The sequence below is a fragment of the Anas acuta genome, chromosome 5 (genome assembly GCF_963932015.1).
Source record: "Anas acuta chromosome 5, bAnaAcu1.1, whole genome shotgun sequence".
Classification (NCBI taxonomy): domain Eukaryota; kingdom Metazoa; phylum Chordata; class Aves; order Anseriformes; family Anatidae; genus Anas; species Anas acuta.
In genome coordinates, this window is record NC_088983.1 from 6,242,873 (window position 1) to 6,486,665 (window position 243,793).

At 45.4% G+C, this 243,793-nt stretch overlaps 6 protein-coding genes and 3 long non-coding RNA genes across 16 annotated transcripts; 5 read left to right on the plus strand and 4 right to left on the minus strand.

The window, feature by feature from the left end:
* The first annotated feature begins 4,632 nt into the window (after positions 1-4,632).
* SIX6 (SIX homeobox 6) lies at positions 4,633-7,146 on the plus strand. The gene is made up of 2 exons (XM_068685599.1): positions 4,633-5,667; positions 6,374-7,146. Exons 1-2 carry the CDS (start codon positions 5,096-5,098, stop codon positions 6,540-6,542), a joined length of 741 nt encoding a protein of 246 aa, XP_068541700.1. The 5' UTR covers positions 4,633-5,095; the 3' UTR covers positions 6,543-7,146.
* A 28,011-nt stretch (positions 7,147-35,157) lies between these two features.
* Positions 35,158-38,259, minus strand: SIX1 (SIX homeobox 1). Its single transcript, XM_068682478.1, has 2 exons — positions 37,435-38,259; positions 35,158-36,434 (listed from the first exon to the last, which is right to left on the minus strand). The coding sequence occupies exons 1-2, from the start codon at positions 37,992-37,994 to the stop codon at positions 36,146-36,148; spliced, it is 849 nt and encodes a 282-aa protein (XP_068538579.1). The 5' UTR covers positions 37,995-38,259; the 3' UTR covers positions 35,158-36,145.
* Positions 38,260-40,034: 1,775 nt separating this feature from the next.
* LOC137856770 (uncharacterized) lies at positions 40,035-41,484 on the minus strand. Its single transcript, XR_011096768.1, has 2 exons — positions 41,380-41,484; positions 40,035-40,895 (listed from the first exon to the last, which is right to left on the minus strand). It is a non-coding gene; the product is annotated as an uncharacterized lncRNA (long non-coding RNA).
* A 33-nt stretch (positions 41,485-41,517) lies between these two features.
* LOC137856769 (uncharacterized) lies at positions 41,518-46,002 on the plus strand. Its single transcript, XR_011096767.1, has 3 exons — positions 41,518-41,957; positions 44,360-44,444; positions 44,656-46,002. It is a non-coding gene; the product is annotated as an uncharacterized lncRNA (long non-coding RNA).
* Positions 46,003-50,288: 4,286 nt separating this feature from the next.
* On the plus strand, positions 50,289-59,604 carry LOC137856768 (uncharacterized). 2 transcript variants are annotated; one of them, XR_011096766.1, is made up of 5 exons: positions 50,290-50,678; positions 52,955-52,982; positions 53,698-54,155; positions 54,259-54,452; positions 55,871-59,604. It is a non-coding gene; the product is annotated as an uncharacterized lncRNA (long non-coding RNA). The 2 variants fall into 2 exon arrangements; XR_011096765.1 differs by having other exon boundaries at positions 50,289-50,678; positions 53,698-54,452.
* On the minus strand, positions 55,305-67,348 carry LOC137856763 (homeobox protein SIX4-like). Its single transcript, XM_068682467.1, has 3 exons — positions 65,796-67,348; positions 63,612-64,303; positions 55,305-61,122 (listed from the first exon to the last, which is right to left on the minus strand). The coding sequence occupies exons 1-3, from the start codon at positions 66,977-66,979 to the stop codon at positions 60,326-60,328; spliced, it is 2,673 nt and encodes an 890-aa protein (XP_068538568.1). The 5' UTR covers positions 66,980-67,348; the 3' UTR covers positions 55,305-60,325.
* Positions 67,349-67,635: 287 nt separating this feature from the next.
* Positions 67,636-188,069, plus strand: MNAT1 (MNAT1 component of CDK activating kinase). Of its 3 annotated transcripts, none has more exons than XM_068682475.1 (9): positions 67,636-67,796; positions 101,831-101,983; positions 103,658-103,731; positions 112,760-112,863; positions 117,028-117,168; positions 122,387-122,512; positions 151,858-151,979; positions 153,095-153,271; positions 153,495-153,516. In XM_068682475.1, exons 1-9 carry the CDS (start codon positions 67,708-67,710, stop codon positions 153,499-153,501), a joined length of 993 nt encoding a protein of 330 aa, XP_068538576.1. In that variant the 5' UTR covers positions 67,636-67,707; the 3' UTR covers positions 153,502-153,516. The 3 variants fall into 3 exon arrangements, with proteins under 3 accessions (XP_068538576.1, XP_068538577.1, XP_068538578.1); XM_068682477.1 differs by lacking the exon at positions 67,636-67,796 and adding an exon at positions 85,558-85,583; XM_068682476.1 differs by lacking the exons at positions 153,095-153,271; positions 153,495-153,516 and adding an exon at positions 186,849-188,069.
* A 1,318-nt stretch (positions 188,070-189,387) lies between these two features.
* On the minus strand, positions 189,388-194,467 carry TRMT5 (tRNA methyltransferase 5). 4 transcript variants are annotated; one of them, XM_068682468.1, is made up of 5 exons: positions 194,391-194,467; positions 192,627-193,276; positions 192,115-192,239; positions 189,993-190,647; positions 189,388-189,687 (listed from the first exon to the last, which is right to left on the minus strand). In XM_068682468.1, the coding sequence occupies exons 1-5, from the start codon at positions 194,438-194,440 to the stop codon at positions 189,623-189,625; spliced, it is 1,545 nt and encodes a 514-aa protein (XP_068538569.1). In that variant the 5' UTR covers positions 194,441-194,467; the 3' UTR covers positions 189,388-189,622. The 4 variants fall into 4 exon arrangements, with proteins under 4 accessions (XP_068538569.1, XP_068538570.1, XP_068538571.1 ...); XM_068682469.1 differs by lacking the exon at positions 194,391-194,467 and adding an exon at positions 193,821-193,966; XM_068682470.1 differs by lacking the exon at positions 194,391-194,467 and adding an exon at positions 193,620-193,770.
* Positions 194,032-238,944, plus strand: SLC38A6 (solute carrier family 38 member 6). 2 transcript variants are annotated; one of them, XM_068682474.1, is made up of 16 exons: positions 194,032-194,233; positions 194,352-194,467; positions 195,093-195,166; positions 199,301-199,353; positions 202,426-202,465; positions 213,447-213,525; positions 218,408-218,490; positions 218,961-219,019; positions 223,802-223,867; positions 224,078-224,131; positions 225,846-225,925; positions 226,637-226,737; positions 231,119-231,243; positions 232,092-232,236; positions 232,349-232,443; positions 233,597-238,944. In XM_068682474.1, exons 1-16 carry the CDS (start codon positions 194,078-194,080, stop codon positions 233,675-233,677), a joined length of 1,407 nt encoding a protein of 468 aa, XP_068538575.1. In that variant the 5' UTR covers positions 194,032-194,077; the 3' UTR covers positions 233,678-238,944. The 2 variants fall into 2 exon arrangements, with proteins under 2 accessions (XP_068538575.1, XP_068538574.1); XM_068682473.1 differs by lacking the exons at positions 194,032-194,233; positions 194,352-194,467 and adding an exon at positions 194,710-194,887.
* Positions 238,945-243,793: the final 4,849 nt, after the last annotated feature.

Consider the following 243,793-nt stretch of genomic DNA (forward strand, 5'->3'; position numbering starts at 1 on the left):
TCAGCCCTGAGCCAGCTTTGCCCCATGTGCACAACTCCAGAAGACGTGTAGACACACATGTGGGCACCAAACTATCCCAGGGTCTCTCATCCTGGTCCCTCACGCTTCCCCAAACACCTGAATTGTCCCCACTGCTGTGTTCCGTTAAATAGGTGGTTTGGTGACAGCCCCCGTCCCCGTCCTGGGAGAACATGCGGTATTTGAAGGATTTTGTTTGCATTTCCAGAGACACAAAATATTTTTCCGCACGAGCACCTTCTTTTCGCAAAGGAGCTGTTCCTATGGAAAAAAGGTGTAAAAGAGGGAATGTTTTGGGGAGGAAACGTGTATGAGCAGAAACTTCCATATTTAATTGAACATTTTACATTTTGTTTCCTTTTCTTCGAATTTTCAGATAAAAATCTGATGGAAACCAGAAATTTTAAGCAGAATGAGGGTTTTAAGTGAACACACCCCAGATAAATAGGAGATTCGGTGCTGTGTGAATTTATCTGTGGGTAGAGGCAGGGGGCAAACAAATCCGGGTGCATCGGGGGCCCTAAACCGGGCCCATAACCTCAAGAAAACTGAAGAGAGAGCTCGGATGTGGGAGATCCATCCTGCCTGCAGCCCTGGCCTTGGCCAGGGCCCTGTGCAAGGAGGGTCTTCACTCTCCAGTCTCCAAATAACTCAGATTTTTGAGCTTCCAGTGTTTATTTCTAACGCGAAATACACTGCCTGTGGTCTGATGCTTCGTATTGTGGGGAACCCAAGTAATCCGCAGGACAAACTCTTGATCAATACGTGGTGAGAGTGAAAAGCGAGGGACCACCCCTGTCTATCCGACGGCATTTTAAGGGATTTTCCGGGGTTTCCGAAGGTTTTCGGAACTTTAAGCGAGGACCCAGCCTGCAAAGTCTTTAACATTGAGAAAATTACGGCTTTAAACACAGCCCTTTTTATGGAGAAACGGAAAGACTGGTAACCACTTTCTCAACAATTCTGGCGCTCTTAACACTAAAAATAAGAAAGGCGAGCACACGAAAACCAACGAAACCCGGGCGTTTCCCCCCACATCAGCCCAGCGGGAGCCCGAGAGACCCCCAGCCGGTCCCGCAGGGGCCAAGGGCTCCGGCCGAGCATCCTTGCTCCTCCGGGCCAGGGGGCAAAGCCACCAGGGATGCTCCCCGGATCCTGCCCGACCCGGAGCATCCCTCCGGTGCCGAGGCACAAAAACGCCGCCTGATTTCCCGGGGAGCCGCCCCAGGGGCTCTCAGCCAGTGCTGCAGACCCGGTGAGCATCACTTGGTGAACTTCCACACCGAGCCCGCCGAGACCTCTAAAGTGGGGCTTCTCCTTCCCGGGGGGGGATTTTTTTATTTTTATTTTTTTAATGCAATGCTTAACGCCAATCAAAGGCTTAAAAAAAAAAGTGTATTCGCACCTCGGCGGCGTTAGAAAACTCCTTCTGCAGAAAGGACCGCAGGGGACTGCGCTGCCGGGCTGGGGGGGGCACAGCTCTGCCGCTCCCAGGACTGGGATGCTCCGCGGTCCAAAGGCCAAAGGACGCACCGTGCAGGGCTTTCGCTTTATCTTTATTTTTAATGTGCAATTTTATCCCTCAGCCTCCAGTGGGTCCCGCTCTGCAGGGATAACCCCGCACGCTACCTGCAGCGGGGGTCGGAGCCGTGCCTTAAATTCAGGTTGTTGGTGCTGGCTCTGAATGTCACGAGCAGTACCCTTGGTATTTGGGGAAAATAAAACTACAGAAACACAGCGGGGACACCCCGGGGGATGCTGTTTGGGTGCTGGTGACACACAGCGAAGCCCCCCGCCGGCCAGGACCCCCCCCCGGGCCGTGCCACTTCCCCAGTCCGGAGCTGGAGAGGGCGCAGAGCTGCAGGAGCTGGGCTGGTTTTCCCCCTCGGGTCACCTTTTAAATGGTGAAGGCAGGATTCCTAGGGTTTTTTTTCAGTGTTGCCTTTCCTTTCTTTCACCCCCCCGCCCTCGCAGCAGATCCTCCAGCGCTCCCCAGCCGGGCCGGTTCCTGGGGAACAAAGGCTGGGGACCGGGGGACAGCCCCTCGCCCCTGCGAGCCGCTCTCCCTCCTCTTAATGAGGATTCATTTCTTTAGCCTACAGTCCTGGCTTTCATTATGGAGCCTGTCTCGCTCTGTTCATGGTCATTAGGCTGCAGCCCAGTAACTCCCTTCGCCAGATCATGTGCACGATTTCAAAAAAAAAAAAAAAAAAAGGAAAAAAAGAAAAAAGGAACAAAAAATCCTACAGTAATATTAGTAATCATCACCCTCACACGGCCAGGAGGAATTAGGCACCCAGCAGCACAGCCTTTCCACCTTTCCACCTCCCGGGCAGGGATTTTCTGCCCCGGCCCGGCCCGGGATGCTCGAGGGGGCGGCCGGGCGGGGGCAGCGGTCGCCCCGTCCCACCCGTTCCCTTGGGAAGCCCGATGCTCACACCGAGGAGCTTGGGGTTTTTATTTTTTTACCCTTGGTTATTTGGGACCTTTCATTGAGCTGCTCAAGTTACTCTTTTTCTTTTTTTCTCCCCCTCTTTTTTTTTTTTTTTTTTTTTTTTTTCCTCAGCGGGGAGGACATGGATGGGGTGGAAAGGGGACTCTCCATCACCTTTTGAACCTCAGCAATGTTTGCAGATATTTTCCCGTTCTCTGATTTTTTTTTTTCTTTCCCCCCCTTTTCCCTAAGCGGAAACCTAACCTGGCTCTGTAAAGTGAAGCCGAAAAGTCCCCCTTTTTATTTATTTTTTTTCAAGTTTCTGCGGAGTGCCCCTGAACTAGTGAGTTTTGTCTGTGCTTTTCTGTCTCCCCGGCTCTGTCGGGTTTTATGAAAATGAGCAGTATTGAAAGCTTTTCCATCCCGCTAGCTGTGAGCCTCACATAAATGATGTAAATGGCTCGGAGGGTTTTTTTCAAGTGAACTGTGTAGATCTGTGAAAATAATATCAGGGTTTTCCGTCAGAATGAGCTTAGCACTGTACTGAGGCGTACCATAATCTGACCCGACACCTCCGACCATCTGCGCTATCTATCTGCCTTCTGATTTACCAAATCTTCACAAGCAAAAGACAAATTGTACTTGATACTAAAGAAAAGACGGCGAGCCCCAGCCCGGCTTCTTTCTGCGGAGAAATGATGGGAGAAAATATAAATCTGTTTAATTTCGGTCCGTGGGCAGCTAGCAAAGGGGCTTTCGGAAAGAAGGAAGGAAAGGGAAACAAAACCAACACGAATGGTAATAATAAAAATGAAGGAATGAGAGGGGGGGGAAAGAGTCAACGGCGAGATATCAAATTAAGGAGGCATTTCTTTGACAAGTGCTCCAGAAAAAAAAAAAAAAAGAAATAAAGAAAAAAAAGTGCATTGCAAAAGGCGGAGGAAAGAGCATATTGAGCTTAATTCAAAATATATGCTGCCTTTCCGAGCCTGGCCCCTAATGTTCCCGGGAAGAAATTGCCACAGAGCCGCTATGTGCAGAATAAAGAGCGGCTTCTGCCTATTTGCTTTCCTCTCCCGGAGAACAACCGGGACCCTCCCAGCCCCGGGGTGCTTCCCTTCCCGGCCCGGGATGAGAAATAAACCCGCACGGAGGCTGCCTACGAGGTGATCAATATTTCAAAAGATTCCCGAAATCTGCTTCGAGTCGCTGTCCTGACCTACAAATGACTTCTCACTCCCCGCCGCTGTTCTCGGCGGCTGGTCGGGGCCACTCAGCCGAGAACAATAAGGTTTTAAATGTTAGGGGAGGGGGAGAAATCATAAAGCTGTGGGAGAACAGAGAGGGGCGATGAATTCCTCGTCTCGTTTATAGGGAGACGGGGGGGAGTTTTCCCGTAAACCTCGGCTCTTCCCGGAGCCCTCCGTCTGCATCCATTGTCCCTGGCACTCCCCGCCGCACCGGTGCGACCCTAAAAGCCGATTTGGGTCCGGTTCCTCGGCCCTGCCTTCCCCTCCCCGGTCCGACCCCACAGCGCCCCGAGCCCCGGGGGTCCCCACCGGCGACCCCTTTTGAGCCTCTCCCTCCGGTCGGGACGGGAAGGGCGGTGTGGGATGTGTGGGATGGGGGCTGCGGGACGGGGAGGACGGGGAGTGGGATGGGGACATGGGGAGAGGGATGGGGATGTAGGGAGAGATATGGGGACATGGGGAGAGGGATAGGGACACGGGGAAAAGGATGGGGATATGGGGAGAGGGATGGGGACATGGGGAGAGGGATGGGGGCATGGGGAGAGGGATGGGGGCATGGGGAGAGGGATGGGGACACAGAGAGAGAGGGATGGGGTTATGGGGAGAGAGATGGGGATATAGGGAAAGATATGGGGACATGAGGAGAGGCATAGGGACATGGGGAGAAGGATGGGGACATAGGGAGAGGGATGGGGACAGAGGGATGGAGATGGGGACCCGGGGAGAGGGATGGCGACATGGAGAGAGGGATGGGGAGTACAGGGAGAGGGATGGTGCCCCGGGCAGCGGGTCGGGGCGCAGGGCAGCGGGACGGGGACCCTCTCCGGGCGGCCCGGGGCCCCGGTTGCCGTCGGTGCCGGGGAAGGAGGCGCCGGGGCCGGGCTGCCGGTGATTGGCAGCGCGGGGCCGTGAGTGGCAGCCCCGCCATGGAAACCCGGAGCCAATCTCCCGAGCCCAGCAGCGAATCAGCCGCTCCCGCAGCAGCGCGGCGGCGGCGTGGAGCTTTTGCTTGTGCCTTTTCTATTTTTTTTTTTTTTTACCCTTTTCTCCTTTTTTTTTTTTTTTTCTCCCCCTCTTTCCCATCCCTCCCCCCCCCCCCCTCCCTCCTCGCCCTCCCTCCTTCCCTCCCCCCTTCTTCTTTCTCCATCCTCCTCCTCCTCTCCCCAACCCACCGCCCCCCAGTCGCCGGAGCTGCCGAGCTCTCCCCATCTCCTCTCCCTCTTTGCAGCGGGGGCAGCTCCGCCGGCTCGGGAGAAGGCAGCGGAGGGGCGAGGAGAGGCCTCGCTGGGGCGGGGGGGGGCCGCCGGCCGCTTCCCCGCCGCGGGGCCGGTGCCCGGGGGGCGCCGGGGGTGCTCGGAGAGGGGAGAGGAGCGGGGAGCCCGGCGCCGCCTCCATGTTCCAGCTGCCCATCCTCAATTTCAGCCCGCAGCAGGTGGCCGGGGTATGCGAGACCCTGGAGGAGAGCGGGGACATCGAGCGCCTGGGGCGCTTCCTCTGGTCCCTGCCCGTGGCCCCCGCGGCTTGCGAGGCTCTCAACAAGAACGAGTCGGTGCTGAGAGCCCGGGCCATCGTGGCCTTCCACACGGGGAACTACCGGGAGCTCTACCACATCCTGGAGAACCACAAGTTCACCAAGGAGTCCCACGCCAAGCTGCAAGCCCTCTGGCTGGAAGCTCACTACCAGGAGGCGGAGAAGCTGCGGGGGCGACCCCTGGGGCCGGTGGACAAGTACCGGGTGAGGAAGAAGTTCCCCCTGCCCCGCACCATCTGGGACGGCGAGCAGAAGACGCATTGCTTCAAGGAGCGGACGAGGCATTTGCTGCGGGAGTGGTACCTGCAGGACCCTTACCCCAACCCCAGCAAAAAGCGGGAACTGGCTCAGGCCACGGGACTTACCCCCACGCAGGTGGGCAACTGGTTCAAAAACCGCAGGCAAAGGGACAGGGCGGCAGCCGCCAAGAACAGGTAGGTGCTGCCCGGCCCCGAGCCCCCCCGGGCTCGCTTCTCCGCCGGGGGCCCCGCCGTGATGCTGGAGTTTCTCCCGGGGAAAAGCAGCGAGCCAAGGCAGGAGCAGAGGGGGAAAAGCCTACGGGGTTGTCTATTCTTTTTATTTCCCTTTATTTTCATTTTTGTATTATTTTTTTCCTTTTTTATTTTTATTTTTATTTTTTAATGATGGGACCCCCCCGGCTGGGGATGCTGCCGTGACCTCAGCAGAGCCTGGAGGGAGGAAAAAGGGCCCTTCGCGGCTTCAAAACCCCCTTCAAAGTTTTCCCCGGCCATACCGAGCCCAATTTCACGTAGGGCTGCGTGGGGCAGAGCCGGCAATGCCCTTCCCCGGCGCTCCGGCCCCACGTCCTTACTCTCCCCCCTCTTGCTCTAAGCCTCGCAGCGTTCTTTGGGTCACTTTTTTCTTTCTTTTCTTTTTTTTCCCTTCCCTTAAAGAGCAAAACAGCTGCCCACAACGCCTGGCAGCGACACAAGCAGCGCGGGGAGCAGATCCCTCGATATTTTGGAGCCCGGGGAGGGGTCCCACTGTCCCCGCAACCCCTGCCGGAGAGGGGACGGAGCCGCCGGACTGGGGAAACTGGGTTGAACTGGAGGTTGGGGGCGGCCTGGGGGGGGAGCGGGGGCCGGGCGGTGATGCTGTGTGTGTGCCCCTTCCTTGCAGGCTACAGCAGCAGGTGCTAGCGCAGGGCTCGGGGCGCTCGCTGCAAGCGGAGGAGGAGAGCGGCGGGGAGGCGCTGGGGGCCCCCTCCAGCCCCGCCGCCAGCCTCTCCAGCAAGGCGGCCACCTCCGCCATCTCCATCACATCCAGCGACAGTGAATGTGACATCTGACGCCGACATCCACGACAAAGCCGGGAAGGGGGGGGGGAGAGCCGGCAGGTCGAGCTCTCCCCCCCCAACAACTCGGTGCCAGCCCGTGGGGGGCACGGAGCGCGGCCCCCGCAGCGGACTGCATTCAGCAAAAAAACACACACACACACACACAAAAAAAAAAAAGAAAAAACGGGATCAAAAGTCGCCGCCGCCTTTATTTCGAAGGATTCGCAGAGTTCATGCCTAAAAAAAAAAAATAGAAATACATAAGTAAATAAATCACAAAACGTAAAAAAAAAAATACAGAAAAAATAAGATAAAAAAAACGAATGCCAAGCTGCAAAATGTCCGAGCGCCTGCGCTTATCCCGCGGGGGTGCTTCATGGTGAAAAGACGCTGTTCTTTTGGTTGGGTTTCGCTTTACTTTAAAGGGTTTTTATATATATATATATATAATGTTTATTTACTTATTTAAGGGATTGCTATGGTAGATTTTTTCTATTATTATTATTATTAATTATTATTATTTTTTGGCTTGTTCTCTATGTGCACAGGTGACTTGTAGAGCATGTGCAGGACGAAACTGTATGAAGCAGCCTAAAACCATAATAAAATATTTGGTGAACGACCCTCGGATCTGCTTTGAAATGACGGTGTCGGTCTCCAGCCCGCCGGTTTATGCGGAGCAGATCTCGGAGGCCACGAGCATTTCAGCATCAGCTCGGCAGGAACCGAAATAGCCGGGTGCTCGCCACCGGGGGTGATGTCCGTGCAAGGCAGGGGGCTTGGGGGGTCGGGGAGGGCCGGGAAGAGGAGATGGGAGCAGGGTTGGGGTTGCTGGAGGATGCGGGTGCCCAGGGAAGGGAAGGAGAATGGGGATGGAGAAGGCATCGCCGCGGTTTTTTGTATTCCAAGGGGTGAGATTTTGGGGATTGTCGGCGGCGAATTGCCGGGGAGGGATGGAGGAAAAATAATATATTTAAAAAAAAAAAAAAAGGGGGAAAAAAAAAGAAAAAAAAAAAAAAGGAAAGAAAAAAGGGGGAAAAAGGGCAAGAAGCAGCTGGGTTCAGCCCAGCCGGGGACGCCAAGGGAAAGCCAGGTTTTCTCCCCGAGCCGGCAAAAGCAAAGGGAAGCCGGGGACTTACCGGGAAGGGCCGGATGGGGGGCGAGAGACCCCAAAAAACCCAGCCCGGCTCCGGGGCAGGGCTGTCCCCTCCGTCCTCCCCCCTCGCTTTGTTTCGCAGCGATTTTCCTGGAGGAGACCAAACGGCAGCTCGGAGGAGCAGGGCTAAGCTTTTTCTCCCGGCAGAAGGCTTTTCTCTTATACAATTTGACGTTGATCTTTAAAGCTCCTGAGCTGTGCTTTTTTTGGCTGCCGGGTCCAGGCGTTGTTCTCCCCCCCCCCTCCTCCCCGTCCCCAGGGAGCTGCCTCCCCTCTAAGCCGATTGATGGGTCCGGGGCTGCTGCAGCTTTCTGTGGGGCAGAGGTTTGCGAGGTGGGTTTTTTAGGGTTGTTTTCAAGGAGCTGATGCCCCGGCTGGGTTTCTTTGCGGTGGCTGGAGAGAGCAAATCGTGGTGCGGTAAATCCCGATTTTTTCTGAGGGGGAACAGAGATGGGGCTTCCCCACCTGAGAGAGGGGTCGGAGCCCTGCTTGCAGCCCGGCACCGGCTCTGTCGGCCCTAAGAAAAAAAACTAAAAGCCACCGGTTTGTCCCCAGCACACCGCGCTGGGATGCTCGGACCCAGGCACCCAGTTTAGGGCCGGATTTTGGGAACGGGCGGCACTTTCCACCGGGGACTTTTTTCGGAAAAAAAAAAAAAAAAGTAAAAAATACGATTTTTTTCTCCCACCAGAGAACGGAATGTGCTCAAATGCGCCCTATTATTTCATTTCTTTCCCGGAGACGGGTGCAGCGGGTCGAGATTTCTCCACGGGCTTTGCAGGCTTAGCGTTTAGGAATTAAAGCCCCGGGAAAGACAAGTGCAGAGGCAGACAAATACACGAACGAGGGGTTTTCACTCAAAAAAAAAAAAAAAAAGAAGAAAAAAAAGAAAAAAGAAAAAAAATGGGACTGGGGCAAGGGGGGGGGGGCGCATATTCGGAATTTCGACGGAGGCTTGGGGCGCTGCGAGCGCTGCCGTTTGGCATCTCCGCCGCAACCTGCGGAGGAAAAATCGGGTTTGGTTTTCCCCTCTGCCCCTTTCCCTTCCCACCCTGGAAGGGAATGCCCTTCCCCTGGCGTTTTTTTCATCCGTTTTCTTGTTTAATAAGGTCGGCCCCAGCCGTCGCCCTCCCGAGCTTTCGGCTGTTTTAAAAATCATAATAATCATCATCGGGGGCAAGGCAGGGGGAGCCTGTATTTACATTAAACAAAACGCTCGGCACAGGGGCGCTAAAAAGTCTGCCTCGACCCCTCTCTCTCCGGTTTGACAAAGAAGGAAAATATTGTATCAGAAGTGAAGTGAATGGGGAGGGCGGGGAAGAGAAACAGCTTTTCCTCTATTCAGCTGGGGAGGGGGGGGGAGAGAAATGTTTGAATATTTCCGTTTCTTTTGAGAAACGGGGCAGCCCCGGGCAGGGCTGAATGGGAAAGTCTTGTAAGCGGGCTGGGAGGCTGTCAAACTGCTCAGGGTAATCACTGCTAATGAAGGGGGCTCCAGCCCTCCCTGGGACAAAGGATGCTTACGAGTGCTCGCCGGGGCTGAATAGCTAATAAGTTTGCGAGGGGGAAAAAGGAGTGAGCTGTCCGCAAATTGATTTTGCAAGAGGAAAAAAAAAAAAAAAAAAAAAAAAAGAGGAAAGCAAAAGGCTCACAGGTTGGGGCGAGCCTGGCCCCGGTGCAGCTGGGGACAGAAGGCCCACTTAGCCTGGGCGCTTTGTCCCAGCCTGGAGCTCCAGAGGAGGGCTGCTGGGCTGCTGCTGCTTGGAAGCAGGCTTGGAGGGAGGGCTGGGGGCTGCAGGAGCCTCGGGAAGGCCACACTGGCCTTGGCAGGCCGGGAGCTGTGCCCCAGCTGCTGCCTGGCCCCGGTGATGCTCCCTGCATGCCCAGCTCTGTGCTCCAGTTTGCACCAGTGCCACCAAGCACCATCCCTCGGTGACCTGGCTGCCCCTCACCTGAGTGTGGCGTTCCCTTGGGAGGGCAAAAAGTGGGGGTGTGTGGAGATCTGTGCAACGTTTGGCCCTCACCAGCACCCTGGTTGGAAAGGAGGCTGGGTGAGGCAAGGAGCTGATGCAGCTCGTGGCGGGGGGAAGCACGAGAGCCGGTTGTGGTTTGGTCCTTTCATGCATCCAATTAAAGGCTCAGGAGGATCAGACTCCATCTCAGCTCCAGGTACCCCTGGCTGATGCGGGGGCAATACCATGAGAGAGCACATCACACCCCTCCCGCAGCAATGCCTTGCGTTGTCTTTTTTATATTTTCATTCTTTATTTCTCCTCCAGAAGATCCAAACACCTTTGCTGGAGGGGAGGATGGAGGGTGGGAGGGCACAAAGGGCACCGTGCATGGCCTGGGCCTGATCTCTCCCCGTCCTCTCCGCAAGGAGCCCCAATTCTGGGCTGACCTCGCTGTGCCTGCCCCGGAGGGGGGGTGAGACCTGTCTGGGAATTGAGGGAAGGAACAAGTCATGTCAGATCCCCTGAGGGATACAGCACTTTGCACTCTCTCGTCCTCTATTCTCAACATGGGGGTGACGGATAAAGCCCTTGGAGTTTTGTTTCCTTCTCTTTCAGGACAGGCTGCAAGACTCCCAGCACAAGTCCTGGGAATGGCTCCCCTCCCTTCACCATTTGCTACATTCAGCCCAAGCCCTGCCGAAATGTAGAATTTCCCTGGGGAGCCCATTTTAACCCTGCTGCCTTCTGATCTGCAGCACAGACCCCACCAGCACACACCTTCCTTGCAAGAAAAATGGTTTGGAGGGCAGTTCCCAGCTTCAAAGGTCACAAAAGCAAATAAATCCATGTTTTTGTTCCCTCTGGCTCCTCCCAGAGGCTGGGCAGAGGCATGGTGGCACCATGACTTGCGCTTCATGCCTTGTCCCCCCACACCCCGCAGAGGAGGACCTGGTGCCACCCTCCGTGGGGTCGGCCCTGGGGCCTCAGCCCACCTCTCTTGGGCTGCTTCTCTCCCAGGAAGCCTCAAAATGGTGCCAGTCACCCCCCAACCTCCCCTTGTAGCCTCTTGGTTCACCACAGGGAGGTCTCTCTGCCCAAACACGCCTTCAGCCAACATGGACTCCCCCTTGGAAAACCTCTAGCAGGGTTTTAGCTCAGAGTAGTCACAGTAGAGACACATCATGGACATGGCAACATGTCTATGTCATTAAATGTCACATCCTGGTGGTGCTGCCCACTGGCAGGGATGGTCTATTCCATGCTCTTCAGCCCTCTTACCCCCCCAAACAGGTGGTGGTGTTCAAAGATCAGACAGGAGAGGATCTGCAGCAAGGGAGGTTGTCATAATCCAGTGGCAGAAGCAGAAAGGGAGCATATATTTGCCCTGAGTGCCCACATCTCATCTTCAGCAGCCTCAGAAGTTCAGCCCCTTGGAAAAGTTCACCTGGGCTAAATGCAGATTTCCAAGGGGTCCTGCAGGAGATACATGGCCTGTGATGCACATGGTTTGGGGCTTCACTAGGATGAACATGGGGTTTTGTGCCAGCACTACGTCTTCTTTTGCAAGACCCACTGGCTGCGATGAAGAACCCTACAATGGGAGAGCAGGACGTGGTTTTTCTTTTGGCTCGAAAACTTTTGCTTTCAATGACCATTAGTGGCTTCACTCAGAACAAAGACATCCCATTTCTCCTAATTTTGCCTGGTTGGGCTACCTATTGAAACCCATGTGCAGAAGCAATTCTTGAAATGCTTTCCGACCACAGAGCTGCAATGCCGAGGTATCAAGGCCAGAACGACAGCCCTCCTTCTGCAACATCGTACTGGAGGATAATTCCCCATTAAATGTGCAGTGAAGGCAGCCACACGTAGGGACGCACAGCCACTGTGTTCTCAGACACTTCAAAGAAACACAAGGACATGGAACTGCTCTTCTGGGAGCAAATTGCTGCGTCTGTAAGCTGAAAAACAAAAACAAAACCAGCTTTCTCGTAAACATCTCTATCAGGACTCCAGTACTGGAAACCGCTCTGCAGGCCAGGCAGGGTTTTTAAGTCAATCTGAAGGCTTTGTGGGTCATTCTTCAAAATTACCTTGGTTCGCAATCACTTCCCCATGCGCTTTGTGCCCTCTGCTTCTCCATAAAGGCCGGCAGCCGCTGTGGGGACAGAGAGATGTCCCCAACGCCGACGTGGAGGAGGCCGATCTCAGGTTCATGGCGCGATCAGTGGGGGCGAGGCCTTCCCCGGGTAGGTGACTCCACGCCCCTAATCCCACCCGGGTGCGGTAATCCAGCCCCGTCAATCTGGCTCCGTTGCCCGAGGGACAATCCCAGCCTCCTCCCCCTCCATCCCTGGCGGTAGAGAAGCCCCAGGAGGCTTTAACCGAGAGCAGCTCTCTAATCAAGTTCCCCGCCTGCGAGAGCTTGCTGTCTATTGACTGCAGGGGTAGGTGAGACTCCCGAGGCCAGAGTTGAGCTTCTGTGAGTATTGTTCCCTCTCTTCCCGCGGTCTTCTTTATCCCTTGACATCCTCGAGCGTTGAAGGAGCGATGCTAACCAGTTTGATTGTTGTGCTGGAGTATTTCCCAGCAGATTTGCTTGGCGGGTCACTCGTGGGTCAGAAGTACTTCAGGGCGTCGGTGGTGGGGTGTCTCCTGCGGGGAGAGGCTCTCGAAGCAATACCAGAATCACTCTGCTACTTGTCAGCACATAGTTCATGGCTCCTTCGCCGATCTGCTCGTCTCTTTCCAACTTCTTTAAGCTGTTGTTCCCAGTAATAAATAATATTTCGCTTTATTGCTATGCAACGCTAATAAAAACTCCTATTGCGATATTTTAGCTGGTCCCTGCCACTTTCTTCTGGCCTTGCTTCTGTTGGAAACTCGCTGTCTCCAGGAGCCAAGAGGTCAACAACAGGCTCCTTGCTCCCTTCCAAAAGCTCTCTGCTAAATGGAGCCATAAAAATTCACCTGAAAATCTTCCTTATGGTGGCATCCTTGGTGTGCATGGGGCTTGACGGATTTGGCTCTCCACCCTGGGCCCCTGCAGCTTCAGGTCTCGCCTTTCACCCATCCTAAGCCTTCATCACCCGTTGACTTTTAAGGGTGTCATCTCAAAACAGAGTGTTTGTAGGAGTTGGGCTTTAAACAGATGAAATATAAAAAATTAAGGTTTGTAATGCAGCCCAAGAGCAAAGCGAAGAGCTGCTCTGTCTGTGGCTTGTTTTTTTTCGAGACAAGTATTTGTTCTATTACTTATTGATGCTGCTAATTGCCATCAGAGGGTTGGGAGGGGAGGGGGAACAGGCCGAGCTGCTGGACGTGGAGCCCTTCTGAGACAAACGAGCTCTGAGAAGTACCAAACTTGCCGTAGCCGTCCTGGAATACATTTTGCAAAGGCAGCCAGTGCTCTGCATCTCTGCGCAGAGAAAGCTGAAAGTGCTCAGCTCTTTTCATCCTACAAAATATGGACACAGTTGCTTCATTTTAAGGCCCTGAGTTTGAAAATGCTGACCAAAGAACTCAGGTTTGGGGCAGGTTTGAATGGAGAGAAAAATCACTTTAGAACTGTTTTCATGTCTTCCATTTTGGAAAATCGTATGTAAATCCTTTCTTTCAATGTGCTGTCAGGCCACTGCACCCAGGAACCCTTTGCTCTCCTGAATAAAAGGCAAAAACCCCTCTCGCACATCATGCACACATACACATGCAGGGAGAAGAGGGAGGAGGAGATGAGAGAGGGAGCTCTTAGTGTTCAGGCTAAAATAAACGCCCATTACAGAAATATAAAGTACACAAAGGAGGAAAAAAAAAAGCACATTGCATCCACATTAGATATTTAATAGGTTATTTCTTTACATGTGCAGTATATGCCTTTTTATATAGCTGATATCTCTTGTATTGGAGTATGAGCATTAACCTCCTACAATTCACCTTGGTTTGCAAACTGTAAGAATCAATTCACCTAAGATGGATGTTCACATCTAGTTAGCTTTCTGCATTATCTCAGCTGGAGAGGTCACTAAAAATAGTTGTATAGCACTTTAAATTTTCAACAGGGAGACTTTATTATCGTTTAGATCCATCATCGTTACTTTACCTACCATGGTTCTTCCAGCTGAAATAATGCACAGAGCTGGTAGTGGCTAAGTGTTTTCAGAGTTCATGCACTGATGAGCAGGACAGCTTGGACAATATCTGAATTGCTAGCAACAGCAAACTGAGCAAGCTGTATGGACAGCGGAACACCGTTTCAGTAAATCCCTACTGCTTCAACTATTTCATCAAAAATGCCTTTTTTTTTTTTTTTTTTTTTCCTTCTCTCCCGCACTGCGGAAGCGGGACCGAGCTGTCACCGCGTGCAGCCCTGATCCTGCAGTGTGTAGCCTTCACGAGCAGCAGTCCCCGGTGTCCCCAGTGGTCCTGCAGGAGTCGGCGGGCCTTTTGTGCCACCAAGCATCGGGGGGTTGCAGGGTCACCTCCGCATTGTGTGAGACAGGGCGACGGGAGAAAGGCTGCTCTGAACAAGGCTGCAGCAACGGCTTTCATTTGTTATCTTTATTACTCTGAACAATTTCCTGTGCTTTGTTAGGAAGAAGTCACCTTGCCGAGGCTCTCCTGGCCTTCCAGGCATTGGAACTCGCTGTTCACATGTCACCTCTATATGTCACTGTACATACACAGATACACTTTTTTTCTGTTCAGTTTTGTTTGTGTTACTGGGCTGACTCAACCATTACAAGGTCTCTTAAGTTTCACCTTCCAAGTGCAGACGTCTGAGAGCTCAGGGAGCCCCCAGTGCCCTGGCCCAGGTGCTCACCCCGGCATTGCTGATCCCGTTTGCATTTTATGTCTCCAGTAAAGCCATGGGGACAAGGCTCAGAGCAGCTCGTGAGTGTCTGGGAGCACCAGCACTGCATCAAAAGTCACTAAAAGCTATGGAGCAGACTGACTCCTTGGTGACATTGCAAAGTGGGTGTCATCAATGAAGTGTTTCACTTATTTATTTAATAGAAGGGTAATACGTATTTGTAGCATAAACAGATGGTGAGCTCTGCATCACATCTCGATATCAACTCATCCAAACTATTTTAAGATTAGCAGAGAGGTTCCTGCTGACTTTAGTGGCCATTAGGTCAAATCCTTGATAGAACAACATGAAACTACAATTTTCAAGTGTTTAATCAGCTAGACATTAAACTTTTTAACACAATGCATAACAGAGCCTATGAGAAATCTCTTTCCACCCTTGCAATTCTACATCACCATGCCAGAAGAGGCTGTGGGCTGCCAAGCATTAAGAAAAGCCAGAGAACACCTCCTTTCCCTGGGGCTGGGTGAAGTGGGCAGCAGCTTCCCTATAGTGGCTGCAGGGAGCCTGCCTCACGCCGGGTGTCAAAAACAGGTAGGTCTTTAGCTGTGTCAACAAAAAAGGATGTTGACCCAGATTTGTCAGTCCTAGTGGTATGGAAGTCAGATGAAAGTTAGCCATTAAGCTAAAGTTTGAGAATATTTTCAGCTGCTGCTGTCTTTGTGAATGATGGAAGCAGTGCACACCTGTGGAGACATACAAGGAGATATGGCTTTGACTAGATTGTAGAAACTACAGAGATACATAAAAGTTTATATGTATAGTTTCATATAGAGGTTTGTAGAAAGATTTGGGGTGTAAAAGCACTGCAAGGATTTCTCTTCCCTTCTCCCTTCTTTTCAATATATTCCTAATGCTTGTGGTATGCCAAACACCTGGTCTAGCCATAGGAGCTCAAGGAGCTCAGAATCTCACAGATAGCACCTGTGCTGCCCAATTTCTTCAGTTCATCCTCCTAAGAGCCAGCCCTTACCTGGCTTTGCCAAAACACCGGGGCATCAACAAGCTGAAGGGCTTCTAGTACGTGTCCATGAAAACAAAACCAAAACCAAACCAAAACAAACCAAAACAAAACAAAATAAAAAACACTATCTGAGCAGGGAAACGGGATATGAGGGGTGTTACATGATGAACCAAAACTTCTGAACACCAGGAGTGAGAGAAGCCCCAGCTCACCCTAACACATCAGTTTGGCAGTTTTTCTACACTACTGGAAACTGAAAATCCTTCATAATCAGTTTTTGTAATAAATCTCCCTTTTCTATTCTCATCACTTGAGATGAACCATGACCGAAGATTTAAGAGCTAAATCCCACAGAACTTCTGGTGATGCTGCCAGTGGTCAAATGCTGTATGACAAGGCCAGAAGGTCTTCCAGTGAAGAGAATACGGGGTACATATGATGCAAGAGAAACAAATCACTCTTCCATCTCTGTAAAACTAGAGATGACACAGGAATTTGGAAACAGTTTAAAGACACGGAGAGGTTGCATCTCTTTCCTGTGACCTAAGAAAATATGCATTTAAAAGGTGAGATAAAGTATTTTTATTTGTTTGTTTGTTTGTTTTTTAAATCTAATTCCCTCCCATACTCTCAAAAAGAGTCGACACCAACTTGCTCTGCTACATGGATGCCTCTACTAAGGCTACTCACCAATTTTTCACATCCCTGCCTGCCCTGACTGTACCGAGCCTGGAGGTGGGTCTGACCTGAGAGCAGCAAAAGGAAACACCAGGAAAATGCAGAAAAACATCACAGTAGTACGATGCTGCCCCTTGGTTAGGGACTTTCTGAGCCCCAGGAGGATTTCTGTCCCACGAACCTCCCTTTGAATCATGGAAACTTCTACCAACCGCAGCGTCTTGAGTCAGCGTAACTGAACATGGTGCTCATATTCAGCACCATGAGTTCTTGTTTAGCTCACACACACACACGTTATGTCTTAATGGGTCAAACTGTGCTAATTGTGGCAGCATCACCTGCCTGGGAGCTCTGCTGTGATTGCCATTTGTGCACCATGCAAAGGAAGGAAAAGTAACAAAGCTTTGTTTATCTCCTGCTGTGACAACCACCCATCTTTTAGAACCGTATAACCCCCATGAAGAGCTGAATGGTAATTAAAGATTATTTCCCTCATTTATTAAAAATTAAATCAGTAATTGTATTTGATCTGATGAAAATGTATTTGATCTTCTTGATGAAAAATACACAAGCAAACCCAGACAAAGGCCACCGTGCATGGGAAGGATCAAGTGTTGATTAAAGCACGTTTTCCATGGATTTTGGCCCTCACATTGGACACTCTCCATGGATGATGTATTTAAATTTTAAGGGGTTTAGGGCTGCAGGTGAAAGATTTAACTAGCTGGAGGAAAGCCTAATAGCACTGAAAGAAATAGGAGTGCCTTCCAAAGGGAAGGAGAGATCCTCCTAATGAATGTGCAGTCTCTGGCTTCACTCTGAAGAAATACCCAATTTTTCTTCACTGTATCTCAGAGCATTTACACACCAAATTGCCATCAAAGTGCCAGCCACCCCTTTACCTTTTGGGAAGAAGCAGCAGCCCTGTCCCCTGTGGGATTATGGTTAAACCGATTTGTGCTTGTAGGACCCCAGGCTTCTAATTGTTTCTTTTTCTTTCCTTTTTTTTTTTTTATTCTCTCTCTCTCTCTCTCTTTTTTTTTTTTTTAATTCCTGTAATCCTGGATGATTCGGAGCAGATGCTTTGAGATTACTGCCAGGGCCCAAAGGTGCCTGCAGGAGGAAAACAGCCCGAGGTGGCCGGGTGACAGATCCAGCCAGAGCCCAGGGCTGGCTGCAGCTGGGTTTTGGCCCTGCACCCAGATTTTGGGGGAACCCAAAGCCACCTTTTCCCTCTTGCCAGCCCAGCCGCGGTGCCAGCCCTCAGGCACCGGCGCTGTGGATGGGAAAGATGAAAACATATGGGGTTGCCAGGGAGAATTTGCTTTTCCTCCCTGCTCCTGAGCATGTGTGAAAATCCCCTGGGTGTTGGCAGGATCCATCGCACCTGAAACCCCGAGGGAAGGTGAAGGGGAGCTGTGACACGCTCCACGGGCCGCAGGTCCTGGGGTGAGACCCCTCTTTATAATGTGTCAGAAGATGTGGTTCCAGCTGCTGTCAGATGCAACTTGAGGGTTTGGCTCCATCCTGCAGCTCTTCTCTGGGGCAGCCCCTGCCCGGCTTTCCTAGGAAAAAACAAGGGACTGTGTTGGCCAGAGAGACAGCGAGAGGCTTGGATGGGACAAACAAACATTGAGCTTCCTGTATGCACACTGATGGTGTCTTAAAAAACAGCCTTTGACGCCTTTTCCTTCCTCCACCCCTTCCTAGCCCAGGTGGGGTGGGCTGGGACCTGCTTTGAGTCTTTGGGAAGCGATTCCCGACCCTACACAAAAGCAAACCCCTGTTCTTCTGTGTGTTCCTGCTATGGTTTTGCAAGTCTCTAACGCTGCAACTTCAGGCAGCCATTTAGGCTAAAATCTCTTCTCTGATCTTAAATATTTAACAAATAGCATACAAAGCTGTGTAATATCTGCAATATTCATACTCTGGGCTGCAAGCTGGAAGCACTCGGGTTTGGTATGGGGGTTATGTGAGGTTTTCCTTTGAAGACCAGTAGATTTGCATCGCTTCTTTGTCATTGAGCATCGCCATACAACATTAATAACCTGTAACTGCTAATTCATGGCCTGTTTGTGCTGCCACGGCAGCCCAGAGATGGGCGCAGTAAACAAACCGTCCGCTTAAATAGCTTAAACGAGACGAGGTGTAGAGGCTGACTTGTACAAGGCGGAGATTAATGATGATTGTTAATAATTCCGAGCCCCAAACCAGCACAGCATTTAAGCACAATCTCATGCCCCGTTGGCTTCCCAGTTGAGCTGCTCCATTAAGGCTGGGAGGACTCAGCGGGTGCCCATCTTCAGCACTGGCCTGGGCTGCTGGGCTTGGCGGATGGATGGCAGCAGCGTGTTCCCCTTGGGATGGGAATTGCCTTCCTCCTTTGCTAGGCGAGGAGGAGGAGAGTTCGTCTGGTAAATGTTTAGAGGCAGAAGCTGTCAGCAAGGCAGTTTTATCGCTGCCTGACAAAGCCAGCTGCTTAGAGAGGCTTTGGGCTGGGCTATTTAAAGGCAGGGCTGATCCCCAGCCTCCTCCGAGCGCCTACGCATTGCCCGGCTGGAAAGGAAAGGTGCAGAGTGTGAGCAAGGATGTGCTTGGTGGTGGCGTTGGTGGTCTCCAGCAGGACTGCTGTGCCTGGCTGTCCCCACACATGGTCTCTTGCTCTGCTTCTCGAGGCTGGGCTCACCTATCTGACACCAAGCTCTCAGGGCGCAGTGGTGATGGCACAGCTGAAGCCAAGCATAAATTTGAGTGGGGATTTGGGGACCCCTGTGCTTGTGCCGGTACCCTGTGCACAGTTGCCTGTACCTCTTCCTTCGCTGCTCATCTGCAGCTCAGCAAAAATCCAGGTCTGCCAAAGCAAAGAAACTGCCAGCAGCATCCCCGTCCTGCGCGGAGCAACAGCTCCCCCTGCGCGGAGAGCGGGGCGCTGGGGCTTAGGCCTTGGTGTACAACATACAAATAAAATAAAGTAAAATAAAATAAAGTAAAATAAAATAAAATAAAATAAAATAAAATAAAATAAAATAAAATAAAATAAAATAAAAAAGTAAAAATAAAGTAAAATAAAAATAAAATAACATAAAAAATAAAATAAAATAAAATAAAATAAAATAAAATAAAATAAAATAAAATAAAATAAAATAAAATAAAATAAAATAAAATAAAATAAAATATAAAATAAAATAAAATAAAATAAAGAAGAGTGGTAATAAGTAAAAAAGCACTGTTTAAAAGGGCCACTTCTTATCCGATTCTCCAGGAGCAGGGATGCACAACCCTCTCAGGGCTGGTCAGCCGAATGCTTACCATTGCCAGAGCTGCAGCCTGCAGCTTGTCAGAGGCTGCAGTAATTCTGTGTGGGCTCCGTTATTTTATTTTACCCCACATTTGAACGTTTGCAGAGGGACACAGACACTTGCAGTTTTCCCTTTTCTCCTTCTGGGAGCACAAGGCCACAGATTTGGGGTGTGTGGGGTTGCCACACGATTTGCTGCTCTGTGCCCCCCAGACCCCTGCCCACCCTTCGGCTGGGTGCCACGTGTGGCCAGGCGGGCACCCACCCTGGGCAGCCCCAGAGCTGTGCAGGACAGGATTTCCCACCCAAGTAGGATGCTCCTGAGCAAGATCACAAGCAAACAAATTCTGCTTTGGGATGAAGTGCATCAAATAAAAACACGGGGCCGTGCTGGACCCTCAGGAGAAGACAGCTCTCTGGGGCCATCTAGGTTCTGTTCCCTGCTCTCTGGGGTTTCTTTTGGCTTTGTAACAGAAGCTATGAGGCTGCTTCCCCTGGTGTTTCACCAAAAAAAAAGTAAAAATTTGTAAAAAAAGGAGCAGCCCCTTCCCCACCAGCCCTGCGGGGAGGGGAAGCCCAGGTCCTGTGGTGCCACCTGGTGGAAAGCTGCAGGCCCACACCCGGGCCTCTACTCAAGGCTGTGGAGAGAAGCGGGAAAATTTGGCAAGGCCGGAGGCTGCTCCGGCCCAAATTCCTCCCCAGGCTCCTGGGGGGCGAGTCCCAGCCCTGTCCTCGCCCACAAGGAAGGGGAAAGGGGAATTCACCCTGGGAGAGAGCCCCAAGCCTGTCAGTGTGTGGGCAGGATGGAGACCCAGGTGCCTCCACGCCATCAGGGACAGCCCCAGGAGGACTGCGCCTCCCAGGGGAGCGTCCTTGCCACCAGATCGGGCTTACTGGGGGACCAGCGGATACTGGGTTTACTGGAGGGTGGATACGGGATGCTGGATTTACAGGATGGGAGGCAAATGTCTTCCCTCCTGGTGAGCCTGGACCACAGCAATGTCAGGAAGCACCAGGCAAGAAATAATAAAAAACTCACAGTTTCCCTAGAAATGGGTGTCCCAGTCCATATAGCCTCCAGCCTCCAGCACAGGAAGATTTTGGCTAACCTACAAGCTGTGCCACTGCCTGAGTGGTGCTGCTCTGAAAGATGAGCAGAGCTTTTCCCTGCCTCTGCACAGCACCAGGCATCCCGCAGGTTACAAACCTTGTTTTGTCTGTGCCTAAAATCTTTCTGAATATGTTGGTGTAAGCCTGTATGCCCCGGTGATCTGCAGCTGGTTTTCAGCTCGTATCAGCCTGTCTTGTTACCCGGTGCAAACATCTTTATGTTATTTTGGATTTGGAAAGGATGGGCTATGAACAGCTATCCTTAACATCTGATCACATGGGAAGATGAACATAAAGTGGTTTATTCTTGTTTGTTCCCCTGTATTTAACTACCTCTTCCCCTTATGCTGATGTGGGCTGGCTTACAGTCTGGAAACCACAGTAACTTAAAGAACAACAAAAGCTGTGAATTCAATTACAACAAAACAGGTGTCCACACTGAATAAAGCCAGTGGGATCCAGCTGATTTTCATCCAAGCCTTATTCCCGGCAATCAGCTTTTTCAAGGTACCCTTGCAAACTTTTGTTTCTGCCTGGGGTACTTTGGAGGAGTACAAACTATGTATGAGGTCAGGAACTAAATATTCCTTGTTTTCCAGATGCCGAACTGGAAAGCCAGTAGCATGATCACTGCTTTGGGAGGAGAGATGCTGCTGTGTCATTTGTGTGGTCAAAAAAAGGATTGGTTGAGAGATTTAAGAAATATCCACTGAATTCTGACCTGTGTCATGAACCTGGAATAGTTTGGATACCGGTGAGTGTGAAATCCCACAGAAGAAGCCATAACCAACGCCAAGCCAAAAGCTGTGAAATTCTCACCCTCTGAAAAGCCAGGCTATGATTTCTTTTAGCAGTGGTCAGCTCGCAGCTTGTTGTGAACATCATCACTCAAATATGCCTTGTCCTGTGCCTTTGGGAGAGCACTGAAAGGACATGCCATGTTTTCATGCTTTCCTTTCCTTTAAAAACCTTCAGGATTGGACCTCAAACTGGTCTTTCTCATGAAATCCAGGTCCTCTGACCAAGAGACCACATAAGCAATAATGAAACTTTCCTTCCCAGGCCTGCGGAAATGTGTCTGCATCCATAAATTTAAACATCTGGCTCCAGTGCAAAGTAGGTCAGAGCTCATCTGTCAAAGAAGGCTTTGTCAGGGATGCAGGGAACTGTATTTTCTCCCTCCTGTCTCACTTGCTCAGTGGCAAAACCAGAGCAACCATTCCCTCTGATGGTGCTCGGTGGTGGTGGCTGCCTCCTGAGCGTGGCAATATTCCCCTGCCTTGGAAATATTTCCCCGTGTGTGTGCCAGTCCCTCGCCAGCATGTCCTGCAGAGCCCCTTTTGTACAATGCTCCTCAGACCAGTCCATGGCACCACACCAGTCTGCACCAGTCCATACCAGTACGACCCAGGACGCAGATCCAGAAGGGGACAGGATGGGAGCAGGTCCGTGCCTTGGCTGCTGCCCTGTGGCTCCTTACACAAAGGTGTCACCACCACAGCACTGTGGTCCTAGGGCCATCAGGTACCACCATGGCCAACGCTTTGCCGACCAGCTCTGAACTCCCCTCCATTTAACCTGAGCATTCTTCCAGCCTGGGAAAAAAAAAGGCTTTCCAAAAAATAGTTTGTAACTAGAGAAAATGACAGAAGAACAGATTCAGGAGGTGTCATGGGATGTCACAGCCTAAATTCACGTTTACATCCATGCCCACACAGACATCCTTCAGACAGCTCCTTGCCTAAAGCCCCTGGCTGGGACCGAGAGCAAAGCCTGAGCCAGCCAGGGCTTTACAGGAAGGGCCAAATGTGTAAAACAGGGGTGTTGAGCTGTGAGTGAGATGGGAGCTCAGCAAACAGCTGCCAGTGGGAGAAGAAATGGGGAAACGTACAGGGAAAGCATCAGCTGTGAGATGGAGGGGGCCGTAAATAAGGGGCAGTAAATCCCCCACCTCCCCCTTTGCAATTAAGGCAGTGGATGGAGGAGATGGGGTACGGGGGTGCCCTTCTGGGGGCTTCCCCTGCAGTGGTGGGGAGGAAATCAGAGGTGGGAGCCTAAGGTGTAAGAGGAGCTCTGAGAGATGCCCCTGGGGATGTCTGGCCACATGTGCACCCACACAGTGTGTGCCCTGCTGGCTGCCAGCAGTGTAGGCAGTGAAATCGGAGCTGCCTGCCCTGCGAGGAGCACTTTTCCACACTTGTTCTCGTTTTTGGCTTGGCTTTGGCAGCAGACAAGTTGTTTGGGATTTGCAGCATCCTCCCACTTGCCAGCGCTGGCTGCTTGTGCTGAATCCTGTCCCAGAGCCCCTCTGCTGGTGGAAACACGCTGCTGTCCCTGCTCCAGGTGCCACTTCTGTCACCGTCCGTCCCAGCTGTTGGCTCAGCTCAGCACTTTGGTCTCAGATCCTGCCATTTCCCATTTCACCCCATTCAAACTCCACTGCAGTTTCTATGCCTGCATCTCCTCAAGCTTTGTTTTGCACCGAGTTGTAGCCACGGCCCTTTTCTTCGGCAGCAGCATCCTTCCTGGTCAAACCATTCCCTGCTTTTGGGGGCTGGTTCAGGAAACCAAAGCCCAGCCACAGTTGCTCTGAATGACAGCAACCAATTCCTTCTTTACCCAGGGATAGAGGCAAAGTCATACCCCTGGTATGCACATATGCATAGGTACGTGGATCCATATGTAAGGGTATCTAAAGGGATGGCAGAGAAACAGGGCAGTCAGGGCATTTTTTCTCCACGAGGAAGGACAGTGGGATGTCTGTGAGCACATCTAGGGCGATGTCCTGTGCTCTATGTGATTTCCCAGAGGAGGCTGAGCTCCATTTCCGAGTGCGAAAGAACCAAATTTCTCCACATTAAGCGATGAATGACATTTTTCCTGTGATTTTGCAACCTTCGCTTTCATCCCAAGCCATGAGTAGGCACCAAAACATCCATCCTCCCCGTGGAATGAAAAATCCATAAAAAACACACAAGCAGAAAACTCCAGTTTGTTGCCAGGTTCCTGGTCAGGAGGGACATGACTCGGTGCCCGCAGAGCAAAACATTCCTGTTTCTTCTGATGGATGAAATTCAGATGGGAGCGTGGTGCTCAGGATCCCCAGCACTAGCACAGACCTGCACCAGGACGGGCTTGGGACCTGGGGTCCTGCTCATGCAGAGCCAATGCTCACAGCTCTCATGAAGCCCTGTAGGATTTTGGCTTCAAACCAACCCAAAATCGCAGTGTTTTGCTTCCTTTCGGCAAACCAAAGTGCTTTTTCTTCTGACTTTTCCCCCCTCTAAGCCTAAAGGAGCCTGACAGTTTGGGCAGTTGTGTAAGCTGCCTTCTCCATCCAAAAACAATAATATTTTGATGCAAAATCCTTGGCCCGCTCTGTTTTAAATCTCCCCAGACTCCCGTAACGCTGTGTGTGTGGGGATGCCTTTGTGTCCTCTGGCACGCTTTCGCAGATGGAAAGAAGAAAGAGCTTTTCCCTACCTGCACGCTCGCTCCCGTTATTGCACCCCTTTGAAGTCAAGCAATAAAAATCCCCTATATACAGGCGCAGAGCTCCCTGCCAGCCCTTTAAAGTCTCAAATGCAAATTTCACGGGAGGAGGAACGCAGATGAACGCCGAAAGAATAAAAATAAATAAAAAATCTGCGCCCTTGGACTGGAATGAATAATTTAACAGGGGAACCCGGGACAGCAAGCGCAGGAATGTGCTCGTGTTTAGCTGGAGTCCAGCAGCCGTGCTGGGGGAAGCGAGGTGCGTGCGGGTGCCATACAGCCAGAGCCAGCCAGGCATGGAAGGAGCAGGGGTGAACCTGGGTGTGTTTGTCCTAAAATGAGGCAAAGAGGAAGCTTTGCAATTTTTTTTTTTTTTTGTCAGTGGGAGCAATGCATGGCAGTGCTGCATTTTCTGGGTGCCACACTGGCAACCAGGTCATAGGGAGAGAGGGGAAAAGCAAGGGATGGGGACTGGTGCTCCAGGGGGTGCCTGTTTGCACTCAGTGCCCATTTCTGCCACTTTTCCTACAAAAAGGACCTCCCCAAAAGCTCCCAATTGACTTCTGCTGAGAAAAAATAAAAAAAAAAATTAAAAAATTATGCTATTGAGCAAAAGTAGGATTTCACAACAAAGCGTGTGTGGACACCCAGCATCCTTCCAGCCCCGCTGCAGCCCCTGACCACGGGCACAGCAAGGGAATTGTGCTGGGAGCCCGGAGCCGGGAGCTCTGACCCAACCCAAAGCACGGCCTCTGCCCGGCTCTGGACCGGGAGGCACCTTGGGAAAGTACAAAAACAAGCAGGGAGAATAAACATCCGGATGAGGGCTAAGGAGGGAAACCAAAACACTGGGGGAAGCCAGGAATAATACGAACCAAAAACAAATAGAAAAGAGCTAACGGGAGCAGCAGGTCTAAAAATAAAACGAAAGAACAACATCGGGGGGGAGGCAGGGAGGTGTTTGGGGGGACTGGCGAGGCAAGAGGTGCACGTGGGGTTTCAGGGCTCAGTCCCACCACCAGCCTCTCCCCTCAATCTCCCACATTTTGGGGAAGATGAAGGGAGTGGGGTGGGACCCCCATGATCTTTTTGGCCCCAGTGAGAGCCCCATTTCAATGCCCTCCTCACCCTGGCACTGTCCCCCTGTGCCATCCTCGAGGTGGCATTGCCCCAGTGGGTCTCCAGGAAAGGTCTCCCCTCAGAGCTGTAGGGAGACCAGGAGCACGCTGGAATGAAAGAAAATGCTTTAAGAAAATAATTTGAACATCTCTTGGCTTGGTTTTCTCGTAAGAAAGATGATTTTGGGATCTCTGTGCTGTGTGCCAGTGCTGCCGACACCGGCCCCGCACCCGGACCTCCGCTTTCTGCTCTTGGACACTCACTGGCCTCACCAGGGCTGCGAGTCTGTGGGCACCTAATTAAAACCAATGGTGGATTTTAAAGAGGGGGGAAGTAAAATAATAATATATATATATATTAAAAAAAAAAAAAGACATCAGGCTGAGCAGGGAGCCAAGGAGGCCACGTGCCAGGAAAGCGAGCCGCCTGCCAGTTTGGCACGGAGTGAATGCTTGGCCGTGGAGATGAGACGCCGGAGCAGAGCGCGCTGAAGAGGCACTTGGTGTGTTTGGGGGGACGGGGAGGTGGGGAAGGGGCCGGCACCATCCTCGCACCTCTGGCAGCCACCTCTGGCATGCAGCACGGGCAGATTTCCAGGATCCGGCCTCTCCCTGGCCCACTTCCCCGGCTCCCCAGGACACGGCACAACAGCCGGTAACGTGCCCGCCTCTCCGTGGGCTGCTTTCCTGTGACCCAACGCAAGGAGCCTGCAAAAGGAGCAAGCCACAGCCAATTTTCCCCTTGTTTTTACTTTCCCTGTTTCATTTTGGCTGAGTCCAAGCGTGGGGGGGTCACATCCAGCCAGTCCCAGCAGGACCTAAAACACATCAGGCTGGGTGCCGGGTTGGAGAGCTGGTGGTGATGCCCCGCTGCCGCACATCTCCTTTGGGGGAAAAAAGGGTCCCTTGGTTCATCGGGCACCTCTTAGCCCCCCAAGACAGCAGCTTTCCCACTTTTCCCTCGCAAAATCAGTGCGTTTCATGCCATAACCCATACAGGTAGAAAAACAAAATAGGCACGGGCAGGGTGACCGAGCTCTGCTGGCTGCCTCCGGCCCCGCTCCGGCTGCGGCCGCTCCCCTGGGCACCGCCTGCCCAGCTGCGTGGCGTCGGGTCAGTCGGCGCGAGGGCCCGGCCAACACAGCTCTTCCATGGAAACATTTGGTCAACAAAAAATTGCAAATTTTCATGGCGAGTATCCGGTTTCCTCCCAACTTTCTTGTTGTTGTTTCTGAAAGCTGCTCGCCCAGTCTGGAGCTGGCTTTCGCTTGCATTTTTTTTCCCTCGGTGTTTAATTTTCAGCAGCTACAACTTCCCAACTCTTTTTTTTTTCTTCCTTTAGGTTTTCATCCTTTTTTTTTAACATAAATGGAGGAGCTGGCATTTCCTTCCCCCTCCTAGCTGAGAGGCTGCTGGAAGTGATGGATGATCCAAGAAGGGATTTTGGCTTTTTAGGTTGAAACGAGGGACGTGGGACTGTGCTACCTGCTCTGGGCCACGTCAGCACAAGCACAGGGAAGGAAAAATAGATTATTCCTGCAGCGAGGAGCAGAGATAACTTAGGATAACACTGGCTAAAGTCCTGCGGGGCCCACTTAAGCACAGGGACTGTCCAGAAGGAAATCAGAGCCCGCATCTGCAGCGTCCTTGGGTGTGACACTGGGGGGTGGCTGCTCCTGGCTCCATCCCTCCAGCCCAACCCCAGCTTTCCCCCCGCGCCCTTTTTCTGGCTTTTTGATATTTCCCAAGCCCAGCAGGCAAATCTGCGCTGGGGCAAGGGGCTGGGGAAGGGGCAGAGCCCAGGCTTCTCCCCGCCGCGTCCCCTTTGCGCAAGGAGCCAGCGGGGTCCCCGGCGAAGGGCAGCGGTGACAGCAGGTGGCACTGCAGCCCCAGAAACGCCGCAGCCGCCCGGCGAGCTGTGCTTGTGTGTGTGCACTCACACTCACACTCACACTCACACTCACACCCGCACTCACACTCACACTCACACTCACACTCACACTCACACTGGATTTCATTGGGCGGCCAGGGGAGGAATCGTGCACTTGGTTTGGGTGCGGGGATGCTCCCCGGGGGGGCACACAGGGATTTGCCCCTCGCTTTTTGGGTGGTGGGGGTCCGGCCATGCCTGCTGCTTGTGGCGGAAACAGGGTGAGAAAAGCAACCCGAGAAATCGGGGTACCCAGCCAGCCACAACACGACCACCAGCCACCACAAACCAGGGCGATACTGGGGAGGGACCTGAATTACTGTAAATCTGGGAATCTGAACACTGAAATTATTATTTTTTTAAAAAAGTCACCCTTCCATGAGCTGCACTGATTTATGCCGGTGAAGGCTCTGGCTACCAACACTTCCAGTTGTGCCTGCTAAGAATATAACGCGGGCTGCATCACAGCCTCGGTTCCCATCGCACAACTGCTCGGCCAGCTCAGGCTTTATTTTTAGCCCGGCTTCCTCGGGGCTCTGTCTGATCTGATTCCTCTGGAGAGGAGATTTTCTGCTAAATGCCATCCTCCTGCTAGAAGCTCCCGTTCTCCCCAGCGCTGCCCGAGCGGTTGACCTTTTCAAGCAAATTTGGAAGATAATTGGTTCAAGTTTGGAGAGAAGTGGCAGCCGAGCAGAGGAGCAAGACCCCAAGGAGCGTCCCGGGGCGAGGCGGACGAGCAGCATGCGGACATTTTGCTGCTGGTCGGGATCATGGCAAGCGGGGATCGCTGCAGGAGGAAGGAGGAAAGGCTATTTTATGTCCTTCTGCCTTTGATTTGGCTGGCACGGCGCTGTTCAGCTCTTTGTGATCTGCTTTCAAGCAGCTTGCTGCGAGCTGCAGCACCGAGGAGTCAAAACCCGAGCGGGGCTGGTTAGCCGCGCGCGGTCCCGTGATGTTGTTTCTGGCCAGCAGTTGGTTGAGCTCATGTCTTGTAATTAGTGGGTGGGCTTGAGGAGACCACTGCGGCTTCTGATCTCCCGGGGAAAAGGGAGAAAATGAGCAGGATTAAGGAATTTCAGAAAATTACAGGCATTTTCGTTTCGCATGAGCTTTGCCAGAAGCACCAAGCCCTGGAGAAGGAAGGCCACTGCAAGCTGCGTTGGCCGTGGGCAGGACTGAAGGGCTTTGTCACCCATCGCTGTCACCCCGACGGCTCCGTGTGTCCGTGTGGTGTGTTATATTTGTGTGCTGTGTGTCTGTGTGTGTGCACAGCCCCAGCTCTGCCTGCCCAGCAGGCCGTGTCCCTCCGTGAGACTGAAGGGAGACGTTCCACCCGCAAACACAGCTTCATATGGATTTATTTTTCATTTTATTTTTTAATCAGGGTTGCTGCTACCAGTTCAGGGATCCAGCAGGGGCTGGGACCCCAGTCCTCCAGTTTGTCCCACCCAGCTTCCCAGTGGACATTTCACTCTGGGTGCCTACCCAGACCCATTTCAACCTCGGGAGCAGTCAGAGCTCAGTGCTCGGTGCACAAAACAAGCACATACCTCATTTTGGGCAGGTTCTTGTGCTCTTTTTCTGCTGCAGGGTGCAGGACTCAGCCCTCCCATTGCCACCTTGGTGGAAGCAGGTTCCCCCTCCAGCATCACCAAGCAGAACTTGCTGTGATTTTCCCCAAATAAAGGCTTTTTTCCAGCCAGGGTTTGATTGCAAGCTTTGTCTCAAGAGGAGGCCAGGTCTGGTGTCCAGGGCAGAGGGGACGTGACCAGCCAAGCACTGAGGCACATGCCCAGCAGCACGCTTTCTGAACTACACCAGACACAAAACCACAACGTCTGCTTCGTAACTGCAAGCACGGATCTCATCCTGCACTTCTTGCTCGTGGGAATGCCTTATCAGATGGGTTGTTCTGGTGAGCAGCCCTATCTGGTGCATCTATCTCTACGTATCTATGTATACGTCTATGAGCTGTTTATGTATTCTGCCTCCCGTTCAGCGTGGGCATTAATCATAAACTGCTTTAAAACTTTTAAAAGCACCCTAAGTCTCGCTGGTGATGACCACTTCCGAGACCCCTTGTGTGATCCTTACAGGCTTCTCGCACGCCAGCTGCCAGCTGCAAGACCCTGAGCCCTAAAAGAAGGAGCTTTCACTGCAAAACAGCCAGCTTTTTGCAACAGATCACTGCTTTTCCATGGCAGGTGGCAACTGTCACCCCATGGGGACACCTCAGCCACGGGGTGGTGGCCGGCGTGTCCCCCGTCACCCTGCACGGAGCCAGCACCATTTGCTCCTTTACCCTTAAACAGTCGAGGGCTGTCTCTCCCTCCCTCTCTCGTGATTTCAGAAAAATAACCCCGCGATTATTTTTCCACATGAAAGTGCCCCGGCGCTCAGGTGGACAACCTGACTCCGGCAGAGCCGCCTGGAATCCCTGCGGTTTGGATTTCCAGGGGAGAACAATCTTATCAGCGCAGATCGGAGGCGCAGATACCCGCTGGGGTAGGGTTGCGTAAGCACAGATTGCCTCAGCTCGCCATCGGGAGGAGGCTCCCACCCCGTATTTATTTGTTTTCCCCGCCGCGGGTGTCAGGTTCTCCTGGTGACCATCACCACAGCTTTCTTTCCCCGCTCATTGTTCGAGCCTTCCTCATGGATCGCTGGGCAGGGCGCCCCGGTTAGGCCTGGCCTCAAGCACGTCTCCTCAGGGGGGGGTCCTGCACATGGAGCTGGATTTTTCTCCCCCACCCCACAGCAGCTCTCCCTGGGGTGAGGGCGGGAGCTGGGCACGTTCCCCGCTCCCTCAGTGCCCCCGTTTTGGCCTCGTCCCCTCCCGCGGGCTCCTCTTTCAGCGCCGGGGCGGCTGCGTGGGCACCTTGTCTCCGGTTGCAGGGGCAGGAGATACGGTTTCCCCGGAGGCCATCGGCAAGGAGCTGCGGCCACGTAGAGCCAGCAGGGCAGGGCCGCGAGGGTGGAGAGGGCCTGGGTGAAGGCAAAGCACCGGGGAGCATCGGTGGGTGCATACCCACAGCGTTGGCCTCTTGGAAAATATTTGGGGTTTTGCGTTCGGCCTACGTGGCGGAGGAGCCACCTGGATGTTGAGTTACGTTTGCTGCATGAATACCTTATGTCTAGGTCCCACCCACAGCTTTCAGGTGCTAGTGCTCATTTTTGCCTCCTTTCCTCCTGATTTAAAGGATTTGAAGAGCTCTCCCTTGTACTGACGCACTCAGACCCTGTAACATCACCTCTTTTCCAAACCCCACACACCAGGAAACCAGGAGGGACCGCAGAGCCCAGCAAGCCTCCTGCAGCTCCCTCCCCAGGCGCTGCCAGGGCCTCTTTGAACCTCATCCAAGTCACCTGTCGGACCTGGGGGCCTCGGAAGCAGATCCCACACACGGGGTAATGGATACGGGAAGTGCGGCCCAGAATGGCCTCAGCATCTTGGCCAGCTCAGTGCACCGAGCGCGCCTGTCCCTGTGTTAGGGACAGAACCACTCTCACTGACATCCCCAAATCCTTTACCTGCACTTTTCCCCCCGGAAAATAACCCCTGCTCTGTAGGAGAACGGCTGCCAGGCCCTGTCCCTGCAGCACAGCAGGAGCCCCAGCTATGGGAAGCGAAGCAGCCAGGGGCCCAGAGCTTGGGCAAGCTCTGCGGTTTCCCCATGCCCGAGCCTCTGCCCAGCCCTGGAGGGCTGAGGATGGGGAGAGCAGCGCTGAGCCGGGTGCTGCCTCTCTCGCGTGCACTCTCTCCTTCTCCACCAGCTCCGGGACATCAGGCACGGGAAGATCTTAATTCCCCAAATAAATCTCGGATCTGTTCTAGCAGGACACGGCCCTGCTGCTGAACCAAAGGCAGCACGGTGCTGCCCAAACCCCTCCTGTGCCCACATGGGCACAGCCTCGGGTCCTGCTGGCACCCAGCACCCAGCATCCAGAGCAGCAGAGGGGCAGCAGCATCCTCCAGGGCTCAGGAGGAACACGCTGATGGCTTGCAGATGTGATTTCATTTTCAATTGTTTCTAATTTGCTTGAGTTTGGGTTGTGTTTTTGTTTTTTTTTTTTTTCTTCTTTTCAGTTCCAGAAAAGGGACAATTTCTTCGGGGAGTGTTAGCCACAAGCCTCATTTGGCATTGTTTTTTATTCAATTGTTTTTGTGCTGCGTTATTAGGAATATTGCATTACATAATGATAAGCCGTGGTGACTTATTATGGGGACTGCACCGGGAGGCAGCGTGGGTGCGCTCCGGCTCCATCCCCTGCCCTCGCCCTGCCCGTCAGCAGCTCTGTGGCCACGGGGCTCAGTTTCCCCTGCTGCAAGGCAGGGCTCGTGCACGCTCCAACTACTGGCTTTACAAGCTTTTCCATCCCAAAGCCAGAAAAGGTGCATTTTCCCCTTTTTCTTCCCTCCTGAGGAAACCAAATGTGGGGATTTACCTACAGCCCGGCACCCAGCAGAACTGAGCTGTAGGTAAAAAGCTGCTGTGGGCACAGAAAAGAGCCTCTGCCCATGGGGACGCTTTCTGGGAGCTGCAGACAAGTGAAAACAGGAAACTGTAATTGAACTAAATCTGTCTCTTTAACCTTATTATTAGGATTGGGATTATATACTTTGGGGAAAGTTCAGCCTCTGTGTAGGGCCAGGGTGAGGAAACGTTCCTGCACCGAGGCACCAGCACGGAGAGAGGTGAGCCGGGGAGGTGCAGCCATGTCCCTGCCTTCCAGGCAGAGCCATGAGGCTGGTGGCTGATCCATGGGCAGCCTGGCAGCGTGCTCCCTCCCTCTTTGGTTAAACCCAGGTCTGCTCAGCTTCCATGTTTCACACCGTGTCCATGTCGAGGTGGGACAGATGACAGCGTGCCGGGTCCCTCTGCACATCCAGGAGGAACCAAAGCCCCTGCAGGTGCAGCCTCTGCCCCCTCTGCTCTGCTCGCACAGCACCCGGTGCCCTCCAGGATCCCGACAGGTTTGGCCCCAGTAGGAACAGCAAAATGGAGATGGATTTGTACATCCCCGCCGGATGAACCTCGCAGTGTCTGCACCTTCACTGCTCCTGCTGTTAACAACGCCCAGCTGCAGTGCTCGGGCTCAGGGGCTCCCCGAGGGCAGTGTGTGCGGGGACAACTCGAGCAGCTCCAGCTCTTCCCTGGCTGCAAACCCCCCGGGAGCAGGGGGGCAGCAGGCAGCCCGTGAGGCTTCCCACCTGGTCCCTGCTCCGTGCTCGCTGCGGGGAAGCAGGAGCAAGAGGAAAGTGCAAAGGTGAAGCGTTATCATGCTGCAAGTGCCAAGTTTTCTTTACAGGTCCGCAGAGCCCTAAGCTCTTCAGTAACAGTTAAACAACTGTTAAATGGGACTTTATCTTCGGGCTGGATAAGGGAGCAAGCGAGGACTGGCTGCTGGGTGACAGGCAGCACAATAAAACCCCGCTGCCTGGGGAAGGCTCTCTGGATGCCTTGGCCCTGTCTGGCTGCTCGGATGTGGGGCTGCAAGGACGGTGAGCTCCAAGCCCTGCCACCCACGCGCTGCAGCGAGGTGGGGAGGTTTGGTAGCAGGGCCTCAAATTGGTGCCTCGAAATCTGTCGGATGTGAGATTGTGCCGTGGGCCTCATGGGGATCTGCTCGCCTGTGGCCATTCCTGCCCCTCTTTTGGGACTGGGGGCGAGGAGCCGGGCAGGAGCTGGCAGCAGGGCAGGGGCAGAGCAGGCGTGCGGCTCGTGTGCGCTGCCACGGGACAGCGCTCGCTGAACGTGACCCAGGAAATGGAACGAGGAGAGAGGAGGGGGCTGGCTTTCCTGCCCAGCGTTTGTTTTCCTGCACCGAATTTCCTGCTCGGGGAATCTCAGCGAAACCCCCAGCACTTCTCAGGCGGAGGTGGGCTGGGGAGAAGCGGGCTGCCAGTCCCGCTCCGCGGGGGGACGAGGCGCTTACGGTAGAGGTGACCTTTCTAAATCCCTGCTTTGGACAGACATTTCCAATAAGTGCCGAAGAAAAGCCTGCCAGCTCCAGCTTTCTCAGCCTGCTCTCCATTTTCCTTCCATCCTCTCCAGGCTGAATTTAATCCGAGAAGGTTCCTTTGAGCTTTTGTGTGTTGCTGGGGGAGATGTGGGCGCACAAGGGATCGCGTTACAACTTTCATTTCCTGAAATGTTTGAGGGAACATCCAGGGTTTTATCCACACATCAGGCAAAGTTGAGGGCTCAGATTTCAGGTCTTGTCACTCAGCTGTCACCAAACAAATGAGCCTCTCAGAGCTGGAGACGGGGAGAGCTACCTGCTATTCATGACCCCGAAAGCAGGTGATCACTCATGGGAAAAGCAGGTAGAATTAATCATTCTGCTGTTCTCCATTTCCTCCCCTTTTTGGCTGACCTGGACACAGTGTGAAATCTGTCCTGGGGAGGGGGAAGGAGGAGGGGGGAGCGGGGAGGGAGGGGGGGATTAACTCCTTCCTGCCGATGAAAATACAGCGGAGGGAGGTGAGAACCGACCCGGGGGCTGCCTCCCCAGGCTGCCTTTGCTGTGAAAAGCTTGCTGCGAGGTCAAGCCTGCCCCGAGGAGAGCCGAGCGACCTGCGCCTGGCTCCGCTCCAGGGTGTCCCCGCTCCCACCTGCCCGCCGGCCTCCCCTCCCTCCTCTTCCAGGGGCTTCCCTCAGCATCCTCCATCCTTTCCTCCCTCCTTTCCTCCCTCCCTCCCTCCCCGCCGGCCACCGCCCGCCCGTTTGCAGCCTCATCCCTCTCCCTGCCAAGGGAAGCGGAGGCTCGGGGCGCGGGCAGGGCTCTGCGGCCGGGGGCGCAGCGTGCGCGCTGCTTGCGCGCTCTTTGCGCGGCCCCGCTCGGCTGCCGTCGGGCCTGGAAGCAGGACCGAGATGGGGAAGGGGGGTTTTGGGGGAGCAGGACCCCCCCGGCCACCCCTCTGGAAGCCAGCCCTGACGATGCCTGCGCGCAGGAAGCGTCTCTGCGCTCTTTGCTTTGAAAATAGCCTCCGGCTTGCGAGTCCCCGCTCTGAGCTGCGCAGCGCCGGGCTGGAGCCCCGGGCAATTTTTATCTTTCCTCTCCACCGAGCCCGTGGCTTGGGAAAAACAGGAGCTGGAGCTCAGCCGTTCTCGGAGCGCAGAGCCCGGCGGTTGCTCACCCCAAAAGCCTCCTCCATTTCCCCGTGGGCTCTCCACGTTCTGCCCGCGGGGCTTTTTTTGGGGACGGGGAGGCTGCGCTGCTTCTTGGCGGATCGGTCCCCTGGGAAGGGCTGTGGGGGACCTTGGGACGAGGACCTGGGCGCACGTCCCGTCCCACCAGGACCCCTCGGGGCAGAAATCCAACACAAAGCGCAGGATTTGAGCCTTTCGCCCTGCTCCCCTCTGCTCCCGGCCACTGTCCCGCTGAAAATCGGGGCTCAGCCGTACCCTTCCCACCCCACAGCGCGTCCTGCCGTGGGGACAAGGATCTCGCCTTGTCCCGCCCGTGCCGCACCCCCCCAGGACCCAGGCTCGGGGGGGCGCACGAAGCCGGGCGGGGTCTGGGCTGGGTTCCCCGACGGGGCGGCCGGTGCCGGGCCTCGGCAAGGAGCAGGGAGGGCCCCGAGGGTTTTGTCCTCCCGGGACCACGGGTAAGGCCGGGGGACCGGAGGGAGCTGCGAAGAGCCCCGGGATGCTGCGGGGAGGACGGCGGAGCTGGGAAGACCCTCCTGCAGAGGGTGACATTTCTCCACGGCCCGGGACCTCGAGAACAAACACGGCAGCGACTTAAATAAACACGCGTTTAATGATGCAAAACGCTAACGGGGGAGCTCGGCACCGCCAGCGGCGGAGGCCCCGACGGGGCGGGCGGCGAGCGGCTCCCCCCTGGCCGGGCTCCGCGCTCCGACGGAGCCCACCCCACGGCCAGGCACCCCGGGGTGCCCTCCCCGAGCCCTCCTTCCATCCCTCCATCCTTCGGTTGCAAAGCAAAAAGGGGCTGCGTGGAAGGAGAGAGGCTCCCCCCAAGCCCCCAGCGCCTCCGAGGCACGTCGGGGGGGCTCAGCCCCGCAAAGAAGAGCGCAGCCTCGCAGTTCTGCCATCAGCGCGGTTTTAATTTAGCCTCTTTAGGTACAATAGAAAAGAAACCTGAAAGCACATGCTAGTTCTGGGAACAAATACTCGAGACAGACAGCTTCGGCCGCGGGCTCCTCGCAAGCCGAACCGGGAGGGCGGCGAGCGGGGACGGACAGGAGAAGGCAGCGTGGGGCTGGCGGGGCAGCCCGAGAAAATACTCGCTCAGGAGGAAAGGGCCGGCACCTCGCGTTATTCTTAGCTCTGTTTTCCTCGTTTTTAGCCACGTCGATGCATTGCCCCGCCGAGGAGAAGGATGCCCGGGGGGCACGGGCCCACGGGAACTCGCTAGCCCCGCACCGCCGCGTTAAGACATAGGCACTTGGTAAAACTCTAATACTGCAGCTTTTTTTTTTTTTTCTTTTTTTTTTTCTTTTTTTCCTTTTTTTTTTTTTCCCTCTTTTTAAATTTCAACTACATCGAAATCTTTCCTGGTAACGCTAAATATGAAAAATGTAAACGAAACTTCCCCTCCCTCCTCCCGCTAGGGCACAGCGCTCCGCTCCCTCTGCCTCCGTGCGAGCTCCGCGGGGACGGGGACAGGGACAAGGGACAAGGACGGGACGCCCCCGGCCGCCCCTGCCCCAACACGCCTGCGGGGCTGGGATTTATTCGGGTGGAATCGGATCCAGCTGCTTTTTTTTTTTTTTTTTTAATATATATTTTGTTGTAATTCCCGCTGGGACCAGCTCGTTTGAACTCGAAGGGACGAGGGTTTCTGCTGCTCTCTGCGTTTGGCTACGTGGAAAAAAAAAATAAAATAATAAAATAACAATAATGATGATAGCGGGAGACGCTGGGGAGGGGGGAGAACTGGACCGATGTGGGGTCGAGTGAAAAGAGCCGAGAGTCACGTTAAGAGGGCGAGCTGCGAAACCGGAGGCTGTCCGCTGAGTACGACCGAGAGTCCGTGTCCCCGGGCAAAGCCTCCTGTCCCGTGGCGGCCCTTTAGGAGCCCAGGTCCACCAGGCTGGACGTGAGGGGTCCCAGCAGCGAGTCCTGGAGCTGGTGGCCCGGCAGGCTGTGAGCGCTCTGGGGGGCGGCCAAGCCGCTCAGGGGGTAGCTGGAGCTCCTGGCGTGCCCGAGGTTCCCCTGCAAGAGCAGGACCGAGTTCTGATCGGGGCTCTGCGGCGGAGAAAACTCTTCCTCGGAGCTGGACAGGAGGGGTTTGCTCCCGTCCAGGGGCGAGAGCTGGTTGGGTTTGTTGGTGGCGGCGTTGGAGTTCTCCGTGTTCTCCCTGCGGAGGGCACAAGCAGAGCGGGGAAGTTACCGGGGGAAAAAGGGGAGAGAAAGCCGGGATGCCAGCCCCGACGGGGCCCCGCGGCCGCCCCCGGTAAAAAAACAAACAAACAAAAAAAAAATAGAAAGAAAGAAGGAAAAAAAAAAAAAAAAAGGAAAGAAAAAAGCGAGCGAGCGCCTCGTATTTTCCTAACGGAGCGGCCCCGCAGCTGCCCCCCTGGTAAGACAGCTGCCCCGCATACCCCCGAGAGCCCGGTGAGTTAGGTGGGGAGGAGGAGTTGGGGTTCCCGAGCTTTTTTTATTATTATTTCCCCGTCTTTTTCATTACAAAAATCGAAGCGCGGCCCCGCGGCCCGGGAAGGCTCGGAGGGGCCGGCCGGCCCTATTTCCTCCCCGGGCCTCTTTAGGGCCGCCGGCGGCCGCTCCAAAGCCGGGGGGCGATGAGAGCCGGCCCCGAGCCTTCCCCCCCTTTTTGGCCGTGCCGGCGGCCCGCAGCCCGAGCCGTGCCGAGCCGTGCCGAGCCCAGCCACCGCCTCGCACCGAGGCCACCCCGGGCGGGTGGGGGCGGAAGGCACCGAACAAAGGCGGGGGCGGCCTGGGGAGGCGGCCGAGGGGCTCGCTGCCCCCCGGGCAGGTGGGATCGGCACCGGGGGCCGGGTGGGAACCGGCTTGCAGCCCCCCTAATCCCTTGGGTGGGTGGGGGGGGGATGCGGGATCCCCAGCTCCAGCCGGCTGCTGGAGCCGAATTGCTTGCAGGGGGGAAGCAGCGCGGCCGGGGGGGGTGGGGGGGCTGCAAAAAGGGCGAGGGGGCTGTGAGAGAGAGGGAACGGGGGTGAGGGGGGCAGGGGGTGAAGAGGGTCGGGGGTGAGGGGGGCCGGGGGCTCCTCTCCCAGCCCCAACCCCGGCCGGGGGCGCAGGGAGCCGGGCAGCGATCGGCGGCCGCCTCCGTAGGGCCGGGAGCGGGGAGGGCCGGGGGCGCGGGGGGGGGTCTCAAGTACCTTTCCTTCGCCTCGGCCGCTCGGTCCCGCTGCCTCCGGTTCTTGAACCAGTTGCTGACCTGGGTGGTGGTGAGGCCGGTGGCTTCGGCCAGCTCCCGCTTCTCCCGCGGCGAGGGGTAGGGGTTGTGCGCGTACCACTCCCGCAGCACGCCCCGGGACTTCTCCTTGAAGCAGTAGCTGGTCTCCTCGCCGTCCCAAATGGTGCGGGGCAAGGGGAATTTTCGGCGGACCCGGTACTTGCCCACGGCTCCCAGGGGTCTGCCCCGCAGCTTCTCGGCTTCCACGTAGTGCGCCTTGAGCCAGAGCTGCTGCAGCTTGGGGTGGTTGTGGGGCGAGAACTGGTGGCTCTCCAGGATCTTGTAGAGCTCGCGAAAGTTGCCCCGGTGGAAAGCCACCACCGCCTTGGCCTTGAGGACGCTCTCGTTCTTGTGCAGGTGGTCGCAGGCCGGCAGGGACCACAGGAACCGGCCCAGCCTCTCCAGGTTCCCCCCTTGCTGCAGCACCTCGCACACGCAGGCGACCTGCTCCTGCGTGAACCCAAACGACGGCAGCATCGACATGGCCGGGGCTGGGCGGCGGTGGCACGGCCGGAGGGGCTGCGAAGGGGAGACGGCAGAGGGAGGAAGGAAAGAAGGAAAAGGAAAGAAAGAAAAGGGGGGGGTCCCGGTTACCGATCCCGGCCCGCTCCCCGGAGCGGGGATGCTCGGTGCGGTGCCGGGGGGACTTTGTCCCCGCTCCGCCGCCGCCGCGCTTAAAGCGCCCGAGCCCCCGCGCCGCGCTGATTGGGCGCCCGCGGCTCGGCCCCCGGCACGGCACGGCCCGGCACGGCCCAGCCCGGCCCAGCCCAGCCCGGCCCGGCGGGCAGAGCCTCGGCACGGGCGGGCGGAGCCTGGCGGCCCCGGCTGCGCTTCCCTCCGCCGCCTCTGCGCGGGTGCGGGGTGGGGATTTCAGCCCCCCCCCCCCCCAATCCTCGGAAAAGGAGCTTGGGTTTTCCTGCCTTCCTTCCCCTTTATTTTGATCGTTTTATTTTATTTATTTTTTTTTTCACCCTCCCCCTTCCTCCTCCTCGCCCGCTCGCCGTCCCCGTGCATCCAGCCCGTCTTTAATTACCTTAATGCCGGGGATGAATAAATAATGCGCAGTGAACCTCCCCGCGCCGCACTCTCCCCTTTTACCCCTCTCCCCTTTTATCCCTTCCCCTTTTACCCCCTCCCCTTTTACCCCGTCCTTTTACCCACCCTTTGCCCCCCCCCAGTTTTACCCATAAGAGTCCGGGGGGGGCCCGGAGAGAGCAGCCCCTGCCAGCACCCCCCCCTCGGGCAAAGCGGGAGCGCAAACTGCACCGACCGGCGGCGCTTTAATTACCCTAATCCTCATTTGCACACCTCGCTCCAAAGCAATTATTTAGGAAAAATTAGAAAACAATTAGGCTCCCTAAACAAAGATAAGCTATTGTCAGGAGCCGGGACGGGTTGGGAGAGGAGGACAATGCGCTGAGATAAGGGCAGGGGAGCGGTGGGGAGGGGGGGGTCCTCCTGCCCCTATTTCTCCGCGATCTGCGGCGTTTTAAGCACACTTCAGACCGCTTCTGGTTAAGGAACCGCTTCACGGGGCTCTTTAAAACCTGATTGTCCCCGCTAAAGCCGGGCTGATTTCTTCGGTTTGAAGCGCTCCGGCTTCATTTATTCGCTTTTAAGAGCAGTTTGGGGCCGCAGTTTGCCTCTGTCCCTGTCCCTATCCAGGGGGACCCCCGGGACCTCTCCACCCTCCTGGCCGTGCAGGGGAAAGGCCCGTGCCCTAAGATATTTTCTCCAAGCCCCGGAGCTTGTTTTCCCCGTGTATTTCGCGTCTCGGGGCCGTTTAAAATAAGCCCCTGCCACCCCGTCTGCGCAGTGCCCATGAGCATGTGTCTGGTAATTTTCCCTTGCCATTTTATTTTAGTACTTATGATGTTTCAGATGAAGTCTTAAAGAGCTGCAATGTCCTCCCAGAAGGAATGTCTGCTTGGAACAGATCCTTATTGACAAGGCAGCTGTGTGGGGACCGGAACGGAGCCTTAAAACCCGGCTCTAAAATCAACTAATACCCTAAAGTCTGGAGCAAGTGCGCAGAATTACAGCGCATGGGCTCGCAGCCTCCCGCGGCCGCTTCCTGGACGAGCGGTGCCATGTCCAGCTGCGAGCCCGGGGACGGGCTCCCCGCCCTCCTTTTGCTTTATTTCCCTTTATTTTTATCACTAGTCTCGAATAAAATAGGAAAGAGCCGAGCCACGGGTTCGTACCCTCGGGCTGAGGGTGAGGAAAACGCAAAAAAAGAGGCTGGGGAAGCCCCTAGCTTGGTTTCTATCCCCCCTCGCCTTTCTCCTCTCTTTCCTTTAAAAGGCCGACCAAAATAAACACCGCGGTGGCTGGGAAGAAGCAAAAATCCCCTTGGCGGCCGGAGAGAAGCTTCCCCGAGATTTTGGGGAGCGGGGTTTTATTCCTCCAGGCTCCCCGAAACTGGCCCGAGGAGGGGCCGGCGGCGGTCCGCTGGTGGGCTCCACCTGGGGGCTAAGTGCTCAGCCCAGAGCCGCTCGTGGGGGATGTTAATTATCGCAGGGCTTGTTTTTTTTTTTTTCTTTTTCCTAAAAATGGAAACCTTTTGCTTTAAACCACGAGAATGGGGTAAAATGGCACGGATTCGCGCAGCACGCCGTGCCATTCACCCCGTTCAAAATCACGCAGAAACGGTTTCGAGCCGCAAAAAAAATAAAAACAGTAATAATGAAAAAATGAAAATATAAAGCAGAAGTGGGTGCAAACACCCAAACAACAACGAGGCGGCTCGGAGGAGCCGCCAGCCCCTTTATTTCTCGGGAGGCGAGGGGCAGCAGCCCGCAGGCTGGGCACAGCCCGGGCTTTGCAGCCTCCGGAGCCTCTCCCCGCCGGCTTTGCCTCCGCCGCCGGCGGGGCGCGGATCCGCGGCGTTTGCGCTGGAAATTTTCCTATTTTTCGTGATTTTTCGATGCGGCGAGGAACTGGGGGGGAAGACGGGGCTCGTGCAAAGGCACTCGGCGGCTTTTCATCGATTTCGCCGGAAAAACAAACAGCAAAACAATGGAGAAAACAGGCAGAACGCGCGTCCCCTCTCCCCTTAGAAATAACCCTCTTCCTACAAGAAATTTAATTTTGTTGCTTTCTCATTTTTTTGTTTTGTTTTCGTCTCGAAGTGTGGGGGCCTGGGGAAGGAGGCATCGCGACGAAATAAAAGCGGGAGCGCTTTTTTTTTTTTTTTTTTTCCCCTCCTCGGAGCCGTGTCTCGGCGGTGCTAATAAGCCGTGTGCTGCCTCGGAGGCTGGGAGCCGGCAGGGCAGTAACACAACGCTGCCCATTTCCGAACCTTTCGAAGGCGAAACCCAAAACCGGCCCATTAGTCAATGAGGTTTGTGTTGTAGAGGGCTCCTTTCCCATCCACTTGCTGTTCTGAAAAATAGATCACATTTCGTTATCTTCAGTGAGAATCTGCAACGTGATACCGGATCCGTGTTGCCTTCCCTGCCGAATGCGAGGCGCAGGGGAGACAGCCAGCTTCCTTGGCGTATTTCTAAACAATAAAGGATTTGTATTTGCTTTCTCTCCCTCTCTCCCCCTTTATTATTCTATTTTTTTAATGAGGGAGGGACAAGCCCCTCTCCATATGCATCCCTCTTGTCTCGCAGGAGCCTTTGGCCCCGAGCGCCTGCAAACCGGCGCAACCTTTAATTACGTGTTGGTAAATCGCCCTCCGGACACCTGTAAAAACAACGCCGGGGGCCGAGGGAAGGGGACCCCGGGGAGGGGATCCCGGGGAGGGGACGGGGACCCGGCTCCGGCCCGGCCCGGCCCAGCCGGGACCCCGCGGAGGGCGCAAGCGGGGCGCAAGCAGCGCGCAAGCGGGGCGCAGCGGGCCCTTTCTCCGCGCACTTACCGGCACGCTGTCCGAAGGACGGGAGGTGGCCACGAGTGGGTTTTTTCTCCGTGGGTTGACCCGGACCCGGTGTTCCCGTCCCCCCTCCCTGTCCTGGGACCCCCCCCCCCGCAGCCCCTTTTTGCTCGCTCGTGTACCTCCGGGATGCTGATTCTTTTTAAGCTAGGAAGAATTTCCTTTTGGGAGGTGAAACCCTCCAGCTCCTCCTGTTCAGAGGAAAGTGCTAGTGATGGTAATACGGGGTGACACTAAATAAACAGTTAAAGCAGGGCTGGAAAGATGGAGTTAATTATCCAGTGAGCTGCATTTAAACCCAGACCAGGAGGGGCTGATTTGTTTTGGCGCAGGGAACCGAGAAGGAGACGAGCCGCCGAGGTCTCCTTGCTCCTCTCGGAGCCTCCTTAACTCGTCCTTGCCGCCGCCGGCCCGGGGGCGCGGGGACCCCTTCTCCGAGCCGCCCCCCGCAGCCTGCACCCCCTCGGGCGATTTTGGGGGGCCCCAGGCTCCTGTGCCACCCGCTTGTTCCCCCAGCAGCGAGGTGGCCGCCCGGGTGGCTCTCCGGTGCCCGCACTCCCCAGGTAAGTTTGTATACGAGCAGCAGCAGCAGCAGCCCTGCAATGCGATTTCTTTTCTTCTCCTTCCTCCTCCCTTCTTTTTTTTTCTCCTCCTTTTTTTTTTTTTTTTTTTTTTTCTTTAAGTCTGATATTAATAATCCCCGTATGCCCCTCTTTCCGGGTCATTACGGTACTGCTGGTCTCTAATCAATCCTAATGCGATGGCAATTGGAGTCTCTGATGAATGCATCTCAGGTTTCTTGTAATGGCTCTACCACATTTTCCTGGACCTCCTTCTTTAACCTGAGATGCCAGGGGGACGTCTCCGTTCTCAGCTGCTGATTACTTCAAGATGTTTGGGCTGGTGTGGGGAGCGAGCGAGTCAGCCTGCCCCTGAATAATCTGGAACCGAATTGGATGAGCAGTTTCCTAAAACCCAAGGACAGCGGCGGGGTTTAACTCCTCCGCTGCGCCGAAGCCGCCCCGCACCTCCCGCACCGCGACACGCGTGGCCGTGGGGACGTGTCTGGCACAAGCCCCGGGTACCCGGCCCTGGGAAGGAGCCCCCAGTTTGCCCCACGCAAAGCTCTGGGTGTCCCCTGAGCCACCCACGCCTCCCACCTGCACGCCCCCACTGCCCACCCGTGTGCACCCACGAACGGATGCACCTGCAGCCGTGTGCGTGTGGGCACAGCTCCTTGCATGTGCATTTTGCACACCCGTGTGCACACACCCACTGGGGCACACGCACACCTTGTGTACGCACCCCATCCCCACCCATGTGCGCACCCCATGCGTGTCTCCACACAGAGCCACCCACTCGTGCACGTGTCTGGGTCACCCCACGCATGTCCAGGGCAAGGAGCTGGGTGCTCGGGAGAGGTGAGCCCCAACCAGGCATTGCTTATGGGGTGGTTGGGGGCAGGGGGGCGCTGGGGAAATGGTGAGAAGAAAAAGCAAAAATTCGGTATTTGCCCAAAAGAGGTATGAGACTTTTATTTTTTTCTTTCTTTCTGCAAGACATGACAATACTTTTTTTGTGCAAGAAATGTAAAAATATGCAAAAAAAAAAAAAAAGGTGAAAACATATTAAAAAAAATGCAAAAAAAAAAAAAAATCCTGCAGAAAGAAAAATAATGAAAACTGAAAATAAAAAAAAAAGCCAATTTGGATGGGCACTGCCACTTCTCCCACTGCTCCCATTGGGGTCACCTGGGCTTGCCCATGCTGTGGGACCCCCAGTCCCACCCGTAAGGGCCTCAGCAGTTTGATGGGGGGGGCAAACCCATCCCTTCTCAGTATTTCTCTCTCCCAGGGTGCTTTATTTACCTGCTGGCACCTACAGCTGCCCGGGCCCGCACTCCCCTCCCTTTTGGCCGTCTGAAAGCACAAATCCATATTCCCTGCCCGGGCGATGCAAAGCGTATAATCCGTTCTGTACACACGGGGCTCACACGGGGCAGAATGGGTACAAGATTTACATAAATGGCTCTGTTTACCTGCACTTTTTGCATTTGGGCACTGAGCAAATATTTTCCCTGCCTGGGGACTGTGCCCAATACAGCTCAGGCTGCGGGGTTGGGTGCAGGCACGATTTTGGGAGGGCATCTGGGAGCCCGGGGGGGCCCGTCCCGCACCCGCTGCCTCGGTGGGTTTCCGAGAGCGCTGCGAGAAAGGGACCTTTCACCTCTCATTAGTGATGCCATCAGTGGCTTGGCAGAGCGGAGCTGAGGTCACGTTACATATGGCACGCAGTCTGTTCAGCGCCGGCAACACCAGCTTTGAAATTTTAGAGAGGGGAAAGGTCACCTTGCGTAAGCCGGGTCTGGGGGTCCCCGCTCTGTCTGCGCGCGGGGTGGGCGTCCATATGCCTCCGTCGTCGCCGGCCTCGCTCCGTCTGGCCCTGAGAGATGCTCAGCCCCTTTTCTCTTCCGCCCCCTAAATTTGCGGGGAGCCGCTGAAACGAAGCGGTTACTTTCGTACCGCCTCGCCTTTTCCTTCTCTTCGAGCACTGTGGTTTTTTTTTTTTTTTTCTCCTTTCTCTTCCCAGCATAAACCTGTCTTGCATGACTGATTATTTTTTCAAGCAACGTATAAAGCAGCTTTCCAGGAGAAAATGAGTTGTATCTGTTTATCAGCAGATCTGTCCGGACGGATAAGTTTACCGTTCTCAGAGCCGGGTATATAATTTCATAGACCTTCAAAAGTGCCTCGCTTCCATGGTGATTAAAACTTCTCACTCCTGAATCTTGCTGGGGTATTTCAGGTTTCATGCCACTGGATTTTAGAAAAACACATCTGTACAGTCGTATTTCTTTCATCTGAAGAGACGAAAAAAGCAAAACTAATACGTTTGTGTTTGGGAATATACCACACCTTACATTAAATTAATGCCTGGCGTAATTCACTGCATTGAATTTTAGTAGGATCCTGTCAAGGCTTCGTCCAGAACATCTCAGAGGCAGTGGCTGCGGGGAAGTTACTGTTTTGCCATCCATGACAGCTGACACCGTAAGTCCGTGCCCCTTATCAGCCCTCCTGCAGCATCTTGGTTTGCAAACGTTTGTTTTTAAATACACAGGGCCTGATGCTTATGCTCTTAAAGTAACTTGAATGGAAGTTTCTGGCATGCAGCTGTTGCTCAGTGATCTTCAAAAGGACGTTTGCTTTTACACAGGTCATCACTAAAAACACTCCAAATGAAATAGATGCTTATCTTTAGGATCCCTGAGAAACGGGAGCTGAAGCAGCGTGCGGCGCAGATTCAGAAATTCACCTTCCTGCCTGCTTGTTTGGCTCCGCCACGCACAGCAAGGCATCCGGGCACCCGCACTGAAGGGATCTCATCCTGATTTCCTACTGATACTAGTGCTTCTTGCAGGTATTTTAATTTTTAAACAGGAATAGTCTTCCACTGCCTGTCAAAGGGAGTGTCAGGAGCGGAGGTACGAGCCGGCTGATTTTCAGAAATGGAGATGCTGAGACCTGCCTACGGGTTTTGTCACAGCCGATGTTTTCATAGCATGGGGCTAAATTGTGCTCTTACTTACTTGAGTGCAATTCTGCAGATTTAAATGGAGTTCGTCGTAAGAGGGGACTGGATTTAGCCATAATTTTCTGCTGCTGTCTAATCACTGTAGTCTGAAGAAAGCAACATATGTATAATGGTAGCCGAGATGCAGGAGGGGTAAGAAGCTTTCTACCAATGAGGATCGCATTAAATAATTAATCCCCAATTGCCTTTCTACATTAGTGCTTTCAGCTAAAAAAGCCAGTCAGCTTTGTAAGGCCCCAGGCACTGAAACATTTGGTGCATTGTCAGTCCGAAAGTCGGGGTAATAGATACCCAGGGTGTGCTGGAAAAGTGCTGCTCTCCATCGGGCCATTTGCACATCCAGATGCACAGCCTCCTTCCTCACCCGTCCTTTTTGTTCCCGGAGTTTGACAGGACAGCAGCTCTTCCAAGGTGGCTGCTGAAGAAGCCAAAAGTGTGTTTATTTTACCCAAATCAGAGGAACTGAATGCTCGAGTCTAAAACCTGAGTATACAAAAGCAGCATGTGGGTCTCTTATCAGGAGACCAAATCTGGCCAGTTAATAAGGAAAGGAATGAATTTCCCCCTCCTTCCCCATTTGCCCCCCTTACCCCATCTGCTGGTCCCCCAAGCTCAGCCTGTAAAGTCAGGTCAAGATGGGATCTTTTGGGCTCATACATCATTCACAATAAAGATCTTGCCACAAGAAATGACTTTACAAGCCTTTTGATGTGCAAGTCATCGGAGACAGCTCAGCTCACCTTCTGAGACAGATACACGTGTGTGCGTGCGTGCATGTGTGTGTGCATAAAGCTGAAGAAGAAAAGGAAGCATTGGAATAAACTGCCCGAGGAGGTGGGAGATTCGCGTTTAAAAACAGGTCTAGACAAACATCTGTCAGAAAATACCGCCATGCATTTGATCCTGTCTTGGAGTTGAGGAAAAGGCTGAATGGAGATGTCAGGTCCTCTCCAGCCCCGAGACACCGCAGTTATATTACACATACATATATGTCTGGCCATGCAAGTACATGTATATTTCCAGTCTTACTGTGAAAAGCTTTTGGCTCCTATGGTATTTTCTGGCTGTGAATCCTGTAGGCTAATTATAGAGAGGTCTGCTGTCTCTTGGTTTCATTAAATTTCAGTTCCACTGAGTTTTGGTTTCGTTTCATTTAATATCCTTCGTGCCACAAGTGGACCAGATCCCAGCATCCATCCAATGGCTGTAATTCTCTCTCCTCCCCTTTTTTTCATCTCTTTTCATACCAGCTGAAGCCTCTTTAATTCTGAAGCATTTTGGCAATGCCAGTGTCTCCCAAAACATATCTGTAAGCCCTTCTCTCTGCTGTTACACTTCTTGAGGTGGGGTGGCAATGGCAGAACTTTTTTACTAAACGCAACAGACGGGTCCCTGAAGGAGCTGCTTGGCTGAACAGGAGGATGAAGTGTGAAAGATTTGGGGTTTGGGTTTTATTTTTATTTTTGTATAGGATCACTTTCCAAAGCATCCTGGCTGTGAAGGCAAGGTGGCCACAGCAGCTGCTGGCACCCCCATTGCTTTTACCCAAGTCTGCAAACCTCAGCAGGATGCTGGAGCTGCGGGCTGTGCTTGGGGGATGAGCTGGCACCTTGCTGGTATTTATGCACAGAGGACGGGGATGTACCAAGGTGTGGGACTTGTGGTCCTTTACACTGCAGCCAATTTCAAATTCTCCTTTTAAAATTCATTTGAAAGTGAGTTTTATCACCGTGAGACATGGAGGGGCCCACTCAGGTACAGGGCCCTGTACCTGTGCATGCTGCGAGAAGCAAAAAAAGGCTGCAGCAAGCTGTAGGCATTAACACCAAAACTTGCAGTGGAAATTGAGCCCTGAGTTTCTGAAGCCTGACGCTGGGTCCAGCCAGCCTGGAAAACCTCACTGATTTCACAAGAGCCCAGTGCATGTGCAGAGGGCCTGACACAGGGCGCTCCTGTGCTGCCTCAGCATTTAAGCCACCACTTTCTGTGAGGTTAGCTTCTGCCGTGCCAGGCAGCTTTCTGGGGGAAAGGAATGAAGGAGGGGGCTCACGGGGGGCTTCCCCCCATTTTGTTTACTGCATTCCTTCTGCTGGTGAACCGTTACCGTTGTGGCTGGGCTGGCTTGTCTGAAGCCTCTCGGGTTTGTACTGCAGCCAGCGCTTCTGATTCTGTCTGGCCACATATTGTATTTGGCTGGTCGGCTCCCTCTAAAAATTCCACTTTTTTTTTTTTTTTTTTTTTTTCTTTTTCTTTTTATCCTCCGTGGTGTTTTAACAGACACAACATGGCACAACAGGCACCTATAGAAAGAGATTGAAGATACAAAGACAAATGCCTGCTTCGCAGGCAGGCTTTAACATAGGGAACAACCACAACCCCCTCGTAAGGAGAATTTGGGGAGAAATTCTTGTGCGGGCAATGCTTTTAAAACGTTTCTTCCACTACGCTGAGGAATTATAAACAATTCCTGAGCTAATCTTCATGCAAAACAGCAGGAATTATGCGGGTCATTAAAAACAACTTAGGAGAAACTATGAGGCGGTGAAGCTGTATCTTGAGCAGATTCTACAGCGACGAGAGGAAATCTCCCCATGCCTGGAAGGGGAGTGGGGGCAGCTTGGTGGTGGCTGAGAGGGGCCAAAAACCCTTAATGCTGTCAGTGAGGCCCTCAGGGACCCAAATCGCCGTGCAGACCATAGGTGCAAGGCAAGGCCAGGGTGGTCAGCTCGGCCGGCCCTCACCACAGGCCGTTCCCAGCAGCCAGAGCCCTGGTGTGAGGGCCATGGGCCTCTTCCATTAGCCAGAAGGCTGTCATGAGGGCCACAGGCCACTTCCAGCAGCCAGAACGCTGTTGTGAGGGTTTCCATTACCCAAAATAATGGTGTGGTGCTGTCCTTTTGCCACTGGCGGACACAAAAAGTGTTTGGACACTGAGGTAACAGTGACACGAGGTACAGAAGGATTAGGTGGTTCATGCACAGCTCGGTTCTGAGCAAGGTGCCTGGGGCCCAGCTGGCAAGGAAGGCAGCGATGCTGCAGGGAAGGAGGGCCCAGGCTCTGCCCTTCCCCACGAAAGCCGAGCGATCCTTCCCGTAATCCCTTTAGCTTCAATGGCACCGCAGTGATTTACAGAGCTAATGCTTTGATCCAGAGCACGTTGGACCATGGGACAGGAGGAAAACTACGAGAGAAGATCGTAAAGCAGAAGTTTCCATTTGTGGCCAGCCATTTCGTGAAGACACGACCACAACCAGGTGGTGACGGTCTGGCCGGAGATGGGGGGAAACCAACCCAAACGCAACAGATTTGTTCGAATGTGAATGGGAGCGCAGCAGCGTAAGGGCTATTAATAGGATTTGCACAGATTAGTTTACTAATCTGTGCATTTCAGATTGGATTTCATATTATGGAAAAGAAAATTAAGCCACATACCATGCAGACTTTCCAGGCAGTGCTGTGCGAGTGCAATTTATTTGCCATGGGAAGCGGCTGCTGGAAGAGCTGAGGCAGAGCACTGTTACCACCCCCTCCTGCAGCCAGGCCGATTTTGAGAATTTATCAATGTGAGGAGCAAGTTCAATGGTATCCTAATGTTGTGTTATCCAAAAAACACTGTGGGATGTACCCGCAGCGTTGGGGCTGTGCTGTCACGGCTGGGTGAGTCGCAGCCTGGCTGTGCCTGTCCCCTCAAGGTGACAAGTGCTGTGACTTCCCTTGTACAGGTGGGGAAATGGAAATCCAGGTGTTTAGGAACTGGGGTTTGGGTTCCCAGTGGTTAACAGCAGCTTGGGAGATAGCTACAGTTCAGACCACCTCAGAGTCAGACTGAAAATACGGAATAATCTGACTTTCCCTCCCTGCTCCCTCTTATTTTGTAAAAAATATAAGCATTTGGAAGATTTCAACCCCCATTGTAGTCAGGGCCAGAAGAAAAACATTGCTACCCTTTCAGCCAGGTTCAAACTACTGTTTTTGGCTAAAGCTTTAAAACTCAGAGTGAGCTGAGCAGCTCAGCATTTTTTCTTCTTGCAGCACGTTGTTATGTTGCAGCAAATAGAAATCCTGGAGTCAATTAAATTTGTCTTCAGGTCTCTACCTGGGAGAACGAACACTTCAGAGTTCTCCTAGAACAGGGTTTAAGGTGTTTGCTAATACGAGGCACATGATGAATGTCTCTCTCCTTTCCCACAACCCCTGAGGTTAGTCTTGTCTTCATTATCAGTGGTAACTCAGCTGAGAACCATTTGTTACAACTGGGAGCCATTTGCTCATGATGAACTGGTTTAAGGACAGGCACAGGATGCTCTGGAAATCCTGCCTGCTTTATACAGGGATGTAAATAGGAATTTTCTTGAGTTCCTTAAAAACAAACCTTGTATCAGAGGTGCTGATTTGAAGAAATACATTTGTATTTTTTTTTTTTTAATCTGTTTTTAGGCCGGTGAAATATTTGAGTTATACAGAGTTTTGTCAAAACTCATCTGGTACCTTTACTGATCAGACTACAACTGTCGAGGAAATTAACCCAGAATTTTATTTTTAAATGTATGCTTTTTCATTTTATTTGTAAAGTACCTGTTTGATATCCTGGTTTATTCTGTTGAAGTGCCTTGTGTCTTGTTAGCAACTCAAAGGTTCAGAAAGCATGAGGCTGGCCCTAAAAACATGACAACAGCTTTGAGATAAAATGCCTACACACAGCTAGGTGAATAAATGTAATAAACCAACATGTATGTGTAATATGGTTTGGAGGCCTTCAACACCTCCAATTTTTATTTTTTAAAAACCAGGAACATAATTCTTAAGTTGAGCAGGAAGCTGTGGCTGTAAAACCCCCCTTCCTACTTCCTCTCTCTCACCAGTTACTAAATATTGCAAATCTCATAAACTGTGAAAGTTGGCAAATCAGAACATGGCTTAGGATGGGGCTGAGGGCCAGGAGATTGGGAAATGTTATTACCTGGTTCATCAGTACCCGGTACATCAGTACCACGGAGCATCATCACTGAACGAGCTGCTGGGATTTGGTTTCTAGCAGGTACTAAGTGGGTTTCTCATATTCTGTCTTGCCAGTCTCACTGTTCTTGACGGCATGCCATGCTATTTGGGAAAGGAAGAGCTGTAAGGTATACTATGGCTTGTCAGTCATCAGCATTTTTATACTGCTCCATGCCTAAATGCACTGTGGAAATGCAGTCTGGGCAGAGCCACTATAGGATGGGTGGGAAATTGTTCTGAAGCTGTGCTGATCTCTTGGTTCCAGGTCAAAACACCAGGATCTATGTGTATATATATGTATATGTATATATAATCAGTATTTTCAGGAACACCCCAGACTTCGAAAGAGGGTGTGTGTGTTAAATACAGGAAATACACCCAGCTGAGGAAAACCTAGGAGGCACCAGTGTCACTGGTTGAGGACCCAGGGACTTGGTGGGGACATGCAGTGGGCACCTGGGCAGCAACAACTGGTCACCCAAATTGCAAATGGGGAACAGCTGGCTGCAGAGGTGGAGCAATGGGTTCTTAAAGGTGGTGGCCTGTGATAACAAGTGATATTAGGCTCTTGAGAAGGAGGTCTATGCTGTCCTGCATTATGTTCCTAACTGCTGAGCTCACTGGGCAGGAGACACTTCTGGACTCAGCTCTGGCAAAGCCTAAGCTGGCGTGCTGTCTCATTTTGTGCTTAGGTATGGCTTTTCTATTGCCTTCTAGTCTTATGAATCTCTGTTTATAGCAGCTGTTTATATCCCAGTCATATTGAGTTTATCATAGCTTTTTGAAAAGATTCTGAGAATTGAAAACAGTTAAGACATGAAATGTGTTTTGTACTGTATTTCTGGCCATCTGTAATGACAATTCTTTGTCTGTATGAGTATCATTCACCTGAACAAGTGTTGCTTTTGTAGCCTGAACTGTAAAAATCCAGATCTTTGGGAAGAAATTTGAAAGACACAGGAGCACTGCTGAGCTATGTATACACTGGCAATAATTGCTGCTATAACCAGACAGCAAATGTAAACCAAGAGCAACTGGTTAAGGAGTCTCATGTTCTGGGATGGAGGTTTTGCAGAAATGGGGTGAAGCTATTCTGCCTTGATATTCGGGCTAGCCCTGCCTTTAGATTGCATGAAAAAAAGAGGGGGGAACAAAAGGGGGGGAAAAAAAATCAGCGAAAAACCCACAAGCACAAAACCCAGTGGCTCTAAGGAGCTATTCCTAGAAGCAGAAGCCATCCAGATTTGAGCCTGGCACTGCTCTACCCCATAAATTGCAGCTGCAGTGAGGCAGGGGCTGTTCTCCAGCGGGTGCAAGGAGCCCGTGCCCGGTATGCACAGCACGCCCTGCTCCTGGGAGCGCTTCCAGGACAGCCGGAGTGGTCTTGATAAAGCAATACCTGGAAATAGGCTGCTGTCGGCATCCGGCTTCCAGGTACCCTTGTTTTTGGAACTGCTGGGTCTCTTGCCCAGTCCTTGTCCTCCTGGACACACTTAAGCGTGCTGTATTTCTTCAGCCTGGTGTGGGCTGCCTTTGGGACAAATTGGGGGGAGATAAAAACCTGCAAGTGATGCGGGATGCAGCAAGGCTGACTGCACACAGCTAGTTTAGAAGCTCTGGGAAGAACATTATTATATCCAAGAGAAGAAAAAAGGTTATAGAAGTCTTTAGGAAGCTAATGTCATTCCTAGCATACAGGAGAAATTAAAGTGGATATATAGATATATATTTTAAGTCTTAATCTGGTGAATGCTGACCGCATGCATACAGCACAACAAGCACTGCTTTTTGCCACAGGTGTGAGCTGTGCATTTGTATGTCCCTTGGATTTGTATGTCCCTTGCAAATGTCTTTAGGTTGGTATGTGCTGTGTTGCTTTCCACAACTGCCTATGATTCCCCTGCCTGCCCTCGTTTGCTCAGAGAGTGGTGAACAGCAAAATCCCTGCATCTTCCCAGGATGTGGGTAGGCTCTTAGCGGTCATTTCTTCTTGATTTATTATTTCTGCAACCACTGCAAGAGCAGGCGCAGCTGGGACTCCGGCTTAACCCACCTCACCTCCCGAGAGCATCTCTCCCTCTGCTCCTCGGGCTAGGTGGGAGCTGAAGGAAGCCTTTCCCAGGCCACCCTGACGTGGAAGCAAGGAGCTCTGGAGCACACCTCACCTCCACGGGATGATCCTCGCAGGAGCAGTTGCTCAGGAGCAGTTTGCAGGCTCCGTCTCTGTCCGGTTTCAGCGATTTGGGAAGTCCAGGGCCAGCCAATTTATCGTGAGGGCTTCGCTCGAGGCTTGCTGTCGGTTGGCATGGGCAGGCGGCTGTAAATAGTGAATAAATGAATGGAGCAGGCTCTGCTCTGGCATAAGCAGCAAGTCCTCCTGCTGCTTTCAGGGGGCATTGCATCAGAGCTGGATTTGGCTCCTCGGGAGGCGGCGTGAGCCAGTGGGCAAAGCAACAGGGGGAGGCAGAGACCTGGGTTTGCAACCCGCCTCTGCCACTGACTTCCAGCATCACCTTGGGCAAGTTATTTCTTCTCTCTGCCCTCGTCTTCCCTCCTCCCCAGCTTGCGTTTCTTTTGTTTCTGCGTGCTGTGAGCTCCTCAGGGGAGGGGCTGCGTTTTACAGCTGCGAGCGGTGTAAGGGACACGGCTACCCCGCTGAAATAATTGGATGTCAGTCTGCAGAGCAGGAAAGAAAATGGTGCTGTAGCATTCTTGGGTCCTTTTGGGTAATGTAAGATATATCGTAAAGCACTTTGGCTGCAACAACAAAGCTTATTGATCAGCCCAGAGCCTTCCAAATTGGGTCTTTCTGCCCGAGAAGTAGCAGGATGAAGAATTAAAGTACTTACACAGGAGAATATTGTACATGAGTTATTGAGTAACCATCAGCCCCGCGCCAGCGCTGCTTGATTTCTCTGGACTGTGTGCAACTTCTGAACATTTTATCTTTTTCCTTCTGCTTTTGCAGGCTCGTGCCAGCTTCTGCAGCATATAAAGTAGGTGCTATTTTTATTGAATCTGGCTTTAATGTAGTAGATTTTTCACACGTGTGTTGGTTTTTATTGTTGGTCTCATTCCTGAACTTTCTGGCACCTCCGAGTGTAAAGTCAGTTATGTGCACATTGTTTGGCAGATGAATTTCTATTTCTGGGAATCATTTTCCTTCTAAAATGTATTTCTATATTAAAAATGTGATCTGTATCCATAAGTGAGATATACTGTCCTGCGCCTCCAGCCCAAAGACTTCTGCAGCCAGAGGTCACCAAGGCAGGGGGATGCAGCCTCGCGAGGAGACCTCCGCTGTCCAAGCCGCAAGCACTTCTGTTAAGGTCTTGTTTTACTGACCCACTCTCTGCCTCCGAGCAGCAAAAATTCCCCTCTGATCTCGCAGGAGGGAAAACCCAGCCAGAAAGGGAGGATAAAAAGCACTGTCTTTCAGCGTTGCCTCCCTTCCCAGCTACTCTCCGTGCTAGATCAGAGCCTGTCTCGCCGAGCCCTACCGTCAGCCCGAGCACAGCTTTCTCCCAGCTGAGCTCCCTCCTGCATTGGCAGCCCCTGGTCCTCCCTCCAGCATCCCCCAGCCCCGCGTAAAAGGGTTTGGCTCCGGGAGCAGGCTGCCCACCCTTCGGAAGGTGCTGTCCCCCTTTCTCCATCTGCGCACAAGCTGCCAGGGAACAAGTAACCATGGCTGTGTGTGGTTTTCTCGCCTAGGGTGACCTGGAACACATCTGCAAAGCCCTCCAAAGTAGTAGGAATGTGCTCCGTTAGGACATGATTCATCCTGCATACCGCATGGGTGGCTGCTCAGGGAGAATTTTGACATTTGCATAGGCAGAGACTTTCCGCTTCTCGCTTGCCCTCCAACTCCTGCGCTCTGCCTGCTCAAGCAGGGGGGCTGCGGAGCCAGAAGGGATCTCCCTGAGCTGGAGCCGACCCGGCAGCAGTGGTTCTGTCCCACCACCTAAAAGGACAACGGTGAGCTCCAGGGGCAAGCTTAAGGCAAGAAGCTGCTCACTGAAGGATGGCTTCAGCCCCTTAGGTCCAAGCAAAGCCGTCCGGAGCTGCTGTCCAGGGATCGATCAGGTATTTGGGAACTGCAGCCAGCCCCCACGGGCAGGAAAATATTATTACAGTCCTACCACTCAGGGAAAACCTGTGCCATGCCAAAAGTAAGTGATACGGACAGGACTGAGTCACACACGCTGTGTCTGGGAAGGAAAAGGAGTTGGGCAACAGCACAGTTGTCTCTTTTTACCTTTGGGCTGCTCCCAGGTAAGTGGCTTTATCTCAGCAGCTGCAGTGTGAGCGGACTGAACCGCAGGCCAGCGAGGGACGGTGATGCTCTCGAGTTTGGGAGGCTGCTCGCTGCCTTTCACTACCCAACTGTGACCAGCGGTGCTTGCGGAGTGAGCAAGACGTGTGCCACTGCTGGATAAATGGGAAAGACGCAGGAATTGTGACTTAAGGTGAGGAAAGGTAAGGGCTTGGTGACCGAAAATGTGATAGCTACACCCAACTGGATCTGAACTCTTGGGGAAAAAAAAAAAAATCTTGCAGACCTCATCTTGCTTCTTGGGGCCAAATGCAATTTAAGGGGTGGAAATGTGTAATGGATCTGTAATGGGTATACGGATTCAGTAAGGGAAACAATAAGGATGTACAACTTAGCTTGAACTTTGTGCTGCTCACTTTGGCATCAAAACAGCATCTGGGCAATCCTAGCTCTTGGTGCAGGGATTATTATTTTTTAAATTATTTTTAAGATACTTCATTTAAATCCTTAAGTGTTGAGGGTAAAGAATAAATTTCAGGCTGTTCTCTAAAGTCTGCCCAAGCCAGGTCTGGTACTAAGTGCAATGTTCTAAAGAATGTTTTCAACAAATTTAGTAAGTAGGGATTTACCTATCCAGAAAGAAACCCTGATACAGAAAGTGACCCACTGCCAAGAAAGCTGTGAGTAAATACTGACCAGTCCTAAGCAGTGTGTGGAATTTATTGCAGTAGTATTTTCTTAATTACAGTATAAATTTGGTTTGAGACACAGATTTAATGCCTAGAAATAGATTTGTTTTTTTTTTTAATGTAATATTTTAGAAGCCACGTTAGGGTCTGAAAAAAAAAACGTTCAAGTCAACAGAAACCCTCATTCTAGCTTAGGGAGGCTTCAGATCAACTCTGTGAGCAGCACAGGCGTTCACAGTTGCCATCACCCTCACAGTGAGTCACCAACAGCAAAGTTGCTACTTTAGATTGCTCTTTTAACACAAAATTCAAAGCCCTCAGATATTGTATCTAAAGAGAAATATTTACACAAGATGTGTATAAATATAAAGTTTATTCAGTATAGTGTTTAGAAAAATAAGTTCACATCATCTCAGAATACAAATAAAACACTTAATTGTCCAGGCACAAACCCCTATTACAGTACAACAAACATACATACTTTAGATCTCTTTGGTTGGGTAATTAAGCACAGCTACGTTTGATGATACACTCTGGGTCGGCATCATCTAACAGTGCAGTAAAGACTTCTGATTATTCCCTCCTCTAATGCGTACATTCCGCTTAAATTTCTTATTTGTTGTAAGGCACAATAAACCCATATCACAGAAATAACTGGTTAGTTCTGGACAAACAGTACATGCAGCAAAAGAACAAACATCCTCTGAACGTGAATCCCGAAAGTCAGGAGATTCACCCTCCTCCTTGAGTTCAGAAATGTAAGAAGCTAGTTTTAAATTATATGAAACATACAAGTAAGATATAAAATCCTTCAAGATAATAACTGCTAGGAGATACAGGAAGACTTCAGGTCTCCTTGCTTGTAAAATGTCATTGATTTTGTTTCTGGACTTACTAGAATTATTATTTTTCATGATTTGAGATGCTGCTTGACCACAAACACTACAGGATTCATGCCCCTGGGAGTTCTGCACATTTGTTTCGTGTGAAACCGGAGGGGTGCACCCCGTTGGCTGTTCGTCTGTCCTTGGTAAGAAAAGTGCACAGGCACTGGAAATCTACATACAGGAAAAGTTCCTGTGCACATGGGGCCAAATTCTGCCTCGCTTAATTTAACTGACCACGGTTATTGCAGTGAATCTCCCCATTATTGTCATTAATCTTGATAATGACAACTCTAAAGATGCTTCCAGGCTTACTTCTGGGGAAAATAGCTTTCTGAATGCGTCTTCCTGAATCCACAGGCAGGGTAAAGCAATAAATGGAAAGAGGTATATGCTTGGATAGATGGTTGCTGTTCAGTTATAACTGTCTGAGTATCAGCCTAGTGAACCGCTTCGTGCTGCCACTGCGTACCGGGCCAAATCCGTCCCTGATCCAACTCCAGTGAAATGCATGGACCACATTCTCAGCTGGGGTGAAATGACATTAGTCAGTGGAACTGTGCTCGTTTGTCCCAGCCGAGGACCTGGCCGATAGATGCCCACCGTTTATGTGGCTGAAATGTCCTTTTAGGTAAGACCACAGGAATAATGCTGCAAATAGTCCAGACAGAGCATGTGATTCGGTACATTTCTGGTTCTCTGCAAAAGTCTGGGTGAAATAGAGGCAGCTTTAATTAAAAGTAGTAAAGAACAAAGACTTTTTTTTTTTTAACGTTCATGCTTTGTAGGAATTTGGTTAAACTTTAAGCATATCTTTCCAAGCCGAGTCTGGGACCAGAAAAGTAGTAGAATTTGGCAACGTTTCCTGTAAGATTTCCAGTGGACTTACAAGTTACAAACATACGTGAAGTTGAAATGATCCTTTATTCTCATCCGTAACAGGGAGGGAGGAGAAGTATTTACGCAGGATAGACAGAGTTTCCACTTAAACAGAACAGGGTAACAGGGACTGTCTGTGAGATTCAGGATGCTCACTGCCATTAATGCACGTGGGAGATGAGCATCCGTATCTCCTAAACACCACGTAAAATCCTCAGTCAGGAAACAGTGGAGCAATGCCTTATTTACAGCAGCTGAAGATCTGGCCCCAGATGCTGCTCGGGGCTTTGTGTACTGTCTCGGTAGGGCCGTTAGCTTTCTTGCTTGAGGGCCACAAAACCCAACCCTTAATTTACAGTAGGAGGAAAACTACCATTTAAATATCTATTTTAAAAACACTGTACCGTGCAATGAGTCTTTATATTGTGCATATGTACCTGCAGAAAACATGAGGTTACACCTACATCATCTGGAGGGAATGACACTTATTTTCAGTGGGAGAAAGAAAGAGAAAAACCTAGTAACAAAATAAGTTACTCGATATCTGGAAGACAAATAGATTAATCTTACTTTGTCCCAAACCGCTGCTTTTACGTACATCCTCCGTTCCCCCAAAGGAATGGGAGGTTTCCTATTTGAAGTACCAGACACTCCAAGATACGCACCACTGTAACAACACGCACAGTTTTTACATCAACTGTGCTGCAAAGCCATGGGATTCAGAGCCTCAGTAACACAATGAATGCAAAGGAGGAAAAAAAAAAAAAAGTAATGTACTGGCGTAACACCACAGTCTTTTCATTTATGGGACCTGATTGCTTCAACAACTGACAGAGTGCTCTGAAGTATTCTCTAGCTTGCCTTTAAACATAATCCGAGCTTCACAGACCAAATGTCAAGCCCTGAACAACCCCTTCAGAGCCACGCACAGCTCTCGCTCCATGCACACGTTCTCCATTAATGCGACAACACAGGGTCCTTCCAATTTTCCAAACAGTTGATCAATTTATGCAACGCAGATATGGCTACTGTGACCATCATCATCTTGGTTTTACAGGTGAAGAAGAGGGGGGGAGCACAGTGTCCGTGCTGGAGCCCAGCAAGGTACTCAGATAAACCCCCAGAGCAGAGAGGAGAGCTCTGGACTATCCAATTCCCTGCTCACACAGAGATCCCCTGAGCGTCAAGGAAGTTGTGCCAGGGGAACATACAGCTCCATGTTCTGCTTGTGATAATCTCCACTTTAAAGCGCCTGCCTTGGGCACCCTTTTTGCTTGGGTGCATGTGGGGACAGCCAACTGCTTATGGGCTGCTGCTGTTTGCAAGGCACTGCTGACTCCTTAGAGCTGCACAGTGCATGCCTTGCACGCTTGCTCTTCCCTTTCTCTGCACTTTTCCCTGCAACCCCAGACTCTCTGGCTCATGGTGTAAAACTACAGCGCTCACCAGCAGAGCTCAGCTTGGAGATTTCACAAAATACCTTGCAAAACATGCTGCTTTGGATATAGTGCAAAACAACAGCCAGGATGTCCATGCCTTCGGTCCTTAAAGTCTTTCCATGGAACCAGGTAAAAACCAAGACAGAAACAGACTGGGATGTGCTACCTCTGTTCTCTTTCCTTTCAATTTTGTTTTTTTTTTTTGTCCTTTACGAGTGTTTTTTTGTCTTGGGCCTGATGCGGAGCCCACGGAAGTGTATGAAAAACGTTCCCATTGCTTTCCAAAGGCTCCGGACCAGGCCCCCGGTGAGGATGAATACATGCCTTAGCTACTGTATATATTCACATTAGAATAAGAGATACAAATAAAACAGAAACACAAAGACTAACAGCATGTCATTTTTATACACCTGTAGTATTATTATTATTCTCTTAAAGCTTAAGGATGTGCTTTTCCATGCTACAAAAATTCCTCTGGAGGAAAGGCGAAATGTGTTCCACCTGCCTCGAGCCTGCCTGCTCCTGCTGCCCCGGCGGAGGGGCGAAGAGGGAGGGACCTGTTGGGCAGCTGCAGCCCCCACCGTCAGCCCCCGCGCTGCTTATTCTGGAAGGATACATAAATACACGCTTAAGTGCACTCCTGGATGGGGGCCTGCTTGCTGAAGAGCAGCTGAAACTCTCCCACATGGGCTGGTTGGCCAAGGGGGCCGTGTAAACACGGGACTCCCCTCCCTGGCCCGCCCAGCCAACCTTTCACACTCATCTGCCCCAGGCAGGAGCCAAGATCTTTCCCTCCACACGGCTGTGCTGCCCGTGGGCCCTCCACTGACTCCTCCTGCCCAGCTTACGCGGCGCAGAGAACCTATCTTTGGCTCCCTGCACCGCTGGTAAATGTCACCCACCACGACCAAAAGACTTTAACTCTTTCTTCTTACTCGTGCAAGTAGGGGCACTGAAGTCAGCAGGTCTACTTGCAAAAGTAAGGCATCAGGATTTGGCCCTGAGGACGGATATTTGCAAGTCAGTGTTTGTATTCCTCCTGCTACTGTGCTTTAGTAACAAAGATAAGGCCACTAGGAAGAAAGGCACATGGAATTCTGTAAAAAATACACAAAAAAAAAAAGGTTCAACTAATTTGCAAATTACTAACAAAACAAACAAAAAACCCCTGAACACAAAGACAGAGGGGGTAGAGACAAGGACCTCCTGGGTTTGTGAGACTGGGAGCTCATCTTCTAGCTTCAGTGTGATTAACATTTTACTTTTACAGTCTATTGCTTGAAAAACTACAAAAAAAGTAAAACCTTGTCAGAAATAACTACGTTTACTTCCTGCTCAAACAATAAAAATAAATTAAACAGCCAGAAAACGTTTTCCTTTTCAATGCACTGTGTCTAAAGTAAAAGGGAACATAAACCATAAATAAAATCCATTGTACTAATTTAAAAAAAAAAGTCTCCTTTATAAGAACTGAAACAATATTTACATTCATACTGGAGAGAAAGCTTCTGAGTTGCATAATTAGAGTTTCAGATGATGCTTTTCTGGTGCACTGACAAAATGCTAGCTGTAGCATTTAGAAACCTGTAAGTGTTTGATGCGAGATTTTTGGTATGAACACAAGTCTGCTGGAAAAAAGCAAACACACCAGTAACAAGATTATTCATGATTTTGTTTCGTTTCTTAACCTCAGACAACAAAAAAGTGGCCTGTGAGGTATCGTCTAGAGTTCTTAAAAATTTTTCAATGCCCATGGACTAGAAGTAAACAGCGAAAATGACTGCATCGTTTCTACCTTTTCAGAGCGAGATTTTTGTTTTCTACCTAATGTTAGGAGTGTATACTTACTGTTGAGAGCATGTTGTACTATGGAGAGTCTACTTAAATTATCAGCGGAGTAGCAGTTAGCCAAACCTGTACCCATTCGTTTGGTACTTCCCCTGGCGTTTCCTTTCTCCTTTAATCTGCTTAAAAGAGAATACTGCATGCAAACCAAGTGCGGCAACCTAATTCCATTGCCGGAGATTCCTCTGTACATTAATTCAGACCATGTAAATGTTCTTCTATTTTCTTTAAATGAAAAAAAAAAAAACAAACACAACCAAACACCCCTCTTGGTGCTTGTTAGGGCCTCAACAGGAGACTTATCTAGTGAAACAGAAAGCAAAAAAAAAATTACAAGTCTTGCATATCTTCATCCATCTGAACTGTCTGCAGTTTGGCAAGCTCCTTTTTGTCCGTTTCCAGTTCTTCACAAACCGTGTCAACCATGTTACTCATAACATATTTGGATTTTGAATCCAGCATCATTAAGTTGCCAGTTGACTTACTTTCCGAATTAGGCAAGAAATTCTCCTTGACATCGGGTACAGCTTGCAGAACCAACCTGTGCTCTCTGACAAAATCTTGATGTACTTGTGCAGACGGGTGGCTGACACGGTCTCCGGTTGCAGAAACTATTTCTCCAAGTGCGGGCTGTGCTGTAGAAATGGACAAGAGATCTTGACTGGTAATGAGCGAACAGTTCTGAAGGGTTGCATAGTTAGTGTTGCTGATAGATATCACGGTAGAGGTACTGGTTACAGGCGATGACATGGACTGGCTCTCTGAGATACCAGAGTTCAGTTCTGCAGCATTTAAAAGAGTGGGTGGTGTGAGGGAAAAATTATGTGAGGGCGTTACATTCACTAACGAGGAGGCCAGGTACTGGAGTCCTCCGCTGGATATATTTTCAGAAGACATGTTTACGTTTAGTTGCGTGTTCTGACTGACCGGCATTAACTGAGAAAACACAAGGCTTCTCTCCAGTCCTTCTTGCTTAGCAGATCCTACCGTCTGACCTGAATTGGGAACTGTATAAACGACCGCGCTTGGAGTGAGGGGGCTGAAGAAAACCTTTCCTTGTTGCACCGTTGAAGAGTCGCTCGTAAAAGTTCCCCCATCAGATGTGCTAGGATTTACTGAAACGTTACCTAGGGAGAGGGAAGCAAAAGAGAGGAAAATACAGATTACAGTTGGCAGGGAGCTCTGCAGTCATTTTCTTAAGACACTTTGGTCCTCTTATCTTTGAGGTATGTACATATGCCAATATTTCATGCAACATAGAACAGCATTGCTTATAACAGGTGAGAGAAAATTTGGTATGAAGAAATAAAAGCTTCTGTTAATAGAAACCGCTTCTAGAAAGAAAAAAAAAAATGGTTCTGGTATATTAGGTCTCTTTCAGGCTCTCATTAAGGGGCAAACAGTCCCTAGCCACGTGATTAAAATGAACGTGCTTTGGCCCTCGCTAGTTGCCACCACTCAATTTCTATCTAAGAATAGCAGCATGAAAAGCTATTAAAGATAGTTCGGTGACAGACTCCAACTTGTGTGTGGGAAACCGTAGACACGTCACATAGAACACGCTATTGCTGGGCAGAATCTACCTGAGTAACCTGCAGGGAAAAGTTCAAACAGCAGCTCCTACCAGGCTGCCTCTGTAGTCAGTCAGGCATTTAGATGCGGTGCCGTTCACCTTGCTTCATCGCCTATTTCTAGAAGCCTCACCCCACTCTAGCCACCAAACGGTGTAAAGCCACCCAGCGAGCAGCTACCCTGTCAGAAAGCCATGGGACTGCTCACACGATGTCCCAGCTAACCAGGGCAAGAACAGGTGGCCAGCCAAGACCTGAAGCTGGTTTCACTGGGCATGCCTTCTTAGTTGTTGTTAGGACCATTCCTAAAATAAGATATGCTGGCTCTTGGGACAGGGCTTCACTTTAAACACCTCTCTTTCTCAAAAGCTCTTTAATAATTATATTTAAGAGAGTACAATTGGAGATACCTCAATTTTTTTTAACAGCACTGAAGGTGCATCTCACCAGGGGAATAGTTTAGGTCCTTGTTTATTTCCATTAATCAATCGTGATGATTTTTTGAAAGATTTACTCATATGTGTAAACCAGGAGAATAAAGTGAGGCAACCTGGCAATAACGTATCATTTACTGCAGCTTACTTAAAACAGTCCGCAATGCACTTCACTTGGAACGTGCAGCAAGCTATCCATCCTTCTCATGTTAAAAAAAGAGAGAAATCAAAGCAGCAAACCAGCTCTCTTGACTTTTCTCTGCACCAGACTAGACATATGGTGGATCAGTCTCTGGTGGGAATTGGTATTTTCAACACTGGGGAAAAATCTTCAGTGCATGGCTTATTACGCCCTGATTGTCCCATATTAAGGGACAGAACTTTCTTTCTCAGCTCTGCTGGCTGTCAGCTTATACCTTGGAGCATGTGGATTAAACAGCTTTTGTAATTACAGGTGGTATTCAGACCAAATGTCTGATGCTTTCTAATCTTGGTTAAACTAATTACCAGTAATTTCCAGTGACTGTAAGTGCCACATTTTAGGATTTTGTAATTTTGTACCCATTTAAAGTGTGTCTGTACAGCTTCAGCATTCCTATGTTATTTTAACAGCAACAGCAATTAACTCCCTGCACACATTTGACTGAAACAAGCTAATGAGAGCACCACTTGATTTTCATTGTAGTGCTCCTGGAACTACAGCAATTCATTCAAGTTTAATCATTTTCATAACCAAAGATACAGTGGTTAATAAGTAACAACGCTTTCCAGTTCTGCTTTATAACTGACCTGCTTCAAAATAACAATCCAGAGCTGGAGTTGCATTCCCTACGATTCTTCCTCCCTGGCCAGAAGCTTCACTCTATGGTATGTTAAGACAAACTCTAAAACAAACTCGGGGAGGAGCCTGCACACTTGGCATGTGAACCTGCGATGACATATTTCCCTTGGACTGAGGGCAGTTCTATCCAAATACCCTTGCATTTTGTATCTACAAGCTATTACATACTCCTATTGTTTCCCTGCAGTTTAATCGTTCTTAATTATAGGACAGAAAGCGTATGAGTGTAACTGCTTGGTCTTGTTGTGTCTATAGTCATTTAAAATTTATTTATGAAATGGTTTGGTTAAAAAAAACAGCACACAAGACAACCACCACAAGAACAACAACGGTAACAGCTTCCAGCTGCAGCAGTTTTCATTTTTATAAACTTTCTCATTAAAAAAAATTCAACAGCAAATGGGGAATATTTTGAATTACTGAAACGTGTAAAATTGACAAACATTTGTAAAGATTAATACCATGGGCTTCAGAGAACAGTACGAGATAAAAAGAGTGTAAAACACCAGATTTCCTTCCCTGCTCTTGGTAAAGAAGCTCGGTTCTCATGTAATATGTAATTATGCTCCTACCCAGGAGCATAATCCACAGAGAAGGATGCGGGACACATTATAAAGGAACGCAAAACAGTACTTGATGTACTGTGCGCAGCTGGGGCCAAGGTACAATGATGGTACATCAGAGGAAAAGTATTATAGGTCCTGAAATACGAGGTGTGCCCAACCCCCATTTTCTCTTGTAGCTTTCCCTGTAACAAACAAAACTTTTACCTTGTGAAGCTGCCACAGAAACAGGAGGCAGCTGCAGAGAAGAAAAACCGATGCTTCCGTTCAGCAGCTGGCCATTTGTTCCTGAATTAGGGATCTGGACAATGCCATACTGGTTTATTTGGACAGGAGCAGTAAAAGTAACTACAGAGCCTCCATCTTGGGAAGCAACAGTTTCTACGCTTTCCCTTTTCACTTCTGAGCTTGGTATCAATCCTGGGAATGAGACCGGTATGTTGCTGGGGCTGAAAGTGGCGGCTGCTGCTGTGTTAGGGACTGAAGCCTGAAGGAGTTTGAAGTCCTTAACATCTTCTGAAGATGACGACAATATGTCAGTAATGGATACCCCGTTGCTCACAACGCTCGAAGTGGTTTTGGGTGAATTTAAAGTTACTGTCTGGGAAGCCCCCACACTGAGTCCATTGAGAATTACACCATTGGGTCCCTGAAGAAAAGAGCTACCATTGAGAAAGACAGGAGAAGTACTGGCAGGCACAAGGTTTCCATTCAACAAGACACCAGATGAGCTCAAGGCTATTTTAGTGTTTCCAAGCTGCTGCATGTACACAGGCTCCATGTGGCTGGGAAGGCTGAGGCTGGTAACTCCATCGGACGAGCTGGAGAGCGGATGTGGAGATAAATCCTCCTGCCCCTTACTGGATTCATCTTCCGTGCTAGGGTTGCCGTCTGACTCGCTAGGGGAAGAGATGGAGAGATGACATTGCATTACCACGGCACACCAGTGAGCTCTGGACCAAAGGAGACGCCTTGCTTTGATACGGGTTGGAGGAGTTTGTCCAAATCGCTTTTATTTCATATGCTTTGCCTCAAAGCGTGTTTTAAAAGCAGCCTGAGATCGAGGCAAGGATTTCTTAGACCAGAACACACCAAAACCGCCCACCGGCCGGCGTGAAACTTTACAGACTGCATTACAGCCTTGTAAACAGACCCCCCCTCGGCCGCCCGCTACCCCAAACAACCTGGGGGTGACCGCCTCGGGCCCACCACCCCAAGAAAGGGGGCGGCACGTGTGAGAGCAACCCGGCGGCCCCGGGAGCAGCCATTTGGGAACTTGCTCCGTGGCAGCCTGGGGAGGTAGAGGCAGGCCAGGAAGCTCCAGCCCGACCCTCCCGAGCTCCGCAGGCAGCGCCGGAGGCCCACGGGCGGCGGGGGAGGCCCTGCCTCAGCCAAGGGGGGGGCTGAGGGGGACCCGCAGAGCCCCTCCTGCCGGAGCAGCGCCTATTTTTTTTTTTTTTTTTTTGCTGACTTGTCCGCCCGGGCTCGCATTTTTTTGGCTGCTCCCTCCCTTCCCCCTCCGCCCTTTGATGTGTCCCGAGGAGAGGGGGCCGCGGCTGCACAATCGCGCCCTTGGTTGAGAAATGCCTTGGGGCCCTTCTCGCTGCTGCCGCTGCTTTTTTTTTTTTTTGCCTTTTTTTTTTCTCCCTTCTCTTTCCTCCTCCTTTCCCCGCTCTTTTCTTTCTCTTTCTCCCTCCCCTCCGAGGGAGGGCAGAGCCGCGGAGGTCACCTCCACCTGCCCGCCTCAGCCCCGGCCGCTCCGACACCGACACCGGGGAGAGGGAGCGGGGGGGGGGGCACCGGGATAAAAGTTTCCCCTTCCCCGAGCCGAACCGAGAGAAGCTCCCGATCCCCAGGGGGGGCTGCTCGGAGGCCCCGAGGCCCATTTCGGTTTCTCTCAGACCGGGCCCGGCCCCGTTTTTCCTCCCCCCCCCCCCCACCAACCCCCGGCTCTTGAAACCCGAGCCCGGCCCGCTCCCGAGTCAGGTTTCAAAACAGAGCGGGACCCCACACCCCCGCGCGTCAATGATTAACTCTGTCAGGCGCAATCGTTAAATAAAAACAACGAGGAAACAAACAGCGTGTGTGTGTGTGTGTGTGTGTCCCTCTTCTCCTCGTCCTTCCACACCCCCCCCCAGGGGCTGGGGAGGGGGGGGGCCCGGAGGAGAAGTTCTCCTTGTGGCCGCCTCCCCGCGGGGCTGGGCGGGCGTGGGGGGGAGCGGGGAGGGGGGGAAGGAGGGGAGGCCGGGGCACGGCGAAGGTAAGCGCCATGTTTGCGAAGGGAAGAAAGAGCCGGGAAAAGGGAAGGCGGCGAGATGGGGGGCGGGGAAGTGAAGGGGGGGGAAAAAAAAGAAAAAAAAAAAAAAAAGAAAGAAAAAAGTTTGCGCTCACCTCTTGGACTGCGTCTCCGAAGGGTTGCGGTCCCGCTGCCTGCGGTTCTTGAACCAGTTGCTGACCTGGGTGAGGGACAGCCCGGTGATCTTGGCCAGGTTGCGCTTCTCGGCCGGCGAGGGGTAGCGGTTCTGCTTGTAGAGCTCCTTGAGCGCGTTGCGGGACTTCTCCTTGAAGCAGTACACCGTCTCCTCGCCGTCCCAGATCGTCCTGGGCAGAGGGTATTTCCTCCGCAGCCTGTACTTGTCCACCGCCCCCAGGGGTCTGCCCCGGGCTCGCTCCGCCTCGGTGTAGCGAGCTTTGTACCAGAGCTCCTGCAGCAGCGGGTGGTTGGACGAGTCGAAGTTGTGGCTCTCCAGGATGCTGTAGAGCTCGGCGTAGATGCCCTGGTGGAAAGCCACCAGCGCCCGGGCTTTCATCAGGCTCTCGTTGCCACGTAGCAGATCGCTTGGGGGCAAAGACCACAGGAACCTGGCCAGGCGGTCCAGGTTCCCACCTTGCTGCAGCGCCTCGCACACGCAGGCGACGTGGTCCGGGGAGAAAGCCAGGGGGGTCTGCGAGGAAGACGACGACGAGGAGGACGACGAGGACGAGGAGGAGGACGACGAGGAGGAGGAGGAGGAGGAAGGCGAGGCGGCGGCCGCAGCGTGGTGGTTCCTGGCCAGGAGCTCGGTGTGGAGCAGGACCTGCTCGGCGGCCGCCTCCTCCCCGCCGTGCTCCATGGGGAACGGGGCGGCGGCGGCGGGGGGGGGCGGCGGCGCCGCGGGGTTCAGGGCTCCCGCCGCCGCCCCGTCGGGGGGCACGGCTTCGGAGAGCATTTCCATCACATTTTCCTGCTTGATCTCCACCGCGCTCGTGATCTCGGCCGTGGGGGAGGCAGAAGACATGGTTTGTTTTCCTTGTTTTTTTTTTTTCTCCTCTCCCCCCCTTTTTTTTTTTTTTTTTTTTCCTCTTTGCAAAGTCCACTCCTCCTCCTCCTCCTCCTCCACCTCCTCCTCCTCCTCCTTTCGGCCGGCTGCTAGCCGATCAGGTTTCCTCCCGGCCACGCACCGACCATTAACGACCGCTGCCGTGGCCAAGCCGTGCAATCGGGCTCCGCTCCGCCGCTCCCCCCAGCGTGACTCCCGGCCCCGCCGCAACACTATAAGGCCCCGCCGCCCGCTGCCCCGGCCGCGCCCGCCCATTGGCTGAGCCGCCGCCAGGGGGCGGGGCCTCCCGCGTCCCCATGGCAACCGTCAATCAAACGGCCCCGCTCCCCCCTCCCTCCTCCCTCCCCCCCCCCTCCCTTCTCCCTCCTCCTCCTCCTCCTCACGGGCACCTCCACCTGGAGCCCCGCGGGCGGAGCGAGGGAGAAGGCGTTAAAAAGGAGTGAAAAGGGAGAAGAAACGGAATAATAATTAAAAAAAAAAGGACCAAAAGAAATGAGAAATAAAAAAATACAAAATAATAAAGATGTGGAACCGCTCGCGGAGATGAAAAGCGAGGGCGCCTCAGGCGGCGCTGCCCCGCCGGGCTGGGGCTCGCCTCAGCCCGCTGCTGGCTGCCCCTTCACCCCCTTCACCCCCTTCACCCCCTTCACCCCTTTCACCCCCCGTTATCCCCCATTCCCCTCCCGCTTCACCCCCCCCCCCACCCCCCAAGTTACACCCGGAGCTGCCCCGCCCGGCCCCGTCCCAGCCGTGCGGGGCAGGTGCTGCCCGCGGCGGCTCGTACCTGCCCGGCCCGGCGGGGCTGCTGGGGGCCGGGGAAGGCGAGGCAAAGCCGGGCAGAGCCGGGCAGAGCCGGGCGGAACGCGCTAGGGAGGCGGGAGGGGCCGGCGGGGCCCTTTGGTAGCGGCACCGGGCGGCGGAAGGCGGAAGGGAAGGAGCTGAGGGGGTGTGGGGGGAAGGGGGGGGGGGAGGCGGCGGCGGCCATGGACGACCAGGGCTGCCCGCGGTGTAAAACCACCAAGTACCGCAACCCGTCCCTCAAGCTCATGGTCAACGTCTGCGGACACACGCTGTGAGTGCCCGGCCGCGGGGCTGCCTCACGGAGCGGGGCACAGCCCGATGGGGTCCGGCTGGGAGCCGCCGCCGGGCCCGGGGGGGGGTTGTGAGGGGTTTGTGAGGGGCTGTGAGGGGCTGAGGGGGCTGTGAGGGGCGCTGAGGAGCGTTGAGAGGCTGTGGGGGGCTGTGAGGGGCTGTGGAGGGCGTTAAGGAGCTGTGGGGTTTGTGAAGGGTTTGTGGGGGACGGTGAGGTGCTGTGAGGGGTTTGTGAGGGGCGTTGAGGAGCTGTGAGGAGCATTGGGGGGCTGTGAGGCATCTGTGGGGGGGTATTGAGGGGCTGTGGGGGGGTTGAAGAGCGTTGAGGGGTTTGTGAGGGTCTGTGAGGGGTCTGTGAGGGTCTGTGAGTCTCAGGAAACACTGCAGAGTGTGAGGGTGCAGGATCGAGAAAGAAAGATAAAAGCTTCATGGTTAAACAAATGGTGTGTTCAGTGCTGTGCTTGGATAATTAAGAAATCCTAATCTATCTACCTGTGTCCTTACTGGTGCGTCAGTTCTCCTAATGAACGGTGCTCTCTCTGAAGGGTTGGTGCAGCTTTAAATATTGGAGAAGCCTCTTCTGAGCTGGTGCCGCCTGCGTTGTTTGCTCCTTACCTTATCTCTTGTAGCAGCAGGGTTGGGAGCACTTCTTTCTGCTTTTCCCCAAAGATGAGTGCTTGTATCAGCTGCAGCCAGCAGTGGGAATTAGCTCAGTAACGTGTCTGCATTCATTCACCTTTGGATCTGGAGATCTTTCTGCTTTTCCACGTAAATTCTAAAGGCGCTGTTCAAGTTCTTTCTAGGTTTATGTGATAGAAGCCTCCCCCTGCAGTAGCAGCCCTTTCTTTTTGTTGTCTCTTCGTCTTTCCCATGACATTTATGTTGAGATGCTTGTTTTTAAACCACGCGTGAATTACATTTAAAAGACAGCCTGAAACCTTTACTTAACCCTATGTGCTCACCCACTGTAAGCGATCAGCAAGAAGGAACTGGATTGTAACAGAGGACGTGCGTATGTATATACAGTTGTGAAATAAAGGGTTAGCTTTAATGCAGTTCCCCAATCCTGTCTTCTGTGGCCACGAAGCACTTGCACTGCCGCCAGGGAAGGCACGCGGGAGAGCAGCAGATGCTCCCCGGGTCGTGCTGTTGTAGGAGGGGAGCAGCAGGAGTGCCCCTTTGGTGGCAGCGGTGCTGGCTGTGTGGAAGTGCAGCGTTAGCTGGACTTCAAAAGCTAACAGCAGCGTTGGGGCAAGGCTGTGCAGTTTTAAAATGCTGTTTCTATCTTCTGTTCCAGCGAAGATCAAAGGACTAGTGGTCTTCGTGATCTTCTGCTTTCAAGCTCCTCCAGAGCCACTTCCAGCAGAGGACAGCATGTTTCAGTTTGCTCTCCTTCTTTGGTTCGCAGTGTTTTCTTTTGTAGCTGAGCTTTGCTTGAGAAAATGAGTCATGTTTTGTGCTTTTCTGGGTCCAGCTGCTGACATTTTCTTAGGGACTGATGTCCCTGCCTTGCTTTCCTTGTTTCTTCCCACACTGCCTCTGCTCACCCCAGCTCTCGTTGTTTGCACTTTGGTGTTTGGAAGTGTTTTGTCCAAGGCCAGAGCTGGCCTGAATCTGTGTGGCCCTGGCTTGGGCCAGCCCAGGTATCTCTGCAGGGTGCTCGCCAGGAGAGGTCTGTGCAGGGCCAGACAGACCCTCCCTGAATTTGGTGATGTCTGTTAGTCCCCCCGGTCACCTCCCAGCAAAGGGGGGCTCTGCAGCAGGGAACCACAGCTTTAAAGCTCCACTTTACCCTTGAGGGTAGCGTTGAAGTCACTGCGTGAGTTGGATTTCTGGATTTCTTTACCTTCTTTGAAATCAAGGGCTCTCCGTCTTGATGTGGTTCAAGCGGGTCGCTTTCTCCCTGAAATATCCTTTTAATAACGCCTTTAACGTGTTTTTATTATTACTTCCGTATGATCTTACAAAGCCTCCATACTGGAAGTCATTTCTTGGTAACGGCCAGTGTGTTCTCATAATAACCGATCTCGAAGCTGGAAGCTCAGTGGAGACATCTGCAAGTGAAGTATGAGGGGAAAAAGGAGGCAATTGGCATTTGTCCTTTCATAAATTTACCACGTTTCTGCCACAGGGAAAGAATGTCTAACTTATTTTCAAAGCAAATGAGCCAACATAAATTTCTGATGGGGATTTATCCTTTTTATTAATACTTTGCTCTTCTTACAGTTGAAAATACTTCTCCCAATTCTTAATCTAAGTTTCTTCACTATAACTTAAGCATATAAGAATCCCAACATGCATTTTACCTTGTGAAGTGTTTGTTATGCCTCTTTTACAGGAACATTTTGTATGCTTTGGGGCTTTTCTCTTTGGCGTTTTCCACACTGAAGAAGTCCTATTCCTTCAGTGATATTTCACTTACATCTGCGGCCTCAGCTTATTTCTCTTCTCGAGGCTTTTTCCGCTTGGTTTGTGTTTTTCTTGGAGTGCTCGGAAATGGACATAATCCTCAGAGTCCTTAGAACCACAGGCAGAGTCAAAATTATTTCATTTGCCTTGCATCTGGTACTTGCATTTCATGCATCTTGCTAGGACAGATGAATCTATGCATGTCCTTATTTTTTTTTTTGCTGATATGTGTTGATTTATGTTTGGCTTAAACCCCAGATTCCTTAGCACCTCACCACACAGCGTATCTCCGTGCAGAGCAGTGTTTAACCTCGCTTTCCAAGTCGGTAAGCAGCTGACTGCTCCTACCTGTTTGCTTTATCAAACTGTACATTATTTCACATGAGTTTTGCACTTGCTTCACGTGACCTTAGATTCTGAGCCCGTCCATCAAAGTGCTTGCAGTTGTCCCAGCTTTATACCGTCTGTTAACTTAAGCAAACAAACCCTTTCTGTCCTGGTGTTTTATAACACGCAATTTGTTGACAAGGTGTTGTCTGGGAGATGTTCGAGTTGTTTCTTGGAGCCATAAGAAATCAAACTGAGGCAGAGGAGAACACAGAGTTGCCAGCAGAAAGTTCCTTGTTAAATAATCTTTATTTCCTCGAGTTACTTTTTATAGTAGTGGAGACTTAAAAAAGATTAGAGCCACATTAATACACTTGCTACCTATTTTCTCTGACTGAAATAACGATAACTTATCTCTGGGCAGGGCTCCTAGCAATCTCTCAGGACTCCAGCATGTTCTGTATTTGTTCAGTTTATATGACTGTCAATTCAAGTGTCAAAAGTCCCACTAAATCAAAACTATATTGCCTCGAGTTGGCATTTCCCTATCTACATTGCTGCTCTGTCACTGCAGGAACTTATATTCCTTTGGTACGGCTCGTTCTTGAACGGCGTGTTGGCTCCTAAGTGCTACGTTATCTGAGGCACGCGGGAGATAGCTGCTTGTCTGATCCTATTCCAGCATCATCCCGGGGACCGGCAGCAAGCCGGGCTGCTCTGCTCTCTTTTCCTGCTGTGTACAGGTAGGTGCTTCTGCCCTTCTTCAGACTTGATGTGGAGAGCAGAGCTGATCTTTGATAACTGCCTTTCTCAGCTTTCAAAGGGTATTTAGTGTGTTGTCTGCCAGCTTTGAGAACCTTCAAGGATTTTTTTTTTAATGCGGTAACCCCTGAATGTAGTCCAGAGGTGAAGTTTCACAAGGACTGTAGTGCCTTTATTGTGTTTTCGAGTTGAAGTTTACTGATAAATACGCGTGAGATATTGGGTCCTGGCTCTGCTCTCTTGGCTTGGGAGGTGTGAGGCACTTGCTCGAACGCGTCTCCCAGTTCTAGCTTGTGCTCCTGCTCCTTTCGTGCTGGTAGCAGCTTCGTTAGTCAGCTCCAGCTCATCTCACTTGGACAGATGCAGAAAACACCCCGAGTCCTTTGGCATTATCTGTTGGAGGTTTCCTTCCTGTAGAGCCGTGGGTTAACGTGCTCCTGCTTTAACTGCTCCCTCTTTCACCACGAGCATCCTAGAGGAATATTTTCCTATTACCTGCAGTCTTGCCTCCGTTAGTTTTTTTTCCTAATGCTTTGTTGTTTTTTTTCCTAATGATTTTGTTGTTTGTGCTATTCACTTCATCACCTTCAGATACTTGGAGTAGTACAAAACGGAGAAAGTGCAAAATCTGTTGAATTTCAAGTCATTAAAGGGCTTATACTTGGCTGAGATGGCTTGTCAGTACACCTCAGATCTTTCCTTCAGGTTTCAGATAGCTTGTTGTTTTACCTTTAGTTAATTTTCTTTATTTTGCCCTCCTGAAGAATGGCGAGTGGTGCCTTTTTATGCTTTCTGTCACCAAGTTGTTTCTGCTTTCATGTTCTTAGCCAATTCCCCCCCTTTGGTTGGAATAACGCTACAAGAGCCTTCCTTCTATAGCTTTCTTTTCCCACCTCTTGTATAAACAAAGTTAATCTCAAAGTGTTTGAGAACTTGTTGGGCAATGTGTGTCCTGTTTGTTCCTTCTTTTTTTTGACAGATGCCTGCAGTGAAGGTCCCTGCTGCTCTGAAGTGCTGTGCTTTGGCGATCCTGCTCCTCATTCTTCTCCCCTTCCCCGCTTTGTCCATTTAAATCTCTCAGATCCGGGGCTGTGGAGTAGGTACGATGTGTTACAGGACCTGTTTTGGCCTCCCATCTCTCTTTTACTGTGTCCTAAACCCTGCCAACAAATTCATTCTGCATCTCAGGACCTATATATGCAGTCAGCATTTCTTCTTTTCCATCCTTTGCATACGTTCAGGGAGCTTTACGCTGTGTCGGAGCAGCTCCGGAGCCTTCCTCCTCCCTGCTGAGTTCCCAGTGGCCGGAGGGGCTGAGGAATGTGGCCGCTGGTGGCGGAGCAGGGGCCGGTGTGCTGATAAGCAGCACGGTGGAGATAAGGGGGAAGCAGATGAGTGCAGGAGGATGAGATCGGACGTGGGGTCTCTGCTGTAAACATCCTTCGAGCTGGGCCCCCACCGCAGTTTATTCCAACAGACCCGTGCCAAGCCGTGCAACTACGGGAGTGGTTTTGGGGGGGTGTTGTTTTTTAGTATTTTTCTTAGTTTTTGCTTCTTGTCCAATATCATGAGAAGTGCAAGACCGTGTGTTTTTGGCATTAGAGCAACGTTAAATAAGCCTTTTCCACTATAAATCTTCCCTGTCACCGGGAGGGAGGATGATAAATTAGCAGTTAAAAGTTGTGCTAAGATGGGACTTAGTATGGAAATGCTCGGCTCAAGAATAATGAATGTCTTTTTGAGTTTATTTTCTTAAGTCTAACAGAGGTTCAAGTCATCAGATCCTTGGCTTTAAAGAAGCTTTTGCGCGGGGGAAGGTGTGTCTTATTATGGAGCAGTGCTTGATTAAAGTTTTGCAGCACGTTTGTTCCTGAGGTGCAGCCATGGCTTTGCCTTCGTTTAAAAGTTGTATTCCAGAGCCTTTGTGCACGATTTTTGAGAATTCGGATGGTTCCCAGTGTCTCTTCTGAGTGTGCAGATGCTGGGGGCGTGCTTGCTGATGGAGTTGTAATCCACCTGGCTTCGTCTGAGACCATGAATTATCTTTTTGCTTGGGTTTTCATTGCCTGTGCAGAGCTTTAGGAGGCAGGGTAAGCATATCCCAGTGATTTACTTACAGAAAGAGGGAAGGAAATGCACCCACCCAAAACTGCATTAAAAGAATGTTAAGGCAGTTGCTGCAAACAGGGCTGGGTAAGGAAATTTACTGTTGGCTGTAAACTTGGACCATATGGTCCCCGACAATCAGACACAAAAGGCGTAGGTAAAATAGGAGTTAATTGGGGCTCCTGGCTCAGCTTTGTTGTCCCACTGCCTGCTCTGGGGAGGAGGAGGAGGGAAGCTGATGTGTAAAGCTCCTTCCTCGGGCTTGGGGGCTGCTCCAGCTACCTGTGGCCCATCCCAGCTTGAGGGAGAAAATGTGGTTGATGCCTGCAGGCTGCCAAAAGCAGAGGCACTCCCTTCCCTCCCTAGTGGCAGCCAGCTGTTGTGCTGTCTCTGCAGAGTGTTCCCAGTGCTCGCCATCTTGGGGAGGCAGGGGCGCAGCACCAGAGCAGCCTCTGCACAGAACTGCTGCTCGATTTCTGCTGCTTTGGCCCCTGTGCCGTGTTTGGCTTTGTTCATGTACTGCTGCAATTGTAGGTGGTAGTTAATGAACTTGCTCGATGATAAACTTTCCTGTTGTGTCGTCTTCCTGTCCACAAGAGGCTCAGAATAAGTTGTCTGGGCTCTTTATGAAAATTTAATTCTTTTTCTCCTTTTCCCAGAGGGAGATGTGTTTATTTCTCATTTAATTTTTTAATAAGGCTCCAAAATGAAGACAGCACAACAGCGCTTACGATCTCTAGGCCCGGCTTTGTGCCGCTCAGGGGAGACATCAATTCACCAGGTTGTGCCGTGGGGATTGTAATCTGCCCTGCACCCCGTTACGGCTCTTCCAGGGATTCATTAGGGGGTGAGAGCGTCCTTGGAGAACTCTAATTGCGGTGCTAACGGCTGCTAAAATGAAGAAACAGAGGTTTCATTATTTGCTTATTTATTTTAATGTTAGGAGCATTCGGAGTCTTGTGGCTGTCAGACTCTCCTGGAGTTGGAAGTAGGAGCATCCCCAGTGAGTTCAGCGCCGTGGGGTCTCCTGCCAGCACGTGGGGCTGGAGTCGCTGGAAAAAAGTTTGGAGTCTTAGTGTTTAATCTCCTTCCAAGCGAAAGGATCTCTTGGCCTCCCGCTGCATTCTTCCCTGTAGTGTGGTTCAAGAAAATGCCGTTCTTTTAGGATGGGGGGGAGCCCTGGAGATTGTGGAAAAGAACATAAAACTGTGTTTAAGCCAACCGAGTTTGAAGAAGTCTAATTAGAGGTAGGCAGTGAGGATCTGTCAATTTTTAACCTGTAGTTTTAACTCCAGTACGTGGGAATTAAGCATTTAAATACGTGTTGGGTTCTTATTCAGCAAGATTTTTTTCTGAACAATGCATCTTAAATCAAGATACACAAGCACAGTGATGTTGTTTTCGGGACTGCCAGTTGTAACCTAAAAGTTTGCTGCGTTGGATGATGGTGATGAAGATGATGATGATTTTTTAAGGCCACCAGGTTCCTGTTCCTGGCAGAGACGGCAGCGCTGTTCTTCTGCAAGGCCCAGGGGGTTCTGCTCCTGGCCACCTGCCTGCTGCTTTGCCTGGTGCTGGCCCTGGCCAGCATCTCTTGGAGCACTCGAACTTGTTACTGTAGCAGCAAACTGCCTGTCTGGGTCGTTCAGAAGCGGAGCTTCGGGCTGGTGAGTGTTAGCAGCGTGAGTAGCACTGGCTGAACCTTAGCGACGTGCGTGTGGCTGCAGGCTCTGCTGCCCCCGGGATCCGGTTTGCTAACCTGGCACAAAGCGAGCAGCTCTTTTGTTAGGTTCCTGCGGTGATGTTTGCCAAGGATTAGTGAGCTGAAGTGGCTTACGGAAGGTTAGACAGGCATCGGAGGTGGCACGAGGTAACCTGGAGGAAAAGGCGTCCACAGGCAAGGCGGGACGGGGCTGAGGAAGGTCCCACAGCGTCAGCATCGGCTTGGCTTGCACCACGGCCTGAAGCTGCCTGCCCGAATAGCTGCCTTATCTCGGAGAGCAGGTGCTCTGCTTTGTCTCCCTCAGCCTGCTTGTTTTCTTGTGACTTGCTCTATCACATCTCAAGTGAGGTTCCTGGGCGTGGATCCTCGCCTGCACAACCAAATGTAAGTGGTCTTGGTGGGCTAAAGCCCCCCAAAATCTCAAAAACATCTCAGAAGTTGAGATTTTTAGCTGTGCGTAGCTCCAGAGCAGGAACTTTGTGTGGTCCTAAAAATGCTTGCCTTGCTTTCAGGAATTCAGCAGTAAAAACTAGGTGCAGTGCTTTGTTCCAAGTGTTATGGGTGAGCTGGGAGACGCATCGGGGAGTTTTTAACTCATGTTCATCAGACCTGCCATGGGAAATGAGGTTAACTGGCGCTGGTTTGAAATAGTTGCACGATCGTGGTCCATTTATCCTCAAAAGAAGCAGCAAATGACTTTTATTTTTTTTAGCTGGATGTATTTCCTCAGAAAGCAGGCTCTTTTCCCCTGAATTCTTAGGATATACAGATCTAGGTCATCGTTCTTCATCTTTTTGGAGTTATTCCTGTTTTTATTAATTGGGATTAGATGGTCTTTGGACTCTGATCCATCCCATTACTCTTCCCAAGTCTCTCCAGCTTAGTCATGGGAGGTAATTAAATCATTGCTGAAATACCCAAGAGGTTATTTCCTTCGGCCATCCAGCTTTGACAGTGAATATTTGCTTTTAATTTTGGCTCTGGATCACGGCCTTAATTCTCCTGTTGCAATGGCATCAGTGTTTTGGTTAGGTCCTTCCCTTTGTTTTAAAACTTAAATATTTGAAAATTTTACATATATTTTTTTTCTATCGAGTTTGCAACTGGGATGTCTGCTTTGTACCACTTTTTCTCCGCGCAGCAAGGCTTGCTGAGCTCTAATCTTCGTTCCTCATAAGCATTTCTGGAAATTTGAATTGTGGTTCTGCTCTGAAAGGCAACCTTGGCAAAAGGCAAGCTATTGTTTGTGTCCTGGATCTCCAGCGAGCCCATTGAAAAGTCCTTTTTTTTTTTTTTTTTCCTTGATTCTGATAATTTGGTCTGGCTCAGTCTGCTGCTTGAGATCTGAAGCAGGCTAATGGATTTGATGCCCAGCTCGAGGCGTCCGCAGCCACGCTTAACCCTTTTACCCCCCTGGGTAAGTGTGTGCCGGGTGGGTTAGACATGAGGAATGCCCAACGTGGTAGGGGGCCCACACAGAGACACGGGAAATCCCCATGGGAAAATTACTTATCGAAAAAGAAGGCAAGCACGATAGCATTTTAAACAATTAGATATTAGGAACTTTGTTTTTTTTTTTAATTGCACCTACTGCATTATCACTCAAGCTAATAATCCTGTGGGGTTGTGAGCAAGGAGGATGTTTGACTTCTGTGTGGTTGCATTAGCTCTAAAGCGCTAATAAGTGGTACACGTGCATTTAACATTTATGAAATTAAGCAAATATCTTCCTGAGTCCTTGCAAAAGGATGTCTCGATAATTGTGACTTCTGAGCGGAACAGAACCAACAGTGCCACCCTCAGAAGCTGTGTCCGTGGGCTCTTTGAGGCATTGGTTGTTTTTTTTGCTGTTTTTTTTTTTTTGTCCCAAGGACGGCTGAAGGTAAAGTTTGGAGTAAAGCTGGGTCAGCAATTTGGAAATTGAATCGAGCGCTCCAGTGTTCAAATCTGGTTAGGGAATTAAGAAATAAAAAGGAGAAACCTTCCCTGAGAGTAACAGACTGTGGGACAAGCTGGTGCTGTGGGCACATCTCTCGCTGCCAGCTCCCTCGTGGGCTCCCTGACACGCTGGAGGCAGTGGGTGCTGCTTCACAAGAAGGCCACTCTGGCCGTAATAAAAGTCATAAATACTCATCCTGGGAGCGGACTGGCCTCCGTAATGACAGCTACTTGGTTTTGAATGATGAGCAAGTTATCTGCTCTGATAAATATTTTGGCTCCGAGTCAGGAAACGCGCAGATGATGATTTTTGCCGTTACCACACTCCTGCTCCAATGAATGGCATGGAGGTTAAATACATCTCGAAGCATTTGCAGAAGCCTGGGCTTAATTGGAACTCGTGGGCTTCTTTAAAATTCCCCAGGCCCGGCTTCCCAAGCCCAAAGAGCGTGCTGCTCCCTGGTTTTTATTAATGCCAGGGCTGTGAGTCCGTCCGCTGGGGTTGCAGAGATTTGCTGCCTTTCCTAGACAGCAAAAAAAAAGGCGAGGGAGGGGTTTGGTGGTGGAGTCACCTTGAGGTTTCTGAGCCACACGGGAGGCGTTGGGTCTCCTGGGCAGGAGGCTGCATCACGGAGCTGCTGGCGGTGCTGGGGCAAGGAGGACAACCTCTTTTTGGCACCGGCAAGTCCAGGCAGACCTGGAAGAGTTCAGGTTTTTCTTAGAGAAGCTGTCTACAGGTTTAAGGAGACCAAAAATCAAAAAAATTAGTCCTTACTCACCCAGGCTGGCATCAGTGGCAGTTGTGGGACTGATCTGCTGTGACCTGGAGGTGAGAGGCTGCCCTTAAATCCCCAAGGTCCCCTGGTTTTGGGGGATCTACGGAGAGTTTGGAGGTGTTGGTGAAGGGAGGTGATCCTCCCCCTCTGCTCAGCCCTGCTGGGGCCTCACCTGGAGCATTGTGTCCAGCTCAGGGCTCCCCAGTGCAGGAGGGACATGGAGCTACTGGAGCGAGTCCAGAGGAGGGCTGCGGAGATGATGAGAGGACATTTAGGATCCATTTAGGAACCTTTGCTGCCACCAGACAGATTTTGGAAAGGATCCTTCTCTCTTGCAAGGAGCATGCGACTGGGAAACACCTCATGGCCGTGAGGAAAGTGGAAAATTTGTAGTGGGGCAGAAAGGGGAGGCTGACCCCCCTCCTACCTCGTGGCAGTAAAAGAAACAGCAAAGATCTAGGGGAACCTGGCTGGAGATTGGGGAATGACTGCACGGGGACCTGAGATGGCTGGGGAAAGATTGAGGAAGAGGAGGACTGAGGAAGAACTGGAGCTGCAGATCCATGGAGGAAGGAGCAGCGAGGCTCTGGGAGGACAGATGCAGTGGGGGGGCTACGGGAAGACCAGAGGTAAGGACAGGGGGGACGTGCATTTGTGGGAGGGGGATAGGTGTAGGGTTGGGTGCTGTGCCTGGATCGAGAAGTCATGGGGGAGGAAAAAAAGGAAGCACACGGGAGGGGTTGGCACTGATGCTGGCTTTCCCACTTGGGGTCGGAGCACAGCTGGGGTTTGAGAGGTGCTCTGCAGAGCCCCAAAGTTGGCCAAATTCCTGCAGCCCGGTGTTTCCAGGGGCTCTGCTGGTCAGGCTGCCCCGCAGCAGCGTGGGCTGTGCGAAAGGCTCCTGAGCTCCTCAGGAGCTGGGCTTTAGGCAGAGGAAATCCGACGGAGTGCGAACGCTGATCACTCTCAAATCAGGAATGTGAAATTTGGGCATGCTTCAGGCGTTATTGTGGCTTAGTTTCCTTATCTGGTAATGCGGGGATAACGCTGCCTCTCGGCGATTTTGGAGGAGGTCGGTTACTTAACGCTTGCTCTGCACGCCAAGCAAAACTGGAGAGAAGGAAAAAAGTAAACTTGTCGAAGCAGGATTTGAACGGGGCAGAATAAACAAGGACTGAGGATAAAATGGCACTGTCTGTGCACACAGTCGCCTCCCCAGAGGGCTGAAAGAGGTCCTGCCAAACGGGGAAGAGCAGCTCTGAACTCCAGCTCCTGGCAAGGCCGAGTGTGTAACTCTGAGGGAAGAAAGGCAGTGCCTAGGCGTGTTGGAGGAACAGCACCGAGGCCTGGAGGGGTTGGAAAGGTGAGTGAAAGTGAGCAGAGCTGGGGAGCAGGGCCACAGCCTGGGTGCCCACCTCCTTCTTCCGGAGGGAGAAGCTCATCTCGGAGCGCCGACCACGAGAGCGATCAGGCTTCAGTTCTCGCTTCTGAAATGGGATTCGTGTGGCTTGGTTATGGGCAAGACAGGGAGATTTTAATTGTCTGACTTATTTATGGTAGAGTTAAATAGGTTGGTTGGTGTCTATTTTATGTTCTCTGTCACTGACCTTTCTCTTGGTTTCAGTCTCTGCAGCAAACTAAGGCTGTGTTACTTTGATACAGCCTTACCTCTCTCCTTGCAAAGCAGTTGTGATTTCCTAGGTAAGACTTCATGTCCCACACTCCTGTTACATCTACAAGTGGATAGTTCAAAAAGATAACAGCATCATTAGGTGAGAACCCACACACAGTCCGTATTTTCTACAAGCTGGATCATTCAGATCCCCTCTCTGGTGTTCTTCGCATTCTCTTGTTCTTGAGCATCAATGATATAATTACAAACATCTACGAGGTCAATGCTGATCTGAAAGTAATCACTCATTGAACATAATGGACCACAATCAGTTCGTCTGATACCTAATTAGTCCGGTATTTTATTTGAAAATCACGTGGTTCTTACTGATAGTAAAAAGATGCAAAGTTGCCTGGAGGAGAATTGCCCCAACGTGGTGCTCTTCACCCTGCGTCCTTCCTTCGCAAATATAGCAGCAGCTCCACCATTGAAAATTTAATGAAGCTTTCATCGATACGGCGCAGTGCCACCCCGTTCTCTGAAACCTATTCATATTTAATGAGCTTCTAATTCTAATTTCAGGTAACAGGAACAGCTGAATATAACCATAAATCCGATTTGCTTGCGAACAGCACGTCCCGTGTCACTTCCAGTTTGTCAGGTAGCCATTGATGACCGGCGTGGTAAAGCATAGGAGCTGGCGTACGTCTCCGTGTCAAACAGCTGCTGTTCCAGTTGGCTTTTGGCTACGTTTGGTAGCTGGCTTAAAATGTTTTGTTTCAGACTTCTATTTTTTTTTTCATAAAAACCAGCCCGAGGAAACAGAAGCAGTGACCTTAAAGCAATGAGGCCGTTGTCTGAGTGACATTTCTAAGTATTTCTGCTTCGTGGTGGCTTTTTTTTTTTCCTTAGCCAGCCTAAGGTTGGTTAGTTCCTTAGTTAAAAAGTACAATAGTGGGAAAATTTTCTTGTATGTGTGGGAGAGCTGGTAATGCAGAGCAAAATATAGAATTGGGTATAATTAATTACAGAAGATGGAAATAGCCTAGGAATAACTGCGAAAATATCCTACTGCCCTCTGGACAGTCTCAAAGAAGATTTCTGTGAAGCATCAGATAATGCTGCTTTGCCCAGCCCAGCCTAGAAGCGCAACAGGGCTTGTTTTGCTCACTGGGAGTGGATCATAATGTAGAAAAGATGGTATTGTTTACCAAATTTTATGCAATAACACCTATGAATGCATAATTCCGTTTTTAATTAGAATAGGAAAGCATTAACACTAGAGCGCTGTTCTGATGACGTGCTAATACCTCATTGGTCTATCTGCGTTATTTAATTTATGGTCCTTTTATTGGTTCCCATAATCATAATTGACATTTATCCATTAATATTTAATTTGTGTTTTGGAGGTTAATTGCAGAAAAAGGCCGTATATAACGTGATGCCATCGAATATAGAAACATAAAATTTAATAACCAGAACCATCCTCCACTACATATAGCACATATAATAATACAAAAGGCAGCGTAGAGAATGGTATTTGCTCCACCCCTTTCCCAGCGGTATGTGATTTTATATTTTATCTAGTAAAGTGTTTTATTTTAACTAATCTTATTTTAATACCAAGGTAAATTCATGCTTGCATAGCATATATTAGTGTCCTGGTTGCTTTTGGCTATTCTTATTTTCTTGCACTAATTTCCTGGGTGCATTACACTATCAGGGCTAATTAGGATGTTCTCCTGCGTTTTTTTTAATCAACATTTAACGTGTGTTTTAGTGGCCTCGCAGGTGGAACAGGACAGTGTCTGCTAAGCGTGTTACGTGGATGTTCTGTGTGTCAGGTATGTGCAGCAGCCCCAGGATTCTCTTCAGCCTTTAGCAAGGCTTCACACCCGACCTTCATGGCTTCCCCACAGAGAAGACCAAGAAGAGTTGTCAGACTGGTGTGTCTTGGTAGGTGTAGCTCTGAGGCCACCATCCTCACAGCTGCTACAGCACGGGCTTGCCAGGAGCCTCTGAGCAGTCACCTGCAGCCAGCAAGGATGGTTTTTGGCTTCTCAGCCAGCTCTGTTGTGCCGTGCTTTAAGCCCTTGCCAGGGGAAGCTGCAGCAAATGCACTGCAGCCCGCAGTCTCTGCAGTACCTGTCCCTGGTGGTTTCCCGGTTCCTCGAGCACATCCCTGCAAGGATTTGGCTTTTTCATCTTCTGAATTCTGCCCTACCTGATTTTTAAGGCTTTGAGGTTCAGCCCTTAATAAAGAGCTCTGGTGTGGGCAAGTAAATCTGATGTCTTGTGAAGCAGGAAAGTGAAATCACTTGCTGTACCTCGTCTGCTTTGGGCATTTAATGGAGCTGCTGGGCAACGTCACATATGTAGCAATGATGGGCACTTCCACTGAATATAGATTTGTGTGTTTCTTGAATTTATCATGACTAATTTAAAATAAATACAAATTCCAGGTGAAGATTCTTGTTTCCTAGCCATGCAGAAAACAGTAGGACAGAGGAAAGAACTGCATAACAAGACTTGTTTCAGAAGATGGGCTCAGATCATCAGGTGCTTGAAGGGTAGCCTCACTTGTGCAGGTAGTCCATAGGAAGAGTGGCACTCCTCATGTGACAATGACTTTCGTGATCAAAACCAAACGATTTATTTTCACTTTTAAAAAGTGTGCATCAGTTTTTCTGATGGTCATACTTCTGGTAAATGAACGTAATGCAGTTTACTGCTATCAACTTCTCTTAAATAAGGAATTTATCTTAATAGAGTCACTTTTTGTGTTTGGCTTGGACTATTAAGAGTGGAGACCGAAGGTGCTTGAGATAGATGGGTTGGTTTTTATTTTAAAAAAATACATTACCAGCTCAAAGGTCTTAAATGACTCTCTCTCATCTCCACTTGAGTGACACCAGATATTTTAGTTGCCAGTCTGAAGCGTGATCTCTTTTGTCTGGGTCAACGTTTTACTAGGGTCTGTAACAAATGCACTAATGCAGCTTAACTTCATAATGAGAAAAGTTTTTTTTTTTTTTTTTTTTTGCCAAATTTGGAGGAACGTCTTTAGTAAAACTAATATTTACTTTCCTAATTTCTGCAGTTTTTTTTTTTCAGGTGCTTTAAAGTTGATTTGAGTGCTTTTGCCTGGAGTATCTTGAGGTATATAAAAACTGTACATAAAAGCTACATTCCACGAGTTGTTACCGAGTTTTGCTCTCAGAAGTTAGAAAATGCCAGAAAAGGTTTCCTTGTTCAGTTTTAGCTTGGCTCCCCTGTATGCACAATAACACGATTATTCGTGTACAATGCTATTTTTCATCTTGCAAGGACTTGTCTTGTACTGTATTCAGAGAACATCTTCATCTTTATTTGATGAACCAGTTACTTACTGGACATTATCGAGCAGCTGTAATGAATAACAGACTCGTTAATTTCTTCCTTTTTTATGGTGCTAAAGGACTCTGGATACAAACCCTTCTGTGCCCATCTATTTCTCCTGTGATGTAGAAGTGTACGCATGTGATGAGAAGAGTAATCAAGATTTTACAGGGATCTCTACATTTCAGAAGTGTGCTATAAGGGGAATGTCAGAACTTTTGCCAGCTACCCTTTGTTTTCAAACAACCTGCTTCCACAGCAAACCAAAAATAGCCATTTGAGAGCCTTGTAATGAAAAGCGTTAAACTTAGCCTGCGCCGATCCTCTGAGCAGCGATCAGGCATTCCAGAAAAGGTATTTGCGTTTGGTAAGGTAATTATATTTCACCTTTGCCCTGCAGTATAGTTTCGGAGTTTTTTCAAGGTTTTATTTTGGGTTACAGCCTTGAGCTCAGATGACGGGGAAGTTGAATAACCCAGTGTTTGGGCAGCCAACCCACAGAATCATCTCAGTGCTACTGCACGATATCAAAACCGAAGGTTTGGTCCCGGGGGAAGGGAAACTAGGTATAAACAGAAAGAGCAGAGTTTGAAAAAGAATGGGGTTACTGGGGGCATGGTATCTCTTTTTTTCACCCCTGTTTCATTTTTCTGTTGTGCTTTATGTCCCAGTTCCCCAAACAGCTGTATCAGCACGTCCGACAGGCAGCAAGCTGCGATGCCAGTGCAGGTACAGGGAGGAAATGGGGTTAAACAGCATCGAGGTTGTTACCAGAAAAAACCTGCAACGTGGCCACCCCTCCGGGTATCTTTTCTGTGGGTCCTCTGTGTTTTCTGAGATGCTTTGGCAGGCCTGCTCCTTTGTGTGCAGGTTTTGTCTCGGCATTTTTAAGCTGAATCCCAAACAGAAAGGTTGCGCCTTGCCAAGCGTCTGCGATCGTGTCTTTTGAGTGGTGTTGTCCCTGCTTGCCCTCGGCTTCTAGAAGGTACGAGCTTTGTGACTGGCCTCGTTACTGTAAAATATTTTTATACTTTGTGCGTGAAGACGTCATTGGCCGTGCCATGTGTGAAGGTGACAGGGAGAAAGAAGATGAGCAGTGGCTTGGTAAAAAGAAAAAATGACTGGCCACATGAGGTGACTTCCAGCTGAGCCTTTGTGGTAGCCCCAGCTAATTGCAGACCAGATGTCCCCAGTGTCACACAGCTGTCCTATCCACATGTTCTCACCCCTTTTTTTGGCATTGAGTGGTGATCCAGTTCAGGGAGGTGATCCAATTCAGTGTCTTCAACTGTTTTCAACTGGATTAGCTCCTTGTATTGCTCCCGGACAGCTGGGCTGTTTTGGGAGCACAGATTTAAAAGGAAAATAAGCTACTGTGGGGCTAGATCACACCTTGCAATTGTGTAGCCACATGCAATGCTGGCAAAAATAAATAAATACATCTCTATATGCAATGGTCACATGGTTCATAGATGCTGGTTCCAGCGCTGTACCAGGAGAACGGCTGTCCTTGTAGCAGTCGTACAGCTTGAAGTAGCCACGGAGGTATGTGGCAGCCGTGCAGAAAAAACCTTTCATCTTGGATGATCCCACGCAATTTCCCCAATACATAGTGAGGGAGTTAATGTGTTTGCTTTACTTGACAGCCTGAGCATGCAGAGGCTCCGTTTTTCTTTTGCTCAAACACCGTATAGCTTGGATTTGGATTTAGCTTAAACAAATCACAAGGAACTGTCTCTTCGTATTATGTAAAGTTTATGTTCCTGAGAATAAAAGGATCACTTGTGGATTACTAGAAGTGCTGCAATTTGAAAAGAGCTGTGCTGGGGAGGATACAACTTGTTCTCCTTGAGGTGGGACGAGAGTTTTCAGGTCTCTTTGTAGTCATTTCAAAGCTTGGGCAGGGAGATTTGGTTTACCCTGGCGTTGTAGGATTGTCACTGGTGTGAATGAGGTGCTTGGCAGGAGGTGCTGCTCAGGAGGATGGTCACTGCACAGCCCATACTTCATGTGAGTGATGATTTTCATTTTGTGCATTTTTCTTCTATATGTAAACAGCAGTGAAGATGATGCAAAGCCAAATCTGTTTTGGTTATGCTGGGAATGGCCACGAAGCAAGCGTGATGTTTGGTGCATCGTAACTGTCATCACCGAGCAGTATTTTTGCTTGCTTTTCTAAAGCAGCTTTCACGTTGGTAGTAGCCAAAAAAAACTTTGCAGCCCCAGCTCACGATAGTTCTGCACAGGGAAAGGAAATGTCCTCGAATTAGCTGCAGCCTGAAAAGCAAACAACTTTGGGGATGAAACATGAACAAGAAAAGCACGGTTTCATCATGACTTGCTTAACACAGTGTCCCACGCTAAAGTGCCTGCTCTGTTTAATGCGTTGTTTTTTCAGGAGTTGCAGGGTGGGATGGGGAGGAAAACTGGTGTTAGAGCTTCCTGGAGTGTGAGTTTAAGCAATTGCATTTGTGGTTCTTAATCTCAGTGCTGTTCCTTTTCACCCTTGGACTAGAGTAGGTGGGCTGGTGCCGGGGAACTTTTGTGCCATATCGAAGCTCTGTAGGTCCCTCTGTGCCCCGGCCTGGGCAGCCAGCCCGCAGCTTTTGTCTGCCCTGCACGCAGGTGGAGAGAAGAACGTGGAGAAGTCAGGCTCCCATCAGCCTCCTGAAAGCACTTTGTGTCCCCGGAGAGCCAAACTTGGGGTCTCTTCAGAGGATAATAGATGCCGTGCAGGTGAGTCAGCCTTTTGTGCTGAGGTCCAGGTGCTTGACTTATTTTCAAGTTGGCATGCTCGGACACACTCTGGCATTCAGCGCATTTGTAAACACTCCTGCGAGCTGAGGAAGGCTTTTGTCTTGTAACCGGTTTTCCTTAATGCTCGGGGAGTGACTGGCTTGACGCATTTTCCCCAGGTGGCATCAGCAGCCTGTGAAATACACAGGGAGCTTTCTGCAGCAGGGTGATCCGCAGGTAGGGCAGGCAAGGGTGAGCGTCTTTGGGCAGGGTACCAAAAACACAAATATGCACCCTTGAGGCCCCAGGACAGGGAATGAAAGGCTCCACGTCTCCAACCAGGCCTTTGGGCCATGCAGTTCTGTTCCTCGTTTCTGCTCTCTGTGAATGTAATGGTCGGGAAGTCATTCCTCCAGCACAGCAGACAGATGATACCTTTTGTTTCCCTAGTGGTGGAAAGACCCCTGCTAGTGGAACAGAGCAGAGCTGAAGCCTTTTGTGCTGGGTTTTATGTCAAGTTGGGGTTCTCATGTCTCTGAAAGAGTGTTCAATTTCCCTTTAATAATCTATTACTCCTTTAGAGTCTTTCTTTTTGACCAAGAACTCAGGAATATTTATTTCTGTAGCAAAGAACCAGTGAGAAGTAGTTCCTGGTCAGTTTTCCACAATATTCAATGTAAGTATGTGAAGAGGGCAATCCACATTGTGTTTCTGAGGAAAACAAACCTCCACACTTACGTGGGAAATTATTCAATTCACATAATAAGAATCTTCTCAGGTGTTTGGATCTGTTTTTTTTTTTGATTTTTCTCCTTTCTGGGTGGGTGTTTGTGTGTTGTCATGTCTTGAAGGGCCTGATCTTGTGAATGGTAATGAACAGAGTGGTTTTGTGCACTGATGATGCCCGTGGGACTGTTCCAGTGAGAAGTGTGGAGCTGAGTCCAAAACATCCTTGAAGCCCACCAGATACTGAGGTTTTGCTTCCCCGCCTTCCTTCACCTCCTCCATTCCCAGCGGGCTGTGAAGCAAGCTCTCCTCTCCAGGAGTAGTTGCCTGGAGGACTGGACCTTTTTTTTTCCCTATAGTAAAAAAAGACCTGAACACATTCAACTTTTGACATGTTATGTCTGAAAAAAAGTAAGCTAAAATGTGTGTATAGGCTGCAAATGGTTGCGCAGCCAGTGGTGAGGCATTGAGTTATAACATGCCTCTCTCGAGTGGGTACCCTGGGGATGGAAAAAGTGACTTAATTGTATATTGTCAAAAACAAAGAGCAACTTTTGGTAGGGTCATTTAATGGACCATTTAGCTTCACTTGAAACTGGTTTTGCTAAAAGCTGCCATGCAGGAGTCACACGGGTTTGCCTTTCGGTGTCAACTGTTTGCTGTGTAGGTGGGGGCACGCTGCAGGTGCTGGTGACAGTTTGCTCTGTTTGACTCTGTGCCCAGAGCGAGAAGTGACTGCCTCGCTAGCAGGACCTAAACATGCCATTATCTTATTAGTGCATTCACTTCTTTAGGCAATTAACCCGCATTACGCTTAAGCTACCTTTATTATGCGCATTCCCACAGTTTTAACACTTTATCGTTTAAAGCCTAGGAGTGAGGCTTAATTCCACCCGTGGAGTCTTGGTAAGAGTTCAGCGTGATTGCATCCGAGTGATTTTGGGGGACTGGCCTGAGAAATGAGGGTGAGAATTGGTATTGTCAGCTCTTGGAGCAGGTGGAGAGGCTGCCAGGAAATGCCCTTTCTGTGCTTCGTGTCAGATAAGGTCCTTCTTCCATGTGAGCACGTTCAGATCAAAGGTGGAGATTGATCATCCTGATGTTCAGGTACATTACATTTACATAAGGACTGGTCATCAAGAATATTCCCTCCCTGCCCCATATTTTAAGAAGAACTACAGAAAATGAGCATTAAAGAAAACATCATATTTCGCAGGTGCCTCAGTTCCATCGTTTGAAAGTTTTGCAGCCAACTGCTTGGCAGTTCTGCAGAACTGTCACACAAATTGCTACCAGGTGATATTTTTGGGAGGGAGTATTTTTTTTTATGAGTAAGCATATAGCTCCTTAAACCACCTGAGTCATGCGTTTTATTTTTAATACAACACCGTTCCGAAGACTCAGCATGTCAGGATGGCGGTGATAGGGCAGGAAGCATAAGGTGACACATTAAGGCCTCCTAAAAGGGGGAGAAAGAGGGGAGAACCTTGTGTACACTGTAGGATCACTGAATTCACTTACACATGTATTTTTTCCTAATGACCACATCAATCCCTGATGGCAGGGTTGCAGTTTTGGGGCACCCTCCTCCAGCCTCCCAGGTGGGTAGATGACAAAGGGAAGGTGGTAGCGGAGGACAGAGGGCAATGGTTATGCTTCTCCAGTACGAGCAGAGGTGTGTTGCTTCCCATATCGAGGTCAGTCTCTCTGGCAACGTGGCCTGCTCTCTGAATTTCCACGACCAACCGTAGCGTGTTTTTCACCGGGGAATTTTGCTCAACTGGTTAATCCGTACATTCGGATTCAGGGCACGCTGCAGTGGGTGTCACCGGACTTGTTTTACAGGGTTTTCCAACAAAAACATCCAGGGTGGTGTTTCCTGCCCTCCATAGGGAGGCAGGAGGCTGCTGGCGGTTGCTTTTCCAATCCTGCCCTTGAGCAATGGCACCGGCAGTCACCAGCTGCAGCCCCAGGCTCTTGGCTGCTGGCTGCACCGTGGCTCGTAGCCCACGTGTCACCTTCGGTGTCCACAACCTCCAGCTTTCTCACATTTGGATCCCTTTGTCTTACGTCCTTTGGAAGTAGGTAAGGTGATCGCTCTGCGGGGAGCGTCAAAGTGTTTCTTGGGGGAAATGCTGGTGAAGGGTAGAAGGCCCTATAGCTCTACCCACAGTGGTGCCTGGGTTTCTGAGGGGTGGAAGCAGCTTGGGTGGGCATTTAGATGAATGTTGTGATGTTAAGGACATGGCTAAGTTTCAAGAGGATCATTTCAGGGGCAGGAATATGATGCAGAGGGACAACCTCACCCAGCTGCTCTGAAAACCAGTCCCAAAGTCCTTGCGGAAGGAGCTTTGTTTGCCCAGCTCGTCCCTGTGGGACATCAATGGCTGTTGGTGCGTAAAGCTGGCAGGATCGAGCCCAATAACTCGTAGTAATATCTAATTCCCTGAAATGATGATAGCAAATAATTCACTGCCTGGGATCTCCTTAGAGATTTAATAGTCAAGAAAACTTTGTTTTGTGTGTACGAAGTCTGCTTTGGCCAAGAAGGGTAAAGGCGGTCGGTGTTAAAGTGGGCACCTCCACAGCATTAGAAGCTGGAGGGGTCCCTGTTTTCTGAACAGTTTATCCCATGGGTTTTGGGGTTTCTGTACAGGGTCGCCCAGGCTGATAGTCACCCTGGAATTTAAGGTGGCTGTTGCTTTCTTGGAGGATCTGCAGGATCAAAAATTCCCTGGTGAAGTAGTTACTTTGATTTGGGGATGGGGAAGTAGAAGAAATAAACTTAACAACTTCTAAGGTAAGATTATTATTTAAATGCATCCGGTAGCTTACAAAACAAAACAAACAAACAAAAAAAACAAACATAAATTTCTGAGTTCAGAGGCTTTCAGTCTTTTTAGGGGTGCATGCACAAGGGTATACTCCCCTGATTTGCTTTCAATTTGCTTTTAGTAGTGCTAGGTAATACCAGGCTATTATTGTGTGTTTTATATGGGCAAGGAAATTCTGTCCCTGCTTGTCAGACCAGGAACAATGTTTTTAACACAGCTGTGGTGACCCTAACACAACAGCACTTTTGAGTAGGTTCACAGGTCCCGTGTCATTACAGAGCAGCGTGGTGTTTATGAGAGAACCGGCAGCATTGTCGAGTGCTTCTCAGCTGCTGTTTGGGTAAAACAGGTAGGCTCAAATGTTGTCCAGAACTGATCAGCTGTACCTTGGGAGTTTTGTTTCCTTGTTTGCGGCTGTGGCCTGGGATAACAGTGGGTTGGGGTTGGCCGTGTGTTTCAGCTGCCTTAGAAAATGGTGCCATGTGAGGTGTGAATGGAAACTTTGAGACCTTTTTTTTTTCAGTTGATGTTACACAGATTGGAACGCACAAAAATATTGTGCAAAATGAGGATTTTTGCAAAATGGGCCAGCTCTACAGAGGGTGGCAGGTGGGGTTGATGCTAAAACAGACGCCTAAAAATATTTCTTCCAAGCTATTTCTGTGCATCCTAATAAGAGCCACACACAAGTGCCCAGTGGATCAATGCTCTGAGCTTGGTGCCTGTGTGTGGCAGGAGCTCTGTGTAATGAAGAATAGATTTGTGGATATTTATCTTACTTCAAATTGTTAATGGTAATTCAAACACGACCAGTTTACGAATGTGGGGATGATTCAGCTGTGTCTTACTCCCTGTACCCTGCGTCTCTTGTCCAAGTGCCTGCATCCACTGCTGAATAACACCAAGCTGTTCTGATCTGTGTGGCTCATGGCATAACGGGTGCAGATATAAATACAAACAAGAATATAATATATCTTGATAAAATAGATTATTATTATTATTATTTTTTGCTTTTGCCTCTTTGATCATCCATATGTTGTCTTGCTTCTCGTTCCCATATTGTGCAACCAACTCTCCTCATCTCTGCCCCTCCAGGAAGGGGAGAGATGCATGGCACAACTTTTAACCATGAGTAAATAGTCTGAAACGTGCTGCCACTTCGGAAGAACAGTTTGTGTTACCTCTTTGGCAAGCAACGTATTTGCTTACTTGGAGTCCTGTTCGATAACCTTTGAAATTACCTCCAGCTTCACTGGAATAGGGCTGGGTTTTTATTCCCTACGATCTGTAGGAAATGGTTGAGATGCCAGCGTAGCTAACAAAGCTCTGACACGTCCTCCTTATTTTTGTTCAATACCTTCCTCTAGAAGTAGTTGCGCTGAGTGTGACCGTAAAACTTAATTTCAGAAAGTTTGAGTAATGGTCACCAACTTATATTGAAATAGCAATATGCGATATGTTTTAAAATAGCAGTTGCTGTTTATTTTTAAGCTCAAGGAAAAAAAGGGCTTTTTTGAGTGATTAAATTTACAATGCAAAAAAATGCTTCCTCCCAGGCTTTAAGTAGGTCAGGATCAATTGCAGCCTGACCTGCTCAATGGCCAGCGTGGGATGTGGGGGAGGAGGTTTTGGTGGGCTTTCCTTTCTCCTTTTTCTTTAATAAGTCAAAATATATTTGGTTTTGAGACTTGTTCCACTGGCCACATATTGTATTTTGTAGGGTATTTCAAGACATCCCTGAAATATTTATCGTGCTGCGTCCCACTAAGAATGTAATCTTAAGGTCTCCACTGTTTATGAAGCACAGTCTATATTTTATCTCATGCTGAGTCGAGATGTGATAATGGTTGTTTAGGGATTATGTGAAAATGGAGTGAGGAATGACCCTTAAAAATCGGTAGGAAGTAGGAGATTCCCAGATGAGACTGGGGAGGGGGGGAGCTGTTGGAATTGCTACTGCGGGGATTTTCTCAAGAGTATTTCCTTTGCAGGTATACTGAGGGAAATGAAGATCGCTGAGATAAAGAAGCTTTGTGAAAAAACACAGTAAGATCTGTTTGGTTACAGAAAGTAAAAGCAAACCTGTAACTAGTAACTTCGTAGGGCCTTTGGATGCTAACACCAGGAGCTCCGGCAGTGCCACCTCTCCTAAATCAGTCACCTGTTGTGACAGGAGATGCCTGCCTTGGTTTGAGGTTCATACTTTACATCTCCTTCAACTATTTTAGATTTAAAAAAAAAAAAAAAAAAAAAGATTTGCCAAAAGCCTGGTGCTGGGTTGCAGAGCTCTCTGTGTGGCCTGTGGCCCTTTCAAGGCAGACATTCTGCAGGTTTCTCTGGACAGTCAAGTGCCTGGCTGCGTGGAAGTGCAGGCAGTGACCCCAGCGGTCCCTTTCAGCCCTGTTTGTCTGTGTGGTTATTTTGAAGTGAATTTGTTCAGCAAGCCGTGAATTGTTAGATTTATTTATTTATTTATTTATTTTTGATACGAATCTGGCATGTCAAAGATTACCTCTTACACTGTGTCTACATTTTAAAAAATGGAAATAAACTTTTCACTGTTTGCAACTGATTTTTTTTTTTTAATGCTTGTCTTTTATTTTAAAAGACACTTGCCCAGGCTTCTGTCTTCAAGGATTAAATCTGAATGTGGGTGCAAGATAGCAACAAAAATGTTCTTGAGTCTTTCTTTTGATGAGTTTTTCTACAGCTTAATATTAACAATAATTTAGAGTCAGCTCTGTAAGGTATTTAAGGACTGTGCAGAGATCATTCTTCCTTCTCTGACGTTCAGCTGTTCACACTGTTTTAGTAAAGGCAACTGAGACTTAGCAAGCTGTTCTGTGCAGTGCTTTAGGTCAGGAAATTAAGAATGGCTGAATCAATTGTAATTCCAGTAGGGAATTGGGACATGATGTAAAGCTACCTACACCTGTCAGGGAAACCTGAGTGCTGTCTACAACAAAAATACTACTGAGTCCTTGCTATTCAAAGGCTGCTAGGGCCTTCGGGCTGCCTCACTGCCAGCAGTATGGGAAGCAGTTTGCTCACTAAGGCCGTGTTGGACTGATGGTAAGGAGGGAATGACAACTTGTTGAGTCACGACAACCATGTTTTGCTGCAGAGAAGTCATCCCTCTAAACTTGTTTTACTTGTGAGCTAAGCCAGGTCATAGCACAAGGTGTACAGAAATGTGCATCAGCTCATACGTACTTTCTACCAGATTCTTTATAACATGCTAGTAGAGTTGATATCTGTATTATGTACATATTAAATTGCACGTGCTATCTGAAATAAGACAAACAGGGAAGGTTTATTCTCTCTTTTCCTTCTGTGCTATTGTATCAGCTGTTAAGGTCAGACAAACAGAATGGTATGACGAAAAGATGAAAAAGTTGACCCAAGTGAGTTGAATTTGGATCTCTGAGACACACGTATCGTGTTTTATGCCAGATAAGATAAATTAACTGGTTTTCAGTAGAAAAATATGAATGTGTAATTTAAGAAAGAGCGCTTTAAGATTGAGGGTTAGGAGTTATTTCTGTTATGAGCAGAAGGAGCAGATGCTAAAACATCTGTGCCATGCACGTCGTTGTTTTGGAGGAGAAATAAATTCAATATGCAAAGATGCATGTAGTATATCTATCTTCACCAAAATTAGCTTTTTATTTTTATTTTTTTGATTTTTCTTCAGTTATTGTTCTCTCTGGCTTTCAGAATTCAGAACAAGCTGCTAGGAAGATAGATAGGAGTGGAAGACCCCTTCTTGGCTATCTAATTACCTTTTGAAGACATCCAGATCATAAAATTTTCCTCATGAGCTTACTAAACTTTATTTTGAAACTGATTTTTGCCCTGCTGCTCCTATTGGAAGTGGTTCCACACTTACTATAGTGGCTAGTTAAATCTACAATTTCCAGTATGAATTTTTATGCTACTGGTTAGACTTGTTAGTTTTAGTTTAAGTACCTTTTTTGCGCTTTCTGCTTTGATAAGCCTATCTTCCCGATGTTGTGACCATCCTGGTTGCTCTTTTCTGCATTTCTAGGCTGAGCTCATCTGTCTTGAGTGAGAGTGACCAGACCTGCAGATGCGATTTCAGCTGAAGTCTCATCAGATCCTGGTGGTCTGTCTGACAGCAGCAGTTGTTCTGATGCATCCCTGGGTTGCACGTGCCTTTTCCTGGCTGCTTTGCATTGCAGAGGGACCATGAGTTAATTTTTATTAATTATTGTACTGGGGTGTCTTGCCTGTTCCTTGGTACTTTTAAATGATGAGCTCCCAGTAGCTTTGTGACTTTTTTCACATGCGTGAATTTTTTGTTTGGTTGCGTTGCCTTCCGTTTCTGCTGTGGCAGTGCTTTCCTGTAAAGTGATCTCGTAGCCATTGTTTAAAAGGTTCTGAAATAATTACATGCTTTTTGGCTCTTTTATTTTTAGCGATTCTGAAGAATGGTTCTAATCCTTTGTCTGCTACTGCACCTGTTCTTCTTGTATTGCTTGGCGTAACCGTGCTTTGGAGGTGGGGTGATCAGGTGGCTTAGGGTACCCTGAAATCATGAAGGACACTTCTGGGTCATATTCTTTCTCCTTACACTTTTGGATCGAGCTGAAATAATGTCATAAAAGCTCTGTAAGAATGAAGAGAAGGACAAAATTTAATAAACAGCATTGTTTGTTCTTGAGTTCAGAGCTTGGGAAGAGAGGACCAGCTCTTTGTGCTGTCCCACCCAGAGGCTCTCCCTGTAACTCAGTTCTGGGGTCTTGTTCAGCTTGAAAGGGCCTCCCTGGGACCCTGGCTTTGCTGGGCACCTCCACAAGTTTGATTTGCTGTGGTTACCTGTGAAGGAGCCTTCTTTCAGGGGAAGTAGTTCTCTAAGGGTTGAGTTGTCTTCCCTCAGGTGGTGTTCATGTTGCCCAGAAAGGTGGTGGGGTCTCCTTGGAGAGCTTCTGAAGCCATCTGGCTGTGGGCCTGTGCTCCCTGCTCTGGGTGGCCCTGCTGGAGCTGGGGTCAGACCAGGTGGACCCAGAGGTCCCTGTCAACCCCACGCAGCCCATGATCCTGTGCTGGATACTGGGGAGGGTCTTTTATTCCCAGAGGATGCGATCCCACGTCGGCCTACACCCCTGATGGCTGCCTGCTGTGGCGCTGCCCTCTCTCTGGAGCTGGAGCTTCTGTCACAGGCATGTCGGCAGTCAGGGGACCCGCTGTAGTCAAAACCACGTCAAAACCACCCCCGTGTCACTGCTGTGGCAGAAGCTGCCTGAATGGGAGCGTTGTTTGCGGGATGCCTTTGCTGAAGGCTGCAGGAAGTCTGGCTGCCAGGCTTGCTGAGGCCTGCAGTTCGCTCAAGGGCTCTCCTGGTTCTGCTTCCAGACGGGATCTGCAGAGCTGCTGAGGTCCATGGCACTGCTCACAGCACCTGCCCGTGCTGCTGGGCACCTCGCTGCGTTGCCTGGTGCCGCACACAGCCCCTCTTCAAGCTTCAGCTTCCAGCATGAGCGATCCTTAAACGTGTCTGGCTCTCAGGGCTCGGTGGCAGCAGCGTGATGTGCTCCCTGCCCTGACTGGGGTTTTATATTTGGCAACACGCTGCTCAAGCGTTCTCACCCTCGTCGCTCGTTCCTACGTTCACTTTGCCCTTTGCTGTGTGCTGGTGTAAGCATTTGCGAACTATGTGGTGAACCAAATGGGAGAGTTCATCTGGCAGGAAAAGAACCCAGCGACTAACCATGTGGCTGCACAAATGTTTGTTTCTGCCCCGCAGGAGACGACAGCAGGGGAAGGAGGTTGTACAACGGCGTGAAGGGAGATGAGAGCAGCAGTTTTGGCACTGGTGCTGACTTTAACCTGTATAAATACAATTTTGGTTTTCCTAGGCTGAATACACAAGCCCGAGGTCTCTAAGACTTTTGCTCCTTGCGAGAATGGGAGCTGGTGTCTGACCTCTTGTTTGGTCACTCATTTCTAAGAGAAACGATGCTGTTTACCTAAAATTATTTACCTGCAAGGAAATGGTTGACTTCCTTGTATGATAAAACACGATGTGTGCTGGAGCCAGCATGCAGCACTTTTCAGGGCAGGTTGTGCTTTCACAGTCTTTTCAAACCAAGCAAACTTCATGGTTCTTCCTTACATACAGCCTTTTGTGCACTGGAACATGGACGCTGTAGCTATTGTTCCATTAGACTGCTCTTTTTAACTTTTTAAGTGTGTGTACATGCCCCCACAGTGTCTCTCTGTGCTTGAATGGATTAAGGAAACTGGACTGTGTAGTTTTATGCTTAGGGTGAAATAGAAGGCAGTGCTCTTGGCAGAAATTTGGCTTGATTCCTCCTGAAGGCTGAGAGAGATGAGCCAACGTACACAGATCATTCAACAGGTATGTCTACAAGAGATTGGTAAAGGTTTTGATTTTGAGAGGTCGTCTTGATTTTGAGCTTTAAAAAAGCTTACGTGCTTCCCACTGAGACCCCAAACCACCGCTGTCTTTATCGAAAACTGTGGTCATGTGCCTGGTTCTTTTCCAGATGTGTGTTTTATCAACTTTATCGTCTTATTTCTGAGATTAGATGTGAAATGTGGGGAGTGTCTTGTGACAAGCCCTCAGTAGTGTGGTCAGGGTATCCCGTCGTGCCATAAATACCATTTAATTTTTTTCCCCTTTTACCATACAGCCTTATTTCCTTGTCTTGATTCCACATGCTGTTGCTGCATTGCAAAATGCATTGAAGGGACAGAACAGAAGGTAGAAGCCTCAAGTGAAAGATTTGTCTTGACTATTTTGGGTCCCTAAAGCGTTTATTTTTCTGTTATCTGTGTTTTATTTTCTTTTCATGTGTGATTTCTCGTATTTGCAGGTGTTTCATAAAACCGAGCAAGCGAATGCTCAAAATACTTGAGTTGACAAGGTCTGCAGGCTCTGGGGGCAGGTCAACCCACACAGTGGTGCACACATTGCAAGGTCACAAATGGATATGGGACTAGAATGGAGCAACGTGTCCTATATGGAGTTTGGTGTGAGATCTTAAACTTGTTAAGGAAAAGTATGTTTGTCCTGGGTGTTGGGAGCTGATGACCAGCACTGAGCTGGACCACATCTGAAAAATGTGCAGTTCCTTGATTTAAGGCAGACGTGGAGAATTTTGTAATTGCCTCCTAGGTTCAGGTGTGCTGTAGGCAGGTACAAATCCTGGAAGCTACCAAGCTTGATGGTCGTTGAGAACCTGAAAAACTTGCAAATGTTCTTACTGAAAGAGAATAAAACAGAATAAAAGGGTTATTGACATAGCTGGATTATTATTTTAGCGCATGTGTTTGCCCAGTAGACTGTAATGGACTTGAAGTAGTTATTCTGGTACATTGGGTAAATTCTCTATCGATTTTGGTATGCCTAGTCATTGTGAAAACTGATTTCTCAATTCCACACAGCTGCTCTTGAGTCGTCAAGAATTGGCCTGTCAAGCATTGGCCTGTCACTTCGACTCAATTGAGATAAATGTGCCACAAGATATGTTTTTATTATTGTGTGCTTAATTGAGTATGCATTAGTACCTCGTGAAGAACCACTTTAATTAAATATCTCTAAAATATTTTCTATACACTATCCTGAGTTAATATCGTAAAAGGTTTTTCTCTAATTTTTTTGAAGGGGCATTGTGGATAATGAAAAGGCTCGTGTACGGAGTGAGTTAAGTTTCAGCTTGCTGCAAAATCCTCTTGTCAGGTCCAAGACACTTGAAATGGTTTTGTAATGGAGATGTTGAAACACAATGGGTGGTGGGAATGTTTCTGTTTATTATTAATTCACTCAGTATGTCTTTTTTTGCTTTAAATGCCAGTCATTCAAGACTGTAGTTCAACCACTACCTGGTCTGCTTTCTTTCTGGTAAGTGCGGTTGAGATGTACTGGTCTGTAGCGTTTGCAGGATGGTCAGGGCATGTATATGGGTGTTTGGAAACCAGGGTTAACTGTGGCTGAGTGTCTTCTGAATTTTGGGGATGTCTGGGTTCATTTAACCTCCTCCTTTCTGCAATATGGAGCAGGACTCGTCTGACAGAACAGAAATGAAACAAAAGTGTGCGCGTGCATCCTTTTCCCAAAAGATATAAATAGTCTAAAGGAAAGATTGTATGCTTAGCAGCTTGGCAGATGATGCTGAGAACTGACATAATACAGATATAGACAGAGTACCGGAGCCTTTTTTTGGTTATGCTTTATTGTTTAAAGGAGAAGCTAAGATCAGCTCTCTGGAGTCTCAGTATTTCTGAAAAAAAGAATGTAAATGTTAGCAAAGTGATCTCTGAGGTTTTGTCTTGCAGTGCATGTTACTGTGGGCTGAGCAGAGGGGAGCTGCAGACTGAAGATAGCTTATAAGCAGTGTTGTGAAAAAGCTCATTTGTTGGTGGCTAGAATTGTGATTTCTGCCTGAAACCTGAAATGCCTCGCTGCTGTAACGAGCTGTAATCTCTAGATGGCACGTAAACTGCTTGCGAGAGCTGCTCGTGTGCTGGTTGAGGACAGAGCCATCATGGATTTTTCGGCCAAATAAGGTTTTGAGAGCATTTGGAAGTTGTCTCCTTACAAGGTGAGAACAGCAAAATCCTCATTCTTAAGACTGCACAGAATCTGAACAGCAGAGGAAGGAAGGAGCAATGAGCATCTTTTCCAGCCACCCTCTTGAGTTTTGCAGGTGGGGAAGGGCAGAGATGACCCAAAAGACTGGGCAGCTTCTTCAGCAAGTACTTAAATGAGGATTTCTAAATTCCTGACGTTGAGCTGTGAAAAGAGACAGCTCCCTCCTCATCTGAGAGCTACTGGTCTCATAATGTCCTTTGTTCTGAGACTCTCAGAAGTGTTTGGCATCATTGCAGTCACTCTTCTTTTTCCCCTGTTTGTGCTCCCTGTCCTGTAATGTGGAACAAAACAATTGCTTTCACTCAGATCCCATAGCTTCTTGGATCAGGGAGAGTTCATCACTGCTGCATGCTCGAGGAAGAACCTGCCTTCTAGGATGTACCAGTTAATCCCTCAGCCTGGTTTTGGAAAATAAACCAGTGATGGCCAATTGCAAATAGCAGATGAACTCTTGGCTGTGCAGCAGAAACCACCGTGGGTTCTGAGTACTTGCTAAATGTACTGAGGGTTGTGAAATAAACAGGTCTGACAGCTGCTTGCTCCACGTTGGGCCATTCATATCCCAGCTGAAGAATCTTTGTGCAAGAGCAGTTGTCTAGCCCAAGCTAAGCAAAAAGCCTGCAAAAGTTCTTAGAAGCATCTCTGATTTAAAAACCAAGTTGTCTTTCTACAGTAGACTTTCTTGTGTGCGTTTTTTCTGTTTGTTTTTCACGTTCCCTATCTATAAATCAAGGATTGTTCCGATTCTGTAAGTAAATTTCCCTCTGACATCAGAACTGAGGAACAAGTGCAAACAGATCTCTCTTGCTGGTTCCTTCCCTTGCTTTTGTTTGTAGTTCGAGTCTCGGCTATATGTTGAAAGTCTGTATTATGTTTTTAATCTAAACTTTTCCACAGTGGAGAGTATCATTTATTTTGCCTGTTACTTTAAGTAACAGAAACATCTTGGTTATAAAATCTGGAAAAGAGGGTCTTAGGGATTCTAAATGCTTGACTCTGTTTAATAATTGTATCTACTAAAAATAACCTTTGTAAAGAAGGGTAGTAACTCATTCTGTAATAATCCTAGTCAACGGCAGAAGCCATAAAGATTTTTTTCTGGAATGATGAATGGCTGCATATCTAAGTCCTGCAATTTTGTGCTATGCTCAGCAGAATCTAAAATTTAAGAAAAAAGGTTATCTGGTGCTCCTGCCTGTGAAAACCTTCCTTTGTTTTGTTTGCTCTGTTGCCAGCCAAGCTAGAAAAGTGAGTGGGGCCATCAGGCTACGCTAATGTTGTGTGATGTTTTCATCCGTTCAGATGTCCAAGAGGCTTCCTCTTCCTCCGAGAGCATTCCTTGTCTCCCGTCCTTCCTACGTGAAGTCTGCGTGTTTGGGGGGTGAGGGAATGCAAATTTGGGCACAAATCTTTTACCCTTTGGAAGCACTTTGTCCAAAACACACATGTGGTTCCTGTAAGTGTAATTTAGTTGTTAAATATCTTATTTTTTTAATGAACTTTAGAACTTCTGCTTCTCTTCTGTAACGCATCAGAAGCATTTTTAGTAGGATCCTGAAGTCCTTGACCATTGAAGTGCATATATAGCCTGTAGGGCTATTTGAGCGTTGGTGTTGCTGACCATCTAGAGGCTTTATTACTTGTTTTCCTCAAAAATGTGGCGTCGTTGTAGACCGCTTAGGCAGAGCCATTCATTAAATATTTCATGTGGGTGAAAAAGAAGAAAAAGACAGATCAAGCCAACGTCCACGGAAATGGAAGTGAGTGTACTGCTGTTTATCGTCCTGCTGTGGAAGACCAGGAGACTTTATTCCTGGAGATGATGCGAGTGCTGTTGTTGGTGACATTGCTAATAGGCTTCTTCTGCTGTCTGCGTGTGAGTAACTCCTGGGGAATTTTTTTGTTATCTTCACCCAGGTTACCTATTACCAGAATAAAAAGCTAAACCTAAAAGGTAATGAGATATTTTAGTGATATTTAGAGATACTTTAGTTTTATATTCTGTGCATGGCAGGCTATTCTCTAGCCTTAAAAACACCAGGCCCTGTCTGGGAAGGCACCGCAGCACTGCAGTGCTTTTGGGAGTGCTTTTGCAAGGAGGGGTGTTGTCTTTAGTCAAGTCCTGTGTAAACTTGAAATGTCTTTGATTGAGGGAAAAGGGAGAAAAAAACGAAGCAGTTTCAGGTGCTTCTGTCTGCGCTGGTGTCTCGCACACGGAGCCCCGGCTCTGTGGCTCCTGAGGCAACACCACGCTAAAAAACAATACAAACACCTGCGCTTGGATCCACCTGCCAAGTTCTGGAGCCTTGCACTCCCTTCTCTATAACTTAAAAATAGGAAGGAGGAGATGAGCATTTTTTTTCCCCCCTAGTACTTCGGTTGCTGTGTTGAGAGAGGTACAAACAGCGCTGGCTGCCAAAACGAAGGAGACGGCAAAACTGTCCTTAGGTACAGGGCTGCTGCGTGCACAGACTGGTTGGGGGAAGCAGATGAGAGCCTTTCCCTTCCTTTCCCTTCCTTTCTCTTCTTTTCCCTTCCTTTCCCTTCTTTTCTCCCTCTCACGAGGTTTTTGCTTCCGCCACAATAGCGAATTGAAAAGTTTTCCTAGAGAAGGGCAGCTCCCAGGTTGATGTCCCAACGTCTTCTGGCTTTCAGATGTAGCGTGCCAAAAGGTTTGATCTCTCCCTTCGCAGATAAATCGTATTTCAATGTGTTTGTTCCTCTCACTGGAGGAATTCTGGGGCTGGAAAATGTCTAAGTAAATCCCAGGTTCGCTCTTCGGTCAGCTGCGAGATGCATTACGAAACTGCAGTTCTGCTTCTGTTGACAAAAAAAAAAAAAAAAGCACTTTTTTCTTTTTTTTTTTTTTTTTCTAATTGTAAGATACAATTGAATTTGCCTTGCGCTTTCTAATCTTGAAAACAGAAGCTGGGCAGAACTCGCTGGCTCCGGCCAGCTCTGCTCTGCGCCCACTGGAACCAGTGGAGTTGGGAGGAGGTTGGCGGGGCGAGGGTTTTGTTTGAGATCCCTTGCAGCCCTGTCAGTATTGTTTCTCTTAACTTGTTTAGTTTTGTGCTGAGTTTGTGAAGGTGCAATGCAGCCTAGCCCTTAATGTAGGGCTGACTTGGCTTGGATGTACCAAAGTTATAAATAGACCCCCTCTTGCCCCCGTAGCAGCAGGAAATGACTGCAGCAGGTGTTGTCCTCTGCTGGAAATTTGTGCTTATTAGTACCCAAATGCTCTCTTTTTATTTAAAATAACTAGCTTTCTTGTGCGTTCTCCCTTTATTTAACGCCAGCTGACTTGTTACGAGCGTTGTCTTAAAGTCTGCAATCTTTATTAAGACAGAAGAAATAAAGCCAGAAGGCGGTATTGCCTTATTTCTGTGCAGAATGGGTAAGAAGTACATTTATGTGCCATTTTAAAAGTCTTCACAGAAGGTGTAGGAGAGCTGGGCATGGGTAAAAATAGTATTGAGATTACTTTTTAAAATTCTCTTATTTGTGTTGAGCTAGAATTTAGCTCAGGTTTGCTGTAAGTTGTAACGTGGTGGTAGCAGTGGGTGCTTGGAAGATCTGAAGATCTTGAGAAGCAAGAGCTGGTACCCCTGCTTGCACTGAGGATGGCACTGAGAACATCACTGGGGCTTTCTGTGCAGCCAGGTGGTGCAAATAAGGATATCGCCGTCTGGTCCGTGTGCGATGAATTTGGCGGTGTCCGTGAACAAACTTCCCCCTGACGCAAAGAACGTCATTGTCCATGGCTTAACTTTCAGCCTGAGCAAAGAGGCCAGCTGTTTGGGCAGGGTGAATAAAGCTGTGGTGCTGCTCAGGTTGGTTGTTTCCTTCCTGCCCCGTGGGAGAGCCCCTGCTGTTGCAGTTGTTGGGTGCCTGCGGGAAGGGCTGCAGAGCCCGGTGTTACCGGGGGTAAAAAGGGAAAGAAAAGGGCGATGCGATGCGTTTGGAAGCAACAAAAAAGGGGGGACAATCCTCTGTGTCAGCTCCTGTTTAACACGTGTCTGCCTTCTTACTCTTCCTTTCTCCCTCAGATGCGAGAGCTGCGTGGAGCTGCTGTTTGTCAGAGGGGCTGGGAACTGCCACGAGTGCGACACCCCCCTGCGGAAAAGCAACTTCAGGGTACAGCTCTTTGAGGATCCGGCTGTTGACAAGGAGGTGGAAATCCGGAAGAAGGTGCTGAAAATGTGAGTGTCGCCAGTTCAAAGAATGGAACATTGATATTTCAGGGATCATCGTTTCCAAGAATTGACTTATTCCTCCAGTAGTTATTTAAAAAACTCCCCACTTCTCCCCCAAAAAAACCACCACCACCACATAGCTTGACTCCATTTAGTATGGAGGGATTTCAGAGTCTCTGACTATGCAACAACTGAGGAATGAAATCTCAGCTTAGCCTAGAGGAGTTCCTGCTTTGGAGTAGAAAACGTTGAGTGTTTCTGTGTGGTGTACTTTTCACAAAGACCTGCCTCCAAAGTGGAGATGGTTACGTGTGGAGGGCTACAGCTGCTTTCCCTTGGAGGGGGTGAACGTGGGAGTAGGGCGAGAAGCAGGACCGTGATTGTTTTCTTGCCTGGGGACCGGTTCTGAGAATTGAAGGCTAGCGCCCTTCCGACTGAAAATGGACAAAAGAGAAGCCATGTTCACATTGTTTCCTACTTCACACAGCAATTGTTAGTGGAAATGCTTGCTTACAAGCCTTGTGTCAGGCAGATTTAAGAGCTCTCACAATTGAGATAAATTACATCTAAAATTACATCTTGCTCCTTGTGGCCATGAAACAACGTTTTATGAGGAAACTAAGCAGGCCAGTTGGTGCATTGTTAAAAGAAAACCTAATGGAATGTAGCAAACTTGGAGAGTTGATTGTACAAAACTAAACTTACAGGTAAACTGTAACCTTGGGAGCCTTTGTCTGAGATTTAGCATGATGCTAAATGAATCTTATGATATTGCTGAGGTGCAGGGAAATTGCTTGGATACCAAGAAGCTGATGCAGAAAGTAATAATTTTCAGGTTTGATTATAAGGTCTACTGAAGTTAACAAAAGTCAAGCTGGAATGAAGTCAACTCAATTGACTAAACAGGAAGTATATTTAAAACAGAAAATGTAAAATATTTGACCCATTTGGATTTCCAGATTAATTTTTAGTAGGCAAAAAAATCCTCCAAATTGGAACTTTGTTTGACTTCTCAGAATTGGATTTTTATACTCCTGGGTGTCATGTATCTTGGTTTGCAGAGCAGGCAGAATCTCAGCTTTATGTTTTCTTGGGAAGAAAACTTGTGTGTCTTGACTTTCAGAGCCTGTCCATGTTCTCGCCAGACTTGTTGTCCCTTCATTTCTTTACTTCTTCCAGCTATCAGGAGCTGGATAAATGAGTTCTGGAATGATCTATTGATAGGGAGTAAGATAATCACGTAGCATTTCAGTTTGCTGCTGACATAAGCTTTCTGTGGTTGGCAAGGAGCCAAACTCCCTTTTCTGATACTTGCAGAAAAAGCTTTTCTCGTGGGCGTTACTGTTGTCTCTGCCTTTAACAGGTTTTTCCGTGATGAAGGGCTGGCTGGGAATTACCACGTCCTGATAGTCTCAGTTCTCCTGTTTACCTGCAACACCAGAAAAAGGATCTGCAAACAGCAGGCACAGATAGCACTGATTTATACCCGACCAGCTCCTTTCCTTTATAACAAGCACTTCTGCCTGCTGTTAAAGACCGTGCGCTGGTCAGCTGTGGGAGTCACAAAGCACATTGTTGATAAAACTAGGTCAATACTTAATATGCTTGCAGCAAGAGCCTTGTTGAATTGAAATTTCATCTGTGTGTGTTATATAAATGCTTGTTTCTCTTTTCTCAAAGATACAATAAAAGAGAGGATGACTTTCCCAGTCTAAGTGAATATAATGATTTCCTGGAAGAAATAGAAGAAATTGGTAAGTATTTATGCTTGCATTTTTTGAAGTGCTGTGCTCATGAGAGGCTTTTATCTTCTGACTCGACTGCCTATGAGCATGTCTAAGTTGAGTTTCCGTAAAAGGATTTATCATACTGTCAGATGTTTATCTAATTATTTTTTTTTTCTGTACGTTTCAATCCTATTTGCTGAACTGTAGGACATCGTTAAGTAAAACGTTTTATCTGCCAGAGGACGAACATGATTCAGAGAGGAAGTAGTGCTTTATAGCTGGAAAAGAAAGGCTTGCAGGCCATTGTCAGTGCTACACTGTGAAAGATTAAACAGAAGAGAAATTCAAATTTTCATTATATGCTTCCATTAGCTTTATCTACCATGACAGAAGCCATATGGTGTCTTTTGTCATTTTTGCTTCTGCATGTTACAGTAGTTGGAGCTGCTTTGAAGCTGATGACCTTACATACCAGTCTGGTAGCATTTTCTGTTGCTGTGTAGAAGAAGGAGGTTTAGGAAGAGACATTGATTTCTTTCTCTTCGGATTAGTTGAGGTAGAACTTTGCCCTTTGGAAAGGGACTATGTTGTCAACAGAGTTTACTTTCTTCTTCTTCGTTAGGGTGACTTGTGATTTATCGTGGAGTGATGGATCTTGCTTAGGAAAACATGGATGTGTTCAAGTGGGTGACTCCTAAAGCTTTTTTTTTTCTTGATTTATATAAGCTTCTGAGGCTTTTCTTTTTTTTTAGTCCTGGAGGAAGAAGGGGTGGCTCAGAAAGTGCAAAAGAGGCAGTGAATGCGATTTGAAGGAAAACATGGAGATGCCACTCCCTTTCAGCTTCTCAAAGAAGCCCTTGCTCATTTTTGCTCTGTGCTATTTTGTAGCAGTGTATCCAGTACGTTTACTGCTGTGAGTAATGTGTCATGTTTTTGTTGGCATCGGAAGGTTGAGGCTGGAGAGCTAAATCGTGTGGCTGGGAAACACCAGGCACACTCATACGGGTCCAAATATCTGGAGGAGAGTGGGTGTAGTTCTGTTTGTATACTTTTTTGGATGGTGTAAGGGAAGGAGGGAGGGAGCAGAAAGAATGGTTGCAGCTTAGCCAGACGATCCTGGAAGGGGCTGTGTGCTCATGGAAAGGAAAACTGCTTTTTATTTATGTAGCATTAAATACAGGTTTCCCACTTACTGCTCTTACATGGGCTTTTGGTATCTGCAACGAGGGAGTTGAAGTTTTGCCTGAAATTGCCTGAACCTCATCAGTTCGTGCAGAATGTTACGATTCTCCTGCTCTTGGGATTAGGCTGTTAAATTTCAAATGGTTCCAGAGCCTCTGATGGCAACTTGGTTTCGAAGCAGCAGAGCTCACAGCTGGTCTTCATAACCTTGTGAAGAAGAGTGAATTTATCTGTCATTGTGCTGGTCCTGCAAATGTAGAACATAGAAGCTCAATAAATGGAGTCATCAGGAATTGAAATTAGTTGCTGGAAAGTGACATCTAAAATACTAAAAGGACTAGGAAGGCCAAGTACCTCCTCATTTCTTCATGCATCGGCCAGGGTGATGAAAGGAAGGAAGAGGTGCAGTCAGAAGGCTTTAAATTTTCACAGTCTAAGGAGTTATTTATGATCTCCTAACTTTATGATCTACTGCTTAGGTAGATCCAGGAACCGGAGGGCTGGCTAAATTCAAGAACAACACCTCTGATAAGAATTTAAGCCCTGTTCTCCTTTCTCTGGTGATAAAGGTCCTTGCATGTGTTTTCCTTTCAACCTTTGGTGATTGTTCCTGTTTCCCTGAACTCTTCTCCACCTGACAGTTGTCACACTACTGCTACGTACCAGACTTCTTCCAGCATCTTTGCTGTGCGTGGTGCGTGCGGCACAGCTGACCAACGCGTTGGAGGCATCTTCCACTCTGTGGGTATTTCAGATTTTGCTAGTAAGGCTAGTAATTTCCTTTTCTTTGTGTGTGTGAATTCCCTGCTCGTTTGCGCACATGGGAAACTGGGCTGTGAGAAGGGAAAGAAAGAGGGTAGTCATGCGGAGCAAAGCTTCGCCTCGTGGGGCCAACGTGCAGCAGGTTGGCAGTGGCTGGTGGTGGCTGGTGGAGCTGCCAGCTCAGGAAGCCGGGCAGCGGAGAACCAGATTTCCCCTTCCTTCCCCCTGCTGCAAATTTCCAGTTTTCCTTTGAGAAGGTCGAAGTGATAAAAACAAAAAAAAAAAAAAAGTGCAGCGTTACCCCGTTTTCTCCTGGCTTGTAAGTTTTCTTATCTCGTTGTTGGGGTGTGGGGGCGGAGGGGGATCAGAATCAAGTGATTGCTTGGCAGAGACAAAATGTAAACATCCTGTATTCGTATACTGCACGTGACCCTGGCACCGTTCTCATAGTTTTTCCAAATGTTTCAGGTAGATCAGCTCCAATGTTTGCAGCGACTGCAGCGTCTCGTTTGATTATGTATGGGCTCGCTTGAAACACGCTTTCCCCCCTTCAAATCAGGTGTATTACATCTACAGACTTTTCTGTTTAAAGGAAAGTGTTGGGTGGTACAGCAAAAGAGGTAGGGGGAAAAGGTCAAACATTAGGGTAGTCACCTCTTAAGATTTCTATTATAAAGAACACATTTTTAAGTGGTTTAGAATGTAGCCACTAAATAATGCTTTGGGCAAAAATGTGTTATACAAGGCTTTAAATAGAAACCACATTTTAAAGCAGGCTTTCCCCAGAAGAAAAATCGGTTGGACAATTTGAGAACATTGTAAACAGTTTGTTGTCATTAACACTAGGAAGAAAAATAAAGTGAAAAGGTTAAAACCTGTTTTTTGGGAAAGGTACGTGCAACATCTACTGGAGTAAGGCAGGTCTGTGTCCCTGAGAGGGATGAGGTTAAACCTTCAGGTGGTACTACAGGTTGCAGTCTCTGGACATCATGCAAACTTTGCTTGTGTTTTCCACGAGGTGTTCTTCTTCCCCAGGGTATCTCCTCAGCCAGTTGTTCAAAACCTGGTGTGAAAGCTTTCCAGAGCGGGGCCCGCCTCCTCGCCTGTGTACACACACTGCTTGGCACCGTTCTCCTGATACCTGAGTGAGGCCTCTAGGCATTACCGCAACACGATTCCTAATAGTAATTATTGCTTTTTAAAACATTCAGTACATTCAGCTTGGAAGGAGGCTACCGTGTTTGTGCCCTTTGGATTCCCGTATCTCCTTGCTTCTCTGAGCCTGTGCAATCCCAGCTGCTTGGTGGCTCGTCTTGCTCAGACCATTTGTCTTACAAGCGATCCTCGGATAGGCAGGATTTTATTATCTGCGATCGCTTGTGGGTTATGTTGTTTATTCTTTGTGGTCTTTTTCCTCCGTGTGTGTGCACAAGGATGGTATTGCTGCTGCTAACAATGGGAGTAACTCAGTAGGAAAAAGGGCAGCTTTATCAAAGGTCTGTTTCAGCCCTCTCATCTGAACAACGATTTCAGTGCTGCGCTGTTCCAGCCAAAATGATTTGTCTTTGACCTGGTGGGGATGAGGGATTTGAATCAGTCAGTAGCATGCCAGGGTGTTTTTCTGGAAAATTGTCGCAATAAAAGACAACTGAGGATAAACAGAAATAACTAATAATGCCTAATGAGATTTTTCCTGGCTTAGTTTTGGGTTTTATTTTTTCCTGACAATTACTTTTGTAGTAATCCCAGAAATGTTGGTTGGAAGGGACCTCTAAAGATCTAGTCCATCTCCTCTCCCTCCAGACTTCTCCTCTTAAAAGTATGGGGACACAGGTAGGGCCAGACATGGAGAGCACCAACCGAAGGTGCTGCAGTAGCGTTGGACTCCCTGTATGGACTGGGGATGTGGTTGTCTCCTTTCATAGTGCTCTGCCCAAAGCAGTCGCTCTTCTGCCAGTCCCAGTCTCCAGCTGGCTATTTATGAAGGTGGTAATGGCTGGGTTGTTTGTGGTAGGGTGGGAGGAATGCTGTTGATAAAAAATACTGAGTATCTGTTAAATTCAGGGCTGATTCATACCAACAATGTGGATCAAACACTGTGTTTTGCAAGGTAATCACAGGCAATTTTGTTCTTTTTTTTTCAGTTAGGTGCTCTGTGGACAAGGCGAGGGGGAGGAGGTTAGAGAAGTGTTAGTGGTTGGAAGAGAGCTGATTAACTTACTGTGGTTATTGCTTAAGTAGCACGCATTCATTTTTTTCTCCTGAAGAAATAAAAAATGATCTTGACTCCATCCCAGCTAAATAACAGATTTCATAAAGCTTACAGTAATTTGACTGTCACAGTAGTGTCATCCATACACTGGCACATACATTATGATTTACTGTTCTTTTTGTTCCTCTGTTTGCAATTGTAGGCATCCATAATTCATTAATTTCCCTTATAGGAGTGTTTGATGCGTGGAGTGGCCGTTCCTCATGCCCGGTCTGTGTCTCCCACCAGCTGGATTCAGCCAGAAGTAGACAAAGTGAAAGGTGGAGGCTTTAAGTGGATTGTGCCTGAGAGGAGAAAGGATCAACATAGGAGCGGGCTTTCGAGGTCACTGGATTAATCATCTATCTTGGCAGAGAGGCAGTGTGCCTAATATTTGAAGAGGAAATATTTTAACACAGTAACATCGCTGTCTCTTAAGGAGCTAGGAGGAGAAATCTCAGAAAACTTGAAGTATCTCAGAGGAGATTTGGGTGGGTTTAATTTGCAGTTGTGCAGCAGAGTGACGTGCACTCATACTGCTGCCTCTCTGCACAACTTATTATCCCACGTTATCCAAACTTTTGCCTCAAATGTGCTTGTTTCCTTTATAATAATTAGGAAAATGCTTTTCCGTTTATAATGGGAGCGCACAATAAAAGTTTATTTTTTTAAAGCAGCAAAAAGACTCCCTGTAAAGGCTGAATTTCAGCAGTAGGGAGTTTTACCTAAACAGAATGAAATGTTTCAGGAAAACACAATAGTCTTCCTGTTGTACTTCAACAGATGTCTCAAGGCAAGTCAATTTATAAACCAACCAGTGTGAGATGGATAAGTAGATAAATAATTGTTGCATACAAAACAGCTTCTGTTTCTTTTCCCTGAAGGGTTTCAGGCCTCTTATATCAGCTTATGCTATATTTCAACATGGACAAAAATAAGTCTGTCTTCTCTTTGAAACCTTTTCAAACTAGCCATCTGCTTTGCCAGTCATATTCAGACCTATACCAATGTTTTTTCAGGATAGGTAGAGCATGTGAGTTTTCTTTTTCTTTCGTTTTTTTTTTTTTTAACTCTTTCTGGTTCTGCTAGTTTATGTTCCCTTTTTTAAATATGTATATCTCTAAGAATGATATTAAAAATAAATTTCTAGCAAAACCCAGATGAAACCAAATCAAATGCCAGGTAAATTGTGGAGGGGACACAAGAGAAGAGAAAATAATTTTTTGGTTATCTTTTATGGCTTCTCCCCCTTACAAAATGGACTTGACAATTGTAATTGTGAGAATAGAATGGCAAGAATCTGTATTCGCTAAATATTGATGGAGAGACGTTTGAAACTCATGAAAAATAAATTAGAAAACACGTTGGCAGGTATTTTGGCTGGGTGGGTGGCCACTGATAACTGGTGCAGCGTCAAAGAACAGGGTTCGTTTTGCTGCTGGGATGGTTATTGTAGGAGGGAAGATATTCTCTGTGTTTATTCAGGGACAGCTGCTGACACTGATCTTGGGATAGAGACATCCAGGTCCTAACACTGTTGCCACAAAACATACATGTAGTTTTTTGGTATGTAAACTCTTGAAACGTGAACCACTTAATGTTTGTTGAAGAACAACAGCTAAGGATGTTTAGGACCGAGATGATGTTCCTCCTCTTCCATGGCTGCAGGTCAACGTTCAATGGGAGAAATCTGCTCTGGGCTTCGAGGGTGTAGGAAACTTGAATCTTTCTGCCTGCTGCTGTCCTGCCATCTCCTCAAGTGACAGGGCAGGACCAGCATGGTGCAAGGAGATCCAGTTGCTGGGAGGATTTTATCCGGGGTTTCCAGCCACAGCAGGGGAACAGAAGGAGAAAGGAACCTTTCACCTTGCCGCGAGCAGAGCATTTAAGCACTGCCTACGCGGGTGGATGTTGGAAGATTTCTTAAACACTGTTTAAGAAATAAACACTTGCTATATCAAGTAGCGAGATATACTCACTTTTGTAAGTAGTTCTAAATAAAGGCAGGCATCTGCCCATGTCTAAAACTTGCCTGCTTTCCCTAGTGTGAGTTTTAAGGCTTATGCTTGATGTTTTACAAATCTAGGTTGTGTCTTGTTGAGTAATTAATGATAACTGAGAAAGGAACAAACAAAAAACCACGACTGTTTCAAGCAGCAGTAGTTGCAAAAACTTAGATCATCAGCTTATTTTTTAATGCTGGATTATTTTTAGAGAAATACCCATGATATTCAGCAGCCCAAAGGCATTTGGCATCTCATCTTGTTCCTCCTCTTGCACCTGAAGGTGGCATCTGGACATCCTGCTTAGCACAGCATGTCTCATATGCTATTTCTTTCTTGTGTCGTCATTGAAGAGTTTAGGGAGCTGGTGTGTGGATTTAAGTTGTAGGAAGTGCTGACATTCCCATGCAGCTGCTGTCATTGCAGAGCCCTGGTTGTGTGCCAGCATTTTCACATGACAATTCCTCTCTGCCATCATACTCAAATATGAAGCTGATTGTCAGCTGGAGACCGTAGGCTGGAAAGTTGGAGGTCAAATCTCTGCTAAAATACAACAGATTTAGGCTGAAATAATGTGTTTTATTAAGGGAATTCTGCCATATCCAGAAAGTGTATGTGTGTTGCAATATTAAATTGGAAAATATTTGTATGCCTTCTGGAGAGGGACAAAAAAAATAATTGAAATGGGTAACTTGCTTCCAAAAACCAAGGAGCTCAACTCTGAAAGTCACAGGGCTCTCAGCATGATGTCTTGGGGTTATAGTGGTGCCTAGGGGCTCCACCTGAGATCAAGACACTGAGATAGGCACTGCAGGTTTTGATTTCCAGTCAAATGCTTACAGCACAAAACCAACCTGCTTCTCGGCTCCCTTCTGAAGTCAGGGCAGTGGGGTAGGGGTTGGAGGAGTTGAGCTGTTTTGCCAGGCTGAATTAAAACGTCAGTCCTTTCGATATTGCTCATTATTTGGAAAAGAGGAAAAATAATAAATACAGCCTTTTGTTTGTTTGTTTTAAGGTTAGGAATTTCTCAGCTATATCCCGCCTAACCATTTTGCTGGGGTTCAGGGAAGGGCTGAATGCTTTTTGATAGAAATAAGATAACACTGCATCTGTACTCCTGGAAAGAGAGCGTTCCTATTTCCCATCTGTACGCTTCTATTACTTCCCTTGCACCATCTCTGGCACTCGTCCATCCCCTCTGCTGAGCCAGTTCAGGTTACTGAGAGGTTTCTGTTGACACCGCAGAGCACCCAGAGTCCTGCAGTGGGAGCAGAGGCGAGACCCGTGCCTGGGATGGACGTGGGAGCAGGACCACCACTGCTGGGCAGTACTGAGGTGCTGTGTGGCTGCGTTGCTCTGAGCTGTACCTCACGGCTCTTGCATTTTCAGCCTTCCCTTTTCATCCTCAGTAATTGATCTCTGCTTTGATTTCTTGCTCTTTGTTTAGTTCCTCTCAGCTGCTTTGTCCAGGCTCTTTGAGGTTTCTTGCTTAGAACCCTCCTGAAAGTTAATTTCTGCCGTGTTACCTGTGGAGAGGAGAAAAGAATAAGGGATGTCAATCTTTACCAAACTGGGATGTGGGCTGTTCTCATGGGTAATGACACAGACTTCATGGATATTCCTTCTATTTCTCTCTATTGGTCTTGTAGTGCTGCAAAGTTACTCCTGTATCTAAGGTTCATTTGGCCCTAGTCACTTGAGAAACCAGAAATAGAGAACTGAATAAAAGTCTTCCAGGCCCTGTGCTGATGTTTTCACTAGAACCCCTTTCTATTGAGAACCCCTTTCTGTTGCTGAGGGTTTGGCTTCTCTCAATCCCTGTGCGATCGTTCTCTTGCAAGGGATTTATCAACGGCACTGCAAATTTCTCTGCTGCTCCTGTAACCTTACTGTAGGCACGTAACCAAAGCTCATTGAGGTTTTGGGGGAGAATGCTGTATGTTCGTGGTCTGCAGTAGCTTTAGGGATGTGGGTGTGAGCCCGGCATCCTCTCTGGATGGCAAACACCAAGCGCCCTCGCAGTGATAATGGCTTTCAGTTGGAATTCACTTGACCCACAATTGAACCAGTGACCGGGAGGTGAAAGGCTCAGGCACTGTATCGAATTACGAGTCATCCAAACCTTCTACATCTTTCAAGCTGTTGGTTATAGAAACTGTTCCATTTCTTGAGGTATATGCCATGCCATATGTAGATAATTGGGAATGTTCTGCTAAACTGTGGAGCCTGCTGGCTGACCCTGCTGGCTCGTAATCATGTGAGATACAGTCTGTCACTACCAAGAGGTATCAAAGGAATGCCATTTAACCTATTAATCTGGATGCATTTACAGATTCTTCATAATAAAGGTAATTGTACGTTGGTGCCTTTTAAGTCATCAAATTACAGGAATTTTTTGTACACCTGAAAATTCAGTCTCTGTGTTCTTTGTGCACTAGATAATCTTATGAAGTAGAATGGCTTAATTTCTAACCTTGTTTTACAATGTATGGCTTTTAATCTAACTTCATTTTACAGGAATAACTGTGTTCTTAGGTCTCAAAAAGGTCAGTGTTTTACTGAGAATATCATGATCATTCATGTATATCCTTACCAGTTTCACAAAATAGGATGCAAAGCTTAATTTTTCATCTGCTAGAGTTGTATAAATCTAAAGGAACGTCACTGGCTTCTGTTGAAGTTTGCAGGGATTTAGCAGATTGTATCTTTCTTTACAAGGCATATTTAAGTAAATTCTAATATTGTGATGTTCATGTCTGTTTCTGGAAGTGATAGAGAACATGAATTGTGTTTCTTTGTTGTAGTAGTGCATGCCGACCTAATACTGTTGTTTTCTGTCTTTCTAATATTTATGCAGTATTTAACTTGACTAACAATGTGGATTTGGAGAACACCAAAAAGAAAATGGAGCTGTACCAAAAGGATAACAAAGAAGTCATTCAGAAAAACAAGATAAAACTGGTTAGTTTAACTTCTCTCCCTTACAATTTTTGTTCATTAGCTAAAGAATTAAAGGATGTTCAATGTGGAGCACTTCTGAAGTATCTTAAAAGCAAGTCAAAGCTGAAGGCACTATGCATGCTTCATTTTGTGTTCAAAAATATATATAATATGCTAATATTCTGTGATACTGATACTTAGTGCTGCTTAAAGAGATGAAATTGATAGTTGAAATGCAATTATCCTTTGTTTTGGAAAGGGCTTAGAAAGAGGGCTGGGCAGTAAAGTCTGCATGTAATACATTGCTACTGCACTCATGCTGGCAGTGTCATTGGATAATATCCAGGAGAGACCAAGTTCATTCCTACACCAGGACAATCATTCCTTTCTCATCCAAAGGGAAAAGGGAATCCAGACGCAGACTTTAGGAAGCTCCCAAGAGAGAGCTGTAAAACTGAAGGAAAGCACAGGTCTGGTTTATGCAAAATTTAAAATGAAAGATGTTGAAACAAACATTCAAATTTTTGTTCAAGAGCTGGTAACAATAACATCAGGAGTACTGTGTACATGATCTGTATGCAAAACACATGGTTCTTTGAAGATGTATTCATTACAATATGGCTCAGTTATCATTTTGGTCTTTAAAAATAAACTTGCAAGCATTTCTTTCTGTAAGAAAAGTTTAATCTGTTAAGTATTTTTTCAGTATAAAAATACACATTGTTATCGGTTCTTGAAGGAAAATGTCTGCCCAGAGTGTGACATAACAAGGTTTTGTGTTTGTATTCCAGTTGCACTAAGGACTTGCTTTCAAATCAGTAGGGGTGAAGTCCTCACTCCCCTGAAGTCTGTGGCAAAACTCCCAGTGATTTCTTTAGCCCTAGGATTTCACAGGAGGAGATTGGAATCTGAAAAATGTTTGTTTGAACCTCTTCCTTTTAAAGGCAAGGAAATTTCCCTAGGGGTCCATCTCTGATCTGTTATTCCGTGTCTGACGCTGTGCAATGTCCTGCGCTTCAGAGCTTGAAGAGACCTTCCAAATCTTCGGCTACGTCTTGTTTTATGATGTAGGCACAACCTCCAGGGTCACCGTAATAACAGGGTGCTTTGCCTGCAGCCCACCTTCCATTCATCTACCTGACTTGCAGGCAGCAGCACTCACAGCATGATCATACCAAGCAGCACAGCAGTATTCTGTGCCCACCCAAGGCCCCTGGGTCTTTGTTTTCTGTACTGTCTTGTTGTGCTAGAGGCTGACTTGTGGAAGCTGGGCAAGCCTGCATGTCTCCAGATCTCCAGTAAATCTGGATTAATTTCTTTTTGAACAATTGAAACATAATAATAGGCTTGCCACAGTGGGTATTACAGAAACTGCACGATCTTCCCCATAAATTTACCCCTGTCCCAAAAGCTGAAGCTCTTTTTGTCAGGTTCTGGACTGTCTTTACTCCTTGAATAGTAAAAGGTGTCCTAATTCCTAGCCTAAACTTCTTATGGTCAGTCATTATCCCTTCATTCTCGCACTGACAAGTAATTGTGTCCGCTATAGTGGTTTGCTCCTGAGGGGAAACAGATATTCTCTGTTGCTCTTGGTGCTGTTATTATTTGTTAATAATTTGTCTGTTCCAGATTGAATTTGGCAGGCAGAAGGGAGCAGAGTTGAAAGCAGCACTATAGCTGAGATCTTAACTGCCTCTTATGAAGTAAGATCATTTTCCCATCTCTGCTAGAAACACGTTGACACGTGTGATCCTACGGTGGTTGGTTTCTGCCGTGTAGCACTGCCATACAAGAGATTCAAAATCAGTAGTGATCAAGAAGTGCCTCACATTGTCTCCTCTTTTGTTTCTAACTAGTGAATTGATGTCACCAAACCCATTGCCTGTAAGTTATTTTCATCTCTGCTCTATCACTCCTGTTGTCACGAGTGTCGTTCATTCTTACAAATCCAAATACAAAGCTATTGAACCAGCCACCTCAGGACTTGAACGACTGCTTGTTGTTCTTTCAATACAAGCCTTCGTGATCTTGCTACTTCTATGCTAACCCATCTGTTAGATCTCTGGGTTTGGTGCCAGACCACGTGGAGAAAAAGTTTAAGTACACAGGTTAATGTAAAAAGCTGCAGAACTCTTGGAGAAAGGGTTCTTGTCTTTTTTTGTATTTATATATAAATACAAAATGTTATCGTAACAAAATGATGACTAGATATTGTGTATGTTTTAAAGAAGCCTTGCACTCTGAGTTTGAAGACCAGCTTGGCTACAGTTTTTCCAAACCTGTCTTTTCCCTTAAATGACTGCTGTTGTCCCGTCACAGCATAACTTTGCTTTTGGCTTTGGTACTAGATCTTTAATTTCACTTGCTGCTTTGTTCAATTTTGAAATAGCTTTGTACAGACTCTGTGGTGTGAATGTGTATAAATATTATTGATTTTGCTTTATTGAATGTGGCATTTTTTTCTATTTATTTCTTCTCATTTGCTGTTTTGACTTTGTTCCATGCTTCACCAAGATTACCTTCATTTCTTTAGATCTTGAAACTGTCTAGGTTACCTTTAGGCTTGACGCAGCCCTTGCTGCCTATTGAGCTCACTTGTTTTTCACTGGTTTATTTGGTCTTCTGTTCAGAAAGAATTTGATCTGACTTCTGATAATTCTTCTGTTATTGCTGTGGTCTGATCTGGCTTAGGTTTGTATATCAGTTTACTTATTCCTGACTACAGTTTTTCTGGACTCTTTTTTTCATGCTAAACATGTTAGCACTTTCCTACATGTTTTCTTTTGTTTTAGTGCAAAGTTCTTTTATACATAATCATGGAAGAGACTTGAATGTCTTATAAACTCCGAGCTCTTTGTTCTGATGACTGAACTAACTAGATCCCTTAATTCTTAGAAATAACCTCAGTTAACAGCTTGAAGATTTTTGTTTCCTTTGGTTAAATGCAAAGACAGTCCAGTTTCAGTTAGTCACTGGTTGGTGACCTGTTCACCAGTGTCACTGCTACTCACAGGGTACGGGCATCTTTGACTCAGGGACAAGTGATGAGATCTGTCAGCTCTTGCATCCAGGAATAACTGGGCCTCCCTGGGACCCACCAGCTTGATCTGCCTGTTAAAGGGATGTTTTTCAGCATATTCTGGCTTATATCACATCACTGTGCTTTCTGACATAACTTGGGGTCTTCTAGTAACAAGAGAAAGATTTTACTAAGCTCTTGGCTGCAATATTATTTTGTTTAAGCTATGTCTATAGATTAATCATCCATTTACATTTTGTGAAATTTTAACACTCTGCTTTCTTATTTTGGATTTCCCTTTGTTTCAGTGTTTTTGGAGAGGATGATTTGGGAAAATGTTTTTGTATGTTATTGTCCTGTCCCATCTTACCTGCAAACTAGCATTCTTTTGGTTCTCTCTCCAGTACAAAGTTGTTCAGCTTTAATGCTTTTTTTTTTTTTTTTTCCCATCTGTGCTTCTGTAGTCTTTGAGCCCTCCTCTTTTTTATTCTACTCAGAGCTCCAAATACAGTTGACCTGATAGTTTACAGGTTAAAAAAGACTTCAGAAGTAAATCCTGAAACGAAACCTCAGTCACCTTGTCCTAGTAAATTGTTTCTTTTCTATTTCTGTTAGCACACAAGTATTATCCAAGTGGTAGGAAAAATACCTAATTTTGGGGGAATGTGACATGTTCACAGTTCATGCTTAAACATGTTGTAGTTTATGAGCTTCTCAATATTCAAAGATATTTTCTTCTACACCAGTGATAACCACACCGTGTGTTTTGCATACAAGATGCAACTGCTCTGGGAGGGCTGATCAGGGACTGTGTAGCAGAATTATATTTTCTGTCACTTACTTGCAGCTCTTGGGAAGTAGGATATGTGGGAGCAGTGAGCTAAGATAAGGAAAATTCATTGTCATTCTCTAACATTTAAAGAATTGATATCTAGATAGGTGCTTTTTCTATTGCAGCAAGGAAAAAAAATCAAACTTTCTAACTCCTTTTATTGTCCAGTGTAACCATCATCCATAATGACCTTTAAAAGGTAGAATTTGGCTACTTTCCCATCACTTGGGCTGCCCTAGGTCCTTTGATGGGCAGTAGAGCTGTGGATAAGTAGAGCTCTGTCTGCTCAAGGAGGAAGGCTGCTGTGAGTGAATTTGTAATGTTTCCGTTTCAGACGCGGGAGCAGGAAGAGCTGGAGGAAGCTTTAGAGGTAGAACGACAAGAAAATGAACAAAGGCGACTGCTTGTACAGAAGGAAGAACAACTACAACAGATGATAAAAAGGAAGAATAAACAGGCACTCTTGGATGAACTGGTGAGTAACAAAACTGGAGGCTTTGAATGCTCTGTAGCAGAGCAAATAGCAGGTGTATTTATATTCGTTTCTTCCAGTTAACTGTGTAGTTAACACATCTGCCCCTTTCTGTTTCCCTGTCTTGCCCATTTTGTGCTACTATTTGTCACCTATCACTTATTTCAGTGCTAAAAAGAACCCTGAATGATTTTGGTAAGCCAAGAACTGGTGTAAGACTGCTTCTGGGATACCACAACTAGTTCTTTGGTTGAATGGAATCATTGTCCAGAATGTCCAATGGTGGTTGGAAATTATAGGGAAAAAACATTCTTGGCTGTTTCAATACAAAATTACTCCAGGGTAAGGTGCAGAAAGGCTTGTTTGGATATTTAGAAGGTTTATTTCATGGTTCTACCAGTTTTATTTATTTGTTTCTTTCTTTCCTTCAGCTTCCACTGAAGGCTCTTTACTTGTTGCTGTTTTACATGCAGAGGTGTATTTCTGATGTGTCTTTAGTGAGTGTAACCACCCTACAGTTTACTTAAGAGTTGATATTTCACTGAATATCTGAAGAAGAGCTAGTATAACAGTCTAGATTTCTACCGAGTTTGCCAATATGAAAGCCCCAGGCTTTGACTGTGATCCAGGATGGCTTTGCCCTAGCATAGCTGATACTTTTACTACTCTTCCTCCAGCCTGATGTATAATGAATGAGTTCTGCCATGTGTTAGCCCTTGCAACTGCCTACTTCTGTTGCCTTCAGCTGATGACGGTTGCATCTGCTGTGGTGAATGGCTGATCGTGGAGGTTGAGGGGGTAGAGAGGAGCTCCGAAGTTTCTTCAGGCATAATGTGAGGTTCTAGCACTGTTTGATTGTTAAGCAGCCCTGAATTGCTGTGGCCTACAGTCTGGTGTGTTGAAGCAAAGCAGTAATCAGGAGCTGCTCCATGAGCTCAATCAACTCTGCAGTGATTGGACTCATGGGAGCTCAAAAAAAAAAAAAAAAGGGACAGTATTCTCATGAGTTAATTGGACATTAATCAACTCTTTCAGTCAGAGGACCTAAATAATAGGTTGGGTATGGAACTTAGCTACTTCTGGACATGGTCTTAATCTTGGTTTTGGCTTAATTTGCTACTGATTCTGCATTTGAAATGCAATGATGTGTGGCTATAGAGAAGCCCAGTGAAGACTTGTTCTTTAAACAAGACTCACATCTCAGGGTTTTTTTTGTGTGCATCGACATACACATGCACACATGTTCTAACACCCACGATAGCAGTTGGTGTATAACACTGAAGCAAATCAGAACAAATTATGTGTGCATGTAGTTACACAGTGTGCAGTTTTGTCAATATGTGGTTTAAAGCTGCATGGCAGATGTTAATTCAGAATTTCTCCTATTTCAGTTTACCTCATAACATTAATTCCTAACTTGTATTCTCAGTTCTCATTCAATTTGTAGATGCTCTCTTACTTTCCCAGAAAAAACAGAGTTCCTCTTTGAACCAAAGCAGAAGGCACTGACTTGAAGAGAGAGCATTGATGTGCAGTTCAGGAGTTTCTGGAGCTCTCCTGAAGAGCTGTCACTTTCAAAGCCAGGAGACTTGGCAACATTTCATTGGTTTTGTTGAAAGGAGCTGGTGTTACATACTTGGTAGACAGAAGCAGAGATAAGTAGAAGGGTTCCTTGAGAATCCTGCAAGCCTGTAACTTTGCATCCAGCAGTCTCTTTTCACTTTCAAGGTGCTTACAACCCACATAATTAGGAATAGTTTAAGTAATGGATCAATTCATAAAAGCTGCCCTATGAACGCATATTTAATGTCTCAGAAAAGGGATTTTGAACTGGTTTCTGACTCACTTTAATCCTGCTCTAAAACACACTCTTAATTTACTAGAGATCAGTGTTGTTCTTTGACACAGCAGTTGGTGTTACTGGAAACCTGCTTCACCAGATGGCTTGGGGAAAGAATGGTTATAAATAATCCTTAAAACATGACCAAAATAGGTAGTTTTAACTGTGATTGCATATGTATTGCTATTAAAACATGTCTTAATATTCTAAAAATCTACAGAAAGGTGATTTTATAGGCTGAGGAAGGAAACTGAGCAATTTTAAGTTGTGTTTCTGTTTATGAAGGAGCACTGTCACCTTAGATTTGGGCCTAAACTTGTTTTGTAATACTAAAGGTTTATAAAACCAGCACTGAAGTGTTTGTACAATGACTTACAAAGTCTCTGGAAAACCAGCAGTTGTTAAACAAATAAACATTTCCTATGGTCTCTTAAATCCCTCTAATGCTGTGCTACAAATTTGAAAATGAAGCTGATTGTAAGTAAAGCTGAAATGTGTGCTCTCTTTGAGAAACGCAGCAAAAGCAAGCGCGAGAAGGAGCAATGGAAGGAATTACAGTTTAAAAATCTCCCATCTCTGCCTGCTGGTACTGTACCAAAACCACAAGGACTAAGTTCTGGCTGCAGTGGTACCATGATACCAGGGGCAAAAGCAGTGGCTTGGCAGGGTTATGGGTACAGAAGAAGGTGGGATGGCCGACGTTTCACCCTTAGATTTGAAATCATCTCTTTCGCATGCATCACCTGGTGTTTGGAACCTGCAGCCATTGTGACCAGCTTTTTGGTGATTTTTTTCAATGTTTTTTCCCCCCCATGCTGGGCATTAAGAGAAAAGAGAGGGGAAAAGGCGCAGAAATGTTTGGTGTTTAGGATGTCATGCAGCAGGCTGTGGATGGATAATGGTCAGCCTAGAGAAGGAGCTCAGTAGGACTTGCAGAAAGGATTGGTCTCGAGGCCCAGGCTCCAAGAGCTTGGCTGGGAAGGAAGGGGAAGGCCACTGGGACGTGCTGGAAAGGTGAGCAAGGCTTTCAGGCTACTGGAAGAGCGATCAGGTGCTTTGGCTCCCAGTCCTACCCTGTTACCTCTTGTCCGTTTTGCCTCCCGCTGCTCAGTTAAGCAGATTTTATGTTGCCTTCATTACAAGTGACCCCTTTTACAATATAACCTCCCACTTGAAAAGCCCGGCACCTTGTTGTAATTTAGACTCGCGGTCTCAAATGTATTTTACGTTTTATTGCAAGGGATGTGTGGTTTATTTTATTTTGTAACTCTCTAAAGGTGGGCAATAAGGGCTTAGTAAAACATTAAAGCACTTCCTTTATTTACTGTATAAACTCATCTGTATACAAAGGGTTACAGAACTGCTCTGAGATGTCTTCTGTGTTGTGGGACTAACCTCTGAGAGCCTCTACTTCCCAGGTAGGAGCAAAATGGCACTGCAGCACTTGACAAAGAAGCAGCTTTTCCCTGGGCTGTAGCTTAGCTTGGGAACAAACAAAGGGCAGGGTGCCTTCAAGATGTCAAGTGTCCCCATTTTTGCCAGAACCTCAGGGTTCTTGAGAGAAATCTTTCAGAAATGTTTGCGTGTAAGTGGCTTTGTTCGTGCCGTTACACGGTTTGTTTTCCCATACCGAAAATTGCCGGTATGGATAAATGCTTACAGGATTGGATCTTTGATTTCTGTTTCTGCGTTAATAGTTAACAGAAGGACTATGTGCATATTAGAAAGGACAAACAATCGTGAATGTGGTGGCTTGCTGGCACGGTGTTGATTTCCCACAGTTGTGTAATCTGGTTGCCGACCATTGTGTTAATGCAAAACTGTTGAGAAGTTCGTACAAAAACCGGCTTCCTTTAGTTATTGTGCTGGAAATGCAGTGAATGTTTAAGGAATATGAGAGGGTCAAATAAACCAGAGAATAATTCCCACTCTTCAGAGTATTAAATCTGAAATTTCAAAGAAACCAGCATCCTTAAACTCTGCTGCCAGCAGGCAGCACATAGGGTCTGCCTGGTGCTTATGGACATGTACAGTGTTGTGAAGACACAGACTGTCAACTAACGTGTTTGTGGTGTACACAAACTTTCTCTCTGTTGTGCAGTAATCAGATCAGTAATTTTAGATTTTTAAACAACTTTCACATGGGTACTGCAGAAATTTCAGTAGGATCCCGTGTCTTACACTGTTCATCATTCTGGAGCAGATCCCATGAGATTTTCTTGCTTTTTAGTGCTTGCAATCTAGTCGTGAGACAAAATGAGTGAAAAAAAAAAACAAATAACACAACAATAACGTGGAAAGAGGAGTGAGAGTGTTGGGCAAAGTAGGTGTAAAGCATAACCAAGCTTTGTGATGACTCTGGGAGATTTTTCCAGGATACTATGAGAACAGCAAGGCATCTCATGGCATTAAAACTCCTAACTCCTTCCTCCTAACTGTTTTAAGTTAATAAATAAATCCCTGTGCAGTATATTACAGTGTGGTTGGTTTTGGTGAGTAGCAAATATGATTCATCGTTCAATATTTGCTTGGTTTGAGTGCCTTATGACAAACTCTGCGCTACAGATCTCCGGGTATAACCATGCTGAACTTCTTTGCTCTCAACTTTACTTTTGTTCGAGCTAGGAAATCTAGAGAAATTCAGCATGCATGTGGACAGTCACGTTAGTTTATTAGCAAACTACCTGGCCAATAATTTTCTGACTCTCTCAAGAATGTAGGACGTAGATGTATGTTAATAATCATTCTGTTGTAGCCTAAACACGGGAGTTTTAGCAGTTAATTTGCTTAACTATTCATTTTATTACTTTTATATATTTTTAAAAAATTGGCTGGCTTCCCTAAAAATAAGTTGGTGAAGGAGAAAATAAATATGCTGTTGGTTGCACTTACAATAGTGCCATTGTGCAAAGCAGAGCAAGGATCATTTCCAAACGGCCTCAGGTGAAATCTAATGGGAAACAATTTCAAACTGGTCTGAGTTCATTGGTAGAAAGAATGTGTCTTAGATAAACATCTGATCCAAGTTATACTACTTTGTATTATTCCTTCTCTGATTAACTTTTAATTTCTTTTTATAATTTTAATAAATATAGTTGCGTTGGCTAGTTGGAATAAGGAGCCTGTTATATCGTCTTTAATGTGGATTCTATAAAAATGGTTGTTTGCAGGTTACTCTGATTTATGGGGTTACTGCAGCTTTTTCTTATTACTGAAAATGATCGCTTTCTGTAAACTGTTTTTCATACAGAGGATACTCAGTATTACACTTCGCTGCTAGTGATGGCCTTTCAGACACAACTTACGGTTTTCAAGTAGATGCAGCATTAATTTGTGTTTAGTTTGTTTTAGCATTCAGCTTTGTTATTCGTATGCTTACAGGAGAGCTCCAGCCTTCCTGCTTCGCTGCTTTTAGCTCAGCATAAGGACAGATCTACTCAGCTAGAAATGCAACTGGAAAAACCCAAACCTGTCAAACCAGTCACGTTTTCCACTGGCATCAAAATGGTAAGACCTGCTTCTTTCTTTTCTTTTTTTTTTTTTTTTTTGAACGCCTTTCAAAAGAGCCAAGATTTCCTAACACGAAACTTAGAGGTTATTTAAACCTGAGTTGCATATTATGTGAAACAGATGAATTTCTAATTATATAATTGGAAGAGAACAGTTGAAGTATTTCATCATTCTGCTACTTAGAATGTATGAAACCTTTTCTTTGCTCAAAAACAAGCTATACCTATTTCCCAGCAAAGTGGTGCTGTACTTTGAATGCTTTTGTCTATCATTTGTGTTACATCTTTGGAAGCTGAAATTTTGGTAGCTCAGGACAAGACTGCACTCTCTTCATGTTTACTTTGAGCACTGAAATAGTCCGAGTGTGAGACAAACAATGTGGAAATGGTTAAGGATGCTGTTTTCATTGCCGTTGGAATCTAGGAAGCAACAAGTATTTTTTCAAATGTGTTACTTCTGTAGTGACAGCTAAAGATCTGTCAGCTTTCCTGTTTTTTTATTGTGACGTGGTACAAGTACACATCAGCTGGTGTATGGAAATGTTTAAAAATAAAGATAATAATAAAATTCAAGTTTTGTGTGGGAAGCTGGGGCTGGGAGTGGGAATTACTAATCTTTTTTTGCACCTTACTTGTCCCCTGCTTTTTTAAAAATCCCTGTACTTTTTGTAGACTTTATATGTTAGACTTGATAATGCTAAATGGTGTCTTGAAAACGACCAACATTCCCTACCTCCCCTAACAAACCAGAAAGTAAACGAAGCAAAAACCTCTCTATCAAACCAGTCTCCCATCAATTAATCAATTTGATTTGTCAGGAATATCTGTGCTGTGTTCATTGCGTCTGTTTTCTCCAAAGAGTTTACAATATAATAGCATTTGCAGCTTGCTTTTCCAAAAGTAGTGTCAGCTCTTGCAAACTTGTGCAGATTTTTCTCTTAACGTTTCTGTATTACAAATCGTATCTTCTTACTTTTTCTTTTTTTTTTTCTGACATTTACTAGACAGAAAGTGTTAAGTGTTCTGCTTAAAAAGTATTCTAACTGAATGCCTCTACTTTATCTAGCTGTTAGAATATATTCTTAGATTTTTTTTTTTTTAAACTTTTGGTCTTTCCAGCTTAGTTTGGAGGGCTAAGTTAAACTTCCATGTAGCTTATGCTGCACAATGAGGACAGTGGAAATACTTTCCATTGCATTTGTAAATGGGCTTTCAATAGTATTGTGTAGTAGCAAATATTCCAAATCTGCAGCCTGAAATAAACTTCATTCAAAAAACATAAAAGACTTGGACGAGGAGATTTCTAGCATCATGACGTTTAAATCTTAACATTTGGAATAAGTGGAGGTACTCCAGGTAACTGATCATTGCTTTATTGGTGTTCAGAAGGTGTGAGTAGAAGACCAATTTTATTTGTTCTGTCCCAGATGAACAAACAACCCTCTTCTACTGACCACTGTCTTAGATTAAAATGACAAAAAAAAAAAAAAAAAAAAAAAAAAGCTTGAACATTTAAGGTTAGGGCTATTTGAAGATTGTGACAAGTGTCTTAAGGAAAATGGATTAGCAAAATTGATTTAGCACTGATAAACTTACAGCTTTGGTTGAGAATGATGACTCTCTCCATATTTTCTTTATAGGGTGCTTGATTTAATTTTTACCTGACATTGATTTTTAGAATTTTATAAAAATGACATTATATATTAAATACCTGGCTACCTTGTAATTACTAAAGCAGTGGTTGGTTACCACAGCATGGGAATACTTCTGTGGGTAAGTACAGAAGGGACACGGAAGGACACGGTTCAGTGTTTGGAAGCAGATGCTGAATTTCTGTGGATGACATGGAAGCTGGCGCTTTACAGGGCATTTCTGAAAAGCTGGCCTCCTTTGAATGAAATGCTTTAATATGGCTAAATGCAAAATTATAAATAGAATAATAAATAATGGGCTCCGTGAGAAGGATATGGAATTTTAGCTAAGCACGTAAATGAATTTGACCCTCAACCACAGCATGTGTGTAAGTCTTGGATATATAAATAGTAGTGCAGCAAATAGGAAGGGACTGCTGAAGGCAGCGTTGGAAAGACTCGTGCACTGAAGCGCTCTGCTGACTGCATTTCAAAAGGGAAAAATGTAAAGACAACTAAAAAGCAATGAAGGTTCATCCAAAGGTGGTAGGATAGGCTTTGTACTGCGTTCTGCCTCTGGTTCATGAGAAGGTTAAGATATGACTCAATGTACATTAAGTACCTCCTCAATGCAGAAAATGCCAGGTCTGAGCAGCACAACAGCAAATGGAGCAAGAACCAGCAACCTTAGCTAAACAAATAGGAACTGAGGGAACAAACGAGACCTTAAAGTTCACAATGTTCCAGTGGTTAGCTGGCCCCACTGTTAGAATTGACAGTGGAATGTGATGAAATCTCTAATTCTTGATGGTTTCAGATCAGGACTGGGATGCCTTTTGGAAAGTTACTGTAGTTGAATGCAAGTTGTTCAGCTCAGAACAGGGTTTTGTGAAAAGCACCCGTGCTCATCATGCAAGATTTAGTGCGGTTCCTGACCTAGTGACAGTGTTGGATGAATTCCTACCTTGAGGCTCACCTTATGAAATACTTAATATGTTCCAATTGATTTTTTCTAAAATGCTGAGATGCACGGTCCCTCTGCTTTGTTTAATTGCACACATGAAATAGGTGGAGCTGGTAGAGCTTTTGTTGTGCTGCTCATCATGGGCAGCACCTCGTGGTGCTCTAGCTTTGTTCCTCCAAGCCATGGGGTTTGCACCGCTTATTGGTGGGGCAGCTTTAGGGTAGTATTGTGATATATATATATATATATATAAAGTTCTAATTAATGCTCTGTTTGGCTCTACAGTGGTGCAAATGAAGTATTGTTTCTGTGCGAATTCCCTTCTGGGCTCACCAATAAAGAGTTTTGGCATCATGCAGATAGTACACAACCGCGTACGTTCTTCCCCAGTGTGTTTATTTTTTCCTAGTAGCTTGGCTGCTGACCTTTTCTGGTGGATGTTGTCCTTAATTGTGTTCAGAAGAAGGGAATCCAGATAAAGTTAGCCGAGATGCTGGCAGATCCGGAGCTCGTGTTTACACAAAGGCTTTACATGCCAGTTGTGGCAGTCCTTATTTTTTTCAGCTTGAACACGAGTGGTTTTCCTGGGATGGTCTTGGTCAGAGGTGCTCTTCTGCCTGACTGATAATTGGACAAGTTTCTCCGTTTCTGGATTAAGAGGCATGCCCATTCTAGTCTCCACAGCAAAGCTCAAGGAAGTTGGCTCATCTGAGGTGCCGTGTGAGTGCTGTGGAGTTCCTGTGCTTACAGGGGGAGGAGGGAATGTCTGCAACTGGTAAGCTAAGCAAGAGCATCCCCTATAGCACGAGAGAGACAATTAGATCAGGGAGGTAAGGTTTCCATCTTCGCTTTTCCTTTTGTTAAACTGTTGTTTTGCTCCCTTCAAACAGGAGCTGCTTTGTCTTTGCGTTCTACTGGATCTCATTAACTTCTGAAATTTATTTCAATAAATTATGTCTTCCATGCATGAAGCGTACCCACCTAATCAGTCAGTTTGATTTAGCCTCTCTAAGTGGGGGAGAAAGCACTTCAGAGTTTTCCGCTCATCATATTAAGGAACAGGCTTTCAGCATATTTGAATATTTAAAATATTAGTCTTATTATATCTGATCTGAGATCAGGGTAAAGCTACAAAAGAAATTATAATAACCTTAATTATACTTATTGCAATGGTGCTGAAAATGCTTCCTGTCAATGCACCTACTTTACATTTTAGTACTAGTCAAAAAGAGCAGGGGTTATAGGAAATGAATGCCATTTTTAGCATTTCTATGGCTTACTGGGGTGGGTAAAACAAATGTAATGTCTGGGAATAGAACCGTTCCTCCGCTTCTGGTGAGCATTGCGGCCAGTTCTGGTTGGGAGATGGCTTTAACTGGAAGCGAATTTTGAAGCTAAGAAGTGCTCTTATGCATTGCATGCTAATGGCAGCTTGCAAATGCAAGCAAGAATCCATTACGTTACCATAAGCCTGGTTTTCTTTTTGTGCTCCTGGTGTTTGCAGAACTATAGAAGCCTTTTGGTGCTTGTAGTTCTGTGCTTTACGTTATCCTTGTAGTTAAAAATTAGTGGAATTCAGCTCCTCTTTAATTCATTGGAAATGGGGAACATGCACACTTTTGACTCAGTTATTTACACATTTGTGGAAGTCTGAATCCCTGAGACTGGCTCGAATGCATGCTACCTTCAGCCCCTTTCAGGCTGGATGCCCTGTTGCTTCCAGTTTTATTGTGTACTTTTGCTCCCTTCCCCTTGTCTCCCAGGGGGCTTAGCCTCTAGTGATGGTATTCTTGAAGTAATTTCATGCAGTTCAAAACTCAATTACCTCTAATTGGATTGCCCAAATGTGCAGGAAAAGATCATAGGTGTCCTCTGGTCTGCTACCACTTGGGAGAGTTTTCCTTTTGCATTTTGTATCCAAATGCCTCAAAATTAATCTAATGCATCATTGGCTGTTCAGTCTCTGCCGTGGGTTTTGTTTTATTGCTTAACAGCAGTGGGAGTATTTATTAATAGAAGTATTAGCGCATGTAGGGCATGCTTCGTCATTACCAAGATGGTCATTACCCTGTGAATTTGCAGCTTAAATAGATGCGCTGGGGAGGGAGGGGAAGCAGATGCCCGGAGGCGATGTGCTCGCCCAGGATTAGACAGCAGACCAGCGGCGGAAGGAGGAATAGGATCCAGCCCTGCTGAATTCCTAACCTGCTGTCTCTTCCGCCGAGCCGGGCTCCATCTCCTGTCAACAGCACCCCTGAATGGCAGCAAATTAAGAGTGAAATATCTGCTTCAGCTTCTTCCCTGTCTAAATCACCGCAGCGCCGTTGCGTTTAGCATTGCGTGTGTCTGAGCGTCGTCAGGGTTTTGTTCCAGCTCTTGTAGGCTGAGGCTAGTGGGAGCTGGAAGCCGGTGAGAGCAACTTGCAGCCTGAAGCAGCCGAAGCTTGCAGGAGGGAGCAGTCAAATCAATATTTCACCGGAATGAATCTGTGTCAGACACAGGATGTCTAGGACACCTCAGGAATGCGCGTTACTACTGAGCTGAGCAGAACACGTGTTAGGGAATAGATTTTTTGCAGCGTTACACTTGCAGTATTATTCTAATGGGAAAGAGCGTTCTTATTTTACATTCTGTGAAGCTCTTTCTTTTAAAACATTGACCTCATCAGCTCAGGTCAAATTAACTGTTCTTCGTTATTGCCTTTCCCTACAATATTGCTTCCTGTGCAAACAACTCTTCAGCGGCGGCTCCTGGTTTTCAGTCTGTTTCTTTTATAGCTTGTGGAGCAATTATCCAAAATCCTGTTCCAAACACACACACAAAAAAAAGTCTTTCAAAATACTTTTTTAATCAGTTGTGCTCCTTCAGAGTTGCCTAGACATATGCCAGGTACTGGGAGGTAAGTGAAGTGAGCGCAGCACTGCTGTTGAGGCTGCGACTGTTCAGCAGCCCCAGCGAGCGCTTTGCCGCCCCATCCGTGTGACAGGGAGCGGAGCTGTTCCAGCCTCCCAGCCTTGCCTTCCCAGTTTTCGCTGCTCTGTTTTGTTTTGGGTTTCTGTTTGTTGTTTTGCTGGTTTTACTAAAGTGCTTTTAGAATTAGCCTAAAGTTTAAGAGATAAAATAAAATCCATCCCATTTCCTTCCCTCGCTGTTAGCTCAGCTGGTATATCTTTAGGCTGAAACACTTCAGATGGAATCGATTTCTTTGCAATCTATGCCAGCCTGACTTTAATTGCTGTTTTGTTTTTAATCTTCATCAGGCTCCTACTATGCTTGTCCTATATGCAGCTGGGTGGAATGATTCCCTTTTCACAAGATTAGAGAGTTTAGAATCACAACGTGGATTTTCAAGAAGAGTGAAGTGTTTAGGTGTATGGATTCGCTCAGAAGAGATATGCTCACTCAGAGCGTGCATGTAAAGGTAAAATTTTCAGTGACACTGAGCATTATCTAGACCTCCAGCAGGAGTCAGTGGCTGAATCTATACCACGAGGCTGCTGCATTCCCCTTGCAGTCGCGGTGCCTGCGTGCGTGATAGCTGTATCCCAGCTCAGTGCTCGGACGCACGGGGCTGGGCAGCAGTCCCACAAAGCAGCATCCCACTGCAGAGGAAATGCAGATGTGCTGGTGAGGGGATTTGTGGCGCTCAACTACGCGGAGAGAAACAGCACTGCTGGCCAAACCGTGGAAGCTGCTTCCTCGGAGCGGAGATTTTAGGGGGATTGTACATTTGGAGGGCAGGTGCACGTGTACAGCTCTGTAACACCAGCTCTGCTGGTGGGATTCTGCAGGTCTGAGCACTTTCTTGTCTCCCAGTGAGAATATTGCATGTTGCTTTAGCTTTGAATTTTTGTCATCATTAACAATAGCTTGTTTTCAGCAATGAGAATTGCATTGATCTGGTGAGAAGGATAGCTATTTCTGAGGAGCAAAAAGGGAGAAGAAATTGTGGCTGCTGGATCTTAAACATCTCTGACAACACAGATACAGATACGAGTAAAAGGACACCAAAACTGCTGAATGGCAGAATTCAGGTTAGAGGTAACAACCTGGGTTTAGCAGTGATGTAGAGTCCTGTGACCACATGCTGCTCACTTAAAGCTCACAGGATTATGTACACAATATTGCTGCGACGTCTGAGTGGCATGATGGAGAATGATTAGCAACAGCAAATATATTAGTTTCACTAAATCTCTAGCCTGCTATTTAAGGATGTTGTGTTAAGATTCGAGCACATACATGCAGAACCGTGCTTAAATATTTGAACTTTGTTTTTGAAGTGTATGCCAGATACACTGCATTTAAAAGTGATCTATCATCAGAACGCTTCCTGTGCACTCCAACCTGCAGACTCAAGTCTAAAACATTTAATTGGGTTCTGGGCTTACTGTGTAATTACTATGATATCAAAGTGTAAACATTAAGCAAGTTATATTCACTTAATGTTTTCCCTAATATAGGTGAGAATTTTTGGGGGAAATAAAAACAAGACAAATGATATTGTCATTTCCTCTCGTTTATACAGTAATGTCCTTGCAAAAGGAGACTGGATTTTGGAAATGTGGTTCTGCATCTCCCTGTATCTCTTTGCAGGATTACTGTTTGGAATGCCTTAGGAAAGATGCCATAGTCAAAATTAAACAGTTTGGTGCACAGACATAATCAGAACCACTTGTCCCGATTCTGTTTTATGGCAGGACTCTTTTATACTGCTCCGTTAGAATAAATATTTGTACATTTGCTTTAAGGCTCCTTTACATGGCGAAGGCAGCACATGTTTATATATACATATAGTATAAATAGGAATTGGGCCCATAAGTTTGCACAGCTGTAATGACTGGAATTCAGTAAATGAAATAGTGCCAAAGCTGTTAATTGCACAGGAGTGAGCAACGAGACAAGTGTGTATGTTAGTAAAGTTGGTGGCTGTAGCCAGCAGCGGAGCACATCTACCCTTTATCTGCTACTCCTTGCAATGGAACTTGTCTTCCTTTTATTTTTTTTTTCTCCTCCCCTGTTTGATTTATGTAGTTGCTCAGGGGCTTGCTTGCCTCTTTGCCATCAAGTTGCAGAAGGATGTCTGTGTGTCATGCAACACGATGTCGTGGTTGCATGAGGAAGGTTATTTAGCAAGAGGCTCTCAGGGAGGAGGCTGCCAGCTCCGCTCCCCTGCCCGTCCTGGAGCAGGCACCAGGAAAGGGCGGCGAGAACTGGCCTCCAGCTCCTCCTGTAGGTGCCCAAATTCCATCCCCACCAGTGGCCAGACCTGCCACTTGCTACAATAGCACAAAGACACGTTGTAAACTGATCTAAGGCAAATGTCATTTAAATGAGGCGGAGATCTTCCCATTTCTGAGCTGTACATAGCTCTGAAAATGCTATTGCTTGAGTAGGTGTTACTGTGAGCAATAAGGAGAGATCTGACTGAAAGAAAGAAGGTGGCTGAGAGGAGAGTCCAAAAAAACAGCTGGCAGGGAAATAAAGAATAATAAAAAATTTCTCAATCATTGTTTGTTTTGGAAAGATCATGCTTTAAGCACATGGAAATACTTTACACGTTTGAGAAGTGCTGACTTCCTACATGCCTTGTGAAGGAACAGCAAATCATTCATATAATGTAAACACATTTATAGATTGTTCCAATATAACTTTTTTGGTGCTGCTGTTCTTTTTAACAAGATACAATTTAGTACATATATGCCCTCTTGATGCTCTGCTTTGGCCAAGAGAGTTGCATACATCACAAATGTTCAATATTAAAGTTTGTGTTAAGAGAATGGTGCAAAGTTACTGAACTACATTTTTTGAAGCAAAAAAAACGTTAAATAGTGGTGCTTGGTGCACTGTTTAAAAGTCAACATCCCAGAAGGTAGGGATAGGCAGGAACAGAAGTAAATACCTTCCTTGTCTCAAAGCATGAGCATAACCTGTCCTGTTGTGTCTTGGTAGATGTGATACTGAAAGTCAAGAAAGGCCAAAGTTCCTCTGAAAGAGTGGACTTCTAGATCAGGGAATCAAAAATGAATAAAATAAGCAAGTTTGCCAAAATTGCAGTGGTTATTTGGGGAATTGGATAATCATAGTGTTGGGTCAGGGGCTCAAGGTCACGAGGCCTTGCCCCTGCTCTGAGGTGGCATCAGTGAGGCTTCAGCTCGTCCTGCCAGGGACTTGGCTGACCCTTTCCTAGAGGCTTCCTAAGATGGAGGCTCCCCAGCACTCTCTGACAGTGCCTCACTGCCTTTGCTTTTACATTTTAGGGGGAGCTTTGTAACCTTGTGCTTCCTTGACGTGATGGCAGTCCATAGATGCAGAAGGCAGGTTGTTCTCTGCCACCTTGTAGAAACTTGTTATGTACTTGGAGATGACTAGGTAAGAGGACTTCACAGAACAAAGTATTTTAGGATTTAGATCTAGAGAAATAGTCCAGACGTCCTAATTGTTGCTTAACAATGAAAGAATTGATTTCTTCTGCAAATCTTTGATAGTCTGTCTCCAATCTACAGACTAGATGTAGAATATATTCAACTGATAAAAGGACTCGTTGGAATCCTTTTTTCCTAGAGAGGAAAATTCATTTAAGGAGAGAAATAAGAGTATTTAAGGAACTGTAGTAAGAGCAAAGAAGGATTTGGAGCCATTTAGGCAAGCTAGAGGAGTGAATTGGTGTTTGTGCACAGAATGTGTGATCTTCCCGCCATGATCCCATTTTCTTAGCACATGTCTGTGTTTGTGAAAACCCTACAGGTTTGCTTTTAATCTTGCCTTCTGTTGCTGCTGATCAAAGCAGTCTTGTGTCACTCCTTGATCCTCTCTGTTGTTTACCTGATGGAGGGCTGGTGGTCTGGGATGGCAGAGCTGGGCTAATGGGCTCGCAGATTCCTCCGAGTCAGCTGTCAATTGGATTGTGTCTGGTTTTGAGACGCTCGCCTGGTAGGCACATGTGTGCAGACTTATCTCACAGATCACTTTTATTCTTGGCTACTCCATTTCTTAGTGAACCAGAACTGTCATGAAGCCTGTTCCCCTTGCAGCATGGTTAGAAGATCTCCTGTAAGCCTATATTTTCTTTGCCTCTTCTCAGGGTCTTCTTCAGACAAGTTTCGGGTAAGTACAGCCTCCATCTGGCTTTGAAATTCTTGCCAGAGTTAAAACATCATGCGAGGAAGGCCAAGAGTAGTGATTGCAGTGGGAGAAGGTCACCAGAGGAGATGTGGTGGGGAGTTCACAACTGAGTCCTGGTGCAGTAATTCTGAGAACTGGAGAGTCCTCTTCAGCAGAGAACTGAAAAAACAAAAAGTGTGAGAACTCGTGTTGAGATAAGGACAGGTTAATAAGAAAGAAGGGCCAAGAAAGCAAAACAAACCCAAGCAAGTGATGCACAATGCAATTGCTCACCACCAGCTGACCAATGCTCAGCCTGTCCTTGAGAAACAGAAGCCCCCCCCCCCCCTGGCCAATCCCCCAAAGTTTTATTGCTGAGCACAAAAAAACAACAACCAAAAAAAGCCATATGGTGTGGGACATCCCTTTGGCCAGTCCGTGTCAGCTGTCCTGGCTGTGTCCCCTCCCAGCTCCTTGTGCACCCCTGGCAGGCAGTATGACAAGCAGAAAAGCCCTCAGCAGTGTGTAAGCACTGCTCTGTGACAGCTAAAACAGTGTGGTATCAACATTATTTTCATCCCGAATCCAAACCATAGCCCCACACCAGCTACTATGAAGGAAATTAATTCTCAGCCGAAACCAGGACAACAAGCGTTTTGGCAGTCCTCTGGCTGGATGAGTTCCCGTGTGAGAAGTGTGGTCTCCAAAAGCAGCAGGATTGTGGGCACGCGTAGATGGTTTTGAACGTGACGCCCCATGTACTTCTTACCAAGGGTTCTGGCTGTGGGCAGGGGCGGATGTGCAGGACCTCTATTCCCCACAGCATCTTCTGTTTTGATTAAATCCCTGTTACGAGATACCCCACTGTTATTAATATATTAATCCTCTACGAGAAGGAAAAACATTCAGTGTGTTGATTAAGGTCATGCTGGGTGTGCGTGTGTGTTAACCACCTTCTCTCCACATCCTGACTTGTACCTAAATGAACACAGTGGACAGATGAGTGCTTGCTACAAGGTCTTGAAGGAGTCAACTTTTAAGCTTTAAAATAGCAAATTTATGCAAATTAAAAGTACATTTAAAAATAAAGCCGTGTTTCAGAGGTGTGTTGAGGGTGTTAGTTTTCAATAGTCAGTAGTCATCCAAGGTGCACTCATTGTACTAGGGCACTTGCAGTGAAAGATATTTTGGATCAAAGAGACAATGTTCTCTACCAAGAAGACTTCAATAAGAACTTCCCGAAGAATGTTTGTTCAGGTGCAGAGGGTGGGAGAAGGGAATATTGTTTTAGGCAATCAGTGTTGGACATGAAAAGGTGAATTTCCCCATACATACCTAGTCTGGATTCAGTGTGTCAGTCGGGGTGTTGCTGGAAAGGAATATTGTCAGCAGCGGATACTAATGGAAGAAGTCATCCTCATGAAGAAGTGCACTGATCTCTGAAAGTATGGCTTGTCTTTATTCTTATCAACTTCTTTTAAAGAAGGAAAATGTAGATATGGAGTATATCAGAGTGGAGAATTGACTGTTGGGGTTCATTTTTCCAGTTGCCTCACAAGTAACTTGGTATTTTGGGGAAACGGGAGGGCCAGGCGTGCCTTGTGGCACACATTATAACTCCAGCAGGATGTGTAGCAGAGCACTAACATCCCCTGCCTGGTGCCAAGAGGATACTATCACTGTGTAAATGTTGTCCTTTATGCAGGCTCTCCTTTAGAATATAAAATAGTTGGGAATGTCGTGGAAACAAAGAAACCTGCTCTGACTCCCTCAGACAAATGCGCGCAGTGGTACGGGCAGGAAGCGGAGGGACGGAGAGCACATGTGGAACCATCCATCTAAATTAGCTGGATGGAGGCCAGGACACTGGAACTTGCAACATTTGCCAGGATTACGAGGAAATGAAATGATGGGTTTGTGTAAGTAGAAGGATTCGGGTGTTATTGTGGGACAATGAGGTAGATCCTGGACAAGGCAGACAGTACGTTTATAGGTTGGGCATTGGGAATTGTTGGAAAACTATGGAAAAAGGAAGCACAGGTGAGTAGGATGGAGGGAGAAAGAGTTTAGAATGGCGGGCTGCTGACAGGAACAAAGAACCACGCATTGTTAGGTCTGAGGTCTGTTCTCCTGTTTCATCTCTTGAAAGAGAGGCATCGATAAATGCAGTAGCACTCTCTTCTCCAAAGCACAGAAAGAGAACCACAGAAATGTGATCCTCTGCGAGACTGTCATAAGCAGTACTCAAGTAAACAAGACCTCGTGCTCTGTGCTGCGTAGACTTGCTGACAGATCTAACCGGGATCGATGCAGGCATCTGAGCCTCGCCATCGTTAGGCGGTCTTTGGCGCCAGGGCTTGGGGCTGCCCGTGTTTGTGTACCTGTGGGCACATGAACGTGGTTAGCATAAAAAGAAAAGCCATGTGTGTCCTAAGGGTGTATGTAAAGATGCCCAGCTTGTAGTGCTGCCATGCACTAGGCCCTTTGAGTTTAGACGAGTGAAGTTTGGTGAATAATCAATTAGTAAATGTTCGAAGAAGCTTCTGTCTTTCCAACGAGTAAGCAGTTTCTGGAAGAGGTTGGTGGTAAGGATGCTGGAAGTGGCAGGCACTGGATGCTGGCAGTCTGCTTTCATTTGGAGCAGGATTTGAGCCAGCTCACGACTACAATCCAGAAAAGGGATAAGCTGAGGAGCTTTGTTGTAAGGATTTCCCACCAGCCACATGGACGCTGTAACATAGAGTTGGAGGGCTACTTTGTTGTCTGCTTGATAGAAGAGAACTTGGCATAGATCTTCAACATCTATATCCTGGTGCTTAATGTCTGTTGGCACTGTGTTGGCTGTGCCTGCATACCAAGGATTCCCTTTTGCATTTGTTCCCACTGGAGCATTATTAGGGTTTTATTCATTGTGTGGGGAGAGGAAGATGGCTTGGTTTGAGAGCTGGTTTGATGATGTTCAGGGGATTACAGTGGAAACTGTCTGCCTCCTTCATCTTCAACCATTCAGTTTTCATTTGTTCACCGCATGTATCTCTTTGTGGGATGATACCTTGAGCTTGAATACCCATTTTAAGCTATGTAGGATCTGAAGCCTAGACAGGATTAGGCCAAGAATTTCTCTCAAATCAAACAATTCTAAAATCTGTTTGGAATAAGGAATAAAAAAACACCTTGAAGGTGCAATATATACTAAAGCACAGTGTTCTATTCGTTTAGTTTTACTGATAGCATTGTATACAGCATTTGTTTAATGCTGTTTTTTAGTCTAACTTGTATCTGGTTAGTTAAGTGAAATTTGAGATACAAAATTAAACAAATACTTTACTCTTAGAGCAGCAGAAGTATTCCTGAGGAGTGTTGTATCCATTTAGCTGTTGGTTGCTTTTAAGCTCCATGTAAGCAACTTTCTTTGTAGCTGGTTTGCCAGGTACAACCTTGTCATTAATAAGTCTGTTAATCACCTGATTGAAAACCTTGGGACTTATTTATTTATTTATCTATTTATTTATTTATTTATTTATTTATTTATTTATTTATAATGGCCAGAAATAAAATAGTGGTGGTATCTGTCCTGTTCTGTTGGTCGTGAAGAACAAGGTATAAACATAGCTGCATTTTTGTTTTTATTTATGAAGAGTACATGGCAACTGCAGCTTTCCAAATGTGAAATTCCTTCATTAGGAAGAAATCTTGTTAGAACTCAGGATATGTAATTGTTAAATACAACACCTCATGATCACGTTGGTTTGTCATCTTTTATTTTCAGGCCATCTCTGATCCGTCTTAGTGGCAGTATCAGGTTTAGAAACCACCGAGTTGACTGTGCTTGAGGTAGCAGCTGAGGTCCTGCAGATAGGAAGTGAATTTAGATGGTAAAAATTGTTGCTGTATTTTCTGTTAGGGAAACCTCTGTCTATAGCTCTGCAACAGTGAAAATGCAATATGGACCTGGGAAAGGTGGGGTGACAATGTACTTTTTACTTATATTGTGAAGTCTTCGCTATCATGCGTTGTCATTGATTTTGCTGGCAGAAAAGGAGGAGCAAGAAAGCTAAGGAATGGCCAGCTGAGACTAGAGGAATGGGAGAGAGATCCTATACCTGACATAGCCCGTGGGTTAATGTGTGTGTGAGACCGGGAGAGGGATACAGCAGTTCCCTGTTTTTCCAGTCTGAGGTATGTCTGTGTGCATTGTCACTTGGCAGAGGAAAGGAGCTTTTCAGGGGAACTGAGAGATTTAGATCAGGGGGCATTCGTTTCGATCAAAGTTCTTCATTTCCAGTTGATACCAACCGACTGTCAGATAAAGCCGGTTTGAACTTGAATTTTTGGACTAGAGTATGAATAGAAGTTTATTTGAGTGTTTTTTGTTTTGGTTTCCCTAGCTTCCCTATTACGACAACTTTTGTTGAAGAATTAATTAGGAAACCAAAAAGAATGTGGATAATGTGAATGATATGGTTAATACTCTGACCGTTACAGCAGATTGATTGAATTGATAAAATCTGCTGCTCGTTATATACTTTTATATTTTTAATTCAATTAATCTTGATTTTTTTATTATTATTTTTATTTTTAATTTGCATAAGGACATGCAAAGTATTAAACTAAGGCCATGGAAAATAACTTTGACAAAGCTTTCTTACTCCTCTGGAATCTAATTAAAAATCTGCAAATGTTGTCATTCATCATTTTACTATTGGAGTGTATTTCTTAGGGAGACAGTCTAATATCCTGCAGCAACTTCATGGCATTACAAAAATAATTAATGGACCCTTTTAGGGCAGTGTATGTTGCTACAATGTGGAATAATACTTCAGTGTTGTAACTGAATGGCGTGCTAGGAAACACTAATCCCTCGTGTATAGTAACAGGAAGTATGAATATTACTTATTAATGATAATATAAAACACCTTAGCACACATGCTTTTTCTGGGCATGTCTACATTTTTGTAAATCACAGTGAATTTTAATTGCAGAAAATTGGTGAGAAGAAAGAAGGATTTGTGTAATTAAGAGGATCTGCTTATTTAAAAGCCTTTAGAAGTTGTAAAAGATAGAACTTCTCTGTATGAGAGGGATGGCTGTTGTGCAATAATGCCCCTTCATTCCCCTTTCATAATAAATCTCAGCAGAGTATTCATCTAAAGGGCTGGATGCCAAAAAGAACAGGTTCGACTTGTCTGTGAGGATTTACACCACACTAAAATGCACAACTGCTTTTGCAGAGGTCATTGTGAAGGTCACAGAGCTCGCATGCACTGCTGAATGAGAGCAGCCTACAACAATAGTGCGAGTGGTTGGACTGTGTGAAATCAATATTTAAAACCTCATATGAAATGTAGCAATAAGCTGAAATCATTAAAACACGTGACTTCAAAACACGTAGATTGTTTTGCAAGAGAGGAGTGCTCTCTTCCAGGAGTTTGCATCTCGTACCCTCTGCTGAATGCCACTCCTAGATGAAAGTACAAGATTTTTCTCAATTCAGTTAATGTTGAAATAACATAGTATGTCTAGTATAGGCAGACAAACTATTAACAATCGTATCAAGAGGTTTTCTCTCTCCAGTAGAAAAAACATCATATTTGATATTGATACTGAAGTGGATCTAGTTACCTGAAACTTGCAGCACCTTGCTTTCAAATAAGGTCTGAGTTAGCCCGTAGGGTCACTATGTCTTTAAATAAAAGATGATGATCATTTCAAATGGCACCCAGCCATTGGTGGGGTTTAGTGCAGAGATTAATTAGTAAACTTTGGAATGCGCTACAGCAAATGCAGCTGATTGGCAATAGCATGTGGAGCAGCAACTGGTGGAAGGCCAGTGCTTCTGAGCAGCAGAGGTATTTCCAAAAAGACTTAAGAGTGCTGTGATGTGTTATTCTTTAAATGGAACTGTACTGATTGCATTGAGCCACTGTTTTTCTGTTTATACAGTTTAGTAAATACAGAAATTAAAGAAATCTGAGGTGGATTTTGAAAAGAAAGCAAGTTTTCTTCTATTGTTTTCATGTGATTAGATGCATCCCATATTGATGCCCCCGAACATCAATTTACAGAGGATTGTGGTTTGTCTGCATTGCATTTTGCAATTTTTTCTTTTACTGTAAAGGCAAATGTCAAGTGTACTGCCAAATGCTGAGATATGATTTATTCAAATAAGACACTGAAGTAAATACAATTACTTCAGTGGCTATGACAGTGAACGGCTTCTATGGTCTACTTCTTAAAATGGTATGGATCACTGAGGCTGTGTGTTTGCATGATTTATAACTGTTTGTCTTCCTTTTAATGTTTTAAAGACGTGATTAGAGAATTTTGGAAACTATCTCTGTAAATTAGCTTCTTGAGGATGCTCAATCTATTTGTTATGAGTAATGGACCCAATTATCCATAGTCCCTGGTGGGACTATTTTCTCAGTTTGTGCAGGCCAGGGAATTGGGGCTTAGATAATAAAAATTAAGATGTTTTATGTAAAAATAAATAAATAAATATAGTATTTTTAAAAAAACTACTCTTGAGAAGAGTACTTGGAAGCCCTGTATACTTCTTTAAATCTCTTATGTTGTATTAGTCTCTTGATGCCTACCTTCAGTTAGAGGCATGGTCAAGCATTTATTTAAATATTGTCGTTTTAAATCCTTAGGCCAATGGGTGTTTGCTTCAAAAATGGCTCAGTAATCTGGTAAAATTCATCTTACTATGCATTTCCTGAGTACTGAACAAAAGCCTGCCCTCATGGACTAGCTACCGTTATCACCAAGATAGCCATGTTAAAATTATGACCCCAAACTGAAAGAGGCGCTTGATCACATAGGATATAGGGCTCATCCTGGCCCTGACACAGAAATCCCTTAAGTATATGCTGTAAAATGAGGCAAGTGTGTGCTCCTTGCTCCTGTACTCGTCCTCGCCACGGCCTAGTCCCCATGGCGCGCTGAGGGCTGATGGCGGCTCCGCCATGGGCTGGGCCGCGGCAGGTGCCAGTGGCCGGGCCCCGACTGCGAGCTGCCGGAGGACACGGAGCCGAGGTCGGGGTTGTCAGGGCGCCGGCTGCTTCTCCCGAGGCCTGTTTCTGCAAGCCTCAGCTTCCTAGGCCATTGTGTTTATTGCCACAGGTAATTGCAGAGAAATGGATGGGCTCGGTTTGCGCAGTCACGTTTGGGCTTGCTGGGCGTTGTCGGACCGGACTCGCCGGCCGCCATCCAGACAAAGCGACCGCTGTGGGGCTGCTCCTTTCACCTCGAGAGGCTGCCCCGGTGCTTAAAGCTGGGTGGTTTTCAGAGCTGGATCAACGCTGCTGAGCCCGTGCCGAAGCGCCAAATAGGTGTCTGATGAAATTCCCTTATAGCAAATAGATTTGTTGGCTCGGTGTGCCTGTAAATGAAACCTGCACACACGATCGGGTGTTAGTCTTGCAAAATGTGCAGTGATGGCATTTGTTAAGAGCCGTTCAACTCTCGTGCTTGATTATTTGTGTGTGAATACGTATGTAACAAACACCCGTGAGCAAAAAAAGCATCTCATTTGAAAATGCCGTATCTGAGCACTGACTGCAATCAGGTCCCTAATTACTGAGACTCGTTTCTTTTAAACTAAACCTTCTGTGTGTATCTACAGTATACACATCCAAGTACATTGCGAGGCATTGCAAATGATTAAAAGCAAACTGTAACTCTTGACAGAAACAAATGTAGGTACATTCTGTGATGCATTATGCTGGCTGGACTGCCGGTTTGCTGTGAGTCAGCTGGCTGTATGAGTTATAGGGTGCGCTTTGTATCACTGGACGCTTGCCTTTTGGTATTGGTTTAAATCTAAGATAGGAAGAAGTGAACAAAGTCTGAATTTCCTCCTCTCAATAGCACAAACAGCCGCTGCAACTCCCTGCTTCTGCTAATGCCCCGGAGCTGGCTGGCACGGCCGCTCGTGTAGCCGAGGCTGGGGATTAGGCAGCTGCGTAAGGTGAGCTGCTTTTAAGCTCTGGCAGTCTTTTTTTCCTTCTAGACCTCGAACATGCCAGGTGCCAATGCTCCATCCTAGCAATGAGTGTTTCTACAACACAGCGACGGCTGTGAAAAGGAGACGGGAGAGAAAAGTTGATGCGGTGTTGTGGTTTAACTGTGACCCGGGATTAATGTGAAACCGAAGGCAAAACCATGGTTTTCACTTTATTATTGGTTGGTAAAAGTTTATGTCCAGAGCTCTAGGACAAAGCTGTTTAGGCTGGTGGTGATTTAAGCTGTTTGGGTTCTTTTAAAAGCTTTTAGGTACGGACTTGCTATCTCTTGCTGAAAATATAATTTTTGTGAGAGTTGCACGTGTTACCTTTCTCTCTTTTGTTAAATCTTGGCCGCTTAAATCAAAAAAACAAATAAGAAAAATCCCACCCTGGATTATCAAGCCCAACATGCTGAAAGCTTCTTGAACAGCTTGCCTTGGCATGAGAGAATTAACGTGGTTATAGCCCAGCAGTGAAGGTGGCTGGGGAGAAGGAGGAGAATACCCCCCTGACTGCCTGCACTTGGGAAAAGAAATGCAACAAAATATTATTGTTCATATGAACTCTAGGCTTTCTGATCTGCTCCCATGGACTTCACTGATACGGTATCAGTTACCCCCATGCCTGCAAGAAGGGGTTAGTGTTTCATGTAATGAAGTGGAACGGCGATGCAGATGCGCAGTAGCCCAGTGTTGCTGGATGGATGGCTTCCAGGTAGATGGAGGATTTAGGCTGACCGCTTTACAAGGCAGCTCTTCGTAGTCGGCCCAAAAGCAGCTCGTGCTGGTGAGTCCAGGAGTGTGTGTGCGTGCTTAGTCAGTCTCTTGTGTACCTGTGTGATTGTACCACTGATTAGACTCAAAAGGCTTGGCAAATCCTATTTGTGTGGGAAGTTGGAGTGCAAAAACTTGCCTAATTTACTTTATTTAAATCAATATAATCCCGCTTAAGGCATTTTGGAAAGCACATCTAAGTGAACGGTGTTTTAAGTTAACACAGTGTCTTTCGTGTTCACAATAAAAGCTAGTTTCATTTGAAAAGGGTGTGCTTATGGTTACCTTACACAAACTTTTGCCATATTAAATGTGGAAGGGCTCAATTCTCCTGCATGCACGCATTGTCTTTTGTGAAATTTGTACTCAGAAGATTTAATATCTTCAAGTTTGCTTTATGATCAGCAATTCTTTGAACTCACAAACAAAGTGTGGATAACTTCAAATAGATATTTGAAGTCTGATTCTGAGGAATGCTTATGTTGATTTTTGACCTTACAATGTGAAGTTTGATCTCTGTCTTAAAACTGAGTATTCTAGAGGAAGTGTAAATATGAGCTGGACTTTGAAAGATCTATTTAAAATCTGTTCTTAAACTTTAGGAACGTTATTCTGGATATTGTGATGATTCAAACGATGGAAGTGTATTCCTGCTCACAGAGGCCCTGATTCAGAAGTCGATCTCTAATCAGCAAAGCTCAGTTGCAGCCTTGTACCTTAGGAAGGTGTAGATCTGTAGTGATTTAGACTTGAATATAGCATTTTTTGGGTATTGTGAAGCTCCAGAGAATAGAGAAGGGCTAACGGTGGAAGCTGACTGAGATGATTTAGAGTTTTATGTAAGCACATAAAGCTGCAAGTTGTCTTGTTGTGTTTGGTTTTGAAAAACTCGTATTAACTACTTTGACATCTCGCTTTTATTCTCAAACATCTGCTTTAGATTGTTTGCCATAAAAGTGTAAGAATTAATCTTGCCCTCATTTTTGTTATTGCTACCAGAAACCAAACTATTTTTATTACTTCTTGTATAGGGATTTGGACTTGATAATTCAGGGTTTAGGAGAAAATAAAGTTTGTATTTTTTTCTCTTCTGTATGCTTAACAGGTAAAGTCAATTAAATTAAAATTTTTAAGTGCACAAATATATTAGGCATGGCTTGCTAAACCGTACTGTAAGCTCTACTTTGCTTTATTTGGCCTAATATTTTGAGTTTTAAGGGAATTCAAATGATCAGCTCGGTTTGGTTTGTTTCTCAGAACAGCAGCTGTCCTGAGCCAGGGTAAGGCATTTGCATCATCTGTGGAGAGCTTCATGTTTATTTTCCTGTATGGAAATGACATATGAAAGTCAAAGAAATGAAAACTTTCCTATATGTTTAGTCCTTTGATTAACAAATGCTTTTAATGCCTGTTCTTGGGGCTTCCTTTTTCTTGGATTACAGCTCGTTTGTGTTTTTTCACCGAGAAGTAAGAAGTAACTACAGCATACGATTGCAGCAAAAAACTACAGCGCTTTTGGGCCATTTCCTTCTGCATGGTATATCACTACATTTCAGGGCATTCTGCTGATGCGGGTTCATCCAGTATTTGTCCGAGCTTATCTCCCTTTCTACAATGGAAGTGTTGTTTTTAAGGCAGAGCTGTCTTGTTACAAGCCTGTAGCAGGAAATAGTCATGCAGCCTCTCTGTAACTTGCTCGAAACCTGACGTTTGTGCTGCAGTTGCTTTCACAGCAGTCTCCTCTTTCAGAATGTGTGGCGACACTTGCCTTTTTTTTTTTTTTAACTCGAATACAAGTGTTTTAGCAAAAGGGCTCATGAAGGAGCCAGCGAATGAGGTAAAACAGATGAAGCATCTCCTTATATTCTAAACAGATAAATAGGATTTTTTCTGGGACTAAGTGGAAAAAAATGTGCGATTATATTGCAGATTTGCTGCCAGCTTCTATTTTTCTCTGAAGTGAGATTGTAGATTTTTCCCAGCAGGAACCATTCCTTTTTTGCTTGTGCTATGGATGCTTTAGATATTTCTGGTTATTGTGCTTCAAGGGGCGACACAGCCACAGCCCCCATAACCGCAGCGATGTGGTGGGGCCGTGGCAGGGCTTGGGTGCACGGAGGGGTCTTTCTGCAGCGCCCTGGGGATCGGCCAGGGCCCGCAAACAGAATTTGATCCTCTGAATTTCCGGATATCCTGTCCTGTACTGCTAAAATTCAGGTGCTGTTGGAAGGGTGCACCACTTGGAAAGCTGTCACGTGTCTGGAATTCAGGTGTGAGCATCATTTTGATGTAGGCAATTAAAACAGAGAGAAAACTTACATGGGAAAAAAACTAAACCTCTCTGGAAGGACAAAATGCATGCGTTGTGAGGATCTGTGAAAGACACAGTTGCTTCTACCCCAGGGAGTGTTTCGTTTAATTTGACAAAATTAACGTGTATTTTCAAAGCAGTGCACGAGCTGTGTTAGATTTGCAGTGTCTCTTCCTGTCACCACGATAATCAGCTCACATTTACTTGTTCTCTCTGCATGCAAATGAGAAAAAAGGCTAGAAATAAACTACTTTCCACTTTATTCTAGAAGCGATAATTTCTAAATATGTTGCTAACAGGTTTCAGGTTGCATTTAAATTTATAGTAAACAGTCCACAAATACTGTGCAAGAAGTCTCATGTACTGCAAGTGCCTGGTGATGCTCTCTTCGTTTTTCTGGACTAGAGTTATTCTAAATGCCTCCTTTTTATCTCTTTGCCTATTCCTGATAATTCATTCTGACTTCCTCTCCTTCTGTTTTTCCTATTTTCACATTTTTCTTTTCATTTGCCTTTGTTGTCCGTTTCATATTTTATTCCTTTATTTTGTCCCCATGGCTTTAAAAACTTCCATGCTTCCTACTGCCAGAGTTTTATCACGTTTTAGCAGTCCCTCCTTAAAATCTAGCTATTCAAGGAATCTCACTTTATTTCTTTATCAGTCAGACAAGCCATTCTGGTTGGGGTGTTCTGCATCTTTATCAACATTTATCTGGGTCTAGGCTGTATGCTCAGTGAAATAGGGAATATGTCTCTGATTTTCACACACGGAATTTCTCATCCTCTGTAGACTGAGGTCAGCTTGCTGTTCGGTTTTGTTAGTTTAAGCAGTCTTTCTTTTTTAAATCATCCATCAGACTCTACATTCCTTAAGAATGATATTGTCTAGCTGTGGATATTTGGGTTGGGGGGAGCTGCTTTAGGGAATCCTAGGGAAGAGCAGGCGGTGGGTACAACGATGCATCATTGTTTGTCAGCTCCTGCCGGGTTCACCAATAAAGCAGTGAGGTTTTGCAAGTTCCATTGTTCTCCAGGAATTCCTAAATTATTTTCTTGCATAATCGAGGAGTCGTATCAGCATAACATCCGGCTTTCCTGCACCACGACAGGAGCCCCAGCAGGTTCAGCTGTATGAAGACTCAAACGATTGCTGCTGGTTGGTGAGCGATGCACGGCTATTGCTGTGCTCTGATCTCTGCTGGGATGCCTGTCACTCTCTAAATGTTATTTGTTGTGATACACAAAGTGGCATTTGTCAAATTGATTTCTGTTTCACATCCCTTGAAAAATTAGGCCCCTAATGTGGGTATTTAAAACCGTATTATATTAAGGCCTATAATCCTGTAATTAGACTGGCTGCTGCAGAGCTTATGCTTTGTTGAGAGCCAAATCAAAATGATCAAGGCTCCAGAAGTCTGATGGTAGAAATGCAACAAAAGTTTCCTTAATTCTGCCTAATGCTGTAATACTGACAGAGCACGCTGGGAAACAGCACAACAAACTGAGCTGAACGTGGACTCTGAGTCACCCTTAGTGAAGCCGCTCGACAAAAAATAGAAAGAAGATGCAGGTGTATCCTGAGAAGGGCCATGTTGAGCCCTGAAGCCACTGTAGGAAAAAGAAGAGGTGAGCTGATGGCGAGGTTTGTATTCACTACTGCCAGGTACCTGTGTCCCTCACAGCAGCTGGTTTGGGCACGGCTCTTTGGTCCAGCTGGGAGAGCCAACGAGGAATGGTACAAGACAGAGGAATCACAAGGAGTGGTGTGAGGCAGAAGAATCGTGCAAGGCAGGGCTCTGAGGGACACGACAGAAGGCTCAGAGGAGGCTGAGCTTCTGCTTGCAGCACACTGCACTGCAAACCACGGAGTAAGTGTGCAGGAGCTGAGGCCGACTTGGGAGCAAGATTGTGAAATGAGCCCTGAAAACCAGGGGATGGCATGTGGGCTCATTACTTGTGTGAAAATGCCGCTGTGTTTTAATTCTCTGTTTTCAGAAATGGTGCTGTCTTGTGTACGGTGCCGTCCTTTGAACGGTGCTGGAGATTTTGAGGAAAGCTTGGCAGAGCTCTGGAGTCTCTGCTGAAAACGAGCGTGTGACTCGGCCCTGCAAACATCCAGACTATGCCCTGAATCATAACCGCGCTTCGACAGCTCGCTGGGAGACGACAGGGGCAAACAGGCAGTGTCATCCACTGATGTGAAGAAAGGGCAAAAGACTTTTCTGTAAAGAGCAGTCACTAAATCCTGCTACTGGCACCGAACCAGCTGAATTCTCTTTCAGCGTGCGTGATGGACGTAGGCTTTCTGCTGAGAGATTAGAGAAATGCGGCTTTTTGGCAGGAGCTTAAAGATAAGTCTGGTCAGGTAATTATTTATGTCAGAGAGTTGTAAAAGGAAAATTTTGGAGGCAAGTATTGCTGAGCACGTGCCTAGATGTGGTTAATTTCCCAGATACAGGTTTTCATGTAACAAACCACATATGTGACCGTCTTTGTTAACAACTTCTTCGGTGCTGTTGATCTCTTGCTATATTTCTGCCATTCGTAAAGAAAACACATTTTTTTAAATCCATTTTGGCTTTGAAAATTCAATTTACTGTGGGGGGAAAAACCCTAAACCTAGTGAGGGTGGTAAGAAGCATCTGAAATCATCTACCCCCAGGAGAAGTGGGGTGTGAATCTTTTATCTTCGCCCTGCCACATGTGGTCGGATTCTGTCACTGAGATCGATAGGCAGACTGAAATTGATCCTGATGGTTTCTGCGTCAGATCGTTTGTTCTTTTTCTGCTTAGTTACTGGGATATCCCCGCAGTACTTTTAGTAATTGTGTAAAGAAATTAGATTTGTTGTTGGTTTTCGAAAGCAGAAGTAAGAGCAGTTGGTTTCAGATATTTAAGTGCTTGGAAAAAAACTCAGTGGCACAGGAATTTTAGGCTAAGGAATGGAATTACGCATTTTAGTTTGACATTTTTCTTGTTTATTTAAAAAAGCTGTGGAAGACAGGGAGGGTAAAGGTTAAAATAATATTAACCGAGCCCTCCAAATCTATCAGTTTCATTCTCCTTTTCCTGAGTATTACTGTAGTCAAACAAAGTAGTTAATCAGAGTCAGATAGCCATATTAGCACCGCTGACACGGGTTTGTCAATAGTGAGTGGGGAGGGTGGGAACTGAGAAAACAGCTTTTGGCTCCGAGTGCTTGGGGCATTTGCATCAGGATTGTTCTCTAAGAAATTCTGTTATCACGAAGACATCTTTCCAACACCTGAATTCTGTTGTGAACTTAAAAGTAAGATGGTTTTCTAAGAGAGATTACAGTAGAAAATACAAGGTATCTGTAGTATTGTTCTAACATCCACTGGTAAGCACTAGGTAACTGCAAACCCAAGTGACAGTGTATGAGGAAGGGCCTTCGCTACCCTCCCCGCAGCAACAGAGCTGACATTTGGGATGTGTTTTAGCAGAGCTATGTCCTGGCACTGTGCTGGGTGCAGTTTCTTCTTTTCTGGCTGTGCAGGGAGCGCGACCTGAAGGTGAAAAGCATTACCCCCAGAGACAGCACTGCTGCAAACTGGCTTCAGGCGACGTAGCACGTAAATACTATTTCTGTTATCCAGTGTGTGGTGTGATCTCTTGGTGCGGTGATAGCAGACCTGGGACCTGGGTAAGCGCAGAGAAATGAAAAAAGCAAAAAGTTCAGCTACATCGTCTTGTCCAGCCACCTCCAGCACAGAAACAGGCATTGTCTGGGCATGTTTTAATGACCCCAATCTCTGGCTTCTGTCTCTTGCCTGGGGATGTTTTTGTGGCATAGCTGTTCCTCCTCTTTCCCCTACTAGTGCATTTTTGGTGGTGTCATTCTCCTTTCCCCTCCTCCTTGGCACTGGAGATTTCTGAGAAGGCTGCTGGTTGTTTTTCTTCTTGCTGCAGAGGGACGGGGGTGAAGGAAGGCAGTGTAGTCTTGGAGGCAGGGAAAGTGAGAGACGAAAGGATGGGAGGAAGCCTCAAAGCTTCACCTCGAGCTGGGATTTCTGCACTCTGTGCTAAAATAACCTCCTTCTGCTAGTGAGCCAGCACTGGTACACCTGGCATTCGCCAAGCCTCTGTGTGAGAGGTGCACTGATACACCAGCTCTGGTGCTCCAATAGCCTGAAGTGGCTCAGATGTTTCCTAAAAGGACTTGATTGGATTTTACTGCTTTTTTGTTTAAAATAAGCTCAGTGTCACTGCAAGGGCAGCTCTTCGCATCTGTGCATATAATCCTTTTTTTTTTTTTTTTTTTTTTTTTTAGTTAATGCCATGTTGCATCACAGTCTGAAACAAAAATTGGCTGCTTCTTACTATTTACACTGAGAGATAGCTCAAATGATGCATCTCAGGGAGAAGTAAATCAGTCCATTTTATTCCATCCCTTTTATTTGTAATGCAAAGACATTATCCTCCTCTCCCCCCAGTTTAATCCTGTACTCCTTTAATCTAAAACCATGCAGTACATGAATGGAAAATCAGTTGCTCGCAAATCCACTGCTCTGCAGTCTTTTAAATAAACAAAGTTCTACGGGTAAGCAAATGCCTTCATTCTAATTAGCAGTGTTTTTTTTTGTGGTTCCATACATTCCCAAATGCAATAGGCAGCTACAGTGCCTAAAATAATCCCAGAGAAAACACTTGTATGCCATGAAGATAGGGAGTGGGAGGGAGAAGGGGCAGGAAAATCTGTTGTCTGTGTTCTTGGAAACCTTTTCTGTCTCCATTTGGATGCTGTCAGTTTCTTTTACACAAACATTACAGCATCCGAGGGGAATTAGAAATACTTACCCGTGACCACAGCGTCAGATCTTTGGGTTGTCAGGAGAAAGTAATGCAAAAGCAGGAGCTTGGACCCGCCGCCTTCATCTCGGTTTGAGTGTGCTAATAAATGGCTCCTAATGCTGGAAGGAGGTAGGGCTGGCTAAGAGATAAGGCCGGCTGTCTAGGTGGAATACAGAAAATTTATAAGTCTTACCTCATAGATGTGAAATGTTTTTTGGATGTGGAAAAGTGCTGTGTAAGGCCGAAGTAATAGTTATTGTCTCATGTGATGTCTCCGAATTACACAACAGCTTCCCCCGTATAGCAGCCGCTTCTGAAGTGGCTGGGGACCACAGCACAGACACAGAAGGGAGATGCTGCTGGTCAGATGGCTTTTAACCGGACAAATCGCTCAGGCTGAACCTTTTAGCTTCACCGAGGTTTGCTGGAAAAGCACCTCAGCCAAACGGCAGCGCAGAGGGGAATGGCAGCATTTTTCCATCAGTGAGCTTTTGGTGGTTTCCATGCCAGCATTTTGCACGGGTCTGTGCAGCACTCGGCACTGAGACCTCCACGTAACCTGCACGGGGCTGAAGGAGTAGGAACCCAGCCTGCCCAGGAGCCCGAAATTGCACGGCATGGGGTCGGCAGCATCCATAGGGCCAGCTCCTACCCAGAGCATCAACAGAGCTGCTGTGCTCCCGGGGTTTGACCGAGATGCAGCCCCATTCATCTGGCAGCGTATGGTGTAATTCCTCTGCTTCCACCTAGCCCTCTCCCAGCTCAAGGAAGACTAAAGGCCAGCTCGTAGGAAAAAGCCTTCACCTACGGGCCAGACAGCTATAGGGCAGGAGCAGCAGCCAGTCGTGTTTTTTTTCCCCCGTTGCTAAGTGGAATCTAATCCGCCTTGCCAAAGCCCATCAGCTGAGGCTGTGATTTGGGGAAAAGAAAACAAATGAGCTGTGTCCCAGCTGCGCGGCCTCCTTGAGGTGTGGATCTGCTGCTGGGCCCAAAGCACTGCCGTGGTTTTGCCGTGCAGAGGCGTGTAGAGGATCCTAATGCTTGTACCCTGGTCCAGGGTGTAACAGAGCCAAAGGAGAGAGACCCTGCTTGAGACTGAGCTTGATGAGCCAGAAATGAGCTGTCAGTGTTTAATGGTGAAAATCATTGCCTGTTGGAATAACCAACCCAGGGGATGGGACTGGACCCTTCTGATCTGAAATCTCCAAGTCTGGATTGGATTTCTTTCAGCAGAAGGCGCTTTGCCTGAGCTGACAGTCCTGGGGCATCCTCACTGAGGGGTAAATGTTAAATTTTCCCTGTAATTTCCCTGTAAATTTTCCCTGTAATGCACACTCCAGTGCCTGCCATGCGGTTGGCACGCTGACCAGCCAGCCTCCCAGCATCCAAACACAGCTCACATGCATTTACCAGTTGGGCATCATGAAAGTAAATAACCATCACAATCCCTTCTGGCTTCTGGCACCTCGGGAATGCCCCAGAGGAAGACAAATGAAATATTTTCATCCTCTCCTACCAGGAGTCCCCAGACGGAGCCGGGCATCTGCAGCAACAGGGGCGGTGGTGGGGCAAGAGGCTGGCGATGAGCCCCGTGCGTTTGTCGGGAGCCCTCCTGCGTCCCTTGGCCAATGTCAGCAGAAGTTGCTCTCGTTAAAAAAGTGTGAGGAATGCATCAATGGCAACTCTGCTAACAGCGAGCAGCTGTTCTGGTGATGCCCTCCAGAGATGTGGCTCCTGCAATCTGAGCTGCTCCCTTTTTCCACACACAAGTAATTTCCAAAAATATTTATCATGGTTTTGATCTTTGCCTGAAACTGAATTTTCTTTTCTATGGCTGGAACAAAATTCCTCTGGATTTGGAAAGACTGAGGCTTTTCACTCACCAGATGAGGGTGTTCGCATATAAAATGATGAGGCATCTTTTCCCTTCGGTTCGGTCAGAGATGCGAAGTTGGTCAAAGCTTTAAATCTTATTTAAGTAAATCTAAAAGTCTTATTTAAGCATTCATCTCTTGACACTGGGTGTTACGTGCCCACATCAGGGTAGCTACAAAGTTTAATATTTTCGTGAGCTTGAATAGATTGCAAAGCTACAATGTCTAGCAATATACAGAGACCTTTAAAATATCACCGAGCAGTATCAATGCTGAATTTTTATCCTTTCTTTCCTTACTTTTAAAAAGTGTGGTCGCCTGGTTTTAATGTTGCAGCAACAGCTTGGGGCATAGAAACAGCAGCGTGCTGTAGCTTTGGAAGTTGGAGTGACTCACGGCTGACTTGGGAACTTTCTCCACCACGTTTTGCTTTTGAGGCACTGTCACTGGAGCATTACTAGCAGCAGCCCCTCTGGGCTCATCAGTAGCACAGAAAAAGGCCACGACTCTCTCTTCTCATCACAAACACAAAGCCTTTTCATTGGAGGACTTGAGCTGCTTCTATTTCAGCCTAGCCCCATGATAGCACTTCTCAAGGACTTGCATCTTCAATTTTCTTACCCACTTTCTGCAGCTCTCTAAACAAAAATAGCCACGCTACTGCTTCAGGAAGGTCATTGTCCTCACCCAGAAATTTAATTAGCAGCTTTCCCTTTCTGCTGACTATTTCTCCCCCCGTTTAGTTAATTTTAACCCAGTGTCCCACACTAGGAGCCTTCAGCTCCCAGTTGAGGGAGTAGATAAAGACTTCGAGTGGCCCCCGGGACCTGAAGCTGAGCAAGTGCTCACCAGTGGGAGCATTACACCATGGAAAGCTTCCGATCTCCCGCTGCAGACAAAATGTCTATGCAAACAATCCTGCTACTTTCCCAAATTCCCGCGTGTCACAGATGTGAAGGTCAGTTGCTGGAGGGGAAGCCAGGCTGTTTTGGGGGAGATCATCGTGGTCTGTCTTTTTTGCTGCTGCTGCTAATTTTTGTGAGCACCATAGAACACAGTAGAAAATTGAAACTGTGTGAAAGATCAACAAATCAGTGTAGAATGTCATGCAGCAACATCTGTTAACTTTGGCTCTATCTCATATCCTCCTGACCCCTCCTTTCCAGCCACAAGTCTCCTGTTTTGTGAGAGCTCGGAGTGATAGGGACTTGGAGAGGGGGGGGAAAAAAGCCTCGCTGTTTCTCAGTGGTCTGAAGGGCTTGCAAAAGTACCATCTGGAATTAAAATCTTATGTTTGTGTGTTTCTGTATTTTTAGTTATGAAACAAATGGGAATTTGCTGAATGAATTAATTGTATGGCACTGTAAAAGTCGTATCTTGAGGGCCATTATATATGGGAGTTTACAAAGCCTGCAGAGAGAAATGAAAGTGGCTTCTCTTTCTAATTAGGGCTTTCAGGAAATCATTGATTACAGAATCTAATAGCCTTGCTCAGAGACATTTGTTTGATATTACTTCTGATAAATGAAATTTTTACCTAATAATAATTTTACTAGTGGCACTGGAAGCAGCTGCTTTCTCTAACACTAAGCTTGCCTTCAGTAAAACTTTCATTTTTTTTTTTCCTACCATGTCCAAATAGTTACAGCTAATGAAACATTAATTCTAAACTGTAGATCACAGTAAAAAGTTTAAATCGTGAAGAATTGAGTGGTGTAGTAGACAGCATGTCCTTAATGGGAATGGTCTTTGTCCAGACCAGCTTAATGGTGTACACTTGTTCTTGCAGTGCATCTAAAAAAGAAGTCTAAACAAAACCTGGACCTGCTCTGTAGCAATTTTTACCATATATTTTCTTTTCTTTAACAGGGTCAGCATATTTCGTTAGCTCCCATCCAAAAGCTAGAGGAAGCTTTGTACGAGTATCAGCCTCTGCAAGTGGAGACATATGGACCACAAGTTCCAGAGCTGGAAATGCTGGGAAGGCTGGGGTAAGTAACGCTGCAAGTTTTAATTCCCATTTCACAGGGCTGTAGCTGGGACTGTTACCATCTTCACTTTGCCAGGATGTAGGGGCTTTTTTTCTTGTGTGTGTTTTGTTTTAAAGGATCTTAATGAAATATTAGACTTCCTGCCCAACCAACCAACATTTTGTTTGGGTGGATAAGCTAAAATTTTTGGTCCTCAAGCCTTTATAGATCTATTGAGAGCTGGACTGGATTGCATTAGTGTTTTTAAGGTTGTCCTTGGCAGTCGCAGTGAAGTAGCTGTTCATTTTCAGTTGCACGGTATTAAAAAATAAATAAATAAAAATCTGGGGCCTAATTTACCCAGCTGTAAGCCAGTAAAAATATTAAAGTTGGGCCTTTTGCCACGGAAAAGGGTAGATTTACTTGTCGACTGCTGTCGACGGTCAAACTGCGTTTGTGAGAAATGAAGCACAGAGCTTAACGTTGTCAAAAAGCATAATGCAGGGCTGGTCCAGCAGCTTGGTGGCATCACAGTGCGCAGCCGTGTTTGGAAGGGAGCCTGCCGTGCCTGAAAAATGGAGGCTGGGAAGGCCAAAAGTGACACGTCTGCTTGCTGGAGGGTGTTCACAGCTGAAAAGCCACCTGAAAATGCCCAGCCGCTGGGATAGGGAGTGTCCCTAAACTGGTTGTGGTTGGGCTTCCAAGGTCACAAGCACCTACAGCAGCTGGAAAATGATGGGGCAGAGTGAACACGCAGATTGGCAAGGCAAGAAAGAGTTTAAAAATAATAATAAATGTGTATCTTTGCCCCTGTGGGGAAAACTGAAGCCAGAAAGTACTGAAGAAAGTTGAGACACTTGGAGGATGCAGATTCAGAGACCACTGAAATCCAAACAGGAATCCTGTTTAGTTTGGTGGCACAGGCAGAACTGCCTCTCACACAGAAAATGCTAGAGGTAGATGGACTTCTTAAAACAAACAAGCAACCTAATGGTGCTTTAGAAAATTGAAGGCTGTCTGGAATTGAGATTGTCTCCATTTTTATTGTTTCTTTGTCCTCCTGGTGCCTGTAATTTTTATTATCTGATATCAGGCTTCTGAGACCAAATATTAATTAGCAGTTTAAACTTGGGCAGAGCCAGATTCAGCCTTCACCACCTGTTTGGATGGAGCACAGCTGTGAGGGACCTCCGGGGCGATGGGAGCCTTGGGGCCCTCTCAGCCTTATCGCAAGTGAAACAGCTTGAGGGGAGGAAGATGGCTTGTACCAGGAGAGTTCCCAGCCTCTGTCCCTTTGTACGTGTCCCCATAAGGTGAGTTCTGGCACCAGGATCAGGCAGGAACCCTGACATTTATCTGACCCATGGCTCTGCCTTGGAGTCAGCCTTACACAGCGCTGTGCCATCGCCCTGTCTGCGTGCCAGCATCTTCGGAGCAGGGTTTGCAAACAGCACTCAGTCTGTTCCTGGAGGTTCACGTGCCTCGTTTTACCTCTCTGAGCCCGAACAGCCCTGGTTGTCTGCTCCGACCCTGCAGGTGGTGAAAGAGTTAAGAGCAGCTGGGTGGCTGTGGCGGCGAGGGGAGGCATTCGGTGAGGGGAGGCACGCGGTGCCCAGCGGAAGAGTTCTGCCGAGTCCTGAGGCTGTTTGCAATTCCAACACAAACACATCGACGCTGTGGGTTCCCAGCTGGTACGACTCTAACCCTATTCCATTGGGTGTCTGAAATACCTTAGACCATGCAAGGCTATTCATTTATATATATATTTGTGTTTCTGTGTTTATATGAACTCATGCGCATTTCCTGTTGATGAATGCTTAACTAATGTGCTTTGGTCCCTGGTTTGGGGTTTTTGCAGGCAGCTGCATACAGCTGCCTGAGAGAGGCAGAAGAGCTGGGCACAACGTTAACCACTCCCGCTAGATTTTTAGTTTCCTCTTACTTTGGACTCATAAAGACAGGTTAAATCTAAAAGACTGTAGTTTTCATTCCTTCTTCTTCATCATCCCCGCTTCCATCATCTTTCTGTAAGAAAGGAAGAAGTTTTCCATAGTCCATCCAAATTTGTGAGTTTTTGCACAGTTTGACCGTGCTGTCGTTAGTTGTAAAGTACAGCAACATTTCGTGTTCTTGTCACCAGTTTTGCAGAGGCAAGTTTGGCCATTTATTACTGCTAAGTGGTTCCCTCAAATGTGCAGGCTGCTATCATCTGAGCTTCTGGAGCCAGACTGTTGCAAAGACAATGCCAACCTGGAGACTTTCAGTAATCTGGAGACTTTGAATTCTCATCTGGCAACATAATTTATTGACATTTTTGGTAAGATACAGTTTATCTTCAAAACACCCAACAGAATGAGCTTTTTGAATATTCAGACCTTAACCTCTTACCTTCTGCAAGACTTACTTTAGGTTGCAGCATGAGCGTTGCTATTCCTTTCTTGGTAAACTGCTGCAATGGAGGAGACAGCTGGCAAGAGCAAGAAAAAGGGTGAATCCTTAGGGGATCATCAAGAACATTTGCTAGGATTTTTTTTTAATTAAAAAACTAGCTTTATAAGTTGACTTGTGTTATTTGTCCATGAGAATTTTTTTTAAAAGACACTGTGTGCAGTCCAATAAGCTGATTCTGGGTCCTCCCACTGCTCTTCTATATGGATTTTGCATGTTTTGCAAATAAGGAAATTACATTCAAAATGTTTTTAGAAGCTTGTTTTCAGTTTCTCCTGGGGCTGTACATTTTATTTTATTCTGTGCACTGCAGAAAAACATTAATAGCCATATGATTTTTTTTTCTTGCTGTTGTGTTGCAAGTTTGACGGTAATGAAGGAAAATCTTTTTTCCTTTTTTTTCTCCAATACAAATGAGAGGTACTGTGTGTAGGGTTTTGTATCGTTTGTGTCCCGTCCCATTCTTGTGCCCCCCTTCATTTTTTCTTCTTTTTTATTTGTTTCATATTTTTTGAAAAAAATATGTAACGATCCAGAATTGCACTGCTTTCTAGGAGCAATGTGTGTCACACTAACTTACTAAAGGCAGTATTTAACCTTCTGGCAGGGGGAGTGAGACTTCCTCAGTGTGATAGAGGTTCCTTTGCCTGTGTCTGTGGGGTTTTAGCAAGGAAGTCCCTTGATGGTCCTGCAAACACCACTGGGTGCACTGCATCCAGGTTGGTGACGATTTGCTCTTGGTGGCAAAGAGCACGTCAGGCGTGCAGCTTGTGAGGCCAGCTCATGCCCGCCTGCACTTCTCAGATGGAAACAGGGCTTGAAAGGAAGAAGCAGAGAAGATAGCTACAAGCACCCAAACCTGTGGTGATGTCCTTGGAGAAAAACTGGGTCTGGGATCGTGGTTTTTTACCCATCCTGCAGGGAGGCCCTACAGCTGCTCTGTGGCCTATGATGCCCAATAGCCCTGTGTCTGTGCGACTTTTGTTGCTACCCCAAATTACCCAAATATTTGGTGACATGTTGGGAAGCCCCAGGCTTCTGGGTGGGGTTGAAGACAACTTGCTGAGGGGGTAGTGTTCGGAGAGCCTGTCTGATTAAAGGCACCGCTGGTGCTTCTGTGGTCACCAGAAGCTGTTAGATCAGTGTCATTTGACTAAACTGGGGAACATCTTTTAGTCCTAATCAGTCCCAAGTCTGTTGAACTGCCCAAGCCATTGCAAGGCTGTTTGACCTACCACAACTTGCCAGGGAGAGAAATTGTGTGGCTGAGAAAGACCAAGAGCACCGGGATGCTCAGGCACTCGCTGCCATTGCTTTACCTCAGGTTTTCATAACAGGAACCAAAGAAGGTCTGTCTTCTGTTTTTTTTTTCTCCCCCTTTTTTGTTTTTGCTAATGTTTTAGCTGAGCACACTGAATTTGTGTGGTTAGAGGTCTGGAATAGATAGGATTTTTCTTACTGCAAAACAGAAGAAATGAAAAATAAAACAAACTCCGTCATGCCAAGTAGTGAAAGAGCAAAACAGGATGGGGGTGGAAATGAGTTGCCTTTATCCTGTGAATAGCTTTGTTGATTTAAAAATATATGCTTGTTATGTAGTTTTGATTTCAAACAAACAAACAAAAAACAAACAGAAGTTCAAAGTGATGTTTGTTTGAGGTCCTGAAAAATGTAAAGGCATTCTTGGGATTATTGGGACGCATGTAGAGCCAGCGGGAGCTGCCGCAAAGCATTCTCACCGAGTGCTTACTGTGAATCAAAAACCTGCCTATGTGATGAACATTTTGGGAAAAGATGGGTGAATTTCATGCCTTAAAGTTTAGGAGCGGTCCTTGTAATCCAAAGGCCTCTTCAGCACAGCGCCCGTCCTGCTCGTGCCATTCTCACAGCCTAGAGGTAATTCACAGGTATGAGTTAAAATTTCTGTTAGCACTCAGCATAAAAATCCTCAGCCTTAACAGAGAGCTCTTGTGCAGACCTTGTAAACAAGTCAAGCCTGCTCCGTTTAAAATAAAATGTTTGCCTACTTAGCTTTGTCTGCAGAGATGCCTCCCCACTATATACATCTGCATATGACAGTTGAGTTTGCTCCAAAAATATCTGCTTTTTCTGTAGGGAAGAACGGGACTTCCCTTTGATGTATCGGCTTGTTTTCATCTCTCACCACATTGTGAGGAGCACCCAAGTTATTTAGCGTGTTGTTTAAGAATGATGCAAAAGTAAACGTCAGCACCAAACACTAACGAGGGTAGGTGAAGTACCTTCTTTGTTAATTTAAAAGTTAAACCGAAGCAAAATGCCATCTTGAGAGTTAAGTTCTGGAGGAAAATCAGAGCTCTGTAGGAAGTTTCTACGTAGAATGAGCATGTTTTAGCCCACTGTGTGTGTTATAAGGAGCAACTGGATTGATCCGTTCCTTTTTTCCCTAGCGTAGGACAGCTCAGTCATTTCAAATTCTGAGTCAAGATGAGGAGGCTGGATTTCATATCTGTTACAGCTTTGTTAGCATTTAATTTTTAACCTTCATTTCAAGTGGAAAATTTCTGCATATTTCTTTGTTGTACAGTGTTGTAGTGTAATTCGAACCACATGTAGAGTGCTGGCACTTAATCCAGAAACGACTAGTGCAACTTCTTCGCTGTCAATCACTGTGGTATTTTTTTTAAATGAGGAATAGTGAGGATGCTCTCCAAACTATTGAACCACTGCTGATCAGGTCTTCGGCTGGATTACTTTTTGATAAACCTCTGTCAGTTTCTGTGTTGCAGACGATATGGTAAAATAACCGAGAATTGATTTTGAATGGGTGACAGGAACACTGGGCTTTTAAAGTTGTAGCAGGTGATTTTTCACGTCAGCTCACTTTGTGATTGGGGTATGCTGGTATTTCTTGAATCTTGGAAAAGGAAAAAAGCCACAAATGAAGGACTTATTTGGTCCGTCTTGGCCCATTGATTCTGAACACTGAATTCATTCTGCTCCTTTAAATAGAATATCGTTTCTCAATAAGCTCAGCAGTCAGAATCAAAAGATTGAGTAAGAGCAAGGAAAGCTTGTCTTGCTTTGGAGCGTACCAAGAAGGCTGTGTTCGTTCTTACAGGAATTCTCTTGGCTACCAAGGCATATGGTCTGAATTTCCCAGTGTCTTCTGTTGCAGGGCCTGATCCTCTCTTCTTTGAAGTCAGTAGAAAGATTTCTATTGGCTTTGCTGACTTTTGAAAAAGACACTTAATGAATGAGAATTGGCAGGTAAGAAGTGGTTATTGCTTTACTGACACGATGCCATTTGCATATAGCCTGTTAAAGTCAATTCTTATTTGTTGATTATACCATAAGTAATTGAATAAAGACTTATGAATGGTGGTAATAGCACTCTGTGGGTACATTTTTTTGAATAATGAATATGGATGAATGTGCTGTCTTTTTCAACGGAGGATGGAACAAGGAAATAGACCTTTGTCTATAATCTTAATTTGCTTTGATGTAGAAACTGCCTTGTATTGTTTTTGCATACAGCGATCCTGCAGGCTTCACCGTAAGATTTTGGAAGGATGCAAATTTTACACGGAGTAGGTAGATTAGCACTGATTTTTTTCCAACTGAATGGAAATTGAGCAAAGGAGCGCAGCCTCTAGTAAGTCTGAGATCTTACTGTTTAAGAAATCAGTTTTCTGGCAAAAATGTCTATGAACATTTCAAACGACACCCTAAAGTATATGGTGTTTTGCATGGAGCTCTTCTGTCAAGGTCATTAGCAATTGAATATATTAAAAGTGGACTGCTTATGAAACGGAGAGTTTCACTTCCTGCCCGCCCACCTGTGGGTATAGTGTGGGTTCTGTAACTGTAAAAGGTCTCGGGAGGGTTATAAAAGCAGAGAATATGGAAAATATATAAAGAAACAAAGAAGGAAGCCTGCACACACCATGTCGTTTCTTATATTTAAAGTTGGCTGTAGCTGTATATGTACCACTAAATTAACCTCAAAAGCTGGCCATGACAGCAGAATGTCCATGGTGATTGTTTTTGTTGGCGTTTGGCTTCAAAATTAACTCATCGATCTAACATGAGGCTCTGTGCTCGGAATACTGGCCTGGTAATGTTTTTTTACTTTTTCATGCAATCATGGAAAAAATATGTTTCTGCTCGAAGCAGTTGTCAAACAAGCTTCTTTCATCGACAATCAGACACAGGGCAGCTGAGTAAGGCTGTTTAGTCTAGAATAAATACTCAAGAGATTACAAGGTCGCTGTAGGAAATGTAATTATACCATTTATTCCAGAATAGTCTTTTTGTAGTGTGGGCTTGCAGAATACTAAATCATGCTGTTTATTAAAGTACGTGCAATATTAAATAGAAGTATCTCAGAGCCTTAACCTAAGGAAGAAATAATAATTGTCTGGCAAACTACTACAGGATTAACTAGCAACTATGTAAAACTGCTTGCAAAAACTCGGGATGGTAACCTTGGTTTTATTGCTGAAGGTTGGTAGGAGGCAAACCCGGAGCCCTCTCTGCAGGTGTAGAGGCAGTGCTGCAACGCAGGCAGCTGAAACAGCAGCAGGCAAAGCTGCCTGATGATGGATTGCAATGCGGCAGGAGGCATCCTGCGAGTGTGTGGGCCAAATGCCCTGAGTTTTGCACTCTCGTGTCTCACCAAATCAATGTCTTTTTACTGCTAGCTGCTTAAGCATACCTGATGGTCTGTGATCTGTGATAGATCTTATCTGAAAGCCTTCCTCTGCTTTCATCCTTCCCTTCATCCCCTACATTGGTATCACTTTTTATGTATGGTTCTCCTGTGACTTCATACGTCCGCAGACTTCACTCCTTCCCTGTTCTCCATCTGCTTCGAGAAGTAGATTTTTTGTGGAAGTTAAGGTTTAGATCTCCCAGTGCTTCTCTAAAGTTGTGGTAAGTTTGAGGCCAGTAATTTTTGTGCTCCGTGATCATCTTTACTTTCTTTTTCCTTCTTTGCTTCTCCTGCCCTCCACTGTGTTGCCTTTTTGAGTCTTTCTCTTACTCCTGTGCATTGGGAACTGTGCAGTTACTACAAGGAAAATGGTACATTTTGCACAGGCAAGTGATCTTCCCTCACTCCAACAGCAGGATGGCTTCAGTGTCCTCAGCTTTTGTGGCTCTTCCCAGGCCAGAGCCACAAAATACTTCTTGAAGCTCAGTGATAGGCAGCCTACAGAGGGAAGAACGCCTTGGGATGAGGAGCAAGAAGAGCAAAGTCAATTGAGTGATGGAGAGCATGGGAGGGCAGGGCTTGAAAGCTGGTGGAGGACTGTTGGTGAGAGGAAGAGCTTCTCCTCTTGATCAATATCTGAGAATCACCCTTGCTTTGTACTCCACGGTGAGGGACTGCAGAGATGTCATGTTAAGGAGTTGCTGTGGGGCAGCCCAGGCAAACACTGTCCAGCTTTCTGAAGGGCCTGTTTGGATAGCCTGATTTTTTAAATTCATTATTTACTCTCAGATGTAATTGAACTACAAAGGCGAGGAACATCCTGTTTTGAATTTGCCCTCCTAAGGCATTTGTGAAAATCCATTGAGTGGTAAAAATGCAAACATTTTTGTTTCAAGAGGGGTGAGTAATATATAATGGAAACAGTTGGACTGAATGGGACAGCCAGCAAAACAGACCCCTAAACGAGGAAAAGAAAGCCAGAAACGATGCATCTTCTTGACGCTGATGCTGATAAACAGAGCCGTAATGCAGCCTTCCACGTTCATGTACTAAATGGCTAAAAAGATGATTAATTACAAGCTTCCTGAAATGGCAGAGAGAAACATGGGAGAGCCTTGCATAAAGCTTCAAACAGCTTTTCAAGCTGTTGCTCGTGATTCTTCTTCAACCCCCTTCAGATAGCTTTGTTCAGCTTTATTCCTAGCGGGTGCAGTTTCTCACAGCGATCACAAGTCAACAATGTTTAAAGTTTGCCTGAAGAGCACAAAGTGGTTGGAGTGAGGGATCTCCTCCCAGAGGAGGATGCCATTCAACAATTCAGTAACCTCATTCATAAATTCGATTCTATGTATGTAACTGATTTCACACCCGATATGATGGAAGGCAAGATTTTTAAGGGCTGGGTTGGTAGGCTCAGCTTCTTAGAAACCACCCTGATGATCCCCAGAGTAGATCACACCAGAGAAACATTTTGGAAAAGTGGAACTGGAGGACTTTCCTGAGGGTTAATGGTATCGACCACGTCTGCTCACTTTATTTTTTTTCTGGTTACCTTCAAAACAAAAAAATTAAGCCAAGTCTTACAAACCTATCTGAGATGGGGGACACAGTTTGTGTCTCCCTCCATTCAGCAGTTTTTGCATCTGTTCACTGACTTCAGTCACAGTGCAGCAGCAGAAATTTCAGGGCATTAAGCCTGTAGATACTGTATGAAGAGGAGTGGTTGGGTCTGGAGGGGGACCCTAAAAGTGCCTTGGCTGACAAAAGGGCTGCACGGTAAGTGTAGAACCTACTGAGTGCCAGAGAAGCTGCACAGGAGTGAGATACCTCCTAAATGTCCTGCCTGACGAAGAAAAGCTTCAGTCCGAGCTTGCAAGCACCCACAAGACCAAGCTGTCGGAAGCCAGGCCAAATTAGTTGTGTATGGCACCACTTAAAAAGAAAGGAGAGGAAAACTGAAGCTCTTTGGATCTTTGAAATTGGAAGCTGTCCAAGGACAGGTAGAAGGTTATTAGCTCAGGCGTGTTTTGTATTTAGAGACTTGAGTGTGTTGGGGGCAAGGGGACAAAAGAGAGGCACCCGAGGCTTTGAAAAACCACCCACCCAAACACAGACCTCACAGCTGTTCGTAGCTTCGTGTGTCCCAGAGACCTTTTATTCATCACGGACGCTAATGACACGAGGTGCTTTGAATTCAGAGCCAGTGCTCGCAGGATGGGTGTCTGATCATTGGGAACTCTACATATTAGTCCTTTCTAAGCACCTTCTGCTTTCATTTCAAATCGGTGTTACGTTAAATGATGTCACTGGGTTACTCGGCACCCACTGCTATGCAGTGTTACGCAGAAAGCTCACTGGGATGCCGAAGCTGCCTCGTGGTGCAGTTGCAGCGCTTTGCCTTGGCCAGCAAACCCCACAGCACAGGCAGTGAAGGAGCCTGCTGCCATCCCGGGGCATTCAGCAGCACCCACTCGAGCTGAAAAAGGGAGGATTGACCCCCGAGCGCACAGCAGAAGATTGGTGCCACTAAACATCCACTACAGAAGCGATCATTAACTCAGCATTTTTGAAAATCTGCCTTTTCTTTTTCTCTCTAGGGCTATGTGTTTTGTGTCATGCTCTGTGGCTTTGATTTTTGTTTACCCTTTTCTTTTCTTTTTTTTTTTTTGGAGTGGGGCTACTTGCAGTGGGTTGAGGAAAGTACCCGCAATTAAGTCGGTTGGCTGCAGTTTGTGTATACACATTTAGGAACTGATCTTCATCATTTTGTTTTTAAAAGCTTTGGTAATGGTAAGTTGAAAACTGTTCTAGGTAAACAAACCGCGTTGTGCCAGGCTTCCAGAAAGGGCTGAGTTGTTCGCTTCTCGCTCTTCAAAACTGAGGCATTCGTGTTAGGCCGTGTCTGTAATAACGAAACAGCAGCTTGAGCATAATCGTGCTTCACAGATGAGCTATTGCTCGGGCTTCAAGGCAACGCCACCATGTTTTTGTTTCTTTGCCTAACTGGTATTAAATGTAAAAACATAAATCCTTTCCAGCGAGAGGAGAGGGGGAGATGGTTTTCATTTGGCATAATTTCCTGTGAGACGTGGTTCTAAACAAGGCCCATATTTACACAAGACAATACGGTTTTACATGTACTGGGATATCCAGCACACTTTAAAATTGTTTAGCCAGCCCTGGGTATTAAATACCTTCACAATAAATGTGTTTAATAAAAGTAGATGAAGTTTGAAATAATTTTTGAATAATTTTACAGTAGAAACACCAGTTAAATCAACCCCATTGCAGTAATAAATGTCACAAAAACAATTAATTATACTTGCTTGCCACTGCAAAATCAATTGTGTAACTGTTCTTTTAAAACTGACTTTTACATTACTAAATCCTAAACACTACACTTCTGTAACTTGTCAGAATCAGGTTTTGGTTAATAGATATTTTCAGTGATGTAATGGGAACTTCTGGCATGGAGTCAGAATATAATGGACTGTGATTAATGTTTTAATAAGCACTTTTCTTCTACTTATGATGCAGCAGTGAAATGGTTTCCTGCTTAGATTGATAGAACAGCAGGTGTGCGTACTTTTTTTTCTTTAAGAAAGAATAAGTTTTTCAATTCTTCGCCTCGAAAATATTTAATGTTTTTCCTTGAGTCAAACGCCGCTGATTTGGGTTTTTCAGTTTGTTTATTTTAGATCCAGCTATTGCTGATATTTGTCTTCTGGAAGTGGAGGGTGCCTTGGAAACCTTTTCAGTGCTTGAAATAATTGCTTTGCAAAAGAGGAAGCTCATTAGTTTAAAAAATAGTTTTGATATATTGATATTTTCTTCACTGAATGGATTTATTTAGAAATAGTGTTAGAGTAATTCAAAAGCGTGTGAGAACAGAGTATGGTGTTGAAAATATTAGCAGGTTAGATTTATTATTTCAGTTGATGTAACGCGCTTGCTTCATTCTTGGTTACTTTTGCACTGGAATGAGTTGTGTTTTTCTGTATTTTAAATATTTCTGGAAAAAAAAAGTCTATTTTGGACATTCTTTTAATGACCCAGCAGTTCAGATTTGTTTGCCTGGACAGTGTTTTGTGCTCAGGGATCCGATATGCAGCTGTCCTGGTGGGGAGGCGGTGCTGCTCCTAAGATGCTGCATCGGGTGAGCACATCCTCTGGGCTCTTCTTGATGTCAGGGGGTGGTTGCTCCCTTCTGTCTGCTCTTCCCGTTTGTAATTACCTTCTGTTGGAAATGAAGCAGTCTCAGTTCTTTCCTTCTCTGCCCTTGCAGGTAGCTGCTGACACGACAGACAGCTCTTTGAGAGGCATAGGGCAGCTAACTAAGATTTATGTTAGCTACACAGAGGGCAGCCACGTCGGGCTGCCTCTGCTGACAGCCCTGAATAGCTTCCGTCCTAAATCACAGCGTGGCTGCGGCTCGCAAGGTGAGCAGGGTCGTGGGCAGCATGTTGTGGTGTCAGGCTGGCAGCAGGGATGCTCATTCCTTGCTCCTTGCCTCCTGACTCCTCTCCAGCTTCCCGAGTACAGATGCTTGGGCAAGGCAGCCCTGGGGCCGGGCTGCAGAGAGCTGTGCAGGGAAGTGCTAAGGGAAAAGGGCCGGTGACTTTCCCTCCTGGGAACGGGGCTGAGAAATGCTCACAGCAGGGAGGGAGGTAGCCACAAATGTACCAGTGGTGAGGACTCAGGAGCATCCTTGGAGATCTTCAGAAGCCATCTGGGCATGGTCATGGACAACCTGCGCTGGGTGGCCCTGCTTGAGCAGCATGGTTCGACCAGGCAGCCTCCAGAACTGCCTTCCAACGTGAGCCATTCTGTGAACTCTGTGGAAAGAGGAGGTCCCATCTCTTGGGTACTGCTGGCATTGGTCCCGTAGGCACTACTCCAGGCACCTCTGCTCCTGTTTCAAAATAGCAAGTGAGCCTTTCTGGAGGGATAGAAGTGGAGCTGTGGTCCTGACTCTAGTGCAGTGACTCTTTTCTTTGCTCTGCAGTCTGTTAACATTTATTGAGATTCATAAGAGGTAGTTTCTCCATCTCTTTATTCTTTCACCCCACAGAGGTGGGAATCTTACTGATCCCTCCGTTCTCAGGAGCATCAATCTATGCTTTAATTTTTCTATCAGCTTTGGAAAAAAATAGTGGATATTACCATATTCACATTTTTTGTACTTACTGGGAATTTCCCAAAGAACCTCTATACCTTGGTTTTATGCCAGCTCCGTGTACTGGGGTAGCATCTGCCTTGCACCAAGTATTTGTATTTCCTTTATTTGCTACCACTGTGTTTTAGCTCTCCCTTAAAACGATTCAGAAGGTGAGTGCTGGCTGCTATCTTTATTCCCTGACGCTTTTCCAGAATTCATAAGGAAATGCTTGTGCATAAAGCCAAAAAAAATCTACACCTCTTCTCCCCTTCCTGTCATTAGAAGGTTCCCTGTCTCCTCCTCCTCTTTTCACATCGAGGCCGTGATCGATTGGGCAGACTTCTTCGCTCTGTGGTCGCTGATTCCGTTAGTTGTCAAAAAGTATTCCAGAAATGAGAGAGAAGGGGAGATCTGGACTCTGAGGCCATCTCAAAACTTGGAAACATAAAGGCTTTGCTGTTCCAGACTCTTCAGAGCGCAGTTAATTTTGGAATGAAAAGTCCTGCAGATACCGAGCCTGCAAACAAATCTGAAATAGGCAAAGAAAATCTTGCCTTCTTTTTTTTTTTCTTTTTTTTCTTATTCCATGGGCTTGAAAAATTTACACTGAACTTGCTTGTATATTGAAGGTGAGAGGTTTAAAAATAAGTGTATGAATTAAAGTCTGACATGGATCTGACGGAGGGCATTTGTAGTGGCGTTGGTGGGAGCAATTAGGCTGATCACTGGGGTAAGAGGCTGGCCAAGTTACCAGGGATGAGGCTTTTCTGGGAGCTGTTGCTAGTTGACTTTCCTGTGTTTCAAAACAGAAATGCTGAAAAATCATCTGGAGCTATCTGGTAAGATCAACTGCCCGCATGTACTGTGGTAACAGGATTTACAGGCTGTTTGCCCTGAGATATTTAGATCAGAATCTGTCCCTAAGAAGAAAATCAGTGGCTCTTAATGCTATTTTTATCCCCTTAGAAAAATAATCTGTGAATGAGGGTAAAGTATGTGGAGATGCCAGTACTATTTCATACCTTCCTCGTGCACGTGCACACCTCTTGTTTCAGTGGGAGCGATGGGGGGGGGGTATGGAAATGGAAATGGCATTTTTACAGCAAGAGGCTGTGGTGCAGACCTCAGGAGAGGCAGCAGGTTTCACCACCCTGGTGCTGTAAGCGTGAGAAGGCTACTGTAAGCTGCAGCAAGGGTCATAGAAACATTAAGGTTGGAAAAGACCTTCAAGATCATCTGGTCTAACCACCACCCTACCACCAATGTCACCCCTAAACCCTGTCCCCAAGCACCAGGCCCAACCTTCCCTTGAACACCCCCAGGGACGGGGACTCCACCACCTCCCTGGGCAACCCGTCCCAATGCCTGCCTGCTCTCTGAGCAGAAATGTCACCTCATTTCCCACCTCAACCTCCCCTGGCACAACTCGAGGCCATTCCCTGGTCCCCTCACCAGTTACCTGTGAGCAGAGGCCGACCCCCAGCTCCCCACCCCTTCCAGGTACCTGCAGAGAGCACCGAGCTCTGCCCTGAGCCCCCTCTTCTCCAGACCAAACAACCCTCAGCCTTCCCTCACAGGACTTGTGCCCCAGGCCCTTCCCCAGCTCCGCAGCCCTTCTCTGGACATGCCCCAGGGCCTCCATGTCCTTCTTGTAGTGAGGGCCCAAAACTGAGCACAATACTCAAGGTGCGGGTCAAATCTTCACCAAATTACACGTCTGAGCTCCTTAGGGACCTTGGTGCTTTGGTTCATTATCCGTAAAATGACAGGGAATGGCTGCTTTGAAATGCCACCGTTTGGCACAGGGAAGTGCCTGCTCAGCCCAGAAGAGGGGATCACGTAAGCTGCCATGGCTGGGTGGAGGTGGTAACAGGCTACTGGTGTTTTCGAAGAATAGCACATGCTGTATTTTGGCCTGCTTTGAGGGATGGTTATTTGCGACAAACCCCAGTGTTTTGTTGATTCATGACTTATATTTTGTTTTTATTCAGCATTTTTTGCCCTTTCTGAGGGCTCCAGCAGCTGAAACAGCACAGTCTTGCCACACAGCAGTTTCAGCTGAGTCTGGTGTTTGAAATGGCAACACTGCTAAATGTTTGGGACTTGTTTTTAAAACAGCGTTTGAGCTGCCAGTTTCCTTAAGAAAGCAAAAACAATATGTAAAGCAAGAAATACAAATAAAGGAGAGGCTTTAAAATACTTTTGATGTTTGAAACAAAACAAAAAAATAAACAAGCTAAACAAAAAGGGTTCCAAAAACATGCTAAATTTAGTGCTTTTTTAAAGTAATGAGCAAATGTCATCTAAATAGGTGTGTGTACACCTACCTTCCCTTCACCTTCTTTCCTCCCTCCTTTTTCCCAACTCGCATCTGAATTAATAGTTTACATTTTCTTTTAATGAACTGTTTCTAAAAATTTTGCTTTTCCTCCGGCAAAGGGCTTGGATGCTCCCAATGGAATAGCTACCACGTGCTGGGGGGGAATGAGAGCCCCCCAAAACTCACCGCTTCCCTGCAAAGTTCTGAAGGCACTGCAGTGGCACTGTTGGTTTCCCTCAAGAAGAGGGTGATGAAGAACAACCGCCCTGGAGGCACGCTCTGTGCACCCAGAAAAGCTGTAATTCCTGCTGGAATTACTTGTGTGCGTGTGCATGCATACATGTACATCTGTATATCATTTTACATTTACGAAATAACTCATTGCTATTATTGCTGTTGTGTTATTAGGTGTTCCTGTAGGCATGTCAACGCGTTGACTGTTTTAGCAGCTACAGATTAAGATAGGTGTTTTGCCCCAGAAGACAGAAGGGACTGCTCGGAGAACTTAATTCAGCAAAACGGTTTGAGCACTGAACAGATGAAAGTGACACTTTCTGGGGCAGCTAGTTGAATGAGGAGTTTGTCTTGCTGGTTTTAATGAAATGTAGGCCCTAACTTGATTTGAAAAACATACTAGCTAAGGATAATAAGAGCAGAGGAGGAAAGGTGTTGGGAACGTGGTGTATAAAAGGATGCATCAACGCATGGGGCACAGCAGCAAAGGCACGGTAGGCAGAATAGATGCAACATGCAGGGAGGGGGATCAGATCTGTTCCTATCACAATTCCTGTATAACTTCTGTTAAATCAGGTAAGCTAAAATCCTCAAAGGCAGCTAAGTACCAAATACCTTTGGAGTTTGGCATCAGTCCATACATAAATCCTTCTTTCTCTATCCCCCATTCTCCCGCTTGGCACTATTTTGTGTACATACCCACCTCCCAGGCTGCAGAAGCAACTGGAGAGTGTTTTGTAAGTTGGCCACTGTCATCTCTTTTGTTTCCATTATTAATTCATTTATGTAGAGCTGTGTCTTGTGTGACCTATGTTCTTTGCTCCTGGCTGCGTGACCTTTGCTATTAAGCTGTCTGTAGTAGGAAGAAGTCAGTGTTGGTAAGTGCTACGGATTAGTCTGAATAATTTATCTGTTTTGCCAGCCCCCTCAGATTTTGTGACAGCTGCACGCTTTACAAGCAGCAATTTTTATATCTTCTTTCAAATAGTAGATGAAAGTTGTTGAGTTATCACTGAGATAAAATGAGATCCCTGCAGGGAAAATAGCTCATTGGGTAACAAATGTCCATTTATACTTATTTTTTGTGATCTATCAGTGCAAAATGTGCTTAAATATATTTGAGTAGCACCTACGAAGTAATTCTGAATGTGGCATGTTCAGGAGAAAAAAAACAAAAGCCGACCTGTTTTTGGTTCAAACCTAAAGGTGAACTTTATCTTTCGTTTTTGTTGAGGTGTGTCACAGAGATATGTTGGGTCTTGGGAGGAAGAAATTTGAGACCGGTGTTGGCTAAACAAATGTGTGGGGCAGCGTGGAACAGATTCGCCAGCAGTGCAGTAAATGGACAGGGCATGGAGTGGGAGCTTTGGCGCTCTAGTGGGGTTAAAGGACAATAACTCAGAAAAGATATCTAAATCAGGAAGAAGACTTACAGCATTCCTAATGAAATCTTACTAAATAGTTTTTTTTTTTCTTGGAAAAAAAAAAATTTTTTTTTTTTTGCAAAAGTGAGGAATTTGCATAGATTCAGGTTTAAACCCTCTTGTAAAGAGTTACAAGGAAATAGTCTAAATAGTCTTACTCATGGTAGAGTGTGGGGCTGTGTTCGAGACAGCTTCCAGGGCAGCTTGGACTTGTCTGAGCTCCTGCATATGTTGGAATAACGCAGAGGTGGTCTGGCAGAGCCAGCTTGGCTGTGTTTTTTTGTTCTTCTGTGGCTCCAGCTCACAGAACCAATGCAGCACGAGAAGTTCTTCGTCACGGGTGGGATTGAGTGCCAGCATCACATTAGTCTACAGCAGGTTTGTGCGCCAAACTATTACTTAAGTCTTAGAAAACCTCCATAGCAGTTGTGTGGCAGATAATGCAGTACTTCTATGTAGCTGCTTTAAGTGAACTTACTAGCAGGCTCATCCTCCTGATGAGGGAAATCAATGCGGTCCTTTGCTCCCTTCCCTTAAAACACGTTAGCAAACTGTCGGATGTGATGGTCTGTGCTACCTCGACCCACTCACTAGAAATTATTAGCTTTCTTTCTCTAGTAAACTGACTTTATTCAACCCCTTTTTTTTCCTCCAGAACTTCAGAGGGGTTTTGGTGAGTAGAATACAGCTTTTAATTTCAGAATAGACGTGTGCTCAAAGAGAAGTGACCATTTTTCTTCGATGAGGTGCTCTTCTTCTGCTCGGGGACTTCAGAACCGCCAGGCGTGGGTCTGCAGAGCCCCTGATGCTGTTCCCAGTTATATATCCAGTGAGAGCTCCCAGTTGCTGCTGGGGAGAGCTCAGCTTTTAACAGCCCATTCTCAGTGGAAATTCATTTCCTCGTAATTTTTTCAACACCTGTATCTACCTACCGTGCTGCCATCTATTCATTGGTGTTTTAACTGAAGACATGCAGTAAGCACACTGTGTGTGTTACCTTTCCCTGCTCTGCTGCCTTTAATTAGGAGGGTTATACATTGCTGTATGACAAACACAAACATTAGGTTGAGGATAATGGGAAATGAGTCTGGACTTGAGGAATAGTGGCCATAAAATGTGAAGTGGCACTTGGTTTAAGAATGCCAAAGGGTGGCATGACCTGTAATCTAATGACATCGTGTTGTATGGTGCTGCATAAAGCACTAATATTTTGTGTTCTTTTTTTAAAAAGCTTGGTGTACCATCCAGTGCCTATTTATGTAAAAGCATGGATATATCTGTTTATGGCTGCATGTCAAAGCAGTGAGCCACACCTTTTCTTATATTCCTCCTTATAAGAAGTTTTTATATCTCATATTACTGAGAAATTAAGCACTTTGAGAGCACGAAGTAGGGAAATCACCTTATTTAAAACTACCTTACTTAATTTTATACAGATGTTTATGATGATTGAAGACAAAATGATTTTCATAATGAAATAGCAAATTGCATTAAAAAGTTGAAACGATCTCAAGTAGTAAGATGCATTTCAATATTCCAGGGGAATGTACCATACTAATATAATAACCACTTGCAAAAGTCTTGCAGCTTTTTGGGTTAATGTAGCCATGGAACTTCCCTTTAAAGCACGGCAATTTCTTTAAAACCTGTTTGATCTGTCAAGTAGGTGTAGAAGCTTGTGTCAGGCGCTAAAAAGATAGCAGATTCGGCTCTGACAGATTATACAAATACAGTGAAGGTAATTGACTTAGCCAGGGGAGAAAATTCTTCCTCCCAATTATGTCAAATGCCAGACAGCCTTTCAGAGGTGGGGAGAGAAACATGCCTTAAGGACAATACTGACATAGTGCTTTTCCAGTAGGTGCTTTCTGTGCTTTTTATTTACTTAGTTTTGAATTTAAGCTTTCAGGGATAAAACAGTAAAAGGAGCCAGCTCAGCTGCATCTTTGCTTTGGGAGTCCCTGGCTTCATGTACCCCTCACCGTCTATGGTCCTCTAGGACTTTCTGCCTCTGTGTGTGAAGATATGAGCTTCCAGGACACTGTGAGGCAAAGAAGTCCTGAACTTCTTGTTTTTCTTCTGGTTTTAGTTGTTCTTCTGCTTCTTTGACTTCACATTGGTATGATTTAAACCCCTTCAGATGCTACAGATTTCTGTCACAGTCTGAGCTTTTAGTATTTGAAAGGCAAAGGAGAGGACTGGGCTGCTTATTTTGCTCTTTAATCCCTGCTCAGGATTATAGTTTGTCTCATATATGAAACTCTACAGTTTTTCTGTTCCAGCACCACATGATTCTTTAACAGAAGTTTCCTGTCAATGGAGGAGGAGCCAGAAAGGCTGCCACGATAGGGGTTATTGTTTGAAGGATAAAACTCAATTCTCTCCATTCTGACACCTTTTCCTCCCTCAATTCAGTTTTTGAGGGAGGAAACCAGTGGCGGGTTTTACCACTGCAACTCATAATAAATGGTGTTGCCCAGAAATGATGAAACCAATGCACGCTTTTATGTACAAACACATGGCACATCCAAAAAGGTATCTGCAGTGCAGTTAAAAGGGTCTGTGCCTCTGTGATATAAAGCTCGTGGGTAGTCACTGGGTGACCAGACTGCATTCCCTCTCTCCAGTAAGTACTACAGGTGGCTGCATGTTGCAGCAGAACAAAGATAAAACTGTTGTAGGAATTGAAGTTCTTACAGGCTAGGAAGATACATGACTGTCTGCTTTGTGTTAGGTTTCTGTCCACTGGGTAGATTTCTTTCTGACTGCGTGAGCCCCTGAAGTCATCAGGGCTGAGGGTGGTTGAATTTATTAACGTTGCAAGGTGATCAGCATTTTTCTGAGTATGCTGGTAAATCTTGGTTGTTTTTTTTTCATACCAGACTCCGTACGGTGATTGAAAGGTGTGTGGCAGAAAAGTCCATACTGCAAACTGCCTAGAAGTGGAGGATGACATCTTTTAAAAGAAAGAAATTAAATAAGATGTAAAAGCAACAAGCTGCTCAAACTGGCTTATTTTTTTCTTCTGCACTTGACTCTCTTCTTGCTAACTGTGGCAACACTATCACAGCTTTTCATTGTTTTGGTTTCTCCCTGTCAGTATAATGGTTCCAGCCCTTTCAGTGGCAAGGATTTCCATGCACTCTGTGGATTCCAATTTTTTACTCATCCTTTCATCTGGTTTTCTTGCCTTAAAAGTACAGATATTTTCAGATTGACACAATATTGATCACAGTTGCATTTGTTTAAATTTGAGGTTAGTTTACACAAGTCAGCAATGAAATTTAATGTGGCACTCTTTTGAACATCAGGCATTCATTATCTTTAAAATCATTTTTTGAGAACTTTATTCTGCCACTAAATGTGTTTTTATTAAAACAAGCCCCTTAGTATGCATAATTTACATTTGAAATAATGGTAAGTTTATTTTTTCACATTTCTTGGAATGTGCTTTCACTTTAGCTAAACATTCTATTTAGGGCATAATTTTAAGAATTTTTCTAATTATGACAGCAAATGTTGTAACGTTATAATTATGCCATAAGCATTCAATATTTTTCCATCATAAACTGGCTCTAATCCCAGTTCTGGAGTACAGCTTTCTCATTGCTCTCATCTCAAGTGAAGCTGGAATTTTGTCCGCAGAAATGGTTTGATAATAAAGTCCGTCATTTGGGTTAGTTACATATCAAAGCAGTTCAAAAAGAAAAGTTTATTTTTCCCTCTGAAGTCACAATTTTTTATTTTTTTAAAGAAAATTTGCTTTAAGAATTACATAAGCCAGCAGACGTTTGTTTAGAAATAGTCTTGGTTCTTGTCTTCATTGAAGTAGCACTCGTTTAACTATCTTAAACGGGAGCTAATGAAACCAAGACAATATATAAATGTTAATGTACCTGCTGCAGTGTGGATTTCAAAACAGGACCTAGAGGTGTACCCAGGGGACATACCAGCACCCACACGACTCAGCCTCTCCAGTGCTGCCTGGCTGATGGGAGTGAGGGCACCCAAAGCAAGTTTGCAGGTGATGTGAAATTCAGGGGAGCAGCTCATCACCAGGAGGCTGTGCTGCCCTTCAAAGGGACCTCGCCAGGTTGGAGAAACGGGCCAGCAGCCATCTCGTGAAGTTCAGCCAAGAGAAATGCAAAGTCCTGCACCTGGGGAGGAACAACAGCTTTGCAGAGAAGGCCTCAGGCACGCCAAGCTGACTGTGAGCCGGTAACGTGTCCTTGTGGGCCAGGCCAGCAGCCTGCTGGGCTGAGTTGGGCAGAGCAGGATGAGGAAGGTGGTTCTTCTCCTCAAGAGGGACATGGAAACAAACACTGGAGCCATCAAGGACTTAGGGTGCTATGAGGAGAGGCACTATATGAGGGGAGGATAAGGGAGCTGGGCCTGTTCAGGTTCTTTCACATCAAGGACTTCTAAGTTGGAATCTTCCAGAACGTGTCTGTCAGCAGAGAAGCTTCATCTTCTTAGTTACTTTTTGCAGAGGACTCAGTGATCGTCCATGGAAGTCTACAAGTTTCTAACGTGGTGTTTTGGATGCTATAAGGCATGAGTCGCCATCAGGTGTGGCCTTGCTGACGTGAAGCTGGTGGAGTTGTGCATAATGAGTAATGCAGCTGAGTCAACCTGAGGTTTCAGAGATAATACAGTTTTGAATCGGCTTTCTGTTCATTTACCACACGGGCGGTTTTATATTTTCTCTATTGAGTTTGAATATTCCAGGGAGAAAAAAGTGCTGACCTAAAAAGATATATCTGCTTGTAAAATGGGAGCAAATTGTCCTGCTGGTGTCCCCATCCCCTGTCTCTGCTCCTTCTGGACAGGGACTGCTGGGGTGGGGGGAGCCCTGGTGTCAGTACAGCTCTTCGTGTCTGAAGCACCTTTCTCTAGTTCATGTTCTGGGTACAGTACTGAACTTGGATAATGCATACCAGGCAATTAATCCAGTTGTGCTGTCTGTAGCAAAGTAAACGGTCTTTGTAGCAAAAAGCAAGAGTTTGTTGTGCCTTTGATCTATACAAAGTGCTCTGACGTGATGAGATCACGCTGATGAAGCACTGACTGGTCTTTCCTTGAGCTTTGTGTTCAGCTTTATGTAAAAGGAAGGAAAACCAGAATTGAATATTTGATTATTGTGATAGTGAATTTCAGTCAACAATTAGCTTGTTCTTCAAAGATCCTTAACAGGACTTGGTATTGCAATGAGATATCGATGAATTACTTCTTTAGTTTTCACTGAAAATGGATGTCTGTCAGCTTTTCAGTATGGGACAAGTTTTGCTTTCCAGATCAGCAATATAGACCACTGGCTTCCTTTTCAAAACTAATTCTCTTTATTGGTGTATTTGCCCACGTGTCTTGATTACCCTTCCAGTTACTACTTAAGAAGATGTGGGAAGGAGAACAACACTTGTTCCCTGAAGGTTGCTCTAAAACAGTCATTGCTTGTACGATCCTCGATGAATGAAGTATTTCCATACACCATAAAACTTTATCTGAAAGAAAGACTAGAGAAGTTAAAATAATGGTAAATATTCTGTAGACTAACTCTTGCAAGGGCTAAATAGCCTGGCCTTGATCCAGGAAGGCACTTAACAATGTGCTTAACTTTAAGCGCATTGAATATTCTTACTGGCATGAGTGAAAAATCAATGAGACTGCTCACATGCTTAAAATAAGACATGTGCTTAAGTGTCTTCCTGGACCTCAGCCAGAGATTCGGCAGGCAAGATGTGCTGAACTCTAATTGTGGGCAAAAGCTAGTAGTGTTTCATTTTGCTTGTCTTGTGTGTTTCTGAAGAATTCATTGATATTGTCTGTGTTTATTTTAATTGGCCTCCATTTCCCATCTAAGCCCTACCAACTCCAAAGCACCGGGAGTAAAATAGATGTGCAACTTAGGGTTGTCAAACAGCTTGTCAGGGATAGTACTTAGACTGTATATATTGCTATAGAGCAGGAACTGAACTTCAGAAAAGCTGGGAAAAGATGAGGTGAAACATGATTGTTTTCTTTGGTAGCCAAGGTTTTAATATAGAAAGAAAATGAAGAGGAGAGAAGAGAAGGGCTGGTGACACATCGCACCTTTTCAGTTAACATAGTTGCTTCTTAGGAAACATTAAAGAATGCAGACAGATGCATTAATAATCTGCTGGCAGTGGCTGTAGCCTTGGCAAGTAGGCTTTCCTACCTACTATTGATTTTTCTGACTCTCAGACAGCAATTTGCCATGGGTGGCTTGATCCTTTACCCTCGCAATGGGCAGTCAGATGAGTCGTCACAGCCAAAACCATTTTTACTTTCTAACCAACCCCTCCCGCTTCTTCAACAGCATCTTTTACTGCTTAGATGACAATTTCCACTGCTGACAACTGCGAATGATATTTAACTATATTTGCACTATATTTAAGCACAAAGAGCCTCCATGCCTAGAGGTGCAGAACAACCCACCGCAATGCTACCGAGCTCTTCGCTGGCACCAGCTGCACTTGCCAAACCCACTCCTCAAACGCACTGTAAGTCTGGGAAGTTACTGGTTGGCAAATGTAAAAGCAGTGGAGCCACGGTGATCTGGAACAAATCTTTGCTGTCAACTCTAACTTTTCTAACATTTTTTCCCCATCTCTTTTTGGTTTTGAACATCTAGACATTGCCTGTCTTCCACTTTGCCTTGCTGTGTTCACAGCTTCCTCCTCATATCTCATATTGATGTTTGCTTTCTTTTCTATCCAGGTTGCCAAAGTAATTTCTTCTTTATGTACTGCCTTTGAGTTGTGATTGCTGATGCTTCTTGACCTTTTTTTTTTTTTTAGTACTAGAAATTTAACTTTTTGTTTCCATACTTTAAATTGATTTAGACTGGGAGAGAAACTTAGAGTAGATGAAAAGAAAGTGGCCAGAGCAGAAGAAAATCAAGCATAAGCATTTTTCAAAGGGACAAATACATAAAAATAGAAGAAACCAGTTACACCATGGAAGATTATATGTAATTACAGAAGTATCTCCTGAAAATGTTTCTCCGTGAATGAGCAACTGCTATTTTTAGGAGAGCCCCTTTGCAGTGAGTCTTGAGCAGTTTGAAAGGATTTTGTAGGTTGTTGGTTTTCTTTCAGCTGCAGAAGTGTATTTTGCTATATATCAAGCTTGGTTTCAAGTTGTCTTTCAAGGTAACTAGCCATATAGTTTTATTGTCCAGTTGTCCTTGAGGCCATTTGTCTTTAAACTTGAATTCTTCTTTTACTTAAATTAAAGCTTGTCTGTCATGTACAGAATTTCACCTGAATTGAATAAGATGTGATCCAAGCTTCAAGTTCAGAAAGTGTATTCAAATTCAGGGATAGCCAGCAATCTTTTAAACAGTGAAATGATATGCAGTAAAGATGTCAGAGCCATAATTAGAACTAAAAGAATGGGTGGAAAACAGTGTCTTTTTTAGCTGTTTTGTTTTCAACTGTTTTTCTCTTGGCTTTTCTAAAATCTGCTATCAAGTTTAAGTCTAGGTCCATGAGTGTATGTGCTTGCAGGTGTCTACAATGTGACAGAGCCTTCTGCCACCTAGTGTTAATGCGAGTTCTTTCCTCAGTAGGGTATCACTAGCTAATTTATTAAGTACCATTATTTATTAATGATAATCCCCCCCACAATTACTAAGCGCTCCCTGCAAACATTTAGCGGTGCAGTTTCTTCACCAGGGGGTTTCGGAATCAATCCGATCACCGTGCACAGCTTCTTTTGATACGTTTATGGGGGATGCAGTTGGCAAGGTAGGTCAAACTGTTACACAAATAATCCACGGAGTATTTCAGTAACTCTGAATGTCACTCCTGTGTAACAACTGCGCTAGCACTTTTCTCCCCCAGGTGAAGCTGATGGGTTCTGCCTAACTCAGCACACTCCTGCTTTGATGTCCGTGCTCCTGCTGGTTCAGGAAATTGTATTAGACTGAAAATAGCAGCAGAGAATAAAAAAATAATTCAACAGAAATTATATAAAATAAAGAACAGTTTCGTTTAGACACTTAACTCATTGTCTTTTTAGAAGAGTAAAATGAAAATCTCCCATCATCACAGCTCTTTCCCCTCTAGAAATTCCGCCAGGGCACAATAAAGAAGGACAATAAAATCCAGAGAATAGCACCCAGATTTCACAATTGAAATGTCAAACTTAAAATAGAAAAATAGGCTTAATGAAGTTTTATATTTAAGCCAAAGACTAATGGCTCCTACCCTATGTTGACAGATAGAAAAAAACTGCTTAGGATTGAAGGGGTGTGGGTTTAATTTTTTTCCTCCTTCATTCCGCTGTAAAAACCTTCCCGAGAGAACAGAGCAGCTCCTTCCCCTTCTCCCCTGCACCTCTGCGAGCTGTGTTTGAGTGCTGTGTGATGCAGGCTGGGGCTGGGAGCTCCTTTGCAGGTTGTTGTTTCAGGGAGCTCAGTCAAAAGGGTGCATGTGGCTTACACAGATGCTTCTAATCCTTGCTCCAGCCATAGCTTGGAGGATAAGCCCTCACTCCTGGCTCCTGCTCTCCTTTTTTCTCTCTCTCATCTTCCAGGCCTTCCTGAGGAGCAAATGCTGGCATGGCAGGGAGCTGTAAACTCGATCCTAGCCATCAGTTTGAAATTGTGACCTGATCACAGCAAAGAGAACAAGAAGCAGAGGGTCTGATGCAGTAGAGCTCCAGTCAGCTGCGATACCAGGCAGGCTCTTCTTTCTCACCTTGTTTTGACCTGAACGGTCTGAACTTCTTTAAATAGTGTCATTCAAAGTACAGTCTGTTTGCTTTTGACATCTATGCTTTTTAAATACTGCCTAAAGAAAATAACATTGGGTTCTCCTTTAGCTTGTTCTATGCTTGTAGTTACTCATTCAAGATAATTATTAGGTTTGGCTGCTTACTTATCTGATCAGTATCAGAGGTTAGAAAAACGTCTCGAAATTCTTGTGCATCTTGTGCTGTTTTGTTTCTGAGTCATATTGAGCTGGAAATACCATGCTACATGAATTCACTGCTGCGCTGCCAGAGCAGAGGATGCCACATCGCAGCGAAGACAGAACAAACCAGCTGACCCAGGGAGGCAATATTTTCAAAGTTGAGCTCATACACATTTTTGTCTTTGTTCAGATGATTTTATTTTCCATCAGAAGTGATCTGGGGGCAAATCTTGTTGCTGGTATAATTGCATTTCCTGTGTCATTTTCGTTCACTCCATCCTTTATGTTGATGAGGGGAAAAAGGTGATGGTTCTTACCTGCTGAAGCCCAGCCTCCTCTTTCCTATACTGGATCGGTGTCCTGCAGCACCATTTCAGGACAGGTTGGTGGAGGAGGCAAACAGGAGCAGGGCTCAGGGCGAGGAGGCTGCTGGCCCCTGTTACTCTCCAGCTCGCTTCCTTCCCTCCTCTTGCAAAGCTGGCACGTGTCACCCAGGGGCTCTGTCCCACCCTGCTGGGACTCAAACAATCCTTCAACATGAAAAGGGGCTCTAGAAGTGTGCCAGCCAGTCCGTTTTCCAATCCTTGGCAAAATCTTGTCCCTTCTGCCTGTGGCTGGCTGTCCTTTGCAGTGTGGCAGAGCCACGGCCATCCTTGCAGCCTGTTGCCACAGAACCACGCAGCAAGCAAAAGGCACCAAAAGCAGAGGAAAAAAGGTTTCCATACATCCCCGTCCTCTTTCTGGAGGTGTTCCTGACTGAGCGCTCTGTTTGGAAAGGGCTCCGTCTGCTTCATAGCTGCATAATTTGCACGGGGCTGGTTCGGGAGGAATCTCTTTCATGTCACTTACTCAAAGCCCCGGTTCATCAATATGGATTGCTCGTCGGGCACGGGGGGATTTATGGCACGCGGTGGGGTGCGAGGAAGTCAGAGAAAAAGGCAGAGAGGGAGGAACAGCAGGGAGTTTTGATCCTGGAAGGAGAACTCGTGTGTCCAGAAAGAACTTTCTTTCAGAATAAAAGCTGCGATCTCTGTCCTTGCCTGCAGAGGAGCTGCCAGGAGGTGAACCCAGGGAGGTGGTCCTGGGGAAGACACGGTGATGGATTTTGGGCTGAACATACCCTGTCCCTAAAAACAAGATAAGTCTGTGGAAATTACGCTGACTCAGGCAGCAAGTTTGAAAACAATGGTTAGCTTCCTCAGAGCAATAATTATTATTTAAATATATCCACGTTCCTCTGGTGCCCTTTGTCCTACACATAGCCTGCAGGAGAAAAAGCAGAGTTGGTGGACAGGGGAGGGGAATGAAAAATCTGCAGCCTGTGCCGTGCCGAAACATTTCCACAAGGCGTTAAAACGAGTGGCTTTGCAATCACAGAAACGACGGCACGTTGGTGTTTTTAGCCTTCGAAGAGGAAAATGTGAAATGCTAGCTGAGCAGAGTCCCTTGCGTTCAATGACATTCTTCTCAGGGTCAAGCATGAGCGGAGCCTGATTTAGTCATAGCCTAAATGTAGCTGCAGCCCTGCAGTCCCCGCGTGTAATCCACACCAGCCATGCAGAGCGAGCGCTTCGCTGGATTCCAGCGAGGGCTGCAGTGTCCTTGTTCCGCAGCGAGGCTGCTCAAGGGTGTCCAAACGCTCGCTTGCAGTTGTCTGAGGAGTTTCTGTGCCGGCCGAGTGATTTACAGGATCTGGAAGTTCAGACCTGGAAACCCGAGCAAGGGAGAATGCCTCGGCGGCGGTGGCGAGGCTGGGTGTTGAGAGGACAGACAGCTGGCGGGTGACCTCGGGGGGATGACAAATGGGGCACCAGGTGCCCCGCTCATCCCGGGGCGCTCCTCGCCCAGGCAGAAGTTACGGAAGTAATTCATGCGAGGGGAAGGCTCCCGGCGAGCAGCACTGCCCTTTCTAGAAAGAAACGGCAACCTTTTGTTGCCGGCGAAGTCTGGGGGGATAATTAACTCAGGTGGCTGTTCGGGAGGGAATTTTAGCATGAGTCCCTTCAGTTCGAAGGGAAAAAATGGTCATCCAAATGGCCGTGGTTGTGCGTTATTTGGAGGTGGTGATGGGTGGTGAGCAACAAGGAGCAAACTGCTTACATGGCATAATCAGTGCAGGCTCTTGACCAGCACATCTAGAGCCATTAAAGATAACTAAATATTACAGAGAAGAATATGGGATGTGAGGAAGCCCCCAAACAATTACAGAAGGGAAAGTTAGCGTACAACATCTATAAAATATCCTTTATAGAGTCAAAGCGTGTGGACAAACAGAAACTGGGAGAGCTTTAGCTTTTCTCTTTGCAAAGGCTGTAATGGTTTGCAGGTTCTGCTTTCCATTTCCCATTTTTATTTTAAAGTAGTAGCTGCATGCTAAAATGGGAGAACTTCAATAATTGCCTTGAATTTGCCCCATAACAGCACAGGTATCTGTACACAATGCCAACTTCCACCAGGTGAGCTGGTGATATGGCTCCTTTCTCTAAAATCTGATAATCGGTGATTGCGCTGTACTCTGGCTGCTGCCAGTTCCCTCGTTATTTGCTTTAAAAACCCACAAACACAGTATGGCTTCAGTCATACCTTTAACTTCTGAAAGTGCTTCCCAGTTTCCTTACATTAGGAAATACATTTCATAGTCTTTCAGCCTATAGTCCGTAGTGCTTCATGTCCACAGGGTCTGCATGAAATAATGGCACCGAGGCCGCTGCCTTCTTGGTAGGACCCTGCAGTGGGACTGGAGGTGCCTAAAACCAGCTGCAAGGGCAGCACCTGCACGAACCTCTGTGTGCAGCTATCCCAGGGCTGCCGTTCAGCCGGCAGCGTAGAAAATGCATATTAGGGCAGAGTAATGCAGAGCTTTCTTTATTCAATAAACCCGTTTTCATCGTTAGTTTCCTGTCGTTTCTGTGGGTCAGAAGGCATTTCTCCCCGTTTCTTTGATCTGCGTTTCTCCCTGGTTTTTCATCGTACCTCCAGGCAAGAGCATTGGCTTCTTAGTTACTCCAAAGGCAAATGTTTATCTGCGTGTTAAATAAATGGGAGTACCTGATTGTGGTCCTGTATCTGTTTAAAACCCAAAGCACCGGTACAATTGCAGTGCTCTGAAAATGCAGAACCAGGTGCTCTCAGAAATTGTTCTTCTTAAACCTCTCCTAGTAGAAGTGATTTTTTTTTCTTATCAGGATGCACTCTCTTATGAGTACTGCAGATTTCTTCTGAGATAGCTGTCCCAGGAAGATATTTCCTCCATCCCATCCCCCCATACATTAGCTTTTCAGTGGAAATGTTTGGTCTCGGGAGCCTGGATTTCATCACAAAAAGAGGAAGTTTTCAGGGAAAGCAATACAGGAAAATTTGATTCTGTTCTCTTCTCCCCCCCCTTCGGGCTTTCATGTCTCGATGTCTAAAAGAGGATGGCTTCTTTGACTTTGTCTTTGAATTTAAAGATACTTCTACTGCCAAGTTCACAGTTACACTCACCAATGTCATAGGTAATTTGTAATAAAACCCCAGATAGAGGTAATTAGCTATCTCTTACAGCTTATATACGTGCTTCGCCATTAAAAGAGGAAACAGTTTATGCGAAACATCAAATAAAAGTGCCTCACTTCTGATGTTAAACACTCCAGAGATCCCTTTATGGGCCGCTGCAGCAGCTGACCGGGAAGGACAGTAGAGCCGGGAGCTCCGAGAGCGTGCACGGGGCTGCCAGCATCCGAAACGTCTGCCCTTTGATGTAAGGGAGTGGAGGAAGAGAGGGAGGATTTCTACCTTTGGGATCAGAACCGCCTTTATCAGAGGCAGCTGTTCCACGGCTAATATTACTTTTCTCTAGGCTTTGCCTTCCCCGCTCGTGTCCGGTAGCAGACCTCTGCGCTGCTCCACGTTAGCTGCGGCAGGGCTGTGTGATTTTAATTTTAAAGAACTGTGTTTCACCACACGCTGCTGAAGTGCAGCTCCTGTCCAGAAACACCGACAGCATTGGTAGCAATTTGATAGTTAGAAAAAGCAGAAGGAAGAGGGAAAAAAAAACAAAAAAACAAAACACGACTTGAGGACCCAGATTTCTTTTATTGATTTGGTAGGTGGTTTTTTGGCATCTCTACTGGGAAGAATTATTTCTGGTAGGAAGGAGGTCTTCTCTTTGAAGACCAAAAACTGAGCCAAGAACTCAAACTCTCAACTGAGAGGATTTTTTCTTAAACCTTCCTTACAACAACCGGGGAGACACTCGGGTCAGCAGGCATCTGACTCTGAAGAGTTTGTTGCAAGGTGAGGTCTCCAACTTCTCCTTGTTCCAGTTGTTTGAAGTTTCCCTCTAAGTAAAGGGGATAAAAAAAAAAATCATCGCCTAGCTATAGATCTGTTTATTTCAAAGCAATTCAGAGGAGCCCCTTGAAATGTCATCAAAGGTAACCTCTGCTGGAGCCGGCTGTCTTGCCCGCAATTTGAGCAGGGCATTCAGCAGTGAATTCAGCACCCTTTGTGCTGGGTCTGCCACTCATCTGACACCTAGGTAAGCAATTTCAGCTCCCCGAGCCTGCAGAAAACTAGCTTAGGTAAACAATGTTATTAATAATCAAAACCCAGGCTGGCTTACTGAGCTGAATCTGAGCTGGTGGAGCTGCTGCCTGCAAATGGGATTGAAATCTTGCTGGGGTTTCCAGGCTGCGAGGGGGGTGTTTATGGCAGCCCTGTGTTATCGTCTTCAGCAGATTTTTTCTGTAGCCCAAACCGTGCTGGGGTATTTACATTGACTTTTCCTTGCAGCCCTGTCTTATGGGCTCTATTTGGTCCTGTTCTGTTGCAAGACTAGCAGGTGACATAACCTGGTTAAAATCACATATTTTTAATGTCAGCCTTGAGATCTGTCATACTGGGACCTCCTCGTGCTCAGCAGATTTTTGACGTTCACTCTGCTGGCTGCAGTTGTGTACGCAAAGATATCCAGGGGCACTAAAAGAGAAGAAAAAGCCGTCGGCTCTGCCTGTTTGCTGCTGCTTGCAGCAAACCCCGCGCCACGGAAATTTGTTGTCCATTTTATTGACTTCCTAGCCACATTCACACTGAAGCAATGAAAACTGTTACGCCGCATTCATCAACCAAACGGCATCTCGGTTCCTTGAGACAGCTCCGGACCCATTCTCCAGAGCACAACCTCCCAGTTTGGCTGTACCCCACATTGCTGCCCTTCCGCCCTTGTTGTCCTGGGGGACCCCAGAGAGGAGCAGCCGATGGGGGTGCCTCCAGGACTGCTTTTTGACTCAGGAGGGTTTGGGATCAGGTCTGCAGCGAGTCAGTGGAGGGATGAGTTGCTATTGTGGGCTGCTGCTTGGAGCCCAGCTTTGTGCGTCGTGGTTTTGTGCTCAGGCACTGCAGCCTCTGAGGCAGAGGTGCATTTGAATAGCACCTAGCAAAGGCCCGTTCCAGAGTGGATTTCCCAGGGTTATTAAACAAAGAACAATGAACTGGGTTTGTTTTACCAACACACTTTGTTTGGGCTGCATGGACTGACCGTGCCACAGGACTGGTTCAAACCAAAGCGGAGGTGAGCGGAGAGCCCAGTTCTTACCTGCTCAGGGGCTGCCGAGTAACCCAGGCCGTGCATTCCCTGCCAACAAACATCCCACAGAGAAAATCCGGCTTCTGGTGTGCATCCCCCAGCATCTGCAAGGATTCTGTGAGTAATGCATCAGCAGCTCATCGCAGAGACCTGGTAAAGTGAACGAAAACTCTGCCTTCAGAAAGAGGCAGGAGTGCAGCGTGTGCTGTTGCATTGCTAAATGCTCCACTCTTTTCCAGGCTGGAAGTATCCTGCTTGCTTTCATGCACCCAGCGTGCATTATGCAAATGTTCCGTCTGGAAAACAGCCCAGATCTTGTGTCTGCCCCAGCGCTTTCTCTCTTGGATGCTGCAGATAATCAGATGAACAGTAAATCTGCTCCGTGGAACAGAATTACATTATTGTTTCTTCCTCAAACAACTTGTCAGCGATTTTTCTTTTCTTCACCTCCTTGAAGTGCCTAACAGATCAAAAAAAAGTGAAATCTGGGTGCCAAGTACAGTGCTCTGTGTGTACCTTCAGCAACGCATCAGCGGATACACCACTGGGAGTGTGTTTGTCTTGGAAAGATTGGGGATGATTGTGTGAAATGGTCCCGAATACTGACACATTAAAGGGGTTTGGGTGTGGGTGGAGGGAAGTGTGTTGGGGGTTTGGGCTTGTCCTTTGGATGTTTTTTAGCTCGGTTTTCTTACTTGATTGCACTGTCTCTATCCTCCTTTGGTGATTTTGGGAGCCTTTCCCGAGTTCCAGTAAGACTGGCAAATGGAAGAGCCCCAGAGGTGTGCCCGAGGACTCCCTCGGGGGAAAGTGCCACCAGGGTGAAGGAAGGAGAGCAGAAAAGTGCAGCCCCACAGAGAGCAACGCCGGCAGAGCGCAGCCGTCCCTTTCCTTCCCTCGGCACGTGGCATGTTCCAGGTGAACCCTGGGCATCCCTGCATGGCTTAAAGCATCTGGGAGCACAGCGAGGCCGGAGGAGATGGCGAGGAAGAGGAGAGACCCCCAAAGGAGCAGGGAGGACGCCGGTGATCTCAGGTGTTGCTGTGTGGCTCTGGGGCCCCGGCTTCCCAACACGGCCACGCTAAGCGGTGCCGAGGCCGCCTGTGCGGCGGTGGAGTCGTAGGGATTGCACCTCCACGGAGCTCTCCAGCAGTTCCAGTCATTCCTGATGAAGTGCCGGTGACACGGCCCTTGGAAAAGGGAAAAGGTGAAGGAAACCCACCCCCAGGAACGGCCGGCTCGGTTCTGAGGCTCTGCACCCAGGGTAAATTACACCTCTCTTCCCTTGAAAACAGGAGGCTTTCTTTCGCACGGCGATGAGAAGCCAAAGGGCCGGAGTGAACCCCCTTAAGGCTCATGAAGAACAAAAATACGACGTGTTTTAAGCCACGTGAAAGGTTAATGGGGAAGATCAACACGGAGTGGCTGCAGCAAGGGAGAGGGGGCAGGCTCCGCGCCGGTTGGGGAGCGTGAAGCCGTGGGGCAGGGAACACACAGCTCTTCAGCCTGGTTCAAAAATAATAGTGCAGGCTTTTCTGAGCTGCAGTTTAGTCTGCCCTCAGTAAAAACAAGTCACGTTAAAAAAAAAAAAAAAAAAAGCGTGCACCAGAAAAGCAAACCTCTTTTTCCTGGTTTCTGCTTATAAGATTTACAGGTACTTAAAATAAACCTATGAAAAACAGACCCAGTGTGCTGGAATTTGCTAACTAGTCAGAGCAATTACCTCCAGGTCCCGAGACCTAACCGAGCCTGCCTTTTGGAAGGAAGACTTGGCACGAGCTTCTTCCTGGGGCTGCTCTGAAGGTGAGCATGAAAAGCCGTGCTGACCTCTGCCAGAAACCCCAGGAATCCAGCTCCGAGATGCTGCAGCCCTGGCATGGCAGGCGCTGGGCAGCGCAGGCGGGGAGCTGCGTGGAGAAGCCGCCGAAAAATCCATTCCCTTCTCGTTGTATGGCTTCAGCCTCGCGGATTCTTGCCATTGCCTGGTGTGCCACGGTCATTAAATGGGCCGGGAGCATTAATTAAGGATATTTAACAAGAAGAGCTCACTTGACAGCCAGCGGCGCGTCGTGCTTGTTGGGCAGGAGCAAGGAGAATTAATGCGGGTCGTCATAGTAGAAGTTGGTCTGAGCCTTTTTGGCCATAATGACTTGGTGCTGCTTCAGAGATCACATATGAAGTAACCCGAGGTGCTCTAATATCTGCACATCAGGCCTTGCTATGAACCCAATGCCTCCATCCTTTCTGATGACCTTAAAAGGGTAAACAATAGGCTCTGCCTTTCTCCTCCTTTTAGTGATATGTAAGAAAAACAGCAAAAACCACACAACCAGCCTTTGTTAATATAGGAACACAAACTAATCCCCTGTTTTCTCTGGGCTATTCCACGCGTGAGTGGAAAATGAAGCTTGCACAATGAAATAAACATGATAGGAGTAAGATCGGGCTGTGATGGGAATTGATTTTATAAGGCTCTATGGCTTGGAGGGTGGAGGTAATTTCACACCAGTGTTTGGAAGGAAATTATTTGTTATAGTCAGTATCCCTGCATCGTTCCTGGCTGGGGGAAAAAGCTCCCGTTTCCCACAGCAGTTGTAAAAGGCCGTTGGGAAGGGTGAGATTTTCCTCCTAAAATACTAGAGGACAAGTAACAGGAATGTGGAATGTTCTTTTTTTAAAAAAAAATCTATTAAATGCATTCTCCCACAGAACGGGAGCTCCCTGCAGGCTGTCTGTCCTTACAGACTGAGATGCCGACAGCTTTGCTGTTAGGTTTGTAGCTCCCTTTGCTCTCAACGCTGTCAGAAGAGGGTTTCTTCCCCCGGTGTCTGTGTCCACACCGAGGAGAAGCAGCGCTCTGGTAAGGACCGTGCTCCATCCCCAGGTGGGGCCGGGCAGCAGGGCTCACGTACACTCGGTCACAGGAGGCAAATTGTGTCTGAGCTTCAGCATCCTCCTCACAGTAACTCAGAAACGCTGCTCGTGTCTGTGAGTTGCGGTTATTAGGTTCATGAAATAGTTTTGAAAGTGTAATTAATCATTTTTAAGTAACCTCTTTCTCTACACATTTATGGCATCAATAGGTATGACTGTTTATTATGTCTTACCTATAAAATCTGACCTGGTTTATATACTCTTTATGGAAACAATGTATAGTCATAAATTAAAAGATGCAACTGTTTTGGATATTTTACTGGTGGTCCTGTATTTTCCTGCCAGAAGTGCAGCTGGTTTAGGTTTCTTGGGATAACATTATAAAAGGCTGTATGCGTTTTGCAAGTTTATGCTTGAATTGCCAAGCCAGAGGTGGAATGACTCAACCTTCCCAGGAGCAACATGTACCAAGTGATGAATCAAAACAGCCAGCTGAAGCTCGGTGGCTTGCACTGCAACTGTGAAAAGCAGTTCGTGTTTGTGGCATTTTCTCTGGTGCTCGAAGCTCGAGGCATCACGTTGGTAGTGCTAAGCACAGCCTGTGCTTTTTGGGTTTTAACCACTTTTGGTGGAGTTTTGGTGCAAAACTAGCTGAGAATCCATTTTGACACTTGTCTTATGTGGGATGCAAGAACTGTAGGATGAAAGCACTGAAGCCCCACTGAGCAGACACCTTTAAAGGGAGCTCTCAGCGTGCAGCGACTGCGTTTGGGCCCAGGGAGCCGAGGGCCTGGGGGAGCAGCAGCGTGGGTGCCGTGTTCCAGCTCACATCGGTGGTCTGCTGGGTTGGGGGAATTCAAACAGCTCTGAGAGCTGGTCCTGATGCTAAATGAGTTAATGATGGGGTTTGGAGGGTTTTTTTTTAGCCAAAATGTTGACAACAAACTCGTACCGATGTAATTGTCTGGTGTCGGTGGACTTACTGCAGATACCGATGGGCCTGGGAGCAGAAAGTTTGACCCCATTTTTTCAGTGCTGTGGCCGTGCAGCTCGTCCGAAGGTCAGCTGTCAGCCCCAGCACTTCTGTGGGACTAGGGAAAGCTCAGTACTAACACGTCCATAGGGCCTTGCCGTGCTTTCTCCCAAAAAGCAGCCTCAGCCTCGCCATACTGGAACCGTGCAGGTGTCTGATGTATTTATTCCCGTGCTAAAGTGATGCTTCTCTTTATTTTAGATACCTCAACCACGTACGAGCCGCCTCTCCGCAGGATCTTGCTGGGGGCTACACTTCTTCTCTGGCGTGTCACCGAGCCCTACAGGATGCTTTCAGTGGCCTCTTCTGGCACCCCAGTTAGCCAGCGTCCGCCAGCCTGCGAGGAAGGGACACTGAACGGAGTGGGAAGCAAGTCAAGCCAGCAAAGGTTGGGTAAAATTGCTGCCATCTGCACAACGGCTAAGCTGCAGTCACTTTTCTGTGTAAAACCAGCTGTGTTTTAAGTGTTAAAGGCAAAAAAAAAAAAAAAAAAGTCCACGCGAGAGCTTTGTAAAATGGTAGATCCATTTTTGCGGAGGGGGAAGCTCGTTAGTCATGTGGCACTTTGCTGAGGGAGGCTGAGGCAATAAGCCACATCTAATGGAAGATGTGAATAACTCAGCTGTGTATGTTTGAGGTTTAAAAAAACACACTTGTAAATTTTTTTTAAATAAAGCCAGACTTTTTTATTAAAGTTCGTGGTTTTATTCTTATTGCAGGGTTTTATTTGCACAAGCATTTAAATGCCATTTTGATTATAACATTTAGTGTCAATATTCAAGCCTGCATTTTCTTCCCATAAAACTCGTTTCCCCAGTTCAGGCAAGTGGGTTTTTGCTCCTGCCAGCTGGATGAGACGAGAAACCCTGGAACTGTGCTGACACAAGTGTTATGTAGGATCCCTCCTGATGTCACTTGGTTGTTACCTTTGACTGGAAAACGAGCAAAACCTTTAGCTGCAAGTCTTTCAACTGTGTTCCTCCAAAGCAATCTAAGAGGCCTTAAATAAGGCTAGTTCATTAAAGTAGTCAGAATTGGTTTATTTTTTCCCTGTTTAGCCCCGTTTGCTACTTTGCTGTCAAGTGTTTGGGATCTTCCTTTGGCAGGAGCATCCCTTTGTCTGGTGTTTGGGATAATCCTTCCCACTTGAGCTGCTGCTTTTGTACATCCCCTCGCCTCACTTTGTGGCGGAACGTATCCTGATCGCAGCAGAAGCGGGGTTCCTGTCTCGGGATGTTTTTTCCATGAATATGTACAAATTGCAGGAGACTGGAAACCACTCAGGATAGGGAGCACCGCTAGAGTAAAGCCTGGGCCACGTTTTGTAGGTCATCCATTAATGGTTGTTGAATACTGCTCTGAGGAGTGTACTAAATGAATGTATTTTTTGCTCTGTTGTAATAAAGAGAAGAATGAGCTCTATTCCAGACTCGGTGCTTCTTTTATTAAGGAAGGGGGAGGGAGGTGCCAAACTTTGCATTTCCCTTTCTCTGAAATGCTGTTGTGTTGTGCCCAGAGCAGCTGCTGACAGGAATTGCTGCACACAAGGCTGAGAGGTGTTGAAAATGCCGCGCATAGCCTGCGGAGCGCAGCTCCCCGCTGGGGAGACACCCTGACCTGAGGCAGAAAACCTTTGGGAACTCCCTGCCTCCATCCCGGGGCAGGGCACTGGGGGGCTGCATCGCTCCCAGGTGGTCAGGGGCTTTGTCACCGCTGTGCGGTGTTCGGGGAGGGCTCTGCGGAACAGCAGCAGCTTCGAAAATGAGTGTGAGAAGTGCAAGGGGCAGCTGGAGGTAGGCACACCGCGGTTTTAGGGAATGTAACGGGCAGCAGAGAGCGCTCCGTGGGCTGGAGGCGAGGTAGGATGTGGTGTGATTGTCACTGACAGGAAGGCCACGCAGGTTAAAGCTGTTGTGATGCAGCAGGGCCAAGGAGGGAGGTGGGCACGTGGTGATGTTGCTAGGCGGGAGCGCTGAGCTGGGGCTGAAGGAAAAATATCTGAAACCGAGGGCAATGGGAGTTCTGCGGCCACATCAATTCTTTGTGGTTGACGTTGCCCAACAATAGCTTGGATGGGGAAGAAAACCAAATCAAAGGCAGAGGCTTTTCAACTCCCTGCGGAACGCAAGCAGCCAGGCAGCGAGATCATGCGGGGACCGATCAGAGGAGCAGCCAGAGGTGGGGCAGAGCTCAGAGAGAGGCACAAAAGTCAAAGGAGGAAAAGGTCTGAGGGTGAGAGGCCCCATCAGCCACCTGCTGGTTTTCAGCCTGGTGCTTTAACGGGTGTGTGCCTACCCTGCAAGTGTGCAAATGGCATCAGAGCCTTTCCTGCGCTACCTGTGGGCAAGCACTAAGCTAGGAGCCAACTAATCCCCAGCTAAATCCCTTCGTGGTAAAAACCAGTTATTGCTCCAAAAGCCCAGGGGTGAGCATACGCAGCTACCTGTGCCTCCTTCTACCTGAGGTCAAGTTTTTGAGAGGTTACCTGGCTTACATGAGAGCTGTTTGTGCATCTGCCAGCAGTAACCCAATACCCTTGACCACCAAAACCGTTTGTCAAAGAGAATCCTACTCTAAACTGTAAATGCAGGGTCCACGTAAGTCATCTTGCCAGGCCCTACGAAATACAGAAACCTGTTTGCACGGCAAACTGCACTTTTTCAAACTATCACTGCTAAAAACGATCCCAGTCAGTGTCACTGAATTGTCACAGGGTGTGAAACGGGAGTACCAAACACTGTTACAGAAACGCTGTTTTATTTTTTTGAACAATATCGATCTGGTTACTGGTCCCATGATTACAAACAGTAAATGCAGGAAGCCACGCTCACCAAGGGGAGCTGCGACACGCGCTGTGCATCGCTGCACCTCAGGCAGGTAACACAGGGGCTCATTGAACAATTCAAGGGGAAGACCAGACGTAACCTAGGAGTACCTTACACAAACCAGGAAGGTTGTTACCCAAGCTCTGGTCTTCAACTCACGACGTTTTCCTCAGTGAAATCTTTGCCGGTACACAGCCGCTTGGAGGCTGGTTTTTCTGGAAGAAAGTTAGAAACGTTCAGTTAGTTACATACAGTAAACAGACGGACCTGAACCACAAGCCACACAATGTTTGAGGGATTTAACAAGTGATGAGCCTTAAGATCAGCATTAATGGCCACAAAGAAAACCGTTAGAGCAGTAAGGGAGGTCTTTTCTTTACCAAGTGCCAAAGAGGACTTGCAAAAGACCCGCACCAAGCGACATTTTGACCTGCACCTCAGTGCCATGCAGTAACAGCAATGATACACAGCAGGAGCGGCCTGAAGGAGCAAAAGGTGCAGCAGGAGGGCTGCTCCTCACCTTCAGCAGGGCAGGGCCTCTTGTACAGCACATCCGCTGGAACCTGGAAGCTAATGCACAGCATCTCCTTGTTGGGGGCAACGTTCCTCACCAGGTACGTAGCACAGCGCCCGTCCAGGGAGGCTCCCAGCGAAGCCTCAGCCCGTTCCTGAATCTCTTTGGCTGGGTTTTCGTGCTTGGAGAAGCCATAGCAGTGCACCGTGGGAAGGACAGCAGCACCGCAGGGCTCTCCGACCAAGAGATGCCTGAAAACATCCAGAAACTCGAGAGCCGAGGCTGGCAAATTCATGACTATATGGACAGCGGGTTTCTGCGCCTCTTTTTCAAGCGCGAGTGCTTTACTGAGTTCCTCTCTTACTGGCCCCAGGAGGAAGTCTCTGCCATCCAGGTTGAATGCTTTGATTTTGTTGTCTACTTTGTTTAGCTTGCAGTTGTGCAGAAGCCATTTGTAGGATTCAGGGTTGAGATCATTTGCAAATACGACGCACTTCTTCTTTGCTGCTGGGATAGCAAAAGGTCCGATCCCAGCAAAGACATCGAAAAGGACATCACCGGGCTTTAAAAGCTCAACGATACGGCCGTGTTCTGTGGAAAGGCGGGGGTTCCAGTAGACCTTAGCAAAGTCCAACTCATATGAGATATTATTTTCTTTGACCTGAAAGTGCAAAACATTTGGTTAAGTCTCTGCGTTCAAATTCCAGACAGGTTAAAGTAATCCCAGTAATTAAGACAGCTAAAAACCAAGGTGCTTTATCAGAAGGTGATGTGTACATTGACATTTTTCCCATTAGCAGTGCACAGAAATCTTGGATAAACAGCCCTACTCATCACAAATAGCCATCAGGAACGTTCCAACTGTCAATCCACATGACTGGCTTACGCATGTCTTAATCACCAGGTGGAAATAAAGCAGCAACTTCGAATGGCCATAAAATAAAAATCTGAGGCTTTTCAAATGCTTTGTGGCTGTCTGAAAACTCCTTTATTGAAAGCAGATCTTGGGAAGATGCCTCAAACCTTAGCACAGCGTCTACACAGTCAGTAAGTGCCTGAGAGCGCTGCAGCACGAGAACGGCAGCACTCAGCCAAACTCAAAGCCGCTGGGAGCCAATTGTGCAGCCTGAAAAAATGCTGCGCTTTCTCTCGGGGTGATGGAGTCTGGAAACGGAGCCAAACCCAGGCTTTGCGATGGCCGCTGCCCTACAAACAGACCTACAGAGAAATGGTGCCTGTTCAGATGAGAGGGATGCAGGATAACACCCACTTTGCTCTACCACACCCGCACGGTGTGACCCAGATCACCGCAGCGTTTGCTCTGCCAGCAGGGAACACGCTGAGGTGGACCTGGCAGCCCAGTGGTGTGCCAGATGTGTGCGTAACGAGCCAAAATCATCTGCAAAATATTTGATCGTCCCTTCTGACCTGACGGTTCAAATGCCTTCTGCGTCCATGTGCAGGCTGTTCTTTGCCACCGAGCTATTCGACTCCTTACTTTGCTAACCTCGTATTTTCTCTCCTAAAAGAATAAAACTGCCAACATCTATGAAAGATATTTTTTGGTCAAGCCAGCCGCCAAGGTTCCAGCTAAAGACAAGAACCCCAAGGGAAGAATACTTAGCAGTTTAATAATGCTTTTCACATGAAAGATCTCAAAATAAATGAGATGAGGTTTGTCCTCTAGCTGTCAGAAAAAGAATTAAGATCAGGCAAACTCTTGCCTAAGCTGCAAAGACAGAGAGATTTAAGTACAAGGACTGGTAAAATTAAGAAACATTTTTTTTGATCAAATTCACTAAATGTTTTGGCCTCGGAGTGAGAAATACCCCCAAGTTTGTAACTAGTATCTCGGTAAGAAACCCCTACTTCAGCTTCTTTTACATGTTATTGGCAATAGGCTGTCAGGTGGGGAGAACCCTTACCTGCCTGATCCCTACGGCTGTGAGTTTGCTCGTGGCAGAGCAGGACAAAACGAGACAGCAGTAACTGCCAACTCTCACACTCCAGAAGAGGTGTGAGGGGCACCGTGCAAATAAATGGTGTTATCAGTGTCTCTTCCTCATCGCTTTTTGGTACACCTTTGGGTTTTAGTACATTAAATTTAAAATGGGAAAAAATCCTGTACCTTAGTGACCAGGTTGCTCTCTCCAGCGAGCACTTCCATTTCAAAGTTTCTGTACGTGCTGTCAATAATGCTGGTTTTATTCACCACACAGGTGATGCCTGGATTCTTGTCGATTATAACCTGTCCTGAAAGAAAGGGCAGAAGATACACTGGTTGAGGGACTGCAGCCTCTTAATGTTCTAAGAGATACAAACTCGACAGCCTACAGTCACGTTTATAAAAGTGTGTATAATAGAACAACCTCCCTCCAACGACTGCAGATGCTAAGGGATCTTACTGAAGCATGTACTTTACCCTGATCCAGTGCTCAGCGAAGTGTGACTGCATAAGAGGACAGAGCTGCCCTTTGTGTACAGGTAAGGGTCTGCACAAAGCTATTTAAAGCCAAAACGTAAAGCAATGAAGAGTGCTTTGAAGTTTTCTTTGTACAGGGAATAACTTATAGGTAGAATAATTGTAAAAATATCTTTGGAAGTGAAGAATTACTTTTCTGATCAGAGTTTTTTACCTACCAATCAAATGTTTGTAAGGGAGTTGATGGTCCCTGAGATTGAAGTGAGCTATGTGACCGACGCGGCTAAAACCAGAGGTGACATCCTGGCCTTCGGGAAGGACCGCTCGGAGGATCTCCTCTGACTTGAAATTCTCGTAAGTCAGCTCCAAGTTATACCTGGACACCTCAGGAGGAATGTTAAGCTGCTTTAATACCTCTTGCTCTGCCTGTCCCAGCGAGAATTCGGGTACTTGATGAGGATCCAGTATAACAAGTTTACTGCCCTCATCTTCTGGATCCTCAATCACTCGCTTTAGCCCAGGACGCTGCAGTACCGTGTGCTTCAGGGCCTTCACCAACACGTGGACGATTTCTTTCTTTACTTTAAGAACCGGAACAACGACCGTCCTTTTGAAAGCTTCTCTGTTGAGCAGGGTCATCCCTCGCACTTCGGGATGTGGCGAGTACAGTTCGGGGCTGCCGTTCTCCTCCACGGCTTCACGCATTGTACAGAAATTGGCTGTCTGAGCTGCTGCAGAGAGGCCAGGTATTCTGCCAGAATGTTGCGCCAACAGCATCCAAACTGCTGGAAGTGATGTATTTGGTGCAGCTGTCCTGGAATGATTAGCTTTCAGTAGTCTGGCAGAGCGTCCGAATCTCCATAGCGTCCTAGAAGAGAAATCATTCATTTTATAGACATGATGTAACCATTCCATTAAAAAGGCTGCAAATCACACGGATTTGCTGCTCTCTTAAACCAGAATTTCCATTCGTACTGAAGAACCCACAACAGCTTTGTAAAAGCCCTTTATTACGAATTACACCCTACCAACTTCTCTCCCTCTGCAAACGCGTTCTTAAACTTTTAACTAACCTGAAGCAGCGCGATCAGCCCCTCCTGCCAAAACTCCGCGGCCTCTCCCTATTCCAATAAACGCAATATTAACCCCAGCAAGCCAAATAAAAAAAAAATAATAATAAAAATCGCCCTGCTCCCTGCCCCCCGCCTCACCACCACACTCCGCATCCTCAGGGGAGGCCCCCCGGGGGGGCTGCGACCCCCAGACGGGGCCCGGGCCCGGCCGCGGCCTAGGCCCAGGCGGGCGCGGGGCAGCCCCGCGGGTAGGCCGCGCGGTTGCCATGGCAACGGGAGGGGGGGGAGCGGTATCCATGGCAACCGCGCGCGCGCCACCCCCCCCACCCCCGCCCTCACCTCATGCCGAGCCGCGCCGCGCGCGCCGGCGCCCCCGTGACGTCATCGCCACCGCGCGCACGGTGACGTTGAGCCGCTCCGCCTGGCGGTGAGGGGGCGGGGCTTACGTTGAAGCCACGCCCCCTCTGCCTGTAGCCACGCCCCCTCTGCTTTTAGCCACGCCCACCTCCTGTAGCCACGCCCCCCTCTGGCTGTGGCCCCGCCCCCTCGGTGCGGCTCGGCCCCGCCCCTCCCGGAGCCGCGGCGCGGGCGGGGCCATGGAGGAGCCGCGGGGGGCGCGGGGCTGGGAGGGGGGCGCGGGGCCCGGGGACGGGAACCGGGATCGGGACCGGGATTGGGACCGGGAATGGGACCAGGACCAGGACCGGGATTGGGACGAGTCCGCCCCGCTGCTGCCGCCGCCGCCCAGCAGCGTGCGTGAGAGGGGGGCGCCGGGAGGGGGCTGGGGGGGGGGGATTTGGGGTTTGGGGTCGGGGTTTGGGGTCTGGGGTCTCGCCTGACATCGCCCTGCCCGCCCTTCCGTCCCCACAGCCGCCCCCCGGCTCCTCGTTCGGCTGCGCGGTGCTCAACCTGATGAACGCGATCATGGGCAGCGGGGCGCTGGGCTTGTCCTTCGCCATGGCCAGCACCGGCGTCCTGGGCTTCAGGTGAGCGGGGGGGGGGGGAATTAATTAATTACAATTAATTAAGGGGGTGTGATTAATGACAGGGGGCGGGGAGCCAAGGAGCAGCGAGTGCTGTGTGCTGTGGGCATCCTTGGTGAGCGCTGCCCAGGCACTGATATTGCTGCTCGGTGGTGATTTTGGGGGCATTTCCCCCATTGTACCCATATATTTACACCCCCCTGCACCCATATATTTATGTCCGAGTGCTGCTTTGCTGCAGAAATGGGCCTTTGGGAGGGGGGTGCCTGCACATCCCAAATGCATGAGCCCACTGAGCTGGGGCTGGGCCAAGGCTGCCAGCTCGTACTGCTCTCTGGCCATAAACCCGGCTTTATTTTGCATTAATCTTTGTGTTTCTGTGTCACAGCCTTGCTGTGATTCACGTCTTCACCCCACGCAGCGGTGCGTGATACGAGAAGCTGTGGTTTTAGCAGGGGTTGGGACAGTCAGTGACCAAATGAACCGCAGTCAGCAAAGAAAAGCCATAAAATGAGGAAATTGGGTCCTGTGATACGCTGTGTGCAATGGATTTTTTTTGTTGTTGTTTAAGAAAGAAACTGCATTGACCTGTAAAAATGCCTTAAATTTCAACCTCTTGTATTTTCAGCATCTTGCTGCTGATTGTCGCCAGCCTTGCCTCTTACTCTGTGTTTCTTCTGCTCAGTATGTGCATTCAGACTGGTAAGTGGAAAGGATTTATCTGACAGTGATCTCCGAAACTTTTCCTTGCCTGTAGTAAAAAGACATGAACCCATATAATTATTTTAATTAACAACATGTTAGCATAGTGCCATGTTTCACTGCTGTTGAAATATGTTAGATCTCTTAATGATTGCTAATTGCCATAGAATTGTCATTTCAAAATGCATTATAAAAAGGAAGTGCAAAACTGTTTGGTTTCTAGATTTTCAGTTTTACTTTTTCTCAGAATGCATCTCTCATCTTTCCAAAAAGAGAGATCCTGTGTGTCTGTAGCAAAATTGTTTTGGTGCCAGTTGGACCACACCATTTTAGTGTGTGGTTGCCTCCATACCTAGTCTCACTGTTGCTTTCAGTAAAAGCTTAAGAACCACAAACAGCCAACTTTTAGTACTCTACTTATAGACTTATTCACTGTTCAGAATGGATACCTGTCAGGTTTTGTAATCAAACTGAGTTGTTACGATTCCCATGGCACTCTGTGGATGTGTGTTATTACAGCATTTTTGATACTGAGTGTGAAGTCACGTTGCAGCCCTGAGTTAGAAATTATACTGCTTTGAGAATGTCTAGAGAGTAGATTCTAACATCTGATTTCTAATCTGCTGCTAATGTTTTAATTCTTGCTTTCTAAAAATTATTACTGAAATAACTGGCTGGTTTCTTGAGTTCTAGTGTACAGAGATGTTACAGGAGGAAGTCTCCATCTCTTCCAGTCACCTGGTTATTGTTTCATCTCATCTGTTTTCCCCTCTTTTCAAAGGTGGTGGGAGAAAGCTTCCATTTCTTCCTTCTTGGCTGTGCTTTCTGTAGCTAGCTTTGGTCTCTGAGATGATTGCTTCCTGATTCTTCTTAGATCTGCTGCTCCTGTCTTCACCTGTTGAGTGATCTTCTTCATACGTTCTTTAAAAAAGTCTTCAGAGGTAGGGCTGCTTTTATGTGTGATACTGTTGGCTGTTTGATGATTTGGGACCAAGTCTCTGGCATTCTCTTTTTTTCCCCTCTTGGAGCTCTGCATGTTAGAAAGGACTCAATACCTGAAATAAATAGCTAGAAAGATACATTTGAAAAAAGGGAGTTTGAGATAAGAGGTGAACAAATATCACAAAAAATGATCGGAGGTTCTGTATTACTTAGGCCCTTGGTAGTGTTGCGTTGTTATCTGGTAAAATAAGAAGATATCCTTGCAAAAGAACTGCGGGGGATGGTGCAAAGGAAGGAGAGGGGGAAAAGCTGAACTTTGAGAGAGCTAATACACAAGAATGGTTTAACTCTTCATTTATTGTCTAAAGGCAAAATTCTGCCTCCAGGAAGAATTTTTGAAATGCATATATCCAAAAGCAAAGAATAATGGTGAACAACAGGGTAAAGTATTTTTCTTGTCTGAAACTAGCATTTTGTGGTTAATAATTGGTTATCAGTTAACGTTGATGGGTCATACTAACACTAGAATTATTTCTAGATATCTGCTGGCTTTATGGCTCTCTCTGTTTGTGCTTTTTTTTTCTTTGCTTTTTTTTTTTTTGGAGGGGGGAGATTTTATTGTAATTTCTGTAAATTATTGAACTAATTTCATGTTAAATACCATTCCAGAATTATGACCAGTTCTGCCTTTGCAAAGTAAAATCAGTATAAATGCTTGCTTCCAAAGTAGATAACAGCATATTTTTAGTATGTAAAACATGCAGATATTTGTGAACAGTATTACAATATTGAGCCTAATTCATGGGAAGGAATTAGGGATTTTAGTAGTTTTCTTTCAAAAATTAGCTTGGAAAATTTGATGAGTGGAAGGTAAAAAAAAATAAAAACAGTTTGGGGGTTTGGGGAGTGTTTGTAAGCTATTCATTCAGTCATAAATGTAATCCTAGGAAAGAGTTGACATATAAAATACCTTCCAAAACGGAAGCCTTAATTCCATTTTAAACAGAGACCAAAATTTATTAAGCTCAAGCATTTTAGTTGTAGTTTAAAAACAAAGAAGTGCCTTCAGTTTGAAAGTGATGTTGATCTAGAGTGACTTTGTCAAAATCAAATGATTTGTGTAGACCAAAAGAATTAGAAAGCTGATATTGCCATGTGTAAAGTGTTGGGTTTGGATTAGTCAGTGTTTTCTCCCAGTGTTAATTCAGTCCTACATAAATTGTTTTAGGGTTTGGGCTGACAAAAGCTAAACCCATTCAGTAAAGTAGAGGAATCGTGAATTTAAGTGGATATACTTCGAAGTTTGTGGCTTTGTTTTTTCCATTTTGGAGTTAGTCATGAGTATTGTTAGTGCTATCCTTTCCAATTTCACTTTGGGATTAAATGGGTAATTTCTTTATGGCGTTAATAACATATTAGGAATTAAGCCAACCAGGCAGAGTGTGTTTCTGTCCATAGTGCCTAATTTTTTGTTCCATGTGTTTTTGAAGTTACAAAAGTAATGTGATTAAGGCTTCCTCAGTATTTGCAGAACTAAATTGATTACAAAAACAGTAACTACAGAAAATACTCTCCTAAGGTTTCATTTTGCGCTTTTGGAATCGCGTGGAAACTTTGTTCTCTCTTTATGGGTAACTCCCTGTTTGTCTGTATTTGTTCCCACGCGGTAAAAGCAGCTCTTTTCTAAACACATTTAAAAGCTTCCTGCTAATTGATGCCATTGAGAATGGCCTTCTAAAATGCTATTTTTATTTTTTCTTGTGATCAACTGCTTTGTAAACATAAACAAAGAAAGACACAGGGTAAAATCTGGTAACACATCCGTTGTTTCATTGTATCTGTGTATAACTTAGTGTAACAGCAGACATAGGAGAATTTTCCAGGTTTTTGCTGTGAGCAGACTCTGGCTTATTTAATTTTGTCACTTAATTTGCTGTTTCGTAGCGTATTAATGTCAGTCGTAGAGCAGAACGTGGAACGTCGTCCTCGACAAAGCCGTGTGAGAAGATGAAGTTTTATTTTTTCGGTAGTGCATTGAGCCGATGTGTGCAGTACCTAACGAAGGGACGATGCCATGGCTGGCAGTGCAAGGCTCCAGTCCTGCCATCCGATCCTGGTCCTTGCCTGGCTCTTCCAGGTCTCATTTCATTTATTTCAGAGCAGCTTCGCTCAGGTGTGAAGGTCTGCCCCGAGCAGCTCGGGTTGCAGGGCTGCGCCCTCAGTTAGGACGCGATGGGAGCAGGAACGGTCGTGGACCAGGTAGAAACCAGGGAGGGAAAGCAAACGTTATGACAATACAACTATGTGGTTTGGGGATTAATTTTACCCTGTGAGGCATTTATAACTCTGGACCGCTTTATTATATACTGAGAAAGGGAGGGGTGTTTCTCGGGGAGCTTTCATCTTCTTGCTATCGCTGGAGCTCCTCATAACAAAACGCAGCACAACAATGGAGGGCTTTAACAGGACTTCCTCCCTTCCGAGGAGGGATTGTTTTGAGTTACCAGCAATATTAGAAGTGAGCTTCAGCTAAAGCTCAACAAAAGAGTACAGGAAACCACAGCTTATTTCCATGTAATTATTTAAGTGAGGTGCAAGTAAGGGCAGGCATTTTGTTTTCTTCTGTTTTTGTCTTTGCTATGGTGCGCTGTGTTTTGTTTGTTTTTCTCTAACTGATTTCAAGGCAGGAAGGTGTTTACCTTCAGCTGCCTTGGAAATGAGTAGAGTTTTTAAAAGCTGGCAACGTGATAATTGATGTTTGTATTCATAGAGAGACAGAAACAGATTTTCTGTTATCGTCTTAATTTTAAAGCAAGTGCATACTTAACAAATGATAGCTTACAACTAATTGTTGAGACTAATTTCAAAATTCTTCATCTGTAGTATCACTTGCAAAAGTTGTTGGGAGAACGTAATTTGCTGCCAGCATAGTAGTAGTAAAAAATAATAATACTATTTCTAATATTAAATTGAATTTCTGGAAAATCTGTGAATGATTCAACATCTAGTTGTATTTTTTTAGTTGGAATACAGGTGTATATAAAAACTATTCAGTGAATAATATAAAATACTCTCTAAATTTTATCCTGAACTGTGTTCATTTAAAAAGGAAAAAAAGGCAAAACTGGAGCTCTTAGGTGATTTTGGAGTTAGAAATATTTTTGGTTTTGTTTTGTTTTTTCTCGTTAACAGCTGTCATGTCTTATGAAGACCTTGGCCTGTTTGCATTTGGATCAACTGGAAAGGTAAGTGTCTGGTTTTATCTGTGTATTTTTCTTATCATTCCCGTACTTCCAATATATACAACTGTTCATTGCACAGTCAAGATATACAGGTGAAATATGTAGTACAATTGGTCCTAATATAATTTAAAAAAAATCCATTAGTTCCTGAAAACAACTCTTTGTTACCATTCAGTTAGTGTTTGTGGTCTATGGAAGCCTGAAGATTAGTTAACTGTAAAATAGGTGTTTCTTGAATGCAAGGTTTTGTGTTACTTTCCTGTTGGTGTGTTCACTTTTTAATTGTATTCATAAATGCGTGCCCACTGGCTTTATCATCAAGTTGGCTCAGTGATCCGTTTCAGTTTGGTTACAGTCCTGTTGTACTGTTGCTATAAATTGTTAAGAGACACTTAAGTGATTTACTGGTGTTGTTTTAGTGTTTAATAGAGATCTAAGATAAGTGTTTGCCTTTCGTGTACTTGTTACAAAATAAATAAAAATATATTTTATGCATGTTTATTTTTTTTCTTTTGCTAACAAACAGATGAACATTTCTTGTTACTTTATCTTATGATTAAAAAAATAATAAACCATTTTTGGTATAAGAGTACTCAGCGTGTAAGCCAAGCCTTTTTAGTAGTTTTACTCGATCTGTTTTTCTTAATAGACAACGTTATTCACTAATAGTGGGTACGCAGGAAATACTGATAGTGAATACAATGCATATAATAATAAAACTACTATGCTCTCTGTTTCAGTTGAATGATTCTAAAAGTAGGCTTACCACGCAGAAATGCGATTTCAGTGGTTTTCTTAAAAAAAAAAAAAAAAAAATTCTGCTTAACAGACCAGTTTATTCTATTTTAATGTAACCGAGAATTAAATCTAAGCTACTAGGTGTAAGACTTCCATTAGCATTAATAAGCGGATAATGAGCTTAGTCTGTGTGGATCAATATTTATCGATCAGAGTTAAGATGTGATCAACATCAAGAGAAGATAAATCTTGATGTTAGCAACGTATTGAATTTTTTTTTTTTTTTGGAGGGTCTGTTCTGTACATGGCAACCACAAGCCACTTGATGCAGAAGCCATAGAAATGCAGAGCTTAAGGAAGTATTAAAATGTGACCAAGTCTGCCCCTTCTCTGAAGTAGGGCTGAACATATATAAGCTGTTCTTGGCAGGCGTTTGTTGAATCTGTTTCTCAGTGAATATTCAATGTTATTCAACGAAAGAGGTTTCACGGCTTTACCGCGTAGACAAAGTCGAAGATTATTCTCACCAATATTACTGTTTAGTAGTTCTGTTTTAAGAACTACCAAGTCGTTTCTTCTAAAAATATCGTCTGGTTTTCTATTTTCTGTGTCTATGGAGAGCAGTCCATCACTGGAATATATCTAGGCTGAGAAGTTGTTTCGATTAAATAATAAAACAAAGCTCGCCAAGCTTTCCCGATGAACTGATGTTTTTTCCTCTCTTGAAATATCCTTCATTTTTATACATTTATCTTAAAACATGTCTGCAAAAGGGAACGCAGTTAGCTGGCTAACAACTTGACAGCAACAGCAAATGCAATTACCTATATTTTAAATCAAGCATGCCCGTTACTGCATCCTAAAACAAGATTTGTCATTACCGTGGCTGCTGCTGATAGTTTTATCTCAGCCTATTTTCTCTACTTGCAATCTAATAACTGTAAGTCATATATGTGATCTCTGCTTCCCGAATGCATTGCTTTTAACTGGCTCTATTGATTTTTTTTTTTTTTTTTTTTTTACTCTCGTAGTTTATCACAATAATTCTGAATTACAGTCCTGACCCTGAACTTTCTTCAGCTTAGTTAGGTACAGATGGCATTTAAAAAAAAAATAAAAATAAAATTGTTCTTATTCTTCTCTCATCCAAGTCATTTGCTAATAATACAGCCAGACCACTACAGGACCTTGCTTGAGCTGGCATCCTAGATTGACAGTAAACTACTTTTAACTGCTCTTGAAGTAAAGCAGTTATTCAACCTTCTGGTGATTTAATGTCAAAAATATTTCTCTGTGATTTGTGAGACTAGAGATCTTCTGTCACTGGAATATTGCTGATTCTCCTTCTCCAAAGGCATGAAGTATTTCTTTCCATCTATGGCAAATGACAAGATTATATATATATATATATATATATATATATATATATATATATATATATATATTTTTTTTTTTTTTTTTTTTGCTGACTTGTGAGCTTTCAATTCATTACAAATCTGATATATTTTTCTAACTGATCAATTGAAAAAATGGCAATTCTCCTTTCAGATTTTATTCAAAAGTAACAATTTTGTTTTTCTTCTCATAGCTGTGGCTTGATTTCTTCCAAGCTGCCTTCTGGTAGCGCTCTTGTAGGAAGGTCCTGTTACATAATGAAGAACAGTGCGTACAGAAAGAAAAACTCTGCTATTCTAGATGATGCTGCTATTTTAGAACTGAAATGAAAACAACACTGGGAAAACTTTAGACACCACTTCTAGGGTTTTCAGTTGGGAGTTGACAATTGCAGAGATTCAGACAAATATTTTTAGTGGCCTATGGTCACTTCTACTTTCCTATCAGTCGCAAACACCAAAGAAAAAGCAATGTCTATCTAGTTCACAACTTTAAAAGAATAATTCATGATAGAATAAAAGAATAATTCATAACATTCATAATAGTTAAATATTCATAGTTACTCAGTGAGGAAGTAGTTTGTATAAATCTCTGCTGATTGCCATTTCAGAGGTGAACATCAATTAGAATGTACTTGTGTGTTTTCAGTGATTTCAAACCTCATTTGCAAAACAAGCTTCACCCTGTGGCTACTGTTGTTTTGTCATCTCAGAATGCAAATGTGGTATTTCAGGAAGGTTTTTTTGCTTTTATATTCATTTTAGATTGCATTGCTTTATGTGTGTTAAACTCTTCATTAAACAGAAGATGCCTTTCCTTTCAGTACCAGTTATCGCTTCTACATCTGGGCTGTTCAAGATGATACATGTGTTTTATGACTGTGGTAGACATATGACTTCAGTTATCCTTACCTTTTTCTAAAGAAAACTTGTTTTTTTATAGGTCCTCGTTGCAGCTACAATAATTATCCAGAATATAGGAGGTAAGAAACTTCATACTCTCAATTTTAACTGAACGGAATATAATTTCCGCAGTCTGCAAAACTCCACAAATGTCCAAGGTGCTAATTAAATGCGAGTGTTTTTAAGAGTTTGATTAAGAAGATGGAAGACTTGCAGAAAAGGCTTATGTGATCATGCTAAGCTCAAGCGCTGCAGTCATGGGGTAGATGGGGAACTTGGTGGGGGCTGGTTTGTGTGCCTGGTGCTGGCTGCATCGCGTGACATGGAGCATATCCATCAGAGCTGGTGTTGCTGATCAGAGGGGGTTGATGAGGCATAATCTCCTCCCCGCTCTTCTGTACATTTGAATCTCGTAGCTGCATTTCTTCATGTCATCTGTTTTGTTTGTTTCTTTTGTAAAGCACTAATTTGTTTTAGTGATTTGAGTAATAACAGAGTGCTTAGCTGTGGAATTCCAAATCTGCTTTATTATAGTGGCTTTCCTTTTTGGTTTAGTTCAATACCTTGGGCTTTTGAGGCGGGCAGGTGTGTGCTTTGGTTTCCTCACTTTTGTCATGTGGGCAGATAATCTACGACATCATATGCCGGGTTCTCCACCTCTACTCTTATTTTGTCTTCCTTTGTGCATAGCAATAAAATAACACCAGCTGTGTGTTCATTAAAACAATCATCCAAGCATTTGAACTGTTAGTCAGGTATGTTTGCACAGAATGCTTGAGTTACTGAATAGTAGCGCCCTTAGAAATTAATTGTCTGTAAGCAGACGATGTTTAACAGGACATTTTATAATTCCTTTGGCTATTTCCTTCTGATCTGTTGGATTCTTTCTTCAGATGAGGAAGCTGTGTGAAAACTCCCTCCTTTCCATTCCCCACCACCACCCCCAAGATACACATACTCACCTACGATGCCAAAAGGAAACAGCCTTCCAGCATTGTTCTTTCCTTCAGCATTACCTATCAAGTCCAGACAATTCAGCAATCACTATTTGTTGTCACTGGATAGCGACCTACAACTAGACCAAGTTCCTGCTTGTAGGATAAAATTGGAATCCTTTGTTGTACAGCAATAAAAACTGCTTACTTTAAATGTCTGTTAAAAACCCTAGCGTTAACTTCAGGCAGGAGTGAACAGACTAATTCCAAGGTTAAGGATTATTTATTCATATGGGTTTTAGAGGTTGTTCTGTAGCAAGAACAAATTTTTTCATTTCCTTTCCTGTTTGAGTGGACCTCTAAATAAACAGTACTAGACAAGGAGGGATACACAGTGCAGGTTCTGGAGACTCTGGGATCATGCACAAGACTCTGTGGTCAAAGGAAATATGACTCTCATTTCTTCCTCATAGCAGTTCATAACCTTCTTGGTGTCATTTTTAATAAAATTCACTAACTGCAGAGGCCCAAACTAGTGTCTGCTGGATATTATCAAACTACTTTGTCTTCTGCAGCAGGCTTCTCTGCCAACAAGTAGGGCCTGTTTTGCCAACCAGTGGTTTTCTGTTTAACTAGTTAAGGAGGAGGTTTCTGCAAGTTGAAACTTCTCTTCCAGATATTTTTAAGTGACCTCATTTTGATGGAAGCATTCAAAACTCTTTTGCTTCTTCTGTTTCTAAGGGCAGTGTCTTCCATGTAAGGGAATGGTAGCACTTTATGCATCCTCTATGTTCATTTGCAGAATCGCTTGGGTTTGAATGCACTGAAATGAGAAAGCTGACTTTCCTTTTTCAAACTGGTGAGAGTAGGTAAAACCAAACTATTCCTAAGTCTATCATGAAGCATACTCAGTGAAAACATGGGTTTTCACATGCAACTTCAGCTTCCTTGGCACCGTTCTCCATAAAGGAGATCAATTGTGCCATCATTGCAGGGAGCTGTCACAGCTTCTGTTTGGTATTTAAGTTTCTGTCTGGGGTCAGAGCACCCAGCTATGGTGTTTTTCTCCTTAACAATTTCCATTTTCACTTCAGCAGAGTCCCAAGTTAGCAGAGCAGCACTGTGGCAGGAATGATCATTGCAGAACAGTCATTTTCAGTGTCACAGGCTCTTAAAGATAGGAGAGATGAAGAGCTCATCTCACAGTGAGCCCGAACTGTAGAAGAAATGCGTAGAAAGAAAGGAAATTTTTCTTGTTCTTCTGGCTCCTTCTACAGATTTTAAATGGGAATGGTGAAATCGGGGAGTGTAGTTTGTCCTGAATGGAAGCTGTTCTGGAATTAAGTATAAAACTTATGTTCTTCACTTTTTCCGTAGCACAATTAGGCATTCACCTCTTTTTTTGTTGTTGTTTTATGTCTGTTTGAAGGAACTAGCAGCACTGTGTCTGTTGGGCAGACTTCCAGACTCTGTCAACATCTTTATTTTCAGAGTAAGGCTAAAAATAAAATTGTTTTCTGTTACCTCCTCCATCATCAGACCTGGGTACATTGCATCATATAGTATCTTATTTCAAAAGTGATTGGAGAACATGAAATAATGAATGATGATTTATGATTAAAATAAACGACTTTACTAGGGTTATTGTCACTAGCAGCATCTAGTCTTGGCAGTTTTAAAGTTTGGTCTGATCACTTCTAAAAATTTTTGTGTGGAAGTGATTTGCATTTATTTGTGCCGGAGAGAGCTTTTTAACAATCTCTTTAATACGGTTATGCTTTCTAATTTGTCATCTTTGCTTTCTTAAAAAGAAAACTTGAATTGCGGGTTTGCATTTGACATCCTAATTGCCCACACTTACAGCTTTGTGTAGATAGGGAAGCTGATTTTTCTACTAGGAGGATACCCAAAGGGGGGAAAAAAAACACATTGATTTTGTACAGCTACAGGAAAGCAGTAGTTGTCCAAACTTAGAATAAATCATAAAATACCTCTGTGGTTTTTGTTTTGTTTTTTAAATAATTCAAGTTCATTGCCTGGAAATTTCAACCTGTATGTCTCATATGATCACTCAACTTTCATGCAGATTTTCAGCTGTGCTGGAACACTTTTTAATTTGTGTTACTTAGATAAACATAACACATACCAAAATCTATTTAAGTACCAAAGGTTAACTGAGGATGTATCCAGAGAATGTGTTGACTTTGCAATATCCAAATGTGAACTGAGGTCATCTTCAAAAATACCGTGATTTAAAGACTTCACAGAATTCATACAAAATCTTAGCTTAGAGTTTAGAGAGATTAAACTTTGAGAATGTTTGCCTAATTCTCCTTATGTCCATATGTACTTGTTCTTGCAGTATGGATATTTGTTACTAAGGGGAAAGGTTGAATGGGATGGCCAAAATTACTCATTTTATATTGTTCTATTTGTCAGTATTTTGGCCCAGGCCAGCAGCCCATTTGTCTAAATAACTAGCGATGAGTTCCGTGACCTGTCTTTTTCTCCTACGAGCTGGTTAGTGTGACTGTGGGATTACAAGTAGGACACTAAAAGGATGACTGCCAAACTGCTCTGTAAGTGGAGTGATCCTCTAAATGTCCACTTGTTGCCTGCCATGCAGAAGATCTTGCAGGATTTTGGATCTTTTGGATCTTGTCATGTGGCTCCTGAGCTCAGAGAGGGCCCTTGGTGCAGCTGCACGCCTGGAAGCATAGAAGCAAGGGAGGCTGCTATGGAAAACACTCCGGTCCGTGGCTCTGCGCCTCTTTTATGTAATCCTTCCCAGGAGCAACCGGATTTGGACAGAGTCCCTGCTATTGTCCTAACAGCGCTGTGCTTCTAGGAAGTGATGGATGAGGCTCCGCGGGCCAAAGCCCTGGCCTGGCACCATTCAGGCCTTCCCCTGGCCTGGTCAGGGAGGATCTGGGAGCTCGGTGGATGCTCTCCTAAGGAGCAAGGAGGGGAGTTTTTCCTCCTAGAGCTGTCACTGCTGATCTGACTGAGAAGCAGAGCAGTCTGCACTGCCGTGCCCTGGAGAAAATCATTAGGTATCTCAAAACGCAATGTAATGAAGTTGGAGCAGGAATTATTTCAGCGAGGCTGGTGGAAAACGGAGACAAACACAATAAAGCGTTGCACAAGAGCAGCTCACAATCTATTGCCAACACTAACAAATCTTCAGCACCGAGGTCTAGCAGGAAGTCTGTGGAGAGTTTTTACAGCGTAGTTCTCTGGGCTGCGGGCTGGTATTAGCTGAAGGTCGCCGCTGTCGGGAGATGCGGCTCATCACAGAGCGCTGGGTACTGGTGATGCACGGAAACATAAATTGAAACTGCTGAGAACATGAGTTTAATTATTTAAAATTTATTAGCAGTGGGATTAAGTGCAACAGCAGAACATGTGGTGCAGCCATGTAGCATAGGTGGTCTGTAGTAGGATTATTTTTCTTTTTTGCACGGGGCTTTCTTTTTTCAATTTCTAGCAGTAGGCTGAGGTGCACAGAGCTCTCCTGCTGAGGATCAGTGCGTGTAGCCAGCCTGCTTTGGCCTGTGCCCAAATGAGCCTTACAGCTTCTCTTTGGATCCACGCTTTCCAGGTAGCAGCCCTAATTTTACAAAAAATTGTAGGGTTTCTAGTATAAACAGGGTTCAGTTAAGTGTAATTTCTCTAACTGGTGCTTCCAGATTTCCTTTCAATATTCAGCTATTAGCATGTACTCGAATGCACGTGATTTTCCTCTTCGTAATAGTCAGTCGTGAGGAGAAAGGCTTGTGCTGTACCCCTCGAGCACTGCTGTGCCGCGGCTCTGCCTGAGCGCTGCAGGCGGTAAGAGAAGCTCTGGGATTAGCCCTGATGGGAGACGCAGTTCTTAAGCTGGATTTTACGGCCCATTAATACACTCAACACGACGGACAGCACATGGAAACCCTGCTCTGAACGTAATCAATCCTATCTATATTGCATCCTTAAGTCTGGCGAGCTCATACCCATCGCACGGGGCCTCGCTGGGTGCCTGCAGCGCTCCCGCACCACCACCTGCTGGCCTTGCCCGGTGCCTCCGACCCTGCAGGCTGCTTTTTGCTGTTTCTTCTCCTTTTTTTCTGTTCTGGAGATGGACATTGAAGTGTTTGACTCCTGATTTTACTACATGGGTTTGTGTGTGTGTGCTCCCTGTGTCAGTACTTGCAAATGATCTGCATGTGTCTAAAGACTACACCAAAACAAACAAAATCAAATGTAACCAGTGACCTTGTTTTACCAAGTTAACTGGGCATTTTTGTTTTGCCAGTTTTTTTTTTTTTGTTTGTTTGTTTTTTTTTTTTTTTTTTTTTTTTTTTTCCCTCAGCGTTCCTCAGTTCTGCAATTCAATTTTAAATGTATTTACAAGATTTGTCCCAAATGTAACTGGGGCAAATATTTTGAGAGAATAGGGGCTATGTTGGAAAACCCATCTTTTTCTAACCAGAGTACAGTACTCTATGGACTTTGAAAATAATTTTAAAGTGCAAATCATAAAGGAATAAAGTACAGCTTGTTACATGCTGAGAACTGTATCATTAATACCTTAAGAAATTACCAAGCTTCCATTAAGTATGGAAAGTCTAATTCTGTTTTCAAACAAACTCAGTGTTTGTTTTCACAATGCAGTTTGCTTTTAACCTGAAAGCCTAATTATCCTTGCTGTTTCACAGTGAGGATTTCCAGTGCAGAGCTGCCTTAATTAAGGGCAGGTTTGTCTGCTCCCATACTAATTTAACAATTAATGACCCGTGCTGTTACATTTCCATATTGCAGTGAATAGTTGTTGGAAAGGCTTGGTATTGTAGAGAATATTAACCCTGCTTTAAAAACAAAACAAACAAAATAATAACAAAAATCCCAACCTGAAGCTATACTTTGAAATATGAAGAGCTATGTGGCAGCTAAATTAGCATAACTGTGCAAATACAATTAAACTAGTGAAATTTTACTAAAATAAATCTGCTGTCTATGAGTTCCCTGGGGAATAACTTTTTCTTTCATTTTTCTTTTTTTTTTTTTTTTTTAAGCCTGCCATGGATAAATTTTCAGTGTAATTCAAATAAAAGCTAAACTTAAAAGGAAGAGGGAAGTAGGGGAGAAAAAATTCAGCAGGATGGGTGTCATAAAGTGCAGATCAGCAAAGTTGATGACCTCTTTCTGTTGTCAGAACTTGCTATATGAACAAGCATTCCATCTTTTTTTCACACATTGAAGTCTGCATTTCCCTTCTATATTTAAAAAAAAAAAAAAAAAAGAGACAAATGTTAAGCTTCCGCTAAGAGGAAATCCTAAGAACAATGCATAAAGTAATTGGGAAACTTCTTAAAATTGAATATGTGGGGGATTCATTGCAAAACAAAAACAAAAGAGCATGTTCCTAAGGATATATGATGTGGGGGCCAAAATAATTGATGGTTTTAAATGGCATCCATGCATCATTCCTGATGTTTTTGTAGTTTGAATTACTTACAAGGAGCTTGATGCAACATTCAAATACTTCTGACCTTGCTATTCTGTTCTTGTTCTTTGACTGGAGGGAAAAAAGAATCAACAACTTGCCCAGAATCCAGTATTTTGCTCTCTAGTTTCACTTTCTTTCTTGAAATCCTTTCCTGTTGTCCTTTTTGTCACCCTGTCTGGATCAGGGCATATTCAAGTTTAAACAGCCTCCCTTACCAACAAAGGGAGGCACAAGCCCAAATGGATTTGTCACAAGTGGTTGCTATGAAGGATCCAGCTCTCCTTGGCTCGAGCGTGCTGTGACCGATAATGTTTATTCTAGTGCTATTTCTGTCTCTCGGCCTCTAGTCTTTTCAGTATTTGGGGGAAAAGCACGGCTCTTATTGCCAGAACTTTTCAGAGAGTTAGACGGTGAGCATTTTAATTTATCTTAATGATCTGCAGGCATTTGTGAAGAATCTCCGTCTTACCCAGTACTCCCCCAAGTTAAAAACCAAGATTGCTCTGTCTACTTGTCCCGACTCCCAGATCAGCACACCTTTTTTTTTTTTTTTTAGTAGAATCTGAAGGGGCAGTGTAGTTGTATTGATAAAGCCTATTTTTACCCAGCCTCTTGCCTTCTCCTGCGTTTGGAGGGCAGCCTGGTTCCATTTTTGCACAGTGCTTAATAGCATGAGACGTATCTGCAGTGATTTAACATGATCAGCTAGAGAGGTAGATTAGGAAAAAATAACCAGAAGAGTTAGATTCAGTCCCTCTAATGAAATGAAGGGATTTATCACCAGCCATTTTCTAAGAAAGGAGTAACTTACATCTTTATGCATAAGTTTGATATAGACATTCTCTTGTATCATTACTGTGGATTTCAGCAACGGATCATTTTTGGGGCAGGATAGTAAGGAAAAACTGCAATTATTTTCCTGGTAACAAAAAAGACAATCACATGTTTGATTTAAGATTGGGGCTATGTTATAAGAGGTGTTTTGGGGACTAATTTAAAAACAACCCTGGCTTCTCTTTTCTCTAACAGCTAAAGGTGTGTTTGTTTTGTTTTGTTTTGTTTTTATTTATCCAGGTGGTGGCCCATATAGTTAGTGTGAAACAATTTTATAGTACAAAAAGGACATTTTGAATAATGCATGCAAGGTACATATATTTATAGAGAGCCGTATCTGCCGATGGCAAATACAAGTTATAAAAGTTTAATGCAAGTACCCTATTTTATATTTCACTTTTTTTTTTCTCATTAGAGTTAACACTATGTTTTTGGAACATAGTAAGGTGATAACTGTTTTAAGAATGTAATTTCTCACTGCTTTCAAGACAATGGTAAACCTCTATTTAGTAATAAAGTAGTAGTAATATTTGGATTTCTGCTGAATACTGTTTTAGTATCTGAATATTGGCTTCTACTAAATGCAGAAGTTTAGACCTGCAAAGTTTTCCATCAAATAGCTCTTGGTGCATGCTGTCAATATGTAAAGTCAGGGTGGAAAAATTAGAAAGCAACCGTATTAAAGTTGCTCACGTAGTTGGAGTCTGCACTCGTTGCATCTGCATGTTGCTAAAATCTCAAGTTACATCACTGTACGCCTTTCATTTTGCAGGAAACCTATCTCATTCAGTGGTAAAGATAGGTGTCTCATCTTGGAAAGAGTAGGTGATGTGAAGAAAAACTATCATTTTTGAGTTTAGGGGATGAAATGGGATGCAAAAGCAGTAAGTTTTGCTCTCACGTTACATATGTGAAAGAAGAGCAAACTGAAGGGAATGTTACTCCTGACATTTGCTAATTTTTTTGAACACTTCTAAAGAATAATATACATCTAATATAGTTTTTTTTTTGCTTGTTTGTTTTTAAACGTGATAAAAGGTGCCTTAAAAGTTAGCCTTTAAAATGTTACAGCTATTTTGCAAGTGACAGGAAGTCAATATTTCAAAAGTGGAATAAATCAAAGCCCAAGATAGGTTTTTTGTTGTGTTCACTTGTGCCACAGTTTAGCCTTGTGACTGTGTAATCTCTTCCTTCCGTTTTACATCAGGACTGCCAAGGGTAGTTGACATTTAATTTTTACGATACAACTTGACATGCTTTTGGTCACGGTGGGCATCAGGGAAGTTACGTAGAGTTTATTTTTTGCAGTGGAAGAAATGATTTTTTTCCTCTGGCATACTGTAAGCACTTTATTCCTACTGGAGATAATATTTCAGTTGCTGCGTCCTTTTTCAAGATACTTCTCTGTTTTGGTTTCAACTTTAAAAACAATCAATGTTCTGCACTCACTTTGTAGTGAAATGTATAATTTATAATGTATAATTTATTATGTATTATTTATTCATAGTTTATAGAGTGTCATAAAGTGGTTAGTGTCTTTTACTTCTTTCATGCTGAGCAAAATTTCAAAGATCTGTTTCTCATGAGAGGTACAGCTGCATTTGTAAATTAAAAAAAAAAAAGCAGGATTTGACTTTTTCAACTGTATTTAGTGAGGGCATCCTGCCCCAGTTTATTTAAGAGATTCGTGTCTTATCTGAGCATCAAGCTATAAATTACTTTTTTATTTATTGTCTTCGTCTTATAGAACAAACAGGAGAAGATAAACTGGCAACAAAAAAAAAATCCTACTATGTGAGATTGTTTCCCATATGCACAGAGAGGAAGAAAGATGCATACAAATGTTTAGCATGTGCAAGTTTCTTAGTGCATGATTGGTTCCCTACTTCGGAGTGGAATTCAGTGAAATAGGACTCCTCTTTTAAAAACAAAGAGTAAGTGCACAACAAAGGATAAGTGATCAAATGATTAGCCAGAGGCTAATAGGAATGCAAGGGAAGAGTGACAGATTGCATATTAGGAGGAAATCTGATCTGGAAATTAAATTGAAGCTTTCTGCAGCTGAGCCTGCAAAAGAACTAAATTTAAAATCTTCCTGAAGTACATAAATATATCAAAGTTCTGAACTGCTTGTGTAAAAGCATTGTAGAATGCAAGAAAGAAGGCTAAAGTTGAATTAAAATTTAGAGGAATCTTTCTTTTTCACATACGATGTTATGAAAATACATCATTGCTTAGGGTGAAATATGCATCTGCCTCTATCTTTAGCATAAGAAAGTGTGCTGATTTTCTTACAAATTCTGGTGATGTAAAAATGCACACGCTGCAAAGATCTGTGTGGTTGAATCTCCATTCTCCAGTATGAAGATAGGAGAGTAAAATCAGGACAGCAGATAAATACCTCACCACCACCAAGCAACAGCTACATGTCAACAGGGGGATCTACTCAAATACGAGAAAAATCAGAGCTTTTAATTATAAAGAAGTGAATATTTCCTTATTTAGTGACCTAGCAACTGTTTTTAATTTAACCTTGCGGTAGGTAGATGTCACTCTGTATTAATACAGTTCCCTTACTTTATGGGGACTGCAGTCCCTTTCTTCAGATTTAATGTTAACTGCTGTGGTACCGCAATGTCAGAGTCCACATATTTTCCAGGGTTCAAAACACTCATTAAAAAAAAAAAAAAAAAGCACTCTTAAAAAATGAGTTTATGGAAGCTTACTGTCTTACCTCTTAAAAATTTATGTTATTATTTTAATGCGTTAGTAGATACGACACAGTAAAATTCTAAATAATTACTGAATGCAAAACAGTAAAATTTGAGTGCAACAGATTAATTTTTGTCAAGCTTTAAACATAACTGAAGGCATTTGTAGGCACGTTACTAAAATTGCTTGCTTTTGACAGATGGAAGTTTCAAGGAGGCTTTGATATTTGTTGAATCTGTTTGTAAAACTTGATGCTTTGAGTGTTTCTCTGCTGGTTTCTGGGTCATATAAATGCTTGATGTTTATGGTAAAGCAAAAAGTGACATGAGCAGTATGTGAAGGTATCAGGTTAGTATCAGTTGTAATAAAAGTATAAGAACTCTTATTTAGGCCTTAGATCATTTTATGGAGTAAAAGAGAAAATTGATACTGTGAATTAGCTTTTGGATTTATTTATATGCATCATTGCTTTCTTATGAGTAGAAATATCAGCAATCATTCCCTTAAGAGTAGCTAACAGTTTCTCTTCATGTTCACAGTTTCTGCAAATCTATGCATGCAGTATAAGAAGAACCTTTCCAGTCCTGTTCTTGTGTTTAACCTTGTCATATATTTTTTCAGTGCAGCATGAACTGAACAACAATAAAAACTGAGTCTTCATGAAAAATCTATTTTATTGATAAACAAATCTCACGATTTACTCTCATCGTTGTTAACATCTAATAAAGAGTAGGGAAGGAGAAGTGCTGCAGCCTTCAGGTCTGTCTCTGGCTTGTAGATCCGTACTCCTAGGTAAAGGGCCTGTCCTGTGTTGTGTTGTTTTGTTAGTCCCTTGTCTTCTATTTTCCTTGTTTCAAGGCTCACATCGTAACAGCCTCTTTGGAGGCATTAGCTATCATCAGTACAATACTCGGGGATTTGCAGCTATTTTTAAAGGAAGCACATGAGAAAATAAATTTTGACCCTGGTGCCATGGTGTCTAATATGTGGCTGAGATGTTCCAGTCGTGACCATGCTGGTTAAGCCATGCTAATTGTTACAAACAGAGATACTGGTATTCCTCTACTAAATCTGCTCTGCTTCTGTTTGCAGCTATGTCATCTTATCTTTTAATTGTTAAGACTGAACTTCCTGGTGCTGTCGCGGGCTTCTTAAGTGGAGACGAGAGCGGGTAAGGAAAAGTGCTTCAAACCTTATGTATTTATCTTGAAGAAGAAAGTGGTTCAGGACTGCTGAAGGAGATGGGTACTGACACTTCCCTCTGATCTCACATGCCAAAAAAATTAGTCGTTTACAGGAGTTCTTGGAATAAGAAATGTATTTGGCATGTGTAAACCTTCTGCCGCGCGCACACAGAGAGCCTATTTCTTTCCTCGTAGTGATTTTCCATCAGACGACCTTAAAGTCAGTGGCAAAACTCCATCTAAAGAAATCTCCCTTCTGTAAAAATTTAAAAGGGGAAGCAGAGGGGGACAGGAGGGAGAGGAGGAGAAACATTTAAACTGCTGTCATGTTATCACTTAAAATATTTCAAAACCACAGTACAAAATCCAGCAGACATTCAAATTTAAATATTTTGTTGTCTTGCTCCAGTAATTGGACTTGCCTTGGGAAAAATGCCAGGTTTCCAGACTCGGTTTATAATTCCTTAACTTGGCTCTCAGTAAAGAAATTATTCTTCGCAACTGAGCTATAAAGCTGTATGTAATGAGTGCGTCCCTCAGATTTCTATTAGAGCTGTCGCAAAGAATCTGTGCCTGCGCTAAAACAAACATTGCAGCTTCAGCACTGAAATATCTTGTTCAAGTTGTTCCAGTGCTGCTGTCACTCATAACAGTGTATCTTGCACTGTGTCACTGCAGTTTTTCCAAGCTGCTATTTTCAGATGTTTTGAACTCAAAACTTTCCCTAGTTTGAAATTTGCTGAAGTTCTGTAAAGGTTGTGGGATGTTTGTACTGTACTTGAACGTTTTGTTTGAATTTTTAAGTTGAAATTCGTTTTTAAAAGTTACTTTAGTTCAAATTATATGTTTCATTTATATTTTTTCAATTTTATAAGGTATGCTTTGAAAAATCATGTGGTGGTAATCTTCCTGCCCTCCTTATACCCTCACAATAATATATATTTAGTAGAGGGCTTTAATAAACGATTATGTTTCATGTGTAAATGTCATTTTTAGTCTGTTAATGTATCTTTTCCAGCTGTGATAGTCATTAGCATTTCATTCGGGTTTTATCACCTACTCCTTCATAATTGCGCTTTCAACTCCCTTGTTCATATAGAGCAGTGTTGAGCCAGCTACTGTATCTGCTGGGTGTGTGTTCCCGTCTGACCATTTCTGTATTTTTAGCATAAAACATCACTTACTGCACTTTCTTTGAATTTGCTGTCAGCCTTGTTAATGCAAAGTGACTTTTCCCAACAAAAATACACCTTTAAACAGCTTATGAGCACTCTTAACAGGTAGAATTTGGAGGTCCCACATGCATACATATTGGCCAAAATATTGTTCAGTCTAAAAAAGGCAGTGTAAAAGACTCTTTTATTAAACTACCTATTAGATAATGCTCCTGCCAGCGTTTGGTGTTATCAGGGTCCTGATGCAAATCTTTGAGAGGAGAGCACTGGTGAACACGCAGACAGGTTGCAGTGGCTGAGCCAGTTACTACAAATGATGTGAGCCACAGTAATTCTCATTGCGCTGTCAGCACTACCACCACCCATACTTCTTCCTTAGCTGAAATTACAGTTTGGGAATGAACTTCAATTTTGCATTTAGAAAGAGCTGAAATTGTTCATAGGAATACTAACCACAGCTCAAATGGCAAGTTAATTTTCAGCCAAGGTCTTGTACTGTTTCTGCGTCTGTTACTGGGAGTTATTCCATTGATTGATGTTCTTTGGACACATTTTGACTCCTCTATTCTTTGCCCTAGCAAATTATTCAAATGCAGTGGTCAGTTGGTATTCCAGCCGCAAGGACATAGCTGACTGTCCGTGTATGCCCACGTCCATATTTCATATATTATGTTGCCTCATTTGTTGTCATGATGAATCCTAATCTTTTGTCTCCATGCATTTCTTGATATGGAATATCAATTCTAATATCAGATATGGAATATCAATTCTAATATCATTTTCATGGTATTAGAGTATCTATTCGCTAAGAGATCTTAAATTGTACAAAATTTTCCAACACAAATAGGTAATCAGCAAGCCAAAGCAGCAGCTTATGTATGCAAAGGGCATAAATATTGCCTGCTTTGATTAAACTGTTTTAGCTGGCCTACTTGTTTCCAGATGTGGTTACACAACTGCTCTGGTTTTAAGTCAGTGTGGCATCTGATAGGCATTCATTTGGGTGCAGAATTTGTCTTTAACCGTAGTTAGAATTTATCAGATGTGTCAGTGAAACTATCTGTGAAAAATGTTTCATACTCATATGCCATCCCGAAGCATACTTTGAGGAAAGTCACCTAGAGAATATTTTGCAAATTGAATTACTCCTATAGCTAAAGGTAAGCAGGTGTGCATGTGTTTGAAAGGATCAGACCCAGTGTGTAATATACCGTCACGTCTTAATTAAAAAACAAAAACACACAATTTAAACACTTGTTAATTGAAGCTGAGATGTTTCACTCTGTCTCCATAACAAGAATTGTGCGTAGTCTTAATGACATGAACATAGTTTCAAATGAGGATTGCGTTAAAAAGTTGTAATTTGTGAGCCCTCTGTTAACATTTAATGACCCCGTCAGGGGGATATGATTGATGCAATTAAGTTGTCTTGCTTGTGTGTTATATAATTGATATGGACTGAGAGTAAGATCCTAATTTAGAACATATGAATCTCTTGTCCTGTTGCATTCAGGAATGAAATTAAAGCAATTTATAAATGTCTGCTTTTAGTTAAAATATGGGGGAGGGAGAAGGAACATCTGCATGCCAAAGTATTTTCAGTAGAGGCAAGGATTTATATTCTGAATTTCATACTTGGAATGCGTTTATCATGTAGGATTATATCTGCAGATTAAACTGATTTTAAAGGAAATATAAACACATTTATTCTGCCTTTGGAAAATAAATATATTTCTACAGTGGTATTTTGGGAGAAAATAGACACGTTTTTTGATAACCAATAGCTGGCCCACTGTTCTGGGTGGATTTTTTGTCATTGTTTTTTTTGGGGGGTGGGGGGTAGAGGAGTAGGTTGAGCTCTTATAAATAAAACATTTTTTTTTTCTCCTTCACATCACCTCACTGAAATTTTACTCTTTCTTCTTTCCCTTCCACCGTAAGTGCTTTTGTTTTCATTTACCATAAAGTAACCCAAATCATTTTTTTCCTTGGGCCTGTTGAGCTTGTGAGCAAGTATGGATCTGCTGCATGTCTTGAATTGGGTGACTTAAAATAGAAGCCCCATGTGTACATGTCTGAGGCATTTTAGTTACCCTTAAGCATAATGTTTCGTTACCTTTAAGCATAATTCTTTATACTTTGCCTCCTGTTGCTCCTAATATGCACATCCACCATACTAGGAAGAAAGAAAAAGTTTAAAACTGTGACCTGTAAGTGTCAACGGTATTACTTTCAACAATATTAACAATAATACTACAGCAGGCGGTTGATCTTGGCAAAGCTGCTTTTTAACTGTAGCAGTAGCACATGTAGACTAGTAATACATTTTTTGAAGAGTGATGTATTTTGAGTTATTTTTAATACAGATATTGTCACGTAAGAGTTGCTTTGATTCAGAGAGGGGCAAGATTTCTTCAGCCTTGAAATTCCTCTGTTCATTTACGTTACATGTATTTATTTAAACAAGTGACACAAGTGGTTGGCCACCATGTATGACAGTCGTTCATATGTGTATGTGGTAATTTTCCTTTAACGCAGGTGTTACACTACTCTCCTTATGATAACTTGAGGTGCTGCCTGTTTATTAGGTGCTAACCATATCCTGGACTAAATAAACTTGAAGGTCAAAGGCCAAGGTGTTTATAGGTAGTAAAGTCGGAGGCTGATGTGCAAGATGTTTATCAGTACAGGATATGGTGGTTACCAAGTTTGGGGGAGCCACCCTCAAGATGTTTCTGTTTCTTAACAGCTTACACATCTGTACTTTCCTCTGTCTGAAGATGAGATTTCCACTGCATTAAGACTTCACATGCCTCTATGGTGCTTTTTATATGTATGTCTTTATGTATAAGCATTGTAGTAAATCTCATTATAATAATTTCCATCTCTTTTGTCTCCCAGTTGTTGCAACAAATGAAGGATCACTGTGCAAAATTAAAAATAAGGAAGTTTTTTTTTTATTGCTGCTCTTTCTCATTTTACCTCTGGACAGGAAACATTTCGAATTAACTTAAAGCTGATTTTCTTGGAGTTTTCCTCTATTATTTGAACCCTGTGGTGATAGGAATAATGAAACTTGGGCAGAACGGAAAGTTGCCGTGTTTAGAAAATATAATGGAATTTTTAAACCAATGGGTTGACTTTTGTTTTGTTAGCTTTATACTTCGTACCTCTTGGAAATGTTGAGGAACTAAGTCATGCAGGAGTGATAAACTGAAGGGAGGTTTTGCAGTGAGTGGTATTTAAAGTTGACACTTCTTCTAGTAGTGGAAGTAGACAACTTGATGTAATCCAATTTGAGATACGTGTAGCATGTTGTGTAATCACTTCTGTTGGAAATCTGTAGAGCATGCAATACTCATGGCACTCTGATCATTGCTTTGAATAAAGGCAGGGATTCACATACTGTGCTGCTGAGAAATAATTTGCACACATCAGACCCCTGCTCCATGCAGACACTTTACCATACAACATTGCCTGCCGTGCCGCTTCGTTATGGGATGGTGCTCTGCTTCCTTACGGTCTGGGAGCTCTATTTTATATCACAGTACAGACACTGGGGGTAAAAACCCTGAAACTGGAAATTATTTATTTTTATCCTAGAGGATATTTTGTCCAAGTTCACAGTTTTAAAGAAAACATGCTTTTTAGGACTCATGAACTTCGGATCAGTCCTAAGTAGCTTTTCCAACAGGTCCTGGTACCTTGATGGGAGACTGCTGCTACTCATTACTTCGGTCTGCATTGTTTTTCCCCTTGCACTTCTTCCTAAAATTGGTGAGTAATTAAAGGAGAGAAGCGAATATTATTCTACTTTAGTAGCAATTACAATTGAGGACTTTAAAACCTTAATGGGTTATTTATTTATTTTAACTGGCAGGGGGCTGGTGATGGCGGGGACTACTTAAGTTGTTGTAGTATGTTCTGCCTTCCAGCCCTGCCTAGTTAACCTATTACTTGGGTTGCAGTAGTATTTTGTCTGCAATACTAAAATAAAATCTTTACAGCAGAACATTAAAGAGCTGCATTTACTTACAGCATGCCATTAGTGGTAAGCCAGTTCTAATTCTGCCCTACAAAACTACATAAATGATCTGTGACAGGCAGTTGGAATGTTGTTATTCTGAGTCCTAAGCCCCAGATACCAAGCACTGTAATAGAAAACATGCCTAAAATGTAAAGCTTTAGCTGTACATTAGGATCACTTTCCTTATAAATTCTCTTTTATTTTTACTGTTATTTTACAGGCTTTCTTGGCTACACAAGTAGTTTATCATTTTTCTTTATGGTGTACTTTGCTCTTGTGGTAAGTTAAAAATCAGTGCACAGCTTATCTATTTTTTTTTCTCTTATTATTTAAATGTTTTCATAAGTCTGTTTTGAAATGAATTGTCTTCCCTTCCCCCCGTTACGTTTTATGTAGAATTCAGAGTTTTCTTTGAGTTCAGTATGTGCCTGCTTGGACAGATTACATTTGTTTTGCTGAGGCATGGAAATGTGTATGAACTTTCAAGCATGTGAAAAGATTTAAAATAATTATATTTTGGACTGGTAAATGTAACAATATTTTTGTTTTGCTGACAGTGCAGTGAAGGGAGCTGGCACACGTACTTTTGTTTCCCTACTAGTAATGGAATAGAGTTCTGTTTTCTTAGCTTCTAACTATTACTTACTTCAACTAGCGTAGAAGAAAATTTAATATACTCCAAATAAATTAAATTTACATGTACAATGGAGTGACAGAGTTCAAAAAAAGGCAAGGAAAACTAGAACTTCATTAAGGCAGTTTACAAGATTCATTAATACGTCAATGACCTTATTCTTCTTTCCTGCTGAAAGGAAAAGTTCTTTTCTCTGAGCCATATGGGATTTTTGACCCTGATGTTCACCTTCTCAAGGCCCCTGTGAGGTAGATGTTTCCAAATATCTGAAGTGAGACCTACTAGGCAGATCTGAGAGGAAAAATATTGCACCCTTTCTGCTTTTTACAGGGAAGAAGTATGTTAATGCACGTGTGTTATATGTAGTACGACCATGCAACTCACTCTCTGTCATCGAGGTAGAGAATTAAGAATCTTTTTGGGAGCCTGGAAAAATGTTCCCCCTCTTGCCTGTCATTCTGGCCTGCATTGACTTGCATTTAATACCTGTTTTACAAAGGGATAAACAGAGTTGAAGGCAAGTTGAACAAACATGCCATCCAGGAGACCAAGGCAATCCATTAGGAACTAAACCATGTGATAAAACCAAACTTCAAAGCTGTCAAAACATCTCCCTAGGGTATCCCTGGAGAGCTGCAGTGTTTGCAGGACCTTGGGAAGTATTCTTCCGAAGCTTAGCATTGAGGAGCAGCCACAGCCTCTCCAGAGCTAATGGAAATTCATTTGTAATATTTATAAATTACTTTAACTTTTGACCTCTTTCCTAAAATTTATCTTAAAAAAAAAAAATACACAAAAAAAAAACATCAACAGCAACAACAGAGTTCTAACTGTAATGTTGAAATAGGTCTTGGGCCGAAGCTATTTGCAAGAGTTTTTAAACGAGTCCGATTCTTACATTTCTTTGTGAATTTGCACAGATGTCTGAAGAAAGCTGTTCTAGTTCATGGATGCATTTGAAAGTAATTTTGGGCTCAGAGAAAGCGTGTCTGTAAACAAGGCTTGCATGCAGACATGACAAGCCGTGATGATTTGAGCTAGGGTTTAGACTTGATTCTCTGTAACAGAAAAGCATGCAGGGACTTCTAACGAAGAAGGGCACATTTCTTATGAAGTGGTAAAAATTGTATGGTTGATCTTTGTTGTCAAATGACGAAGAAAGAGCCACCGAAAATCTAACTGAGGTAAAAAAAAAAAAAAAACAAACAAAAAAAAATAAAAATTAAAAGCTGTTACAGATATTTAAAGAAAACTAATGCTATTCAGAATATTTCATCTGACTTCTTCAGATACTGAAACTCAAAGGAATTAACTGTGGTTTAGTTTTCATATCTAATTGCTTTGAAGTGGGTGATACGTGCTGTTGAAATGGTGTTTTAGTTTGCACAATGTTAATTTCTGTACGGCAGATATGCTTTAATTTATTCCAGAAGAAGGCTGGGTTAGTCATATGGAAGTAATACAATCATATTTTGCATATACAATAATTCTATGCATTTTCAAGTGCATACCATCTGTTAAGCTTTTTGCCAGCAAGCCACAGTTTTAATACAGCATGCAGAAAAGGTAGGTGCTATAGACAGCACGTCTTGGTCCCTATGGTCTGGTGAGTGCACTGAGTCAAAGGGCTGGAGACTGTTCTTGTGCTCTGCCGTGGGACTTTGGCAGGTCACACATCTCCTGTCTGGGCTTTAGCATCTTTTCCTGTAAAGTTAATACACTGTTTATAGTCTTCATTTGGAAAAAAATGAAAACACTGAGATGAACTGATGAGGAAGAAAAAAACACGTATGTACGTAACTATTAATTGAAAGCCAGATTCTGTGAGGTCCTGGGCACTTTCTCTTGTTTCTGATTGTTGAATACCTTCCTGATGTGAATCCTAACTGAAGAGGAATGAAATGTGAGCATTGCACTTTTTTTATTGCCTTCCCCCTTGCTGCATTGAATATTGGTGAAGAGTAAAGACAGATTTATTTATTTATTTATTTTATGGAGACAGCCCTATTGGTAGCTTGTTCGACAAAGGTGTTAATGATTCCTGGTGGTATTTTTCTAAATCTGTTGTTTACGTTCCCAGAACAAAATGTGAGGCAGATTGGGAACCTGCCATATGTAACGAATGATGTTATACACAGAGAGCTCCTCTTTGCTGAATGCTGTTAGCACTGCTGAAATAAAGGGGTTCCTGTTCTCCCTCCATATGATACAAAAAAGCAACATCCCCTGAGAACGTTAGAACATTTTGAGACCTCTGACTTTATTTTTAGCAGCGGTTTTGGTGTGGGTTGAAAATACCCTATTTCCATTAAAATCTGTCTTTAGGTTTTGCCTCTTTTTTTTTTTTTTTTTTTAAGTTAAAACCAAATGTTTGTTATACTCAAAAGACAATGTTTATGTGGAATAGGCTTAAAGTTCCAGAGGAGGATTGTCTGTGCTGCCTGCACGCCTGCTCAGCTCACTGAGCTGTGCTGCCAGCTTAACAACCTCTTCCTGTTGGCAACTTCATTAGAAATAAGGAGCATACTGCAATCAGAAATCCAAACAGATTTGAATAATTAAGCAGGTAGGCAAATAAAGTTACGGATTTGAAATGCATCTAGTGCATTGTTGTCTTTTGTTTCCATTTCAGTTTGTTCGTAATCCGTATCCATTTCATTTTAGAGGAATGTGCTCCAGCTTTTATGGTTGGCTTTTCTCGTCACCCTCTGACCTCTGCAATATTTATATGTAAGGTTGCTCGTTGGCTTGCTGGAAGCCCTGCACCCACACCCACCACTGCCAAGCACAGCTTATTTCCCCCCTCAGCTCCATGCAGCTTTTCATTGCTTAGGAAGCCTATTCAACCCTTAGCCAGAGCTCTGACAAAGCCTTTTACTTTGGAGCCTTCAAAATCTCTCCATTATTTTCCTTATCTGGGTACCTCTTAACTATACAGATCTTCTTGAAAAACTATTTTGCTGCCTCATTCAGTCTCATAAATACCTTTAGCTAGCCAAGAGCCTTGGGCATCCCAGGGAAGTATCCAGGGCTGTGGTGCAGCAGTCTGCATCTGTGCCCAAGCTCATCGCTTCTGCTCACTGCCTGAAAGGAAGAGATGGAGCAGGGGTGGCCCGCATCACAGAGGCATCCGTGTATGTAAAGGCCCAAGTCGTGTTTTGGTGTTAGGTCCTTTTCTTCTTCCTGTGCTTACTCTTTGGTTGAGCTTCTGGATGTACCAGCGGTGTGATCTCCCTTCTTCCACCTTTCCTCAGGTGGCATTGCAGTTGACATTGCACAGAGGGAGGCAGTTTGGCCAGTCAGGAAGCAAAGAAGAACAGACCTGATATTAGGCACTGCCAGTTTAGTGTCAGAAACAGGGTTGGAGGAATCCCATTTTTACTTTTAATCCTTTTTCACAAAGTTTACGGAGTGCTGTTGTGCAAGCTGCTTCCTGGTTCCGTTCCTTGAGTCGCAATTTGTTTGAATCCATGCAATTTAAGTTGTGTGTTATTGCCACAACACTCGGCATGTTGCGTACCTGCTATTTCCTTGCCCCCCAGTTTGTCCCGAGGTAGCATTCCCTTGCTTCTCTTGGCACTGGTGGCAAGAGAGAGCACCTAATCCTCGCTCTCTGGGAAGCACCACTTGGCTGCAAGCAAAAAGCAGATTGAGCCAGAAGAAACACTGCCTTCCATGTTATTCTTCTTGTGAATCTGAGTCTTTAATTAAGTTTTTAATTATTTGCTCTAGGCTTCAAAAGAATTATAACCTCTAAAGCCAGTCAACTACAATAGGAAATTAATTAGGGTGACGAGAGCAATATAACTATCATTTCAAACTAACCTCCTGAAAAAAGAGGTAACGTTTCTTACTTTAATTTCCCTTTGATTTTCAGCACTGTTACTTGGCAGTCCCTAAACCAGCAGGGTGTAGCTAAAGCCCCAATGACATTCTGGGACAATAATTGCATTTATTGTTTTTCCTTTGCTTTCTAGTCCAAACCATATGTTTCTGCCTTTTAAGATTAGCCCTAGGCTCTGCTCTATCTCTGTTAAGGGCTTGTCTACTTAGCGAAAGAGCCTGGGATAGCTAACACAGCAGCTATTCTGTATGGGGGGCAGTTAGTGTGGAGCACAGAGAGTGAATACGGAGCACTGGCTGTATTTCTGTTAATGTCATAGCTCATTTCAGTACAGCACCTCCAGACAGGCAAGCCATAAGGCTGCCAGCTGTGCTCAGTGAGCAGCTGGGTGGAATGGCACGGACAGGCTTTTCCTTCGAGCCCCCCTTTCTGTAGCCCAACTATCCACTAGTCAAACTAGTTGATTTACTGTGGGTGTAGCTGCCTGCTTTGTACACCAACTCTCCATTACTATCTCTATGTATATCTAAATGTAACCTGATTTTTAGGATATCATTCCTACATTAAATATGGTGTTTTGCAGGTTATGATAAAAAAGTGGTCCATCCCGTGTCCTCTACCTCTGAAGAGTGCAATAGAACCTTTACAGGTAAAGTACATGCTGTTTTGAAGTTCTTCTAATTTTATTAATAACTGGAATACTTTTTTTTTACATTAACACTTTCAGAATTACTTGTGATTTAAATTCCTTCTTTTCTTAGCCATCGCAGTTTTACTGTCGAGAAACGAGAAAGTTTCACGTCTGCGGTTTGGGCTCGTTCTTTCATTATGTCATGTTTTTTGCATGTATGTCTTACAGGTTTCAAATTCTACAGCGGATTGTAAAGCAAAGCTCTTTCATCTTTCAAAGGAGGTAATCTCTACTAACAATAAGCTAACTAAAGGGGAGGGTGTTAAAGAATTGGGGTTTAATCTCTATCCAGGGTAAGCTAAACTTCTGTAAAACTAGTTATAGGCTGCTGAAATATTTCCTATACCTACTGCCAAGCGTTATCCAGTCTCTTTTTCTTTTTTTATATGAAGGCTGGGTGTCCAAGTTAGTGTTTAATGAAAACATTTTGCAAATGTGGCTGAAGTATTAAGTATAACAGATTCAGCGGTGGTCAGCCTCATGATGCAGTCAGATCAAGCCAACTTCATGTGCTGGAAGTCAGCGCTGCTTGACTGTATGCACACTTTTAGTTCCTTGAAGAATAGGTTTACTGAAACTGCCTGGACCTAATCTTTGTTTTTGCTTTCCTGAAGCTAATTCTTCAGGCCTAATGCAATCTTGTGCATTTCATTGGATGCCAGCTTGGGTATTTGTTAATTAATCTGGCATTTAAATTGTGTCACCACCCACTATGTCTTGCAGGAGAGGAAGTATTATAGGATCATGGAATCATTTAGGTTGGAAAATACCTCTAAGATCATCAGGTCCAACCGTTCACCTGGCACTGCCAAGCCTACCATTAAACCACGTCCCTAAGCTCCACATCTGCACGTCTTCTAAATACCTCCAAGGGTTGGTGACTCAGCCTGGGCAGCCTGTTCCAGCAATTCACCACGCTTTCAGTGAAGAATTTTTTCATAATATCCAACCTAAACCTCCCCTTGGCACGCTAATCTCTGCTGGTTGAAGAGGAAGGGGAAAAGAGAAGACTAAGTTTGGGAAAGGCCTATAGCATATTGGAACTCAAGAGGGCTGCAGTTGGTTGCATTTGTCTGAAAGAACAAAATCTGACCCCCACCCCCCAAAAAAAAAAAAAAAAAAAGCTTGGGCAATGCAAACATCAGACAAATGTAAATGTGGATCAAAGAAGAAATTCTATTTTGACCAGAAGCATCTACCATGATGTTACAGCTTTTGGTCTGGCCTTTTGTACTTTGTAGAATCTATACTGGGTTTTGCCTTTTTAATTTTATCAATTGAAAGTGGCATATTTTTTACCAGTATGGACCTTGTTGTAGTTCAGGTTATTTTATACTTTAATTGCTACTTGGCAATTAAAGTAAGCTACAGAAGATGATTCATCTCTGCTAGTACAAGTTTTTGAAATAACATACCACTAATTGTGTGGTTACAACTTTAATTATGTAACTCTTTTAAAACTTCAGATGCTAAACCACATTGTGTTTGCTAGATGCTGTATCCATTTTTTAATTAAATGATGAGAAAATAGTGAAGTCAGGGTTAAGGGAGTCAATAATTTGATAGGTAGCTAAGGATAATGAAATTTAGAAAACTTAGAAAATTTCATGGTTGATACACTGACTCGGGGGCAAATCCTGCTCTTACGTAAGGTCTTGGCCTCTCAGTTGTTAGCTTGCTGACATGCTGTCTGATGACCTCTCCTGATCATGAAATAGTAAGCTGGGAACAGCACCTGAAGAAATACCAGTTGAAAAGGTCCAGTTCTGTGGAACGGTTCAGAGGCACCATTCTGCATTGTGAAGATTTATCTTGAAGCATTAATATGGAAAGATTTTGTCTTCCAAGGCTTGCACTGAACTCTGAATTAATTCAGATAATTTTCCAACCATTTGTAATAACAAAAAACCTAAAGTATGTTCTTCTTCTATTTTAGAGTGCTTATGCAATACCAACTATGGCCTTCTCTTTTCTCTGCCATACCTCCGTCTTGCCGATTTACTGTGAGCTCCAGAGGTAATATATGAAAACACAGGCAACATTAAAATATAATGGTAGCTTTCCTGTTATATTTTCCCTAAATTAATGCTGAATATTTTAGAGTCAGTGTTGTCAAGCAATGCAAAGTCAGTAGCCTTCATGTTTTTGGGAGGTGTACAGCTCTAGTCTGTACTGGCTTTTCCTCTCTTACAGGAGAGAAAAGTAGCAAATATGGTTCCATCAGCAATGTCAGTACATTGTCCTGGCCATCTGGAGAAAAAAGGTCATTTGCTAAGGTACTTCCTAGTTAGTTTTTATTGCTGTAACTGAATCTGCATTTCACCAGATTGAGTGGATTTTGGCCCAAATTCCCTTCCTGTCTCTGGATATATATCATCCTTTATAAAGCAAAACTTTGATTTAAAAAAATAAAATAAATTATATATAAATACGTATATATACACTCACATATATCACTCTGGCATGTCTAAATTCCCTACCACATGGGGACAGTGTTTGTTGTATGAATGGAAAGTGCACTTTAATTGCAAGATTACAAATACTTTAAGAAAAACAAGTGTTACTGAGAACATAGACTCGGCAAATAACCGTGGCCATAAATTAAGAATATGCTTTCTTATGAAAGGCTAACTACTATGTTTTTTTTTTAATAATGTAGATTGCATGTTGTCAATGGTTCACATTAAACAACACTCATTTTTTTTTTTTTCTTTTTTTTCATTTTAGTCCATCCAAAAGTAGAATGCAGAATGTAACTGTCACAGGAATTGGCCTGAGTTTCCTAATTTACTTTATGTCTGCTTTGTTTGGGTATCTGACATTTTATGGTAAGTATGTTCTCCAAGTATTCTCTAGAATGCAGGCTAATAATAAATGATGCATGCATTGTCTGGAGAACTTCAGACTTGTTTATGCATTGATACACTTAAATCCTCAGAAATCTTGGTCCTGTGAAGACTTAAGGATATGCCTAATACTGCAAAGTGCTACAGTCTTACTGACTTCTCAGAGTAGAAGTGAAAGTCATGGACTGGGAGTGAAATTTTGAGATCTGGTGGCAGAGTCTGCTGGTCCAGCAAGTTTGAAACCTCTCTTCTAAGGCTGTATCTTCAAGCAGAATTCAAAATGTCTATTAACCCTGTGATATCCCCACTTGTTTTGTAGTCTCTAAGTAGCGCTGAGGCTGCTGCCTTTTATGTAAGGGTTGTGACCTTCAGCAAGCTAGCCCTGATGTCAGGGAGACATGAAGATTTGCAGTCACGTTTGCCTTGTCTGATACAGCTTGGGTACAAAGCATGTATTGCTTCCTTGTTTTGTTTTTGGCTTTTTACAAATTTATCAGAACTAGCACTAGCTATTTCACTCAGAATCTGCTGGAAGTGTAGTTCCTTTTCTAATATAACAGGAAGTTTTATTTTGAAGGATTGCACAAAGCGACTTCTTTGTGTTACCTTTTCTTCGTGCACAAGGTAAAGATAAGCCAGAGGACTCCAGAAAAAATAGGCAAGGAAGATAAGAAAATGAAAAGTGCTGAATCAGATGAAAGGTCCATCTAATTTTGTGGCTTGACTTCAGTGGAGGGCAATGATGAAAGGCTAGGGAAGAATTAAAAAATTTTAAAGCATAAGATTTGAGTTGGTCTTCCTCATACATGCTTCCCATCTTCAATAATTTGTGTTCCATGTGGGTCCTGAGCTGGAGGTGGTATCTGATACCTTTTCTGAACCAAGAAACACACATTTCTTAGAGATGTTGTTGACATAATACCTGATAAAGTAAATATACCTTTTTATCTACCAAACAGAAAAGTGGCAATGAAACTGTCCCTACTAAATTCTACGGATATCTTCCAGTTCCATTTGTTATAGAGCTTACGTGACAATGTACTTGAGTACCAATTTAATAACCCTGTGTTTGGACTCTTGTATACTTTTGGGCATAGTTTTTCAGTTGAGTTAAAAGACAGGTGACTGCTATTCTTGTGTTTTGCAAATACTCAGATTTCCAAACTCTTATCTACATAGTGACTTTTTTTTTTAAGGTCCGTCAGAATCTTGGCAGAAGTAGGTGTGCGTCTGTTTCATAAAGCAATTTTAGCAGTCTTATGTAACAGAGCTAGCAGCTGTTTTGTCATCTTCTGAACGGTTAGCAGTTTGAGAGTGTTTTCATTATTGTCATATAATGTCACAGCGGTGCCATTTCTAGGAAATGTCATTTATCTCCCAAGCATCCTGCTTTAAATTTGTTATGCTGTGTTTTGCTTAATGTAGTACATGTTTTCAGATGGGGTTGCCTCTGCTTAGTGATCTGTCTTCTGCAGTTGTATCATACAAATGACATCATGTAAGTGCATCGCAGTCACCTATATGGATTCTTCTAATCTATTCTGAAAACTCACCCTTTATATGGGATGATCACATGCTAGCCTGTCTGGATTGGAATGAATAAAAATTCTTATAAGGACAGTAAGACAATAACACTGAGGTATTCTGATTAGGATTTCCCTCTCCTTTTCGGAGTGTTTTATATTCCTTGGTCATGGCTTTGAGATAGTGCTTGACAAAGCAGCAAGAATGTTGGCTTTCAGCAGCTAGCAATTCCAAATTTCTAGGAAGTTTTGCACCTTGTTTTCCAAGTATTAGCGTATGTCTGACCTTAACAGTCTAAAAATGTTTCTTTGATACTCAGAATCCTTACATCCTCAGAAAAATTACATGGGGAGTCTTGCAACCCCTAAAAGCGTATAGGCCACTGTTAACGTTTCCTTATTTAATTAACTGTCTCCATATGATTTGTAGGAAAATACTATTTTAAGTGCCACTGTGATTCAGGAGTCAGTGCAGGATAACCGTCTGTCTCCGGATGAGATCTCAACAAGAAGATAAAAGAAAAAATAGTGTCCTAGAGACGGTCCCAATTCCCATCACCTTCAGTGTCATGGTTTCTCTGGGGCAAGGCCTTTTGACTGCAGATTTATAGTCTGTCTCACTGTGACCATTTCTGGTTTTCTGAAAGCCTGATTTATTTTAGTAACCGACTCAAGAGCCTAAAACACCAGAACCAATAGTAAATGTCTGTAAGATATTACTTTTTTCCCTTGTAAGCTTCTGCTCCTTTTTTAACTTTCTGGTTGTCTTGTTTAATTAACTTACTTCTTTAAATAGAGAGAATCTGTTCTCTGTTCCTAAAACACTAGTCCAAGAAAATGCAAACCATTTTATTTTAAATTGAAAACAATAACAACAACAAAAAGTCTTTGAAATGAGACATATTTCATTTTTTTTTTTTGTGATTCAGAAGTTTTATAGTGTTTTCTGCAGCTTTGAAACTTCATACACTGACTGGACATTGGTGAAAATGTGGTCCATCCTGAACTCCAGAAATGCATACGTGGTCAAAGGAGCAGGCTGCTTTCTGGACTCTGACTTTTGCTGTCAGTTTAGCAGTAGTGAAGCTTTTCAGGTTAAAAGGGCAAATGTCTTAGACAAAGGTGAAGGATGCAGGTGCTGATTCATCACCGTCCCACTTCTGCCTTGAGTAGTACAAAAGCTACTCTAGTGGTGAAGATGTACACACGGTGTATGATACTGTAGGAATTCCACAGTAGACTGGTTTTGCAAAGTTAAATATGCACACGATGGAGATCACAGAAGATTCACACTCTGAAGAAAGTAGAGCTGTGATACGAAAGTTTTTGGTGTGGTCGGTTGTGTTACCAACACGGTCCTCTGTTCTTTGAGTGCTATAGGAAACCAAATTGTCAGCCTTTAGGTGTCATTGTTTTGCACTTTGCCTCTATTTGGCGTGGAGGAAAATCAGTCTCAAGTGTCAATATATATATATATATATTTGTTGTTAGAAATTACATTTAAAAGTATACCTGATGCTAAATATTCTTCTCCGTGTCATCCAGCAGTACACCAGTGTTATGGTGTGTATATATGTGTGTATATATATATATAGAGAGAGAGAGGCAGCGGATAAGAAAAGCACATACCCTAGCATAATTCTTAACATTTCTTCCTTTAAATTAAATTGCAGCTTTTATTTCAAATCGTGAAATTTTACCTCACATATCACTTAATGTTTCTGGAAAAATAAAAAAGGGAAAATGCATTTCAGTCAGTTTAGGAAAGTGAATTTGTTCCTGGTTTCTAGTAGAAGAAAAAGAATCTGGTGTTGTCTGTTTCATACAAATAGAACAAGTTTTACAGTACTGTATGCTTGGCTTCATTTCACATATCCCTTTGCTTTACTCAGCAAGACAGCAGACTGAGCAAAAATAATACAATTTGTATTTCACACTACTGAAGATTTTTTACTTTTCAAAAGGTATTTGTGAACTGTTTTGTACAGCATCTGTACCAAACTAGATCCTAACCAAAACGAGTCTCCAAATTGAACTGTAGCAGCCTCCATGCAGGTATTTGGAGCCTAGAAAAGTAAATCTAGATGTTACAGTATTGCTGACGTGTTAGGATTGGAAGAGTTATGTGATGACTTAATCAGTCAAGATGCATTTTCTTTGTTTATTGGTGAAATGAAGCCCCTGCTTAAGTTTCAGGCCCTTTGTCGAGTGTCAGTGTATCTGGTAGTCCAGACTTAGACTAAACCCACATCTTAATTTGTGAATGGTGCTTTTTGTTATCTGTTCAAAATATTCCTATTGAAAAGATTTAAGACTTGTGGATACCAATATCTCTACGTTTTCTTTAGTTCTATGTGAGATATTTTCAGGAGTTTTCTAGACTTTACCTGTGTTGTTAGCTCATCATTTCAAGCTATTAAACCTTGTCTTTTATTTTAAGCCTAGCTAATGTGGCAAAATTCAGGTAAGTTTAAACATTGCGTGAATAGTGAGTGGATTGAAAGTTTCAGAACATGTATCTACAAGGTTGGAATATCTTTTAACTCCTTCCTCCTCCATATTTGTATCTTCTCTTAGATGGCTTTGTTTTCAGCAAAGGTTCTATAAGGTCTTGTAGGGTCTTGCGTTTTGAAGGTTTTATTATTATTATTTTTAAGATTTCTCTGGGTTATGTATCAGTTAGCGCTGGTATATCAGCGAAGCTTCTGTGTACCCCCTCCCGCTCTGCATTACTTTCATGCAAAATGATCAATTTGAATGTAAGCTTAACATGCGTTGCTAATTATTTCAGTGTTAGATCTCAGGCAATTAAGAAAACGATTAATTTTTCTGTTTTTCAGACAAAGTGGACTCTGAATTGCTGCAAAGTTACAACAAGTACCTGCCACATGATACTGTCATCCTGACTGTTAAATTAGCCATACTGTTTGCTGTGCTTTTGACAGTCCCTCTAATCCACTTCCCTGTAAGTACTCCTAAACATTTTTAAGCTGGCATAAGCAATGGTAACACTAATGCTTTGCAGACTGCAATATTTGAGTCACATCTAGTCTTGTGTATCTTATTCACTTGTCAAGTGATTGATCAAAGACCACATATTTGCATATGTTCCATGAGAGCTCCAAAATAACAACTAACCACTAAGCTAATTTGTGCTCTTGAGACAGATTTCAGATTAAAACTAGCCCACAGCATTGTTTTTAATTTAGAGAATTCAGAACTTCTAAAGTTTATTTAGTTTGATTTTTTTTCCCTCTTAAATTGAGTTTTGCTGACTTGGATTTTCCTTTCTACATGCACGCACACAAACGTACTTACACTTGAAAACTCAATTTCATTGTAAATTGAAAACACATATTGACTTATTTCACCACTGGAAAAAAAATACTTTAGCTTATCAATACCACGGTAGGTTTGCTAGAATTCATTCAGTTATGACAAAAAACAACAGTTAAAACTATATATATATAATTGATGTATAGATTACATACAAGTTGGCAGCTGTGTTACTTCCTAACAGGCATGCTCAAAGAGAGACAAAAGAGTATCCTCCAAAGCTTTTATTGTCCATGCAAATAAGGAATTGTTCCTTAAGACTAAGGGCCCACATGATAAATATTGCCTTAATACTTCAGTTATTTCCATGCTACAGAAAGACAAAACTTCATTTAACTCTTAGCAAATTATTTTTGCATTTTGATTTAAAATGTTCTTTCACATCTGAAATGATAAAATTCTTGTTTATGAAATTGAAATAAGATTAGAATATATGCGTTTATTTACCCATGCAATGTTTCTCTTCCTTTTATGCAGGCAAGGAAAGCAGTATTGATGCTATTTTTCTCTCATCTTCCTGTGTCATGGATTTGCCATATCTTTGTCACTTTAGCACTGAATACAATCGTTGTTTTGTTTGCAATGTATGTGCCAGACATTAAAAACATGTTTGGAGTAGTTGGTAAGTCGTTGTGTTTTTTTTTAATTATTTTTATTCAAGAAATTCAGTATTATGATGAGCTAGTATATTTTAATCTTGCTCCAAGTAAAACCTTACTTTCTGTTTTTTAAAGGTTCAACCACATCAACATGTTTGCTTTTTGTATATCCTGGACTATTTTATCTGAAGCTGAGCAGAGAGGACTTTCTATCTCCACAGAAACTTGGGGTATGCTTTATTCCACTTGTGCTAATTATATTTAAAGAGGCTTATTCTAGATACATCTTAATGCACTGTAGAGCATGTAATCCAAGGGGCAAAGTTCCTGTTTTCATTGCAGTTCGCAAAATCTGTGAGCGTTTTCTTTTATCGTTCATGTTAGCTCTGCTGTTTCTGAAACTCCTTTTTTACAAGACCTCTTAGAGTAGCAGTATGTCTGTGGGCTGGACCACTGATCCGAATACATGCTTTTCCCTATAGTTTTCAGATGTCAACTTTTAATCCAGTTTCTCCTTGTTTTTTACGCATTACTCTGATGTTATGTGGGCAGCTGGGACAAAGCCAAACTGCATTTAAGTGAAACAGTGTTTATGCTTGTTTTCAGTGTAAGCCTTCTGGAAAACATGGTGATTTTTTTTTCTTTATGGTTTCTCTTTTGGCACAGTATGTTAAGCTCAAGTTGGAATTTGTGCAGCAGCCTGCTTTTTGCGCTGTTACTCTGCTTCTCTTCTTTTTAACCACTGATCAGTAGAACAACTCGGTGACAGTGTCTAAAATGCCAACAAACTGCTTATATGTAGACTATCTGATACTCCTATGATTCACAGGGCTGCTCTTGTGCTGATAAAATAGAGAACCTGGAAGAAAATCTTGTGATGAGGCTCTTCTGACCATTTAAAGTCTTGATTAGTTGCAAACAAAATTGTGGCCTTGTTAGAAATTCACAATCTATTTTGCACTGTGGTTTCCTTATTGTGAACTGGCTGTTCAGAAATAAAGAATCCATTGTCGTTTAAATTTTGGTAAAATACAAATTCAGTTTCTTAACTCATTCGGAGCTCTAAAGGGCTAAATATGTTTGTTTTGTTTTGTTTGCAAACAGGTCCATCTATGCAGTTTTCATACTGATACTGTTAGCAAACTAAACTGTTCTGGGAGTTTCAAGTGAAACTGTCTCAGAGCAGACTTAGTTTCATTTTACCCTAAGCAGACACCTTGTATTTGAAGACTGAATAATTGCAGTATAAAAAAATTATTTGAAAAGACCTGTCCTTACAGGTTTTTTCATCATCAGTCATAAGCTTTAGAAATGTAAAATGCTTTAGAAATGTAAAATGATTTCTTCAGTAAAACGTTAATTTTTCTCTTTCTTTCTTCACAGGCATGTGCATTGGTTATTTTTGGCATTTGTGTTGGTCTTCTCAGTTTAGTTCTAATAATTTTCAATTGGATTAATCAGTAACAGCATATTGTTACTGTCTGAAGTGGGCTTCAGGAGAACATCAAGAACCAGAGATATGTCAAAACTACTGAAATGAATGTTGAACATCCCAAAGAAATCACTGTCGAAGAAATAATCCTCTTTTTTTAGTCCATTAGTAATGTTCCTTCTTTAATCTTGAGAAGGAACTCTCCAGTTACTGCACAATAAGTCTTTGCCATTCTAAAATATTAGTTTTTAATGATGTAATCATGACAGGTAAAAAGATCTCTTGAGAATTTCTGCAATGCAAAAACAGTTTAGTGCACATGGTGAACAAAAGCAAAACCTTGAAATAACTTTTCTTTTAGAGAGAATGATATGGACAGATTTTATATCAATCATGATGTGCATGCCACACGTTATCCTAACAGTGAAAGACTTCTGTTGCTTGAATAATTTCCAAAACTTCAGCCAGTTCATATTAGGAACTTACTGATTCCAAATGTTTACCCTAATTTATCCAAATATGGATTCAGAAACCAAGAGCCTTAGCCCAGTTTAATGGGCACATTGTGGTAATTGTTTTCTTGAATACAGTTTTATACCTCTGTGTACTTGAATCATATTGAAGTAATTTTTAAATTAGATGCTTTTTCCCATCTAGCTTAATAGGTTTTAGTAGCATTAGGAAGTCTCAATTTTCAAGTTAAAAATAGGTATCTTTCAATTAATGTCTGCTTTTGAATGTTATTCAATTTACCTCAGTATTCCTGATGGTGGAAAATGTTTCTTTTTCTCTCTTACTCCCATTTCTACTAGTGTTTCATGTTTGAAATAGAGCATATCTAAATGTTATTTACTGCTGTGTGTCGGAGGAGGTTTGGGCTTGAAATGTGAAATTCTGCCTGTGTCGAAGTCAAAGGAAATTTTACGTTTATGGAACCTTAGTTTTACCCCAGATCTCTAAACTTTAATGTACCCTTCTGTAATTCTTTCTTGGCCTAAATGGAATGTGACTGCAATTTTCAACACCAACTGGGCTCTGTCATGTATGGTATTGGGTGCCCACCACAAAAGTTCCTCATATCTTCCACTGCTTTCATTCTACTAACATCATGGTAAACCTTCTTAAATTTGTTACTATCAGATGGAATAGGATGGCTTTAAAATACCCTAATCTCTTTAGAGACTGTGTGCCCTAAAGAAGTTAAGCCTCCGCAGGAATGGTTTGTGTAAAGTTAAGAAATTAGACCTCAGACTCAAATGGCTTGATTTAGAGAGTGGGAAAGTTCTTCATTATTTCCAGATGCAGTATTTCTTTTAATTTAGGTTAGCACTTCTACATCTGAGAATTGGTGTAAGACACAAACAAAACATAGCAAAGTAATTTATCTATGTAATTTGGAAGCAGCTAGTAAGTGCCATTTATATATATTTTTTCTGTCCGTAAAGTGCACAGCTAGTGCACCTTTCTCTAGCTAGAAAATCCTGCTGAAAAAATTCTGTTTATATGTTGATGTATGTTTTATCATTTGGAATAGGGAAGATGGCCCAGTAAAATGGCATTCCTAACTTCTTAGCAGTGGGTCTGTGCTATTGAGCTGCAGTGCAAACAGATCACTCAACTCTCAGGATTTCACTTCTGATAGATGGCCTGGAGGCACCCAGGTGGTGTTGGTTGTGCAGCTTGGTACTGCTTCAGGAATCCTTTGTGCCTGGGGAATTTACTTCTGCTTAGGAGTTTAATACAGAAATAGACTTGAGTGGTGAGGCACAGGCACTAACTCAGAAGTTTTGTTAGAATCCCCATTCTGTAGGAATTGGTACGCTATATTCTGGAAAAGATTGCAGTCATTTTTATCACAGAGCTTCTAGAAGAGGTTTCACGATGCAAGGTGAGCCATCTAAGAGTTTGTCACTACCAGATACAGCGTGTTCACTCTTGGCCAGAAGGTCACAGCTACTTCTACAGCATCAGCACTGGTGGTGGCTCAAGCGGGTAGAGGGAGTGGGACTGCCTTTTTGAGCAGCAGCAGCCGTTAGATGAGAATATTTTTCTCAGAAATCTCATACTTGACCTCCTGAAGCAAGCTGTGTACGCAGAGCATGCCTCCAACTTGAGAGGTCTCTGGCCTCCTGGGATCGAGGGGTCAATCAGACAGCTTCTCAACATTGTGTGAGTATTAGGGACAGAGGTTCTGCAGCTTGCCTTTGTTCTTGCAGTTCTTTTTCAACTCTGCGTAACCAGGTATAGCCACCTTACTGGCTGTGGCTACCCTGTAATTGCTGTTTGACAGGCTTTGGGGTTCACTATAGGGGTGAATTATAGGGATTCAGCCATGCTGGGTATCTCTGGCAGGAGAGTAAGAAGCTAAAAATCTACTTTAATAAAGTGTATCTTGAGAAATCAATGATAGCAGTAGATCAAGAAATTATTTTCTGACTGAACCAAAACTTTTTAGGAAAACAGGAGACGTGTCAATGAAGTATAGATTACTTTTTTTTTCCAGACACTAGGAATTAGGAGGAATATTTTTTAGAATTGGGTGGTTTTATGGAAATTGTTTCTCATTTATCATATGCTCGTGTAGCAAGTGGAAGTTGTTAGACATCATTGCAGTCACTTTATTTTAAACTCTAAACAGCAGGACTTAACAAAGAAGATTTATATCATCTGTGAAGGTGCTGAAAGTTGACAAAGTTTTTGTTAAGCCTTTGCTCTTACTTTCTACCTCTGAAAAAGCTGAGTCTTGCCCTGCACTGCAATCCTCTGCTCATACATAGACAGCTGGGTTTGTGTGCATCTTGTTAAAAAATGGGGACTCACAGAATACCTGAAATAAGGTGTCAGTTTTACAGTTGATCCCTGTAACGCTATGGAAATCACTACGTGATTGTTTTTAATCCATGGGTACACAAGCCTGGCTATTAACTAACTGTCCTGGTAGGTAGGCTCTGGAATGATGAATACCAGTGTGTGAAGTTAATACACCGTGAGGATGAAGGGAAGTAATTTGCACCTCTGCTGGAACTCTGTTATTACATTTTGACTGCAGTGCAGGAAGGATAAGAGCACATTGCTGTGCAGAATGCGTGTTATCTTCTACTTGAAAAGAGCTGGAAATACTGCTGCTTTTAAGAGGCTTGGGTGATATGCAACTTAAAATGTGGGGAGAGGGGCAGAAAGAGAAAGGACTTACAAAAAGGTGCAAGCATTTTCCACTATGAAAAAACAGAGTAACTATTTTTATCCTCTGAATCTCTCTCTGTCTTCTGTTCATTATGGCTGTGTAAGGCTTTCACTACGGTTGTACACAAGCATGAGGTTTTTTGAGCTAAATGTATACCCACTCTGGAGCTTTCTGCTGACTCATGTGCTGCTAAATATATTTCTTCTTGTGCACAGATTTTTTTGGGCTATATTTCCACATTTCTAAATTTTAGTGGTTCTATTTTATTATCTGTAGCTACCATTTCTGAACTCACTTGGTAAAGTTGCCTTTTCCCAGCTGAACAAGAAGAACAATGTAGAGATGAAAATTATTTGCTAGCCTTTGATTTGTTTTCATTCTCCTATTTCCATTCCTTGCCAGTTTAAAAGCTGCTCACATTTCAGATGGACTGTGATAAGCTGGATGTGGAGTGTGTCAACAGTATTACAGAAACGAGTACTGTTAAACAAGAGAGTTCTTAACCTGTCTTTGTATTGTGACAAACACTTGTGTTTTACTCCCATATTTCTAAGCACTTTGCATCTTAACACTCGTTTTCGTTGCAGTAAGTTTGTTTAAAACTCTCTCATGGCCCTGTGTAGTGAAAATTGAGACACTGAAGCCATCCTGCCCTCTCTCCGTCACTCCTTTCCCCTTCCCTCCATTTCAGTTTTGCATTAATGCCAGTTCTGTGGCACTGGGCAGGAACGTGCCATTAGTTGAGCACTCCACATGGTTATTACGGGGAGTGCAGCGTGGGTGAAAGGTCTGCCTTTAGTCATGCCTCGTGGCTCTGGTTTTCAGTAGGTGTCCACAGCGGGTCATTGCCAAAGGCCAGGACTAGATGCAGGCAGGGCTTTTTGGTGTGTGCCTGTCATGTCTGTCCTTGTAAGAATTTCTCTTTTGGGGGCATGGAGACATCTTAACTTTGTAACGGGAAGCCTGTGCTGATCTGGAGTTCTTAAATCATTTTTGTCACACAGAGTGTACTCAAGGTGCTGTATTTCCTGCCCCTGTAATCCACCTAATGAGGACGAAAACGTGATGGTCCAAGTGAGCTGCTAGGGCAAGTGCTAAATCCTACCCAGCTTGTAAACACATTGTTTCCATGAGAGAGGATATGGGCTTGTACTTCATTACTGTGTTACTGGTGCTGCACAAATTATCACTTTGGTGTGAATCTGGAAGTCAGTGCTCTAAACGTGTTCCAGTCTCATTTAAAATAAATTCCTAAAATTAATTTTTAGGATTAATTGTAAAGAACATGAAGTACTTTAGTTAGCATCTGCTGGTGCTCTTTCAGTATTACACAGGATACGTGAGGACAGAATCGTGCCTGTTTTGAATACAATTAATTGCTTCATTATCAATGCAGATGTGTACCTTTCTCGTAAGCCAGCTCCTAAGCTCTTACTGAGCCAAAGTGAGGTTCAAAATTCTGAATCCTGCTAATTCAGCAGCCTGGGATCTTTATTTGGCTTACATTGATAATTGTATAAACAATAGAAGGGGATGGACGTTTTACCACTGCATCGCTTGCAAATGCTTGAAGATAATCAAGTTGTTTCCAAATGTCCCTACGGAGATGGAGATTAGTGTTACCTCTGTAGTGGGCATCCTAATGTGCTCTCAGAGATTCAACTTTCGATCAGACCAGGAGCTAAAGTAACATTGATTGCTGCAGAACTCCTTTCCTAATTAGATTTAACACTTAGCCCAAAATTGTTGTTTTACAGTTGACTTCAATGTTGAAAGCATTCATTATAGTTGTTCTGCGTACTGAGAAACCTTGCGGCACATCACTGCCTAATGACTGCCAGTGGCAGAAAGTTTTCAGTGTTAAAAAAGAGCTGCCTAACTTCCACAGTTTGTGGTGATGTTTTTTTGTGTTTGTGTTTCAGTTGTGCTCATTCAACCGTGCTTAATGTGGAGCTGAAATTCTGTTGAAAATAAAAAATAATCATCTGTATGTAAAAAGTGCCTAGCTGATGTCTGACCTGTGTGTTGTGCAACGTGTTTCCTATTCTGAATTCCCTGTGGAACAGCTGGGGTATGTTCCGAAAAAGCAGAAAATAAAGAACAGTATTTGCATAACTCATTTGTTTGTCATCTTTCCTTCCCCATGCCATGTGTGTAGCCTGCCCGCTTAGCAAAGCAAACCCAGTGCTGGGTTCTCTGCCCTCGGTTCCTGAAGTGTGATTGTGTTGCTGTTAGCCCCAGCTCGGGCTGTAACATTTCTCTAGCCATGGCAGGGAGAATTCCTTAAAATCGTTCCAGCAGTGCCTCATTTGGTATGTTCTCCTGTGTAATCTTGTGTGATCCCCTCTCTGAGTGCTGATGTCTTGCAGTACCCAGCTTGCAATGAATGTGAGACGTGCTCCAGGAGGCTGCTGCTCATTGATCCTCTAGGACCTGTCAGCTCTCAGCAGAGTTTCAGCTATGCTCTCCAAAACGTAAAGGGTGAGAGAAATGCAGTAAGCTTGCTCACAGGTATTGGTTTCAGCCACAGCAACCCTGACTCTGCTTTGCTCCTGTGAAATGAGAACCAGCAGAAGAGATGTGAGCAGCCACAGCCACACAGCGTGCCCTGTGCCAGTGCTGCCTCCAGGCATGGATGGTGGGAGCTGGGCAGGGCAAAGCAGGTGGAAAACTGGAAAACTGCTTGTGGAAACCTGCATTGGAAGGGCCTTTCTGTGTGGCAAGGTGAGGGGTGGCTGGCAAAGGCAGAACATTTCTCTAAGGAGCGGTAGCAAGAGGGGTGGTGGCTGCGCTGGAAGGGCTCTGGGGCAGGGCCCTGCTTTGGTGTTGTAAATCACAGAGCTCTCTGATTGCTGTCCAGGCTGACAAGCTGCGAGCACAACCCCAAGCACCCTGCAAAGTCTAAGGGAGTCCTGAATTGAATAGGAGAGAAAAATGGACAAACCTCATCACTGTACTACTGGCTCGATTCCAGAGCTGTATGAATGCGAGTGCGCTCGTCACATAGAAATGAGCATCGGCAAATTTGTGTTTACTTAAAAACATTTGCCCCAACTAGAATTGGTACCAAATAGCCCCAGAGCTGCGTTTTTCAAGTGCAATGCTTTATTTTGTCCTGCACCACAACAGCTGCTTATACCTGTTTCTGTTGCTGAGTGGGTCCTGTCCGGGCTTGGCATTTCACTTGCCTCCAGCATAGCTGCTCGCATGTTAGTGGTTTACACAGCAGCCCTAAGACGCCAGGCAGCTCGCTGCACCTGGTTTAAATTTAAAGCTCGTTTGCACATGATGTCACACTTTTATTGTCAGCATGGTGAAGGTCAAGACAGTTCATTTTGGGAAGGTTTGCATTGTTGAGTCTTTACAGCGCAGCCATTAATGCCTTAACCATCTGACTTATATTTCAGTTTTCTGCCATGATGTAATCAAAGGCACTAGATTTATACGAAGAACAGGAGGTTGGTGTGGTAGCTAATCAGCCTGGGTTGCAGAACTACCTTTCTGGAGACCGGGGTGGAAATGATCACTCCGTTTTGTCATGCAGCAAATCGTGGGTCTGGCTGGAGGAGAGCTGAGAGGTCTGGAAGCTGGGTGGTTGCTGGAGGCTGCTCCTTCCAGGCGTGCAGGGAGAGCTGCCAGCCATCCTCCCAGGCAGCTCTGCTTGGTTACAGGATTTACACGTGGGGATCTATAAGGGACATAGGATGTGCTGATCACTGCACAGAACCTGGAGCAGATGACCAGGAAAACCTCAGGCCCTATTCTCGCCTCCTCAAGCTCTGCTCTGCTGTTTCATTTTGAACCTTGGTCCAGAAGCGGGGCTTTAACACAGCATTTCCCCAGCTGGGTTTGTGCAGCCCACGTCTGTGGATCTCCCTGCAGGAAGGGTTTAAGTAGCCTGTGTATTTTACAGCTTTGTATGGATCTGGCACTGGGGATAGCTCACAGGACGTGTAGTGAGATTTTTGCTTGGGGATTTTGATGAACAACTTCCACCACTTTCAAAGAGAGAAATGACTGAATCCATGCTTTTTATTGTCTGCGGTTCACCTCTCTTTTTCCAAATGCATAAATTGTTATTTGATCCTTCAGATCTAACATTTGAAAGGCCTGACCGATGTGACAGAGTCAGCAGTCCAGCCTCGTGTCGGTGAACACCGAGCACGGAGACAGAGGCAGTCTGGACAACATCTGTGCAAAGTGTCCCTCTTGAGCCCCATCTTGGTGGCGTGGAGGCTAATTTCTTTAATTGCCAGTCGTTGTGCAGTCACAGGAGCCTGTCTGGGGGGGCTCCTCAATCCCAAGTTTTAGGTAGAGACACAGGGGAATCTCCTCTATTGCTCCCTGGCCAGGTGCTGGCCAAGTCCTTCAGGCTTGGAGCTCAGGTGTATGGAGAGCTGTAGGACTGTAGAAGTCCCATGTGGGAGGCGAGGTTTGCTGATATGAGATCTTTCTGGAAGCCACTTGAGTCAAAGAGAGGGAGCTGTGGCTGCTAGAAAGCACCTGAGCTGCGACACTTCCCTAAGTGCCTTCCTCTGCCCAGGCTCTGGGGGGAATTCTGGGGGGAACACAAGGCCATGGGGCAGATTTCTCTCAATGAATTTATGTGGTATTTATCCCCAGGATGTTGATCCGTCTGCCTCTCCCCAGGAGCGCTGCAGCACAGCCAGGCCCTGCTCACAGACCGCCATGTGCAGGGCGCTGACGATGAGGAAAGGCAGAGGCAGATACCCACCCATGGGCTGTGGTTCTCAAAATCAGGCCCTGGCACATTTGTTGGGTGCTGAGGACTGAGACATTCCCATGGCTCTGTGGGTTTCATCAGAGTTGGAAGGGGCCAAGGGTGGAGGCGAGTGCAAATGGCCGCTGAGGCGAGCAGGCCCCTTGCACGAGGCCGTCCCCAGGAGCTGCGCAGCGATGGCTGTGTTTAATGCTCATCAGAGCATCACTGCTGGAGCCGGCTCCGAAATCATTGTTGAATCGGCATGGTTTTTTCCTTTGGTATTTCCTGGCACGGTTTCCACTGCTGTTTACAAGTCGTTTCTTCTGGAACCATCTGAGCAGCGGGAACGCTCATCTGGGCCTTTTCCAAGGGGAGATTACTCGAACGATGGTGGAGAGACGTTGTCTCAGCCTGGCTGCCAAATGTTAGTAAATGTCGTCTGTCTTGTCATTCCTTAATCTGATGGTTCAGTTCGGTGGGTTGGAAGCCAAAGAATGACGCTTGCCTGAGGGATGCAAAGCCTCAGGCTAGAAATACATGGAAATCACAGATGGATCCCTCTGCCCCCAAATTTTGGTATTCTGAAGGTTGATATTCGACTTCCCTTCAGCCACCCAGGCCAGCCTGCTGGGGCAGGGGCTTCGCATTTGCCATTTCTTGTCTATATTTGTCCAAACCCAAGCCAAGTCCTGGTTTGGGTGCTTCCCCACCACCCTTGGTCCCTGTGTGAGGGTGCAGTGCAAACACAAGGGCTTTAGAGGTCCCAGGAGAGAAATCCCCCCTTTTGAAATGAATCTTAGCTCCAAGAAAAGAGTCTTTTAAAGACGTGATCCTAAGCACAGCGTTGCTCTAGGCTTAAAAAATTCCACCTACGTCGGTGTTTTGATAGCTCAGCGTCACCCATGAGGCTTCAGCTTCTGAGACTCAGGGGATGCTGCAGCAATCTGCCAAATGGAGATCTCGAGGGGCTTGGGGATTCTGGGCACGTTTCAGCCCTTGCTTTGACTTGCAGGGTTTGCCTCTCCTGCCTTCAAGGAGAATTGGATTGCTCCTTTGAAGGTGTTTGCTCTTGGGATCTTTCCCCTGTGAAAGAATAACAAAGCAGCTTTGGCTGTACAAATCAACTTGGAAGTGAGTTATAAAGTGCTTCCCTTCTATTAAAATTCCTTGTCGTCCCCCTAATCCCCACAGCATGCTGTTAAACGAGCTCTTGAGAAGCAGAGTGCTGAAGTCACTTCTTGTGTTGCAGAAGGATCTCGCTTAACCGGGAAGATCTAAAAAGCAGAGCCCCACGGACGCTGCCTCTACAAACAGGTGAGGTTTTGCTGGGGACCCCGAGGAGCTGACAGCCCGTGGTTGTCCCATGCTGCCCAGCACCAGAGGGTGACAGGTATACCCATGGGTCAGTCCCCTGTTCTGTTACAGTCAGGAGCCTAAATGCCAAGGGCTTTAATGAAAGCTGAATCTTCAGGATTCAGCTCTTAAATCACTTGGATGTTTCTGACAATTTCAGGGGTTGGGAGTAGGGTGGTGGGGTGGTTCTTTTAGCAGGAATTTCTGCCCTGGACTACCCCTGGCCATGAGCCACCAACGCATGGGGTCTCACTAGTGTAAATCCACCAAAGAAGTGCATCATCCCTCGAGCCTTTAACGCTAGCTGGTGAGGGGGCAAGTAGAAGGCCATCTGCATGTTTGTCTTCCAGCCTTGTGGCTGCTGTAGCTTGGAAACCTTAATTAAGACCCAAGAGCCAGCTGAAGCCAAGCTGGGTTTAGCTGGAGCCAGAGAGGTTCACAGGGGCTCTCTTTGCTGGTCGTTAGCACAGCAAGGCTGGTCCTGGAGTGACATCTGTGGTGGGAAGCTGGGGATAGTGCCCCCCCATGCTGTGCTGGGTGTCCCTGCTGTGGGGACGGGGACCGGAGCGCCCTGCTCGAGGGCTCGGGCTCTGCCTGATGGGAGCGTGGTGCACAGCTCCGTGCCGCTCCCCGCTGGGTGCCTGGAGGGGACACCGAGTGTGCTGACGCCAGATGTTTCAGCTTAGTCAAACTGGCATCATCTACCCCCAAAACAGCTCCTTAGAGAGATCCCATGGCCCAACCCCAGGCCGTCTTTAGCTTTGGGGGATGTGTTTGAAAGCACAAGGCACCAGCCCTGCTGTGCAGGGGGGCTGTGGGGTGAGGATGGGGACATCGGCACTGCTGCCCCGAGGCTTGGCAGCCTGCGCCTCCCCACACACACGGTTG

Excerpts from the sequence above, each read along its gene's own strand:
- MNAT1 (XM_068682475.1), top strand. The coding sequence starts at position 67,708 with ATGGACGACCAGGGCTGCCCGCGGTGTAAAACCACCAAGTACCGCAAC. Across the intron at positions 101,984-103,657 it reads CGGAAGAAGGTGCTGAAAAT|ATACAATAAAAGAGAGGATG; the intron begins GTGAGTGTCGCC and ends CTTTTCTCAAAG. Across the intron at positions 103,732-112,759 it reads GGAAGAAATAGAAGAAATTG|TATTTAACTTGACTAACAAT; the intron begins GTAAGTATTTAT and ends ATATTTATGCAG.
- SIX6 (XM_068685599.1), top strand. The coding sequence starts at position 5,096 with ATGTTCCAGCTGCCCATCCTCAATTTCAGCCCGCAGCAGGTGGCCGGG. Across the intron at positions 5,668-6,373 it reads GCGGCAGCCGCCAAGAACAG|GCTACAGCAGCAGGTGCTAG; the intron begins GTAGGTGCTGCC and ends CCTTCCTTGCAG.
- SIX1 (XM_068682478.1), bottom strand. The coding sequence starts at position 37,994 with ATGTCGATGCTGCCGTCGTTTGGGTTCACGCAGGAGCAGGTCGCCTGC. Across the intron at positions 36,435-37,434 it reads GCGGCCGAGGCGAAGGAAAG|GGAGAACACGGAGAACTCCA; the intron begins GTACTTGAGACC and ends TGCCCTCCGCAG.
- SLC38A6 (XM_068682474.1), top strand. The coding sequence starts at position 194,078 with ATGGAGGAGCCGCGGGGGGCGCGGGGCTGGGAGGGGGGCGCGGGGCCC. Across the intron at positions 194,234-194,351 it reads TGCCGCCGCCGCCCAGCAGC|CCGCCCCCCGGCTCCTCGTT; the intron begins GTGCGTGAGAGG and ends CCGTCCCCACAG. Across the intron at positions 232,237-232,348 it reads AAACATGTTTGGAGTAGTTG|GTTCAACCACATCAACATGT; the intron begins GTAAGTCGTTGT and ends TGTTTTTTAAAG.
- LOC137856763 (XM_068682467.1), bottom strand. The coding sequence starts at position 66,979 with ATGGGCGGGCGCGGCCGGGGCAGCGGGCGGCGGGGCCTTATAGTGTTG. Across the intron at positions 64,304-65,795 it reads TCGGAGACGCAGTCCAAGAG|CGAGTCAGACGGCAACCCTA; the intron begins GTGAGCGCAAAC and ends CTCTTCCCCTAG. Across the intron at positions 61,123-63,611 it reads TTCTGTGGCAGCTTCACAAG|GTAACGTTTCAGTAAATCCT; the intron begins GTAAAAGTTTTG and ends CCCTCTCCCTAG.
- TRMT5 (XM_068682468.1), bottom strand. The coding sequence starts at position 194,440 with ATGGCGAAGGACAAGCCCAGCGCCCCGCTGCCCATGATCGCGTTCATC. Across the intron at positions 190,648-192,114 it reads AGAGCAACCTGGTCACTAAG|GTCAAAGAAAATAATATCTC; the intron begins GTACAGGATTTT and ends TTGCACTTTCAG. Across the intron at positions 189,688-189,992 it reads GAGGCCCTGCCCTGCTGAAG|AAAAACCAGCCTCCAAGCGG; the intron begins GTGAGGAGCAGC and ends ACTTTCTTCCAG.